The 220576-nt window shown below is 59.7% G+C and overlaps 3 protein-coding genes across 33 annotated transcripts; 2 read left to right on the top strand and 1 right to left on the bottom strand.

Annotated features, from left to right (window-relative positions):
- Positions 1-538: 538 nt before the first annotated feature.
- Positions 539-11936, top strand: RPS6KA4 (ribosomal protein S6 kinase A4). Of its 2 annotated transcripts, none has more exons than XM_059710243.1 (17): positions 539-704; positions 805-876; positions 1513-1731; positions 1822-1937; positions 2466-2573; positions 2793-2873; positions 2954-3057; positions 3175-3325; positions 6669-6833; positions 8665-8793; positions 8916-9049; positions 9161-9254; positions 9600-9773; positions 9869-10063; positions 10411-10570; positions 10712-10875; positions 11162-11936. In XM_059710243.1, the coding sequence occupies exons 1-17, from the start codon at positions 650-652 to the stop codon at positions 11354-11356; spliced, it is 2316 nt and encodes a 771-aa protein (XP_059566226.1). In that variant the 5' UTR covers positions 539-649; the 3' UTR covers positions 11357-11936. The 2 variants fall into 2 exon arrangements, with proteins under 2 accessions (XP_059566226.1, XP_059566227.1); XM_059710244.1 differs by having other exon boundaries at positions 579-704; positions 805-830.
- A 67896-nt stretch (positions 11937-79832) lies between these two features.
- Positions 79833-108524, top strand: LOC132241463 (solute carrier family 22 member 12-like). Of its 4 annotated transcripts, none has more exons than XM_059710241.1 (10): positions 79833-80779; positions 82092-82195; positions 84032-84186; positions 84266-84434; positions 85779-85902; positions 88080-88195; positions 89320-89534; positions 90362-90470; positions 91317-91520; positions 92619-92693. In XM_059710241.1, the coding sequence occupies exons 1-10, from the start codon at positions 80387-80389 to the stop codon at positions 92677-92679; spliced, it is 1650 nt and encodes a 549-aa protein (XP_059566224.1). In that variant the 5' UTR covers positions 79833-80386; the 3' UTR covers positions 92680-92693. The 4 variants fall into 4 exon arrangements, with proteins under 4 accessions (XP_059566224.1, XP_059566223.1, XP_059566222.1 ...); XM_059710240.1 differs by lacking the exons at positions 82092-82195; positions 84032-84186; positions 84266-84434; ... (4 more) ...; positions 91317-91520; positions 92619-92693 and adding exons at positions 102854-102957; positions 103876-104030; positions 104102-104270; ... (4 more) ...; positions 107066-107269; positions 107769-108524 and having other exon boundaries at positions 79955-80779; XM_059710239.1 differs by lacking the exons at positions 79833-80779; positions 82092-82195; positions 84032-84186; ... (5 more) ...; positions 91317-91520; positions 92619-92693 and adding exons at positions 101577-102260; positions 102854-102957; positions 103876-104030; ... (5 more) ...; positions 107066-107269; positions 107769-108524.
- A 2586-nt stretch (positions 108525-111110) lies between these two features.
- On the bottom strand, positions 111111-217389 carry NRXN2 (neurexin 2). 27 transcript variants are annotated; one of them, XM_059710211.1, is made up of 23 exons: positions 217174-217389; positions 207606-208560; positions 195572-195589; positions 190735-190764; positions 188565-188636; positions 183956-184257; positions 176494-176517; positions 168801-168962; positions 167715-168159; positions 164739-165125; positions 164371-164574; positions 158466-158492; positions 156483-156611; positions 155712-156093; positions 154968-155158; positions 153233-153406; positions 152757-152876; positions 140482-140663; positions 134802-134973; positions 130512-130601; positions 126986-127311; positions 124803-124881; positions 111111-113005 (listed from the first exon to the last, which is right to left on the bottom strand). In XM_059710211.1, exons 2-23 carry the CDS (start codon positions 208315-208317, stop codon positions 112122-112124), a joined length of 5112 nt encoding a protein of 1703 aa, XP_059566194.1. In that variant the 5' UTR covers positions 208318-208560; positions 217174-217389; the 3' UTR covers positions 111111-112121. The 27 variants fall into 27 exon arrangements, with proteins under 27 accessions (XP_059566194.1, XP_059566195.1, XP_059566210.1 ...); XM_059710212.1 differs by having other exon boundaries at positions 156483-156602; XM_059710227.1 differs by having other exon boundaries at positions 111111-112423; positions 156483-156602.
- Positions 217390-220576: the final 3187 nt, after the last annotated feature.

Raw genomic sequence — 220576 nt, 5'->3', positions numbered from 1 at the left:
GCCACACGGAGTGAGGGGTGCTGGGTGCTGGGTGCTGTGCTGACAGCGCGGGGCCAGGGCAGCCTGTGGCTCAGGCCGCTGGCTCCTCTGTCAGGGGGACCTGCAGACCCCGCCCCGGTCTGCAGCCTCCAGGGAGTGATCAAGCAGCGAGCAGGGACTGGATGGAGTCCCTCATTTTCCCTGGGGGCCGGGAATGGGCGTGCTGGGCTGCCCGCTGGCGCCCAGGGGCGGCTCGGAGGTTCCCGGAGGCCCCCCTCGGGGCACAGGCTCGGCGGCAGCACCGCTGGCCTCTCCGGCCCCCGACGCCCCGCGCAGACACCCGGCCCGGAGGCCTGCCCAGCGGGGGCCCCAGCTCACCCTCGGACCCGCCGGCGCCCCAGCCGTGGTCCCCGGTCCCTGCGGGGTCGCGTGCGGTCGGGGAGCGCACAGCCTGCCGCCGCCCCGCCGCCCGGCGCCGCCCCTCGCAGCCGCGCCTCCACGTTCGGCGCCTGAGTCAGGCCGCGCTGGGCGGGAGCTGGGAGGCGGCGCCGGCGCCCGACCCGACCCGGAGGCGGCACCAGGAAGCGCCGCCCCGGCCCGAGCCGCCATGTAACCGGCGCCCGGAGCCCGCCCGGAGCCGAGCAGCGCGGGCCCCAGCGACCCGCCCGCCATGGGGGACGAGGACGAGGACGAGGGCTGCGCCGTGGAGCTGCGGATCACGGAAGGTGGGGCCGGGCGGCCGGGGACAACGGGGAGGGGTGTTGGTGCCGGGGCCCAGGGAGGGGTCATGCACCGGCTGGGCTCATGCGTCCCCTGTGCCCACAGCCAACCTGACCGGGCACGAGGAGAAGGTGAGCGTGGAGAACTTCGAGCTGCTGAAGGTGCTGGGCACGGGAGGTGAGGACCCCCACCCGCCGGCAGATGTCCCAGGGACGGTGCCCTGGGCGTCCCTACTGGGCACACCCGCCTGGGCCTGGGCCAGGCAACCGGCTATGCCCCCCACCCTTTCCCGGCCCCGCCCTGCCGGCCCCGCCCTGCCGTGCCCGGGTTTGCATCCCACTCTCAGGGCCTCTCCTCCCCTCAAGGGCCTCCCGAGTTTGTCAACACCCTTGGGTGCTTGCAGCCCTCCGAGCGGTTAGCAGCGCTCCTCTCCGGGCTGTGTGCGAGAGCCCTCTCCCCGCTTTGCAAACTCCCAGCTCAGGTTTGCACATCCCTTCCCTGTCCGCCTGCACCTCTGCCTCCCTCCTCGGATTTGCATCCTCTCAAATCAGTCTGATCTTCCACAGGTTTGCACATGCCCCGCCCCCACTTGCTCTGCAGGCCTCCTGGAGCTGCAGGCCCCCCAGCTGGTTTGCACACCCCCTCCCCGCCTTTGCTGAGCACCCGCCTGGTGCTGTGCACCTTTCCCTTCCTCTCACCCAGCTCTTTCCTCCAATTTGCACACCCTTCTGGGTTGGCATCGTTCCCACATCCACCAGTCTGTACCACCCTTCTGCTCACGGCCTACCTCCTGCCCACTCCCTGCTCCCACAGCCTACGGGAAGGTGTTCCTGGTGCGGAAGGCGGGCGGGCACGACTCAGGGAAGCTGTATGCCATGAAGGTGCTGCGCAAGGCCGCGCTGGTGCAGCGCGCCAAGACGCGGGAGCACACGCGGACAGAGCGCTCCGTGCTGGAGCTGGTGCGCCAGGCACCTTTCCTGGTCACGCTGCACTACGCCTTCCAGACCGATGCCAAGCTACACCTCATCCTGGGTAAGGGCGGTCACCTGCCAACCTTGGGGGCCAGGAAGCAGTTGGGGCCACTCGCGGGGACTGCTTCCCAACCTCCACTCTACCCCCCAGACTATGTGAACGGGGGCGAGATGTTCACCCACCTCTACCAGCGCCAGCACTTCAAGGAGGCTGAGGTGCGCGTGTATGCGGGCGAGATTGTGCTGGCGCTCGAACACCTGCACAAGGTGGGTGAGGACCTGCCACGGCCTGTTGACATGGGCAATGGTCTGGGCCTCCTAAAGGGCCCCCAAACAGGACCGCCGCAGGGCTGCTCTCCCTGGGCCTCCTGGGGGCGGGTAGGGGGGCCTCCTGGAGGGAAGGCCGCAGCCCGCCTGGTGGGGTCTTCCCTGGCGCCTCCAAGGGGCTTTCCTCTCACAGGGAACTCGGGGTTGCCTTCTGGGGCTGTGTTCACAGAACTTCCTCAATCCGAGACCTGGGCTTCTGAAGCTGTTCTGAAATGGGGCTCTTCACACAGGCTTTCCTGTGTCTGGGACCTTGGGGTCTGCTCCCCGGGAGTCCCCCATGGAGTCCTCCTTCCTTGTTTTTGCCTCTTAAATGGCCTATTGGGTCCAGTGACTCAGTCCCCCCCCCCCCCCCCGCCCATTCCTGCCCTGGAGATCCCCATCTCCTGAGCAGCGACCGGTGTGTGTGTGTGTGTGGGGGGGGGGCGGCGCGGGCGGGGAGGAGGCTCAGGGCCCCTCTTGTCCTGCCAGCTGGGCATCATCTACCGAGACCTGAAGCTGGAGAACGTGCTGCTGGACTCCGAGGGCCACATCGTGCTCACAGACTTCGGGCTGAGCAAGGAGTTCCTGACGGAGGAGGTGAGTGAAGGCCACCTCGCATCCTGCACCCCAGGCAAGCCACCTCCTCCCTGCTCCGGCTCCGGGCCTGGCTCTGCGTTTCTCGGGGTGCGGAGGGAGACAGCCCCACGCCCTGCGCTCAGGAAGCTCCCACGGCTCCAACCCGCATACGTCTCGCGAGTCCTACTCTGAGCCTTGGGAGTTGCTGGGTGTCCAAAATGGGTCCTCTTGCCCTCCCAGAAAGAGCGGACCTTCTCCTTCTGTGGCACCATCGAGTACATGGCCCCCGAAATCATCCGCAGCAAGTCGGGGCATGGCAAGGTGGGTTGGCAGGGCAGTGGGGGGTGGGTGGGGTGAGGCTGGGGCGGCCGCGGGCCCTCACCTTGGCTGGGCCCCGGCAGGCTGTGGACTGGTGGAGCCTGGGCATCCTGATCTTTGAGCTGCTGACGGGGGCCTCGCCCTTCACGCTGGAGGGCGAGAGGAACACGCAGGCAGAGGTGTCCCGGTGAGTGGGGCTGGAGGCAGTGAGTGGGACTGTATGCGGGGGGAGGGGGCAGCTGAGGTGGCTGGGCAGGGCTGTGGGCGGGGCTCGCTGCCCCTGACGCCCCCCAAATCCTCCCAGACGGATCCTGAAGTGCTCCCCTCCCTTCCCCTCTCGGATCGGGCCAGTGGCGCAGGACCTGCTGCAGCGGCTACTTTGCAAGGACCCCCGGAAGCGGCTGGGTGCGGGGCCCCAGGGGGCACAGGAGGTCAAGAGCCACCGTTTCTTCCAGGTGAGGCTTCTGAGCCGCCCCCACCTCTCTGCACACACCCAGCGGGGCTGCTGCTCTGGGCTCGGGGATACTGGAGGGATGTCTGAGATTGGCCAATTTCACTTGATTTTGAAGAATCCTGCCTGGCTGGTGTGGCTCAGTGGTTGAGCGTGGACCTATGAACCAGGAGATCATGGTTCAATTCCCCGTCAGGGCACATGCCCGTGTTGCACATTCAATCCCCAGTAGGGGGTGTGCAGGAGGCAGCCGATCGATCAATGATTCTCATCATTGATGTTTCTCATCCTCTCCTTTCCTCTCTGACATCAACAAAAATATATTAATATTTTTTAAAAAGAAAAAATCTTCAGATCAGGAAAGCAGACTTATCTTCCCACCCATCTCTAGTGAAACTCGGGAGATGTGTGTTCCTGGGGGAAAGAATTCTAGGTTCATCGACTGTCAGGACTGCCAGGGACTTGGGAATGGATTCGTCAGTCCTTTCATTGGACAGGCTCAGAGAAGGGAGGTGACCCACCCAGGATCGTACAGTGAACGTGTGGAACCGGACACAGACCCCACGTCTCCTGCCAGCCTAAATCAGCACTAAAAGCCACACTATGGCTCTTGGCACCCACCCAGGCGTTTTGTTCTTTGTCCCTGTACAGTCCGTGTGCCTGTACTTAGATGGCCGGTCAGTTAGTCATGTGGGTTTTATTTACTTGCTAGGAGCATGTGCAGGTTAGAATGCAGTGCAGAGTGAATTTGTCTCCGTGTGAGACCTCTCTGGTGGGTGCTCTGCATGGCCAGTGTCAGTGCCTAGCAGGATCCTGTAACAGTGAACACCTACTGTGTGTCAGCCTGCCGGGGCTGACCAGCAACCCTGAGCGACGGATGAATGATTACTCTGACACAGGTTTGCTGTGAAAGAGAGGGCTAAGGGACTGCCTGGCTATAGGAACCAAACAGCCTTGTTCGCCTGCCTCTTCAGGTTTTTATTGTGACAGCGGTTTGGGATAAAGTTTTTTTTTTTTTTTTAATATATTTTATTGATTTTTTACAGAGAAGAAGGGAGAAGGATAGAGAGTTAGAAACATCGATGAGAGAGAAACATTGATTCAGCTGCCTCCTGCACACTCCCCACTGGGGATGTGCCTGCAACCAAGGTACATGCCCTTGACCGGAATTGAACCTGGGACCCTTCAGTCCGCAGGCCCACTGAGCTGAACCTGTTAGGGCATGGGATAAAGTTTATCGTTTAGATACAATCAATAGGGGAAGTAATCATGTATCTGGAGTGTCCTTTAAGCAAGGACACCTAAAGATTAAGCGTAAAGATTCCGATGAACACCAGTGTCCGCACGTACACAGACTTGTTAGGAAAGGTCAAGGAACAATTAGGGGCGGCCTCAGCCAACTCCCCTTTTCAGAATTTCCTCCTTACAAACTTCCCAACCAAGTCTCATGCTTCCCTACATCAGCCCTTTGCTTGCATTATTTCATGCAACCCTCAGAACCATCCTCTTTATTCCCATCTTTTTAATATGTTTTTATTGATTTCAGAGAGAGAGGTAGGGAGAGGGAGAGAGAGATAGAAACCTCAATGATGAGAGAGAATTATCGATTGGCTGCCTCCTGCACGCCCACTACTTGGGACGGAGCCTGCAACCTGGGCATGTGCCCTGACTTGGAATTGAACTGTGACCTCCTGGTTCATGGATTGATGCTCAACCACTGAGACACTATTTCCCCCTTTATAGATGAGGAAACTGAGGTTCAGAGAGGTTAAGTAATTTCCCAAGATCGCCCAGCCCGGAAGTGGTGGAGCACAGATTCAAACCTCCGTCTGGGTGACTTGGAGGCCCTTGTCTTTTGTTTACACGTGGGCACCAGATTTGCCACTCGTCTGACGTAATGCAAGCACCCATTTGCGGGCATTTGTGGTGGGGCAGGCACTCGGTCACCCTTTTACGAGTGTCATCTCCTTACGTCTTCCCTCAAGTACCTGCCTAGAAGGGCCCTGGGAGATGCTTTCTCAGGCGGGAACCTAAGTCTGCAGTGAAGGCGTCGCTTTGTAAGGGAAGCGGCTGAGCCAGTGTCTGTTTCCTTAAGTGAATTCCTCAACCCTCCTGAGTGCATGCTGGGCCCTGAGTGCTGGGAGTGGGTTGACCAGTAGCCATTCCAGAGAGACCCCAAGGTCTTTGAGGCTTGATGCTCAGAAGGGGTGTTCCCCTCACTCCCCCTTCTCTCAAGGCAGCCTCTTCGGTGCTGGCAATGCTGAGGTCTCTGGTGGCAGAACTGGGGCCTTCAAGTCTAGGTCATGCTTCTTGGCTTCACGCGACAAAAAGTCCAACTCAGAAATGGTGATATCCATGGAGTAGAGTTTAGTGCTAACAGGTATTAGAATGCCCAGTCGTCTAAACAAGATAGAGGGTTATTTACTTATTTATTTTCTTACATAAAAGCAATCTAGAGGTTGGCAGGCCGGAGCTGCTATGGTGTCTTCCTGGGTCCAAGTTTTTTTTTTTTTTTAAGGCCCCTCCATTTTTAGCATGTGGCCTCCATCCCCAGGTTTGCCTCATGGTCCAACATGACTGCTGAGCACTTGCCATCCAGGCCGATAGCCAGGCAGGAAGCAGGGAGGGGGAGGGGAAGGGCCAAAAGGGCATTTGCCAACTGTCCACCCTCCTCTTGAGGATCTTTTCCTTGATTCCTAGCTCACAATATTTGCTTGCCAGTTATCGGTCACTCCTAACTATAAGGAAGTGTGTAAAATATTGTCTTAGTTTGCACATTGCTTCCTGGGCTTGAATCGGGGCTATGGAACCAAGGAAGACAGGGAACATGAATGTTGGGCAGGCGATGAACAGGCTCTGCCACACTAGCTTACGTATAAAAGGGCATGTTTTAGCTCCCACAAGGGAAAAGTTGAAGGAAAAGTGGGCTGACTTCAGGTCAGGCTGCATCCAGGCGCTGAGCCTACATCATCAGGAATCTGTCTGTCTCTCGGTCCTGCTTTTCTGCGCAGGGACTTCATCATCAGACCCGGAGGTTGTTCCCAGCAATTCCAGGCCCATATCCTCGAAGGTCGAAGTGTAATGTGGGGAAGAGAGTTGTTTTGCAAGCCACTTCTATTGAAAGTCCCAGGACTGACTGAGTGTGGTGGAGGGTGACTCTCCAAGGGAATAGGAATTGGGCGTCAAAGGGAGGGAAATAGAGGCTGGGGAGGCAAGAAGAACACCTTCCCCCCAAATGCAGGGTAGCCCGTTATTTCACTGAGGAGCTGAGCAGAGAGGGTGGCCTGAGCGGAGAGGGGTTCCCCCGCCTGCCCTGTGATCCTCAGTCTCTCATTTCTTCTTTCCAGGGTCTGGATTGGGCTGCTCTGGCTGCCAGAAAGATTCCAGCTCCATTCCGACCCCAGATCCGCTCAGAGCTGGATGTGAGCAACTTCGCAGAAGAGTTTACTCGGCTGGAGCCCGTCTACTCCCCGGCTGGCAGCCCCCCATCTGGGGACTCGCGCATCTTCCAGGTGAGTGAGAGCCAGCCTTGGCCCTGGCTGACCCGTGGGCACTACATACACCGCGTGCCTGGCCAGGACTCGGCATTTCCCCCCAGACCTCTCGACTTGTGGGGACCTGGAGTTGCCAGTCATGGAGACCACCATGGCAGGACACGTCTTTGAACTTCATGGTTTATCTTTAGATTTCACATTAATTTTCCTTTTACTCCATCATAACTCTTTATTGGTACATAAAAATATTGTTTTAAATTATCCACTTGCTTAAGTAGACACCTAGGAAGAGAGGCCATATTTATCCTGTGGCTTTGATGCCCATTGGCATACCGTATCACATTCCTGGAGGCACAGACCCCTCCACCCAATTTTAGAAGGTTAGGTCTGTTGGACAAAGCTAACCTCCTCTGCTCAGGATTCGAGGCCCTGCACCGTGTGGTCCTGCTCTGACCCAAGCCTCAGCGCTCGCTATCGTCCCACCTGGTGCCGTGGCTGCAGTGGACTGTCAGAGGTTCCACCACGCACCCCTGTGCCATAGCCCATGCAGTGCCCTCCCCCTGGGGTGCCCTCCCCACTGCCGCTCACCTGGCAAGCTCCCGCGGACCTTTCTAGCCGCGCTGCCCAGCGCTGCCCCAGGTGAAGGCTTCCCCACTCCCGTGGCCCCGGCTGCGCTTGCCTGTGCACCTGTCCCCTGCAGACAGCACCTGCTGAGCCGTTCGTCAGGTTGTGTCCTGGAAGCCCAACTGAGACTGCCTCCCCTGGTGCGGAGCTCCTGGAGGCGGGAGCTGTTGTATAATTTCCGCGTCCCTGTGCCCAGTGTGGGGGCCTGGCCTGCAGGGCCTGGTCTACATCTATTAAATAAGAATAGACCAGTGTCAACTACGAGAATCTCTTCTGTGAAGCTCCACGAGTGACAGCTCTGTGCTTGAGCGTCTCTCGATCCATTGTCTCACAGTTCTGAGAAAGTTCTTTCTTGAGAATGGATGGTTACTCTCATTCATTCATTCATTCATTCATTTCAGGACTCAGAAATACTGGTATGTGTTGAATGCCTACAGTGTGCCAGGCACCGATCCGGGCACTGGGGATGAACCTCACAGGAAGTGACCCCACCCAGGTGGAGCTTGCCTGCTAGCGCACAGGGGGCTGCGTGTTTAGCAGAAACACAGATTACCCTGAGACGCCCTTGAATGGGCAGGACACGGTCCTTAGGAAAGGCAGCGTGGGAACTGGTTTCGCTTTACATTGCCTCGGAGCTCCCTCCTCGCAGCGGAGGCCACAGTTTGATTTGAGAGGAAGGAATGAAGACTTTTTGTCCCGTGGGCACAGTTGAATGTTCATAAGTGAAACGGGTGTGATGCCAGGTCACAGTCCTTTCACGCACTGCCCGTCCTTCTCTGGGCCACTACATGGCGCCAGGCTGCATCCAGGGGCTGAGCCTATGTCATTAGGAATCTCTGCCTCTTGGTTCACCTTCTCTGCACGGGCACTTCATCCTTAGACCCTCAGGTTGTCCCAGCAATTCCGGGCCCACATCCTCTGAGATTTAAGTGTAATGGGGGGGGGGGGCGCAGAGGGTTCTGTTACTGTAATGAGAAAGGCGGAGTCACAGACGGGTGGGGGACAGACATGACCCCAAGTGATCATAGAACAAGTTGGAATAAAATGTCCACGCATCCTGTTGTGTCAGGACGCAAAAGCAACACCCCCCCACCCCCCACCCCTGGTCTGGGGTCTTCCTCTGCCTGCCCTCCTCCTGGCCAGGTCTGGCCCTTCCAGGGAACCCCCCCTGCACCTCCAGCCCCCCATTCCCATCCGCCCCTGACCCACCTCCCTCCTCAACCAGGGATACTCCTTCGTGGCACCGTCCATCCTGTTTGACCACAATAACGCTGTGATGACTGATGTGCTTGAAGCACCTGGCACTGGAGACCGGCCGGGGAGGGCAGCGGTGGCCCGGAGCGCCATGATGCAGGTAGGGAGGCTGGGCCGCGGTGTGACTGTGATGGCGGTGAAATCCGGGACCTCTGCGAGATGGGGTGCGGCGTGGCCTCCAGGCTCCCAGGTAGGACCGCTGACGCGCCCCTGTGCCCGCAGGACTCGCCCTTCTTCCAGCAGTACGAGCTGGACCTGCGGGAGCCTGCGCTGGGCCAGGGCAGCTTCTCCGTGTGTCGCCGCTGCCGCCAGCGCCAGGGCGGCCAGGAGTTCGCAGTCAAGATCCTCAGCCGCAGGTGGGCCGGCCTGGGGCGGGCGGGCCTGGGGCGGGCCGGGCGGGCAGGGAACCTGGGTCCGGGCGGGCGGGGCCACAGGCCGTCCCTCCTCACCTACCCGCCCGCCCCCAGGCTGGAGGCGAACACGCAGCGCGAAGTGGCCGCCCTGCGGCTGTGCCAGTCGCACCCCAACGTGGTGAAGCTGCACGAGGTGCATCAGGACCAGGTGGTGCCTGCAGGCTGGGATGCAGGGAGCCGCGGGGGGAGGGGGGAGGGGGGAGGAGCCGGGGGCGGGCCGGGGGACCTGGGAGGGTTTGAGGGGAGTAGGCCTGGAGGACTGGAAGCCGAGCTAAGGATGGTGGGGGGGAATGAAATCTGAGGAGGGTGTGGAGGGGGGGGCAGGGTTAAAGGGACCAAAGGGGCGGGGCCTGGAAGGCAGGAGGGGTGGTTCTCACGGGCTCGGACAAGTTCGAGGCCTGGGCTGGGGGCGGGGCCTGGCTTGCTGGGGCGGGGCCTGGCTTGCGGGGCTGCCAGGTCGGTCACCGGTGACCGTGGCCCGCTTGCTGCGCAGCTGCACACGTACCTGGTCCTGGAGCTGCTGCGGGGCGGGGAGCTGCTGGAGCACATCCGCAAGAAGCGGCACTTCAGCGAGTCCGAGGCGAGCCAGATCCTGCGGAGCCTGGTGTCCGCCGTGAGCTTCATGCACGAGGAGGCGGGCGTGGTGCACCGCGACCTCAAGCCCGAGGTGGGCGCGGAACCTCGGCAGCGGGGCGGCGGGGGTGGGGGGGGGGGTGCGGAGGCCCGGAGGCCCGGTCCCTGACGCCCTCCGCCCCGTCACAGAACATCCTGTACGCCGATGACACTCCCGGGGCCCCGGTGAAGATTATCGACTTCGGGTTCGCGCGGCTGCGCCCGCAGAGCCCCGCGGGGCCCATGCAGACGCCCTGCTTCACGCTGCAGTACGCGGCGCCCGAGCTGCTGGCGCAGCAGGGCTACGACGAGTCCTGCGACCTCTGGAGCCTCGGCGTCATTCTGGTACGGGACGGCCCGGGAGGGGGTCCAGGGTCGCCCAGTCTGAGGTCAGAGGTCTTCCTGATGAAGGGCAACAGGGGCGCCAGGGGCAGGGTCATCTTGGTGGGGGTGGCAGGCTTTGATATGAGGCTGGGGTCAGAGGTCGTCCTAACACGGAGGCAGGGTCGCACCGGTGCTGGCTGGGGCATCTGAGTGTTCCGGGTTGGAGATCAGAGTCATCGCCAGTGGGCCTAGGGGTGACCCTCCAGCAGAGGGTGGGTGGTCCAGGCGTGGCCAAGAGGTCAGCCTCCTGGCCTCCCTGGGCCCGCAGCCTGGGCCGGTCTCACTCCCCGCCCCCCTCCGTCCCCCAGTACATGATGCTGTCCGGGCAGGTCCCCTTCCAGGGGGCCTCGGGCCAGGGCGGGCAGAGCCAGGCGGCCGAGATCATGTGCAAGATCCGCGAGGGGCGCTTCTCCCTCGACGGGGAGGCCTGGCGGAGCGTGTCGGAGGAAGCGAAGGAGCTTGTCCGAGGTGCGGAGCCGGCACAGGCCGTCACTGGGGAGGGGCGGCCACGGGGTCATGTTGATCCCGGGCCTGGTCAGGGGACGGGTCGGGAGGAGAGTGCGGCTGTTCGGATCGCACGCCACCCAGTGCTCCCCACCCCGCGTCCAGGGCTCCTGACTGTGGACCCGGCCAAGAGGCTGAAGCTCGAGGGGCTGCGGGGCAGCTCGTGGCTGCAGGACGGCAGCGCGCGCTCCTCGCCCCCGCTCCGGACGCCGGACGTGCTGGAGTCCTCGGGGCCGGCGGTGCGCTCCGGTCTCAACGCCACCTTCTTGGTAAGAGCGGCCCGCGGGTGGGTGTGGGCGGACCTGGGGAGGCGGGGCCGGCGGGTGGGTGGGGTGTGGACGGGCCTGGGGAGGAGGGGCCTGTGGGAGGCTCGGATCTCCACGCCCTGGAAGGTGCGGTGCGTGAACTGAGTCCTGGTCTCTGGCCGTTTGGGGCCTGACCTTCGAGGTGCTGGAGGTCGGAGGCCCATGGCCTTGACCTGGTGGCTCGGAGGGGGGTTCCGGGACGGGGGAAGGGTGAGGCCCCGGTGGCGGGACTCACGCCCGTGTCTGGCAGGCCTTCAACCGGGGCAAGCGCGAGGGCTTCTTCCTGAAGAGCGTGGAGAACGCGCCGCTGGCCAAGCGGCGGAAACTGAAGCTGCGGAGCGCCGCCGCCTCCCGCCGGGCCTCCCCGGTGCCCGCCGCCCCGGGCCGGGCCCCCGCGGCCAAGGGAGCCCCGCGCCGAGCCAACGGCCCCCTGCCCTCCTCCTAGCCCCGCCACTGTGACCCCTTCCCCGGCTCCCCGGCTCCACTCCCAGACAGAGCAGAAGTATTTTTATAAGCAGAGAATTTTTTATGTCTTACCAGATAGAGATGCAGGAGGGGGGCTGCAGGGGAGTGGCGGGCGGCCTGCGGAGACGCCCGGGGGCGGGGGGGGGGGCTGCTCCCGCAGGGAAGGCTCCTCCCGTTTCTAAGCACGGAGGCGCCCCTGGGAGAAGCTGGGCCTCTCCCTGTCCTTCCCCGAGGCCCTCAAGCTGTCACTTTATGAACTGTCTGTGCAATTACGTCCACCAAAGACCTGTGTTGGGGGTCCAGGGGGAGGCCTGGGGGGCCCCCTGAAGCATTATTGCCTCACTTTGTGTCACCTGCTTCTCTCCTATTGGGGCTAAGGAAGGAGGTAGGCGACCCCCTGAAGGGGAGGCCCCCGTCTGACCCCCCCCCCCACTTTGGCACAGCTGCCCCTGGCAGGGGTGGGGTGGGGTGGTTTGGGGTTTGGGCATCCCCAGTCACTGCCTCAGCTCCTCTGGGAGGCTGTGCCTTTGACATTAAAATAAAAACCCACCAGTGCTGTCTGTGGCATCTGCGTGTTGATGGGGTGTGTGGGGCAGAGGTCTTGGGGCAGGCAGACCAACAGCCAGTGGGGCCTGGGGCGGACCTTCTTGGCAAGAGGATTCCTTCTTTGTCCTTGGCTTTTGCTGTGAGCTGTGGGGGACCAGTCATCTTGGGTGTCTATCTGGACAGCTCTGCCACGTGCATCTACAGTTCTCTTGGTTATAAGTAACAGAAAACCCACCCTAAACTTCCTTCAGAAGAACAGGAATTTTAGGGGTGCTTCAAGGGAAGGTCTGATCCAGGTGCAAACGTGATCAGGACTTAGCTCCCCAGTCAGCTTTCTATCCTGTTTTCTTGGTGTTTTGCAGTCTGGGCGGGGGCGGGGGGTGGGGTGGGGGGTGGGGGGTGTCTTTTGGCCCTGAGATGGGTTCCAGGTGCTCCAGGGGTGGGATGTACTGTTGAAAGCTTTGTTTCTGTCGTAAATGCTGCGGAGACAGGCAAGTTTGTACATACATCCGTGCATTAGAATATGCCATATTATTCACCCATTTAAGAGGACAACTCAATGGTTTTTAGGGTATTCGAGCTGTGCAACCATCTCCGCAATCTAATTTTAGAACAGTTTTGTCACCTCCCAAAGTAGTCACTCCCCACTTCCCCTCAACACCCCAGCCCTGGGCGACCTCTCATCGAAGGCCTGTCTCTGTAGATTTGCCTACAGACTTTGATACACACTTGGAATTAGACTTTCAAATAACCACTAGTAACTACTGCACTGACATAGTCTCAGAAGCAGGATATGAACAGGTCCCCTGTCATCCTATGGTCACAGCACTGAGTATTCTCATTTTGAAACCTATGCTAATCTGATGGATGAGAAATAGTTTTTCATTTTCCATTTCCTTATCCTTCATCCCACATGAGTCACAGCCACTGTAAGAAAGGTGTCCCGGCCTCATTTCATGGTGAAGGAGCTGGGCTCACGGGTTGGGAATGACACGAAGAGGGAGTCTGGTGGGTTGGGAAGGGCTGGGGCCCAGAAGAACGAGCCGGCTCTGGGTGGTCCCACCTCTGCTCCGTGTGTTCACTGCAGGGAGAGACAAATGTGACCTGGGCTGAAGGCTGCACAGGGTGTGGACGGCAGAGTGCCGGGAGGCCGGAGGCAGGGGGTGGGGAGGCCGGAGGCAGGGGCGGAGGCAGGGGGTGGGGAGGCCGGAGGCAGGGAGTGGGGAGGCTGGAAGCAGGGAGTGGGGAGGCTGGAGGCAGGGAGTGGGGAGGCCGGAGGCAGGGGGTGGGGAGGCCGGAGGCAGGGAGTGGGGAGGCCGGAGGCAGGGAGGGTACTGGCAGTCTGCTTCTCCACCTTGACTTTGGCCTCTGACCAGCCCAGCCTTACATGGTGGCTGTCTCTTTCAGGACGGCCGCAGTGGCCTCTAATTCTACTCTTAGAAAGGCCTTGGAGAGCAGCTCGGGTTCCTGGCTCTGTTGACATGCGGATGCCCCCTGAGAGGGCTTGACAGCCCTGAACACCTCCCAAGCTCACTAACCTCCGTTAGAACTGAAGTCGGGGTGCGGCTTTCTGCCTGTACTCTGCACAACCAGCCTTTGACTCTGGGCAAGTTGTCCCTCACTGTTCCCTGGGGCTCTCTGAGAATATTCCACAGTGATGCAGTAGGAATTGCAAACTGGCTGCCTGTGCCTGGCATACAGAGACTTTTTTTGGTAGCACATATTTTAAAATGAGAAAATGCACATAAAACTCTGGATGTTTGACTTTTATTGATAAATTGCAAGGGCTGGCAGCCGTGGGACAGTCTCTATGCATGGCCTAATCAGCTGGAGCAGAAACATGTGGCCACAGAAACAGGGCCTCTGCTTTCTAGTTTGCCACAGTCTCCACCACTCCCTATCGCATAAATGGCATAAAACTGTAAACAGGTTATTACAGCCTGTCTTAAACTCAGAACTGAAATATGTCAATGACATTCCTGTTGTGCCCAGATTTCAAAGTTCCCAAGACCCCCAGGGAGCCAGTCAGTCCGATGCAAAAGCAAAGAGTCCTTTTTAATGCAAGCCGGCTTGCGCTCCCCGTTCACCAGACGCACCGACACAGCGGAAAGTCCAGTGGCCGAGATAGCGAGGCCTGGTGGGACAGGGGGTTTTAAAGGGGGGTGGAGTGAGGGCAGGAGAGGGGACTGTGTGCCCCGCCGATTGGCCAGGCGCCAGTCGGTACAGGATGTGGTCATAGTGATGGCGTGCACTTCCCTTGATTATTATTGGTTAGTCCAGAGAAATCCTGGGTGTGGCTAGCAGTGGCTTTTTCCGGTGAAGAAGCACATGGCTCTGTCCCAAAATGGAGGACCCAAGGCAAAATGGAGGGCGCAGTCCTTCCCCGGCTCCCGCTGCTGCTGCTGCTGCCGCCGCTCGAACACACCGCAAGGCAGGATGGCCCTCCCGCACAGCACCCGCAGGACCCGGACTCCCGCAGCGGTGCGTCTGCGCGGCGCAGGCCCAGCAAACGGGGTGCGGCCAGTGGAGCGGCCGGCTCCGGAAGAGCAGCATCCGCTCGGAGCAGGCCCGGCCCAGGGGGCCGGTGCACCGCAGCACGGCAGCCTCCCCGGGCTAGGGCACGCGCCCCACTCTGCTGCCGCTGCTGCCGCACTGGGGCGGGAGGGTGGGGGAGGGGGGGGGCAGCGGTCGGGTGGCAGCCTGCGCCGGGCTCCTGCTGCGGGCCGGGGAGCCGATGCCCCATGGGGCCCGGCGGCCGGCCCACGCAGGCCCCCCTGACCGGCCCGAGGGCCGCATGGACCCCCGGCCCCAGCGCGGGCAAGCGGGGAGCCGACTACAGGGGATGGGAGGAAAGAGCCAGGCGGTGAGGCCTTCTGCTCCCACGACCTCCCCCGTGGTCGGTGGCCGCCTGGCCCCACCCCTCAGCCCGCCGCTGGCCACGCAGCCGTCCGGACACTGGGACCCGCTCCGGGGAGGCCAGGCCCTACGGAGGGCACGGAGGGATTTCAGAGCCCAGCGGCCAGACCCCTCCTCCCGCACCGCCGGGAGAGGCAGGCGGCGCGCCTTTCAATTCCCATTGTATGGATATATTAGGATTTATTTGGACTGCTCTCTATTTTTGGCTACTTGCACTGTTGTTGGCTCCTGCTATTTTAAACAGTGCCGCACGAACATCCTTGTGCCTGCACCTTTGCTCACCTGTCCAAATATTTCCTTAGGATACGTTTCCTCCAAGTGGAATTAACAGCTACAGGATATGCCCACGCAAGCACATTTTAAAGGCTTTGATATATATGATCAAACTGCCCTTTAGAGCGATCCTATCATTTTATATGACTTGAGGCAGCATGGACAAGATCCAAGACGTGCTGTCTCCTTGAGAATGAAATGATGCGTCTCCCCCGCGGAGTGTCCTTGCTCCTGCGCCTGCTCGCTTCCCGGCAGAGCTGCTGGTGGTCCCGAGGGCCTCTCCTGGCCTGCAGTCTGGCTGCGGGGGCCTGTGACCCATCGTGGGGCGGGAAGGAAGCCCCTCTCCTCCATGCAGGGGCAGGCTGGAGCATCTGCGAGGAGGAGGTGGAGTTCCCAGGAGAGGGGTGCGGCGGTGGCAGCAGGGCCCGGCGAGGCGCCCGCACACTGGGCGCCGCCACCAGTGGCATTTGTTAAAAACTCAAGAGAAACGGGGGTATCAGGACTGGCCCAGGTCTGCTCCCCAAGCCACCCGCGTCTGGGCACGCTTCCCCCTCCCGAGGGTCCGTCCTGGGCGGTGGGGTCCGATGGCGCCCCGCCCCGCCGCCCACACGCGGAGTCTGTCTCGCAGCTTCCCCGGCCTGGCTCCTGGCGCGGCGTGGGCCGCGTGGGCACAAACCGGCCGGCTGGGAGTGGGTGGTGGTGGGAACGCACCCCGTGTGTGCATGGGGCTAAATGCGTGTGTGAGCTCACAGGAAGGTGTGAGTGTGGGTGTAGGAGCGCGCATGTGAGCAAAGCGTTGTGCTGGCGAGTGTGTGAGTAGCCGCGAGCGTGCACGCGCGTGTGGTGAGTGTGGTGAGCGTGTGAGCCGGCACCCAGGGAGGCACGGAGCGCGGGGGAGAGGCTTCGGGGCAAACGCCGCGTTCTTCCCCTTTGGGTGCCGCAGGGACTTGTGGGACTTTGTTGACCGCAGGGACTTGTGGGACTTGGTTCACCGCAGGGATTTGTGGGACTTTGTTGGCCGCAGGGACTTGTGGGACTTTGTTGGCCGCAGGGACTTGTGGGACTTTGTTGACCGCAGGGGTTTGTGGGACTCAGACCTGGACCCAGACGGATGGGCCTCGCCCCGTGCCAAGCCCGGCTCCCCCAGTTCTCAGCTGGGACTGCCATTCCGTTGGGATGAAAACAAGGTGAGGGCTTCTCAGCAGGAAAAGCAAGGAGCCCAGTGTCCACAGGTGGGTCTCCCAGCAGCCCCAGTGCTGGCAGCTGCCCGGCTGGGGCGGGGAGGGGTGGCCACGGTGGAGCGCACACACCACCCCAGGCCAGAGCCAGAGCCCTGGGGTGGGGGTGGGGGTTGTCTCCCGCTGCTCCCCTCTTGGACCTCCGTCGCTTAGACTCCCCGGGGCGCAGGAGACAGCCATGCTGAGAGCGAGACCGGGGCCCCGGAAACCACCGGCTGAGTGACAGCGGGGGGCACAGGTCCCTGTGGAAGAGGCAGGTGGGTTCCGGGCCGTCCGTGTCCCGCTGAATCCCGGTTCTGGGGTGGGGTCGGGCATCGGCCTCAGTAACAAGCTTCCCTGAGGCAGGGTTTGAGCCACATATCCGACCAACCCCCTGAACCCTCCTGACCGGGACCAAGGCCCCCAGAGGGGGAGGGGGGACGTACCCGCCGCCCCAGGGCTGCAGAAGGGCAGAGCCCGGGCTCCCGCCTGCTCCCTGCTCACCGGCCGCGCTTGGTGCGATGTGGATTCTCCCACGGGACGCAGGCCCAGTTTCACGGTAGGAGCTCCCAGAACCCAGTCTACCAGCGGTTGTGGCCAGCGCCACTGTATTGGAGGAGGGTGTGCTGCGGGTAAGGGGTGTCTGCCACGCCCTCCCCATGTCTGTTATTTCCCCGCCCAGCGGGGCCAGCAGGTGCCTGGCAGGGCCTGCTCACTGACAGACACCCCCCGCAAACCTGCCACCGGCCGGCGGGAGGCCACTGGGCAGAGGGCTGGGAGGAGCTGCCTCTGAGCCCCGTCCCTTGGCACTGGGGGTCAGTGGGCAGGAGTCCCAGATGCCACGCAGGTGGTGCTCTTCAAGCTTCCTCACCGGCTTCGGTGCCCGCTTCGCCCCTGCCCGAGGCTTAGGGCGCTGGGCGGGAGACCCGGGGGAAGTGTCTTTAGCGGCCCATGGAAAGAGGAGGTGCTTTCAGGATATTTCCTTCAGCAACAAGGATAATCATGACGATGAACCCATTTATCGAGTCTTATGTGCCAGGCCCTGTGCTAAACCCCTTCTGTGCCGCCCCGATACAAGTCAATGCCATTATCACTGTTGTTGTCAGACAAATGATAGTAATTGTTAATGTTACTGGGCATGTGCCCTGTGCCAGGAGCCAGGCACGGGGCCCAGTGTTGTCCACAGGTAATTTTCACTTCATGAATAGGTTCTACGTTATTGCCAGGTGTTATTGTTCCATTTTGGGGATGAGGAAAATGAGGTCAGAGGGGTAAACTGTCCAAGGTCACACGATGGCGTCCAGGGAGGTCCACCCCAGAACTTAGGTTTCTCTACTCCAGACCCTAAGCTCTTCATCACAATGTTACTCTGTCTCTCAGAGTTATCTCTTTAAGACATTTCTAGCCCAGCCAGCGTGGCTCAGTGGTTGAGCATCGACCTATGAAACAGGAAGTCACAGTTCGATTCCTGGTCAGGGGGCATGCCCGGGTTGCAGGCTTGATACCACGTGTGGGGTGTGCAGGAGGCAGCCGATCAATGATTGTCTCTCATCATTGATGTTTCTCTCTCTCTCTCCCTCTTCCTTCCTCTCTGAAAAATATGTGTGTGTGTGTGTGTGTGTGTGTATCTGGGCTTTCTTTATTGGAGGCGGTCATGCCAGCTCAGAAAGGCAGACATGTCACAGCCTCTGTTGAAATCAATCAGGCCAGGCATCACGTGACACCGTGGTGTTCTTCCTCTGAGCTCGCTTTCATTCTGATCAACTTGGTTCCACCATGTGAACACTGTGGCCCGGGAACTCCAGAAACGGGGATTTAGAGTAAATTGTTTCGAGGAGAAAAGCAAACAACACAAACAAAAGATGGGTGAGGGACAAGCTCCGTGCAAACCCAGGAGACAAAGACCCTGCTGTCCCAGTCCACCACCAGCGGAGCTTTAGTCCGGCGGCCGCTGCTTTACCTCATTACTGAGCGGTGGGCTGACAGTAGACTTGTTCAGGTGAGCACCGCCACTCAGGGTCACCTCTCAGGTGTAGAGTGGGCCCCCTCTTTTCATGGTGCCGTAGCTACTGTTTCTGGACTTGTATCATTCTCTTCTTGGGACTCCCTCCTCACTCCCCCTCTTGACAAAAAAACAAAACCAGGGGAGAAATTAATCCGAGGCTCTATTTCTTTTCTTTTCTTTTCTTTTCTTTTCTTTTCTTTTCTTTTCTTTTCTTTCTTTCTTTCTTTCTTTCTTTCTTTCTTTCTTTCTTTCTTTCTTTCTTTCTTTCTTTCTTTCTTAATTTCTTTCTTTCTTCCTTCCTTCCTTCCTTCCTTCCTTCCTTCCTTCCTTCCTTCCTTCCTTCCTTCCTTCCTTCCTTCCTTCCTTCCTTTCTTTCTGTGTTAATCGTCACCTGAGGATATTTTTCCATTAATTTTTAGAGAGAGTGGAAGAGAGAGGGAAAGACAGAGAAAAACATCGCTGTGAGAGAAACACATGGATTGGTTGCCTCCTGCACGCACCCCAACCAGGGCCTGTGCCGGGAAGGAGCCTGCAACCAAGGTGCATGCTCTTGACTGGAATCGAACCCAGAATCCTTTGGTCCGCATGCCGACACTTTACTGAGCCACACCGGCTAGGACTGAGGCTCTGTTTCTTTACTTTGGTCTAGCTCTCAAGACGGGGTGTCCGAAGCTGCTATTTGCTTAACCAACATCCACACCCCTGTCTGTTGGGAGTGCCAATGGGCTTTTTACTGGTCTAACACCACGTTTCTCAGCCTTTCAGAAAGAGCCAGTAAGATGTAATAGAAGGTTATTGGGTGGAGTTTCTGGGAAAGCTCTGGGATGGAGGCTGACTCAGCTGGGAGGCATGTCCCTTTGCCCTTGCTCCTTTCTACTCCCTGCTGCCCGGGATGTGGGTGTAATGTCTGGAGCTGCAGTAACTGTTTTGGGATCATGTGGTGATCTCCAGCACAGGACCCTCCTGTGAAGGACAGCAAAGGCAGGATAGAGCAGCGGTCGCCAGCCTTTCGGACCTCACGGACCACTAGTGGTCCTCGACCGCTGACCTAGATTGTGCTTGGGTCCTGGGGGGACACTGTGGGCACCTGCGAGCAAGCCGGGAGTTTTTAAGAAAGTGTAAGTGGGAGGGATGGACGGGGATTAAATGAAAGCACATGTGGAAGGCACTTGGTGCCGGGCCAGGCTCAGCGCTGACGCGCCTATATCTTAACTAGCACTTGTATTCCACTTGAACAAATATGGCGGCTACTAATGAGCCCCTCTTCCTGTGTTGCTGACGGTTTGGAGGGGGTGGAACAACCTCTTTTCTAAGCCCTGGATGCTCCACTGCCACATCCACACACGGCAGACCCTCCTTGGACTCTGTCTGCGGAATGAGGTGAAGATGTCCCTCCCTGACCAGAGGCGAGGCCACGCTGTACAAGCTGCAGCGATGTTGGCTGCTGCACTTCTGATCCCGGCTGCGTGTTTTGCATCTTTATTGTGAGGATCCGCCGGCAAAGGGATGTTTCTGGGAACAAAGTCCTTCGCAAATGGAAGGCCAGACGGAGCCGCTTAGACTGAGCTAGAAGCTTTTGCTTAAAAAAAAAAAAAAGGTTGCGTGCGCCTTTAAGGCCATTTGGCTGAATTGCTGATTCGGTGAGCAAACATTGACTGGGCTGAGGAAATGTGGTGTGAGCTCCACCACCGGGGAGGGCCGCGGACTTCCAGGATGTTTCTGGAGCCGTTGCTGAAAGCTGCTTGCACAGGGGACGTCTCCCCAGGTAATAAGAGAGCCACAGCACTGGAAGCTAGCGGAATTTATGACGTTAATTAAGTTCATCACATTCCCGCCCTGTATCACCCGCTCAGCTGCCTGCAGCTACTGATGAAGCGTTGTCCATATCCACGTCTAAATTACTGCACTCCCAGCACCCAGCGGCACACCGCGGGGCCGGCCACCGCAGCACCCCGGGGTGGCTCACGTGGGCTCAGACAAGCCCACACCTGCCTTTCTCTCTGGCCTCGTCCTGTCTGTGTTTTCCGCTTCTGCTGACCTGCCCTCTAGGAAAGCAGGCCCCACTCCCACCCCGACCCCCTCTGGCCATCAGGTCTGCCCCTGGTGTCCCCAGGCTGCCAGTCCTAGAGAGTCAGGGTCAGGGTCAGGGTCAGGCTGGGGTTGGGGCACAAATGCAAGGCTCTGTGCATCCCATCGCTGTGCTGTCCTTCGGCACCCAGGCCTGGAAGGGACACTGCGTGAGCCCAGAGGCTGAGCACCTCTCACAGAATCGCCTCTGCAGGCCTAGCCTCGAGCCCTCTCCCCGCCCCCTCCACGGTTCTCACCTCCCCTCCCTTCCCCGGGCACTTCTGCACCAAACCCTTTTATTCTCCTCCAGGCCTAAGAGATGAAACCACACATTTGTCCATTCCTGCAAATGGAACCAGGCCAACACAAGGCCCCAGGCCTGCAAGCAGCAGGCTCTGCCTCCCATATGGCCTCCTCAGGGTCACGCTGCTACACCAAACTCCTCTTTGTTCTTGAAGAGAGGTGGGGAAAGTTGTGCTCAAAACTTCTGGTATTGATAAAGAATTGCACTTGGCTACAAGTAACAGAGAACCGAAATAACAGTGGCTAGAACGAGATAGAGAGAGGTTGGTGTTTGTCTTCTGTTAAAAGAATTCTAGAGGCAGCCAGTCCAGCTTTGATGCAGCAGCTCCATGGCCATCAGGGACCTGGGTTCCTCTATCCCAGTGGTCGCCAACCGGTGGCCCACGGACCCCTGGTGGTCCGCGAGGTCTGAAAGGTTGGTGACCGCTGTGCTAGGTCACACTTTGGCCAGAGTCCCTGGAATGTGCGGAGTGCTCACTCCCTTCTTTCTACCAGGTATGGACAAGGAAGCCCCCCTCTCCCAAAGCCACCTGCCCATCAGCTCGGGACAACGCTGTGCCAGTTACCACACAGGCCCCTCTGGGTGCGTGTAGCTGGCAGGGGGGGTCGGTGGTGGCAGGGCTTCCAGGGGAACCTGGCCGGCTGTGGGGGAGGCAGGCACTGGTGGGCAGGCCGGCCCAGAGCTCTGGCAGAGGGGCCACACAGAGCAGAAGGGCCGGGCGGGGGAGGGGCTCCTTCCACAAGCCCCGCCTGCCCTCAGGGGCATGAGCAGGTCCCAGGGAGGGGCTGAGGTTCTTCTTCATTTACCAGCGTCAGTGGGTGCTGCCGAGGGTCCGGTGCCCTGCGGCGGGCAGGGCAGGAATGGGAGCAGGGGCTTGGTGGGAGGAGGGGGATGAGGTTGCTCCCACCTTTGGGCCATTGTGAACATGCCGCTCTGATCATTTACGTGCAGGTTTTGGGTTGAACGCCTGTCTTCAGTTCTCTTGGGTTTATACACAGGAGAGGAATTGCTGAACTGCGTCCACCGTGGCTGCTCCATTTTATTTCCCCGCCAGCACTGTGACGAGGTTTCCACCTCTACACCCTTCACAACACACGTTGTTGTCTGCTTTAAAAACGATTATAGCCACCCTGCTGGGTGTGAAGTGATAGCTCATCTTGATCTTTAAAAAATATATTTTTATTGATTTCAGAGAGAAAGGGAGAGGGAGAGAGAGAGAGAAACATCAATGATGAGAGAGAATCATTGGTCGGCTGCCTCCTGCGGGCCCCACACTGGGGATCGAGCCACAACCCACGCATGTGCCCTGACCGGGAATCGAACCGCGACCTCCTGGTTCATAGGTGGCCACCCCGGGCCGGGCAGTTGTGGTCTTGACTTGCATGTCCCTGATGACTAGTGACGTTTGAGCATCGTTTCAAATGCTCGTGGGCCATTTGTGGAGCTGAGGTGTTTGTCCTGAGCAGCCAGAGGGCGGGGTTGTCAGTAGATGAGAGGGAGGTGGCGGGAGAGGCACTCAGGTTGACACGTTGAGTGTGATGTACCCGTTCGACGCCGCTAGTGGAGCCGGGAACTGGTTGTTGCCTGGGAGTCAGGAGCAGAGGGAGACCTGGGCCGAGTGTAAGCACAGATGTCATCCGTCTGTGGTGACATTGAGACCCACGCGGTGCAGGGAGTGCTGGGCACACCTTCGGCAGAGGCTGGGCTGGAGGAGGGAGGGGGAGGAAGAGCAGGTGAGCAGCGATGGAGGCCCAGGGGGGCGGTGTCTCCCGCAGCATCCGTGTGGGATGCTGCTGACGGTGACGCGTGATGCGGTGACGCGCACAGGGCTGACCGTGGACTTGCTAACGCGGGATCCAGGCGACCTCGACAAGAGCTGTTCTGCTCCCAAGCCGGCCCGGGTGGGTTCCCGGGAGAATGGAAGCGCGAGTGGAAAGAGGGCGGACCTCTCTTCAGAGGGGCTTCGAGGACCTTCCCTGCAAAGGGAAGGAGAGGAATGGCATTGAACGGAGTGAGTTTTCACAGTGGGAGGTAGAGTGAAGAGCTGGTGGGAAGGCGTGAACGGGGTGGGGGGGAGGGCTTGCCAGAGGATGTCCTGAGCTTGATTGACAGGAGTCGGGTCTGGTGGCAGCCAGGGCATATCCTCTGAAGAGCAGGAGAGAAGGCCCAGGAGGGTGGCTGTGCTGGGGGCATGGAGGAAGGTACTGGAAAAGGAAGCCAGGGCTCAGGAGGGCGGGAGGTGGAGGAGGAAGGCTGGGGAGCGGGAGGGACTAGGACCGCCTGCCTGGCAGCACTGACCGCCCACTGGAGGCTACCCCAGGACCCAGATCTGGAAAAGACACATTTGTCTTAAGTGTAATCTGCAGGGAGAAGCTCTGCCCGCTGTAAAGTCAGCTGTTCGCATCGTTAAACAAAACCCTTCCACTCCTTAGAAGAGCTGCAGTCAGCACGCCCATTCTAGAAGGCCTTTGGGCTGCATCGGCCCAAACCAGGGTCTCCCGCCTGGGATCCATGCACTCCCTGCGGTCCTCACATGGATTTTCAAGACTCACAAGTTATCTATGTATGTATCTATGTATGTATGTATCTATCTGTCTATCTATGTCTATATATACCTATACCTATGTTACAGAAAAACCGGACCAGAACCAAACAGCGCTCTGAGAGTTTGGAGTTACACTTTATTCACCGCGGCGGGCTCAGGGAAATGCATCCAAATCTAAGCAAAGCTACAAGCAGAACTTCCCTTTTTATAGAAGAGCCAGCCCTTTGTGTGCTTGCTGGCGGCGGCCTTGAAAACTATACAGTTCTGTCCAATTAAAAAAATGCACCTGGCATGGCATTGGATGTATCTAGTCTCTGGCCTACAAGGTCAGAGAGCTGTTTATCTCCCCCACTTTTCAAGCAGGCTAGACAGCAAAGTTACTTTTTCAGAATAAGAGGCCGTCCAAAGAATAGCAGAGAATTCCAAACAGTAGGGGTTTTCCTTCACACCTATATCTACATATCTATGTCGATGTCTATGTCTCTATATCTATATCTCTACATATTTTTATTGATTTCAGAGAGGAAGGGAGAGAGATAGAAACATCAATAATGAGAGAGAATCATGGACTGGCTGCCTCCTGCACGTCCCACACTGGGGATCGAGCCCACAACCTGAGCATGTGCCCTGACCAGGAATCAAACCATGACCTCTTGGTTCACAGATCGACACTCAACCACTGAGGCACGCTGACTGGGGCAAGACTCACAAGTTCGTTACAAGAATTCTTGAGTGGGGGTTTGTGTCCACGATAACTTCAACAGCGAGGCTGGCCGGCTGGATGACCGTGTGAGGAGGCGCACTGCCGGGTGGTGTCATGCTCAGCATGTGTGTGCGCTCGTGAGCACATGGGAGTGTTCACTGCCGCAGCTGATGGGAACACACAGGGCAGACTAACAAGGGACAGACGTCAGCAGCGGTTCCAATGGAGAACCACGTGGCACAACCGCTGAGCCAGGGGCGGTTGGGTTTTGGCAAAATAACATCGTTCTCTATGTTAATTTGTATTTGGGATGCTACTGGGCATTTGTTTTATTTGTGTTTAACTTGCATATCCCTTCCGGCTTACAGTGCTATGAGAACCGTAAACATAGCTTTTGTGTTTGCTCATGTAAAACAATAATTTGTTCAACAAGTGGTGCTGGGAAAACTGGATTTCCATGGCAGAAGGATAGAGTTGCACCTTACCTTGCACCCTGTCCAAAAACTAGCTGACAATGGACCAAAGGCCTCCACATCAGAGCTGAAACGAGAACACCTTCGAAGGCATCCCTTGATGCCATTGGACGGGGCAGTGATTTCTTTGTTGTGACACCAAAAGCACAGACAGCAGAAGAAAAACTAGATGAACCGGCTCCATCAAAATTAAAAAAGTTGTGCATCATAAAACACCAAGTGAAAGCCCCCTCATAGGATGTGAGAAAATATTTGCAAATCATATAGTTCATCAGGGGTCAATATCTAGAATATATGAAGAATTTCTGCAACTCAACAACAAAAGCAAACAACCCAGTCAAAAAATGGGCAAAGGACTTAGACATTTTTCTGAAGAAGATACACAAATGGCTAATAAGCAGATGAAAGGATGCTCAATATCACGAATCATTAGAAAACTGCCAATGGAAACCACAATGAGGTACCACTTCATACCCACAGGAGGCCTGTTATTGAAAACACACAGAAAATTACCCCTGTTGGCGAGGCCGCGGGGAAATTGGAAGTCTTGTGCCCGGCTGCTGTGGATGTGAAGTGATGCAGCCACTGTGGAGAGGGGCTTAGTGCTTCCTCAACAATGTAAACATAGAATTACCATATGAACCTAGATTCCACTTCTGGTCATAGACCCAAAGGAATTAAAATCAGGGTCTGGAAGAGAGATTTGTACATGCATGTTTGACTATTTACTATAGCCAACATGTGAAAGCAGCCCAAATGCCCATCAACAGATGAATGGATAAACAGAGTGAGGCAGAGCCCTGGCTGGTGTTGCTCAGTGGATAGAGCGTCGGCCTGCGGACTGAAGGGTCCCGGGTTTGATTCCAATCAAGGGCTCGTGCCTGGGTTGCGGGCTCCATTCCCAGTGAGGGGTATGTGGGAGGCAGCTGATCGATGATTCTCATCTTTTTTTTTTTTTAATATATATTTTATTGATTTTTTACAGAGAGGAAGGGAGAGAGAGATAGAGTTAGAAACATCTATGGGAGAGAAGCATCGATCAGCCACCTCCTGCACATCTCCCACTGGGGATGTGCCCGCAACCCAGGTACATGCCCTTGACCGGAATCGAACCCGGGACCCTTCAGTCCGCAGGCCGATGCTCTATCCACTGAGCCAAACCGGTTTTGGCTGATTCTCATCTTTGATGTTTCTATCTTTTCCTCTCCCTTCCTCTCTGAAATCAATAAAAAATATAAAAAACAAAACAAAACCCAAGAAAACAAAGTGAGGCATAGACACACAGGGGAATATTACTCAGCATTAAAAAGGGAGGAGCCCAACCTGTGAGGCTCAGTGGTTGAGCATCGACCTATGAACTGGGAGGTCACAGTTCCATTCCTGGTCGGGGCACATGCCCGGGTCGCAGGCTTAGTCCCCAGTGGAGGGCATGCAGGAGGCAGCTGATCAACCATTCTCTCTCTCCATCTCCCTTCCTCTCTGATATCAGTAAAAACATGCATTAAAAAAATAAGGAAGGAAATTCAGACACATGGATGAACCCTGAAGACATTGTAGTAAGTGAAATAAGCTCGCCGCAGAAGGACAATTACTGCGTAATTTGACTTATAGGAGGAACCTAGACTGGTCAGTTTCATACAGATGTACAGTAGCATGGTGGTCCCCAGGGGCAGGGAGGCGGGTGGGGAGTGAGTGTGTAATGGGGACAGAGGCTCTGTTGGGAAGATGAAGTTCTGGTGATGGTGGTGGTGCTGGGTGCACAGCACTGTGAATGTACTTAGTGCCAGGAACTGTATTTCCAAATAGTTAAAGTGGCAAATCTAAGGTTATATATTTCACCACAATCAAAAGTTAAATGAACCTGGGAGGGAGTTCGTCAAAGCTTCCAAAATCCTGGGTGGTTCGGCCTTAGCCATCTGCTGCCTGCCCCGCCCCTCTGGGCTCTGCCCGTGCCCACTGCGGTTTGGGGCGTGCTTGCCGCTCATGCATCCCCCCCTCTCAGGGCAGACGGAGCCCACTGCGCCTCCCTGCAGGCCTGGGGGCCCCTCCTCAGGGCAGGAGGAGGCGGGGCTCGGGGTTCGGTGTTGCTGAGGCTGGAAGGAGGGCTGGAGCAGGAAGTCACAGCCTCTGGTCTCTGTGTCTCTTGGGCTCCCTGTGTGCAGGCTGCACCTGTTCTCCTCTCCCCCAGGGGGCAGCCGGGGGTGGGGCCCTCGTCAGGGAACGGGAGTATGTGGGCTGGCTCTCCCTGCACTGAATCCAGCGAGGGTGGTCCGTGCGGTTCTGTCGGTCCGGCCCCGTTGGTCCAGGCCCCTCTGTCTCAGCGAGCAGCCCTGAGAGCCCAGGCCCGTCTCACCAGGTGAGGCAGAGCTGTGGCCTGTCCTGCCGGCCAGGCTGGGGCTGGGTCTCTGGGAGAACAGTAAAGGGGCAGCCTGGCCAAGGAGGTCCTGGCTGAGGTGGGGAAGGTGTTCTGTTCCCTCCGGGCTCTCAGGTGTCCCCTCCGCCCCTGCGCCCTGCGCTTCACACGGTCCCTCTCCACCTGGGACCTGCTCCCCCTGAGAACCTCCTGCTGCCCTCTTGCCTCTCCCTTCCCACTGCCTTTTTTTTGCTTTACCCGCAAACAGCACCGAGGTCAAACCATCACCAGGAGCTACTGTTTGCATAGAGTACCCACTGTATGCCATTTGGACCCTTACTGACTAGCTTGTGACTTTCGACAAATTGCTAACCTATGGGAGCCTCAGTTCCCTGTCCTGGAAAACGGGCACGTTCATACCAGCCCGGCGGAGTGGTGGCGGGTTGGGTCCTGCCTGGCACTGTTTGGCACTCAGCCACCGTCCTTTCTTCCCTTGATTCCGCCTCATCGCCTCGCGTGTTGATTTAGCTCTAGTTGTGCCTTTGTGTCTGCTGTGGACGTGGCAACCTTATCACCAAGCTCGTTAGATTGTAGGCTGCGGAGTTTAATGAGGCTCTGAGGAGTTTAGAAAGCTGTCCTAAGGGGTCAGGTTCCCAAGCCTCCGAGTGTGGACTCATGACGTCTTTTGGGTCCCCAGAGACATTCTTGTCCAGCTACGTGGGAGGGTCCTGTGTTCCGGACCGTGAGGTTGCCCGAGAGCACAGATTCCCAAGTCTCAGGACGCTGTGGAGGGAGGGGTGTGACCCCCAGATCTGGAGGGAGCGGCCGCCGGCCCCAGGCTGCGCAGACTCTGTCAGGAGGAACGCTGGGAACCACATTTCAAGGAACAGCGATGAGACAGGAAGCAACTGAGGACAAAGGCCAGGATGGAAAGCTCAGCAAACAGCACCCTGCAGAGCATGGATGCAGTGTGCCTGGATCGCACCCAACCACCAAAATGCAGTGGTGATGGTGACAAAGGTGGTTCTTGCTCATGGTGCAACCCTGGGTGGCTGCAACCCCATGTCCTCTCCCTTCCAGGGTTCAGGCTGCAGGGTCAGGAGGAAGGTGCTGTGTTTGAGGCAGAGGGAGTGATGGCAGAACCTGAAAAGGCTCCAAAGCCTCTGCTCAGAGCAACGCATAGACACGTATCATGTCTGTTCACACTTTATTGGTCAAGGCAAGTCACGTGACCACACCTGTCATGAGTGGGGGAGGGGAGTAATAATGTTCCCACAAGGAGGGGTGGTGACTCTGTCTGGCACAGAGCAGACGCTCAATAACTGTTGAGTGGATGCATAAAGGAAATTTCTTTTTAAAATATATTTTTATTGATTTCAGAGAGGAGGGGAGATGGGGAGAGAGATAGAAATATCAATGATGAGAGAGAATCATTGACTGGCTGCCTCCTGCACGCCCCACACTGGGGATGGAGCCCACAACCCGGGCATGTGCCCTCGACTGGAATAGAAACCGGGACCTTTCAGTCCGCAGGCCAACACTCTATCCACTGAGCCAAACCGGCAAGGGCTGAAGGAATATTCTGCTCCTGGCAGGATTTAAGCATTGTCCATTACTGCCTGACAAGTGACCACAGACTTAGTGGCTTAGGGCAACAATAGGCACTGTCTCACATGTCTGCAGATCAGGAGTTTGATAGCGGCTTTGCCGGATGGCCGTGATGTGAGATTCCGTGTTACCTTATAGTCAGGAGGTTGGCAGGGCTGCAGTCACCTACGGGCTCGCCTGGGCTGGAGGCTCTGCTTCCAGGTGGGTCACTGCCGGGAGCCGGTCCATCCTTGCTGTTTCAAGGGACCTGGCATATATGGCATACGGTTCTTAATATGTTTGCTCACCTTCTTGGCGCTGTGTTTTAACCAAAGTCACCTCTCCGAGAAAGGTTGAATCCCCAGGTAGGGATTTTCCCCTGAAGTTAGGGAGGGAATAAAACCCCTCAACTAAGTGCCAGGCGGGTAATTAATCCCTTTAACTACGAACAATCAAGCTTAAGCTACATAATCTTTACTCCCTGGAATGGAGATAAGAAACGCCCTAACCTTTGTAATAGAGATTGATAGGATTGAATCAACTGGTATAAATACAGTTGTAACAAGACAGAAACACACAGAACTCAGAACTCAGAACTCAGAACACAGAATCAAGAACATAGGGCTTGGAAGACAGGACCAAGAGAGACAGAGCCTAGGCACAGAACCTACACAGAACATTCTCTAGAGACAGAAGAACTTTGCTGGAGAGAGCATGCCGGAGGATCCTGGAGAGGGACTGGCCTCGGAGCCTAGAGACAGAGCCTAGCGGGAGAACATGGCAAGGGATCCTGGACTGAACCTGACTACAGAGATTGGCAGGAGAACCTGACTGGAACCTGGACACTGAACCTGACTGGAGAGCCTGGACAGAACCTGGCTGGAGAACCTAGCGAGGGAACATGGCTACAGAACCTCGCTGGAGATCCGAAGCAGAACCTCTCTGGAGATCCAGACCAGAACTTGGCTGGAGATCCGGGCTAGAGATCCTGGCTAGGCTGTTTATCAACTGAACGCTGTCTCCGTGTCCTTCCTTCTTCGCCGACTCCGTCCACACCTTTGGGGACCCCTGGACCTGCTGGGGTTGGACCCCGGCATATGGCGCCCGAACAGGGACCCCTAGGTAAGCGCCCTGCACTCGGGACGGATCGGACTCCACCGTAGGAAGAGGGTGGATAGTCTTCGCCGACTCCGTCCACACCTTTGGGAACCCCTGGAACAGGATTCCCCTAGGTAAGCCCCCCTCCCCCATTGAGAACCCCCACACTCGGGACGGATCAGACTCCACCGTAGGAAGAGGTTGGATAGTCTTCGCCGACTCCGTCCACACCTTTGGGAATCCCTGGAACAGGATTCCCTTAGGTAAGCCCCCCCCCCCCTTGAAAACCCCCACACTCGGGACGGATAGGACTCCACCAGGGTGCTACAGACCCCCCTATAGAGGATAAATAGGGTAAGAAGGTGGATAGTACAGAACTTAGATTGAGAAGATGTGCCATACTGAGTCCAAAGAAAGAAGACTCTGTATTGATCTTTAGATTAAGAAGATGTGCCATACTGAGTCTAAAGAAAAAAGACTCCGTATTGATCTTTTAACATATATGCTTGTTAGCAGAGGAATTAAGGTTACTCCCAGTCAGACAGAACATTTTATACAAGAAATACGTCCATGCTTTTCTGAGGAAGGAAAGGTGCCGGAAAGGTAAATGTAGAGGCATGGGAGAAGGTAGGCCCAAGGAGCCTTATCCTTAACCCCACTGCAGCCTTTCCACCCCGGGAAAGTGCAGGATTGGCAAGCTCTCCCTGGGGTGATAGATCAGGACTCAGGTAATAGCAGAAAGCGCCAATCCTACTCTTAAAATGGATACAAGAGAGCGTTTCAGGTTTTTCTTTTTAATGCTTGCTTTTAAAAAATAAAAAAGGGGGAATTTGCCGGGAGCCGGTCCATCCTTGCTGTTTCAAGGGACCTGGCATATATGGCATACGGTTCTTAATATGTTTGCTCACCTTCTTGGCGCTGTGTTTTAACCAAAGTCACCTCTCCGAGAAAGGTTGAATCCCCAGGTAGGGATTTTCCCCTGAAGTTAGGGAGGGAATAAAACCCCTCAACTAAGTGCCAGGCGGGTAATTAATCCCTTTAACTACGAACAATCAAGCTTAAGCTACATAATCTTTACTCCCTGGAATGGAGATAAGAAACGCCCTAACCTTTGTAATAGAGATTGATAGGATTGAATCAACTGGTATAAATACAGTTGTAACAAGACAGAAACACACAGAACTCAGAACACAGAACTTAGCAGTCAGAGCTCAGAAGACAGAACCTACACAGAACCTACAGACAGAAGAACTTCACTGGAGAGAACATGGCAAAAGATCCTGGACTGAACCTGACTACAGAAATTGGCAAGAGAACCTGACTAGAACCTGGTGACTGAACCTGGCTGGAGAACCGGGACAGAACCTGGCTGGAAATCCTAACCTGAACTTCGCTGGAGATCCTAAGCAGAACCTCTCTGGAGATCGAGACCAGAACTTGGCTGGAGATCCGGGCTAGAGATCCTGGCTAGGTTGCTGATCAACTGAACGCTGTCTCCGAGTCTTTCCCTCTTCGCCGACTCCGTCCACACCTTTGGGGACCCCTGGACCTGCTGGGGTTGGACCCCGGCAGGTCACTAACATGGATGGTGAATCGGGGCTGGCTGTTGGCAGGAGGTGTCAGCTGCTCCCCACTCGGACTTAGCCATAGCCCCGCTGAGTCTTCATTAGGACTTAAGGGTAGAAGTACTTCTCCATTGCTTTTGGCTCTGCCCTGTGGGGTCTTGGTTTCACCTCTGAGTCATCTTTCCTTTTGCATGAAAGGCAGCTTATGTTAGCAGCTGCCCTGACATTTACCTGCTAAGACTGCAGATGGGCGGTCAGAGAGCTGAAGGAAGACCAGGAGAAAGGACAGTAATTGGCGGTTTCCAGGGCTGCCCAGGGGCCAGGGGCCACACTTCCCAGGTGTCATCTCCCCGGACCCTCACAAGAACTCGAGAAGCCCCGACATCAGCCCCATTCTAGGGAGACTAACTGGGTTGCTCCAGGTCCCATGGCTTCTAAGAGAGCATGTCATGGAAACCAACAGATCAGATAGCTCGGTGGAATGGACAAATTCCTCGAGAGACAACTACTATCAAAACTGACTCCAGGAGAAATAGAAAATCTAAATATACCGATAATGAGTAAAGAGATGGACTGAGTCATCAGAAAACTATCCTCAAACAAAAGTCCAGGCTCAGATTGCTTCATTGGTGAATCCTACCAAACATTTAACCAATTAATACCAATTCTTCACAAATTCTTCCAAAACAGAATTGTTTAGGAAGAGAGAACACTTACAAACTTATTCTATGAGACCAGCATTACCCTGATGCCAAAACCCTATACAAAAACATCACAGGGAAAGAAAACGACAGAACAATATGAATATATATGCAAAAACCCTTGACAGAATACAGTACGTCCTCATTCGGCATCTGTAAACAGTTTCTTGGGAACTGCATCTTCACGTGAAATGACGTTCAACAACACTGACTTCATAGGCTGATATAAACGAGTTAAGTTCCTACAGCATATTTCTGGTCACAAAGTCATCACCAAACTTCTAAATAAAGACCCCAAACACTTCCCATATTAAACATGGAACTAAATGTGAGCTAGGTATACATTTAGGAGGATGAATACAAAGTAAGACAGGTCTTCTCCAACCCGCTTACTCCAGTTGAGGGTGGGGGTGGCTGAAGCCTCCCCAGCAGCTCAGGGCAGAGGCAGGAGCTCACCTGGCCGCACTCGGGCTGAGCTCGGGGCTCCTGATCCCCAGGCCCGCAATCTTCCCTCCGACATCCTTTCCCTCCCAGGAGGTCAGAGTCAGCCATCTGACCCCTCGGGGGCCACGTACTCAGGCCCTGGGGCTCCTAAATGCTGATCTGAGGCCCATGACCTTGAATCCGCAGGAATTTCTATACCTAGGAAAGACATCTTGGGAGTGGGCCAGAAGGAGGACCCCCCCTCGTTGGGGGACCTGGTACACATGTGGCTTATATGTGCCTTCCCTTTGTCAGCCTCGCACCTTCCCTGATGCAGCATGGAGCCCACAGGACGCATTTGATGTTGATGCCACCACCCCGAAGGGGACAGCACCCCGGGGAAGGTGACCCTGAGGTGCGGGCCACTGCTCTTCAGGAGCTCAAACCCGCCGCCTCGCTGAGCAGAGCCCCCACTTAACGATAGAGGGGTGAAGGCGGCGGCCTGGAGAGTGGGCCTCTGGCTCCCCGAAAGGCTGCATTCCTTCTTGACCAGGAAGCGGGGGGCTCCGCCTGCCACTGCCACACGGTCCTTCTGGACACGGGGTCAGGACGCTACTGTCATGACTGTGGGCTCCAGACGGCCTGGCCCGGCCACGATTCACCCAACACGGCCTCTGCTCTCGGAACCTCAGCTCCGCAAACCTCCTCCCCGGTGGCCCGGTGGCCCGAAAGCAGAAGCAGGGCCCGGCCGCACTTTTGCCCTCAGATCTGGCCCAGGTGCAGCTGCTTGGAGGACGAAGGTCAGGGGCCGAGCTGAGCTGCAAGGGAGTCTGGGAAAGGATTTCATTCTCCACCTTCTAGCAAGCAGCATGGCGGCCTGCAAGCGGTCGGAATGCTCGGGCTTCTACAAGTACTGGCCTTGTTGTCTTTCCCCTTTCTTCACTTTTCCTGGCGTGAACAACTTCGTTTTTATTTCAGGCTGCCCCACCCCTACTCCCACTTTGGAAGTTCCACTGGGCTCCTGAGTCCCACCGCTGGCTAGCTTCCTGACCAAGTGACTGCCTTCAGATCTCCGGTTCCCTCTTACCATATCGCGGGTTAAATATCTAAGGCATTAAACATCCCCTGCCCCTCATGTTTGATGTGTCCACGCTGCCACAGCCCCAAAGAGAACTTGGGGACACTTCACTTTCCCTCACTTGCTGCCTTGCCGCTGTCCCAGCTCAACTCCACATTCTGGCCGATGTCATTTTGAAACTTTCGTTCCATTCTTAGGTTCCTAAGTTTCCTTCTGCTGTGTTTCCTGGGTTTCAGTAATTACACTCTACTTCTCAGGCACATTAGCACCCACTGACATGCAACTGTAAACAAGCTTTGTGGCTCACTGCTGTTTCTGTACTCTTTTACTCTCCTTATTTTAACTAACAATTAATTAATTTTTAATCCTTACCCAAGGGTATGTTTTAGAGAGAGAGGAAGGGAGAGAGAGAGAGAAGGAGAAAGAAATAGATTGGTTGCATCCCGTATGTGCCCCGATCAGGGTTCAAACCTGCAACCTTTTTTGTGTCCCAGATGATGCTCCAACCAACTGAGCCACCAGGTCAGGCTGTCTTCTACTATTTTGTTGTTTGTTTTGTTTTGTTTTGTTAATCCTCACCCAAGGACATTTTTTCCATTGATTTTTAGAGAGAGTGGAAGGGAGGGGGAGAGACAGAGAGAAACATCGATGTGAGAGAGACACATCATTTGGTTGCCTCCCACACCTGCCCCAACCAGGGCCAAGGATGGAGCCTGCAACCAAGGGATGTGCCCTTGATCAGAATCAAACCGGCGACCCTTCAGTCTGAGGGCCGATGCTCTAACCCCTGAGCAACCGGCTCAGGCTGTCTTCTACTCTTTTTTTTTAAAAAAATATATTTTTTATTTATTTCAGAGAGGAAGGAAGAGGGAGAGAGAGATAGAAACATCGATGAGAGAGAATCATTGGTTGGCTGCTTCCTGCATGCCCCCCCACTGGGGATGGAGCCCGCAACCCAGGCATGTGCCCTTGACCTGAATCGAACCTGGGACCCTTCAGTCTGTAGGCCGACGCTCTATCCACTGAGCCAGACCAGCCAGGGCTCTTCTACTCTTTTAAAATCTTTTGTTCTGATTTGATTCTGAACTTGTGAGAGTGCTTTCTGGCCTGTTTTCCTTGCTGGCCACGCAGGAGTCTTCCATGGCTGCCCTCTGACCCCAGTTTGTAAACGGGTTCCCTCTCTCTCACGTCCAGGGAGGCACAGATGCCCGCCCGTCTGTCTGCAGGGGCCTTTCTGTCCGGAGGCTTCGAACACCGTCCCTGTCCCAGGAGGTGGGACTCATCACCTGCCTGCTGCCCGCTGAGACCTCAAGGCTCGCGTCTGTCTTCCGCGCCTCTGTCGCTTAAATGAGCACAGCTCCCATTGTTCACCTCTCCTTCCCGTTTCCACAATTTGGGGTCTGATTTCGCACGCAGCCTCCTTTTATTGGTGCTTTCATTCCTTTGTGCTTGGCTCTGTGCCGGAAAGAGCTCTCCCGTCGAATCTTCCGGAGTGAAGCTTTTGTTCTCAGAGGCGCTTTCTTTTTTCACTTCCTCTGTTAAATCTTAATTCTGGAAATTGCATGTTTTGCCTGTGTTCTGAGTTCTCGAAAGTCTTCCTTCTGTGCCTGCCGCCCCCCCCTTCCCTTCCCCCCCCCCGACAGTTCTCATCTGTATCATCAGGCCTCTTTGCTGGGGTCCACCCCCAGCAGGTCCAGGGGTCCCCAAAGGTGTGGATGGAGTCGGCGAAGAAGGAATGACACGGAGACAGCGTTCAGTTGATCAGCAGCCTAGCCCGGATCTCTAGCCAAGTTCTGGTTAGGATCTCCAGCCAGGCTCTGTGTCCATGTTCTCTTGCTAGGTTCTCCAGCCAGGTTCTCCAAGTTCTCCAGCCAGGTTCTGTAGCCATGTTCCATCACTAGGTTCTCCAGCCAGGTTCAGTCACCAGGTTCTAGTCAGGTTCTCTTGCCATGTTCTATCCAGGTCTGTAGCCAGGTTCTGTCTCTAGGTTCTTCAGCCAGGTTCTCTCGCTAGGTTCTGTCTCCAGGTTCTCTGGCTACAGAACCTGGCTACAGAACCTGGCTGGAGAACCTACAGAACCTGGCAATAGAACCAGGCAAGAGAACCCAAGCATGCTGATCAACTGAACGCTGCCTCTGTGTCAAGCAGCAAGGATGGACCGGCTCCCGGCACCTCTTCCCGTGGCCGAGGGCAGAGGAGCCCTGGTCCAGCTGGGGTTGGCCGGCCACAGGAGGCTCCCTGGGTCTGTGCGGGCCCAGCAGCGGGAATCTGGCGGGTGGAACAGCGGCTGGTGGCCAGATGGGACCCTTCACTGAGACGTGGACTGTGTACTTTCAGGTCTTGATGGGAGGGCAGAGAGCCAGGGGCAAAGCCCAAAGAGGCTGGGACCCCCAAGCCCACTTCAGATGTCGCCAAGGAGGTTGATGCCAAAGGACCCTGAGCCCATGAATGGTGAAAAGGGAGCTTTGCTAAGAGGAGGCCTAGGGCCGATCAAGCAGTGCCATGTATGTAGGCGGCGGAGCCCAATGCTACATAGCGACCAGAGGGGCATTGTGGTGAGGACTGCTTGGTAGTCACTAAATGTGGCTCATGTTCTTCCTGGCACAGAGCTAAACTACAGTTCCCAGCTTCCCCTGAAGCTCGGTGGGTCCATGTGACCATGTGACCTATTCTGGCCAATGGAATGTGAGGGAAAGGCACCGTGGGCAGTGAGCTGGGGCCATGTCTTGAGGATGGCTGAATGATACGATGGAAGGACCTCAGATCTCTTGAGTTACCGCTTGGAGCAAAACTGCAGAGGAGGAGCACCCAACCAGGGATACCCATGCTAGACTTTGCCTGAGCAAGAGATACTAGTGTAGAGATTTGGAGCGTGTTTGTTACAGCAGCTAGCCTGTGCTAACTAATACCGAGCTATTCCAGGGAAGCCCCTCAGCAGACCTCTCCATGCAGCTCATTGGCCAGGACTGGATCACATGCTCTCCCCTGACTTGATTGCAGGTGAGACTGATATCCAAACAACATCTGGGTTTTGCCAGCAAGGAAGACGGTGGGGATTGATTTGGAGTGGGCAACCACCAGTGGCTGCTATATTCGTGAGGTTAAACAGCTTTTTATGTATTAACTAGAGGCCCGGTGCACGAAATTCGTGCACGGGTGCAGTCCCTAGGCCTGGCCAGCAATGGAAGCACGAGCGTCTGGTGTGGAAGGGCAGGTCCCAGCTGACCTCGGGGCCCCCGTACACCCGCCTCTGCCTGAGTCATCAGGCCCCTGCCCAGCTCCCTCAGCGCCTGGGAGCCAGGTGGCAGCCCTGTCCCCTACCACCGCTGCTGGTTGCCATCTGTAGGGCGATTGGCATGGCAATCAGGCTCAGCTTGCACCCACCTGATGATGGTCACCTGTTCCACCATCCCACTGCGGTCCTGCTCTCGTTGGGGCCCATTGGGGCCGGCAGCACCTCCACTGCTGCCCGCTGCCAGCACCGTGTCACCAACGCCCGCCATGTTCCACGCCGCCCCCTGGTGGTCAGTGCACGTCATAGTGAGTGGTCAAACTCCCACTCGAGGGGATAATTTGCTTATTAGGCTTATAAATTTGCATATTAGGCTTATATAGGATTGCCTTTTTACCAGTATGTCCTTTGCCTATTTTTCTGTCAAGTTTCATCCTTTATTTAATGAATCATAATGTCTTCTGATGAACTTGGGCTTGTAATGCACATCTGTCATTATTTTTGTTGTCACCCAGCCTCTGATCCCCTTCCTCTCTCTGAGGTATCCCCCGATTTCTGCTATGGAAGCTGGAATGTCAGGAGCTCGCCTCCAGCCTCCCTTGCAGCTAGGATGCCGGCCTGTGATTGAGGGTTTGCCATTCAGATGCTCTTGCCTCAGCAATGCAGTTGGGAGCCAATGATGAGGGGTAGCAGGAGCTGTGCAGACTTTATTCTGGGGCGAGAGGAAGTCAGTTTCTGTTGCTTGAAAGAAAACAAAACAACAGCAAAACCCAACTGTGATATTAACCCTTTGTCTCTATTATCTGTTACAAATCTTTTTTCCAGTTGCCATTTGTCTTGTAAACTTATATGTACAATAGCTCTTCCCATAAAGAAGTTTCAGATTCTTATGCAGCCAAATAGATCAACCATTTCCTTAGTTGTTTCTGATTTTCAGGTCATGTTTAGAAAGGTCTTCTATAATCCAAGATTATAAAAATATTCACCCATATATTACATTTAAAAAACTTAAAGTTACTATTAAAATATTTATATTTAGCTTAGCCAGCATGAGTCAGTGGTTGAGTGTCGACCCATGAACCAGGTCACAGGTTCAATTCCCGGTCAGGCCCCATCCCCAGTAGGGGACATGCAGAAGCAGCCAATCGATGTTTCTCTCTCATCAATGTTTCTATCCCTCTATCCCTCTCCCTCCTCTCTCTCTCAAAAACCAATAACATACTTTTAAAAAGTACATTTTAAAAACAACAACAAATACTTATATTTAAATATTTTGTTTAAATATATACATGGTGGAAAAAAAAAGTCAATATTACCACTAGACTTAAAAAAATCGGTACCCTACTCCATTTCTGACTCCTGAGACCCCCTATCCAGAGGCAACCACACTCAGCTTTTTAATAGATGTTTCCTTTTTTTTTTTTGATCTCCATTTCTAAATGAAACGGTCCGCACGGTAATTCCTGGTTTTCAGCTTTAGATCTGTCTCCTTACTGGCCGCCACGGAGAATGAGGCTTTGTTTCTCACCCTCCACCCTGGTATTCTCTGTCTCTGCCCAACCCTTTCGGAATCTACAGGCCGCCCCATTTCTGTTGCTGTTGTTGCAGATTACCTATAGAAGACACGGCGCTTTGTCTTGTTTCTTGCAGCCTGGCTGTTGCTGGTTGCGGCCCTTGCTTTGCTAGACATGCTCCTGTATTTCTTGTCATTTGGTAGTTAGACCTAAAGAACAGGGGTTGGCAAACTTTTTGGGTCAAAAGCCAGATGGAATATTTTAGGCTTTGTGGGCCCTCTGGTTTCTGTCGCAATTCCCCAGTCTGCCGTGGTAGCGTGAGAGCAGTCAGACCACACGTGAACGAACGGGCAGGGATCTGTTCCAGCCGAACTTGGGGCCCTGGTTTGCAATGCTGTGGTCGAAGGCTCGGTCAGGTTCGGTCCGACTGGGTGCCTCATGGAGCTGCTGTGTTCCTAAGCAGGCGCGTCAAGTCCTATTGTCCCCCCTCTTTTTCTCTTGTGGGGAAGCACATGACATGAGTTTACCACCTTTCCCGTTGCAGGGGCGCAGTGCAGGGGTGGCAATGCGTGCACACTGCCGTGCAGCCGCCGCCGCCACCATCTTTCCGACTCCTTTCATCTTGGAAAATGGAAACTCTGGCCCCATCCAACACTCCCTCCCCGCTCTCCCCTCCCCCAGCCCCTGGCGCCCACCATGACACTTTCTGTCTTTATGATCCAATTGTCTTTTTAACTTGAAAAATACAAAAAGGGGTGAAAACGGAAAGTAACGCTCACCGGGATCCCACCACATTTTTGGGGAAGTGTATAAATTAGGAAGTGAAACCTCTGTCTCCTGCCCCCTCATTACGCCCCCCCCCTCCAGCCTCTACCCGCAGGTGGCAGAAGCTTCCAGACCTTTTTATGTAGCTGTGAGCCCATGTGTTATCCACACGCAGGTAGGGTGCTGACCTCCCACCCCGCTCCTGGGGGCGGCTGGCTCAGCACCCTCCTCGCTCTGAGACCATGGCAGTGGGTCAGGCCACCCCCACCCCCTCCCGCCCAGAGGGCCTCCCTCTCGCCTTCCTGCCTTTGTCCTCAGCGCCTTTGTGGGTAAGCACACACCAGAACCAAATGGGTTCTAAGTGACTTTTCCTTCGACTGTTCAGGAAACCCCCACAGCCCGGGGGCGGGCAGCGGGACATGGTGTCCAGGGTGGGTCAGGTCACTCCCTTATGTGGGCGGTGGCGGGCGGGCGGGGCTCAGGCAGCTGTGTAAGCGCCTGGTTCCGCCACTTTCCAAAGTCCTCCCCTTTTAGTCCTGTGGGCCAGCCCTGGGGCCCCCCTCTCCTGGCCTTTCCCCTCCTGGGCACCTACCCCTCTCCTGGCCGCCTCTCTCTCCTGGTGCCCCCACCATCTCCTGTGCCCCCCTTCTCCTCCGTCCCCCTCTCACCTGGTCCCCCTACCCTCTCCTGGGCCCCTCCCTCTCCTGGGCCCCCCTCTCCTGGTCCCCCTCCTGATCCCCTCCCTCTCCTGGCCCCCCCAGCCCCTCCCTCTCCTGGCCCCCCTCCTGAGCCCCTCCCTCTCCTGGCCCCCCCCCCCATCCCCTCCCTCTCCTGGCCCCCCCATCCCCTCCCTCTCCTGGCCCCCCCAGCCCCTCCCTCCCCTGGGCCCCCCTTTCCTGGCCCCCCATCCTGAGCCCCTCCCTCTCCTGGCCCCCCCCAGCCCCTCCCTCTCCTGAGCCCCTCCCTCTCCTGGTCCCCCCAGCCCCTCCCTCTCCTGGCCCCCCCCAGCCCCTCCCTCTCCTGGGTCCCCCTTTCACCTGGGCTCCAGCCTGCAGTGAAGGCCCTTTCAGTCACTCACAGAGACAGACGCCACAGCATCCACCAGGTGGCGCTGTCCCCCGCAGCGTCCTTCCTGGCTCTGCTGTGGATGGTGGGGGAGGGATAGAGCTGGGGCCTCCATTTCTGCTGCTTTTTTGGGGTGAAGGTGGGTGAGTCCTGGCGCAGAGGAGAAAGGGTGGGGAGTGGGAAGCTGGAGTCTGATGCAGCTCACACACCAGGATAACGGGGTGCTACTGCTAGGCTTTCTGCTCCCTTTGGCGGAGGCTTAGAGGAAGCGGGCCCGCGAGCCCCGTCCTTGCAGAGCTGGTTGGGAACTGGCTGTGGGCCCCCGAGAGGACGCTCAGCCTGTCAAAGAGGCAGAGCCCGGGCGGGTAGCCCAGCTGGTGGAGCATCGTCCTGTCCACCAAAAGGTTGCAGGTTCGATTCCCGGTCAGAGCACATCCCTAGATTGTGGATTCCATCCCATCAGGGTGTGCACAGTAGCAGCGGATCGATGTTTCTCTCTCACATAGATCTCTCTCTCTCTTTCTCTTCCTCCCTTCCTCTCGCTCTAAAAATCAATGAAAACATATCTTCGGGCGAGAGTTAAAAAAAAAAGAATGAATTAGCAGGAAGCTGAGGTCAGACACCTTTGCCCAAAATTGAACCAGTCCTCAGTCACAGTCCATCACCTGGAAGAGGGGCCGGCCCCACAGAGCTACCATGGCAACAGCATGGCAAGCCCGCAGGCTTTTCCAGAGCGGCTGTATGCGTTTGCGAGGGCTGCTGTAACAGAGCTCCACAAACCGGGCAGCGAAACAACAGACATGTATTGTCTTGTGGGTCTGGAGGCCAGAAGTCTGAGATCAGGGGCTTGGCGGGTTGGTGCCTCCTGAGGCCACGAGGGAGGACCTGTCCCAGGCCTCCCGAACTCCTGCCGGCGACATGGCATCTCGGCTTCTGGACACAGCACCCCGTCTCTGCCTTCATCTTCACATGACATTCTCCCTCTCAGAGAGGGAGAGAGAGAGAGAGAAACATCAATAATGGGAGAGAATTATTGATCGGCTGCTTCCTGCACGCCCCCTACTGGGGATTGAGCCTGCAAACCCTGGCATGTGCCCTTGACCGGAATTAAACGTGCGACCCTTCAGTCCTCAGGCCAACAAATGTCCCCTTTTATAAAGACACAGTCACATGGAGTAGGGCCCACCCTAATGACCTCATCTTAGCCTGATACTCTGCAGAGACCCTATTTTCAAATAGAGTCACATTCAAATAAAGGGCTCAGCATCTTTTTTGGGGGAAGCAACGCAACTCCTAGCAGGAAACAGCCGTCCGCTCTAGCAGCCACGCTTGGGAGGGGCCGCGTCAGTTCAGTCCTCAGGGAGAGGACAGGTAGAGCTGGAAACGCAAGGGCTTGGTGGGGCATCGCCTGCGAAAGGTGAGGGGACGGGCAGCTTCGGGGCTGGTGAGGGTCTGACGCGGTGAGGGGGTGGGAGGAACGAGGGTTGGGTAGGAAAAGCCCAGCTGCGGTGCGGCTCTGAGGGGCCGGAGCCCACAGATTCCCTTAGAGGAGCCCCGGGGAAGGAAATGCCAGGCCACGACCCTGCTGTGTGCAGTCACGGACCAGGAGCTGCCGGGGGCGGGCGTGGCCTTGGCTCCAGCCCTGTGGCCATCGTGGAGGCTGCTCTCTCCTGGCAGGTTTTCTCTTGAAGGGAGAGCTGAGTGGCCCCTCTCAGGGCCGCCACCCGGGGTGCCCAGGTCCTGTGAGGGCTGTCGGATGGAGGGTCCCGGGCCATCCTGGTGCAGAGAGAGAGTGCGTGGGGACCAGGTAATGAAAGCAGCCCTGCCCCAGGGCCACCTCACAGTGAGCCGGAATCCAACGCTGAGCAGCAGGCAGAACAGAACCTCCGTGCTGGCTCCTGGGCTGAGAGTTTGAGCTGCTGGATTTGCAAAGGCGAGTGGAGCCCCTGATACAGTCTCCTTGATCCCTCCCCCGCCCCAGCCCAGCTAAGATAGCAAATCAAAATCGATACTGCATTTCTGGACGAATAACAGGGATTAGTGCCGCCTTCAGAGGCGTAAGGGAGGCAGGAGTGGGCCTTTGTCAAGGCCTGCAGAGCCCACCCGTCCGGAGCCTGCACACAGCAGCTGATTGTGGCAGAGGACGGCGGACACCAGAGACCCCCGGAGCGGCAGCCCCAGTGAGGCCGTGGTCTCTCCCAGAGCTGGCCGATGTCCCCGTGGTGGGCGGGATGTGGCTATTGATCCGGCCAGTGTTTGCGTTCCGGCCTCACCCCGGGGCCGTGCTAATTTCCCTGCTGTCTGTCTCCGTAATCCAGAGGGACACGGCCCACCTGTCCAGCCGGCAGACGCCTCAGCGGCTGCCGAGCAGGAGGCTGGAGGGGTGTTGGAGGCGGATTCGTGTGCGCTAGAGGCCGAGGGAGAGACCTGCAGCTTCGGGGCCTGCCGCGCTGGGAAGCTTCAAAAGGCCGGAGGGCCTGGGCAGGTCGGGTCATCTCCCCCAAGTAAAGGGAGCTCATTGTCCCGTACCTTCCACCGTAGGGAGGGGCCGCTCCTGCTGGGCTTGGGGACAGCACACTCAGCACAGAGCTTACGACTGCCCATCGATCTGGTGACGCAGAGGCTGCTGCTGGTGTGGAGCTGCGGTGCCGTGTGTCTGTGCTCGGGACGTGTGACCGCCAGACCCTACAGGTGGTGGACGAGGTCGCTATGTGGGAGCCCGAGGGGCGGGGCCAAGGCGGGCCGTCTGCAGCAGAGCAGGGCTCGTGGCCTGCCACCCGGCCCTGGTAGACATGGAGCATCTGCCAGGGGGCAGCCAGGGACCATGTGGCCACAGCTTTTCACCATGAGCTGAGGGACCGCCCACCAGGCCACAGGGCCAGGCCTCTGTCGTCCGACGGAAGGGGCAGATCAGGGGCTGGGGTCATGGAGGTCCCAGAGCAGCACCAACTGGTGGCCCAGACTTCCAGGTTTATGAGGTCGCATGTATCTGGTCCCCTTTCTTTTGAATAAATATTCCATCATCTGTATAGACCGCATTTCAGCCCTTACTTCCCATGATGAGTAGTGCAGCTTCATTGACTTAAAAGTCCTTATTGAGAGACACTGAGGTTTCCATATGTGTGTGTGTGTGTGTGTGTGTATATCTACAACGAAGAAAAATGTACCCTTTAAAAAATATTTTTATTGATTTCAGAGAGAAAGGGAGAGGGAGCAAGAGTTTGAAACATCAGTGATGAGAGAGAATCATTGATCGGCTGCCTCCCGCACGCCCCACACCGGGGATCGAGCCCACAACCCAGCCACGTGCCCTCAACCCAGCCACGTGCCCTGACCGGGAATCGAACCATGACCTCCTGGTTCATAGGTATTTCTTACATACTCACGCTGTTATTTCTGTAGGATACAGTTCTCAGAGTGGGGTGGCTGGCTGGTCATAGGGTCTCGTCATTGTCAGTGCTTTCAGAGGTGCCCAAGTCATTCTCCCGAAAGGTTTCACAGAGTCCGTGTGCCATCTAAGTGTTGGGCGTGCCCCTTCCCCCACACCAAGTCCATCTTCTAAAACGTTGCCAATCTGGTAAATGAAGTGATTAGCTCATTGTTATAACTTGCATATCCTTAGGCGTTATCTAGGTAAACAGATTTGTACGTCTTGGCCATTTATATTGTTCACTTTGTGGACACCAGAGCAATACAATTCCTGTGACTATTTCCATCCTTAGTTCATTTCCCGTTCTGTCTGCTTTTTCTCTCTCTAGGACGTTCATGCACGTTCCTGTCACGGCCCTTAGTGCGATTCAGACGCCTCTTCCTAATCTGCAGCCTGTTTCCCTGTGTTCGTGGTGTCTTCCGTTGAACAGAAATACTGCGCCCTAACCCGGTCACATTTACCAGTCTTTCTCTTTATGACCTGCTTTCTGCGTCTCGTCTAAGAAACCCCTTCCCTATACAGTGAGCATGAACGGGTTTTCCTATATTTTCTTAGGAACGTTTTAAAGTTGCTTTTCATCTTTTCATGTTTGGGACGCCTGTGCACCTGGTTTATTTGTGTGTGTGGTGTTATCTTAGGTTTAGTTTTCCCTGGAGTGGACCCGAGACAAAGATTTGGGTGCAAATAAAGAGAAGGGGACGGAAAGGGCCAGGGAAGGGGCGTGATGAGCTGGAGCCACTGTGTGCCACGGAGACCCGGTCCCCTTGAGGGCCAGGAAGTGGTGGTGTTAACCCTTCAGCTCTGCCCACCCCAGAGCGCCGTCCAGGGGGCATGAACCCAGCCTGCTGGTCTTTTTAAAAGAAATATATTTTTATTGATTTCAGAGAGGAAGGGAGAGGGAGAGAGAGATAGAAACATCAATGATGAGAGAGAGTCATGATTGGTTGCCTCCTGCACGCCCCACACTGAGGATGGAGCTTGCAACTCGGGCATGTACCCAGACCTCCTGGTTCATAGGTCAACGCTCAACCACTGAGCCACGCTGGCCAGCCGGCCAGGCCCAGCCTGCTGTTCTTGCCGGGCGAGTGGAAGCCGAGGGCCTCGGGGGCGTTTGCAGGTGGACACCCCTGTATGCCTGCATGGCGAGTGTGAAGGGGGCGTGGGCAGAGCACCAAGTCCACCACAGTGTGCGGCTGGGACCTACATTTATTTTATTCCAAATGGTCAACCAGTTGGCCCAGTACACTTAATTAAACAGACCATCATATTCTTACCGGTTTTATTAAGTCAGAAGTCTGGGTTCACATTCTGGGTGCATTTGTCTGTTCCTGTGTTACTGTCACATTGTCTTGACGATCATAGCTTGTATGAGCCTTGCTCTCTGGGAGGACCCCCCCCCCCCCCGCCCCGTTACCTCCACTTGTTCCTCAGAATGGCCTTGGCTACCCTGGGTCCTTTACTTTCCGTTCGCATTTCAGGGTTATATTAAGTTCCCTGAAAGGCCCATTCAGAATTTGATTAGAATTGCATTAACTTTATAGATTAATTTGGGGAGAAGTGGTGTGTTTATGATGCTGAGCTCTCTACCCACGAGCAGGCCATATATCTTTATTTGTTCACGTCTCTTGGGCTCTGCAGTGATGTTCTCTAATTTCCTCCACGAGGGCTTGCGCATCACTCCCTTTTAATCTCAATTCCTAATGGGCTTTGCTGCTATCACACTCCATGCCTTCTGTGTGGCGCTTTCTAATTGGCTGTTGCGGGGCACACGGCGTTATTGAGCCTTTACATCGATCTGACACCTGGACCTTTATTAGTTTCACGTTAGTAGAAGCTCCTGGATTTCCTGTGCACACAACCAGGTTATCAGCAGAGGCACGATGTTGTGGCTCTTCCTTTGCTGTTATTACACTTTTATTTCTCTTTCTGGTCTCAGTGAGTCGGCTACGCCCTTAGTACAGTGTGGAATGGAGGAGTGGCTGCTGGCACCCTTACTTTATCTTGAATTTTCAGTAATGCGTTTAATGTTTTCACACGGAGAATGACGATTTGCCATGAGTTCTTGGTAGATGTCTTTGCTCAAACTGAGGGAGTCCCTTTCTATTTTTAATTTGTACCATGAGTAGTGTTGAATTTTGTTATATGTTTTTCTGCATCTACTGAGATGGTGATCTTTTCTCTTCTTTAATCTGTTAATCTGACAAACTTTATCCAAATATTTTTCTAAAAGTAACCGTTTCATGCTTAGGAAAATCCCAACTTGTTCATAATGTATGTATTATTATTATTTTAAAAATATTTTATTATTTTTTACTTCTTAAACCTTTTTTTGTTTGTTTGTTAATCCTCACCCAAAGATATTTTTCCATTGATGTTTAGAGAGAGTGGAAGAGAGAGGGAAAGACAGAGTGGTTGCCTCCTGCATGAGCCCGGACCAGGGCCCAGGCGAGGAGGAGCCTGCCCGGAATGGAACCCAGGACCCTTTGGTTCGCAGGTTGATGCTCTATCCTCTGAGCCAAACCGGCCAGGGCATAATGTATGTATTTAAAAAATACACCATGAATTTGTTTTACTTGCATTTTACTTAGGATTTTTACATGTATGTTTAAAGGTGAAATTGCTTTATAGTTGTCTTTTCTTGTGCAGTCTTTGTCCAACTGGCAGATCAGCTGTGCCTGGGTCCAATTAGGGGAGCCACTCCCGTCGCCCAGGACATGTGAGGTGGGAGAGGGGAGGAGAGAGGCCCACCGTGTTCCTCCCTCCATTTGGGTTTGAGAAGCCTCAGAAGTTGGGGACAGTTTCCCCTGATCCTAATTATTTCCAGTATTTACATTTTTTAATTTATTGACTTGAGAGAGAGAAACATCAGTTTGTTGCTCCACGTATTGATGCATTCGTTGGTTGGTTCTTGTATGTGCCCTGACCAGGGATCAAACCCACAACCTTGTTGTATGGGGATGACACTCTAACCCACTGACTACCCGGCCAGGGCTAATTATCTCCAATATTTAAAAGCCCCTATTTTATTAAGTTTTCCTTAAAAAAAGTATATATTTTATTGATTTTTTTACAGAGAGGAAGGGAGAGGAAGAGGGATAGAGAGTTAGAAACATCAATGAAAGAGAGAAACATCGATTCAGCTGCCTCCTGCACATCCCCTACTGGGGATGTGCCTGCAACCAAGGTACATGCCCTTGACCGGAATCGAACCTGGGACGCTTCAGTCCGCAGGCCGACGCTCTATCCACTGGGCCACACCGGCTAGGGCTGTTAAGTTTCTTTTACCATTTTTATTTCATCCTTTCTATTTTCTTTGGTTTTCTTTTGAATATTTCCTAGCTTTTTGAGTTGGGTGCTTTAGTTGCTGTTTTCGATTCGTTGTTTTTAGGAAATCGGATACAGCTCTGGGTGTAAATTTAGAACTCAGCAGCTCCTCACTTCGGCTGCATCCCACAGGTTCGCAGAAGCATTGCGTTTGTCCATGTCCAATTCTTAATATTTTGTCATTTCCTCAGAGGCTCCTTATGATCTGTAGTCATCTAAGGCTAATTCTCCATTTCTAAGTGAGTGAGATTAGAAGGATTTTTTTTAACAGTGGCTCTCCAGTTGAACTGCATTGGACTCAGACAGATTCCTCAGCGTTTCTCAGACGTCCTCGGCGGCCTCATAAATAGTCCGATTTTATCTGTGTTTGACAAGTGCTTGAAAATAATCAATATTGTTTGTTGGGCCCAAGTATATAAAGTAGATTAAGCTTGTGACCTGTGTTGTTCAGACATTATTAATTATTACAACATTTTTTTATCTGCCTGATCTACTGGTTCCTGATAGATGAGTGTCAGGTCTTCGTCCGTGCCTATGGCTTTTCAATGGCTCATTACCAATGAGCCAGGTTTTGCTCTGTGCATATTGCAGTTATATTGGTAGGTGTGTGGGAATTCACAATAGTCCCCTTTATCACTGTGTTCCATATTCTTTTCTGGCCGAGAAATGCTTTCTGCCATGAATTCTTATTTTAATATTGCCAGGCCAGCTTTTGGTGGGTAGTGTTTACCTCGTGTGGCAGAGGTTCTAGTTGCCATCCAGTATTAATATTTCCATCCTCTTTTAGTGGCAGACCATTGCTGCATTTGTGGTGAAAATGCAGCTGATGAAAAGTCTCTATTACAGCCTCTCTTGCAGCAGGATGTGGCCATGAGGTGTCGGCAGGATAGAAAGGCTGCAGGAAGGGAGTCAACCTGGCAAGAAGGGAGCACATTTTGTTCTGCCTCCCTTTCCTCTTTGTGCTGCCTGGAATGTAGAGTGGATGGCTGGAGCTGTGGCAGCCCTATTGGAACATGAGGCTGCCCTGAGGGTGGCACCAAGTACTGGCATAGTAGAACCAAAAGAAGGAAGGATGCTGGGTCCCTGTTGACAATGGAACTGTTGTGCCACTTCTGGGTGCCTTCACACCTTCTTATGTGGGAGAGAAATGAACTTTTGCTGTGTTAAAGTCACTGCTTTTTTTTACTTTTTATATGCAGATAAACGAATCCTAACATATGTCAAGTATGTCTTTTTAGTGTGTGCGCCTTTATTTTTAATTTTTGTTGTTTTACTTATACTTATTTTGTTGTTTACTTTCAAAGTTCTATTTTAGGTATATGAGTTTACGTATTTTAGATATGAACCCTTTACTTAGTAACACATAATATTAAAATTTTAAGTGAAAATGCAAATTTGTGAAAATTTAAAAGTGATGTTATGAGCACATGGCATTGTGCCTGGGACACAGTAGGTACTCACTAAATATTTGTTAAATAAGGAATGAACAAATACGCTACAAATATTTTCTCCCATCTGCCATTCATCTTTTAACTGTAACGAGGATGTCTCCTACGCTATACTGAAATGAAAACTTCTATGTGATCAAATATGTGAGCCTTTGCCATTTTGGCTTCTGCGTTTGTGTGTTATAGAGAAGCCCTGCCCACCCCAAACGTATAAATACACCATGTATGTTTCATATCACTGTTATATATGCAAATATATATGTGTGAACATGGAATTGGTTAGGATTTTTTCTATGTGTGTATAGTCTGAGGTAGACATTCAATTTTGTTTCCTTCCACGTGGATAGCTAATTACACCAAAATTTTCATGGGATATGCCTCCTGTCATGAGTAAATTAAGATTTTATTATAAATTAGAGGCCCGGTGCACGAAATTCATGCATGGATAGGGTACCTAGGCCTGGCCGGCGATCAGGGCCCATCTGTGGGGTGACCACCGGGGCACTTGGGGGCCCCCACTGGCACCTGCCTTGGCTGGCCTGGGGCCTGTGGGCTGGGGGCAGCTCCTGCGTTGAGCAGTTTCCCCCTGGTGGTCAGTACACGTCATAGCAACAGGTCATTCCACGGGTCCTTCCGCTGTTTGGTTGATTTGCATATTATCTTTTTATTATATAGGATTAAACCAGCTGGCTTTCTCAGAGTTGCTTGGGAGAATCAGTCACCACATTTACCCAGATAAATTCCCACTCAGCACCCTGGAGTGTACTAGAAAACTTACCCACGCGAGCAGCCACTGATCGGCTGCAAGTTGAGGTCTTGGTGTGCAGTCCTTTCTCACCAGCTTCCCGAGAGCGAGAGCGTGCGCCGCAGTGCCTGCCCTTTGGTCACAGGTCCCACTGTCTGTGCTCATTCGTGTACCCCTTCCCCGACATCCTGAACCCGTGCTCCCCTGTGGTTCCTCCCTGTCCCCTGACTGTGGCATAATAGATACGTCCCCTACTCTATGTCCCAGCTCCCGGCACAGAGCTCCTGAGTCCCTTGGAATCTCCGAGTGCTGGGACGTCTTTTGTTCTGATGAGGTGGCTCTGGGCGGCCCCCCCATCACTCTAGGACGGCGGCTGTTCACCAGAGGGACCAACCGTGATCAGAAGGTTGGAACTTTGATTCCCACCCCAACCTCGGACGGGGAGAGGGGAGGGAGATGGAGTTATAATTGGTCACGCCTAAATGACAGGGTTTGGGGAGCTTCTGGGTGAACAAATGGAGGTGTTGGGAGGGTGGCTCCCCCAGACCTTGCCCTGTGCGCCTCTTTCATGGGACTCTTGCCGAGCGTGTCCTTTATAATAAGCTGGTGATAGTAAGTGGAGCGCCTTCCCGACTTCTGGGAGCCGTTCTAGCAAACTGTCAAACACGAGGAGGGAGTCGTGGAAACCTTTGATTTAGATCCAGTCGGTCAGGAGTATGGGGGGCCCAGGACGGCCGCTGGGGTCTGAAGGGAGGCAGCCTTGAGGCACTGAGCGCTTCAGCGTGTCGGACATGCAGATACAGTAAGAACGGACTGGCTTGCTGGACACCTACTTGGGGTTGGAGAATTGGTTGATGTCTTGGTTCGGGCTGCGGTAACAAAGTCCCACAAGGCCGGTGGCTTGTGAGCCCAGAGACCCACTTCCCACGGTCCCGGAGGCCGAGCTCTGAGACCAGGGCTGGCGTGGTCCGTCTGGTGAGACCCTCGTCCAGTCGCTGACCGCTGACTTCTCCACTGTGTCCTCGCGCGGAGCAAGGGGGGAGCTGGCGCTCTGGCCTCTCCCCTGGGGCCCCAGGAGTCTCCCACCTCATGACCTAATGACCTTCCCAGGGTCCCTCCAAACACTATCACATTGGGATTAGGGTTTCGACATCTGGGTTTGAGGGGGACGCGACATTAGGCATCGAGTTGACATAAGAAAGTTATGCCATACGTTTGCTGTCAGAAGCATAAAACCTCTCGGACTGACCATCCAGACAAATGCCAGCCTTGGCCCTGGAGTCAGCGGAGGGCACACTCGGGCATCTCCTTCCAGGCCCAGTGGACAGTCGGATGTTCTCCTCCAGACTTCCCTCCGCCCAGCGGGAGGACTTCCCTTCTCCCAGAGGGAGGACTTCCCTCCACCCAGCGGAGGACTTCCCTTCTCCCAGCGGGAGGACTTCCCTTCTCCCAGAGGGAGGACTTCCCTCCACCCAGCGGGAGGACTTCCTCAGCCCAGAGGGAGGACTTCCCTCCGCCCAGCGGGAGGACTTCCCTTCTCCCAGCGGGAGGACTTCCTCAGCCCAGAGGGAGGACTTCCCTCCGCCCAGCGGGAGGACTTCCCTTCTCCCAGTAGGAGGACTTACCTCCTCCCAGCAGGAGGACTTACCTCCTCCCTGTCCTCAGGGCCTCTCTGAGTGCGGCTGCACTTGTCCACCTGCCCATCACCAGGCCTGGGGGGTTTTCTTTCTCAGGCAACTGGTAGGCAAGATGCTGCCACCTGTTTCAAATGCCCCCAGCAGAGGTAGAAGGTGTCCTGTCCCTGCATGAGCTAATAGGGTTTTTCCTTAGCAGGACCGCACAAGTCACAGTCCAAAAAACTTTATTTTCTGGACTCTAGGTGCCATTTATTTATTTATTTTAAAATAATGGTTATTGCCTCGCTGGTGTGGCTCCGTGGTTGAACGTCGTCCTATGGACCAGGAGGTCATGATTCGATTCCCAGTCAGGGCACATGCCCTGGTTGCGGGCTTGATCCCCAATAGGGGTGCGCAGGAGGCAGCCAATCAATGATTCCCTCTCATCATTGATGTTTCTCTCTCTCCCTCTCTGTCCCTCTCTGAAATCAATAAAATATATATTAATAAAAAACAGCTTTAAAAGATTGGTATTTAAAAATAAAATAATGGTTATTACTTTTTTAAACAAAGTAATAATGGTTATTATTTTCTTTGTCCAATGCAGAAAAATAGAATAATCTAGAAAAGCTCAAGAAAAATACACCCCGAATTCCTAAGCCCTGTCCATTGCTAGCTTGTTGGTGCGTTTTCTGTGAATTGTTCAGAGAGGTACCGGAGCGCCTTACAAAAGTGTTCTTCATAGTTGGCCCTGTTATCAGGTGGTTTTCTTCTGGCAGCAATCTGTTATGAACGTCGTTCCATGCTGATAAAATGTTTTCTCCCGCGCGGTCTCTAATAGATGCCAATTATTCTGTCCTATGGTGGTTCTGTCACCAGTTCCCCGTTGCTACCACAACGGCTCCGGGATGAACGCCTTTTTCCACGATGTTAGTTTTATTGTCTGTGAGTCTCCTAGAGGGGAGATTGTGGAGCCCAAGGCAACATTGGTTTTTAAGGTTTTAATACAAATTAATCCCTGGAAGACCCACACTGGCATTAGGGGCTCATTTCAAGCCAGAGACAAGCACTCTGTGAGGGTCCGAGCCCAGCTTCCCCCAGCCCCAGCCCTGGACTTGGCACCCACGGGCAACACACTCTCCTGTGCTCTGTGTCCCTGACTCCCATGGATCCTCAACGTCGACCCTGTGAGGCCGAGATGCCAGGAACCCATCCCCGTGGCAGCTGGACACTCATGGCTATGGAAGCGCAGGTGCCTTGAGTCAGCAAGGGGATCAGTTTGCTGGGGCCATCCAAACAGAACCCCTCACCTGGGTGGCGCCCACAACAGACATCTATCCCCTCGCAGTTCCGGAGGCCGAAGTGCAAGGTCAAGGTGTAGGCAGCTGGGCCTTTCTGAGGCCTCTCTCCTTGCCTTGCAGACGGCCACCTTCTCGCTGGGTCCTCACGCGGCCCTTCCTCGGTGCGTGCGCATCCCTGGTGTTCGTCTCCGCGTGTCCACCTTTCCTGCGCTTGTCAGGACACCTGGCAGATTGGATGAGGGCCCAGCCTACTGGCCTCAGTTTACCTTAATCACCTCTTTTAAGGCTCCGCCTCTCCCGGGAGCCGGGACCCTGGCAGAGGGTGGGGAACTGTGTGTAAATGCAGTGTTCGTGGCAGTCCACACCCAGCACCCTCCAGGGCCAGACTGTGCGTCTGCTAATTCGGTTTGGAAGAAGCCAGACCCCCTTGGGGAGGGTGAGGCATTCTCCTTGGATCGTTTCCTAGCCTTCGATGCAAAGATTCTTCTCGTTCCACGATTCTGGCCACTTTCCCAAAGTGATTGCAGTAAATGGGCTTTCGTGTGCTTTCACCACAATTCTCATTCATCAGCTTTGGGAGGAGGCAGCGTCGGCGAGACGGCGCTGAAGGGAAGATGAGAGCCGAGGTTTTGGGGGATTTGGTTTCGATCAGTAGCTGCCAGAGTCCCGTCTGCAAAATCAGGGTGGCCCTGCTGTCTGGGGAAGCTCTTTGCAAGCTGTAAACAAAAGGCTTTATTGACATCGATAATGAAATAAAATAAAACGAGAGAAATCGACACAGATTCCGAGCCATTGACATCTGTAGGAAAACAGCACCAGTACATTTTAAAATAGAAAAACTCTGCCTGGACTTAGCCGTGAAATTCCAGCCCATTTCATCCTCTCTGGGCACCAAGAACTCGATGGGAAGACAGACTCCTGGCTTATCATTTGCACACAGCGCTGGCAGGGGGCTCGTCCAGGCCCCGGTGCGCCAGCCGGCCGTGCTGCTTGCTTGCTTGCTGCGGGCGTCCGCCGGGGTTGCTGGATTGGTGAGCTGCCTTCAGTGTTTCTTGGGGAAATCTGGGTCCAAATGGGTATTTGGCAACGCCTCCCAGGGGGCCGCCTGCCTCGGGCAAACCAGATCTGGAGCTGAAGACCCACAGAGGAAAGCACAAGTAAACGAGAATGAAGGCGAGCCGTACTGACCACCGAGGCGAGAGGAGGACATGGCTCAGGGGACTCGTCCCAGGAGCAGCACCTGCTCTGTAGCTGCCGAGACTCTAATTAGATTCAAGGGCTCTTGCTGCAGCCTCGGCCTCTTAGCTTTAGACTCGTCGGCGAACTGAATCCTAATGTGGGGCATCGGGACATTGGGGCCAGCCCTTAGGAGAGGGATGGGGCTGGCAGTGCTGTCTCCGGATCCTCGACACAGCCTGGGAGGGCTGGGTGGAGCAGACCCCACCGCAGGCCGGATTCTGTAACTCTGCGCCGGCAGCAGCTAAATGCCCGCGGGCAGGGCCGGTCTCTGTCCAGAGCGTCCGCAAGGCCCCGTGGCTGTAACAGGAGGTGATAGCCAGCTGTGCGGGCATCAGAAACATCTTTCCTCCCGTCCCCTGCGGCCTCCTGTACGTTTATTCAGCGGGTGTATCGTAAGAGGAGGGAACTTTGGACACAGACCGCAGAGAGGGAGGGCATGTGGAGACACAGGGACACGGGAAAGGAGGCCACGTGATGACGGAGGCAGGGACTGGAGTGATGCGTCCACAAGCCAAGGGGTGTTGAGATCACCGGCAGCCACCAGAGCGGGAAGAGCTAGGAGGGCCTTGGGCCTCGGAGAGAGCGTGCCCTGCGGACACCTTAATTCCGGCTCCTGGCCTCCAGGCCGGGAGAGCATAACGCTGCTGCTTTAAGCCCCCCAGTCTGTGGTGCTTTGTTTCAGCCGCCCCAGGAGACCCATGGTGTGACCGCCGGCACCCAGGGGAGGGGCCCCCTCGGCAGAGCGCGGTCTCCCGGTAAGAGCCCTGCCAGCTGCGTCTCTGACACCGGCTTCGTCATAGCTCTTCTTGCCCTGCAAGCGCAGGGCTCAGGTTCCTCGTCAGCTCTCCCCTCTCCACTCAGCTCCGCCGCCCTCACGCACCCAGGCCCTCACACACCCAGGCCCTCACGCACCCAGGCCCTCATGTACCCAGCTGGCTCTTAGCTGCCGACTATTCAGTCGAACTTTCCATAAGGTTCGTTCACCAACACCAGCACCTCCCCTAACGCATCCTAGACAATGTAGTCATGGTAACTTGGAGGTGACCCTATTCCTGATGACGTGTTATACTCTTTATTATTTTATATTTATGAGAACTATTTGTAACTAACATTTGTGGTTTTTAAAAAATCACTTAAAATATATTCTTATTGATTTCAGAGAGGAAGGGAGAGGGAGAGAAAGATAGAAACATCAACAATGAGAGGGAATCATTGATCAATTGCCTCCTGCATGCCCCCTCCTGGGATTGCAACTCAGGCATGTGACCTCCTGGTTCCTAGGTTGGCACTCAACCACAGAGTCACACCGGCTGGACTTTAACCATTTTTAAGGCTTTATCTTGATCTCATTTTACAACCAACCAAGTTTTTCTAAATTCTCACTTTAGAGTTGATGAATGTGAGCATCAGATAGACACTGTTGGGGCTTCTTGCAGAAGAACCTGAAGTGGAATGGATTTTGTGAAATGACCTTTATGAGATATAATTTGCATCTGATGAAATGCACCCCTTTTAAACGAGCAGTTCAATGGGTTTGGACAGCCCAGCACAGATGCACCCGGAGACTCATTCCAGCCCGTCGTCTGTCGTGCTCAGCAAAGACAGATGTCCAGCAGGGACTGCCCAGGGAGAGGCGGGCGGGAGAGGCCCCCAAGGCATAAAACTTAAGGAGGCGCCAATCTCAGGGTCAGGCTAGCGCAGGGCGTGTCTTAAAAGGAGTGAGAGCCCCCTTAAAACCTTGCTCCTAGGTGCCTTGCTCCCAGGTCATCCCAGGAACAGAACTATTCAAGTTTAAAAGTAGTTGAGACCTGCAAGGAGCAGCACACCCTGGAGGGGCCGGAGGTGGAATGGCCGAGCCGTCTCCTTTCCCCTCTCGAACCGCAAATGAGGGCCCTGTGCAAAGTCTGTTCGGTGCCTCGGTTTTGCCGGCGCGCCTGCCCCGGGGAAGCATCTGTGTTGGATGAGCTGCCGCACGAGCTGCTGCTGGGAATTCGATATCAATGAGCCAACAGCATCTATGAAGGAAGGTGGCATTTTTTAAACAAACACACCTAAAACAAGGCTGTGTACTGACGAGTCGACAAAACCTTGTGACCAGAGGCTGGCGGGACCCTCACCGTGTATTTCCGCCGGGAGCAGAGCTTCGTGATTTGATAATTCCGTGTTCGCGGCAACTTGATCGAGCACAGTTACCCCAAAGAGCGAGAATCAGTCGTCGTCTGGGATTCCGAAGGGGCTTAGGAGTGAGTGTAGGGTTTCTTGGCGTCGTGGAAGATAGGTATACTCTCCATTTTTTAGAGGAAGCCGCAGGATCAGAGAGTGAGCAGCTCACCCAGGGCCACACAGCTGGCGACAGGTGACGCAAACCCGGTCCTGATGCTACAGCCGGGCCCGCGCTCCGCTGTTTCCGCAGACGCATCAACGCCGGAGGGGCACGTGCGCCCGGAGGACCGAGGAGCTCGGAGCGACCTGCCCAAGGGTGAGCTTTCTTGGAACTCTCCCGTTATACCTTTAAAAACAACTTGTACATTGTTCATGCTCCTCCATAAGTTCTCTGCTTTCGTTTTTCTAGAAAATTGTGATTTTAAATCCGTAGTTGAATTGTTTCACCCCAGGGAACGAGGCACACTTGCTTGGGCCTCATGCACATTCCTCCAGGCAGGAGCTCGGCGAGCCGCTCTCCCCTGCGTGCCCTGCGCCCAGCGTGCCCAGCGTGCCCTGCGTGCCCTGCGCGCCCTGTGCCCTGCGTGCCCTGCGCGCCCTGCGCCCAGCGTGCCCTGCGTGCCCTGCGTGCCCTGCGCCCTGCGTGCCCTGCGCCCAGCAGAGTAGGGGGCTCACTGCACGTACGGATGAACAAGCAGACCAGTGCAGAGCACACTCACTGCCAGAATGCCAGGGTGGGCGCCCTGCTGCGGGCAGACTCATATCGCCATGGCGGCGTGCTCAGGAAAAGCCTGGCTTTGGCCACTTTTGTAGAATCCCTGAGTCTTGGTCTGTGGGACACTCATGCGTCTCTGCCTTGACCGGCCACTTGGGGGCGCCCCACACAAGCCGGACCCACCTGGCCCATGGTTTCACTCCCCTGTGGCCTTGTTTCCAGGGCGGTCTGCAGCCTCCTGGGTGGTCAGCCTGGTTGCCATGGGTACCGGTGGCTGCCAGCCAGAGCGGGGCTGGGGGGCTGTGCTGGTTTGGGGCCATCAGTTCAGCGCCAGCCGTTTTGGAGACTCCTGTTGATAGGTGCGACCCCGGAAGGAGCCACCAGGTGTCAGGCGGGAAGACAGGAGGGTCTTTCCCGACACAAGCTCCGCGGAGTCCACTCAGCTGGTCACCTTTCCTCGGGTTTCATGGGCGCCCCTGAAGGCCCCCAAACAGGAGGGGCCAAATCCCTATTGGCAGTGGCGCAGGGCCACAAGCAGTGTCCCTCCCCCGTCCCTGGCTGTCCCATCTGCGCAGCATGGCGTCTCGCTGTGGGTCTTCCTTCGCCCTCCCCTGGCCCCTGTGGACGGCGATGCGTCCAGAGAACCGCGCTTTTCATCAAGGACTGCTCAGCGGTCACCCCTCGCCCGGCGTGGCCTCCGATTCCTTTTGAAAATCCCACCTGCACACCCACTTTCACACGCTCGCCCACGCGCCCGTCGGGGACTCACTTGAGGGGTCTTGGTGACAGACACACCGGGGTCCCCCGGAGGCCAGCTGACTCCCATTCGTGGGGAGCCTCCCCTGAGAATGGCGGCGCCGCCCCCAGCCGCACAGCTCGCCCATTGCCCTCTGTGGGATCCCGACTTGCTGGGGCCACTGGGCAACCTTGTGTCTCTCTGTCCATCCTGCCCGCTCTCCAGTCTCTCCCCGCCCCACAGCCAGAGCCATTTTTGAAGGAAATACCCTCTTTTCGCATCGCCTTGTTTGGTGGGTTCTCCGTGCCCCAAGGGCCAGGGTAGAGTCTGGAATGGCCCCGGCTGGCACGGCCCATCCCTCCCTTCCGTCAGTGTCACCTTTCACCTCGGTCAGCGTCCTCTTCTTGGTTTCTTTTGAGTACATTTGTTTTCCTGTCCTAATTTCTTATGATAAATATGAAGATATTAGTTATTTTATTCTCCACTGTTCTACTCGAATAACAAAAGCATTTAAAGGAATAAAATTTCCTCTGAGTATCATTTTTTTTTTTTTGAGGATTTGCGTAGATTCTGGAATGACGTGTCCTCTTATTCTTTGTTTTCAAAATAGTATGTCACTGATTAAAAAAAAAATGCTTTTTAAGCCAAGTGTAAGCTAGGAAACTACCTTTCAATGTCTAAACGTGTTTTGGTCCTCTCTGTGTTAACCGTCCCTAATCGGGTTGGATTCTGTTTAGAGCAGCCGTGGGCAAACTACAGCCCGCGGGCCGGATCCGGCCCATTTGAAATGAATAAAACTAAAAAAAAAAAAAGACCGTACCCTTTTATGTAATGATGTTTACTTTGAATTTATATTAGTTCACACAAACACTCCATCCATGCTTTTGTTCCGGCCTCCGGTCCAGTTTAAGAACCCATTGTGGCCCTCGAGTCAGAAAGTTTGCCCACCCCTGGTTTAGAGGATGTGGCCTGTGAAGTCTCCGTGTTAAGAATATTTTCCAGGTTTTCCTTATGACCGAACATAGGGGCATGTTCCATGGACGCGAGGAAACGCATTTCCCTGGCAGGTGATTGGAGTTCCCCTTACTTCCCTTCGATGAAGGTCTCTGTTGTATCTTATCATGTATGTTTACGTTTCCCCACCACACTTGTGCATATATGTGCCCGTGTGAGGGCTGATTAGTTATGTGTGTGTATACATGCGGGATGTGGTTTTGTTTATAGTATTTATCTGTTCTGCTGTCTTATGGATGCAGGTTTAGAACTAGCCTATTTGTTTCCCTCAATGGTAACTTTTATTATTACACAGTGTTCCTTTTTTCCTAATCAGTGCTTTTAACCTTAAATTCCACCCTCTTTCATAATAATGTTCCCACTCGCATTTGCTTTTAGCCTGGATTTCTTGGGCACATTTTTGTTTTGTTTTGTTTATCCTCACCAGAGGATATTTTTTCCGTTGATTTTAAGAGAGAGTGGAAGGGAGGGGGGAGGGGGAGAGGACAAAGAGAGGCGAGAGATTGATGTGAGAGCCACATCGATTAGTTGCCTTCCGCACATGGCCAGACTGGGGCCAGGAATGAACCTGTAACCCTGTTATGTGCCCTTGACCAGAAATCGAACCGGTGACCCTTCGGTGCACAGGCTGACGCTCTACCCACTGAGCCAAACCGGCCAGGGCCCAGTGATGTCCTTTACAGACGAAGGACCCAATCCAGGACCACAAGTCGAGTTTAGTTGCCACGTGTCTGTAGTCTCTTCAGCCTGTGACAGCTTCTCAGTCTTTCCTTGACATTCATGACCTTGACACGTGTGCAGAGTACAGGTCAGCCGTTCTGTGGATTGTCTCTCCCAGAGGGTTCGTCGCTGTTTCCTTTAGATTAGCTTCAGGTGATGAGTTTGGGGCAGGAATTCCACAGACCTTTTGGCTTTCTCTCTGCAGCCCATCAGAGAGGAGAAGTTGGGCTTGTTCCGTGGCTGGTGACGTGCCTGGCGACTCTGATCACCTGATTCCGGTGGTGCCTGCCAGGCTTCTGCCCTGTGCCCTTGTGGGGAAGCACTGAGACCATGTAACGGTCCCTCCTTCAAATGTTCACCCACTGGTTTTACCATCGGGATACTTCTGGGCTGAGTGATGAGCAACTATAGTGGTTGTCCAAAGATAATTTTTCTAATCTCACCTTTCCCTCTATTTTTATTAGTTGGCATTTTAGGGTAAGAAAAGTTTCTCATTTATGTATTCATTCATTTATAGCTCTATGTGTTTGTTCTTATTCAACATGTTATTATCTGTTATCATTACTGTAGCATCCCCATGACCTCAGAGCCTGCGGGAGCCCCTCAGAGCTGGCTCCTCTGCCCTTTCGATTGGTCCCCACTAACTTCTGAGCATGTCCTTATTTTTGGCACAAAAGGTGTTAAAGGCTCCCCTTTTACTTTCCCTGCCTCAAGCCTGAAATTGGCCATTTTCCCAAGAAGCCCTGGTTCCTTTCAGCGGGAGGGACCAAGATCTGGGTGCTGGGCATGCTCACTGCGGTGCTGCCGGCCTTCTCCGTGGACAGAGCCCGAGGGTGTGCCCCACACCGGCTCTGTACCAGCCCCTCTCCTCCGACGCGGGGTTCATGCCCGCCGCCTCCTGCCCAGACTTGTCACGCCCTCCCCGACAGCGAGCGTTATGCTCAATCAGCCTCCTCTAGGCGACCCAGCTGCCCGGGTGCCACACGCCCGAGGCTGGCACTGTGGCCCCGGAGCTGTGCGTGCTCAGTGCCAGGCGCTGTATCAGCGGCTCCAATGTCCACAGCGGTGTCCCTGCTGCCGCCGTGGCTTCCCCAGGGGGCGACTGAGTCCCAGAAACACGACCAAGTGTAAGTTTCCCTCATTTCCCATGAGAGTCCTCGAAAGTTTAGTGTTTATTAAACAGAAATAATAACAATCATGTAAAACGATGTCAGGTGCTGAATGCAATTCAGAATTATTGTAATTCCTTAACCTTTTAAAAGGACAGTGGTTTTATGATCTAAAATCCAGCCCAGGGGACGTCTGGAAGTCATGCGGGAAGGGAAGGGGGTGACTCACCCGCTGCAGGACGTTCTACATCCCCCCCCCCCCCCGCAGTGCCCCCTGAGGCGCAGCTCTGATTCTGATGCAGAGCCTCCCTGAGCCCAGGCCTCTTGCATCCCTGCTCTGCGGGACCCCCCCCCCGCCCCCCCCCCTCCCCCGTGGAGAACTCAAGGCTCAGAGGCTGCGCTGGGCGGGTGTGAGTGGCTCTTCGGCCATCGGCTGCCTTGCCACCTCTCGGGGGCTTTTATGAAGTCGCGGCTCCGTGTCGTGGAGCAGAGCAGATCACAGCCTGGGGCAGAACAGTCCTCATTGGGTTTTTCTGCCAACAGGACCCGGGACGGCGCCGGCAGCGGAATGGGGATCTGGGCCTCTGTCAGCTCTCCCAGCTCATTAGGGGAGAATGGGGAGCGGAGAAGGGCCGGGAAGGGCCTGATTAAAGGCGAAAGAGGCGCTTCCTCACCGTCCCCGGCGAGAGAAGGTGCCCGTGACACAGCGAGCGCCTGCGTGGCCAGCGTGTGCGTGGTGGGCAGATGTCGGAGCCCTGCCCTCCTGTGGACAGCTGGGTGCGCCCAGGGTGGGCAGACACCAGAGAAGGGAACACGTAAGTACTGTGTCTCAGCAGTCACGGAAGAGCAGGTGCTGCCATGAGGATGAGGCAGAGGGTCAGGGCCGTTGAGAGCTGAGAAGGGAAGGTCCCATTCTCCCTTCAGGTCGGTGGGGGGTCCCAAGCCGCACGCCCCGAGGCTGCTGGCTCCTGCCAGTGCTAGCAATGATGGGAAACTCTGGGAGCCGAGAGGTACGAAGTCTTTTCACAAAGAGCCAAAGGTGGGACTATCCCGGGAGGAGGTGAGGATCTTAGAAGGCCGAGCTAGGCATGTGCGGATTGGTAGTTATCAAAGATACTGAGAAATTCCAGCAAAACACAGATTTCTGGAAGGAAACCCTCCTCGGGCCTCCGTGTTGGTGACATATCATCAGGAGGCGAACCAGAGAAGGTTTGAAAAATGTAAAGAACTTCCCAACTTTTTTTTTTAATCCTCACTCCAGGATATGTTTCCATTGACTTAGAGAGAGAGAGAGAGAGAGAGAGAGAGAGAGAGAGAGAGAGAAGGAGAAACATCAACTGGTTGCTTTCCACATGTGCCCTGACCAGGGATTGAACCCACAGCCAGGTAAGTGCCCAGAGGGGAATTGAACCTGCAACCTTTGGGTGCACAGGATGACCCTCTAACTACCTGGCCAGGGCACTAACTTTTAAGTTAGACCCAGATGCAATGACCTCGTTTAAATAAACACCCGAGCCTGGCTGGCGTGGCTCAATGGTTGAGCATCGACCTGTGAACCAGGAGGTCACGGTTCGGTTCCTGGTCAGGGCACGTGCCCAAGTTGCAGGCTCCATCCCCAGTCTGGGCGTGCAGGAGGCAGCAGATCAGTGATTCTCTCTCATCATTGATGTTTCTATCTTTCTCTCCCTCTCCCTCCTCTCTCTCTGAAATCAGTAAAAACATATTTAAACAAACAAACAAACAAACACCCGACCTTACCAAATTCTGACACACACACCCGGCCCTGCCTCAGCAAAGAGATGAGCGTCTCCCTTAAAATGGCTCCTGGGGCCCAGCCCTCTGACTGGTGGGCTCTGGTCAAATGGGCCCAGAGAGGTCCTTAATGATGACCCATAGACTGTGAGGCTCCAGTGGTACCAGAGGCGGGGCCTACTCTGGGGGGCGGGGGGCAGCTGCCCCGCTGAGGAGGCCGTGCTGCTTTGTCCTAAGGCCCGGGTCCCAGGTGGAAGGACGGAAGGGCTGAAGGGAAGTCGTCTGAGGATGGTGTGCGTTTCCTTCTTCCTTCACCCCAACTTTAGAGCTTTCCTTTTTGTAAAAAGGATTTTCTTTTCCAAGTTTTAACAACTTTTAAACGTATGATTTTTTTTTTAAACAAATACGTTTTTACTAGTGGCCCGGTGCATGAATTCGTGCACATTGGAAGGAAATTAATTAGAAGGTGGCTGGTGGGGTGGGGCTGGGCGAGACAGGCCCGACATGCCCTGGAGCCAACCTCCCGCAGTCCCTCTCTGGCTTGGCCACTGCTCCCCTCGCTCCCCAGGTGCCTTCGCCGGGGACGGGTCCCCTGCCGGGAACCTGCCAGTTTGTCCAGCTTCTCCCTCGCTGAGATCGTCTCTGCCCAACGCACACCTAACGGTTCACCCTCCCTGAGGCCGGCATCACCCAGGAAGCTGTGGGACCCAGTTAGCGGCTTCCCTGTCCCCTTGGCAGACTGCTGACGTCAGCATCCGGTCTCAGGAGTCCTTCCAGAGGCCTCGCTGCCGCCTCCCGCCTGGAACTTACCCATTTCTGCTCTGTTCTCCCCCCCCCTCCCCCGCCCACCCCATGCTGCGAGCCCTGCAGGCACTCGGCCTCCTGGAACACCCCTTGTTATCCGAGGGCGGCAGCCAGGCCCCAGTCCACCTCACGCCCCGTCGGTGGGGGTGGGGTGGGCTCGAGCTGGCGCTGTGTGCTTCTGGGTGCGTGTGTCAGAGCTAAAGGTGACAGCGGGTCCTCACCGGGTGACCAGAAAAAGGCATAAAACCTCAGGCTCTGCTCCAGGCTCCTGGTCAGGCGGGCCTTCGTCGACCTCAGGAAGAACCTCGTAAAGCACTAGCTGTTTTGTTTTATTTTGTGTCTTATCTGATATGTTCTGAAAATGTTAGTGATTTCAGAAACGATCGCAGGCACATGTAGAAGGCAGCTGGGAACCACCAAAAGGAACCACGTACATTTGTGTGTGAAAGAAGCTTTTCGACACTAAGAGGCTTTTTTTGGTGGTAAAATATACATAACATTGAATTTAGCGTTTTAACCACTTAGTGGAGTTAAATACAGTCACAGGGTTGCGCAGCCATCACCACCATCCACCTCCAGATCCTTCTCATCGTCCTTAACAGGAGCCTGTCCCCGTAACCCCAACTCCGCCCTCCCTCCCCGGGCCCTGGCCCCACCCACTTCCTGTCTCCTGGGATTTGACTGCTCCGGGACCCGGGACCGCGTGTAAATGGGATCATGCCCTTTCTTGTCCGGCTAACTTCACTTCGCATAACGCCTTCAAGGCCATCCATGAATGCCCTTCCTTTTTAAAGGCTGAGTAATATGTCATCATTTGCACATACCACCGTGCTGACCGTTTTCTCTTCTTTTCTGTGTTCTTGATACTCTGGCATTTGGGGCTTTGATTCTGGAGAGCCAGCCTCCCCCGGGTGAGCTAATTCCTAGAGCGAGCAGAGGACCCCCTGTGAGTGCACGCCTGATATTCAAACCAGCAACCCAGGCCCACACCCTCGCCATCTCCTTTAGCAAACACACCAGCCAATACCTCCCTGCCCCAAACCCAGCCGGGTGCTGGGCAGGGAGGGCCCCCCATTACAGCCCAGAGCCCCCCAAGTGATTTAAGCTACCGATCCTCAGCTTACGCAGGGTTCCTACCCTCCTCTTCCTGCCCCGCCCCCAGGCTCTGGTCCATACTCTCTCTCCCTTTTCTTCTCTCTTCTGTCTTCTTCCCCCCCTGCTGCTTCCCTGCAGGCCTGTCTGTAGGTTGGGATGAAGGTATGTGCGTCTTTGTAACATCAGATGCGGCCAAACTCTTCTCTAAACTGAGATGCAGTTTGCAGCCTGAGCAGCGGTGTAAGGATCCTGCTGAGACAGGAGCCGCCTCCAGCCCTCACATTCACCCCCGTGCCCCCACCCACCCTTCACTCCGGGGCCAGAGAGTGAAGGTCTGTCCTCTCGGGAGTGAGGGCCCCAGCGGTGGCTTCGCGTCACGTCACGTCACGGGGAGAGCGGCTCCCCGGAGTTTCTCGGCCGCGAGGCAGCACCTGCTGGCCGCGTTTCTGGAGGGAACACCTTGTTCTGGCGCAGAGAGGCCTGGAGGGAGCCTGGCCGACCAGCACACTGCCCTGGTGGTGAGAGAGTCCCCAGGCCCTCGGTCTCCTGGCCGCCCGGCTATGTGTGGGTATTGGGCCGACCCCTGCCTGCCCCTGGACTGAGACCCACATCCCAGACGTGGCTCTGACCTGGACTTGCGGTCCCGCTGACCCCAGGGGGGAACTGCCCGTCAGCGCTGGCAGCCAGCCTGGAGGTGCTGAGCCCAGCTGGTGTGGCTCAGTGGATAGAGCGTCGGCCTGCGGACTGAAGGTCCCGGGTTCAATTCCAGGCAAGGGCACATACCCGGGTTGGGGGCTTGACCCTCAGTCAGGGGCGTGCAGGAGGCAGCCGATCCATGATTATCTCATCATTGATGTTTTTTTCTCTCCCTCCCCCTTCTTCTCTGAAATCAGTAAAAATATATATTTTTAAAAATGCGCTTAATGACATGCTTGTTGCCGTGTTCTCGGGCTCGTGTGCCCTGGCAATGCGAAGGGTTTTAGCAAGGAGGAGGCAAATGCCTTTGCAATCAGGACGTTCAAAGTCACTCTCCACTCAGGCCTTTGCTGTTGCTTTAAGAAATCTGCCCATAAAACCATGGCTCTGCTGTTGGCGCCATTCAGTTGACAATTATTCCAGCGTGCGGATGGCAGCTCCTCCACTTTTCCCTCTGTAATCAAAACCGGCATCTTTAAGTCCTCGGGAAATCGTTCCTGTAAATATTCTAAATTGAAAATCCTTGCAAATGAGTGCTTTTTAGAACGAGAGTAAATTTCCAAGTCGGGTCTAGAGGAACCTTTATGTGCGCTCCTGTCTGTCCTGCGAATGGCAGCGTGTTCGATTCTGTGCTTGGGCCGTCTCCGTGGCCTGTGTTCCCCGGAGACGGGAATCACCGGCTACGTGGCTGATTGAGGGGCGAAGGGTTAAAATATTGGGCAGAAGGTGTGTGTGTGGGGGAGGGGGGTGGGGGGGGCGGGCATAGGCACTACATTCAAAAGTGTCAGTCATGTGAGATGTCCCTGCTTGGAGCCCACCCTCCTCCTCCCAGTCGCGGCCGTCCTGGTGTCTGGGACCTTAGGCTGCTGAGAGGGAGTTACGTACACCAGTCCCGTCCCTGAGCAGCACGTCCTCCGTGACCCCCGGCCTGCCCCCCCGCCCCCCCGGCCTGCCCCCCCGCCACAGTGAAACCCCTGCCTGCTCAGTTGCACCCTCAGGGGCAGCACAGCCCTAGGCACATGGCCACTTGGAGGCTGTGGATGAGACGGAGTTTGAGGGGCAGTTCCAAGCTGTGAGCTCTGGAGGGCGGTGCCAGGCGGGTGGGGGACCAGGCCGGGCAGCTGGTCCGTTCGGCCGGGACTGCTTTCTCAGGAGCCGGGAGGTAGCGTGCATCAGGCGACTGTGGAGAAGGGCAGTCCAGGAAGCTAAACAGGCTCGCCCTGGCCCACAGTCCGCCCTGGCGTGTCCCAACAGAAGTGAGTGCGGTGCTCACGCGGCATCACCAAGCACCCGGGGCCCTCTCCTCAGAGCCCCAAACTGGAACAGCCCCCCCCCACCCCCCCCCCCACCCCCCATAGCACAGGCGGTGAGACAGGCCTGGGCGGAGCAGGAACGCAGGCCCCGAGCAGGACGGCACCAGGCGGAGTCCCGGTGCTCAGCAGCGGCCAGAACCAGAGGAAAACCCACTGTGAGAGGCGAGGCCTCACCCCGGGCGGCCGTCCTCCCCTACAGATCGCCAGTCCCGGGGTTACCCCCTTGTTAGGGGGGACAGGGGGCCGGAGGGGAGCCCTTGCACGACCACTCCCGTAAGCAGTGAGCCCTCGGGACTGAGGTCCTGACCAGCATCCAATCAGGAACAAGGCTCGGGCCGGCCGCCCACAGGGACGGAGGTAACATCCACGCCCCGGCTGTGTTTCAGCACCAGGTGAGAGCAGCAAAGCCAGGGGAAGCGAGGCCATGGCCGCCAGAGGACCAGGTGCCGTGAGGAATGGCCCTGCCTGGCGCTGACCGATCGGCAGAGACCAGGACCCTGAGGGACACACCTGGAAAGTGGACGCATGTTCCATTGGGACCGCCCCTGAGACCCGCCGCCCCCCCCCGCCCCCCGAGATCCCGGCCGGTGGAAGCCAGATAAAACCCTCCAGAGGAAGGACCCAGGCCTCCCCCATTCCCCCCCTTCCTCCCCCCCCTTCCCCCCTTCCTCCCCCACCTTCCCCCCTTCCTCCCCCACCTTCCCCCTTCCCCCCCACCTTCCCCCCTTCCCCCCCACCTTCCCCCTTTCCTCCCCCACCTTCCCTCTTTCCCCCCCACCTTCCCCCCTACTCCCCCATTCCCCCCCTTCCTCCCCCCCCTTCCCCCCTTCCTCCCCCACCTCCCCCCCCCACCTGGCCCGGCTGGGCCTTCCCCGCCCCTCCCGCCTCCTTCCAGGCGCTCTCTCTCTCTTCTCCGGAACATGCCGGCACCTCTTCTCCCCCAGGTGAGTTGCCGTTGCCTTTGTTTCTCCCAAGCGCCAGGGGCCCTGCGTCGGCCTCGGTAACTTGGTAACTTTCTCCGTGCCCACCAGCCCAGCTGGCTCACTTCTGCCCCGGGGACGCCCTAGATGTGGTGGACTCTTCACGAAACGGAAAGAAAACTCAGGTCAGAATCGACGTGTGGTGCTCCGGGCGGGTTTGGGAAAGAACCTTGAGAAGAGCCCTCCTCCAGCCGGGAGGGCGGGGCCCGAGGGAGGCGCCCGTGTGCTTGTGTGGCGTCGAGTCCAGTGATGGTGACCTAGAGAAAACGGTCGCACCCCTCTTTCTGCGTTCAGCTCAGAAATCTACTTCGTGTCTTTGGCCCTTTAAGAACTTACAAGGTCTGCCCTAGCCAGTGTGGCTCAGTGGATAGAGCATCAGCCTGCCGACTAAAGGGTTCTGGGTTCGACCTTGGTGGCAGGCTCCTCCCGGGCCCGGGTCCTGGTCAGGGCTTGTGCAGGAGGCAACCAATCGATGTATTTTCCTCACACTGATGTTTCTCCCTGTCTTTCCCTCCCTTCCACTCTCTCAAAATCAATGGAAAAATATCCTCAGGTGAGGATTAACCAAAAGAAGAAGAAGAAGGAGGTTAAAAAAACCCAAAACTTCCAAAGTTTAAGAGAATTGGGCATATTTGAGTGTTAACGTCAGACTTGCGATTCTAATTTTAAACGTGCTCTTGAGTCGTTGATTTTGACCTGCGGTTGTAAGTCGAAATCTCGCTCAGGTGGTAAACAGTCTTTGAATATTTAAAAGTCACCCTAATTGTAAGTTTAGTGCTTCTGATTGATAAGAATCACGTAAGGGCCTGGGAAGATTTGCCAGTCGGAAAATGAAAAACTCCGAAAATGGAATATAATAAACTTTGATTGCAGCTTGAGATGTTTAAAGGGGTTTAATTAACTAAGTAGGTAAATGGTACCAACATTAATCAGTTCACCCTAAAAATGGTTGTCAGGTTCGGCTGCGTCTGTCCAGGGAGTAAGATTTGGAAGGTGCGTCTGGAAGCTCAGCGAGGAACTGGGTTTCTGACAAGGCTGTTCCCTGCCCAGCAGCTGCCCCGGGACCACCAGGACAGCCTTGGGTTTGGACCAGGAGGAGGCTGGGAGCGTGACTCAGCAGCCACCTGCCCAGCCTTCCCCGGACAAATGGGTCAGTAGGCATGGCAGGAGGTGCCCGCCAGGGGGCGCTGTGAGCTCGGGAGCTAGGCTCTGGCCGTGCCCTCCCTGCCCCCAACTTGGAGGTGCTACTGCAGAGACCTGGGGTCACAGGAGATCCCAGCCCCTGCGCCTCGAAGCCAAAGCGCTCCAGGCCCCCATCCCTGGAACCTGAGACAGTCACCTCACATGTCAGAAGAGGCTTTGCCGATGTGATTAAGCGAAGGTTCTGGAGATTAAGGGAGATTATCTTGGATTATCCCGATGGGCCCTAACTGGGCTCACAGTGTCCCTCCGGGAGAGGCAGAGGGGGAACTGACGAAAGAAGGCGGCAGTGAGCCCCGAAGCGGGTGCCCCCTGGGAGTGCGGGGACACAGTTCCAGAACCGGAACAGCGAGGAGACAGGCTGTCCCCAGAGCCTCGAGGAGCGTCCCTGCGTCGCCTTCATTCTGCGGGAGACGACGGTGCACGTCTGGACTCCAGGCTTCAGGGGAGACGTGTGTTTTCAGCCTCCACGTTGGTGTCACTATCACAGCGGCAGCAGGAAACGGGTCCACCGCGGAGCATTCCCGGCTCCCGGCTCCCGGCTCAGTGCTGGGCCCAGGGCCTTTGCTGACCTCTCGGACCAAGTGGGGGGCCTGGTGAGGTTTCAGGCCATCCTCTTCCGGAGAAGCTGCTGACGTCCACCATCTCCAAGGCACCATTATAATGAGCTCCAGCCTCCCTGCACGTCTGCAGGCGGCCCTCCTGCCCACAGACGCCGGCCTCTGCGATGAGCTGGAAAGAAATCAGGCTGTGGGTGCGCACAGGTACCTAATACGATGTGAAAAGTCCAGAGGGCGGGCGGCTTCCCTCGTGTGCTGGTGACTGGGCTCCTCGCATCGCCCAGACGGCGGTGACAAGCGGCCCCGGGCTGCCGGCCCCTGTCCTTACGTGAGCTGCCCGGGCGGCAGGGGCCCTGGCCCCGCGGAGGAGGTGACGGAACTTGGTCAAGTGCCTCCAGATCTGAAACCCGGTTGCACCAAGGCCGGACCCAGGCAGCCCGCTCACCTTCAGCCACCTGGCCCCACGGGGAGGGTCGGGCCCCTGCTTTTTGGCAGAAATCACTGCCGTAGGTCTTGGTCGAATACTCATGTGATGCGGTGACTTTTACTATGTGCAAGTCACTGTTCGAAGGGCTTCACTGACAGTGTCCAAACAACCTGGGCGACAGGAACTGCTGTTATTATTCCCATTTTACAGAGAAGGAAACTGAGGCACAGAAAGGTTACGTCCCTTGTCCCGTCACTGAGCGGCCTGGCTCCAGCCCCCGTGTCCTTCCCTGCTGTGCAGCGATGCCCGTCTCCTCGTCTGTCCCTCAGACCGAGCTGTGTGAGGTCAGGGTCTACGTCTGTGGTTCACTTTGTGTCTAGTAAGTGCCGTCGCGCCCAGCCCTCAATGAGGTTTGCAGTTGAAGTCAGGATGGGCGGACGAGGAAGGCCAGGGTCACCCTTGTCATGCCAGAGTCACGCAGGAGCCTAACGTGTAAGCCCAGCTCTGCGGTGGGAGTGTCGACGTCCCACCGAGTGTGCCGTTTCCTCGTTATTCCTGCTCAGCAGTTACTGGGACCCTGCAGTCTGAAAATTCGGCTCACAGATGTTTTTTTTCTCTAAGCTTCCCCATTATTTCAGTGTTCTCTCCAGCGTCTACCGGGGAGAGATTGAAAAACCTTGTCTCTCTTCCACGTCCTGTAACTTTTTGTTCATAGTTTTTGTGTCTTTGTCCTTTACTCTGTGTTGTAGGAAATGCCCAAATTGTGAACTTTCGGTCACTGTATCCGCTTCATCGTTCAGCCTAAGTGGCAGTCTCAGAATGTCAGTTACGCTGGCAAGTCCCAAAATGCCCAGAAAGTTTCCTTTTCACAGCAGCCTGTTTTTAAAAAAGGAATTTCTCTGAAAATATAAGCTATGACTTAACTTTTTCTTCTGTTCGCTGCATTGCTTCACTCACCTCCCCAGCTGGTTCTTCTGTTTGTGGATTTGGTGCTGCACTGGAATCCCATTAGCTCTAGAGCAGCGGTTCTCAACCTGTGGGTCTTCCTTTCACAGGGGTCGCCTAAGACCATCGAAAAACACATCTATAATTACATATTGTTTTTGTGATTACTCACTATGCTTTAATTATGTTCAATTTGTAACAATGAAATTGAGGGTCACCACAGCATGAGGAACTGTCTGAAAGGGTCGCGGCATTAGGAAGGTTGAGAACCACTGCCTTAGAGGGTGGCTGTTTCTTGGTTGTCTGTTCATATCTGTAGAGGAGGGGGGTCTGGACAAAACCGTTGCTTGCTGGGACGTCCTTCCTTAGGCCACGTGGGAATTCCTGTCCCCTAACCGGACTGAGATCTCTGATGGCAAGGGCCCTCGCCATGGTCGTTGTGAGGTGGGGCCAGCAGGCGAGGTCCATGGCCAAGTGGAGTGTGTGGATCCGATTTTCTGAACGGAGGGCTCTCCAGTGCGGGCCCTTCGCTGCTGGGTGCCGCTCTTCCTGTGGTCCCCGCACCCGGTTTCAGAACTCGTTAGCTGTGCTTGAGCCTTTGGCCCCTGGGAAGACACTGGAGCCGGCTAAGGGGTGCTGAGAGGGTGGCTGGCAGGACAGTGCTGCTGAGGTCCCCTCCAGGAACTACCGACGCCCTTGGCCTCCCCCCGACCCCACAGCCTCCCACCTGGCGCCATTCCGCGTCTACAAAAGCTCTTCTCTTGCTCCCGCGTGGGGCGTGGCCCTCGGTCTGTGGGTGTCCTGGTCCATCTGTCCCGTGATCTTTACGCGTCTTCCTTTCTCACGTCACCTTTTCTCAGCGTTCTCAGCCCGTTTGGATTTGGGGAGGGAGGAGAGGTCCTGCTTGCTCTGCCCACCCCATGCTCACCGCCAGGCCCTGGAAGCCAGAGGACGAGCCTCAGGAGACCCTGAGAAGTGGGGCCGTGGGCCTCCTGTCCCCGGTCAGGGTCACCGGCCGGTTCCTTCCAGGCAGGCTCCTTGGCGGGGGACGGTGGCTGCGTGAGTCCCGTCTGCGGCTGGTGGAGGCCCAGGAAGAGGAGTGCCTGGGTGCGGGGAGCCTGGCGGGGACAGTGGGGGCACCTGGCCTGGGCGTCTGTCTGTGGCTCTGCACCAGAGCAAGCCCCATCCCCTCACCTGCCCTCCAGCTCCCTGCGCTGTCGCCTGATGAGGCGGAAAATAGAAACTGACCGCTGTGCCGTGGCGGCCCGCGGGCCCCTCTCTGACACGCGGCTCCTTCCTCCCTCCAGCGGACGCTGAGCAGGGCTGGTGCGCTCTGGAGTTTGCAAGGAGCTTGGGAGGCAGTGAGGAGGCAGCGGTGTGAATGAGGACCCCCGAGGAGGTGGAGGGGCTGGAACAGCAGTGGCTGTGGAGGAGGGTGGCCGGGGCCAGGGCCTTGAACGTGAACAGGCCCACCAGCGCCCGGGGCTCTCGGTGCCTGCAGACTGACTCAGGCGGTCTGGGCCGGCCCGAGGCCCTGCACTTCTGCAAGCTCCCGGGTGCTGCTGGCCCATGGAACACTCTTGGGGTAGCAAGGGGAGCGGGGGAGCCACAGCCTCCTGCCTCCCCTCTGCTGCCACCCTGGGGGGTCGTGGGGGCCCTGCTGGCACAGAGCTGTCCCTGTGGCCTCCCAGGGAGGCACTATGCCCGGCCCAGGCCCACGCAGGCCCCTGCTGCCCAGCATCTCACTGGCCAGGGCTCAGGCCAGCCCCGGAGAGTGCGGGGCGGGGCGGCACCCATCAGCTTGGGGGTGAGGGAGGGTAACCTCTTTTCAGAACCGTGGGGCTGGCTCTGTCCTGGGGGGAGCCTTGGGTCAGACCAGGTCCTGTGGCCATTCACAAGCGCCTTGGGGTTCAGAGCCTGCTGCCCACTGAGCGCCAGGTGAGGCCTGTTTGTGGAGGGAGCACGCCTGGCAGGTGCCCAGGGACCCTGGGTTCTCTCGGGGCCCAATGACTCAGCAGCATCTGCACAGCCTGTGCTCGGCCCCGCGGGTTCACTCGGGGTCACGGTAGAGGCTCCCGCAGCTGCCGAGTCTCCCTCCGGTGCAAGCAGCTCGTGCCGTGGCTCAGGGCCAGGACAGGGGTGGCCTTCCTGGGACCCAGCTGGAAAGCTCTCCCACCCGGGAGCCTCGAGGGCGTTCAAGGCGGGAGGTGTGCCTGCGGGAGGCCCGCCCGCCCGCGGTTAACAGGCTGAGCCGTTAACCTGGCACGTGACTGTGACCACGCCAGGCCCCTCCGGCCGAGGGCAGGCCGCCCCATGGAGAGATGCTTCAGTGCTCTGACAGGCTCACGTGCCAGCGAGCTCTGAGAACAGCTTACGTGGAGGGACTTCTGGTCATTCTGGGGGCGTCTTCTCTTGGTTTCCTCTTTCCAGCCCTTTCTTATCCAAGTCCATCCCCACACTGTGGCCAAGAAGAACTTTCAAACATGGGAACATAACTGTGTGGCTCTGTTGCTCGCACACGCTCATCAGCCCGGGGGCAGGGCCAGGCCGTGGGCTCCGTGCTCAGCGCCATTCCTGCCCCATCCCCACATGTTCTTCTTCTTCTTTTTAAAAATATATTTTATTGATTTTTTACAGAGAGGAAGGGAGAGGGATAGAGAGTTAGAAACATCGATGAGAGAGAAACATCAGTCGGCTGCCTCTTGCACACCCGCTACTGGGGAGGTGCCCGCAACCAAGGTACATGTCCTTGACCGGAATCGAACCTGGGACCCTTCAGTCCGCAGGCTGATGCTCTATCCACTGAGCCAAACCGGCCAGGGCCCCACATGTTCTTCTGAGGCTCAGACCCTCTTCTCCCATCTCTCCTCTCGCAGCCCCAGGACCTTTGCACATGCTGTCCTACTTCCTCAAATACCTGTCCCACCTTGTCCACTCTACCCTCAGACACAGGCCCTCCCTCGGTCCTTCCCAAGCCCCCATACAGTTAATGTGTCTGCTGTGTCCTGCTGTGTGGTCTGAGTCTTGGTAGATGGAGGGAAATTGCTGGACAATAATTTCGAGAACCCAGTGGAACAAATAGATGTGTGTATTGGTTTCCCAGGGCTGCTGTCACAAAATGCCACCAACTGGGTGGCTAACAACAGACATTCGTCTCTCACGGCTCTGAGGGCCACAGTCCAAAATCCGGGTGTCTGCAGAGCCGCGCTCCCTCCAGCGGCTGGGACAATCTTGCCATGTGTCCTCCAGCTTCTGGGGGCTCTGGGCGTCCTTGGCTTGTGGCCGTGTGACTCCAGCCTGTGCTCCGCCCTCACATGACCTTCTCCTGTGCTCCTCAGGCCTCCACGTGTGTCTCTTGTAAGGACACCTGTCGCTGGATGACCCAGGGGATCGCCTCCCTAGACCCGTAACCTCACCTGCTAACTTCATCTGCCAAGACCCTTTCCAAGTAAGGTCACATCCCCAGGTCTGGAGCTTAAGACAGGGACAGACATTTGGGGACCACCGTTTAACCCACTACAGTGTCAGTCACACTGGGATTCCAAAACCCCTGGAACAAATGCGAGAGCGAGTCTGCTAGCAGCTGGGAGTGGGGTCCGGCAGAAACAAGCCAGGGTGACCCGAGGCGTTACGGTCCTCACATGGCCGCAGGCAGTGTGGTCCTCACATGGCCGCAGGCAGTGTAGAGAGGCCAGCAGGGGACACCCGGGGCCAGCACGCCACATCTCGGAGCCTCTCCGCAGCCGGGGGACCGCGGTAGCAGACGCCCTGGGGGATGTGGCCGGGCTGGGACTGCGCTCTGGGTCAGAGCGCCTGGGTTTTGCTCCTGCTCCCCGAGCATTAACTGTGAGGCGGACTCATTTCCCATCGGCCACCCACCGTGGAGATGGTCCGAGCATGACCGAGGCCACGCCAGGGCTCGGCCGGTGCCTGCACGCTGTCCCGGGGGCTGCTGGCACCGTAAGGAGGGCTGGGACTTCCTGCCTTGGGTGGGGCTCCTACAAATACTGGAGTGTAAGCACTGACCAGGTATACCGGTTAATAATGCGGATTTTGTAATCAAAGAAAACACAGTAATTTCAAGAGAAACATCAAAAGTGCTTTATTCAAACTACACATTTCCCCATCTTTCAGATAATTTGTGGAGACCGTCCCAATAGAACTTTTCTTGTTTTGAGGCAGACCATTCAGAGACCCAGCTTTCCACTTCTTCGTACGTTTTGAAGTGCTGCTCAGAAAGCACGTGTGCCATTGGTCGGAAGAAGTGGTCATCTGAAGGAGCAAGGTCTGGTGAATACGGCAGGTGGGTTAAGACTTCCCAGGCAAGATCTTCTAACGTGTCTTTAACTGGTTTGGAAGTGTGTGATGGTGCGTCATCATGAAGCAAAATGACTTTGTCGTGTCTTCTGGCACATTCTGGTCATTTCACGATCAAAGCGTGATTCAAATTGGTTACTGGTTGTCGGTAGCGATCAGTATTAACGGTTTTACCTGGTTTTAGAAGCTCATAATACACCACACCTTCCTGATCCCACCAAACGCTGAGCACTGTCTTCTTTCCGATGCGATTTGGCCTTGCAGTCGATGTTGATGGTTGACCAGGATCAACCCATGATTTTGTGCATTTGGGATTCTCAAAACAAATCCACTTTTCATTGCCAGTCACAATTCCATGCAAAAAAGGCTTTCTTTTGTGCCATTGAAACAACATTTTACTGATGACTTTTCAGTTTTCCATTTGTCTTTCATTCAGTTGATGTGGCACCCATTTTCCTTCCTTTAAAATCTTTCCCATTGCTTATAAATGATCGGAAATTGTTTGCTGAGCAACGTTTAATTTTTCTGTACGTTGTTTTTGAGTTTGACACACATCTTTATCCAATAATGCTTGTAATTGTTGGTCTTCAAACTTTTTCGGTTGACCTGGACGTTCTTTGTCTTTCACATCAAAATCATCACTTTTAAAGCATTTAAACCAGCGTTCACAAGTATCTTGAGATGGAGCATATTCACCATAAGCTTCCCGAAGTATCCAGCACTTTCCTTCAAAATAATGAATTATAACTTCCTGCAAATGCTCTTCTTTTGGCACAAAATTCGACATTTTTAAGTGCAAAAATATATATGATGTTAACACCTTAAGCAAATTTGACATAAAGTTTTGAAGCTTGTTGTCAATACAATAAAATATCATAATATCAAATCGCATATATATCAACATATGTGTAACTCCATCTATTGAAAACAGTCTGCATTGCTAACTGGTACACCTGGTGTATGGAGGCGACCTCAGCTGGGAAGTGAGCCGGGAAGGGAAGGAGCCAGCAGGGACGTACCAGGCAGTTCCTCCGAGACTCAGGGCCAAGGGAGCTGGCGCCTCCACCAGCGCAGCAGGGTGGCCGGGGGGGGGGGGGGGCAGAGGGTGGAGGTGACGCCGGGTTGTTCCACCCCAGCACCTCCGACTTCCCCGCGGGACACCTGCTCCAGCCACCAGAGGAAACCCAGAGTGAGCTTGCGGCCAGGAGGCCGGGGCCTTCCCACCAACCACGGGGATGAACAGAAGGCAGAGGGCAGGGGGTGAACCGCCTGGCGCTGAGGGAAGGCGGCGGAGGGTGAGCGTGGAAGATGCCAAGAGTTTCTGGACTCGCAGCCTGGCACCCGGCCGGGGCTCACGCTGGCGGGAGGAGGCGCACTGGAGGCCGAGACCACGCCTGTGCACAGCAGCCTGGGCCCATCGAGCAAATGAAGCTCAGACACCAGCCCGTCTGGGGAACCCGCCTCCCGGAGTCTCAAGCTCCGCTCAGACCCTCTTCCGCCTCCTCTCCCCGGCCCAGAGCCTCCCCATGCATCACAGGCCAGGTGACCGGCCTGGTCCGGCCCGCAGAGGAAGGAACGGACCTCCCTATGTAAACTGAGGGCACCAGAGAACGCCGCCAGATTCTCTTCAGTGACGTGAGAATTACGTTGATACCAAAACCTGACAAGGGTTGTAGGAAAGAAGGAAAAAAGGAAGTTTTTCTCATGTGTAAAAAACTCAAAACATTAAAGCAGTCCTAGTCATTTTGGCTCAGTGGGGTCCCGGGTTCGATTCCGGTCAAGGGCACGAAACTTGCTGGCAGGCTTCTCCCTGGCCGAGCCCTGGTCGGGGCACGTGTTCTCCCACATGGATGTCTCTCTCTGTCTTTCCCTCTCTCTTCCACTCTCTCTAAAACTCAATGGAGAGATATCCTCAGGTGAGGATTAACAACAACAAACAAAGCAGAATCCAGCAGTGCTTTAAAGGAGCAACACACTTGCCCGGAACGCTCACCCTGGAAAGGGAGGGCGGTTCCGCATTCTTTGGAAAACTCATTAATGTAACTCAGGAAATTCATTAATATAATTCATCCGATTCGTAGATTTAACAAGGCGCTGAAAGGCAAGTGACAGACTCACCGACCGTTCTCGATGAAAAAGGACAAACCGTGCAAGAATCCTTCGTGGCCAGAGTGGAGAGAAGCCATCCTAATTACGATACAAAGTCCGAGAGTCAACAAAGACAAGACTGAAAATTCGGTCGCACCCAGAAAACTCTACAGGCCAACAACAGCAATAACAAACTGACAAAGTCAAAAGACAAAGTGAAAAAAAGTATTTCCAACTTGTATCACAGGCAGAGAGCCAGCCTAACGTACAAGGGGCTTATAGAAATTGGCGAGGAAACCACAAACACAAGAAAACAATAAAGCATCCGAAGAAACAGTTTGTAGAAAAAAGAAATACAAATACACTTTAAATATATTAATAGATGCTCAATCACATAACAAGAGAAACATAAGACGACATTGAGATGCCATTTGTCACCGTGATACTGGCAAGACCCCCAGGTGTGGTGATGGTGCCCATGGGAGGGACTGGGCAGTGGGCAGGAGTGTCCCTGGGGAGGGCGGAGGGGCTGCCCCTTGAAGCCATCAGCTCCCTCATGCCCCCGGGAGGCAGCCTGGCTTCCGAAACTTTCACCCACAGATTCAACAGCACATTCAAAGCAGTGCACACCTTTCAGCGTTGTCTGACATCAAAATGTTAGATGCAACCCAGTCCGTCCACAGGAGGCCCGTTACGTGGTTTATGGGAGTCTAGGCAATGGGATGCTACGCAGCTAAAAACAAAGGGGGGCCTTGCAGATGCACAAGGCATAATGGGGGAGAGAAACGCAAAATTACTTTCTGTGTGAAAGAAAGTAAAACAAGAACACGTCCACCTGCCCTTGTGTGGGAGGGAGGTCTGGAAGGCTGCGTGAGAAACCAGGAGCGGTGACCTCAGGGGGGTGGCGAGTGTGGTCCCCGCGGGAGGGGTGGGAGGGGAGAGCCTTTCCATCAGGCCTCATTGTACATTTTCTCTTTTTGAACCCTGTGAACTTACCGCCTGTTCAGCCAGTTAAAGTCCGGTGCACGTGTCTGGAGGGGCTCTCGGCGCCGCTGGGAGTGTGCGCGTCGCTGGTGGCGGCTGTCTCCGGGCGGTGGAGGGTGGTGGGGGAGGGATGTACTTGTCATTTTCCACATTCCGGCCCGTCGGGCTGTTTGCCATGTACACGTACAACTTCTCAGTTAACAGTGAAGTCTGTTTATGGCGACAGGTGTCTGAATACACAGAGGCCAGCGGTCAGGTGGGGCCCCCTTCGATGTGGGGCGGTCGGGCCCAGGGCACCAGAGAAGGGGTTTTCCTTCCGTTCCCGACACGCGTCCGTGGCTGTCACGGTATGTGCGCTACGAGAGAGGACGGGGAACTGAGCTGAGCGGGTCCCTTCACCCTCCCGCCCCCCAAAAGACGCATGGGTGCACTTGGGAGGGTTGGCAGAGATGTGGTTTTATAACGTCTAAGACGGGGGATCTAAGCTACTTCCGGGCAGTGACTTGTGGGGAACTCCAGAGGGAGGACAGACGTACCCTAAGCTCGTGGTGTTACTGGGGGGCGGGGGGGCCCAAAGTATGTCCTCGGGGAGGAAGCCAGGCCCTGGGAAGGGGAGACCTGGTTTGTTCCCGTTGTGATTCATCGATACCTCCTTCCCTGCAGGCGGCCTGCTCTCTAGACGGGACGGTAATTAGACGCCTTACGGTTATTGTCCCTTGGACTTTCTGGCGGCTCATCCGTTCTATTCACACGGGTATCGTGGGAGAAGCATGGAACCTGGAGGCAGGACTCCAGACCCCTGCACGGCCCTGCCCCCACCCTGATCTGTGAGCCCAGGAAAGACCCCCGCTTTCTCCCAACCCCAGGTTCTTCCAGGAGTGCAGGCAGGGGCCGGACCCATGAGCCCAACTGTGTCCTACATGCTTTGACTTCAACTGGAAAAGAAACAGGAAGAATAAAGGGGGGTGCTGGCGCGATGACGGTGCTGGCGCGATGACGGTGCTGTTGGTGATGACGGTGCTGGGGGTGATGATGGTGCTGGGGGTGATGATGGTGCTGGCGCGATGACGGTGCTGGCGGCGATGACGGTGCTGTTGGTGATGACGGTGCTGGGGGCGACGACGGTGCTGGTGGCCATGACGGTGGCTAATACTCATTGTCACTGGATCTTACTTCCTTATGGGGAAGCTCCACGGAGAGCTGAGGAGCTTGGAGTCTCAGGAGGGAGGTGAACTGTCGAAGGTCGTTTGGCAGCCGGGCTTGGCCTTGGCTTTAATTGATGGAGCCCTTGGCTGGGAAAATCAACCCCAATGGCAATTATGGTTCAATGAGAACCAAGGGTTCAATTTACAACAATTAATTTGACGAGACACTTGGAGGACTTGGCGGCTATTATCTAAGGCTGCCTGTCTCCTGCCCCCCCCCCCCCAAGCCTCTTCTCCCTCCGGGGGCCTGGGAACCCTTGGGGGATGGGCGCCTAAGCAAGGATGAGGGACGCTGATGCTGGAAATGCTGCAGTCCCGGCTGTGACCACCAGGTGGCGTAGCGGCCGTAGGACACCCTGCCCCCAGCGGCTCCAGAAAAAAACAGAAAATACACATGAAAAACTCCTTGGCCTGGACACAGAGAGCCGGTTGGAAATTCCTGGAGCCTTCTGTCAAGCCCGGGAGGCGTGACCTCCTGCAGGAAGCAGCACCGAGGGCGCCCACGGCCGGCAAAGGGCAGGAGGAAGAACGGGGAGGAGAAGGGTAGAAGGGTTCTCCCGCCGCCGTGGACCCAGCGGCCTCCTCTAGCCCAGCAGTTCTGCCAGGAAGGCCGGGGCCCAGGGCAGCAGGACCGCCTGGGGCTTGTGGCGGATGCAGATTCCTGGGCCCCGGGAAACTCCTGTGGTCGCTGGTCCGGGCGCAGGTGTGAAACAGCAGCACCAGGCGGGTCCTTCCCCAGGCCAGAGCCCGGGCCAGCGGGGGGGGGGGGGGGGGGGGCGGGGGCGGGGGGGTCCCGCTCAGGGGATGGCCCGCCCGCCCGCCCAGGAGGGGTGTGTGCGACACGCCTCAAGCACAGCTCTGCCCCGTGAAGGTCGGGGCTACGCCCGATGGCCTCGGTGCTTTAGTGTGAGTGGCTTCTCTCCCCGCGTCTCGCTATTTGCTATTTTAAAATGTACAATGAATTCCTGCCCGGAGAGCAGAGTGAGGAGGCAGCCCCCGGCTGCGATGTCGGGCCTGGCACCCCGACTCCGTGGCTTCCTGGCTGATGCCATCTGGCCGAGTTCCCCGCGTCCCCGGGAGGTTCTGGGAGCTCAGGGTCACCCCCAGCGCGCAGCCGCTCTCGGGACTGACCGCCAATTCCTCTCACACCCGGGCTCCTGGCCGGCCCTCGTCTGACCGGGACCCGAATTCCAGCCTTAGGCCGAGGTCTGGCCCGGGACAGGCGCGAGGCCACCCAGCAGCTGGCCCGGGGCATCGGCGAGAGCGGGCTTTATTTTCCTCGTCCATTTTGTTCGTCCTCATCCGAGGATATTTGTTTTCATTGATTTTGGAGAGAGTGGAAGGGAGAGGGAGAGACAGACACACCGGCGTGAGAGACACACCGACTGGGCCTCCGCACGCCCTCCCCCACCAGGGCCGAGAATCGAGCCTGCCACGGAGGCGCATGCCCTTGACCAGAATCGAACCTGGGACCCTTCCGTCCGTGGATCGACGCTGTAGCCACGGAGCCAAACTGGCTGGGGCGACTCAGGCTTGAGCCTGGTTTGAACCCTGACTCAGCTGTGTGACCGTGGGCGAGCCGCCTGCCCTCTCTGAGCCGGTGTTCTCCTGGCTGCAGTGAGTGAGTGAGGGTGGAGGCAGGATGTGAGCACACGGCAGCCCCCGTGAAGCGGGGCCCAGGCTGGCCTCACGCCTCCTCACACCACACGGGCGGCCTCACGCCTCCTCACACCACACAGGCGGCCTCACGCCTCCTCACACCACACGGGCGGCCTCACGCCTCCTCACACCACACGGGCGGCCTGAGACGCTGGGCCCAGGGGGCTGCTTACCCCTTCCCGGCCCACACGCCGGCCGCTCCAGGTCCCACAGAGGGGCTTCCACGGGACCCAGGAACTTGTAGCCATGGCCCCCCGACCCCCCGAGCTTACAATCTAATTAAGGCCACCTGAACCTCAAAATAGAAGCGTCCCAAAATAGTGCGGCCTGAGAGCTGGGCTCCCAGTGCTGCCTGGCAGGCGGCAACAGGTAAGGAGAGACTGGGCCAGCGGGCCCTCCTCCAGCTCCGCCCCCACCCCGCCCCACCCGCCTCCTCCGAGTCCAGCCAGGAGGGCCCTGCCCGGCCCTCCCCTCCGTGCTTTGGCAATGGCCTGAAACGGTGAAGGTTAGGCCGACGTTTCCTGATTTAAGGGGCTACGTGCGGAGGGCCCTGCAAGTTTGAGATTCAGGAGCACGCGGAGCCGCCCGCGGGGCTGCGGAGCGCTTCCTCACCCAGGAGCCGCGTGGAGGTTGATCTTTAACGGAGGCAGCGCCGGTGGAGACGCCTCCACGAGGTAACTCAGTAACACCAGGCGTTGCATCTTATTATCTTTTAAAAATCGGCCTGACCTTTCACTCCGTGTTGGAGAGCCAGGCGCCCAGCAGCCCGGCAGTGTCCGCTCTGCGGAGCGTGGGGCATCCGTGCGGTCTCTCCTGGAAACGGGGTAACGCGCATCGGGGTCACCGCGGGCCGGACTCGACTGTGCGGAGAGGGGATCGAGGCAGACCCGGGCCCGGGGCCGGTGCTCGCCGGTGGTTCCGGGCAGCAGGCCGGACACTCGGGCTCCCTGCCCCCCGCCCCCAGGAGAGCTGCCGGGGCGCCGGGCGCCCTGGCCATGGCGTTCTCGGAGCTCCTGGAGCGAGCTGGGGGCGTGGGCCTCTTCCAGACCCTGCAGGTGCTCACCCTCCTCCTCGCCTCCGTCTTCCTGCCCTCCCACATGCTCCTAGACAACTTCTCGGCGGCCACCCCGGGCCACCGCTGCTGGGCCCACATGCTGGACAGCAGCTCTGAGGCCCCCACGAACCTCACACGGGAGGCCCTTCTGCTCATTTCCATCCCACGGGACCCCAGCCAGGAGCCCCAGCGGTGTCGCCGCTTCCGCCACCCACAGTGGCAGCTCCTGGCACCCAACGCCACGGCCACCAACTGGAGCGAGGCTGCCACGGAGCCGTGCGTGGACGGCTGGGTCTACGACCGCAGCACCTTCACCTCCACCGTCGTGGCCGAGGTAAGCCCCCCGCCCCCCAGTAGCTTTCCTCCTTCCGGCCTCCCAGGGCCGCCGGCCACCCGCAGTGAAACGACATGCCACTCCCTCAACTTGCTCGCGGCCGATTCTGATGTGCGGCCAGGGCCACAGGCCCAACAGGAGCCTTAGGATCGTACACTCTGTTGGCGGATTCAGAATCAGTCAACATTTAAACCCTTACTAACCGCGGAGCAAACCTCACCTTCCGCCTGTGACGTGGCAGCCACTGCTCCCACGCGCTCCCTGCCGCACACCCTCACTGTGCTCTCACGGGCTGGGCGTATCATTTCCCCATTTAATGGAGGACCAAACAGAAGCACAGAGAGGTGTAGTGACCTGCCCCAGGACACACAGCTAAAGCGTCCTGGGGGCCGGAACCTGGTTCCCGGTCCCTCTCCTGTCCCACCTCTGTGTCGTGAGTGAGCACCAAGGAGATAGGCAGGCCCGGTGAGGGGGAAGGGACAGGCAGGTGGGAAGGCTCTCTGAAGAGGGGACATTGCAGGTGAGACCTGGGTTACAAGGGGTGGAATCAGCCACGTGGAGGTGGGGCAGCCTGGTCCAGGCCGAGGTCTGAGTGGGAGCCGTGGGGGCCTTGAGGGAGCAGGAGGTGCCACGTGGGGAGGGGGGGGGGAGAGGCAGGGGAGGGGAATGACGCTGAGGCTCTGGGCAGGCAGTGCTGTGGCCTGACTGTGTTTCCCGGAGGTCACTTTGCAGGGGACCGTGCCCCTCAGGGATGGGGCTCCTGCTGCCGTCACCCCGTCACCCCAGAGGAAGACAGGAGCTCAGCTGTCAGGCTCCTATAAAGGACTGACCGGGAGGGGCGGGGTGGGGGCAGAGGTCAGGGGTGGGTGCCCGCCCTGGGCTGGAGGCACAGCCTGTGAGAAGCAGCTGTAGCCCTATTTCCGGACAAGGAACCAGGCTCCGAGGTGCAGGAGCTCACACGCCCTGCCCCAGCCAGCAGCCAGCACCCAGCAGCCAGCAGCCAGCAGCCAGCACTGAGCTGGGCTTAACCCCCAGGCCCACACCGTCCACTCCGAGGGGCCTCCCCACTCAGACGCGAGGCCCTGGCACATTGTGCCACGCGGTGGCTGCGAGCAGAGTGAGGCCGGCGGCCCGCACACCGGCCACCTCTTCACCCGGCCCCAGGGATGGGGTGCCCCAGGGTGGGCGGCCGGACCCGCGGGACCCGGGCTGAGCAGGCGGTCCTGGCTAGGAACTCCCGGCTGGGCCGCCCTTGCCACCCGACTCCGCTCGTCCTCGCCCCGAGCGGCTGGCACATCTCCTTCCCTTCCAGTGGGGCCTGGTGTGCGGCCGCCAGGGCCTGAAGCCCGTGGGCCAGGCTGTCTTCATGGCCGGGAACCTGCTGGGCGCCCTGGCCTGGGGCCTCCTCTCCTGCTGGTGAGTGCTCCTCCTGCTGCTGGGGAGTGAGCATGGAGTGTGCGTGCGTGTGTGTGGGCGTGTGTGTGCATGCGGGTGCGTGTGTGTGTGCACGTGCGTGTGTGCACGTGAGTGCACATCAATGTGTGCATACATGCGCGCGCACGTGTGTGGGCGTATGTGCATGCGTGTGCACGTGAGTGTGTGCATGTATGTGCACATCAACGTGTGCATGCATGCGTGTGTGCACGTGTGTGTGTGGGTGTGTGCGCGCGTTTGTGCGTGTGAGTGTGTGCATGTGTGTGCATGTGCATGTGTGCGCACATCAATGTGTGTGCATATGTGTGCGCGCGTGCGCGTTTGTGCATGTGAGTGTGTGCGCACATGTGTGCATGTGCATGTGTGCACATCAATGTGTGTGCATATGTGTGTGGGCATGCATGCATGTGTGTGCATGTGCAGGGGCGGGCAGGGGTACAGAGATGTCGCGAGAGGGTTCATGGTCCCTGAGAGGGACTCCTGCTTGGTGCCCAGCACGCAGGCCTCGGCTCCAGGCTCCTCCTCAGTGGGCCTTCCAGGCGGCCGAGTGGGATCCTGCCCCACCACCATGCATCGTGTCCCCACCAGACGTCGCTCCGAGAAGGCAGGGGCTGGGGGGGCGTCCCCAGGGCCGCCGGTGGCTCAGTGCTCATCGTAAGTGGATGAAGGTTTCCCAGCTCTGGCCCCGGGCGCCGGCCCTGCGGTCCCACCGCTGAGTCCCATTCCCGCTGGCGTGTCCTCGCTCCTGAAGCGGGTCCTCCTGTGAGGGGCCCGGCCCCGCCTGGGGTTGCTGGTTGTCACAGTGAGTGACCACGTGGAGCTTGGGCCGAGCTGGCACAGTGCTGGCCTCGTGCCGTGGCTCCCTGTGGGCCTGGCAGGGCCGAGCCGCCGGGAGGGTGCAGCCTCTGCTCCCCCCGCGGGCGACGGTCCGCAGCCCCTGTGAGCCGGGTCAGAGCCGGTGTGGCCCTGGACGCCAGCGGGTGGGCTGGCGTCCTCGCTCCTGGTGCTGTTGCCCCGGGTGCTGCTCAGACAGGGCCCAGGCCTGCCCTCCTCTCTCCCATCGGACACGCGCTCAGCTGGACGCGGGCAGCGGTTCAGGCTGGCAGGCCCCGGGCTCAGCCCCCGTGAGCGTGTGGGCACCGGGCGGAGGCCCCTCCAGGGGGTGAGGGTCGTCTCTGGGGAGCCCCTGTCACCAGCACAGACAGGCGGGGAGCTAGCTGGCTGGCTGCAAGGGGCCCCCGGTGCTCAGCCTCAGTCCCTTCGCTCAGTGTCTTGATTTTCACAGCAGCCCTACGAGCACGTCATGGTGAATGCCTCCATTTCACAGATGGGGAAACTGAGGCTCCGAGACATTGAGTCATGAGCTCAAGGTTACCCAGGAGGGGCAGAGCAGGACTCAAACCCATTCTCTCTCTTTCTTTTAATAATTTTACATTAAAAAAAATTATTGAGTGATTTGAGAGAGAGAACAGAGAGGGAGAGAGAGAAACTTGTTGTTCCACTTATTTATGCAGTCACTGGTTAATTCTTGTGTGTGCCCTGACCGGGCATTGAACCCACAGCCTTGGCAGATTGGGACAATGCTCTAACCACCGAGCTACCCAGCCAGGGCCCAAAGTGCATTCTTGACCGTGAGGCTATGCTGCCCGCCGAGAGCAGGCGCTGCCGTTTCTGTGTCACGCAGTCGCACGTGCTCCTGGGTTCCAAGGAGGAGGTGCCGCCTGCACTGGCATGGGCTCATGCGGCTCCCGCAGGCCCCCCTCATTCCTCCATGACCCAGGGCCCTCTCCAGGCCCCGCTGTGCTTCTCCCCAAACAGGTTTGGGCGCAAGTCCATGCTGAGCTGGTGCTGCCTACAGGTGGCCCTGGCCAACACCAGCGCCATCTTTGCCCCCAATTTCCTCGTCTATTGTGGCCTCCGGTTTCTGAACGCCTTCGGATTGGCCGGCATCATCCTGACCTCGACGACGCTCAGTGAGTCACTGGGGAGGAGGGGAGGGTGGGGCTCAAGGGCACCACTCGGGCCCTCACCTGCCCCTCCCTCGCCGTTCAGTGGTGGAGTGGACCACGACCCGCAGGAGGGCGGTCACCATGACAATCCTGGGATGCACCTACTGCACAGGCCAGATGGTCCTGGGTGGTCTGGCCTTCGCCCTGCGGGACTGGCGAGCCCTCCATCTGGCCACGTCGGCGCCCTTCTTTGCCATCTTCCTGATATCCTTGTAGGTACAGTGTGGGGCCTTTTCCCTTGGGGAGAGCATCGCTGAACGGGAGGGGGCCCCACAACCCCAGCACCCTGGCTGGCCGCGGGTTCCAGAATGCTGAGAGCCTTGGAAGGGAGTGCTGTGAGCGGAGCCCTGGCTGGTGAGACGGTCTGGGACTCAGAGTTCCAGGGCATTTCAGCCAGAGGTCTGAGGGCCCCATCCCACACATTGGCATCATCGCCCCCCCCCCCCCCACGCGCACGTCACCTGTCGGGCCTGTGGCATCCCTGTCGGTGCGGACCGGCATCAGATACGGGAAGATTCATCCTCACTATTATGTTGGTGCCACAAAAGTCCCTGGGGTCTGCAAACACCTGCTGGGGTTGGGGGTGGGGAGAGATGCAGGAACAAACACAAGTTCAGGTCCCCACAGGTTCTCTGTGCCCGTGAGTCAGCGTGGAGCTCAGGGCCCAGGTGCGTCGGTCTGGGGTGTAGCGAGTCCTAAAGGCTCATCCATTTCTTCTCAAATGTTGACCTCGCTCCCACCCGCGCCAGACATGGCCGTGGGCGCTGCGGCCACAGCAGCAAACACAGCCACTGGCCACATGGAGTTTTGTTGCATCAACAGGCTCCGTAGCAACAAGGAAGACAGCCCATAATTACACTAACTCGGCGGCCCCCCACCCCCGGTCGCACTGAGGGGCGTCCTGGGTGCTGTTGGTAACACCAATGAGGGGCTGAGGCCCCAGAGAGCGGTCCAGAGACCTGCCCGAGGCCACACATGTGAGCGCCAGGGGCGGCCTGGCACCCGGGCAGGCTGACTGCAAACAGGGCCGAGAGCCTGTCGCCTGGGAAGGCTCTGCCCCTTCACCAGGGAGACCCTCTCCCTGCCCATCTGCCCTGACGCCGGGAGGAAGCAGACTCACGTATAAAACCATTCTCTTCTGACGGGGGATGTTTTCAACGTGTGCTGTGTGTTTTTTGTTTGTTTGCTTGCTTTTAAATTCAGCATGACGTACGCTTTCTGCCATAGAAATGCCCCAGAAAAAGAAGAAAGAAAGAAATGGCCCAGGATCCCCCAGGCCCGGGCAGCCTGTGTGCTGGCCGTGCCCAGTGCTCAGATGGGCAGGATCCCGGCAGCCAGAAAGCCAGATGGAGTGGGCCTGGGGGAGAGGTGGCCAGGCGTCAGGGCTCATCTGAAACCATCAGGGACTGCGCCGCCCGGCCTGGCATTAGCACTGGAGACGTGGCTGCCATCTCCACACGCCCACAGCAGTGGGAGGGCCTGCCGCCCCCCTGACTGGGGCAGTGCCCGGCCCGCGTGAAAGAAGCAGAGGCCCAGCAGCGCCCACTCTTTAACAGGTGGCTGCCCGAGTCCGCACGCTGGCTCATTATCATGGGCAAACCAGAGCGAGCGCTTCAGGAACTGAAAAAGGTGGCCAGGATAAACGGCCACAGGGAAGCCAAGAAGGCCCTGACCATAGAGGTGAGATGCTGCTGTGGGTGACTGGGTGTGGGGCGTGGCTGGGGGAGGGCACCCACCAGGTCTTATCAGCATTACCACCAACTTCACCACTGCCCACACCACACCACCACCATCAACACCCCCACACCATCACCACCTCTACACAATACCAGCCTCGCCACCATTACTGTCACCTTCACCGTCTCTATCATCATCACCATCATCACCACCATCACCACCGCCATCAACACCCCCATACCATCACCACCTCTACACAACACCAGCATCACCACCATTACTGTCACCTTCACCGTCTCTATCATCATCACCATCATCATCACCATCAACACCCCCATACGATCACCACCTCTACAAAACACCAGCATCACCATTACTGTCACCTTCACCGTCTCTATCATCATCACCGTCATCACCACCATTGCCGTCATTACTGTCACCTTCACCATCTCTATCATCATCACCATCATCACCACCACCACCATCACCATCACCACCACCTTCATCATCACCACCACCATCACCACCATTACTGTCACCTTCACCATCTCTATCATCATCACCATCATCACCACCATCACCACCATTACTGTCACCTGCACTGTTTCTATCATCACCACCATCACCATCACCTCCATCATCACCACCACCATCACCACCACCATCACCATCACCACCATCACCATCACCTCCATCACCACCACCACCACCACCATCACCACCACCATCACCATCACCTTCATCATCACCACCATCACCACCATTACTGTCACCTTCACCGTTTCTATCATCACCACCACCACCACCACCACCACCACCACCTCCATCATAACCACCACCATCATCACCACCATCACCACCACCATCACCACCTCCATCACCACCTCCATCACCACCACCATCACTATCACCATCACCACCATTGTCACCATCATCACCATCATTACCATCCTCATCACCACCATCACCACCACTATCATCATTTCTATTCAAACACAACTACCATCACTACCACCAATAATAATAATACCACTAATATCAACACCATCCACAACAGCATTACAACTGTCCACACTCCACCATCACCTCCACCACCTCCACCATCACCTGCAGACCACCACTATCAACTTAATCTTCATCACCACTAGCATCACCAATACCATTACTGACATCACCATCAGCATCTCTACAAAACACCATCACTATTACCTTCACCACCTTCATGACTGTTATCACCACCACCACCACCACCACCACCAATAACAATACAACCATTATCAACAACATATCCACGTCACCACCACCTCATTATTCACCACCTCAATCCACATATATTGCACACTCACCTCATGGGCTTCTCCATGTATTGGGGAAACAAGATCTCTTATTTGAAGGGAGCTTCTCAAGGAAGCAGGTGTGGAGGGTGTGCAGCCAAAGATGAGGGGAGGCAGAATGCCCTGGGGCAGGAGGATCAGGGAAGGCTTCTGGGAGGAGGCAGGCTAGAGCTGAGCAGGACTGAACTGAGCACAGGGCAGGCAGGGCTCAGAGGTGCAGGAGGACCAGGCCCGGACTTAGTTTCTGGCGGTGGTGGGGACTGTGAGAGACAGGGTTGACCAGATGGCCCAACCCGGACTTGGTCTCTGGTGATGAGTTAGAGTGATTGGGTTGACCAGTTATCTGTGGAGATGAGAGATTGAAGACAAGGGACTGGTGATTGAGCGGGGTGGGGGGGGGGGGAGGGCGGGGGGGGGGCGGGGCCGGGTCCAGGCAGGGGCGGGGGTGGGGCCGAAGAGCAAATAAATGTTGACAACATAAAAAATTTTTTAAAAAAAGAGAGGTGCTGGAGGAGGCTGGATGGGCACTTGGGGCACAGGGAGCCCGTGTGGCTGGCACGCCCTGATGCCAGCCTTGGTGAATGAGGGGGAAGGTGGGCTTGGTGCAGTAACTGCCAAGAGGGCCAGAGCTGGGACACAGACTCTCCTTGGTTCTGAGTGGGTGGCCAGGTCCGCAGAAGCTCAGCCAGAAGGCAGGGCAAACGCTGCCTCCCCATCCCCCTCACCCCCAGGGCTCTCCAGCCTCCCAGTCAAGGCCAGGCTCCCCCATCACTCCAACACCATTCCGGGGCATGGGGGTGGGGCCAGCCACCGCCCCCATCCTCAGGGTGGCCTGTTCTCCCCGAGGTGCTGATGTCCAGCACGGAGGAGGAGGTGGCCTCGGCGAAGGCCCGCCAGTCGCTGCTGGACCTGTTCCGCGTGCCCGTTCTCCGCCGGAGAAGCTGCTGTCTGTTAGTGGTGAAGTACGCCACCCTCCCCTGCCCTCCCCTCCCCTCTGGGACACAGAGCTGCAGAGGGCGGGGAGGGCTGTGTGTGGGGGGGACCCTGCAGGCCTCTTGGGGTGCGTTTCTGGCTGGGACAGGCAGCCCCCCAGGAGGCAGGGTCCTGGCAGGCAGGAGAGAGGCAGTGCGTGGAGATGTGGTTGGTCTGGAGGCCAGCTCCGCGAGAGGCCAGCTCGGGGGGAGGCCGGGGTCAGGCTGAGAGCACAGGGCAGGCGGGAGCCCCGGCCCCCGGTGGCTGGAGCGGACCCCTGCTTGTCAGCATTGGACTCGCCCCCAGCGGGCTGAGTGCCTGGGGCCAACCCTGTGAGATAAGTGCATTTACACCCCCACGGACAGGAGGGGACGGCCCAGAGCGGCAGTAACTTGCCCGAGGTGACGAGGGGCACTGGAGCCGAGGCCCAGCTGTCTTTTCTCCCAGGTTCACCTGCTGGGCCCGCGTGGAGCAGGGAGCCCCGCCCCGCCCACCGGCCCTGTCTTGGCTCCCAAGGGCGCCGGGGACCAAGAGAAGTCCCCTTAGTGAAGCGATGGCCGTTCACGTGACTTCCAGGAGGGCTTGCTGACAAGCGAGGGTCAGATTCGATGGGGACTCATCTTGAAATAAAACGGAAGGTTACGAAACGTCCATTTTATGCTGTATTTGACCATATGGGGTGTCTGGCTTATGATGGCAAACATTTGCTGCGTCTTAGAACAGGCTGGATCGCAGGCTTTTTGTGTGTTCACGTTTCTTTCTGATGGGTGAGCAGTGATGGTGAACCTTTTGAGCTCGGCGTGTCAGCATTTTGAAAAACCCTAACTTAACTCTGGTGCCCTGTCACATAGAGAAATTTTTTGATATTTGCAACCATCGTAAAACAAAGACTTATATTTTTGATCTTTATTTTATATATTTAACTGCCATTTAACAAAGAAAAATCAACCAAAAAAATGAGTTCGCGTGTCATAGGTTCGCCATCACTGGATTAGAGGCACCATCCAGGTCTCCTTCCCGCCTCCGGGCCTCCGGGCGCTCCCGGGCGCTCTGCAGCCTCCGGGGTCCACAGCGCAGGCTGGGGCCTCTCCCCGACTCTGGCTTTGCCCTGCAGCTTCTCCCACATGATCTCCTACTACGGGCTGGTCTTCGACCTGCAGAACCTGGGGCGGGACATCTTCCTCCTCCAGGTCCTGTTCGGGGCCGTGGACTTCCTGGGCCGGGCCGCCAGCAACGTCTTGCTCCGCTTCTTCGGCCGCCGCGTGGTCCTGGCCAGCGCCCAGGCCCTGGGAGGCCTCTCCATCCTGGCCAACGTGCTGGTCCCACCAGGTGAGGCCAGGGCAGCGGGAGAAGACAGGGCCTGCTGACCGCCTGGGTCCTCGCTGCCTGCCCACGGCCGCACTTACCACGCTGGCCTCTCCCCTCCCGGCCCCAAGGCTGCCGGGCCCATCACCCCAGCTCTGCCCGTCTGTCACGGTGGCAGCCTTTGCCGTGTCATCTCAGGATCCCGTCCCCAAGCAGCCCGCCCGTGTCCCTACGGACATCGCGGGTCAGAGCGGGGAAGTCAGGCTGGCGAGAGCGGGAGCCAGGGCTGGGCCAGCCTCGGGCGGAGGCGGGACGGGCGTGAAGCTGCTGGAGGAGGCAGGACAGGTGCCAAGTGTGTGGTTGTCTCTCAGGAGCAGGAGGCAGCGAGCTGGGGCTGCCTCGCCCGGTCTGACTCCCTGCGGGAGGCACGATGCCTGGAGGCCTCTCCCGTCCCTTCTGCTCAGGAGGCCCCGGGGAGGCAGGGCGGCTGCAGCCTGGAGCTGGGCTCCCGTGAACCTGCTGTTCCCGTGGTTCTCTGTGACCCCAGGGCCCCACAGGCAGGCGGAGGGACAGTGAGAAGGATTCTGGGTCCCGCGTGACCCTCTCCTTCACGGGAAGGGCCCAGGGTGCTCAGGGCCAAGAGGCCCCACACGGCCATGGCCACCCGCCAGCCAGCTCCCCCATCCCAGACCTGGCCGGGTTCTCGCCTTGTAGCCCCCTGGCCACTGCCATGAGGTCCTCCTGCCCTGAGTCCCGCCTGGCCCTGGCGGCCTGGCCCTGCCAGCGACCCGCTTCCGGCCCAGGCTGGCCGGGCCCCTCTCCGCAGACCCCGTCTCCCTTCCCTCTCCCAGACTGGCAGGGCCTGCGTGTCGCCTTCGCCGTCCTGGGGAAGGGCTGCCTCGGCCTGTGCCTGACCTGCTTCTCTGTCTACAAGTCGGAGCTCTTCCCGACCTCACTGCGGTAGGCGGGGCTGCCAGGCCGGGGTGGGCGAGAAAGGGGCACCCAGAGGGCCAGTGGGGAGGGCAAGGAGGGCTGGGCATCCGGGGATACCCCGCAGAGGGCAGAGGGGACCGGCTGCCAACATGGAGCTGAGCGCACAGCCTAGCGTCCTTCCCCCAAAGGCCGCCCTCAGCCAGGGCCTCAGAGCAGCCCGTCCCTCCGTGCAGGTAGAATCTCAGAGCCCTGGTGAGGGAGCCAAGAGCTGCCCTGGTCCAGTGGGGACGCCTCCTCCTCCTCCTGCCCCTCCCTGTCCCGGCAGAGTCACCCTCAGAACCAAGGCTCCGTGGGACACGGAAAACCCGTGGTCCCAAGTGAGACCACCCCACGTTGGGCAGTTGGGTAAACTGAGGCTCAAGGACTCAAAACCAAGGACTTCCTCGATAGACGGCAGGAGTGGCCCTCGTTCCCTGACTCCCAGCCCAGCGCGTTCCCTCACTCCTGGTGCTCGCGTACTCGCTTGTCCATCCTTCTGTTCGGATGTGCATTGATGGAGCTTGTCGATGTTATACAGAAGCGCACGCTGGGACGCAGGGCCTAGCAGGAGCCCTGAGGCAGCCTCCCAACCACCTAAGACCAGCACGGAGTGGGCCCTGCCCTAGAGAGTGCCCAGAAGGATGCTGGAAGGGACAACCTAGGTGGGCTCCATGGAGGAGGCGACATTAAAGGAGACCTTGAGGAGGGCAACTTCCTTAGCCCAGTTTTTCCTCCCCTGGCACCTCCTGGCCCAGCCAAATGCCCCCTTTTGGTGAGATCCCCCCCTAAAGTGCCAGCTATGACAAGGGTTGGGGCCACGCCCTCTGCCCACAGGATGACGGCCGACGGCTTCCTGCAGTCCGCAGGGCGGCTGGGCACTGTGGTTGGACCCCTGATCATAACGGCCCGCCAGGCTCTGCCCCTGCTGCCCCCCCTCATCTACGGGGTCATCCTCATCGTTTCCAGTTTTGTCCTACCCTTCCTCCCGGAGACTCGGGGCCTCCCCCTGCCTGACACCATCCAGGACCTGGAGAACCAGTGAGTGACCCCTGGCCCCGGGAGTGGGCGGGGCCTCTCGGGAGTGGGCGGGGCTTCCAGGGAGCGGGCGGGGCCTCCCGGGAGTGGGCGGGGCCTCCCCTCGCTGCGCGGGCAGATGTGGCCGCGGGTCAGGGAGCCGTCCTGGGCGGGGAGGGCAGCGGCACAGAGGGCAGGGCGCCAGGCTGGTGTTTCTGAAACCGTTCAATCTTGACAACAGCCCTGGAGGGAGCGGCCATCGCTCTCTGCGTTCACACAGACGAGAGGAAGCGGCTTATTCGCGTCTCACAGGGAGAAAGCGAGGTCCGTAGGCAGGACCACGGGATGGTTCCGAGCCGGCTCTGCAGCCAGGCTGCCCGCAGCTAACCTCCCCCCAAAACTGATGGAGAGGCAGCCTCAGCGGTCGGGGGGCGGGGGGGTTCCCACAGAGCATTCCAGGCCCACGGATCCGGATCCGCAGGCGCGTGGGTCTCTCGGGCGCCCCAGGAACAAATCGCGCCCCCCTCATGTATGTTCTTGGAGAGGCCAGAAACGAGGGAACGTCCCTCCGCTCTTCACAGGCGGAATCCCTGCAGGTGTCCGCTGCCTCACTTGTAAAAGGCGCGTGAAAAACACAGAAAACACGGCCTCGCTCCAAGAGTCGTGTTGGGGTTTAATGAGTAACTGAATGGAAGCCCCGGGCCGGGCCTGGCCCGCACTCCGCACGGCCGCGGTGTCCGGGGCGAGGGCAGTTATGGGGCGCCCTCGGCAGAGCAGGGGCCAAGCCAGATGACAGTGACGGTGCCAGCGGTGCCGCGGCCTTACGTGTGACAGCCTCTCACTGAACCCAGACGAGAGCCCAGGCGCTGCCAGTGCAGCGTCACTGTCGGGGCCCCAGAGACCGGGGGCGATGGGTCGCCTGGGGACGCCCCGCCGAGGAGCGGGCGCTGGGGCTCGGTTCACAACGGCGTGTGCCGCTGTGCCGCAGGCGTGTGCTAGGCTCGGGGTACACGGTGGTCAGAGGACCCTCATCTCAGAGGCTGCGTTCCTATCGCCCCCAACCCGTCCGCCCTCCCCACCGCCACCCCGCCCCTCACGGTCGCCCTGTGGTCGTTCCAGGAGGTCGGCGGCAGCCGGGGGCACCTGGCGAGAGGCGGTCATTACAGAAAGCACCTGGTTCTAGCATTCCCGCCGCCGGAGCCCCTGTGGTCAAAGACCCCGTGGAGGGACCCGCCTCACCTCCAACCAGAGGTGGAAGCCACGCGGGCAGCCTGGAGGGTTCGGTGCGGCCGGGGCCATCCGGGCTCGCCCTGCCCGGGTCCGACTCCCCACCTGCCTCAGCCTGGAGGAGCCCGGGGCTGCCCCAGGTCCACGCCATTAACAAGACGGCCCCTCCCTCCCTGCCAGGCTCGCGGCTTCTGGCCTTCACTCAGCCCTCCCCCACCGCACAGACCCTGGCTGTGCAGGTTTCTCCCCCCCCCCCCCCCCCCAGCTTCCAGAGCGGATCACAGGACTGACCAGGGCCGGGGCCAGCAGACCTGGGTTCCGACCTCTCCCCACCCCAGAGGCCTCCTCTGTAACATGGGAGCCATCGCGGAACCTGCCCCCCCGGGGTGCGCGACGGGGCTGCTGGATCTCAGCACAGACCGGACGCCAACAGACGGAGGGGCCGCCCGCGGTGGGCACGCGGGTCAGTCCTGCCCGGGCGCCCAGCCCTCACCCTAGGGGCTGTGTTCACTGGCGAAGAGGCGCTTCCACGGCCTCCTGCTCACCTGCGGGCGAGGAGCGGTGACTGCATGGCCTCACACCCGACACGGGCCTGACGGCACGGACGGCGTGGAGCTCCCACCCTCACCCTGGCCCGCGTCTGCGCTCAGGTCCTGAGGGAGGGCCCGTGGCCGATTGGAGTGAGGTCACAGGATCCGGAACTGCCTGGTCCCCGGATACGAGGGGTCGCCCGGCCAGGGGACCTTGTCCAGGGAGCAGGAGGGAGAGCAGCGCGGTTAGGCCGTGGAGACCCTCCTGGTTTCACCAGATGTCACGAAGCACCCGATATCGGGCCTTTAGACCTCACACCACAGGCACCTTTTTGCCGTTTGTCTGTCTCAGGGGGTCACCCTCTTCACATTCACACAGACCCTGCCTGCGCTGGCAGCAGCCCGGGCGTTGAAACTGAGGGTAATTGCACTGACCACCTATGTGGGAGGCGAAGAAACTAACGCCCAGAGACATGGAGTGACATGGCGAACCCGGCCGACTCCCAGCCCAGGGCCCCTTCCGGACACCAAGCTCCTCCCTCGCCTGCGCCCTTCGCGCCCCGTTATCTGCAGCCTCATCACAAAGCTACGTGCTTCCCTGCGGATCGGACTCTTCAGACAGCGGTCCACTCTGCTTGGCCAACTCAGGGGACCCTCACGTCCCAGGCTCCCCCTCCACGCTCCCCCTGCCCTCTCCCCTCCGATGCCCCAGACCGATCAAACCCAATTCAAGTCACATCTCCTGTCGCCCAGAGCCCTCTGGGGCCTTGGGATCACGATCATTCTCCCCCAGCCTTCCTTCACGTGTAATAAATTGTAAGTGACTTAAATGACACATCGTCTGTTCTTGGATCATCATGGAATTAAACTAGAAATCAGTAACAGAGAGAAATCTAAAAAGCTCCTTGAAACTAAACAGCACATTTCTAAAAGACCCACAGATCAGAGAAGACATCACAAAGGAAATTAGGAAATATTTTGAACTGGTTTTAAAATTTTTAATGAATATCAAAAATTGTAGGATATGCCGAAACCGGTTTGGCTCAGTGGATAGAGCGTCGGCCTGCGGACTGAAAGGTCCCAGGTTCGATTCCGGTCAAGGGCATGTACCTGGGTTGCGGGCATATCCCCAGTAGGAGATGTGCAGGAGGCAGCTGATCTATGTTTCTCTCTCATCGATGTTTCTAACTCTCTATCTCTCTCCCTTCCTCTCTGTAAAAAATCAATAAAATATATTTTAAAAAAATTGTAGGATGAAGTGAAAGCAGTGATTAGAGTAAAATTTATATCATTAAATACATTAAAAAGGAAGAAAGTCTCAAATACATCAGCTTAGGAAATGAGAAGAAAAAAGCAAATTAAACCTAAAGTAAGTCAGAGACAGGAAATAATAAACAGTACAGACCCAAGAAATAGAAAATGATTTTTAAAAAAATCAACCAAACCTGAAGCTGGTTATTTAAGAAGATCAATAAAATCTATAACCTCTAGACACTGATTTGGAAAAAAAAAGACACACATCACCAATATCAGAAATGAAAGAGGAAGCATCACTATAAAATCCTTCAGACATTAAAATGATAAGAGAATAGTATGAGCAAGATTTTATTACCAATTAGACAACTTAGATGAAATTGACACATTTCTTGAAGGATACAAACCACCAAAGCTCACTCAAGAAGAAATAGAGAACATTGTTAGCCCTGCATCTATTAAAGAAATTGAACTTATGGTTTAAAGGCTTCCCACAGAGAAAACTCCAGGCCTTTTTGGTTAATGGGTTCACTGGTTAATTCTGCCAAACATTTAACCAAGAAATACTACCAATTCTACACAAAATTCTCCATAAAATTGAAATAGAACACCTCCAAATTCATACTGTGAGGGCAGCATTACTCTGATATCAAAATCAGAAAACACACACATCTATATATATAAAAGCCAAGTGACCAGAATGCTGGAACGACTTGCTATGACACGCACTGCGGCTCGCCAACCTCCCACGTCCCCTGACCCCCGCTGGCCCAGTCCGATTGGCCCCCATCGGGGCAGGCCGGCTGGACCCCACCTGTGCACCAATTCGTGCTCCAGGCCTCTAGTAAGAAAAGAAAACTACAAGTCAATATCTCTTGCATAAATAGACGCAAAAATTCTTAACAAATATTTAGGAAATTGAATCCAACAATATATTTAAAAGGGCAACACATCATGACCAAGTGGAGTTTGTCCCAGGAATTCAAAGTTGGTTTAATATTCAAAAATCAAGGCAAACAAACAAAATCGTTAACAAGCCATGGGATCATCTCAATACAAAGAGCATTTCACAGAATTCAGCATTTAGTCCTTATAAATGGCATTCAGCAAACTAGGAATACAGGGAACTTGCTCCACCTGAGGAAGGGCACCTAGGAAAAACCTAGTGGTACACCGTGCTTAATGGTGGAGGATGGCTGCTTCCCAGGTTATAGATGAATCGAGGATGTCCACTTCCGTCACTTCTGTTCAACACTGGTCCTAGTCAGTGCACTTAAGGCAAGAAAAAAATAAGTAAAAGGCATACAGATGAGAAAGGAAGGCAAAGCTGTCTTTATTTGCAGATGCCATAATTGTGGGAAATACTTAAAAATCTACTAAAATGTTACTAGGAATAATAAAGGAGTTTAGTACGGTTGCAGGATACAAGGTCAATATACAAAAATCTACTGTATTTCTGTATGCTCGTAATAATCAGAAAATGCCACTTAATGGCACGGGCCAGAAAGGCAAGATCCATACATACACTAAAAACTATGGAACATTGCTGAAAAGGTAAACAAGACCTAAATAAATGGAGAGATATACCATGTTCATAGATTGGAAGACTTATAACCGAGATGTCAATTTTCCACACATGAATTTATAGATTCAATGCAATCCCAGTCAAATGCCAGCCCAACATGCCTGGTGATACCACGCTGGGTCCTGGGCCTGGCACTGAGGGGGGCAGGACGCCACAGGAGCCACTCAGGTCTCCTCAGGCTCAGCGGGTGGCGGGGGGCTGGAGGGGCCGCCTGCCTAGGTCCTGGAGGAGGCGCCTAATGGAGCTGTGGCTTTTCCAGCCGGTCACGTGTAGCGTGTACAATTCGAAGAGCTGAGAACGGACTTCCTGTCAGAGATACAACTGTCGTGGCTCAGGAAATCCCCTTGGCCAGGTCACGGGGGGAAGGTGAGACCCTGCGGACACCTGTTTGTGCAGGAGAAAGAGCAACAGAGGAGAGAGAAGGAGCAGGCCTCTGTGGTGGGGGAGAGCAGAGGAGAGAGCGGGTGGGGAGGAGGCTGCCGGGTGAGCCCGGAGGCTGAAGGCGGCCAGCAGGTAGCACTGTGCAGTCCCTACAGGCAGGGATGTTCTCAGGGCCGTGGGCAAAAGCACCCTTTGTCCCCTTGAGCCTCGAGGACTTAGGCAAATGGTGCATGTGTGTGCACCTGTGTGCATGTGTGTGTGCATGCATGTGTGTGTGTGTGAATGAAGGTGGGGGCGGACCTTCATGCATGTGCATCCAGGACAGAAACACAGGGAGGACCACCAGCCCCGTGGCAGACGACGGGAGGGGACAGGATCCTTCCAGGAGCCGGAGGCCCCCCTGCACCCTCGGCCCAAACCTTCCTGCGTTTTGCTCCAGCGGCTCCAGCGTGAGCCTGAAGGCCCAGACCCCAATACCTGCACTCCAGGTCTTCTTTCTCAAAAAAGAAGGAGGATGCTCATTAAAGCCACCAGGCTGCCCGGCCGCTGGCTCAGTGGCTGAGCGGTGATCTGTGAACCAGAAGGTTACGATTTGGTTTCAGGTCAGGGCACAGGCCCAGATTGCAGCTCAGTCCCCAGGGTTGGGCGTGCAGGAGGCAGCCGATCCATGGTTCTCTCTCAGCATGGATGTTTCTCTCTCTCTCTGTCCTCTCCCCTCCTCTCTGAAATCAATAAAAATAAAAAAGAGACATGAGGGGAGATGGTGTGGTGGCAAGACATAGCGCCCCTGCCCAGAGCCGGCCTCGTGCCCCTCAGGGATGAACAGGGGGATGGCATCATTCTGAGAGCGGGCACAGGCGAGCTGCTTGTCAGCTAGACGGGTTGCCCACAGCAAAGGCCGAGACGAGCGCGGGCCCAGCCGCTGGGCAGAGGCACAGCTCCAGGGAAACGGCACAGGGGCCGGGCGGGGCAGCACCCACCTCCGCCTTGTTAAAACGTTAACAGGTGCCAGCTGGGCGCTGTCCGCTGCGGGCAAGGCCCTCACCAGGCGGGCGGGCAAAGTCCTGCTCCCGGAGCAGCTGAGTTCCGACAAGTCTGGTTCCAGCGGCTGGTGAGCATCTCGGTTGAATTTTAACATGAAAATCGCGTTGACACACAGGGAGAGCGAAGTCCCTGTGGTGAAGGGAGGCCAGGCGAGCGGGAGGCGCCAGGCACACGGAAAGGAAGGAGCCAGCGGCTGCCCAGCGCCTCTGGTCTCCTTGACCTACTTAGTGAAGATTGTTCAGGGGCCAGAGGCAGCTGGGGCAGGGGCTCCTGGGAAGCCGGAACCAGGGAAACGAGCGTGGCTGTGGCCGGGGCTGCAGCAGCTCACACGAGGCGCCAGTTAAAGGCACCATGCACTCAGCCCCCAGCCTTGGCCCCTGCCATCCACTCAGCCCCCAGCCTGGGCCCCTGCGATCCACTCAACCCCAGCCTGGGCCCCTGCGATCCACTCAGCCCCCAGCGTGGGCCCCTGCGATCCACTCAGCCCCCAGCCTGGACCCTGCGATTCACTCAGCCCCCAGCGTGGACCCCTGCGATCCACTCAGCCCCAGCCTGGGCCCTGTGATCCACTCAGCCCCCAGCCTGGGCCCCTAGGATCTACTCAGCCCCAGCCTGGGCCCTGTGATCCACTCAGCCCCAGCATGGGCCCTGGGATCAACTCAGCCCCAGCCTGGGCCCCTGCGATCCACTCAGTCCCCAGCGTGGGCCCCTGCGATCCACTCAGTCCCCAGCCTGGGCCCCTGCGATCCACTCAGCCTGGGCCCTGTGATCCACTCAGCCCCAGCCTGGGCCCTGTGATCCACTCAGCCCCAGCCTGGGCCCCTGCCATCCACTCAGCCCCAGCCTGGCCCCTGCCATCCACTCAGCCCCAGCCTGGGCCCTGCCTGAGATGGTGCGGAGCCAGCAGCCCTGGGACCAGCGGCTTTGCGGCCACGGGGAGATGCATTTCCATGGAGCCAAAGCCCGAGACAGCTCTGGCGTGATGCCAGGGCAGGAAGCAGGTTCTGTTGACGAGTGCCCGCTGGGTCCACACGCGGTGCCGCAGAGGTGGGAACGGGTGACCCCAGACGTTAGCGGGGTGAGGGGGGAGGGACTTCTTTTCTGTGGGGAAACCTTTCACGGGGCCTTTGGCGACACGAGGGAGAGCCAGGCGCTGTCCAGGGTGGGAGGAGGCCTGTGCTCAGAGCAGGGCCCGGGCAGGGCAGGGCAGGGCAGCGGCCATGCCGGCTTCGGGGTCTCTGAATCTGGGCTCCCGGGGCCTCGACTTTCTCATCTGTAAAATGGGCATCGGAGCCCTGCTTTGTGATGTGTTCATGCTAAGAAGACACGGTTCTCTGAGGGGCTTCACCTTCTCCGGCTGCCGGGTGTAAAGGAAGGACATTAACAGTGTCCCGGGGTCTGGGGACCCCAGAGTCTTGAGCAAACTGAGCTGGCCGTGGCTGCCGCCGCCTCCGGCCGGCTGCCTGGATTCCGCCTGCCCGGCTGGCCCCCCAGGGACTTGTCTGAGTCACTGACAGTCCTCACTCCGCCAGCCTTTCTCCTGCCTGGCCTGGGGCCAGCGGCAGCTGCTGTCGCCACAGGACACGGGGGTGGGGAGGCATCGCGATCCGGCCGGGGAGATGCCACAGGGTGCCCAGGTGCAGAGAAAGGAGACCTGGCCACGCCTGCGTCCGCTCTCAGAATGATGTCATCCCACTGCTAATCCTGATGGCACGGGGCTGGCTCTGGGGGGGCGCTCAGCCTGGCCGCACCACCTCCCTCATGCCAGACGCCCGGGAGGAGAGCCGCCCGACCGGCCAGGCCCAGAGGACTCTCCGTGAGCAGAGGATAGCTTCTGTCGTGCGGGAGCCACTGTGCGTTCGGGGCTGGGGTGTGACGGCAGCCGGCCGCCCCCCAATTCATCAAATCCCACCCCGTTCAGGTGCCACTGCTCACCTTCCTGCCCTCAAACTCCCTACAGGGCTTGTCTGCAGCCACTGTCTCCACCTCCTGCGTCCAGTTCTCCGCCACCCCACGCCCACCTTGACCCCACGGTGCACAGCAAGCCTGCCAGCTGTGGGCACCCAGCACGTCCGCCTGCAGACCTGAGGCCACCTCCAGGCCTCACCCGCCCCCCGCCCTCAGCTCCAGGCTCACTGCCCGCTGCCCTCAGCTCCAGGCTCACCCTCGGCCCTCAGCTCTAGGCCTCTCCACCCCCCGCCCTCAGCTCCAGGCTTCACCCCCGACCCTCAGCTCCAGGCTCACCCCCGACCCTCAGCTCCAGGCCTCCCCACCCCCCACCCTCAGCTCCAGGCCTCACACGTCCTGTTGTTGGCGGAGTGACACGGGAAAGCACTCCAGGTCCCCAGGAGATGACAGGGGCGATCCCAGCCACGACACGGGAGTGGGCGTTGGAAGCACCCACCGGCGGCTCAGGAAGAGCCCGGTCATCATTTCTAAGGGGAAAGTGTGAGTTCTGGGATTACAAGGCCCATCGCTGGGGAAATCAGTCTCAACCGAAGGGCTGAGCAGCAGCATGAACTCCGCCAGCGCGCAGACCCCCGAGCTGCACGCGCCCCCCCCCCCCCCCCCAGGAAGCGGCTGCCGTGTCTGTAAGATGTGAGGGAGGTGTGTGCTCCTCCGTCCATTCACTCCGTGCTTCCCGAGGGCCTGCTGTGTGCCAGGCGCTGCTCCGCGACAGGCACACAGCAGGGAACAAAACGGGCCAAGTCCCCGTCCTTTCATTTACTAATTTTTTTAATCCTCACCTGAGGGTATGTTGTTATTCAACTTTTTTAGAGCTGGAGGAAGGGAGAGAGAGAGAAATATTGATGAGGGAGAAGCATCGATCAGCTGCTTCCCATACGTGCCCCAACCAGAGATGGAAACTGCAGCCCAGGTTTGAGCCCTGACCGGTCCGCATGCAGCATGGTTTTGTTTTTGTTTTTGTGGGTGTGTGGGTTTTGTGGGTGTGTGGGTGTGTGGGTGTGTGGGCTGACACTCCACCCGCTGAGCCACCGGCCAGGGCAAGGCCCTCCTTCCAGGAGCTGACATGCTAGTGGGGAAGCCAGACAGAGGGAGATACGTGAGTAGAAGGTGAAGGTGCTGGATGGTGGCAAATGCAATGGAAAGAGAGCAGCAGGAAAGGGAACTGGGGAGTGGGAGTGTGTGTGGGGGGGAGGTCGGGGGCATTACAGTCAGCCAGGTGCCAACAGGCCTTCCCGACAGAGACGGGGAAGCGAGTTCCCGACAGGAAAGAGCGGGTGAAGGCCCGGAGGCAGAGACGTGAGGAGGCCGTGAGGCTGCGTGGAGGAGGCCAGGCCTCGCGCTGCAGGGCGTGGCTTTCCGCCGCGAGGTGAGGCCACGCCGCCAGGTTCCGAGCACGGCAGGGACAGGGCGCCTGGACGTGAACAGAGCCCATCGATCCGTGTGTGAGAATCGGCTGCACAGGCTCAAGGCGGGAGGCAGGGAGGCCAACGAGGAGGCCGCGGCAGAGGGGAGAGGGGGCCTGTCCCGTGTGTCCTGTGGCCGGGCTCCAGGACTCCCTGGCCAAGGAAGTGGAAGGACGAGAGGGCAGGGATGGCCCAGGTGTGGTCCCGGCACCTGCACATGAGGAGTCGTGGGCGGTGCAGAGGGGAGGCCGGGGGAGCAGCTGGGGAGAGGGAGTCAGCTTTGGGAGTGGGCGTGAGATGCTCATGAGGCCGGGACTCGGGACACACACACACACATACACCCGCCTGCCCACACACGCCTGCCCACACACGCCTGCGGGCACACACACACACATACACGCATGCGTGCACATACACGCCTGCGCGCACACACACACATACACGCACGCGTGCACATACACGCCTGCCCACACATAGGTCCTGTGCACGGGATGTCACTCAGGCTCACGCCAGCCCCAAGATCAGGAGGATCCCAGCGAGGCAGACGCGGGTGCGAGGGGGCTGCAGTCCCGGGGCAGAGCCCAGCCCACACCCGCCGGGGGCTCCAGCCGCGCAGGGCACTGCTCCCTCACGTCAGGTTAAACTTTGACCGAGGAAATGATTGCCAACCCTCTTCCCCAAGTGCCACCTGGCCCGTTCAGTTCCAGCCGGGTGACCGCCGTCTCGGCTGTCCGCACTTCTCAAGTTCATGCCGAGGAGGTGCCAGCGGCGTCAGGGCCGCCCGCGCAGCCTCGGGTCCCTGGAGCCTCCCGGGGCAACAGCTGCGAGCCGGCCCCGCACAGCGGAGGGGCCGCTGCCATGCTCTGGGCTGCCGGGCGGGAGACGCCCTCGCTGCCCGCTGGCGGCCGCCCCTGGGCCCTGAGCCGGTCGCTGCGGCGTGGGCGCCTGCCCTGGCCCCCAGGGGAGCGCCATGGCCTTCTCTGAGCTCCTGGACCAGGTGGGCAGCCTGGGCCGCTTCCAGGCGCTGCAGGCCGTGGCCCTGGCCGTGCCCCTCATGTGGCTCACCACGCAGAACGTGCTGGAGAACTTCTCGGCGGCCGTGCCCGCGCACCGCTGCTGGGTGCCCCTCCTGGACAACGGCACGGCCCCGGCCAGCGCCCCCGGCGCCCTGGGCCCTGGCGCCCTCCTGGCCGTGTCCATCCCTCCGGGCCCCCACCGCGGGCCCCACCCGTGTCGCCGCTTCCGCCACCCACAGTGGCAGCTCCTGGCGCCCAACGCCACGGCCACCAACTGGAGCGAGGCTGCCACGGAGCCGTGCGTGGACGGCTGGGTCTACGACCGCAGCACCTTCACCTCCACCGTCGTGGCCCAGGTAGGGCCCCCGACCGCCTCCCCCAGGCCTGGCACCTTCGCGGCCGGTCACTGCTTGCGGTCGGCAGCATGCGGACTGGCCGGGTCCCCGAGCTCCTCTCGCCGGCCAGCCCTCCTTGGCCACCTCCCCGGGCGGGGGGGCTGGTGCCAAGGCCCTGGCGGGTGGGACAGCAGGTGACACGGAGGTCACCCTCTCCCCAGCGGTGACGCAGGCGGCTCCCTGACATGCAAGCCCAGCTGCTCCGCCTGCCAGCGGGGCTCAGGGGACAGTCATGAGGCTCCCAGGGGTGACCCGCCAGGCGCGTGGGCAAATGTGGGCACGGGAGGGGGGCCACCGCAGCCCAGCCGGCAGGAAGGGGCCTCTGGAAAGAACCAGAGGGAAGTGGGAGGGAGGGAGGGAGATGAGTCCAGAAAGGGCTCGGCCCTTGCCTGGGGGCAGTAGGGAGTCAGGGAGGGGCGTAGGCAGGGGTGACAGCCTTGGCTGTCCCACAGGCCCTGCCCTCCCGCCCCAGAGGGCACCAGGCTGCCCACACACCAGCCCCGGGACCTTCCCCTCGAGCTCCCCGCCCCCCGGGCTCCCCCCTCTCCCCGCAGTGGGACCTGGTGTGTGACGCGCAGGCCCTGAAGCCCATGGCCCAGTCCATCTTCCTGGCCGGGGTCCTGGTGGGAGCCGCGGTGACCGGCCAAGCCTCCGACAGGTGCGGACCCCTCCCCTCCCGGCAGGCCCGCGCCCTGGCCGCCCCTCGCCCGAGATGCCTGCGTGTGGGTCTCCCTCCCACACCCCCGGCTGTGCTGGGCGCAGGGCTCGCACCCTCTTGGCCTTGGTTTCCCCGAGTCTCCTGGGGGCTGTGGAGGGCTATGCTCTCATCAGACATTCACGGCCGACACCTGCGGCCGCCACCCGCCTTCGGCTGCCCGGCTCCTGAGGGCACCATCGTGCCCACCTGTGCTCAGGAGCCTCACGGACCAAGAGCGTGGCTCTGGCTCCCGCTGGTGTGGCTCAGTGGATGGAGCGTCGGCCTGCGGACCGAAGGGTCCTGGGTTCGATTCCAGTCCAGGGCACATACCTTGGTCGCAGACTCCTCCCGGCCTGGGCCCTGGTTGGAGCGTGTGCGGGAGGCAGCCAATCGATGTGTTTCTCTCGCATGGATATTTCTGTCTGTCCCTCTCTCTCTTCCACTCTCTCTAAAAGATCAGTGAAAACATATCCTCAGGGGAGGATTAACAAACAAACAAAAAAGAATGTGGCTCTGGCCCCAGGTGCCATTTAAATTTATTTTTAAAAATATTTTTATTGATTTCAGAGAGGAAGGGAGAGGGAGAGAGAGAAACATCAATGATGAGAGAGAATCATTGATTGGCTGCCTCCTCCACGCTCCCCACTGGGGATGGAGCCTGCAACCCAGGCATGTGCCTGCAACCAGAATCGAACCCGGGACCCTTCAGTCCACAGGCCGACGCTCTATCCACTGAGCCACACCAGCTAGGGCCGCGGGTGTCACTCTAGCGTCCCCTCTGCTCAGTGAGCGAGCACAGCGTGGGCTCTGGTGTCACCTCCGTGGCCAATCCGTGGTCCGCCGTGGGGCCCCCCCCCCCCCCCGCTTCCCGGTGCACAGGTTCGGGCGCAAGCTGGTGTTGACCTGGAGCTACCTGCAGATGGCCGTGTGGGGCACCGCCACCGCCTTCGCCCCCACCTTCGCCCTGTACTGCCTCTTCCGCTTCCTGGGGGCCCTGGCCATCGCCGGTGTCATGATGAACACGGCCACACTCCGTAGGTGCCCCCGCCCGGGCGAGCAGGGAAGGCCCACAGGCTCCGGGGGTGACCTGCGTGTCCCCCTGCAGTGATGGAGTGGACGTCGACGCGAGCCCGGGTCTTGGCCATGACCTTCAACTCCCTGGGCTACAGCTTCGGCATGGTGCTGATGGCCGCCGTGGCCTACGGCGTGCGCGACTGGGCGCGGCTGCAGCTGGCGGTCTCCGTGCCCTTCTTCCTCTGCTTTGTGTACTCCTGGTGGGTGCCACCGGCCGGCCCACCCTCCGCCCAGGGGAACGGGAGACGCCTCCCGCTGGGGCCAGTCGGGTACAAGGGGAGCTAGAGGTGCTGGGAACTGCTGACTGCCTGGGGGGTGGCGGGGATGTGGGACCAAAGACCCTTCTCCAGGCCTGACCCCCGGGGCAAGCGTGAAGCTGTTTGCAGGGGAATGGGGGCGGGGGGTGGGGGGCTCAGGCAGGAGGTGCAGCCATGGCGACAAGGGGAGGGTTGAGGTATCCGGGCACTGACAGTAGAGGAGGGACCCTGGCAGGCTCGGGGTCTATGGCAGCGGGCAGGACTGTGCCCCTGTAGCTACTGGCGGGGTGGGGGGGCAACTTACTGCACCCAGACCCCCCCAGACCTGGCTCCCAGGTGAGGCAAGGGAAAGGCCATGGAGTCAGGAGGGAGGCAGGAGGGGAGAACAGGGACCCCCCACCTCAATCCAGTGGAGGGAGGAGGGAGGAGGGAGGAGGGAGGGAGGAGGGCCTGCTGGGAAGGCCGGCGGCTGAGATGGTGCGGCTGCTACATGTCAGTGCCAGTCCTGCCCGCCCGCTGACCTCACCTCCCGAGTCTAGGGCCTGTGGACACCAATGAGGCCACCCCGCTGGGCAGAGGGTGAGAGGGTCAGTGAGGCTGGTGGAGGCCGGACCCTGGGCCTCCCATTGGAGGCAGGCCCTGGGGTGACAGGCAGGGACCCTCCCACTCTGCCCTCCCTCCCGCCCCAGGTGGCTGGCGGAGTCGGCGCGGTGGCTGCTCATCACCGGCAGGCTGGAGCAGGGCCTGCGGGAGCTGCAGCGGGTGGCCGCCATCAACGGGCAGAGGGCAGTGGGGGACGCACTGACCATGGAGGTGAGGCAGGGCGAGCTTCCCCAGGGCTGGACCCCACACCCTCTCCCGGACCCTGCACAGGGCCTTCGGGAGGGCCTGGCCCCCTAGGATAAGGGGGGGAGCTGCCGGAGCTGCCAGTGCTGACAATGCCCCCCCTGCCCCCCGAGGTCGTGCTCGCCGCCATGCAGGAGGAGCTCAGTGCGAGCCGGGCTCCCGCCAGCCTGGGCCACCTGCTCTGCGCACCTGGACTGGGCCTCCGGACCGGCGTCTCCACTCTGTGCTGGTAGACCCCCCACCCCCCCCACCCACTGGGCCCCTCCGCCCGCGGCCCGGCTGCTGGGGACCCAGTCAGGGCTCTGCTGCCTCAGGCAGGGCCTCTGAGGGCTCTCGGCTGGTCCCGCTGGTCTGGGGTGGGGGGCGGAGGGTGGCTCCGGCCCAGGCCCAGCGGCTCAGGCAGCTGAGTGCGGAGAGAAGAGGGGAATAAGGAGGATTCATAACGAAGGCGCTGCAGGAGCTGAAGAGCCCGTCGGATGAGGAGTCGGGATTCAACACCAGAGAGCACACCCACCCTAGTTTGGAGGGACCAGGAGGAGGGCGGGGCATCTCAGAGCCCGGGAGCCAGGGCCACCCAGCAAAGGGGGAAACCAGCGAGGCCTCCAAGGGGGGCCTGGAGGGGACAGGGCACCCAGGGCACCCAGGGCACCCAGGGTAAGGGAGGGGGGAGCCCCAGCTTCTCCCCTGGCCCCGCCTCCCGCCTCTCACCAGTGCCTCCCATTGGCCAAACCTCATGAGGCGCAGCGGTGGCAGGGCCCTGGGAAATGCAGTCGCAGAGGCCGCCCCCCCCCCCCCCCCCCCGCCCTCCCGAGCGCACAGGAGGGCGGAAGTGGGTCCAGAACAAACCAGCCATGGAGGCCCCTCCGCAGCCTGACCCCCCTACCCCGCTCCAGGTTCGCCTTCGGCTTCACCTTCTTTGGCCTGGCCCTGGACCTGCAGGCCCTGGACAGCAACCTCTTCCTGCTCCAGGTCCTCCTCGGGGCCGCGGATATGGCGGCCAAGCTCGGCGCCCTGCTGCTGCTGAGCCGCCTGGGCCGCCGCCCCACGCAGGCGGCCTCGCTGGTGCTGGCCGGGCTCTGCATCCTGGCCAACGCGCTGGTGCCCGGCGGTGAGCGGGCAGGTCTGGGCGCCGCGGCTGTGGCCGAGGAGCCCCCTGGGGAGGGGGCCTGAGCCAGGAACACAGACCCCGGCCCCTCCTCGGCGGGTGCTGGACTAGCACGGGGCGCCGCTAGGAAGGAGGCGTCTGGAGAGAGGGTGGTGGCCTGTACTGGGCAGGGGAGCAGGGAGGGAGTGGGGCGGGCGACATGGTGAAAACTGTGGAGATCAAAGAAGGACTCGGTGATGAGTCGTGGGGACAGGGGCAGGGAAATGGGGGGCGGGGGTCAGGGAGGACTCCCCAGGTCTGGCTCTGGGTGTCTGAGTGGGAACCAGATTGGGGGGATCGGAGCATGTGGCCATGAGGTCACGTAGGACATGGTGCGTGTGTGGGGTCTGGGGACACCCAAGTGGGGGCGACACAGACATGGGGGAGGGCAGGGAGAGAGCCTCCAGCTGATGCTGGGCCCCGCCCACCCCCGTCTCCGCCCACAGAGATGAGGCCCCTGCGCTCAGCCCTGGCCCTGCTGGGGCTCGGGTGGATAGGCGTGGCCTTCACCTGCGTCTCCATCTACACGGGGGAGCTCTTCCCCACCGTGCTCAGGTGAGGCTGGGCCCGGCCCGAGCAGGGGTGCCCTGGGCTGGGAGGGCAGGATGGGTGTTCATGCCTTGTCTCTCTTCCATGTGGTCTCAGGCTGACCCCTGTACCTCCCTGGGCAGAGCAGGGCTGGGCCGGAGGGGGAGGCCAAGGCCGTGGGTGGGCAGCGTGGCCCCTCACAGTGCGCCTGTGCCGGCAGGATGACCGCCGTGGGCCTGGGCCAGATGTCGGCCCGAGGGGGGGCCATCCTGGGGCCCCTGGTCCGGCTGCTGGGTGTGCACCACCCCTCCCTGCCCCTGCTGGTGTACGGGGCGGTGCCGGTGCTGAGCGGCCTGACCGCGCTGCTGCTGCCCGAGACCCAGCACCTCCCGCTGCCCGACACCATCCAGGATGTGCAGAACCAGTGAGTAAACCAGAGCCCAGAGCGGGCGGGCCTGGCCCCCACCCCACCCCTGGGCAGAGGAGAAGCAGAGGCCAGAGAGGGAGAGGACTGGCCGAAAGCACACAGCACATGCGAGAGAGTGGAGGCCGAGGGCTGGGTTTCCTGGCTGGCAGTGTAGGTTGTGTACCCTGTTCTTCGTTCTACTGTGTGAGGCCCAAATGGCCCAGCCACCCCAGCTCCACCTCGAAAGAATCAGGGGGAGGGAGCAGAGCCCTATGTGAGGGGGAGCCGAGGGCAGGGTGGCCATTGTTGGGTCTTCACTGGCCCCAGCCTCTACGACTGTAGCCCCAAGATGCCTTCAGGGCTGTCACTGCCCATCGCCCTCCACCGTGTGCTCGGGGAGCTCAGTCCAGGGCCCTGAGAGCAGCAGGACCTGCTGGATCCTCAGGATGGACCCAGGTCGGAGGTCAGGTGTCACTGCACCTTCGAGACGCAACCCGCCCGCATCTTTCCTGACCAGGTCGGTGAAGAAGGCAGCACACGGAGCCCGGGGGCCTGCTGTCCTGAAATCCACGCAGTTGTAGGTTCCTGAGAGCCTGCGAGCGGCCAGGAGGAGCCTGCTGTCCTCCGCTGACGGCAGGAGAGCAAAGGCCTGGATTTCCGGGGGGCCCGGGGGCTGCCCCTCCAGCCAGCCCTGCTCTCACCGAGGAGCCGCCTTCAACACAGAAAGGGCAAAGGATGGTGTGATTGGCAGGAGGCCACTTAACCTTCACTCACGGGTGCCAAGAGGCGCGAGGCCAGGCCCGGGGGACGGGCCAGCCTGTCGATCCCGGCTGCCCTCGCGCTGCCCGGGCTCAGCGGGCTCCGAGGGGATCGTCACCGTGTCAAAGCCTCCCAGCTTCTCACCCAGCCCGAAGCCTCTCAGTGATGGAATCTTGGCTCCTCAGCTTCACCCGAAAGGCGGCTCCTGCTCCCCACCCAATCCTTCCCCCCCCCACACACACTCCGGCCACACAGCCAGTCCCGCCCGGCGGCCTCGTCTTCTGCCTGGAATCCCCCTGCCACCTTCTCTACAAACGCCCACAGCCTCCCAGACCCAGGCCAATGTCCTCACGCCAGGCCCCAGGCCCAGCCCGAGGATCTAATGAAACCCTTACCCACGGCCCCGGCCTGAGAGTTCCCGGGGGTCGGGGTGTCCCCAGCTCCCACTCAGAGGCGGGCGGGGGGCACAGGTGGAGGGAGACGAGAGCGTGAATAAAGGAACAAATGTCTTGCCCTCACCGACTCAGCGATGGGCCCGGGGCTGCCAGGTGGGGGCTCCTGGCTGGGTGGCCCTTGCCCAGGCCCTGAGCGGCTGCCCTCTCCCGCCCCCGCTGTGGGCCAGGCACCAGGCTGGCACCTCAGGGCATCATCTCATTCCGTCTTTTCCTGAAGCCTTCAAGGCAGACTTTGCCGTTTCACAGATGGGAAAACTAAGGCTCCAAGAAGCAGACTGCCCGTCACTCAGCCAGGAGGGGCCGAGTCAGGAGTCAGCCCTGGGCGGCAGGCGTCCAGAGCCCAGCTCCGGCCTCAGGTCCCGCGGCCAGCGATGCTCCGCGAGGGCAGGGCCTCCCCTCAGCACCAGCGAGGTCCCCGCAGGGTCCTCTGCCCCAAGTGGCCTTGCTGCATCCTTCCAGGCGGCACAAGCTTCCGGGGCCCAAGGCCCTGCCCTCTGGGCACTAGGGAATGTCATCACCCTGGCCGAGTGCGCACCCGGCGGAGGGAGATGGGTGCCCCCTTGGCAGCAGCCATGGGCCTGCATGACAGCTAGGCGCAGCCCCGATGGCAGGCCTTCCTTGGGGCCCACGGGCTCCATGTCCACCTCCAGGAGGGGACGTCCTCCCAGAAGACCCTGCACTGGCCGAGCCGGTGTTCCCTCCCTGGGGGCTTGCAGGGCAGGGCTTCCAGGTCCACGGCTTCAGCCAGACTCCACGGCTAGCTCCCCCCCCCCCCACCCTGTCCTTGTCTCCCCCAGGCGGACTCTCCTGACACATCCCCGAGTAGGAACTGCCACCCCCGGGCCAGCCAGACCCCGAGGGCCCAGCTCAGGCCCAGGGGCTAAGTCCAACACCAGGGGCCCAAGAACAAGGAGGTGAGCCCGAGGGGCCCATCTCCTGCAGATGGGTAAACAGAGTCAACGGCAGGTCCGGGAATCTCTCCTCCTACAGCCAAGCCTTTGAGCCACGCCCTGGCCGGGAGCTCTGCCTCCCTGTGCAGAGGGGCACTCGGCCCGCAGTCCTCCGGCTCCTGCACGGCCCCCTCCGGCCCCGATTCTGACGGCTGTGCAGGCTGTTCTAGAACTTCTGAAGTAAGGATGCTCCTTCCCGTCTTGACACCCAAGGACACCTGCCTGCCTGTTTCTTCTTTGGCTGGTGACGGGCGGGGGCGCCTGGGGAAGTCTCCGTCCCTTGGACAGAGCAGTGGCGGAGGACCCAGGGAGAGGCCAGCGCCCGCTCGGGGATAGGACAGCCTGGCCAGACTGTCCCAAGCCAGGGCCTCCGCCAGGCGTCCACAGGGGGCTGGAGCTGGCCTTGGGGATGCTGACCTCAGGCTCCGACTGAGCAGTGAGGGAAAGCGGGGACCAGAGTCTCCCCCACCTGCAGGGGCTGGTTAGGAGGCCAGGAGAGGACCAGGCCATGGGAACCCACACCCAGGTAACTGGGGGAGGACCCGCTCTCCTACCCTTGATAGGACTCTGGGGGAGGACTCCAGGACCTCTGAGGCTACACCCCATGGTGGGGAGGGTCCCAGGACAAAGGCTGCAACCCAGGAGGGCGGGGAGCTGAGCCAAGGGGGTGGGGCTCCAGCAGGGATTGAGCCCAAGGGCCTGGGGGTGTCTAAGCTGAAACATGGACCAGGTCTGTGAGCTGGAAAATGCATGAGACAAGCTGGGCAGAAGCAGAGCTGAAACAGGATGAATCAGGCAGGGAAGGGTGATGGCCAGCCAAGGGCGCGAGAAGGCAGAGCCAGGAGAGGGGCAGGCTCCCCAAGCAGAAGGGGAGGCGCCCTGAGTGGCGGAAGCGTGGCTGAGCCACCTCTCGTGTTCAGGGGTTGGCGGGCCACCACCACCTGCACGCGGCTCTCCTGAGGGTGCCTGAGACCCGGCTCACCTGCCACCCCACCTCGCAACCGGGGGGTTTAAGGAACAGACCTGGCGGGAGAGCTGTCGGTCAGAGCATCGCCTTAAAGTGCAAGGATGCGGTTCTACTCCTGGTCCAGGCACTGCAAGAACCAACCAATGGCTGTTTCTCTCTCCCTCTCTACCTTCCTCTCTTTCTAAAACAACAAAAACCGAGAGCCGTCTCTCAGCTCGTCGGGGCCGTGGGCCTATTTAGTGTCCCCGCGAAGGAGCAAACCCCTAAGGTGTGCTGGGTCCACTTCCTTCTGCAGCCCAGGCGGTGCCCACGGCCAGTCAGAGTGGACCCTGGAGGTTGTGGTGGGCACAGGGCCCTAACCCCTCAGGCTGGGAAGGAGCAGACTTGCAGTCAGGCAGGACCGGGGCAGCTCTGGACCCGGCTACTGACTCACCCACCTGGAGACCCTGGACCAGGCAGGGATGCTCTCCCCACCAGGAACAGCTTCGGAGGAGCGGAAGTCCTCCAGGGCTGACCCAACCAGGGCCAGCGACCATCCGGGCTGCCTCCTGCCCCGTCAGCTGCGCAGACAAAGACAAATTGCCCCCGGAGCCCAACGCCATGCTCGGCCCCAAAGCTTGGGAGCTGCGTAAGGTACCGAGGCTCACGCCCCCGTTTGGGCCCAGCCCCCAGCCCGGCGCCAGGGCCAGGTCCCAGCAGCCCCCACCCCGAACAAACAGCACGGGGCCTTCGGATTTGGAAAGTTTTTGTTTTCTTTTCCCACACATTTCCGGGGTTGGGGTGTTTTCCAAGACTTAGACACATTTGTTAACAAAGAGAGAAAAAAACTGGGGGAGCAGGGAGCCCGTGGGCAGACGAGTGACCCCAGCAGCGGGAGGGCACTGCCTCCTCTCTCCCCTGCTGCCGGCGCCGGACAGTGCCAGGCTGCTGCTCGGGCATCTGGATACTCGTCTTTAATATAATATCTGCATGTGCCTTCCCTCCCCCCGCCCCCCACCTGCTCCTCCAGCAGCTTCCCCCGCGACGCACCTCGCCCGCCCGGCGGCACACAACGGAACGAACAGGCCTTCCCAGGCCCCAGCCCCAGCCCCTTCCCTGGCGCCCGGGAAGGCACCTCTCCCAGGTGGACGACGGAGTCCGGGCTGGGGGCCACCCACTGCCCCACCCCGCCCCCCACTCCCTCGCTGGGCCACTCGCCCACCCTCCCCCCGTCTCCCGCCGACTCTGGAAACCCAAAGGAGGAAAGGAAGGGAGAAACCAGACACACACAGAAATGGGAAGGCGGATGGGGCCGAGAGACACTGCAAGCCTGGGGGGGGGGCAGGGGGGAGGGCTTGGGAGCGAAGGAAGGCAGGAGGGACAGAGGGAGGAGAAAGAAAAGTTGGGGAAATTAACAGGACAAGGAGTGGACACTTTACAAAACCCCCAGCCTTCCTTCCCGCCCAACCCCACCAAAATAAAACTACCTCTTAAAAAAATAAATCAACCCAGGGCTGTGAGCACCGCCCTGCCCAGGAGCAGCGCTGAGGGACAGCCGCCGGGACTGACGCCGCCCCGACGGACGGACAGACGGACGGACGGACGGCAGGAGGAGAGGGGCGAGCACGGGTTTTCCTTTTCTTTTTTTTTTTGCGTTTCCTCTTCATGAGAGAAGTCTGAGGCAGCCAGGGAGCGGCCGCAGCGCCCAGGCGGGCGCACCCTCCTCCCGGAGGCGCCGGGCGGGCGCTGGCAGTGGGCGGTCACACGTAGTACTCCTTGTCCTTGTTCTTCTTGGCCTTGCCGGGCGCCTTGGGCGCGGCGGGCGCCTTCTCCTTCACCACCGCGCCGTTGCTCTGCGCCGAGTTGCTGATGTAGTTGCGGCTCTGGTCCACCTGGTAGGAGCCCTCGTCGCGGTTGCGGTACTTGTACATGGCGTAGAGCAGGATGAGGATGCAGAGCGCCGCGGCCGCCACGATGCCCACCACCATGCCCGTGGTGCTGCTGGACTCGCGGATCACCTCCACGGCGCCCGGCCCGCGCTCCCCCGGCCCCGTGGGGCTGGCTGTGGGCAGATGGGGGAAGCCGGGGGCGGCGGTCACGCCGGGGCGCAGGGGCGGGGGCCTCCGCGGCTCGAAGGACGTGGGGGCCCCGGGCCCCGGGGGCGGGTTCTCCTGCAGGGGCTGCAGCGGGTCTCGGTGGTTCATCTTGCCCGCCGGCAGGTTGGGCGCCGGGGCCGAGGGGGCGAGCAGCACCCCGGGGGCACCCGTGGCCCCATCTGTCCTGAGGTTGGGCCGGGGGGCGGGCTTGCGGGGGGCGAGGAGGGTGGTGCGGTCCGTGACCAGGGGGAAGGTGGTGTAAAAGTCCTCGTCGTCCGTGGGGGGGAGGCTGGAGTCAAAGACCTCCCCGGAGGCGAAGCCCGAGGCCTCGATGGGCTCCTCGCAGTCGCTGTCGTCCTGCTCGGCCTGGCAGGGGCCCCCCGCGGGCGGGCGGCGGGCGGCGGGCGGGGGCAGGGTGTCCTGCGTGGCGCCCACGCCCGGGAGGAAGGGGTAGAAGGTGGGGGGCGGGGGCACGAAGGGGGACCGGGTGGCCACGGGAGGGGGGTCTAGGGAGTCCTCCGTGATTATGGGCAAGATTAACTCTCCTCCTAGAACAAGAGAGAGAAGAGAGAAGAGGGGGCGTCAGCGGGGGCCGGGGCGCGGGCGGCGCCACAGAGCGAGAAACAACAGCCTCACCCCCATCCGTCCCCCTCGGCCCGGCCGCGCCGCGCTCTAAGCGGCAGCGGGTGCCTGGGCACCCCGGGCTCTGGCCCTCGGGGTCTCGATTGTCTTAAGAAACCAAAAGGAACAGAAAGGAAAGGAAACCGAAAAGAAACGGAAAAAGAAACTCTACTGGCTTACGACTTTAAACACATACAAGAGCAGCATTTAAACAAGCCTAACGACAGTATCTTTTAGGGTTTTTTCTAGATAGTTCTTTTTTGGCTTTTGTTTTTTTTTCTTTTGTTTTTAAAAAAGAAGATAGCATACCACGGAATTCAGGCAACTTACATCAACAAATAGGCCGTGTGATTTTAGCATGAAGAAAAAAATTACAAACAGAGCTGTGTAAGCGGGTTCTCCCGGAAAAAAATAAGAAAAAACAACTTTTCCGTACCACGTTTCCTGTCTGCCTGCCTGGCGTCTCCCTCCCTCGCTCTTCTCTCCCTGTGCGCCTGGCTCCTGCACACTCTCTCTCCTCCCTCGCCGGTGCCCTCTCCCCGCATTCAAGTGACAAAGCTGAAGTCTGCGGTGCGGTGCTGAGGGGCTGTCACCCCCCTGGGTGTCCGCGTGCGGGGACGGGGGGGGGGGGGTGGGCAGAGGAGGGCGGCTGAGTGGGGGGGGCAGTGGGAAGGAGGATTGGGGAGGAGGATTTGGGGGCGATGTGTGGGGATTGCTACAGGGTGTGAGGATGGGGGGATGTGCAGGGAAGGAGCCTGGAAGGCCATGAGCAGAGGAGAAACTGAAGGTGGGAGGTGACAGGTCCGTGAGGAAGTGTGGGCAGGGGGTCTTGTCCCTGGGAAGGGCGTGAGAAGCCACGTGGAGGCAGGGAGATGGGGGCGGGGCAGGGACACACGATTCCTGAGCTTTCCCTAACTCCCAACTTTCTCTTTCTTCACCCTCCACCTCTGACCCCCACTGACTCCCCCCGCCCCCCTCCCCAAACCCCCATGGGCCGCCAGGACCTGGCCAGAGCTTGACCGCCTCTGGCCCTCTTATTATTGTTAAAACAATAATAAAACAACGGAAAGAAGAAGAAAGCAAAAAAAGAAAAAGAATACATACACAGCCATCTGGGAAGGAAGCATTTGCTAATATAGGGCCCAAGGGAACTATTGGGGAGGGCTTTTGGGGGGTTAGGTCTAATGAAGAGGGACCCCAGAGCAGAAACTGCAATTCCCATCAGCCCCAAAGGGTGAGAACTACAACTCCCATTAGCTTTTGGAGGGGTATGGGCCACGTTTCCCACCAGCCCCTGGGTCAGCAACTACAACTCCCATCAGCCCACTGGGCCCCCCCTCAACCCAAAGTGCTACCATCTGCTAGTGTTGGGTGGAAAGGAGCTGGAGCCGGGTTCAGGGAGGCTGGGGGGCAGGGGGGTGCTGGGCGTTTCTCTCCAGCTCCCCTGCAGCACAGCCCAAGCCCTGCCCCATCTGAGGGCTTCTCCCTGGTCTCTGCCGGGTGTGTTCCTCACAGATGGCACCACAAGCCCTCCACCCCTGTAGGAAGCACCCTAGGGCTCTGCTGCCAGGCCAGCCTGCCACTCTGCAGCCCGGCTGGCGGCTCACACCTCTGCTGATCCTTCAGACCACAAGCTCCAGCCACCTGGCCGAGCCATCCGCGGCCACACTAGCCAACAGCAACCAAGATCTTGCCGTTGAACTCGAAGTCTTGCTGAGTACCTCGGGCTGCTTTTCTCACCAACTCCAATCCGCCCCTGAGCAGCGGCTCACCTGCACCCCAGATTACGAAGCCCCAGGCCGCCAGGCCCTCCGGGGGCTCAGCCACACTGAAACACCAGCCAAGCGCAGAGGTGTGTTGTGGAGCTGGGACCATCCTACCTGGCTTTCCTGAAGAACGCTGAGCCTGGGGTGGGCATCAGGCTCGGTGAACCACTGGCCTGCCCAGTCCCTCTGTGGCTCTGGGAGGCCAGGAAAGGCCGAGTCTCACAGGAGACCAGGCTCATCTCCGTGCTGTACGAGCCTGCCAGGCGGCTGAGCCTAGGAGGCCACAGACCTGTTCTGTCCTTAGTTCCTGCGTGGCCGTGGGCTCCTTTCACTTTCCGGGCCTCCATTTCCTCGTTTATAAATGAGGGTGGGACCAAGGCCTGGCTCCCAATCGCCTCTGGCCGACAGATGAATGCAATTTGTCCTCCCCTCCCCGTCTGAGCCCAGACCCAGAGGATGCCCAGCACCTGGTCCCTGGGTAAGGGGCAAACTCAGCTCTAAGGAAGCTGGCAGGCACCTCTCTGGATGGACCCTAAACACGTGGGGACCTCACCGCTGGCCCACCCCACCTGCCCCCTCCCGACCTTTGCCTTCTGTTCAGAACACCTTCCCCTGCTGATGTCTCATCGTGCGAATCCAGCCAATCACCTCCTCCTCCAGGTTTGAACTCACTGCCAGGAAAGGCCGCCGGCCCCTCTGTCTCCCTGACACCCAGCACTGGGCCTGGCCAGAGAGGGGGCTCGTGGTCTTGCCCAGGAAGGGAAGGCATGTTCATCAAGCCTTTCCTCTGAGCCAGGCCAGGCTGGAAGGGGGTGAGAGCCCCGCTCCCTGGCCAGGGCAGCTGGGTCCTGAACACCGTTTCCCCACCCCACCCAGGAGCCTTGCCCTGCGGGCCCAGCTCTCACCCCGAGCCATCCCTACTTTAGACCTTAAACTAGACCACCAGTTGCTCCTGGAAACTTCAGGATTGAGGCTTGCCAGGCCCAGGGCATAGGATCAGGGGTACTTGCTGGGGACACCTCATGCCCTAGAGCAGCGGTTCTCAACCTGTGGGTCGCAACCCCTTTGGGGGTCAAACAACCCTTTTCACAGGGGTCGCTTAAGACCATCGGAAAGCACATATATAATTACATATTGTGATGAATCACTATGCTTTAATTATGTTCAATTTGTAACAATGAAAATACATCCTGCATATCAGATATTTACGATTCATAACAGTAGCAACATTACAGTTGTGAAGTAGCAACGAAAATAATTTTATGGTTGGGTCACAACATGAGGAACTGTATTAAAGGGTCGCGGCATTAGGAAGGTTGAGAACCGCTGCCCTAGAGGCTGACCAGGGCACAGGCCTCGGCTCCCTACCCTCCTTCTCACCCCCATCTAGACGAGGGTATGCGGGGGTACAGGCCTCGGCTCCCTACCCTCCTTCTCACCCCCATCTAGACGAGGGTATGCGGGGGTACAGGCCTCGGCTCCCTACCCTCCTTCTCACCCCCATCTAGACGAGGGTATGCGGGGGTACAGGCCTCGGCTCCCTACCCTCCTTCTCACCCCCATCTAGACGAGGGTATGCGGGGGTACAGGCCTCGGCTCCCTACCCTCCTTCTCACCCCCATCTAGACGAGGGTATGCGGGGGTACAGGCCTCGGCTCCCTACCCTCCTTCTCACCCCCATCTAGACGAGGGTATGCGGGGGTACAGGCCTCGGCTCCCTACCCTCCTTCTCACCCCCATCTAGACGAGGGTATGCGGGGGTACAGGCCTCGGCTCCCTACCCTCCTTCTCACCCCCATCTAGACGAGGGTATGCGGGGGTACAGGCCTCGGCTCCCTACCCTCCTTCTCACCCCCATCTAGACGAGGGTATGCGGGGGCACAGGCCTCGGCTCCCTACCCTCCTTCTCACCCCCATCTAGACGAGGGTATGCGGGGGCACAGGCCTCGGCTCCCTACCCTCCTTCTCACCCCCATCTAGACGAGGGTATGCGGGGGTACAGGCCTCGGGCCACAGACAAATCCTGCCCAGCCTGGGGCCCCACAACCATCTCCTCCAACGTGTTGGGTTTTAGGTCCTCAGGACACACTGGCTCCCAGGTTCCCCTGCGCCGCCTCTAGAGCCCCCAGGCCTAGTCACACGGACCTCCTTCCCCTTCCCTTCAACTCCCATCTGCTCCCTGGCCTCCATACCTGGGTGCCAGCCCCTCCCCTGCTCTCCTGGGGCTTCTCCAGGGCCTTCATCTGCCCAAGGCTTTGAGAGCATCTCGGGAGGCTGTCCTGCCTTCACTGCTTCCCCCCCACACACACACCCCGGCCACACTGACCCTTGTTACCGCCATCTCGTGGTCTACACATCTGATTCCAGCCCCACACCGCTTCCTCCCTGCACCTCACCCCCAGCAAGAGAACGGCTATCAGACCCCACGCTGCCTCCCTTCCCTGACGCTCTGAAGCTGGCCTGGGCTCTGGGGCCGTCAAGTCTCACACAACATGGGTACTGGGCTTTCCTGGGCCGTACACTGGTCCCGGAGCGTCAGGCAAGCCTGCCCAGCGAGGACTTAGCAGGAGGGGTGGGTCCCCAGAGACTCCTCACTGGGGAAGTCTAACCGGGGGCTCCCCAGGCCGCCCCTCCCGCTGGGCATGTGGGGGTGCAGACTCACAAAGATGCTGGTGCCTGGGACCCTGGGTGCGCTCCACACCAAGGGTGCACGCTGGGTGGGGTGCCCCGGGTCTGGTAAGGACGCCAGCAGCCTCCCTTCCCTCCCCTCCTCCAGGCAGCTGCGGCATTTGGGAAACGCAGGTGCACTTACCACGGATGCCACTCCCTCTGCTCTGAAACTGGATTTCAGTCCCACTTGCTAGAGGATTCCCTTCTGGCAAGGAGACCACCAGCCATCACCAGGCACCTCGTCTCCTCGCCCCCCCCTCCCCCCCACCCCCGGTCGCAGGCCCACACGCTGAGCCCCACTGCCTTTAGGGAACAGAAGAGCGCTGACTGGGAATCTACCCATGAACCCCACTCCCACCAAACAGGATGTACCTACCCTCAAAGGGGTGTCTAGAACTGAGGCTGGATGTCAGAAACCAAGCAATCAGCTGGCTAAGGCCTCAACCACCAGGTGCCCTGCCCAGGCTGAGGGCAAGGCCAGTAGCCCACAGGGCATTTCATGCAAATGAGAAAAAAGGCAGCCATTGGCCGGCCACAGCCTGCAGGTGCGAACAGTATCTCGGGTGCAATTGAACAAAGGCATCCTGTCCTCTTGGTGAACACAGCCCCGCCCTCCGGGCCCAGGACCCACGGCTGGGCAAGCAGGGCGCTGGCTAGACTTCAGCCCTCACTCACCTTTCCAGCAGAGAGCGACCCACGGAACTGTGAGCCGTGACCTGAAGGACAGGGCCCTCCCCACCCGGAAACGCCAGCCCAGCAAGGGTAAGCACCAAGGTGGATTCAAGGTCAGAGACGGAGGCGCTTGTGTGCACATGTGCAGGAACACACCCTCCGAGGGCCTGCTTCTGGGCACTGGGCGTGTCTCTGAGCACGTGCGTACATGAACCTCGATGGCTCTGAGCATGTGAGTGCGCATGTCAGCGAATCTGACTCTGAACAGACGTGTGTGTACATAAGCGAACCCCTGGCCTCTGGTCTGAGCTCGTGTGCGCAGGTGTGGAAGCGTGGACGTGCCCCGCGGGTCTGCGCATACGCCCTGTGCTCCCGGGGTCACCTCTTTCCCCAAACTCATTTTCCCCATCCGCTGGGTAGCGAGAGTAACCTCCCAGATTCCCTCACACTTAGGTGTGGCCGTGTGACTGAGCAGTGGCAGTACCGGCCCGTGAAAGCCTCCTGTGCGTGACCCTCCACGCCTTTCCCCTCCTTCCCGGGACCCTGCGACCACCTGTTGAAAACGGGGGAGCCCCCACATGGAGGGAGGCTGGATTCGCAAAGCGCCCTTGAGGCAGAGCCTGCTGGTCAGGCGCCCGGGGCTTCCCCTGCGTAGAAGCTTCCCTTGTCGGGGTGAGACACCCCCGAGATCCTAGGGCACCTGTTACAGAAAAGGATGCTGCTCTCACAGGCACTGCCCCAGAAATGATGCCACCAGGCCTGCGGCCCTCATGTGACCACCCAGGGACACGGAGCGGCGGCTGGACAGAGGAGCCAGGTGACGCGGCTGCAAGGCTGTGGCACCAGCGTCCTGATGACCAGAGGGCGGCCGTGCCGAGGCTGAGGCACCGGGGACCGCGCCAAGAAAGAAGCCAGGGCGACTGCCGCCAGCCTTTGCCTCTTGCTTTTTGTAACATAGACAAGCGGGAGACAAAGTCTGGCAAGAATGTGGGGCTGCAGAGATGAAGGGAAGAGAGGGACCCAGAAATGCAGGACCTGAAGTGTCCGATGAGCCGCTGCTTCCAAACCCCAAGTCGTAAGACAAGATAGAAACCAGCTTTGGGGGACCACAGCCCGGAGCTTCCACCTGGCCCCGGCCCAGCCCGGGGTGGCCGCCTCCCACCAACTGCTGAGTAAATGCCCTCAAGACAGTCACCTCTAAGTCAAGACAGGCCAGGGCGGGGGAACAGGAAGTGAGCTGCTGGGAATGGTCTAGAACAGCGGTTCTCAACCTGTGGGTCGCGACCCCTTTGGGGGTCAAATGACCTTTTCACAGGGGTCACCTAAGACCATCGGAAAACACATATATAATTACATAGCTTTTGTGATGAATCACTATGCTTTAATGATATCCAATTTGCAACAATGAAATTGGGGGTCACCACAACATGAGGAACTGTATTAAAGGGCCGCGGCATTAGGAAGGTTGAGAACCGCTGGTCTAGAAGGATCCCTGGGTGTGGCTACTGTCACTGAGCCTTACCACAACCTTTGGGGCCTTTCAAACACGCAGGAGGCGGAAGTGGATGTCAACGCTACAGGCCCCAGAGGACTCCGACACCCACTGCAGAGATGGCCCTGGGGAGGGCAGACCAGGAAGCGCCTTCCAGAGGGAGCACCAGGGCCCCCGGAGGAGAGGGCGTTTCTCCCAGCAGCAGAGGGGGTTTAAGGACGACCCTGCCCACCGCAGGCGCTGCCCTGTGCTCTGTGCTGGTGGACTTCTTTGGGCCGGGAGCCGGGAGCCGGGAGCCGGGAGCCAGGCGCCGCTGCCTCCCACTGCCCTTTGGAGTGGGAGGTTGACTGTGGGGGCTCTGGCCACCACTGTATTCTGGGTGTGTGCTGGGCTGTGAGATCAGTTAGTTCGTGGGTGCCAGACCCCACATGGGTGCCGAGGAGCCAGGCCAGTGCCCCATGGAGTGGGCGGCCACCTCCCCGACATCCTCACCTTTGAGGTCACAGCCCTAAGTGGGTGGGTTTTCGGTGTCCCCCTTGGGGAGGGGTGGGAAGAATGGAATGGATCATTGGTGACCTGAAAACCAGACGCAGCAAATACGTCACTAGCTGGTCACTCTGTTTCTGCTTCCTCCTGGGGGCACAGCAAGGCCACACCTCCCGGCCTTCCTGGAAGGTAGGTTGTGCCATGTGACAGCTCCAAAGGGCAGAATCGGCAGGAGCGAAGTGCACCTCCCCCGCAGGCCTGGCCCACAAACCCGCCCCTTCGCGAGCCTCCCACACTCGGGAAGCCACCCCGTGAAGATGGAGCAGCTTCAGGACGGAAGGAGCCTGGGCCCTGCGTCCGCACTTGGGGAAGAGCTGCCCGCACACAGGAACACTTGTGCATAACTTCACGTGACGGGGAAATAAATCTGTGTTACACCACGGATGTTGTGCAGCGCACCTGTTATAGAACTAGTGTTACCTTAACACATCTGTGCCTGCGTGAATCTGAACTCAGTGTGAGTCTGAGAATATGTGCATACCCCTCCCTACGCAGCTGCACGGCTTAAGTGCAATAGGAGCTGTGTGGGCCAATGTAGACCCGTGTGTGTGCATGTGTGCGTGTGTGCATCACTCTGGGTTTGGCACATGTATGCATGCCTTGAGGGGTCTGAGCATGTGTGTGTCTCTCTGAGCACATGAGTGTACATGTACGAATGAGCTGTTAGTCTGAGCTGAGGTGAGCCTCTCAGGCTCTCTCCTGGCCAGTGGGGGAGGGGTGCCGGTCTGTAAGTCAGAACAAAAGTGGGCAAGGACATGGACCCCTGGATCTGGGCACACAGAGCCTCCCTGGAATGTGCACATGTTACCTCGTGGTCACAGTACAGGTGCGTTTGTGTGCACACAGACACGCTCTGTGGGAATGAGTGCACATGTAGGCACCTGAGAGCATCCCTTTGAGGGTCTGGGCACAAGTGTGTACTTGGGAGGAGCTAACACGTACACTTCTGTGAGCCCGAATTCCTGCATGCTTGTGCACGTGTGCACCTGTACCTGGCGGGTCTGAGCACACTGTGTGTGTAGCTGTTCTGAACATGCATCCATGTACCTGCAATTCTAAAACCTCTGTGAGCAGCTGGAAATCTGTGTGTGTGTAGGATCATAAAGGTCTGAGCACATGTGTGCACCTGTGAGCTGAGCATGGCTATGGAATTCTGTGAATCTGAGGACATGTATATGTATGTGCCTCGATGGCTCTGAGCACGTACGTGTGTGTACATGCTCAGGCCTGAACATACAAGAGCATCGTGTCTGAAGTATGGGAGTGCTCCTATAGATCTAGCACGTGCACTCACTCCCACAGAGCGTGTCTGTGTGCACACAAACGCACCTGCACGGTGACCACGAGGTAACGTGTGCACATTCCAGGGAGGCTCTGTGTGCCCAGGTCCAGGGGTCCATGTCCTCGCCCACTTTTGTTCTGACTTACAGACCGGCACCCCTCCCCCACTGGCCAGGAGAGAGCCTGCGAGGCTCACCTCAGCTCAGACTAACAGCTCATTCGTATATGTACACTCATGTGCTCTGAATATGCATGAGGAATGTGCATGCCTCGACAGATGTGTGTGCGAGCGTGCCAAAGTGGGTCTGCACATGTATGTGCAGCTCTGAGCACATGCAAGTGCTGTGGTGCATTTAAGACACGCTGCATGTGCATCTTTGTGTAGCTGAGCACCTGGGTATGAAACTGTGGGTCTGAGCAGGTGGGCATCTGTGAGTCCACACTTATGTGTACATATATATTTGGAGCTCTAAGCACACATGTGCAAGACTGTAGCTGAGTACATGTGTGTGCCTCTGTTGGTCTGGGTATAAATGGCATATGCTCTTCTAGTTTTGAACACATGCATGTACCTGTGGAAGTGGACACATGTGAGCTTGCTGGTAGGTCCGTAAACGTGTGCATGGATGTGCTCATGCGTGCCTCTGGCCAGACTTGTGCGTGCATATGGATGTGAGCCAGGCGCTTCCTGCGGGCAAACTCAGATCCCTTCAGGGGCCAGACCCGGAGCAGTGTGTGGGTCAGGTGCTGAGACAGGGTGGGGCGGTGGGTCCGTTACCCACTGTGAGTGCATCCGAAGGCACACCCACACAAAGAATGTAAACACTGTGTCCAGCAAGCAATACCCTTTGTGACAGGGCTGTCAACCTCAGGTAAAATGACCGTTAGGTGATGGTCTCACCCAGCTGGGGGAGGGGCCATGGAGCCTGGGGTCTGTGCAGGCTCAGGTCATGGGAAAGGGTGGAAAGATGAGCGGGGATGATCCTGGGCTTCACACCTGGACCCAGAGAGGAGGATCCGACAGGCGGAAGGGGTGCAAACATCCTGGGCTCAGCCCCTGGCAGCCACAGTCTCCCGCAGGCCGCCTCCACCTCCAATGCTGACCTCGGGCCCGAGGAGGCCTGGTCCTGTGCCAGAGCAAAGGCCTGCAGTGGGCGGCCTGATCTGGATCCGCCTGGGGAACCCTGCAGTTGTCCTGGTCCTTGCCTGGCCCCCCATCAGGATGACAAGAGTCCAACCTGAAGCATTTCAGGTGCAGGCAGGTGACACATGTCTGGGGAGCCTGTGGCTTCTGTGGGTTTCCTCCGGGGGCTCAGCGTGCATTCTGTCTTCTCTCTCACTTTAAAGCTGGGAGCCAGGCTAGCCCACCACCCTCCCCCTACCTGCTGACTTCTATTCCTTTCACCTCCACCACGTACGCAGTCCTTTTCCCAGGCAGAGCTGTCAGCAATCAGTGCAGTCCCCTCAGCCCTTCCTCATCCCCTCCTCCCAGCACAGCCACCTGCACCCTCAACATCACACCAGGCCCCTCGAAGACTCGCCGGGCTGGGGCTGGGAAGCTAGGACCTCGGTGGACAGTGTGTGGCCCTGGTGTGGCCCAGGGAGCCTGTCTCTGCGTGGTGGCCACCTGGTCCTCACTCCTCTGTGGGGTCCTGGACACCTCCTCTCACCCTGGCAGTCCCCATCCCAGAGTGTGGACACAGCGCATGTGTGCAAACACGCGAGGTGGGGCCAAGTGCAGCCCTGCACCCCAGAGCCCTACCCCAGGGCTCATGGACCATCCGTCACCGTCACGGAGGCACGGGCACCCACAGGAAACCTCAGGGAGTGACGAGTCGGAGGGATAAAGCCAGTGGAGGAGGGGTGCTGGGCTCCCGCTGCCCGATGCCAACGCTACGGTGCAGTGTGAGGGTGCGAGGGAGGGAGCAGCCCCACAGAGCGGACTCCACAGCGGAGGGCGGAGGGCGTCTGCTCCAAGAGCACAGGCCCTTGGCTGCACATGGGGGGCCTTTGCAGCCCAGCAGCCTGGGGCTCCCCAAGTGCCGTGGGGCCCAGGGCCACTAGAAAGATGCCCTCAGCTTTGGTCTACAGGGGGACATAGAGGGCAGTTGGGCCTCAGCCTCTGGGCGTGAAGGCCTGCACCCCAGAACCCCACCTTTGGTCTCCAAAAGCTGAGCCACTGCCACAAGGCCCCACCCATACCCCTTCCGTGGTTGTGGCCCACCCTCCGTGTGAGCATCTCTTCTGGGGCTGGCAGACCCCCCGGGCCCATCCCCCTGGCCAGGTTCACAGGATGGACCCCGGTCACGCTGTCCACCTCGGCTGACCACATCACCTCCCTGAGCCTGCATGTACCTGCCCAGCCTCCAGCCTCCCGGTATCGCAGCCCAGGTGCCAGCTGCTGGAAGGCCATCGGGAGACGCCTCTGGAAACCTAAGCAGGGGATGCACGCTCCGTGGGCTGGGCCAGGCTGCGCAGGGCCCCCGCTCCGGATGGGAAATCTGGTCCCTCGCCCTTTCCCACCCTCAGCCTCAGGCACCAGGACCTCGGCTTCTCTCAGCCACCCTCCACCTGCTCAGGGGAGCAGCCCTTGCACCCCCTGTGCCACTCCCCGCCCCACAGTTCTCAGTCGGCACTCAAGGCCCACCCTTGCTTTGCCAATCTGGTCTCTCTCTGGGGCTGCGCTGGAAGGAGCAAGCAGAGGCTGGGCAGACACCCCTGGGAAGCCTTCCCTCCCAGCCCCCCCCCCCCCCCATATCCAGCTACTGCCCTGGCTTGGCTTGGCAGCCCTGGCAGAATGTCTGCCACCCCCCGAGACTGAGGATGAGGAAGCTTCAGGATCTAGCAGCGACCTCCTCTACTAGTGACCAAGAGAACACCAGGCTCAGGGACTGATGGGAGTTGCAGTTCTGGACCCAAGAGCTGATGGGAGTTGTAGTTCTTAAACCTGCATTCCCCATCCCCTCTCCCCCAGGGCTCATGGGAGCTGCAGTCACTCAACTTTCTAGGGAAAGGTCTCCCTCTTTCCCTCCCAGCCTCCCTTGGCTCTCAACCCCAGACCCCAAGCTAAGGACCCCGCTACCTCTGAGGGCTGGGGCACCAAACACCAACTGCCTCACCGGAGGGCACTTGAGGGACCCGGGGGGCGGGGGCGGGGGCAGTAGGGAGAGGAGCTATCAGGGAAAGCTAAGGGCTGGCAGCAGGCCCCTTGGGCTTGGCCAGGTGGCAGGGACGGTCGCCCCCCTCCCGTCACTGTCACAGTGGGCCCGGGGCAGGGGAGGGGGGAAAGGCACTCACCAGTACTGGGCTCACACTCCTCCAGGTCCTCATCATCGCTCGGACACTCAGCCGAGGCCACCAGGAGGTCATCTGTGTTCTGGGGGTGAGAGGAGGGGTGGGGGAAAGAAGAGGGGTACAAGTGGGTCAGCAGACCCCCACCTCTTGAGGTATAGGATGGCACATGGTTAGGGGCCCTGTGCTGAGACCACACCCTGGTCCGTGCCCAGCTCTGTCATCACTTGGGTAACCTGGGCCTTCATTTCCCTCGTTGCAAAGGGAGAGTAAACAGCACGCCCTGCAGTGGCTCCCCTCAGCTCCTGGGGCATCTGGGGAGACTGGACACCACACCTGGGACCTCAGGGCTCAGGCAAGGTCCCCCACCATCAGGGGCCTCTGGAGGCCAGCAGGGGCCGAGAGGGGGAGCAGGGCCTGGGGAGCTCCTTAGCTCCAGCCTGACAACCCCATCACCCTCATCTCTCTCCCAACCCCCTTCCCTGAGCCGGGGAACCAGGCTGCACACAATAATTAGGGCTGTGGTTGTCATGACAACGGGAGTCGACTTTGTCAGCATTTTGTCTCCTGATTGCAAAGAAACAGAATCCCCAAGATGAGTGAGTGTAAGGGGGGCCCTCTGGGGGTGTTGGGGAAAAGACCCTGGGAGGGAAACCCAGGGTCCAGGCAGGAAGGGAGCCTGGGAGGCTGCTGGATGGGGGGGGAGGGCCTGACTGAAGGTCAGGGTGGGAGAAGTCTGGGCTGGGGAGGGGAGGAGTTAGATCCTGCCTCTTCCCCACCCCCTGATCTTCAGACACTGCCGCCCTCACCCAAGGGCTGGGCAGCCTCCCCTGGGGCCCTCTCCACAGCCATGACCCCAGGGTCCCCCTCTGCTGCGTGGACGGCCTGCCCATCACCCCACCACTGCATCTGAAGGCTCTTCTGGCCCATGTTTGAGGGCACTGGGCTTGTTGGATGCCCAGCCTTGGGGGAAGCAAGGCCTGGCGTCCGAGGGCTCCCCGCCCCTTAGGGCAAGGCCTGGCGTCCGAGGGCTCCCCGTCCCTTAGGGCAAGGCCTGGCGTCCGAGGGCTCCCCGTCCCTTAGGGCAAGGCCTGGCGTCCGAGGGCTCCCCGCCCCTTAGGGCAAGGCCTGGCGTCCGAGGGCCCTCGGTGTTCTTGGTAACGAAGGCAGAGCGGAGGGACGGTCCGCCTGTCAGCCAGGCCCAGGGCCCCTGCAGCACAGACTGGCCGAGGGGGACCTGGAGCTCACGGAGCCCAGGCCTCAGGGACAGAGGCCAAAGGCAGGACACGCCCCCATGCGGCCGGAACCCCGCCCTCAGCCTGGGAGGACAGAGGTCCCTCTAGGCCCAGAGGCCCAAAAGCCACAGCAGCGGGGGACAGAGCAGCTTGGGTAGGGGGCAGGGTGACCAAGCCAGGTCCAACGTGCCGGGTACGCGCACTCCCTGGACCAACAATCCTTGCGGCCACAACGAGGCCAGGCCCCCCGGCTGCCTCAGTGAGTCACACATGCTCGATGGCGTTGGCCACCAGGCCTGCCCCTTCTGCTGCTCCTCTGGGTACCAGAGAGGACAAACCCCTGGGCAGGACCTGGCCCGGGCAAGCACCTGAGCAGGCGGGCGGGCACTGGGAGGGGAAGCCCCCACACCCACTGAGGGCACCGAGGCTGCGACAGGCGATGCTGGCCCAGGGTCACAGGACGTGTGAAAGCAGGGACCGGACCTGCATGCCCCCTGGAGGGTCTCCAACAGTCAGAGGCCGCTCTGGGCCCACGCCAGCCTCCAGGGGCTGCCATGCCCGTGAACCACTATTCCTCTAGTGCTGCCACCTCTGTGCCCAGAGCAATGCCATCTGGTCCACGTCTCCACCAGCTGCCCACAGCACTGGGCATGGCTTCCATTACCAATGGGCAGAAGGGTCATTCCGCCCTCCCCCCCAGTTCAGACTTCCTCTTAAGTGGGGGTAGTCTTCCCTGGTCTAGCTGGGTACCGCCCCTCAGCTCTGGGGACGTCCCCTAGAAATAGTGGGCACCTCCCCATCAGGGTCGCCAGGGCAAAGGACACGTCATGAAAGGAGACCTTGGCCGCTTCACCAGAGCCGTCACCACCACAAGGATCCCAGGCCCTCGGACCCTCCCCGGGTGCCCCACCCAGAGCCCTGCCATTGGTCTGCCTGCGGGGGGCGGGGCCTCACCTGGGTGGTGCTGTCCCTCAGCGTGGGGGAGCGGCCCCGGCGGGTGGTGGTGGTGGCCATGGTGGTGGTAGTCTCCATGATGGTGGTGGCCATGTCGGCCAGCAGGGTGGTGGCCGTGGTCTCCGCACTGAGCAGCACGGACGGCCCCTCCCCCACCAAGCGCAGGTGGCCCTCGGTCCGCACGTTGGGGTCGCTCTCGGCGGCCAGCGCCAGCACCTTGAGCCCATTGTAGTAGAGGCCGGACACCTGGCCCTGGAAGGGGCGGCCCTGGTCCCGGCCCCCGATCTTGATGGCAGCCTGGCTGTTGAAGATGGTCAGCTGGCGGCCTGGGGTGGGGTGGGGGGCGGGCAAGGGTGACAGATAGAGGAGGGACAGGCAGTGGGGGGAGACCAGGAAAGGAAGGAGAATGGAGAAGAGCCAGGGGAGGGAAGGGCGTTGAGGTGGAAACCAGCAAGTGGGGGAAGAGAGAGAGGGAGACACGAGGAAGGGCAGAGACCAAAGGGAAAGTCCTTGTCAGCCACAGCCCCAGCCCAGTCAGTGGGACCCCAGGGGGGAGGGTCCAGGGCACACAGGGGCTGGGAAGGGAGCCAGCGCCCCCCTCACCATGCTCATGCCCTGGCCTTCCCATCCCCCTCTCCCCTGTTCTCTTCTCCTCTCCTCTCCTCTCCTGCTCCCATCCCCATCTGCTCCCTCTGCTTCCCCAAGCGCCCCACACCCAGCGTCCAGCCCCAGCCCCGGCCCTGGAGGCCCTGGAAGCGGCAGAGAGAGGCGCAGAGGCCGAGACAGGAGGCCGCGGGCTTCGTCAGTGTTGGTGCGAGTGCGTGTCAGGGCAGAGGGCGGACTGGACAGCGCATGAGGAGGATGCGTGAGGAGGATGCATGAGGGTGGGAGAAGCCGCCAGGACCTCACTCTGCCCTCCCAGCCACTGCCAGGCCCGCAGACCTCTGGCCAGGCTCCCGCTCTCCTCCCTTGGCCCAGCCACTGCCCCGCCCGGATCGGGCCCTGGAGCGCAGAGGCCTCCCCGCCAGGACGTGCAAGCACAGAGATGGAAAACGTTAAAGGGACCTTTCTCCGCTCGCTGACAGCCAGAAAAGCAAACCGCTCCAGCTCCCAGTCACTCCTCACTCAGCGGCTACCCCTCCAAGCTCCCACCGGGGTGGGCTTCTGCTGTTCCTTTGATTTTAATGGATCTGGGGGTCGGTTTAACCCTCTGAGTTTGTTGCTTTGGTTTGGTTTTTAGAAAAGATATTTATTATGTTTAAGTTTAGATTTAACTTCGGTTTTGGTTTTGCTTATTTTGGGGAGGGAGGGGGGCAGAGGAACTCGACGCTGCCCCCGGCTCCCGGGACCATGGGCTGCTGGCGCTGGGGGGTTTAAGACCTGGCTTAGCCCTTGTTAGCCTCTGGTTAGTGCCTCGTTAGCGATCTGGTTTAGAGTTAGTGCTGACGCCCTGCCCCCAAACCTGGGCTGAGGACAGTCCAACTTGTGAAACCCGGTCTCCCTGTGGAAACACGCGTGCCGGGGACACCCCCCCCCACCCCCCGTGTGGCCTCTGGCCGGACACCGGCCGGGGCTGTGTCTGCTCGGCCCCCCTGTTCGGCCCCTCCTCCTGCAGCACCTCCCACTGCCCAGCACCTCACTCAGCCTGGGGCAGCACCTCCATCTTACAAGTCGGGGGGCCGGAGCCCCGAGAAGCTGAGCGCCAGTGATGGCAATTGGAACACCAGACCCAGGAGGGTCCCCGTGTCCGGGGCTTCCTCCCAGGCACAAGAATCACGGGAAAAACGGGGAGGGGAGGGTCGACAGCCGTCAGACACACTGGGGAAGTGTACTGCACAGATAAGCAGCGGTGTCTCTCTCATGGGGCTTCGCAGAGCCCTCGGGGACCCACGTTCCTGTTCACCTCCAAGCGGGAGAGCGGATCGCGTTTCCCACGCTCGCTCGGCTCGCAAGTCTCCTCTCGCGAGGCATCCCCTGGGGCCGTGCTTCCCGGGACACATTTTGAAACTGGAAAACTGATTCATTCAGTAAATATTTATTGAGCACCGACCACGTGCCAGGTGCTGACAGCATAATCCCTCCAAGGATGCCAAGCCTTCCCCTCCAATACCTGCTGTGCCTGCTGCATCTCACCCTCAGGCACCTGTGAGGGAGGCCGGGGGGCGGGGGGAGCTGAGGCTCGGGAGGGCCCGTCTTGACCCTCTCCCCCAAGGCCACACAAAGGGTGAGCGCCTCCTCCCACAGCTGGGGAAACACTAGATCGAGCCAGTCCTTCACTTGCTAGGAGAGGAGGTAGAGGCCTAAAGAGAAGGTGTGACCACGCAGCTGGGGAAGGAGGGGTGGGCGCCCATCGCCCGCTCTTCCCCACCTGGACCAGGAGACCATCCCCCCACCCGGGCCCGTCCTGCTCTCCCGACCCCTTGGGGTCACAAGTTGTCCCAGCCTCAGCCCAAGCTGCTCCCTTAGCCTCTAATTCCGGGAGAGGGAGATGGTAACGGAGAGGAAGCTACTAGGTTAGCAAACGTGGCCCCTCGGCCCCGCCTGCCATGAACTCCTCAAAGGGTTAAAGTTCGCCCCGCTGGAGGGTCAGTGCGGCTGGGGCTGCAGGTTTTAGCGATGCCTGTGACAGTCCCTTTAACTTTTTGTCCTGCTTCGGATTTATCGCGTCTGGTTATCAGCATGTTTAGTCCCCGCGGGCTGCGTGGGGGCTGGAAGTGGCATTTGGGGGTTTAGTTGGGGAAGGCCCCAGTGACATTTAAAAGCACAGTTATCAGCTGGTTAGATGGAGGTTTAACAGTTACGCTCCCCCCTAGAGTTTAGCCTTAGAGGTACAGAGCTCGCCCCCCCCAAAGGGAATGGGACGGCCTGGCCCGTGGCCCCAACTTCCCTCGGTCACAAAGCAGCCTCCACGCGGACGCCCTGGTGCGGACGCCCGTGGGACGGCTCCCCTGCCCCTCTGCCCTCCTCTCCCCCCAACTCCACTACCTCTGAGGGCCCTTCTGGACCACGGCGGGTCCACTGCAGAGAGGGGCCCACTGCCACTGTCTTGGGGGGCCTTTCCAGGAGGACCTGAGGCCCCCACTTTCCTTTCCTCCTCAGATGACCCTGGGGCAGTCTTCCTACCCGCCTTTGGGTCCTAGGATCAGCCCTTCCTGCTCCCCAAAGCCTTCCTGCTCCTCGCTCACGGCGGCCCTCAGCTGGCCCTCGGAAAGCCTGCGCTGACCTCCCTCCCCTGCACTCCAGCCTGCTTTCCCGGGGGGTCAGGCGTCACAGGTAACCGAGTCGCAGCCCAGGCCTAGAGGGACAAGCGCTCTTGGAGGAGAACCCCCGCCCCTGCCCGAACCAGCACTCCCCGGGCAGACCCTTGACTGCAGAGAGAAGGGGGCACCCACCCGGGGGGACAAGTGTCCCTTCACTCGGGGTGGGCGAGGGGGAAGGCTCGGATGGGGAAGAGAGAGCTCTGCACCTTTAAGATAGTGTTTTTAAAGTTAATTAATTAATTAATTAATTAATTCTGGTTAATTACCTTTGTCGAGCAGCCACTCATCTACTACTCGACCAAGCCGGTAGGGGATTCTCTGTCTAGCAATCGCCAGGCGCTCGTTATCAAAGTTTCCTTGGAAAAGTTTAGAAAGACAGTAGGTTTCTCAGGCGGCGAAGTCCAAAGGCGTTAGAAAAGTAATCACGCATTTCTCAAGAGACTCGGTGAAGCGGCCACATCCCGGGCAGGGGGAGGAGAAATGGGCCCCTGGTCCTCCCGCCCCTCCCCAGGCTCCCATCCAGAGCCAGCCCACCCTGCGGGCAGGAGCGACCCAAAGAAACGGAAGGACAAAGAAGAAAAGGAAAGGGGATGAAAGAAAAGGCAGCTGGAGGTCAAAGGTCAGAGGTTAAACAGGTTTATCTGCGCTCAAGCTGTGGCCCTCTTCCCTCCCGATCCCAGAGAGGGGCAGCGGGTGGGAGGGGCATTTAGCAGGTTTAAGTCAGGGGGCGAGGCCTCAGTGGCCCGGCTGGTTACTGCATTTAGAGGGCGTTTAGACGGGAGGGCAGGTTAAGCAGGGGTTTATGCGGCATTTAGGGGGGTGGCCCGACACACTCATTTAACAGTGAGATTTAAAAAACACTTCTCCACGCCAGCCTCAGCTCCCTTTCCCCTCCTGCTCAATCCCAGCATTCCCTTCATCTCCCCCTCCCCCCTCCCCCCAGCCCACCCCACCCCCAGCTTCTACCCTAACCCCCCTGCACCGACCAGGAGCCCAAGCCCACCACTGCTCTCACTGCAGGCGCTGAGGTCCCCCCGCCCCCCCCCAGAGGTGACCTCAGCGTGATGCCTGGATCCTACCCAGCAGCCCGCCCACCCCGCTGCCCTTCTCTCCACTCTCCTGCCATCTCACCTCCTCTTCCACCCCCCTTCCCCCACCCAGGCTTCCGCCCTGTGGCACCTGCAGTCCTCTGCCTGGCACCTCAGCTCCATGCCAAGACCCTCAGGCTCCTCTGCTCAGGTCCCCTGGCCCTTCTGCCCTGCGGACCCGGCCCACTCCTGACCTCCTGACCCCGCTCACTCGGCCTTTCTCCGCAGGCTGCCCCCACAGGCCCTCGCCTGCACCTTCTCTGTCCTCAGCTGGTCCCCTGGCTGTGCACCTGCTCCTCTCTCCACTCAGCATTCTGCAGGCCCTGGGGCAGGAAGGGGTGTGTGTGTGTGTGTGTGTGTGTGTGTGTGTGTGTGTGTGTCTGTGGAGGGGCGTCTGTCAGTGTGCCTGGGAGTTCTGCGCGCTCTCCCTCGCCGTGGGCTGTGGGTGATCCCAGTCGGCAGCCATGGGAATGGAAATGATTTCCTTTGGGAGTCTGGCCGCTCCTCCCACTGAAACCACTTCCATGCCGTACAGCAACCTGCACCCTGGGCGGTGGAGGCTTCCCCCCACCTCCCGCTGCACAGCTGCGCTCGCCTGCCCAGCAACACCTGGGCCTGGGCCTGCCTGAGTGCACCCCCCTCGAAGGAGCACCCCACGTGTCCGTGTGTGCACGGTGCTGCCCCCCTGGGTGACCATGAGGCAATGAGACACTGCCTTCCCTACATATTCAGGTCACTCAGGTTTAAGTAAAAAATGGACCATTCGTTCCTTTAGTCACTCAACAAACTTCCCTTGGTGCCACTCTGTCCTGGGCTGGGTATCAGGGGCGGAAAGATGAAGGCCTGGCCCTTGCCCAGCAGGAGCCCCAGCCACGCGGGGAGGCTGCTGGTGACTAGCAGAGCTCTGTGTTCTGCCACGGGGACACGGGCATCGCTCCTGGGGTGGGCGGGAGGGGCCCAGGAAGACACTGAAGAGGAGAGGAGGTGTGGCCAGCGGGAGTCAGGGAGGGAGGCGGGAGGGAGGCGCATGTGCAGGGCAGAGGGCAGCAGGCATTCAGGGACCCACCTGTGCTCGGATACCCGTGTGTGGCTGTGTGTCTATGTTTGTGTCCGTGTGTGTCCCGAGAGGAAAGGAAGACCGTCCGTGCGCCTCACTGAGCAATAACGCCTAACAAAAGCTGTCGGTGAGCCCTCCTCTGGCCACACACCCTAGTGCTCTCCAGGTGTATCTCAGGGTCCTCGCAGCATCGCCGTGTGGAGGATGACGCCCACTTTCAGAGGTGGCACCTGAGATTCAGAGGCCAGACGGCTCGTCCAAGGCCACACTCTTGTGAGCAGGAGACCCAGGAGGAGGAGCAGGTGCTGCTGCCTCCAGGTCCCTGAGCTGGTCTCGGGGCTCCCTCCGCGTCCCGGGCCAGGCTGTGGGCCGTGCACGCGAACCCGGCCTGCTGTGCGCTCGGGGCGACCACCGTGACGGGGATCTGCTCACCATGCGCACAGGCAGCCACCAGCCCTCAGGTTACTCGGCTTTGCAGGTGAGGGGTCCCCCACCTTCAGGCAGGGGCCCGAGCCCAGGAGGGCAGGTGCGACTCCTCCCACCTGGCCCTGGCCCGCTGGGCTCTGTGGGAGAAGCTCAGGACCAGAGCCGTGACTCCCTGCGCTGAGGCCTTCCTGCCCCGTCCTGCCCTGTCACACAGGCTGCGTCTTCACTGCTACAAAGATTGCTCTGATGTGTGTGTGGCTGAGACAGAGAGAGACAAGTCTGATGCCCACAGGGTGATCACACCCACACAGACACCTGTGGTGTCTGCGCACGGGTGGGACTTAGCACAGGAGCGCTGTGTGTCTGAGTGACCTCACACTCGCCCAGGGCCTTGGAGCAGGCTGCCCCCCGCCCCCCGCAGCGCTGTGTGCCCTTGTGCCGGCCTGACCGTAGGAATATCCGCCACCGTAGGAGTATCCGCAGTCACTCAGGTGCCAGGGGCTGGCCCGTGTGACCACGGCCTCTGTATTTATTCGTGGCCATGAGGCTCCCCATGTTTGGGTAAAGCTTGCATGATGGTGAGCTGTGAGCTGACACTGGCATCTTTCTTCCAGCATAAGTGGACCCGTGAGGGTTCGTACCTGCACCCCTCACTGTCCTTCTGCCCTCACCCCTCTAGGTCAGCCTGGGGCAGCTGCCCTGCCTCCACCTCGACGGTCATTGCTGCCTGAGAGAGGAACTGAGGCTGCAGGCGCCCTCTGCCTCCGTCCGCACTCCTGTGTGTGACGGCAGGCCGCTCGGCCCGCATCTCCACGCCTGCGCTCCTGTGGTTCTCTCCGCAGTGGCTCCGTATCCCCTCCCTCCCCAGCTCCGCACTGAGCTCTGTTCCTCTCCTCCGAGGCTGTCCACCCCGCGCTGCTGGTCTGTGCGACAGCGTCTGCATATCCCGCTCTGCATCACCGAGGGAGCGGCCTTGGGAGCGGCCTTGGTCTTCGCAGTGGCTCAGGGACTATGTCCCTGTCTCCCCGCGGCTCCGCTGGCCTCCTCGCACTCCCAGGCCTTTCTCTGCCTCCCTCAGTACCTTGCAGGGTCTCTGCTGCCTCGTTTCTTTCATGTCCTCATCCCTGTCCCTCCATGTGCCCCTCAGACCTTGGTTTGTCCTCGGCCACCACAGCCGCCACACACTTGAACTGGGTCAGTTTGCCTCCCTGTGCTCGCCTGTCCCTCCCAACACGGCACACCCCCTGCACGCGGGGCTGCGTCCCCTCACCGCTGCGTCCCCAGGGCCTAGCGCAGGGCCTGACGCCTAGTAGGTCATCAATAAAGGTTTGCTGAATGCTCTGGACCGTATTTTTCACTCTTCACTGTCTCTCTCCCTTACCCCCCGAGCCACTGGGGTTCCTTTTCTCTGGGTCGCCATGGTTACTTCTCTTCCTTTACCTAGATTTCCTAATAGGGATCTCTGACTTGCTCTTTGTGGAAACCTCGGTTTGTTCCTTGGTTCGGTCCTTAGAACAGCTCTGCCTACTTGCGAAGAGTGTTTTGGGCTATTTCCGGATCTTCTCCCCTTGATTCTGCATCTGTCTCCTCGTCTCCACCTGTCCCAATTCTGAACTCATCCTTTCCTCAACTGTCTCTCTACCTCTACCCTTCCTCCTCGTCCCTTCTCCCTCAGCCCCAAACTGGACCGGGCCGTGCAGCCTTCCCACTCAGCTCCGCCCTCTCCCTCACACCGCAAGGACCCCGTCTCACCCGGGCCCTGCAAAGCCCAGCCTTCCCCAAACCGCTGGTTTTCTTTAGCCCCGCCCACCCGGGTCCCTCCCCAAGCCACACCTTCTTGTAGCCTCGCCCCGCCCACAGCGGGATGACACTCCGGTGGCCCCGCCCCAGTGCAAGCAGTGCTCCTATCAAAGGCTGCCTTGCCTGCCTCGCCCCGCCCCGCCCCGCCCACCACACGTCTCCGTGCTCCCAGGCCACCCACCTACCTGCCGGGTACCGCTCGTTGACGGGCCAGCTGTCCACCTGCAAGGTGGCATTGCCACCGCTTCTAGTGAACCGCACCACGTGGTATTTGCCGTCGCTCACGATGGCATTGGGCTCGTCGATGGTAATGTCGTCGGTGCCCACATTAAAGATCACCCCCACGGTGCCCTGGTCCTGAGGACGGAAAAGCAGAGCTCAGCGCCTGGGAGGGAGCCTGGGACCGCCCCTGGCCCGGCGCCAGGGCACTTCTCGGCTTTACCGTACACCCTCCCAGGCCTGCCTTTGCGGGACGCTCTCCCCTGCCCAGAGCGGGTGCAGAGCCCAGCTGGGCCCGGGGGACCTCCACCAACCACACCTGCCTCTTGCCTTTAGTTTATTCAGAATATTCACACACGTGTACAGGGCACCTAGTCTGTTCAAGGGCCACTAGCCCAGACCTCAGGCAGGACGATCAGGATCGCCACGGGGATCTGTGGGAGCACAGAGGGTGGGGCCTCCCTAAGGCACAACCAACAGAGAAGTCCAGGGAAGTCCACCCCTGCCCGGGGAAGGTCTGACCCCCTCCCACCACCCCCAGCCTCCAGCCTCCAGCCTCCCCGCGCCCCCCCCCCCCCCCGCGCGATCAGCACCAGGGCCTCAGCACGCCACCTGGGCCCCTGGAGGTCAGGCTTGCGTGTGGGGAGCAGAGGTGGGGTCTGAGCTGCGTGTGTGGGGGAGGGATGACAGGCATGGGAAGAGATCAGGGAGACAAACCATGTTGGACTTAACTGAGGAAAGGGGAGCGAGCATGGGGTGTGGGCAGAGGATGGGGCTGGGAGGGGGGAGGGCCAGGCAGGGGACAGACAGGGGCTGAGGCTGGAGAAAGGGAGTAGTCGGTCTGAGCCACCTCTGGGACCAAGCCCAGGCTCCAGAGAGGCCCCGCGTGGGAGCCTGCGGAGGCCACCCGGGGTTCCAGACCTGAGTGAGAGGGAGGCGTCACCGAACCCAAAAGCGTGCTCCCTTCATCCCCACAGCAGCCCTCTGAGGAAGCTCACAGCACCCCCATTGTACCGAGGAGGAAACCGGCTCCGGGAGGTTCAGTGACATCCCCAAATCTCACAGCCCAGAAGGAAGGAACCCCAGACTGAACCCCAGGTGGTCTGACTCCAAAGCCAGCGCTCTCCCCACTAGTCCGGGGAGACACTGCTCACATCGCTGGGGGTGGGAGTGGTCCAGGGGCTGCCGAGGCCGGCCCACCTGTGAACCCAAAGGTGTCTAAAGACGCCAGACAAGGGCCCATGAGGCCTTCACTGGAGCCCCTGGTCCCTTGCCCTCCCTCCCAGCCGCACCCCTGACCTGAGCCTGTGTTCCCACGCCCCTCCCCCACAGGACCGGCACTGGCACAGGGTCACAGTCCGGCACCGAGCACACCACACTCCTGTGTCCCGGGCACGAGAGACCGTTCGGTGGCCACCTCCGCACCAGTGGGACCCAGCAGCTGGGTGGTACTGGGGTTGGGGATCGTGGCTCACAGATGGGGTGGGGAGTGGGGTTTGGATAGTTGGGGGGCAGGATGTGCAGCCAGGGCTCACTTGGACACCTACGCCCTATCCCTTCCCCACCTGTGGGTCCAGTTCTCCTCCTAGAACCTGGGAAACGCGCGCACACACACACACACACACACACACACACACACTTGTACGCATGCAGCATCTCTCCTCAATAAAGCAGGGAAACTGAGGCTGGCCTTGCCTCACAGAGTACTAGCAAGCCTCACCCACCCACCCACCCACCCACCACTGACATCCCCGGGAGACGAGATCATCTGCTCCCACGCACGTGTGGGGAGCCGCCATGCTCTGCAGCACTATTGTTAGCAGCTCCACCGCCCAGCACAGTGCAGCCCCCGGCGCCTCTGAAGGTTTCGGCCGAGCTCATCCGGGCAGTGAGGGGGTCAGGGAGCAGAAGCGGAGGGCGAGCCGGGCAGCCAGGAGGCAGGACGCCTGGGTTTCCTAGGAGGCAGCCGAGCTCAGAGCCCGCACTCTGGGGGAGAGGCGGCTCCCCAGAGCTGCTCCGACGTGAAGTCAGTTGTCACTTCTGTTAAAGTCATTAATTCCTAATTCCCCAATTACCTCATTAGGCGGCGGTGGGGAGAACGCGGCCGCTCCTACAGCAAATAATTATGGGAGTCAAAATTAATTTGGCAAAGTGGAGCGACGCTTTATTAGAAACGTCAAATTGCTTTTCTCTTATTTTGCTGCCGCCTCCCCGCTCTCAGCTGCCGATGCCGCTGTGGTGGGAGCTGATGTGTCACCGTCACCGGGGGAGGGAGCCCGGGGGCTGCTCCCAGGGGCTGCAGCCCATCTGGTGCCGACTGTCCTCCGAGAGCTGGCCTCGCTCCTGGCTCCCACATTTCCTCCCGGCCCCCCCCCCCCCGCCAAGACCCACCGAGGGCCAGGTGCCACCCCCCCCCCCTGCCCTCCGCAGCACCAGGCACAAGCCTGTTCCTCCGTGACCTGCACCAGGCAAGGCCGGTGGCACCTGCCAGGAGGGGAAGGTCTCTTCTCCACGCCCTGGGCCCCCAACCCTTTCCCCTTAGCACCAGGGAGCCCTGTGCCCTACACCTTTGACACAGCTGTCACAGAGGCGGACACAGAATGCACAGACCCACACGTCCAGGTGACGACCAGATGGCGTCAGCGGACACAGGACATCAGCTGACACTGAACCCTTCCCAAGGGCTGGGTGATGTCCCAGGTGCTTTCCGTACATGATCTCCTTTAAACCTCACAGCGTCCCTCGCTCCTCCCATCCTGCCGCCACCCTGAGGCGCAGGGGGCGAGGTGACTGCACAAAGACGGAGCGAGGAAGTGGCAGAGGTGGGACTCAAACCCAGGCTCCCTGCTCCAAAGCCACGCACAGCTGCTCATGACCAGGGAGGAGAACGCAGCCCGCGGCCACAGAAAGGGACACAGAGTCCCGCCTGCCACGCGTGGTCAGGAGGCTGAGACACCAGCAGACGCCGCTCCGCCGGGTAGCTCAAACGTAGAGCGGCACCGACCAGAGGCCACAGACGCAGCCTGTCTCATCAGCCCCTACAACCCCCAGGCCACACTGTCACTCCTGACACAGTCACCAGCCCCGCTGTCACTCACAGCCACACCGGCTCTCCCCCTCAGGCCGAGACGCTGTCTGTCTCGCTCACTGGGGCACGGAACTCCCAGGTCTTCTCCCCAGGCTACTCCTTGTCCTGCCCGCCTTCCTTCCACGCACCCTGCACCCCTTTCCTCCATACAACCTACACCCTTTCCCTCCACATGCCCTGCACCCCTTCCCTCCACACGCCCTGCACCCCTTCCCTCCATGCACCTTGCACACCTTCCCTTCATGCACCTTGCACCCTTTTCCTCCACGTATCCTGCACCCCTTTCCTCCATTCACCCTGCACCCCTCCCCTCCACATACCTTGCACCCCTTCCCTCCACACACCCTGCACCCATTCCCTCCACGCACCCTGCACCTCTTCCCTCCATTCACCTTGTACCCCTTCCCTCCACGCACCTTGCACCCCTTTTCTCCACACGCCCTGCACCCCTTTCCTCCACATGCCCTGCACCCCTTTCCTCCATGCACCCTGCACCCCTTCCCTCCATGCACCCTGCACCCCTTCCCTCCATGCATCCTGCACCCCTCCCCTCCACACACCTTGCACCCCTTCCCTCCACACACCCTGCACCCATTCCCTCCACGCACCCTGCACCCCTTTCCTCCACACACCCTGCACCCCTTTCCTCCACGCACCCTGCACCCCTTTCCTCCACGCACCCTGCACCCCTTCCCTCCACGCACCCTGCACCTCTTTCCTCCATACAACCTACACCCTTTCCCTCCACATGGCCTGCACCCCTTCCCTCCACACGCCCTGCACCCCTTCCCTCCATGCACCTTGCACACCTTCCCTTCATGCACCTTGCACCCTTTTCCTCCACGTATCCTGCACCCCTTTCCTCCATTCACCCTGCACCCCTTCCCTCCACGCATCCTGCACCCCTCCCCTCCACATACCTTGCACCCCTTCCCTCCACACACCCTGCACCCATTCCCTCCACGCACCCTGCACCTCTTCCCTCCATTCACCTTGTACCCCTTCCCTCCACGCACCCTGCACCCCTTTCCTCCACACGCCCTGCACCCCTTTCCTCCACATGCCCTGCACCCCTTTCCTCCATGCACCCTGCACCCCTTCCCTCCATGCACCCTGCACCCCTTCCCTCCATGCATCCTGCACCCCTCCCCTCCACACACCTTGCACCCCTTCCCTCCACACACCCTGCACCCATTCCCTCCACGCACCCTGCACCCCTTTCCTCCACACACCCTGCACCCCTTTCCTCCACGCACCCTGCACCCCTTTCCTCCACGCACCCTGCACCCCTTCCCTCCACGCACCCTGCACCCCTTTCCTCCACGCACCCTGCCCGTTCCCCGCCCCTCAGCGCCCATCAGCTGCCACTTCCACTCCAGCTCCACTCTGCCCACAGGACATCTCTCTCACATCTCCTCCCTTTGCTCCTGGTTGGGGGAAGAGTGTGCACTATGGGTCCCTAAAAAGCTGTTGTATAAGGAGGGGCCAGTAGCCATGGTCCCAATCAGATGGGCAAACAAGCCCTCTCCCCTGACTTCCTCGCCGCCCCCTAAAAGCCCGGGGATTCCCCCCAGACCTCTCCCTCTCCAGCTCACAGAGCCTGGCCACCTGCTTAACCCTCCCAGGTGGGGGTCCTGGCCAGGGTCAGCCTGCAGAGTGCAGGAGGGAAAAGAGAGGCTGTAGAGGGCTGGATAGGTGGAAAAAGAGATTGAGGCGCGTCCCAGGGGTTAAAAGCATGGGGAGGGCAAGAGGGAGGCCAAGGGCAGGAGTGACACGGAGCAAGGCCACAGCCCATAGGGAACGAGCAGGGAAGAAAAGAGCCGCCTGAAGGCCAGCTGCAGGGTGAGAACCATGAGGAGAGGAGCGGGTTCGGCGGGAGGCCCAGCGGGAGGCGCGGGAGGAGCAGAGGCTGAGGCAGGAAGCAGGCGCAGGGAGCAGCTGGGCAGAGAAAGGCAGGGCTGGGTGGGGTCAGAGGTCAAGGTGGGGATGTGGGGCTGGCCCTAGAGGTCAGAGAAGTGTGCGCACAGCCAGAGAGGCTGTAGGGGTGACAGAGTCAGACAACGGGTGGCAGGGTCAGAGGGTGGCTGGGAGAGCAAAGGTCACAGGGACAGAGGTCAAGGGCAGGGCAGGGGCAGGGGCAGGGGCAGGATGTGAAGGCCGGGTGAAGAAGCAAGGTGGCTGCTGGCGCAGGGAGGGTGAGGGAGGTGGAGGACACGGGGTGGGGGGGGGGCGGGGGGCCTGCCCTCGGCCGTCTAGGAGTGAGCAGGCAGCAGCCCAGGGCCGTCAACCGCGGGGACATTTCTGGAGGCTGCAGAACAGCCTGGGAGACTCAACCAGGCCCTGGCTGCGTTCGGAAAGGTCAGAGGACACAGTTGGCCTCGAGGAGCCGGGAGCGGGACCCCACGTCGGCAGCGGGCCCGGGCTCTCGGGAAGGACAGAAGCACCGAGAGGAAAGCCCCGGGATCAGGGACAGAGGTGCTGAGGGCTTCGCACGAGGGGACGGTCTGAGGGCTGGACCCGTGGACTGAGGGCGGGTGGGGCCGGGTGGGAAGCCTTACGATGTGCAGCTGCAGGTAGTCGCCGAGGCCCGAGGCGCTGTCCACGCGCACCAGCACCGCGCTCCGCTGGTGCGTGCTGAAGCCCACGGCCAGGCGGTCCATCCTCGTGCTCGGCCGGTCATTGGGGGGCCACGTGTAGGTGATGAGCGCGCCCCCCTTCCCAAAGATGTACGTGGTCCCGGCTGCAGAGAGGAGAGGGAGAGGGAGATATGACATGGGCAGGTTCACGGGGCTGTGCCCGGAGCTCGAGGACCCCAACCTTCCTCAGGGTGCAGAGCTTCCGCCGGGATGCCCACAGCAGCCACGGGCCTGCCGCCCTGGGCAACAGTGGCTTTAATTACAGCAAAACGGAGAGGTAACGGAGAGGGGGACCCCGAGGGAGCCCAGAGGGAGGCCGCAGAGGACCAAGAGGACTGCTGGGGGCAGGGAGGACCCGAGGGGCTGGCGAGGTGACAGCTCCGAGGTGCGTGCCTCTGAGGGCCAGAGCTGAGCAGGCCCCCAGGCAATGGAGCCCCCGGCGATGGCGGGAGGGGGAGCAGGAGCTGTGCTCAGCTCTGACTCACAGCCCACAGGCTGGCACCCCTCCAACGCCTGCCCTGCACCCCTCCAGGCCCCTGGAAATCCTGGCCCCAGTTTGCCCAGGACTCCCTGCTTCCACACACAACTAGGGGCTTCCTGGGTCCCAAAACAGGGGGGTCTGGAGCCCTGCCCAGAAAAGGAGAGACAGACATGGGGGGTGGGCGGGAAGTGAGACTGACAGCCAGCGGAGGAAGAAGGCAGAGGACAGATGGACAGAGAGGGGCCGAGAGGGGTGTAGGTGAGAGAAAGTGGGAGAGTGGGAGCCAGAGAGGAAGGCTCCCTCTCCCTGCCCTCCCCCACCCCACCCTCTCTCCCTGTCTCCTCTATCCGGCTGCCGGGGGCGGTGTGAGGTCCCTAACGATCTCAGCCCCAAAATAAACCCCATTAGTCTCCATGTTCCCTCCTGCGGCTGACTGGGTTCCCTGGGGAGGGGGGGGGCAACGGATGCCTGGGGTGGGGGTGGGGGGCTGTCACCCAGTTTCCAGGAAGGGAGCCTTGTCTGGGAGGCCTAGAGCAGCGGTCGCCAACCGGTGGTCCGGAAGGTTGGCGGCCGCTGGCCTACAGGACGAGTGCTCCGGGCCTTCCGAGAAGGGAAGAGACAACCTTGCATTCTTTGGAGCATAAATGGGGCCGATGAGATTCATAAGATGCTTAATTAAATCATTAGGCACTAACGACTCCTCTCACAGCACTTCTTGGGGGCAGAGGGGTTCAAAGAGGATTTATCTAGAGAGGGAGAGAGGCAGCTGGGCCGGAGGGCCAAAGCCTGGAGTCGGTGGGGAGGAAAGGGGGGCCCTGGAGGTGGGGGAGCTCTGGGCGGGAGGGGAAACCTAGGGTCAGGGAGCTGGGGTCTGGGGGGCAAACGTGCGACGGTAAGATGGCGCCCCAACCGGTCACGCTGAGGCCAGGACCTCAAGCGCCTCTGGGTAGTTCAGGCAGTGCCGTCAGGGACAGGGGACTCTAGCCCAGGAGGTTCCCAGATCCCCCAAAAGAGGGGGCTTCTGCGAACCATGGGGGAGCTGAGCAGAGGAGGCTGGTGCCTGGGCCCCGGAGAGGCAGTGAGGCCAGCAGGGGCCTGGCAGGGGGGGGGGCAGGGGCTACTCCCCAGAGCCCTTGCCACCAGTGCCCTGTCTCCCCAGGCAGGGCCAGAGAGGAGAGGTGACCCCCAGAGGCAGGACGGGGTGAAGGAACCACCTCGAAGTCTACTAGCTGACATCTGCCACAGCCTGTGGCCAGGACAGCACCGCCAGCAGGCGCCCGACCACGTCCTTCCTACCTGCTCCCCCCCTCCCCCCCTGCGCAAAGGCCCAGTGCTGGGGGCTGATTCCTCAGGGTGGGACCCTGAGATTAGGGTGGAGAGCTGGGTGGGGGCAGAGTACACAGTGAGCTGCACCCCCCCCCCCCACAGGGTGGGCCACCTGCCTGGAAAGGGCAGGGCCAGGAGCAGGGCAGGGAGCAGGTAGGCCTCAGCCAGCCGCAGTCTCCACTCCCATCGCAGCTCTCGGAAATCCGGCTGTTTCCATGGCGACCGTGATACCAGGGTCCGCCCTTCTCCCTCCACTCACAAACTGCATGGCCAAAGTGGGGGTGGGGAGGGCCCGGGGCGCTGAGATGCTGACCTCCTCCACACCCCGCCCTGCCTCGGGGCCAGAGGCTGCTGCCCTTTCATCCCTGGACTCAGGGGCCCCCTAGTCAGACGAAGAAGGGGCTTATCGAGTTTCTGGGCCACTCAAACCAGCAAAGGCAACGCCATGTACCCGGGGCCAGCTCCCAAATCTCCCAGGTCAGGCGGAAGGAGGCCCTTTCTCCTCCCTTTCCCAGCGGGGAACTCAGACTCCACCCCATCCTGGAGAGCGCCCTCCTGCGCCCGGGTGGCCTGGCGTGCAGGCAGCCCATGTCCCACAGGGCATGAGGCCGGAGGGATCAGAGGTGGCACTGGCACCCCAGGCCCCAGGCCCCACACCAACCCACAGGCGAAGACGCACCCGCTGCACACAAAGGCCCCGCGTGTTGAGGCCGACCCCCCACAGGAGACACGGGCACCCTCGAACATGGCGGTGGGCGCACAAAGGCAGGCAGGCCCCGGAGGCGCGAGGGCAGGGGCTGGGCAGGGGCTGGCACACGCAGGACTGGACGGCGCGCGAGTCCCCGCCCCCGAGGCCCCGGGCGCACGTGCCGCCGCCCCAGCCCCGCCCCGCCCCGCCCCGCCCCGCCCCGCGCAGCCGGCCTCCCGGGGTTGATGGCCCAGCGGGTCTCGCCCTGCAGCCAGTTTCCAGGCTGCGGACCTGTGAGCGCCTAAGGGCGTTTGTGACCCGGTGCGGGTGGGCGCAGAGAGGCAGCCGCCGAGCAGGGGAAGGTGAACGGGCAGTCATGGCCCTGGGGACACATTTCTCTCCCCGCCCCGCGCTCCCGCCAGAGGCGCAGAGGGCTGGCAGGGAGAGCAGGGGCGGGCCCACCTGGGTCTCAGGGGCCTCTCGCCTCTCACCCCAAGCTGTCCTGTCCGGGCCACCAGACGCCCAGGAGGCGGCACCGCGCTGGAGCCCAGGACTCCGCGCCACATCTAGAAAAGGTTCCAGAAAGGGCTGCGGCGCAGAGAGGGGCCTAAACCAAGGCCCACATGCTGCCCTAGGGCGGCGCACCCAGGGTTTCTGATCCCCCCAGGAAACCACTAGTGAGCTTCCTGGTGCATAACGTTTCAGGGGTCTGCACACCCCAGAAACCCAAGACAGAAGCGCTCTGGTCCACCATCCCCAACACAGTCGTCGTCCCCCCCCCCCCCTCCACCTCCTGGACCCAGAAATTCACTGATCCAGGACAGATCCAGAATCTAACACAGAGTTCCCATACACCTGCATTCTAGAGAAAGAGCCAACCGGCCATTAGTCACAGTTGGCTAACCCAGGCCCAAACAACAGAACCACCTCCTGTAAACACCATGCGCCCAGGCCGCCCCTGTGGCTAACCCCGCATGCGCCCATCGTCCTGCAGCGTCAGCCACGACACACATCTTCCGGACGGTACAGAATCATGAGAGGGTAGAAAAGTCCCACACAGTCTAGCAAGGCCGCTCCTGGTGCTCACAGCCCACCCCAGCTCTTGTCGAACCCAGGGGGCTCTCCACAGCTCCGACCCCCGGGGCGCAGCTCTCTCTCGACCTGGAACACAATATCCCTTCAATGCATAAGCCCGTTCTTGGCCATATACCATCCAGTTAGAACTCCAAGTTAACACACCCACACCCAGAATCAGAATAGATGCCAGCCCCCTTTGTAAGCTGGCGGGGTGAATCCAGAGCCCCTGGCAGCTACTGACCCAGAGCTGAGCTGGGACTGACCCCTTCCTCCTGGCTCCAGAGGGTTCCAGAAGTGGAGGTCGGGGCTGATAGGCGCCTCAGGGACTCGCAAACCAAAGCTGGGGTCCAGGACCAGGAGACCGTCACCCTCTCAGGCCGTTTTTAGGGCCCGGTCGTACTGGTCCTCCCAGGCCTAGACCAGCATCAGATGCAGGGGTGTCATGGGTGCCTGGGGTCGGTAGGGATATTATTAACAGGGGGGCTGGTGGATGGAAGGGTACACGGAGGAAAGAGTGAAGAACAGGAGGGAGGGAAGGCAAAGAAGAAAAGCAAGGAGACCCCCCCCCAAGAGAAGGGAAGTAGAGAAGCAGATGCAGAAAGAGAGGTCCCCCCTGGGGGTAAGGGGACACTGGGGCAGAGAGGAAAGTCTCCCAACTGACCTCTTCCTCTAGCCGAGCGGGGGGCCCCAAGAGAAGCCTGTCCTTTGCCACCCCCATGGCTAAGGGAGCGGAGGTGGTGCAGCCTGACAGGTGGCCTCGGCCCTACTCTTCCATCTGTCCTCTGGCCCTCCTCCCGCCTCTCACCTGCCTCACCTTCCCGGGCTCCTTCACTCAGTCTCCCGCCACCTCCCGGCTCTGTCCTGGGCGCCCTCCGCTCCTCCTCTGCTCCCGTGTGGCAGCAGGCAGCCATGGCCCCTCTCCGGGCTGTTTTTCTCCTATGCCTGCCAAGCGGGTGGCCAACTCCGAGGCAACCCCAACACCAACATTCCGTAGGTTCCTCCCGCCCACCCCCAGCGCTCTTTCCTCCATTTTCTCTCCCGCTCTCCCCATCAGCACCCAGGCCCCTCCTTCCAATCTGCTCATCTCCCTGGGCCAGTGGCTTGCTCCTTTCCCTTCCTCTTTGCCAACTCTCCTCTTCCCCCCACAACTCTCCCCCAATATCCCCGGCTCCCCTTTCCTGTCTCACCCCTTTGTGCCTCTCCTGGTTGCTCAGAAAGACCATGTCCTATCTGGGCCCCTTTGGGAGCAACATGGGCCTCAGGGGAGCCACAGGGGACAATCAAGAGGAGGGAGGAGGCACAGAAGGCCAGAGAGCTCATGGGGAGAAACAGAGTTCAGTGTGGGGTGGGCGAGTGGAAGAGAGAAAGAGACAAGATGAGAGAAGGCCTTGTGGAGAGGCCTGGCTGGGACAGAGATTGGACCAGACAAGACTATGCTGAGGAAGAGAGGAGAAGGCAACGGAGGGCTGGAGGGGCCGCTCCTGAGAACTGGATGAGGAGAGAGGAGAGGCATCAGAAATGAGGGAAAGATGAAGTAGGAGAAAAGCAAAGAGAAACAGAAAAGAAGGGGAGCGAAGATGGGAAGCGATATGGGGAACGAAGATTGGGAAGCAGGATGGACAGACGGAGAGCAGTAACGGGGAAGGAGAGATGGGAGGCCATGCTGGACCTAGATGGGGAGTGATGAGGATACGGCGTGGGAGATGAGGGAGGAACAAAGATTGAATGAAAAAATGAGAGATGATGGGTGAACAGAAATGGGAAATGATACAAGTACAGACATTGGAGGCAGCTAAGATTGGGAAGCAGGATGGACAGACGGAGAGCAGTAACGGGGAAGCAGAGATGGGAGGCCATGCTGGACCTAGATGGGGAGTGATGAGGATACAGCGTGGGAGATGAGGGAGGAACAAAGATTGAATGAAAAAATGAGAGATGATGGGTGAAAAGAAATGGGAAATGATACAAGTACAGACATTGGAGGCAGCTAAGATTGGGAAGCAAGAATGGACAGGTACAGAGTGAGAGCTGGTGAAGGTGCAGTGATGAGAGATTAGGGGAGTCACGGGAAGGGCTGGTGGGAGCATGAGGATGTCAGAGCCCCGAGAAGGAAGGCAACAGGGGTACAGAGAGGGGAGGTGACAAGAGGACGTGCAGAGAAGTGATGAGAGTACAGGGTGAAAAGTGAAGGAGGTACAGAAATGGGAGGTGATGGAGGCTGAGATGACGGGAGGTGAGGGAGGTACAGAAACGGAGGTACTAGGCGACCGATGGAAGGTCCAGAGATGGGAGGCGAAGTGGTGTGCCGAGAGGGGAAGTGATGAGTGGACTAAAATGGGAGGTGACAGGTTCTCTGGGACAGGAGGTGACAGCCACCCTGAGGTGGAATGCGAAGGAGCGACTGACGTGGAGCGTGAACAAGTCTGACCGGGAAATGAGACCAAGTGTGAAGAGGGTCAGGCATGGGAGGTGAGGGGAGTAGAGACTGGGAACCACGGGTGGGGGCGGGACAGAGGCGGCAGGTGCAGAGCCTCCTCGGGCCTAAGGCATGAAGTGATGAGGCACCGGACACGGGAGGTGATGGTGGGCAGAAAGAAGAAGGGGGAGCCATCAGAAGCGGAAGGTGATGGAGCCTGGGAGGAAAAGTGGAGGTTAAGGGGGGCTGAGGTGAGGTGGGAGTGGTGGAAAGTGACAGGGGACTGACACAGGAAGCGATGGGGGCTGACAGTAGAGGTGCCGGGAGACTGGCACTGGAGAAGTCCATTCCAAGCAATAGGCCACAGAGGTGAGGGTGCTGGGGCGCAGGGCAGGGGTGAGGGGGGAAGGAGGAGCCGAGAGGCTGGGGGATGACTGACGGAGGTGAGCTGCCGGGGAGTGTGGTGGAGGACAGTAGCGGGACGAGGGGCGGTGTCTGGGGACGGGGTGAAAGGAGACAGATCTGAAAGGCGAGGGAGGAAGAGATGGAACATGTCAGAGGCAGGGATGAGAGATGGGACAGAGGTGGGAGGGCGGTTAGGGGGGACAAAGATAATGGGGTACACAGATGCTAGACCAGCGATGGGAGGTGAGGCGAGGAGACAGAGGTGGAGGTAAGCCGGGTGGCAGAGAGATGGAGGAAGTGAGGAGGCAGAGACGGGAAGGGAGAGCTGGGCAGAGGGGGTGAAAGGACAGAGGGGAGGTGATGGGGGACCTGAAGGTGATAGCAAACCAGAGGTGGGTGAGGGGGTGAAGGTGAGGCACAGAACGGACGTGGTGAAGGCAGCCATGAGGCGATAAAGGGATGGGGGGCGGGGTGGAGAGGCGAGGGTGGGGCTGGGAAGATGGGAGCCCGAGACCGAGGTGAGGGGGCTCGGCCTTAAAGCAGAGGGGCCGCCAGCAGCCGGCGCGCACGGCTGGGGTGCGGCCGCGCACACGGAGGCCGAGGGGCCGCGGAGCCGCACTTACCGTGCCCGCCGCGGGTGAGGAAGGGCATGCGGTTGATGGCGATGGGCACGGTGCCGTGCTTGCTGTGGAAGTGGTGGACGTGGTGGGTGGTGCTGAGGCTGGAGGAGACGCGGGCCCCCTCGGCCGTCCCCAGCAGCAGCAGCAGCAGCAGCGGCAACAGCGGCGGCGGCGGGGGCCCGGCCAGGGCCGGGGGGCGACGTGGGCACCCCCCCGGCCCGCTCCCCCCGGGGGGCATCTCGGCCCGGGGCGGCCGCCTCACAGCCCCATGGCCGGGGCGGGGACCGGGCCCGCGCAGCCCCGCGCAGCCCCCCTCCGGCTCCGCGCCCCGGGAGGGGGGAAGGGGCGAGAAGAAGGAAAAGGCGAGCCCACGCCTCGGTCCGGAGCCAACGAAATCAGCCGGATGCCGCCGGGGAATCCGGGGTCTGCAGAGCGGCGACGCCAAGGTCCAGAGCGCCTGGGCCCATCGCGGGGAGCTAGGGGTCCCCCCGCATCCCGGGAGGGCGCGGAGGGCCGTCAGCAGCCCGGGGGAGCGCCCCGCGGAGGGGGCATCGCTCCGGGCCGCGGCCGGGAAGGCGCGGGGCGAGCAGGGAGGGGCAGCGGGGAAATCCTGCGGAAAAATCGAGCCCGGGAGGGGGACCGAGGAGAGCGGGAGCCCGGCGGGGCTGGGGCCGACCGCGCGGCCGTCGCCGCTGCCGCCCCACGGAGGCCCGGGGAAGGGGGGCGGGAGGAGGGGGAAGGGAAGCAAATCCGGGTGAGGGGGATGGAGTGAGGGAGGGGAGAGAGGAGGGGAGCGGGGCTGAGCCGAGAGGCGCGAGCCTGCGAGATTCCGGCGGAGAGATGGAGGCAGCGGAGTGTTGCTGCAGAGGCAGAGGCTGGAAGGGAGAGGGAGGGCGCCCGGGAGGGAGGGGAGGGGAGGGGAGAGTGGAGGGGAGGGGAGAGGGAGCGCGGGAGGAGGCGGGGGCAGGGCGGAGGGACGAGCGGCTCCCGGTCTGCGGGCGGCGCTGGGCAGCTCCTGCGCGGGCACCTGGCTCGCCCGCTGCGCGCTCGCCTCTCCTGGGCGCGCGCCCCGCCCCGCCCCGCCCCTCCCCGCGCCGGGAGCGCGCTCCCCTCCCGCCCCCTCCGAAGAAGGGGCCCTGCTGAATAATTGAACAGGACTGAGGCTGGCGAGAGAGGCGGCTCTCTTCCTTCTCCTCCCCTCCCCCCGCACCTGGATGAACCCCAATGGTGCTCGCTGGTCCAGCGCGCAGAGGTGGCCACCGCACCTCCGCACGCACCCCTCGGAACACGCAGACGCTAGGATGTGGCCCGGCTTGGGGACGGAGACACCCACGTGCCCATACAGGCATCATTGTGCGGGCGCGCGCATGCACACATAGGCTGAGACACATACATGCATGCATGTGCTCTTGGAGGCTGGCACATGAACTCACACTCGGCCGAGCGTGTACACACGCTCACAGAAGCATACACACACACACACACACACACACACACACACATACATGTTTGGCCACAGGCAATCAATGGCCAAGTACACACAGACACTGCCCCTGGCTCACCCTCCCAAAACAGGGTCACCTATATGCATACAAACAATGCACCCAGAGCCTCAAAGGCCCTGAAGGGTAAGGCAGCACTCACAGTCTCCTCCCACCCCCAAAAGGGTGCCCCCCGCCTCCTGCACACCCTGGGACTCCAGTCCTTCCTCTCCACTCGCCCCGCCCCCAGCCTCAGCCTCTCCCTCCACCAGAGTTTCCAGGGCAGCTGTCCACTGAGTGTCCGGCCTGGGACAGACGCTTCCTGGGCCACTATGTCCAGCTGAGGCATCACTTCTCCCTCCAGGTGCCCCTCCGCTGGGATCCACCCCCAGACTCTGGGGGTCTCGGGAAGCACTTGTCTTAGCCCAAGAGGTAAGTGCCCCCTTCCCTTCATCTGGATCCACCTCCACACCCACAGCAACCTGGTCCACCCGAGGGTGCTCTGCTAGGATCGGGGCAGGGGGAGAAGGAAGGAGGTGGAGACAGAACCTAGAAAGGAGTGAAAGAAATAGTGTAGTGGAGTGAGAAGTGGGGACAGGGCAAAAGGAAGGGGGTGATGTGAGAAGGGGAGGGAGAACCAGGGAGAGAGGGCTGACTCCTGCTTATTGATTCTGAATTCTGTTTCGGAGCAAAACCACCACCAGTAGCCCCACGCTGGCATGCTGTGCCCGGCTCCCGGATGCTGTCAGGCCCAGGCCAGCTTCCGGTAGCTCCTGCCACACCCCACCTTGCTAGATGCCAGGCCCCTCTGACCCTGGCCCGACAGGAGTGAAGAGAGGGGTCCTCAGAGGTACCAGGAGGAGGATCCCAGGTGGTGCGTGGCCCCAGGAGGGAGGAGAGACGCATGCGGGCTGGACCCCCCCCCCCAGCCTTGTCCCGCTGCCCTCTCCACCCCATCCCTGTGCCCCTGGCTCTGAAATACAGACTGACACAGCTCGGAGCAGGCAGCGGGTTTATGGCCCCAGAGGGAGGAGGGAGGAGCTGGTAGCCAGAGGAGAGGAAGGGAAACCGCCTGGAGGCCAATCAATACCAGTGAGTGGGAAGTGACGAGAGCGGGAGGGGGAGGGGGGACAGGGGTACAAATGAAGGGAGGGACGGAGGTGTGCAGAGATCAATAGAGGCTGCAGAGAGGAACCCAGCAAATGGAGAGATGAGAAGGGGCCGAGATGGTGAAGAGCCGAGGGCTGGGAGACAGAGCAGCAGGCCGGCCCCCCGGGAGCGCCGTGGTCCTGAGCCCCAGCCCTGCGCTTCCGCTGCAGGCCCCCTTCCTTTTAGCTCCCTTCCTTTCTCATTTCATGTTCTCCTTTCCCTTCTCCCGCGCTCTCCCGTTCTCAGCGAAGAGATGGGTTCTCTCCCTTGGCTCTCTCCCTCTCCTGCCTCCCAGAGCAGACTCCTGAGCCTGAAGGGACCCAACCCCTTCACCACGCCCACCTGGTGCGGTCCCATGTCACAGACGGAGAAGCCGAGGCCGTAAGAGAAGAAACACCGTCCTGCAGGTTGCACCTCTTTCATCCCTGTCTCATCCCCCAGACAGCTCCACCCCCGACCCCACCGGTCCAAGGACAGGGTCCGGGCGGCACCGGCCATTCCCACCCCCGCCCTCTCTGCGGATGCAGGGCCCTTTGGTGCCCAGTGGTGCCCCAGGACCTTCACACTCGGGGGTGGGACAATGGAACGGCCTCGGCCAGTTTCCGGCTTGACCTTGTGCCCCCCAGGGCCCCAGGAAGACCAGCCCCAGAGGGGCAGCATGAACGTGACATGGGGCCAAGCGTGGAGGTCGGGAGGAGGCACAACCCCGGAGGAGAGGGGCACGGTCCCCGACGGCCAGGTCCTGCCCTGTCGCCCTGTCCTTCAGGGGAGATCTCAGCGGTGCCAGGGCCCATGGATGGAGGCCTCCAGGTCGCACCCACCTTGTCTTTATCTCCACGCTCTGCCGCCAGACTGCAGACCAGTGTCGCTGTAGGGGACACTCCCCCAGCCCCAACTCTCCCTGCCTCCCATGCCCACCTCAGCATGACCCCCTGCGCCCCACCCATCTCTACGCCCCCTTCCAGAAGGCTCCACCCTATGGGAGGACAGTAGCGACAATGGGCAGCGTGCTTCCTCATCCTGACCCCCAGCACCCCGCCGGCAAGGCCGCCAGGGACTAGATGAGGGCAGTGAGCGGGAGTCAGGAGCCTCGGCAAGGAGCTGCCTGGCTGAGGTCTCGGTTTCCTCCTCAGTTCAGGGGGACCGTCAGCCCCTATCCCCACTGCCTTCTCCGAGAAACAAGTTACGAGGACTTTGCAGGCTCCAAAACACTAACCAGTCAGGGGGGCTCTTACTATCGGCTACTATCGGCAGCAACGTGCCGCGTCTTCAGATCTGAGCGCAGCTGAATGAGCTGCAGGGAAGGGGCCGGCCCAGCCCCATCTGTACTCCGGCAGCCCGGGCTGCAGTGCCCAGCTGGCCATGGCCCCGGGGGCTTTGCACAGAACGGCAGGTCAGATGAGGAAAATCCTGGGGGACGGGGCAGGGAGGTGGAGGTGCCCAAGGGCGGCCCTGCCTGAGAGCGCCAGGAAGTGCCAAGGAAGGGAGAACCATGACCCACCCGGGAGCCCACCCCGGCACCATCCATTCCACAGGAAGCACAGGCCTCCGCCCTAATGTCCAAGGCGCCGCGGGGGACACAGAGGGAAAGGCACCGACCCCAGGTCCACTATGAACTTCCTCCGGATCCACTCCCCCTCCGGGCCTCGGGTTTCATGCTGGTAAAGTGGAGGGAGAAGCCGTGTGTGTGTGTGTCTGCGTGTGTGTGTGTGTGTGTGTGTGTGTGTCCCCACGAAGCTCAGTGCTCACACCCCTGGTCTCTCAGCAGGGCCGCCCCGCCCGCTCCCCATCATCAGAGGGAAACTCCAAAAACCCCCTCAAGGTGGAGGCTGCCCCCGCCTTCCTGCCCCAGCTGTCCTCCTCTGCCACCAGCTGCTGGCCACCAACCACTAGGGACTGCAAACTGCTGCTGACGCTGCCCTGGAGGGGGTGGGTCAAACAAGGTGCAACCAGGGGCAGAGGAGTAGGCAAGGGCACTAGGGGGTGTCCTTGTGGCTCCAAGAGACAGCCTGCCGCTGGGGTTCTGGGTGGGAAAGAGAAGGGCTCGGCCGACGTCCAGGGAAGCCAGCTGTCCAGCCGCCTGGCCGCTGGGGAACCTCCTGAGCCTGCCTGCGGGGCCTGGACCCTCTGGAGGAGATAACAGGCTTCCACGGTGGAACTCTGGGGGCACCGAGGGAAGGGGGTGCAGGCTGACCAGCCCCCGCCCTGTGCAATAGTGTGGATGTGGGAGCTACACATGCAACACGTGAGCCCATGGCCAAAATCGCATGGAGGGAGCAGCAGAGGCTGACACCTTTGGTCATGGGTGAAGGGAGCCATGTCCCACCAGCTCAGAACGGAGACGAGAGTCCAGCTAGCAATGGGTCGCCCTGGGAAGTCAGGCAGCCGCAGACCCGCTCAGGCCCGAGAGAGAAGGCTGCGGGGCAGTCGCCAGCAGCTCCCCTGGCTCTCGTGACAAGAAGGGGTGAGAAGGAAGCGAGCATCGAGGCTCAGAGGGCCTCCCCAGCAGCCCCCAGGCCGGGATCTGCCCCCAGGGACCCCGCCCGGCACTCACGGTCATTGCACACAGGGCCCCCGTAGGAAGTCATGGTGCAGTCACAGGTGAAGCCATCCCACTGCTGCAAGCAGACGCCCTGGTTGGCACAAGACTCTTCGGTGCAGGTGGTGCTGGGGCCTGGGAGAAGCAGGAGGAGGAACACACCCGCTCAGCCACGCCCCGCCCTGCCCGGCAGCCTCAGGGCCAGGCAGGGTCCGGCTCTCAGTCTTCCAGGCTGAAGGGGCCAGTAGTGACAAGGGGTGGGCGTGGGAACGGGGGGCTCAAAGACTGCCAGGTTTGGCCTTGAACCGTGATAAGGGGCCAGGGTGGGAGGCAACAGGGAGAGCAAGTGACCCTTCAGCCCGGGTACCCCTGCTCCACAGCTGGGGGCAGGCTCGTGCAAGGCCTGAGAAGGAAGGCCGCCTGGCCGCCTGGTCTGCCTGGGCAGCTGGCCGTCCTGCAGCTGCGGGTCACACTCCTCCCCCCACACTCACCATCACAGCCCCTCTCCACCTGCCCGATGCGGTGCAGGGCGTCCGCGATGAGGTCCGGGAGGCGGCCGTTGAGGTCCACGGAGGCCAGGCAGCCCTGAAAGCCATCCCGGGAGGCCACCAGCTTGGGCAGGTTGCTGAACATGTTCCTGCTCAGACCGCCAATGTACAGCTCCCCTGCAAAGGGAGAGGGTCAGGACCTCGCCCCCCCCTCCTCCGGACTGCGTGTCAGGTCTCAGATCCTCCTGGCCGTGCAGGGTCCCATCCCGAGACCCGGCGCCTCATCCCCCTCCCCCGCCTCTTCCTTCTTCCTTCTCCACTTGGCCATCTGTCTGCTCCTCTCCCAGAGAAGCCCAGATGCAGGGGGCGGGGGTGGGGAGCAGCTGGAGGAGAATGCTCCCCGCTCTCTCCCACACATCTGATCCAGTTCCGGCCTGTAATCAGGGCCTTTCATGATGTGCAGCCCCAACACCCCCCTGGCTCCCCCTTCCGAAGTCTCCGTTGCCAGAACTCCTGCAGGCCCCTCCCCGGCCTCTCCCCTACTCTGCGTTCTCTCCTGGGGGGTTCTGGGCCACACTGGGGAGTGCTCTAGGGAGCGCCTGACGCCCACATCGGTGTCCGGCCACAGCGAATCTGACTCCCTGGATGTTTTGTCCCCTTCCCCCCCACCCCCCCACCCCCGCCCCAGCAGAGCCTCAGCAAGACACGGGCAACCCTGATGCCCTGGCCGTGGGCGCAGTGCAACCCAGACAGGCCCAGACGGCCCCAGGTGGCTACCGCTGTGGGTTATCTGTGACACATCGCCCCCTTCTGGGAGCAAGGAGAATTGGCAGCGCCCTGCCCAACATCGAGCCCAGGGGTCTAGTCAAGCTTCCACTCCCTGCTCAGCAGCCTGCTCACTCGGTGACTTCAGGCAAGCCACCTAGCTTCCAGAAGCTTCTGTCTCCACCTCCCCAAGAGGGGATGAACCCAATGGTCTCTGAGGATCCTCCTCAAGCTCGGACCGTCTGAGTCCCACTGACACCCAGGGTCCCAGTGGCACTGAGGGCGGCTTTGGGGTTGCGAAAGCAGTTGCCCCATTGGGCTCTGGAGTAGCCACGGGCACTGTCCTCCCTTCCGTCCAACACCCGTTTCTAGGCTCATCCTCCTCTTCCCGGCTCTCTAACCACCACCCTCGTCCCCCCCGTCCCCCCCCCGTCCCCCCGGTCCCCCCCCCCCCCCAGGGGAGGCGGTGACGCTTCAATGGCTGCTGAAGAGGCTGGGGAACGTGGCACCCGGTGTCGTGCTGACCCACCAGGGAAGCCCAGCCAAGGCCCAGGTGTGCGAGGGAACAGCAGGCAGGGACCCAGCTACTGCCACCCTCTCCCCTCACAACGGCCCCCCCCACCCTCCCGGGGGGGCGTCTGCAGGGTGCTGAGCTCCCTCCTCTCTCCAGCCCCCCATCCCAGGCTTCTCAAGCTCGTTAAACCAGGAGGTCTGTGGAAGGCTCGGGCCACCGACTGCGAGCTGCAGGGAAAGGCCACCGAGCTCCCCAGGAGACGCACCCTGGGACGGCGGCCCCGCAGTGAGCAGACCCCGACAGAGAGGTGGCCACGGTGGAGACAGGGGCGAGGTGGGAGCCGTGGGCCGGGGAGGAGGGGGATCGCGCTAGTGGGAGAGCACCCAGGGCGGGGGGACCTTGTGGGGCCAAGGGGGGGTCTGGCCTGGGCCAGGCCTTGCGCAGAGGGGCCGGGCCCACCTTTGAGATCGAGGTTCCGGGCGCCGTTGGAGTGCTGCGTGACGGTGCGGGAGTCGATCTTGAGCGTGTGCACGTTGCCCGGGTCCCGGGACACCACCACGTTGTGCCACTGGTTGTCGTTGACTGGTTTGTCGGAGTTCCCCTTCATCAGGGACGGGCCGTTCCCCAGGTCGAACACGTAATGGATGTACCTGCCCCACAGGCGGGAGGAGACACGGGGTCAAGGTGGGGACAAGGCTGGGAGGGAGGAGCTACACCTGGCAGGGTCCTCTGCGCCATGGAGGGAGGGGGGAGGGGGAGGGGGGAGGGGGGAGGGGGGGAGGGGGGGACCCACCCTGACGGCACGAGGACTATGGTCATGGGGGAGCGTGGAGAGAGGACCACAGAGGAGCAGGTTGGGGAGAGGTTCGTGGAGGCAGCAGGGTCCCCTGGGATCAGGGACAGCGGCTCTAGGCTGGGTCCTCCCGACAAGGGGCCCCCGGGACTGGCCCTGCCTTCTGCCTATAGAGAGGGCTGGGGGGGGGCGGCCAGGACAGGGAAGGGAGAGCAAATGACTGGGACACCCCAGGCAGGGAAGTAACTGGGGAGTCACCGGGGCAGAAGGAGGGGGTGCTGTTTTGCCATCGTGGCTGGTATTTGGGGACTTGAATCTTGGCCCGTGGTTTGGGGGGATTAGACGTCTCAGCCAGTGGTGGGGGGAGAGGGACCACTCCCTGGAGGGCGGTGCAGCGCCCAGCACCTCACCCCTTGACCAGCTCGATGACGATGAAGTCGTTGCCGTTGCCCGAGTTGAACAGGAGCAGCCCGTCGGGGGCCGTGGTCTTGAACTGGAAGAAGAGGTGCATGGAGGCGTAGGCTTGGAGCGTGGCGAGCGCCAGGTAGCTGCTCCGGCTCTTGAAGGTGACGGGGTCGGCCACAATGGCACGCAGGCCAAAGCGGGCGTTGAGCTCGCAGTAGGTGATGTCCCCGTCCTTGCACTGGTCCATGTAGGGCTGCCCGTTGAACACCAGCCCGCTCAGGTGCCCGATGAAGTTGGAGGGCACCACCGAGATGAAGCGCCGCTCGGTCATGATGCCCGTCTCGATGTTGTAGAACTCCAGCCGCGTGTGGGCCCCTGCCATCTGCCCTGCTCGGGGCAGGAGCCAGAGATGAGGGGTGGCTTCGGGGCGCAGACTGGGGCTGGGCCTGGGGTCCCCAGGAGCCGCCCCTCCACACATGGGCCCCACAGAAAAGACATCAGCCAGTGCGCCCAGGTGGGGCCGACGCCAGCGCAGTCCTGGAGCCAGGAGGAGCGGTGGGGCGGGGCGCTGGTCCTGGGCTGCCAGGTTTCCGGGGACAGGCTGCGGGCAGGGAGTCGGGTGGCCCTGGGGTCCAGGCCCCCTATTTACACCACCCCCGAGGGAGAAATGCCAGCAGCAGCTTGATGGAATGCTGCCCGAGGCTGGGGTCACCCAGAACGGAGCCGAGCACAGGCCACTAGCCATGTGTCCACCCCCCTGGCCCCAGGCCACCTACCCTCCACCGTCACGTTGTCCACGGACAGCTGCAGGCTCTTGCCACGCCGCACCACCCTCACCGTGTGCCACTCATTGTCATTGAGCTTGTGCCCCGCAAAGAGGGTCTCCGGGCCTTTACCTGCGGCACCAAGGGGGGAGTGAGCGTGGCCTCTGCACCCACCCACACGCACAGCCCCGGCGCGGCCTCACCGCCCCAGACATGTGCACACAAGTTCAAACACAACCTACGGCACATGGTTGGCTGTGCCACACACCATGCACACCGATATACACACTCACGTGAACAGAGCTTTTACACACTCGGCACTGCCATGCCGTACAACATCCCAGGTGCCATTCGAAGAGAATCGACGTGACCCGTGCCTGTGCAGCTGTGCCCTGGGGCTCTGCACACAGACGCTCATGTCTTACAACCAACATGCTCCTCCCCGTCTCCTAAGGACCTTCCACGTCCATGTCTGCAGCCAGCAGCTAACTCCCCACATACATGCGTAGACCTACGACCTTCCCAACTACAGAGCCTCGCGGGGCACCCACAGCTTCCTGCTGGCAGAGGGCCCTCCACATTCACACAGCCCCCCAGCACACAGGGCCCAGGTGACCCTCCTGCACACACTGGTTACCCCACACACAGCTCACTCAGCGTGGCCACAGGGGAATGTGTTTTTAGGAATTATGTCCATTTATTCAAGGCCAGGATTATCTGCTTCCAAGTCTAACGCAAAAATATTTATCTTTGGCCCTGGCTAGCGTGGTTGAGCATCGACCTATGAACCAGGAGGTCATAGCTGGAGTCTTGGTCAGGGCATCTGCCTGGGTTGCAGGCTTGATCCCCAGTGTGGGGTGTGCAGGAGGCAGCCGATCAATGATTCTTTCTCATCATTGATATCTCTATCTCTCCCCCCATCCCCCTTTCTAAAATCAATAAAAAATATATTTAAAGAAGAAAAATAAATAAAACAGAAAGATTTATCGTTGGCCCTGGCCAGTGTTGTTCAGTGGTTGGAGTGCTGGCCCACACACAGGAGGGTCATGGGTTCGATTCCCAGTCAAGGGCGCAGACCTGGGTTGCAGGTTCGATCCGCAGCCCCTCTCTCTCCCTCCCTTCCACTCTCTCTAATAATGAATGGGGGGAAATATCCTCAGGGGAAGATTTTAAAAAGAAAAAAACTTCTCTTTAGAATGGTGCTGAGCCTTCCAGCACTCCCAGGTCACCCCTGGGCCCCCCAGTGCTCACGCCAGCAGGGAGCAGGGTCACCACGGGAATGCACACAGGTGCCAGACGCACAGGCTCAGCGCACACAGCCCCTCTGCCTGGGCCGGCCACCTTCCCGTGTCGCCTACACGACCTCGGGCGCACCACGCGGAACCACAGACAGCGCTGAGCCCGCGCGCTGGGCGCTCAGAAACGCCCACTCTCTCTCCACCGCACCCCGCCAGGAGCCTCGCGGCCACCTCTGAGGGCGCCCCCGTGTGGCCGAAAGGCGGCCCTGCCCACGCAGGAGCTGGGAGGCTGTTTGGAGACCCCGACCACGCTGCCTCCACGGATCTCAGGCCGCATCTCCCTTCCGGCGTGCCTCGCGCTCCCCCTTGTGGCCGCCGCGGGAGATGCAGCGGAACATCCTGGCCCAGAGCTCTCTCCACCTTCCTGCCCAGAAAGGGGGGTGGGCCATCACGCTGCGGGGCCACCAACTTTGTCCCCCGCTCCTGAGGCCGTGAGATGATGAGGTCTCCTGCCCTCCCTCTCCCGGCCCGTGAGCATGCTGACCCGGACCCCCACCAGCTCTCCCTGGTTTGGCTTCCTTCGGCCCATGCTGTCCACAACCACTCGACCCCATCCACCCGCTCCCCTGCCTCCCCACACCCACTGCCCAACCCCACACAAGCCAGTGATGAGGCCTCTCCTCCCCCACCGGCCCCCCCAGACCCGGGCCAGCATCCCAAGCCCCTCAGGACTCTGCAGAAGAGGGAAGCCACTTACTGGGTGCACAGCCGACGCGCAGGCAGTCTGGGGGGGCCATGGGGCGGGCAGAGGGGGAGGGGAGACAAAAAGGCAGAACAAGTTTTTTTTTTTTACATCCTTCACAGGGAGGGGTGTCTGCGGGCGGGGGTTCCCCCCGGGGCCACTTTCCGGGGACCACGCGTGCCCAGGTGCCCTCTCCCCTTCCTCAGGTGGACCCTGCACCTCCTGTCCCCAAGAGGGCTCCAACCCTCCCCAGGGCTGGGAGGCAGGGCAGGCCGGTGACAGGAAGGGGGCCCAGGCCTCTCCTGTCGGAGGGAGATGGCACCCTGGGGATCTCAGCGTACACGGATCGCTGGGGGCCGAGGGCCTGGCCAACCCAACACCTCCTCATCTCGGGGAGGGGAGCGTGGGGCAGGCCAGCGTCCCCGCACGCCTGCCCTGGGACAGCCCCCTGCTCAGAGCCCAGGCGGTGAAGCGTCGCTCCCCAGGTCCTCGGGGCTCTGAGCCGAATGGAGGGGTCTGCCCCAGGGCCCTCCCCGTGGCCATATGCCTCCCCATGTCCCGGGGGGCTGGCACCAGCCCTACAGGAACCTTCCTTCTCCCTTCCTAACCGGGAGGATGCCAGGCTCACGGGCCCAGTGGCCCCTCACCCTGAAGAGGAACTGGTGTCCGTGTTTTCCTAGGAGGAGCCGTGGCCTCACAGACGGGGACACTGGGGCCCCCAAATATGACTTCTGAGGCACAGCAAGTCAGGGGCAGGCAGGCACCACAAGCAACGTCCCCTGCCCCTGCCCCTGAGCACACTGCGCCCCCCCCCACACACACACCGTGGGGCACATTACCCACAGCATGCAGCGGGCCAGCCCTGAGGGGAACAGAGCTCTAGTCCTGTGAGGTCGGGGCTCGGGCCCTGAGTGCCGGTGCCGCTCCCTCAGACCCGACACCAGGAGCTGCAGCCAGTCCTGCACCAGGAGGCAGGAAGGCTGGCCTGAGACTCACTGCAATGGCAAACCTGAGCCTCAGCTCCTCCCCCCCCAACACCCCCCCCTCCCCCAGTGAGCCCGGGGCCCTGAGCTGGGAGCGGGGAAATGGGCTGTCCCTGGCCCCTCAGGGGGCGGTTCCCAGCGCTGTTAGCAGCACTATCCTGGCATCCAGTGGCTCCTGCCGGAACAGGCTCTGCCCAGGCCCCAGGGGCCAGGAAGCGAGGGGCCTCGGGCACCTGGCCTGCCCCGGGCCTGAAGGTTCCTGCAGGGAAGGCAGATTCCCCCGTGGCTCTGGGGGGCATGGCCCCTCGGGCAGTACGCTGAGCTCCACACGCGTTGTCAACCGCAGCAGAAGAGTGGGGGGAGCAGCCGGGACCCTGAGCCACAGCCTGGCACCCCGGAGGACAGAGGAGGCCGAAGGCCAGGGGGCAGGCACGGGGAAGTCTGAAGGCCCAGAAAGAGGAAGGAGGGAGAGGGAGCAGAGAGAAAAGAGGAAGAAAAGGGAGCAGAGGGAAAGAGAAGCTGGATGGGGGTGACGGGGGTGGGGGGGGCTGGATGGGGGGTGCCAGGCCTGGCGTCAGGTCACGGGGGCTCTCTCGGGGCCAGCAGAGTCTTCACCAATGAAGGGTCCAAAAAAGAAAAAAGGGCAGGAAGGGCGGCTGACTCCATCGGGGAAAAGGCCCAGTGCTTTCCCGCCCAGCAGGGGAGCGCCGGGAGGGGGTCCGTCTGTCCAGAGAAGGGGTGTCAGCTCCAGGCCCACCCTCTGCAGTGGCCACACCCTCAGAAGCCCTCGCTCCAGGGGGGTGAGAGGGGAGCAAACCCCCTGAAGATGGGCACCCCAGGAGGGAGCCCCACCATGCGGAGGAAAGCTGGGAGCCGGCACAGCTCAGGGGCGTAGCTAGTAACTACCGACCAGCCAGCACCCTCAGGCTCAGGGATGGACAGTGACCGGTCTGCGCAGACGCACCAAGGCGCTGGCTGGACACAGAGACCAGGGAGGGGAGAGGAATGTGTGCGGGGACAGGTGGGAGGAAGCCACCTGCACGGAAAGGAGCTGAGGGAAAGAACCGGCGTCCCAGGCCCCCTCTGCCCCTGCCACTCCCGGCCCCCAGATTGGAGGGGGTGCAGTGGGAAGGTTTCTCTGCAAGGGGCCCAGGAGCCCACTGGCCAGTCTCCTCTCAGAAGCGGTGCCACGGAGGCAGCCCCATGCAGAGCTGTGGGCCAGGAGCCCAGCCGACAGAGGGAGCTGGAGACCTGCTGAGCAGCCGCGGTGGGTGAGCGGTGCCCTCCCGGCCGGATTGAAGGGCTGTGGGCTGTGAGTGGAGTGCGCCTGGCTTACACCACGAGCCAGAGTTGGACTTGCTCTGTCCGGCTCAAGGGGGCAGAGCCAGGTCCACGGGCGGGAATTTCAGAAGGGGAGGCTGCCGCTGAGGAAGAATGGCCATGGTCGGCATGGCCGTCTCAGAGGCGAGGAGCCCCTGGCATGGTGGGTCTCAGCCCGGTGGGGAGGGGGGGTGGAGAGTCGGGGGGAGCCGCCTGTCCATGGGGAGAGACAAGGGCAGTTCGCACCCGGGGTCGGCTGAAGGGGTAACTTCTAAGACCCGCCAGCTCTGAGATGCTTTCAATACAATACAACAGTGATGGAGAACCTCTGACACGCAAACTCATTTTTGGGGTTGATTTTTCTTTGTTAAATGGCATTTAAATATATAAAATAAATATCAAAAATATAAGTCTTTGTTTTACTATGGTTGCAAATATCAAAAAATTTCTCTATGTGACCCGGCACCAGAGTTAAGTTAGGGTTTTTCAAAATGCTGACACGCCGAGCTCAAAAGGTTCGCCATCACTGCAATACAATGTGCCCTTCGAGTTGTCTCGCTGACAGCGGGGACCACATGGGCACACCTGGTGCAGGGCAACTCCAGGGAGGGTGAGAGGGACAGGAGGCCGCTGGGTCCTGCCCCAGGGGCCACGGCTGAGGCAGAAGGAACCAGGGACTCGGGTCACACTGAACAGGGTGGAGCCCAGAGGACTCTACTTCCTGCAGGGACAGACCGCCCTCTGCTCGGGCTGCAGGCAGCACAGCTCTGGGGACCAGCTGGGGGCTGCGAGGAGCTGCAGCAGGAGCAGGAGGAGGCAGTCGGTGTCTCCGGCATCCTCTGCCCGGAAGGCGGCAGCAGCCTCGGGGCCTCTTTGGCTCGCTCTGGCCTAGCAAACACCCATCTCCTGAGACAGGCACTCCGTGCCCCTCCAGCTGCCCATCAGTGGCCACTGGCGACCGCTCCCTCCTCAGGACCCAGCACCAAGTCTGCGCCCTGCCACCGAGCGCCCGTGAGCGGCATTGGCCAGCTTCCCTGCCTACGGCTGAGACCACCAGGCCGAGGCCACGCCCCATCAGTCTTCCATTCCCCGGAAGCGGGTCCAGCCCAGGACTGGGGCCTCCATGGTGTTGCCTGACTGGGAGGCCGGGCAGGCCCTGCGTAGTGAGCAGGATGGGGATGGGGATGGGGATGGGGATCCTGAGTGGGGTCCTGTGGAAGGAAGCAAGCCCCCAGCTGGTTGTAGCTGTAGCCCCATCCCTCTCCCTCTCCCTCCCCCTCTCTCTTCCCCTCCCCCTCCCCCTCTCCCAGTGCGGTTCTCCTTCAGGAAGGCTGGGGAGAGCCTACCCGTGTCCCTTGCATCTGTATGCTGTCTTCACTCCCACTGTTCCATCTCAGCCTCAGACCCATCACACAGAGTGGGCAGAGTGAGGACTCTTACTCCCATTCTGCAGAGGGGAAAACAGAGGCTCGGAGAGAGGAAGCGACTCACCCAGCCATCAAGGGGACCAGGGCTAGAGCCCAGACCTTCTGGCCCCATCACAGCCCAAGGCCAGGTGGCTGGGTGTGGACAGGCTGAGTCTGCGTGATCGCACAGCGGCCTCACGCCTCCCTGTGCACGCGTCGCTTGGCATTTGCGGGACACATGCGTCCGCACAGCTTGGTCACAGCTTGTCATGAGCCAGTTAGACACGGCATCTCTGTGGCCGGGCCAGGGAGGAGGCGGGGTTGGACTACAGCCTGAGGCCTCCTTGTTCTCGGACGTCTGGGTGCTCACGTCGCACCGACAGGAAACGCGCCCATGGGAAGGGCAGGCTCGGTCCTGAGAGTGAGGTCCTGAGGCCCCAGAGAGCGTCTCTCCGGCCGAGGACACCGCCTCCCGTCTAATCGGACGGAACCGGGTTTCTCCGCGGGGGACCGAGAGTCCCGTGAGGAAGAGCATCTGCATTCCTGCAGCAGAAGGCCCAGCGTCCCACTGTGACCCCGCCACGCACTGAGCCCGGCGCAGCCGCACCCAGAACACACGGGCGGGGGTCTCCTGCTGCGCGGACCAGGCCACCTGAGCAGCACAGGCCACGCATGGGCCCTAGGCCGGCGCCTCCTCCTGCGGCACCTCAGGGTGCTGCCGGGGGTGTGGTAGGACCGAGCGCTGGCCAGAGGCGCTTCCCGTCCAGCTCCCCCTGTGGCGCTGCCGTCGCCCGGCCGCCACCCACTGTGATCTGTGATCCTGGTTAGAGGCAGAGCCTCGGGGAACCCTGAAGCCACGGGGAGGCCCTGGCTGCCCGCACACCTCCTGCTCCCGCTCCTGCTCCCGCCTCACTCTGCAGAGCCTGGTCCTCGGAGTACGAGCCCAGGGGCCAATAGTATATGTTTATAAACAAGGTGGTGGCCAGTCTCTCCTCCAAACGCCCTGGAGACCAGCGCTAGCAGGAGGCTCCAGGTAGATACTGAAAAGCTCAAAGCTCTGTGTCATCTCGGTCGAGGATTCTAATCTGCTCAGGCCCGGACACGCGTGACCTGAGCGGCCTGGACCTCCTGCACGGCGGGCGCCGCGTGCTAGTGTCTCTGCACTGAGAGGCGCGTCTGGGATGGACAGAGGTGACCGGGCCTGGACAGCCCAGGACGCTCACTTCCAGGGTCTCCTGGTGAAGCGCCGCGTGGTTTCACCCACGGCTGTGCCGGGCGTGGCATACGCCTGGCCCTTACAAAGGGTCCCGGGAATGTCAGTGAGTGAGCGAGCGGCTGTTGTCTTTTTGCCCCCACAGGCCTCCCGGTCCTGCCTGCATGACACCCAGGGCACTGCCAGGGGAGGTGGCACGGCCGGCTGGGGGCCGGGCAGAGACCTGAGCCCTCTGATGGTGAGGCCCGGACGCCCCTGCCCCCCCAGCTCTGTTAGAGGCGATGAGGGGAGCACCGTGCTTTAGGCAGATGCCCTGAGTCTGAGTCCAGCCCCCCGCACCCTCACGACCCCCACTAGCTTCGTGACCTTGGGTGCATGAATGCCACAGTCTACAAAACAGGGACAGCAGCACCTATCTGGGGACCCGGTGTCATCGCAGGGTAGCCACGGGACGCAAACGTGGAAGCAGACACGAGGAAGGTGGCGAGTCCCGTGCATCCGTGTCCCACGGGCGCCTACGCACCACACACAGACACGGCTTTCAACGTGGAGAGGTGAGGGCGGTCGGGGGTGGGGGGGTCTCAGCGCTGGATCTGCCGCTGCCCTGGGCTGGGGTGCAGCACCGGTGTGCTCCCCAGTGAATGAGCAGTGAATGAGCAAGTGGGTGAGGCGACAACCACGAATGAGCTGTTCCCAGGACAGAGCCCTCCAAGGCCCAGGTGAGCACATTCAGGCGGTAGTGTGGCCACGGGGTGCCCCCACAGTGCGTCCTCACCCTCCCGCCTCCAAACCCTCGCCGGGGCCACCACCAGCTTCTCTGGACAGAGGGGGTGTGAGTCAGAGGTGGGGGTGGGGGGGTGGGGGGGCAGGAGCTTCTCCAGACAGAGGGGGTGTGAGTCAGAGGCGGGGGGAGGGGGCGGGCAGGAGCTTCTCTGGACAGAGGGGGTGTGAGTCAGAGGTGGGGGTGACAGGAGCACCGGGGGGGGGGTGGTGGTTACCGAGGTTGACCGTGAGCTTCATCTGGCCCCCGTCCAGCTCGAGGCGCAGGGTGTCGGCCGACTCCCGGGAGGTGGTGGCCATCATGAGCCCATAGGCCCGCTGGGACATGAAACGCAGCGACACGTCCTCCGCCTCCGTGTGCATGGCGTTGGGCAGCATGATCTTCATGTACATGGAGCCGTCGTAGCTCAGGACCGTGGCCTCTGCCCCAGGAGAGGGGGGTGGGGAGAGGGGAAAGGGGAGCAGGGCGGGCAGAGGCCAGTGGAGGGAGACAGAAGATGAGAGAATCATTACCAGGAGGACAGGCAGGGCCGGCCGAGGAGGGGCCGGGGGCTGGGCAGCGGGACCGGGGTGAAGGCAGCCTCACCTCTCTCACAGACCCGCCCCAGGAAGCCGGTCCCCACGCAGTCGCAGACGAAGCGGTTCCAGCCCTCGCGGCAGGCGCCCCCGTTGCGACAGGGGGCCGAGGCGCACTGCTTCAGCGTCTCCCGGGAGCAGAAGGGGGCCACGCCCGCGGCCCCCTGTGCCTCGGCCAGGCCCCGCAGGTCGCGGCTCCGCCCGTCGATGAAGAGGTCCCGCACGCAGCCCACGTAGCCGGCCCGCAGTGCCGCCGTCCACACCTCCGGGGGCAGCGGCATTTCCACGCGCCCCCCCTCGGGGAGACCGCCCAGGTACAGCTCGCTCTCCAGGTCCAGAATCTCACTCTCCCCCGTGGCCAGGAACGGGGTGCTGCGGCTGTTCACCGAGATGGAGCCTAGGGGTCACCAAACAGTGAGCCTCAGCGGGGCAGCCGGACGGAGAGGTACCAGAGGCCAGAGAGGGTGACGGCCTGGCAGCCGGACCTCCCACCCACCCCTGCAGCGGCCGGGCCTCCCCATCCACCCCTGCAGCGGCCCTGGGGAAGCTGAGCCTCGCTCGCCTGCTCAGACGCTGCCTGACAAAGGCCCCCAACGTCAGCTCACGTGAGCCCACCCCAGCCCGGCTGCAGTGTGAGGTCCAGGCTCCTCCCTCCCGACCTGAGCGAGTCTTTGGAGGATGCACAGGAGGTGGACACACCCCAAAAGGGCTGGATCATTCACGGGTCATTCCCCCCGCCCCCCCCCAGTCCCTTAAACCAGGAACCAGAGGCACAGACCCCTGAGGAGGCTGAAAGGCTTGCATCTGAGGTCCCCACTAACACCTATGAGCGTTTGTGACCACGTGCCAGGCCCTTAGCACTTCACGTGTTGTATCGCTTAGTCTCACGGTCCCCTGTGAAGGTGTCCTTCACGGCCCCACTAGGAAATGGCAGGCAGGCCTCAGAGAAACTGGGAACCCGCCTGAAGCACCACGGCAGGGGAGGCACAGAGCCAAAGTACCCCCCCGCCCAGGGCAGCCTCCTCCACCTCAGCCTGGAGCCCCTCTGTGGCTGGGGGACAAGATGGGCCGGCAGGTCAGCTCCTGGGACCTGCGAGGCCAGCTGGCAGCCAGGAGAGGGCGCCAGTGCGGAGCTTCTGAACCGTAAGTGCTTTGGAAGGGAGACCTGTTATCCTAGGGGAGATTCGGGCTCAGGTAGGAGTGTCAAAGCGGCCACCGAGCAAGAGGAAATTAAACCGAGTATAGGCCTGGCCTCCAGGTCGCCCTAAAGCATGGAGAGGGAATGACCCAAACCTTCGTCAACGGGTGTGACATGTAACATGCAATGGAATATCATTCCGCCGTAAGAAGAAATGATGCCACACGCTACAGCGTGGAGGAACCTTGAAACTCGTCTGCTGAGGGACACGAGGCAGACCCAAAGGGACAAGGGCATATTCCAGCTGCAGGGGTCCCTGGAGTAGCCACATTCATAGGGGCAGAAAGCAGGATGCCAGCTGCCAGGGGCCGGGGGCAGGGGGAGGAGTTACTGCTTAATGGGGACGGATGTTAAGTTTGGGAAAAGGGGAACGGTCTGCAGGTGGATGGGGGTGGCAGTGACAGTGATGGGAATGCACTCAGTGCCACTACAATGTACACTTAAAATGGCTAAAACGGTAACTTTCAGGTTACGTATAATTTACAATTTTTCTGAAACCAGGAGAAGGTCAGAGGGCTTTGCTGGAATGACCGCTCAAGCATGCGTGCTGTGTGCAGGGATGGATGTGGAGCACTGGGCATGGCCAGAGCTGGTCAAGGCAGTGGCCCCGGGGCCAGCCAGACCGCGTGGGTGGGCTCTGAGCTCCGTGTGAGGCCACGGAGACCACTTCCTGGAGGCCAAGGCGAGCAGGAGGCCGGGAGTCCAGGCAGCTTTCCAACCTAAAGGGCTACTGCCCACCTGTGTGGACACCAGGAGCCAGGGAGACCCCGTGGGGCCTCGTGAGACAAAACGAGGGGGTGGGCCCACTGGCCATGAAGCCCGGGGAAGGCAGCCTTGCCCCGAGGAAGGGAGAGGCAGACACGGCTAACAGCCCATGAAAAGCAGACACTTCCGGGAGCCACGGCAGCCCCGTCACTCCACGGAGACACACAGCCCAGCGCGGTGACAGCGGGGAGCACGACACCTTAGCTGGCGTGGATGGGAGCTTACACTGGATAATGTGTCTGCTCTCACGAACACCAGCTCTCTCTTTCCCAGATAATTCTCTCACGTTCGACAAGGTGAATTAGGCCGAAGACAAGAAGAGGGCGGGCGAGGGGGACTGGGGACGAGTGGAGGAGAGGGTGGCTAAAGCAGCCGGAGGTTCCAGACAGCGCCTGCCCGCCCTCGGCACTCCCTGCTCTGCTGCGTCACTGTGCGGGGTCCTCACTGGGGCCACCGTCAGCTCCCCCCACCCCGCTGACCCCCCTGACCAGCTCTGTGACAGCAAAGTCTTTAGCTCATGCGCCCTCTGCTCCAGCACCTTGGACGGCGCCCTGCATAGCTGCTGCTGCTGCTGCGCTCAGTACATATTTCTAAAGCGAATTAATAAGAGAAAGTCGAATGGATCTAGACAGAGGCAGGCACGGTTGGGAATAGTTTTTAGGGGAGTGAGACATTCACTCTGTGGGGGACCCTGTGCTAAGGCCTTTACAGCGCCCTCTCATTGTCCCCTCTCGATGACCCCGATGCAGGGACGCCTTTCGTAGATGAGGAAACTGAGGCTTCAGGGGTTGGGTGATGGGCCTAACGTTACCCACACAGTAAGTGAAAGGGCGGAGGTGTGACCCCAGGTCTCCACCACGCCCCCCCCACCCCCCGGGACAGGAGTGACAGCGCAGGGCAGGGAGGCCAGTGGGGAAACGCAGGAGGAGTTCAGGAAACTGTAGGACAGAAGAGGCCTGGGAGGATGTCAGGGCCGGGACCAGGAGCGGCCAGGGAGGGAGAAGGGGCCAGAGGGCTCCCGACCTTTGCGCCCGTCCCTCTGGAAGTCCACGTGGCACCACTCGCCGTCGTTGACCTTGCGGCTGGACGCCCGCAGCTTGATGCCTCCGGAGCCCATGTCCAGCAGGAGGTAGAGGTAACCGTCCAACAGCTCCATGGCGAAGTAGTCGGCCCGCTGGGCAGCGCCGAGGCTGCCGGCCCCGGCCCCGGCCCCGGCCCGCCGGCCCTGGCTGAAGAGCAGCAGCCCGTTGGGCTCCGTGGTGCGGAAGTCTAGGGAGATGGAGCCAGTGCGTTTGGCGCTCCAGCGGGGCAGCGCCACGAAGGCCTCGGGACTCTCAAAGGTCACGGGGTCCAGGGCAGCCACGTCTTCACAGCGGAATGACAGGTCCCCCTGCAGCTTCATCTTGGGGTCCCCTTCCTTTGCCAGGCGGGACAGCTCCAGCTTGAAGTCATTATTCTTGTAGACCACCTGCAGGGAGGGGCAGGGCAGGAGACACGGAGCCGCTGGGGCCTGGCCCTCCTGCCCAGCACCGTGGGCCCTGCCACCCAGCCCTGGGGGCCCTGCTCCGCTCCACCAGACCACGGCGTGGCCTTTGTTCTAGAACCACACACAGAGGCTGTGAACAAGCCACTCCCCTGCCCCCGGCTCTCGGTCCTGCCTTCCTGCCCAGCTCTACAATGACGCCCGTTCGTCACAACGGCCAGTCAGGGCCACCGCCTGGTTGACACTTCCCAGTTCTCCAAGCCTCTTAGTCTGCACTCCCCTCTGCTCCTCACACCGCCCCTTAAGGAGTAGGTGCTCGTTTTACAAATGAGCAAACGAAGAGTAGGCCGGGTCAGGGGACTGGCCAGGGTCACAGAGCAGAGAGCAGAAGAGCTGGGACCCAGCCACAGGGGCCGAGGATTCACATCCAGCAGCTGCCTCGAGGGTCCCCTGAGCGGACGGGGCTTCCGAGGCCAAGGCCGTGACAGAGAAGCCTCTGGACGGAGCCGACGGCCTCGGGTTTTGAAAAGAGGACCAGAAGCACAGGGGCCGGGAGGCTGGCCCGCGCAGACCCCATCACAGGCGGCGAGCGTTCGGGGCGCGCAGCCCTCCCCGGCCCCACTCACGTCCTTGAGGCAGCCCATGAAGTTGTTGCTGACGGGCGAGCCCGGCAGGTCCGCGGTGTTGGGGCTGCCCCCGATGTAGAAGAAGTCGTCGGAGCCCAGCATGGTGTAGTCCTCCTGCGTGTAGCCTGTGGTGGTCAGGATCCCGTCCACCGAGATGGTCACCTGCCCAGCCCGGGGCGGGAGGGGGAGAGACAAGGAGACAACCGGCATCAACTCCCTGGGGAGAGTCGAGGGCTGGGCAAGGGAGAGGCCAGGGGGCAGTGGGGGAGGGGGCCGGACCCCCCATTTTTATGTCTGCTTGTCTCGGAGGAGGAACAGTGGGGGGAGCGGGGGGAGGGGGAGAAGGAGGCAGCACAAGATTGGATGGTCTCAGGGTGGGCTCAGGCCTGCCCCGCGCCCAGCTCAGCAGGCAGAGGCCTGGGGGTGCTGGAGCGCTCCCCCAGAACCAGTTCCTGGAAGTGGCTCCGAATGGAAGTGGGAACCCCAGGTCAGGGCTCCAGGATGGGGGATGTGAAGGGCACCCTCATGCCCATCCTCCTGAAGGTGCTCCTGGACCTGCATGCGATTGGCAGGGACCCAGTCCCCGCCCTTCTTGGTGGCTCCAACTCCCCTGCAGCTCCCCCTCCGGGCGCTGAGGGGCCTTCCAGCCGCAGCCAGTAGGGCGGTGGCAGCCAGCAAGGGCGTGAGGAACTAGAACCGAGATATTCCTGGAGCCTTGGAGCCTGGGGGGAGGGGCGGGGGCAGAGCATCCTTCAGGGCCCACTACGCCCCTTTCCTGAGTCTCTTTACGCGCAGATCCCTCTACTCTAGTCTCCCAAGGAGAGGGCGGTACTGCACCTACTCATCAGCCTGCCTTTCTCTCTTCGCCTTCCCCACTGATGCCACCATCACACTCTAGGGAGCCGGCCGGGTTAGAGAGCAGAGGGGGACAGGGCTAACCTCAGGATGCCTTGGCCGTGGGCTGGAAAGTCAGGCAGAAACTCAAGGATGGGGAGCGCCTGGTGCTCCAAGGAGGTGAGAAGGGGCAGCCATGGCCTGGGGGAAGCAGTGACCTTGTGGGGGTGGCAATGCAGGGAACTCTCAGACTACCCCTCCCCAGGCCAATGTCGAACTTGGCCCCTGGAAAGTCCATAGGGCAGAGTCGAGGTCTGTGGGACCACGAGACACTCCCCCCCCACCCCCCGTCCCCATCCCCCACTCCAGGAAGGCTGTGGTTTAGGATGGTCAGCTGGGAAATTCGGGCAGTCACCCCACTTCCCACTCCCCTAAAGTGTTTCAGCACCCCCTTTTCCAGCAAAGTCTGGAGATTGGGGCCTTCCGGTCCCACCTGTACCAGTCCACCTGCACAGGCCACCAGCCACCTTCCAGGGACTGGTCTCCAGAGTCCATGGTCGTGGGGCAGGCGTGGTGTTAGGAACTCCTAAGGGACATGAGCAGAAGGGAGCAAGGGGAACTACCCCACAGGACCCCCGGACCCCTCCTGCTGAGCTGGAGCCCTCCAGTGTGTGTGGGGGGGCTGAGCAAAACCAGGGCGCAGGGGCCCCCTCCTGGGAACCATCAAACCTTGTGCTGGAGGAACTAGGTTCAAGGGCAGATGATAAGGGGTATCTCTGCGGGAGGGAAGGTGTGAAAGCTTTTGGGTCTTGTTTGGAGGGGAGCGCTGGTCATTATTGTTTATTTCTTCTTCCCTCCATCCCACCCAAGGCTGGGAAGTGGGGGTCTGGGTGGAAAAGGGAAGGGTCAAAGTATTAGTCACAAAAACATGCAGACAAGGTTAGACCCGGCAGAGGGGCTGGAGGGAGGGGAGGAGGGGACTGGGCTGAAAGGGTGGAAAAGACAGGGCAGGGTGGCAGGTGGAGGGGTCTCCCTGGGACAAACTCTGTTCCCTCCTGCCCTCCACCTGCACTTCGGAACTGGGCCACTAGCTAGTTCCTGAGCCTACACCTGGCCACCCCAAATAGACAGTCAGCTCCTGAAGATGGGACCCGGCCCGGCCGGCGTGGCTCAGTGATTGACCTATGAACCTAGGAGGTCACGGTTCAATCCCCGGTCAGGGCACATGGCCGGGTTGCGGGCTCCATGCAGGAGGCAGCCAATCAATGATTCTCTCTCAACATTGATGTATCTCTCTCTCTCTCTCTCTCTCTCTCTCTCTCTCTCTCTCTCTCTCTCTCTCTCCTGAAATCAATAAAACAATTTTTTTTTAATTAAAAAAGAATGGGCGCCCTAACCAGTTTGGTTCAGTGGATAGAGCGTTGGCCTGCGGACTTAAGGGCCCCAGGTTTGATTCCGGTCAAGGGCATGTACCTTGGTTTCGGGCACATCCCCAGTAGGGGGCATGCAGGAGGCAGCTGATCGATGTTTCTAACTCTCTATCCCTCTCCCTTCCTCTCTGTAAAAAAATCAATAAAAAATAAATTAAAAAAAAAAATGGGCACCTGGCCTGACATGTCCCTGTAACCCCCTAATCCCAGCCAGGCCCAGAGACACATCATAGTCATTGAAGGCGAACACCAAGTCACCTCAGGAGTCAGGGCCACGGCCTGTGTGCCATCTGTCCATCCTATGCCTCGGGGGCCTTCGGTGGGCAGAGCCTCAGTCCTCCGAGACTGCTCTAACCAGGCACCCCTGTTTCGGGGGGGGGGGGGGGGGCAGGGCCTGCCCAGCCCCAAAGCTCCTCAGGGAGACGCTCGTCTGGCCCCGTCAGTACACTCCGTTCCCAGCCCGCCCAGCCACTGCACTGTCCCCCTCCCCCGCCCTGGAGGCCGGGCACCAGCCGCGGCATCTTCTTCCCTCTGTGGGCTTTCTTGGGCCCAGTCCCTTGGGCCAGCTCACCTGCCTTTGCCCTCAGAATTATAAGGACCTGGCTGGGGGGCGGGGGCTCCTCAACTCCCCTGCAGACGGGCACAAATCTGACCTTGCCCCACAGCCTTATGCAAATCGCTGCCACGCGGTGCCCCCTGGTAGAATAGGGTGGCCTTAATCACCCTCCTATCTGTGCCCCAAATTCACAACTATTTCTGTGGAGCAGCCCTGGTCCAGGGGGTGGAGGAGAGGGTAGGAGGGTGGGGAGCACCAGGAGATGCACGGAGGAAGGGGGTCAGCCTGGGGTGGGGAAGTAGAGGGAGTGGGGCGGGCGCTGGTGGACAGGAAGCCAAGGGCAGGGGGTGGAGGAAGGTCTCTGGGGAAGGCAAGGAGGGAGATGACAGATTAGTAAACCCAACTGTTTCCTCAGACAAATCAAAGTCCAGACACAAAAATGGTGGGTTTGTTAGTAAAAGCAGGAAACAGGGGACTCAGTCCCCTGTCCCCCTCCACCCTGGGGGTTCAGGATGCCCCTGCCCCCCAGCCCCCCCGCACAGCTTCTGGAAGGGGTAGGGCCGGCGGAGAGGAGGGCAGGGGGGCATGCCACAGAACAGCCACTGCATCGAGTGCACATGCGGGTTAGAGGGCCAGGGTGGGGCCGGGCCCAGCAGGAGACGAGAGAGCACAGCCACGTGAGAAGGCATGCTGGCCAGGCCGGGAGATAGGGGGAAGCAGAGATGGAGGCAAAAGAGCTGAGGGGTACAGGAAGGAGACGCTTCCTTCCAGCAGAGGAGCGGAGAGGGGCCCCACTAGGACAGATCCCTGTGGGCTGAGAAAGAAAAGGAAGGGACATGAGACTCAGACCTTCTCCACCAGAGGGTGCCCCAGGCGCTCCGCCCACCCCCCCACACCACTCATCACAGACCCCGGACACACCTGCTCACACACACCTCCCACTGACGGCAGAGGGGGACGTCTCCATGGGCCATTTCCAACCAGCATCCTTTCCATCAGCAGGACCACGGCCAGGGCCCCAAGACACAGCAGACTCGGCACCCAACCCAGACCATCCGCTCAGCCAGTCCACTCCACACAGACAGGCGGGCCTGAGCGGGGCTGCGGGGGCCCAAAGGAAGGAGCCACAGCTCTGCCCCAAAGCCAGGCCCAGCCAGGGAGCAGAGCGGGGAGCACAGAAGACACAGGAACCAGCGCCCAGCCGCCCAGCCCCAGCTCCACTCCCCAGGAGCGGGGAGGGTGACTAGAGGTGCTACAAGGGATGGGCTACCCGCTGGGTGGGCTCTCCACCCTCCCCACTGACCTCACCGTCCTCTGCTCAGCTCCCTGCACACAGGCAGGCCGGAAGGACGTAAAACCAGGCCCTGGCCACAAATGCGCCCTCCCCCAGGGCCATGCCCAGGAAGGCAGGCCAGGCAGAGCGGAGCCCCGCTGGCATCTCGCAGAGCCTTTCTCAGCTCCCTGCTGTGATCACAGAGTCCCCAACCTCCAGGAAGGGGGCTCATTGGGGGGAGAATAGGACGGAGTGAGGGCACGTGTTTGGAACGGTGGGTGGGCTGAATGGGCCTTGGGGAGTCAGGAAGCCCCGTGATGGTGTAGGCAAAACTGAATCACTGAGCACTTTGTTTTTCTGGGAGATGCCATTTCTGTGTCATCAGGTCCTCAAGGGCTCCAGGAGCCAAGGGTGGCTCACTCAGAACTGACGAGGTGGGGCCAGAGTGAGGCCGGGGAGGGCGTCAGAGGGAGGTGTGCAGGCCCGCTGCATGCTGACGGTTAGCCATCTGTCTGGGGTGGGGAGAAGCTAAAGAGAGAGCCTGGTTGGAAAGACCCCCAGGAGGATGGCCCAGCAGCAGGTACAGCCCCACAGTGCGTCCTGGCAGCTGGATTTGAAAAAGCTGAGGGACAGAAATCCTGAGTCCTTCAGCCTCCACCGTTTCCTAAAACAATCCATCCTCCCTCTCTGACTCTCAGCTGTCAAAGGGCTTTAACAGCTCCCACCACTCGCCCTCCTCCCAGGCTGACTCTGCGGCTCACAGAGACAACCGAAATGAAAGCCCTGGAATCTTCCACAACCGGCTTTCGCTGGGCCTCAGTTTTCCCATCTGCTAACTGGGAGTAAGCTCTGCCTGCAATCTAGACAGTCATGGAGTTTAAATGGTACTCAAAAAGTGAGAGCTATTTCGAGGAACCAGAGCCCCTGGCATATGTACAAAGAACTATTATTATTTTTACAAGAAAACTTCCATCGGCCCGACCACAACTAATCCAAACCTCTCAACTGGTTCACCCTCTCCCCCGGGAAGGAATGTTCAAATAACAAGAAAAGAGTTAATAAAAGTAAATACGGAACTAGCGGAGCCGGCTGAGGAACGCCCGGGAATCAGAACAGGGAACCCTGTCTCTCGGGGACCTGTCCTCTGGCTCCAGTCTTCCCTGAAAAGGCCGGTCCCTGGGACAGATTTATCGGGGTTTACAAGGCTACTCAGGCTCCCCGATCCCCGACAGCGATGCTGGCGCTGGGGAGCACAGCCCTCAGAGACAAGACTTGAGCCCGGGGGGAACCTCACGGGGTTCTTTGCTTTGTAACCAGCTTACGCACCCCGTCTCTCCTCCTCCCAGACCCAATTGCTGAGGCATTCTGGGGTTTCCCGCAGTTGTTTTAGGACTAGTTCCTAAGGGGAGGGGAATAGGGTCTCCAGTGGGGGAGCAAGCGCACTCCCCGGGGTTTGCTGTGGGAAGGGAACTGCATCCTTACAAAGCACCCCTGCCCTGGCAACACCGAGACGCTCAGCCAGCGTTTTATAAGCTTCATAAAGTTACAGGTCCCTTTACGGAGCACACGGGCTTTCGCCTGCCTTACCCCTGCTGACCGTCCACTGACCCCAGGAAACAGGCCACGCAGGTGTGTCATCAGCCCGTTGGGTAATTGAGCTTTAGCCCAGGTCACATGGTCCATTTTTAACTGAACTGAGACTGGAAGGGGGTCTGCAGGCCCTCACCCTCAGGTGGCGTTCCCCAGGTGCCGGGTGTGCTGCCGGGGCTGACCCCGTCTCCCTGTCCCCGGGAAGCGCTGTAAAGAGAGGTCCTGACAGGGACTCGGAGGCCGGCCTGGGGAGCGGCAGCAGCTAAACCTGGAGCAGCAGCTGGGGAACAGACTGGGAGGGGTGGTGTTGGGACCACGAGTGGCTCCATTTGAACGTGGGACGGCTGGGCGCAACCAGATGAGACCTCTGCTTGGGGAGAGCTAGGGTGGCCATAGCCAGGGGCACCGGCTCAGGGGCGAGCAGAGGACAGGGCTGCCATGAGTCTGTGGTTCGGGGAAACACAGACCTGAGAGGTAGGGCCCCCTGGGGAGGTGGGGGAGCCTCTCAGGTTGGGAGCCTAGTTATCCTGCTTCCCTCCCTGCCAGCCTGCCAGCCACACAGACCTGGGAGGCCGGGAAGGCCAGGCATCTGCCCCACGCAGCGTGGGCCCCGTGGGAGCAGACACGTCCACCGGAGGGTCGCCAGGCTGGAGCTCAATCACTCTGCATTATTAATAGGCGATGACTAACCGCCTGCCACCGCAGAGCCCAGACCTGGCAGGCAGGAGGGAATCCCAGGGGATGGCGCAGCAGGCTCCTGCCCCCACACCACCGCCACCCAGAGCCCTCTCCAGGCTCAACACACACGCAGTCACATGGCCCAGCTCATACCGGCACGTACACATGGAGAGTCACCAGCAGAATCTCACGAACACAGCATACAGTTTCCCACTGACACCCCTCCATGACACACCAACATTTACACACACTCGCACCCACACACCAACGCACACCAGCTGCATTTATCCAGACACCCACACCCACACTCACGGGGACTGAGTCCAACCCAAACAGAGGAGTTTGGTGACAACCACCCCAACTTTACCACTGCTGGGCCTCCTCCTCTCGCCCCGCAACAGGGAAGGAAGCAGCCCCAGGCAGAGGCCATGCTGGACAGGCAGGGGACAGAGAGGGGGGAGAGATGGGGGGAAGGAAGACAGTGTGAAACACAGTGTTAGTCAGAGCAGCAGAGCTGGGGGGGGACTGGACGCTGTCCCTGGTGGGGGGAAAGACCATTCGTGCCATGCAGAATGTGGGGGAAGGCGGGACCAGGAACCCGCAAGGTTGAGAAGCGAGGGTAGGGATGTCACCTCTTCCCTGGCAGCCAGCGTGGGGCCCCAAACTGGTATGCACTGGTGACTTGAAGGAGCAATCTGGACTGCTCCCAGGCTGCTGTGCACCTCCCAGGCCACATCTGCCCCCCTCGGGGAGCCTGCCCCGCTGGCTGCCACTGGAGGTCTCACCCCAGCCCCCTCCTCCAACTCAAGGGGCCTGTCCAGGAGTGACAGTGAGCAGAGCGGAGCATGTCATGGGATGGTGTTTTCCATGGATTTTCAGGAGACCAAGAAAGAAACTAAATCAGAGAGAGAGAGAAAAAAAAAAAGGGAGGGGGGGGGAAATGAACAAAACAAAGCAATAGAAATAAGCAGCCTGGCATCGGGGCTGGTCTAACCAGAGCCAATGGGCACGGGCCCGCCCCAGGCCCCTCTGGCCAGGAATCTGAATTCAGGAGTCAGGGGGTTAGGGCAGGGACAGGCCAAATTCCTCGATTTCCATTTGTCTTTTGGATTTGAGTTTGGACCAAAAAAGAAACAAAAGGGAAGGAGGAAAACCAAAGGAGAAGCAAAAATCTAAAGGTTGTCCAGGACGCAGAAAAAGGAAGGCAAAACAACCAAAATCAAACAGGGGGAGGAAACAAAAGAGGGAGAATCGAACAGTTAAAAAAACCCACGGCAAACCAAACGGTAAGACAATTAGAGTGATATCTACCAGATAATGCAGTTTGTTTACCATAGCGTGTCCAATCCCTGCGTGCTTCACCGTAGATATGGGGGAGGGGCGGGGGTCAAAGAAAACAAAACAACGGAGACGACAACAAAAGAACAGAACGAAAGAAAAGAAAAATAAAATGACCAACTGTGAAACTCAAGGAAGGAGGAGAAATACATGCCCATATATAGCTGGTGGTTTGTTCAGACCCTCCCACCTTAGGATGGGAAGGAGAAATCAAACACACACAGAAATTAAATCCCTCCTTCTCCCAGTCCGCCCCCACCCCTCCTCTGGATACCTCTCCCCCATCCCCTCCCGGAGGAAGAGCCTGCTGTGGAGAAGGGGAACAGTTAAAGACCTTGGTTAGTAGAGAAGAAAACAACAAAAGAACTGGACCGAGAAAGCAAAGACTTAAAAATGGCCGACATTCCGCAGATGAGACAAAGGTTAGTTCAGTCTTTCACTCATACCTTGCCCCACCTGTCCCTGCCCATCCCTTGGTCCCCTGGGTTATAAGCGTGTTAGTAACACACACAGAGTCGGCAAGGGGGGTTTTCCAACAGAGGATGAAAGAGGGCAGGCATGGGGTTAAGAAGCAGACCCATTTATGCAGTATTAGTACATCCTTCCGGCTGAAATGTTAGGACGTTGAGGGAAAGGAAGGGAGGGGAGCAAGGGGTGTGAGAACGGGATGGACTATTGACTTAGGTCATGGACGGGTGGGTTGGTTGGCTAACTGGTCAACCAGATGGCTTTCCGGAGAACTGGCTAAAGAGCAAGTTGGTTCTGGCCAACTGGCTGACCAATGACCATGTTGAGTTAATGGGTTAACTGTTTGGAGGTGGGCCAGCTGGCTGTCAGGCTGGGAGAAGGGTGGCCAACACCCCTAGAGAATCACAGGAGTGGCGAGAATGAGAGGTGGTTTCATTTGGGGACACAGGGAAGGGTTCCCAAGGGGTGTAGGAGGGGATATGGTTGTCTGCTTTTCCTGGGGATGGAGGTCAGGCAGATAGATCCAGGGAACCACGGGGAGGGGCAGCTCCTCATTTTATTTTATTTATTTATTTATTTATTTATTTATTTGGTCTGTTTCTCCTCCTTGAGAAAGGAAGAGAGAGTGAGCTGTCACCAGAATGAGAATGAGGAAAAGGAAACCTTGCCCTCCATGGGCTGGCAGAGGGCTCACTCTCAAATCATATCTAATCATCCCAAACCCCTCCCTCCCCTTCCCCTCTCCCACCCATAGCTGACTCCTCCTTCCAGCCTAACTTGACTTTGCAGAGCCCACACTCCCCAAAAGTCCCCCACGTTCTTCAATCACCCCACCCCCAGTTCTCTTATGCTCCTCTTGGCAGACGCCCCTCCCAGAATTAAGTACCCACCACCACCGCCCCTGAGCTTCCACTGCCCACAGCCAGAACCGGAAATTCACCCCCTCCACACCGCATACCTCTAACATCCCTACTCCTCCCTCAGCTAGAAACCAGCTTCTTCTATGCCCACATTCATTCTCTCTTCTCCTGGCCAAAGACGGCAGCAACCACCGCCTTGGAAATCACCCTGGTCTGTCGGGGGGAGATGTCAAGGGGGCCGAGGCAGCTTCACGTACAGCATCAGGTGGGGGGACACCACTGCTTGATGTCCATTAAACACCAAACTGCATGCCCGAGAGGGTGGTTGTGAGAAGGAAAAGTATACCAGGGATAGATCCATTAGAGAGTTATGATAACCAGTGGGCACAGGGCTAATTCAGCAACACAATTAATAAGGGCCTCGCGTAATTAAAAATAACAGAATTCAATATTTAGCAGCTAGAAGTGCTGAATAACCAATATTAATTATCAGTGAGCAGAGCAGTTTACGGAGCAGGAGGACGAGAATCTAACTGCAGGGCAGAGGCTGGAGCGCGGGGAGAGCGGGCGATGCCAGGGCCGGTGCTATCAGATGGCAGGATTGTCATGAAGCGAAGAGACCAACTAGTCAGAGTGAGGAGCCAGCTTCAGGGCGGCTAAATAATTGCACCCAAACAAGGGAAGAGTTGCCTGGGGTCCCGGCACTAGTCCAGCGAGCCAGAGAAGAGGCATTGGAGGCGAGATGCAACTGCTACTCTTTTTGAATTGGAACTGGTTGTGGAAACTAAAATTAAAAGTTTCCAACTTTCATGGACAACTTCCCTTATAGCAAATAGAAGAGCAAATTCAGAAACAAGATTAAGACAGAAGAGATGTGCCCGGCTGGCATGGCTTGCTGGTTGAGCGTTGACCTATGAACCAGGAGATCACAGTTTGATTCCAGTCAGGGCACATGTCCAGGGTGCGGGCTCCATCCCCAGTGTGGAGTGTGCAGGAGGCAGCCAAACAATGATTCTCTCTCATCATGGATGTTTCTCTCTCTCCCTCTCCCTTCCTCTCTGAAATCAATAAAAATATACTTTAAAAAAAAGAAAGAAAAGAGGAAAGAGATGTGAGTTCAGAGCCTGGGCCTTCCAGTAAGGTGTCCAGGGATCCAGGCTTCTCTGAAAGGTTGGAGCAGGTGACAGGGGCCCCTCTAGACCCAGGGATTGGGATCCAGAACCCAGTTATGGAGATGGTGCCAGAGGGGGCAATTATGGGCAAACACTGGAGTGGAGCTCCCACTGGAACCCATTCCTGGAGGCCCGTGACATGGCAACCTGTGCCTTCCCAAATGGCGGCACCCAGAGAGCTGAACCTCAGACTAAGTGGGCAGGGAAGGGTTTTCCCACGCACAGAACCAGCGCAGGAGCCCGGAATGGGCAGGAGCCCGGGAACGGCAGCTCGATGAGGAAGGAGGACGCCGAGTCACAGAGGGGAGAAGTCGGTCATTGCAGCACGTGCTAACTTCTCATGACCAAGGGTCTTTGCACAAAACTACATCCCGTCTGCACCTTGAACTCTGAGTGTAGCCCCAGCCCTTCAAGAAAGCCACGAGGGGGATTACACACAAAAATCACAAAGGCGGCATGAAGGCAACCTCTGTGGAGCTCGAGCAAGAAAAACTCAGGACAAAGCAAAGAGGCGCCCGCTCCACGCGGAGCTGACAGGGGCCTGCTCTCTGAGAGGCAGGCAGAACATTCTGATGGCTTCAAGATTTGAGAATCACCGAGAGTGGCAGAACCACAAGACAGACTACAGCCGCCCTCGCATTCTGTACCAATGACAGCACCAGGCAGAGACCTGGAGTGGCTGTGGAGTCGGAAGACTTCCGTGCCACCACTTCCTAACTGGATCATTGGCCAAGGATGCCCTCCTTGGTAACAAGGGAGTACCTCCCACTCACAGGGTTGTTAGAAAACTCAGTGAGATTCGAAAGAGAAACCAGACCCTTGAACTTGAGGGCTGGCAGAGGAGGACAGTGGTAAGAGGGGCAGGGTCGGCGGGAAGTCAGAGCAGAGCGGGGGCGGGAGCCTTCCTCCTGGCTCTGGGAAGCCAGTGGGAGTCTTTCCCAGAGGGCGAGGGGTAGTTCGAGGCTCGTACAAAACAGATCTGCAGGGTCCTCTGGTCTGAAACTCACCAACTGCCTTCAAGAAAGAGCCCAAGTGAACCAGGGGGGGAAAAACCTAGAAAAACAACTGAAGAGACTCATAGTTGCTGGCATTGAGCCCTCAAGGAGCTGACCACCTGGAAATAGAGAAAAGCAATGAACGCAAACAGTGCCCACACAGGCGGAATGTGATGGTGGCGCCAGGACATGGCCAAGAACAAAGACTGGTGGGGTGGGAGGATGAAGGAAGCTCGGGGAGAAGGTGGCATGTAGGCCAGGCCCGAAGGGGTGAGGGCCCCACAGCGACAATGGTGGCAGAGAGCCTGTGCTCTCGGGGTCACCTCGGTCAGCAAAGGCTCACTTTGCGGTGAGGAGCTGCACGGAGAGGTAAACTTGCCTCCGGGTCTGGAACTAGTGGCGGAGCTGAGCTTGGAACTCAGCCTGCCTGACTCAAGCCCCTGCCCCGGGATTTCTCGGGGCAGAAAGGAGGGTGAAGCGGGCTGTCGGTGGGAGCACTGTGGGAACACAGCGGGAGCTGGGAGCCTCGCAGACGGAGTGCCCAGAGCGGCACAGTTAGATCCGATGACAGCCTGTGAGCTGCCAGAGAAGAAGATGGCCCGGGGCCGGAAGGTGGGGGAGGGAGCCCCAAATGCCCGGAGGACCCTATTTCGGGGGGGGGGGGGGACTGCCTCCTTGGGGCCGGGAAGCTCCTGGAAATCTCCGCACTGAGAAGCAGCCTTGGGAGCTGGGCGGGGAGGCGCCACGTGATGCGTTGGGAGCCAGCTTGTCGTCCACATTGGGTGCTGGCTAATGATGAAGTGGGTTTGCACCGGTGGGCGGTGGGGGAGGAATACGGGCTATGAGAGGAGAGCGGAAGCAGCATTAAACTAGACCTTGGGGAATTCTCAAAGGTAATCATTCCTGCAAAGATCCCCAGGAGACACCTCCGGTCACAGTGGCCTCAGGCGGGGTTGGAAGGGAGGGGAAGGCAGGAGCAGGCGCTGTCTCAGCCAGGCCGCCCCCATCCCAGCACCGTGCCCTAGGGGCCTCCTGATGATCTCAGGGCGGATTATCTATTTGAGGGGAAAGGGGGGAAGACCTGCCTCCTTCCGGTCTTTGGAGCTGGCCTCTCACCCGAAAGCCGGGAAAGGAGGCCCCTTGGTGTTGGTCCTGGGGCTCGCCCTCCCCACTCTGGCCTCCTAACCACTTGGGGAAAACGCTGGGGAAGCCGGTGTTCCCAGCCCTGCCTGGACCCCGGACGGGAGGCAGAGGTCACCTCTTACACAGCCTCCCGTCCTTGCTCCTGCCCACAAAACCTGGGAGACGGGACACTGGTTTAAAACCACCCGCCCCCAACCCTACACCACCCCTCAGATCCTAAGGGGTTTCCAATCCGAGGACACGGCCTCCCGGGCGCGTTTCTCCACCCGGCGCTGCTGACACTGGGCCCATCCTCCCCTGCCGTGGGGCTGCCCTGTGCACTGGGGGACCAGCAGCATCCGGCCTCTGCCCCCTCGATGCCAGTAGCACCGCCTCCGAGCTGTGACAACCCCAAAGGTCTCAGACGTTGCCAAGTGTCTCCTCCAGCGAGAGCCACTACTCTAGGGACAGCAGGACCCAGTAACGTCTCAGAAGCCCCGGGAGATTCGCATTCGAAGGGCCTGGTGAGGATGGACTCACCTCAGGCGAGGCCCTGGCTGAAGGGAAGGACCTGAGAGCCCAGCCCCGAGGCTGACCTTCCCCGGTGGCCAGTCACCAGAAAGGGGTGTACCTCGCTTTATGGACGTGGTCTAGAGTCAAAAAGCACCCCCAGAAGCCCTTCTTAAAAGGGTCTCTGGATCACGGTCTTTAAGCAGAGACCCCTGTGGCCCGTAGGCCCGTGTTCCAGGCAGCATGGCTGCCCCCGCCCTGTCCCGTCTGGTCGAACAGGCGGGGGAGTCGCTTCCACCAGCTACCGGCTTGGACCCACGACTCTGAGCCCAGGAAGAGGCTGCCGTGGCCGCCGTCTACACCCGGTGCTGCTGAGCCCAGGCTCAGCCCCTCCGTGCTCTCCCTCCCTCGCCACGCTCTCCCTCCTCTCCGTATCTCTAGTTCCCAGATTCTACCACGCAGCTCGACGTGCAGGGTCTTGCCCAGTCACTCGGTCTCCCCCCCCCCCCCCCCCGTCTCTTCCAGAGCTGCGGGGCGGGGAGGCAGGGGCCGTGCCTTTTCCCTCCACACCCAATGCACACACAAGAGGTAGGTTTGGCCAAACGATGCACAGAGAGTGACTCTGAGCTCACAGGGTCTTCCTGCCAGAGGCAGTCCCAGTGACAGCAATGGTCCTGGGGAAAGAAAGCGCCAAAGGCAGCTCCCCCCTCACACATGTCCTATGTGCAGTACATGTGTGCGGCGTGTAAAAGTATGACAAGTGTACCTGACACGCTCAGGTTTGCTCACACAGTGGTGGCACACAGGACACACCTCTGACCCGGTCAGGGACTGCTGTGCCATGAAGAGGGCACTGCACCGAGGAGGAGTGCCCGCCGGGCACGTCAGCCCACAGAGCACAGGCGCACTAAGAATCGGGCCCGACCGCAAGAGGCAGCGGAGGCCGGGAAGGAACCGAGGAGAGCGCACAGGGAGGGAGGAACTGCAGGAGGAGGACCCCCGGGAGGATCCCGTGAGGCCGTCACTCCCTTGAAGAGGACCAGGTAAGAAGAGAGGTCGGCCGGAATCCGACCCCAGGGACGAGCCTTTCGAGGGAGGAAGGGGAAGAGAAGGAGCGGGAGGACGATGCTGAAGAGGAGAAACCACGAGGGTTGGCCACCACACAGCCAGAGCCAGGAAGTCCAGGCGCTGACTAGCAAGAGCAGGGCTGTGGCCCGGCAGAGAGCGCCTCGCGGGAGAGACGCTGTGCTGGCGTCACTCGGTGCTGGAGGCGGAGCTGGAAATGCTTCACCACCATCAGCTACAAGGGAAAGCGGACCCGAGAGAGGCCGGCCAAAGCCTGGCCTCCGAGTGAGCGGGGAAGGAGAGGGAGGTGGAGGCAGGTGCACAGCGGCCTCTCCCGCTGGCACAGGCTGTGGTGTGGCCCTCTATGCGGCGGGAACGTCTAGGGCTGGAAACAAGCCAGGGGGGCTGCTGTCAAGCAGAAGCCTGGCCCGAGAGGGCCCACCTGTCCCAGCCGCCCTGCGCCTCGCCAGGGGCAAAGCGGCCGCCGCCAAGAGGACCGAGCTGATGCCCACGGGTCAGTACCGCTCCGGGGTGCGCCTGGGAGCAGGAGCTGAGCGGACCCTGCAGAGAGGAGCCTGTCCTGCCTGCAGGGGGCGACCCGAGAGTCTCCTCTGAGCTCCTGCCCAGGCGGCTGGGAGCCGTGGGAGGCAGCCATGGACTTCGCCATAGGAGATGGCCATGGACCCTGGGAGAGCTGGGCTCCTTTGGAGGGACTGGAAGGGAAAGAGTAGGCAGTGCGCTGCCCAGAGGACACGCGGGACCAAGCCCCTGTCCTCTCCCTCACGCAGCTGCTGCACCTTCCACCTCCGCTGTGCCCCGCCCGTCCCTGCCTTCCTAGAGCGGCGCCCTGGGAGCAGGCCGCACTGTGCCCCCACACACACCTCCGCTTTCGGCTGTCGGCTGTGCCTTTCCGCCCAGTGTCGGGACACCACCGCTGCTCCACAGGCCAGCGTCTCCCTACCTCGGGGCCTTTCTGCCAGGCCCCTCACTCTTAACCCCAGCCCTTCCCTGCCCCTCAGACTCCTGCCCTTGGCGAGGCCTTGGCTGAAGGGAATGACCCGAGAGCACAGCGTCTCCCCAGAGCCTCCCTAGCTCCACTCCCCGGTCCTGGAAGCTACTGCCCGCTGCTGCCACACCCCTGGGCGCTCCCAGTGCCGAGCCTTGCCCTGCAGCCCCACGCCTCGACGCCCTGCCCTGGTGCCTGGCACCCACGCTCCCATGCTGCCCACACAGCGGGCCCTGGCCTTCCTCCTGCTCCCCCTACCTGGCGCAGGTTTCGGGTAACCCGGACGTCGTGCCAGGCGTTGTCGTTGAACTTGCCGTTGACGGGTTCCACGAGGGCCTCGAAGGCGCCCGAGCCCAGGTTGATGACCAGCCAGACGGCCCCCGACTTGAGGGACAGGTTGACGTAGTCGGCCGACTTGCCCGTGTGCAGCATCAGCCCGTTGCGCTGCAGGGTGCGGAAGGCCAGCGTGATCTCGTCCGTGCTGCTCTGGATCGGGTTGTGGGACAGGTCGTAGCAGAAGAACTCGTTGCCTTTGAAGGTCGCCACAAACTCCTCCTTGCCTGGACACCGGGTGTGGGGAGAGGGGAGAGGCTGAGTGGGGCAGGGTGTGCCAGGCCGCCCTGCTCCCCTCCAGCAGCCCAGGCCCCGTGGCGACTGCCAGCTCTAGGCCCTCCTCCCTCCGGGGCTGGCCACCCTGCTCTCCCGCCCTGTCACCTCTGCTGTCAGCCAGCTCCCTGCCCCTTTCCTCAGCAGGAGGCTGCTAAGTGGTTCTCACGCTGACAGCTGACAATTAAGCTGCCACTGGCCAGGCAAAGCAGACTCCTCACTGTCTCCTCCCCACAGCCTTCCGTCAGCCCCTCCCCCTCGGCGGAGGGATGTGGAGACCCAGGAGGCTCCACCTGACCTCCCCCCGCCCCACCCCCCTCCCGGGAGTGCCTGCCCTACGCTGGGAGCCCGTCTCCTGAGAGCAGCCCCCCACACACCCCTGCCTCTCCTGGTGAAGGTGATCACTCTCAGCCCAGGGGCCTTTCAGGCCTCACCATTAGGGAGTTGCTAGGAGGCCTGCTGTGCAGCGAGCAGAGGAGAAGAATGGGGAAGCGGTGTGGTGGGGGCACAGGGGAGGACACACGGGAAGGCAATGCCAGTGATGGGGATGTGCACCAGGTAGCAGCAGGCCATGGGCAGGGCTTACCCGGTGGCTATCATGCCAGCTCTCACCCCACCCCAGCTTCCTACTGGATCTCAGAGGGCAGCACAGAGGGGCCCTTAGGCAGGCAGCCTCGGGGGCCCCCGAGGATGGGTGTGAGACCCCACAGACCAGGCAGGTGGCTAGGGGTGAAAGTGCAAGGGCAGGCCTGGCTCTCATGGGTGTGCGTGTGCCTGTGTGTATGCGTGCACGTGAGTGAGTGTGTGTGTGTGCGCGCGTGAGCGTGAGCGTGCGCACACAGATCTCTTTCCACGGCACTTTTTAAGCAGAAGCAAAAAACACTGGAGAGCCTTAGGGATGTTGAGCATTCCCTAATGGGTGACAAGTGAGAGGTCAACGACTCGGTGGAGGGAAGTTGGGGTCCAAGCCCCACAGCTTCACAAGCCAGAGCCCACGCGGAGGGTAGAGAAGGGGACATGGAGGCAGGGAGAGCAGAGAACCTGGACCCTGACAGTGACTGGCTTCCCCTCCCGGCAAACAGCTGGCCCCGCCCACCGCACAGGAACAAGAATGCGGCACAAGGCCTTACGGAGTGCGGGGTGCAGGGGGCCCTCCGCCCAGCCCAGGTCTGGCAGGAGCGAGGCGCAGGGCTGGGGGCACGCAGGCCCTCGTGAGGCACCTGCTGGGCCAGGCCACAGCGGCAGGCACCACGTGCGAGTCAGGGCTCTCTGGGTGCACTTTCTGCTGACGCCCCTCCCCTACACACAACAGCCCCGCTTCTCTCCGCCCGCCCGCCCGCCCGCCCGGGCAGGCTGCCCGCAGACTCTGTCCTCGCTGCCTCTGGATGCCAAAGCACCAGCTGCTGCCCCAGCGCCTGGCACCGCACCTCCTGCAGCTGGCAGGGCCCAGTTTCCTGAGGCCACAGGGCAGCGAGGCTGGTGAGGACACGGGCACATGGGGACAGTGGAAACCTGCTCTGCCTACCTGGGGGCTCCAGTGGGGAGCTCAGAGAGAATAAAGGGGAGGAGTCAAGCGGAGACAGAAGGGGAAGGTGCGGAGGGAGGCCAGGAGCGGGGAGAAAGAGGGACCATCGGGACAGAAAGGAAATGGTGGCAGCTCGGAGTGCTGGGGGAGCCGGAGGTGAGAGTGAAGTGTCTGAATAAAGACAAGGCGCACACTGGGAGGGGACGGGGACGGGGATGGAAGGGGGCCAGCGAGGAAAGGGGGACAGCGACCTCCAGGGAATGGCAGCCAGGCTTTCTCTGGACTTGACTGCTTCCATGGCAACCAGGCCCGCTGCCTGGGCACCGGCGGGGTGGGCCTGGGGGGCTCAAGGACCAGAGAAGGGATGTGTTTGACCTTGGGTTTGCCACACAGACTAGTCCCTCCCAGGAGCCAGGCCTTCCCTCCCACTCCCTCACCTTCACTGCAGTCACAGAGAATATCCATAAAGGGAGTGTCAAGCAGAAAAAAAGGAAAGAATAAGGCAACCACATGCAAAAGTGATTGGACAGAACAAAAGAGGCCAGTGAAAAGGAGAGAGGCGGGCCTGGGGCTGGACCACGCGGCCAGGCCAGGGCACAGCCGAGAAACAGGCCAGGCCTCGCCGCCTCCCGCTCTCCTCCGGTCTCCTAGGAGAGGAGGCATGATCTGCATTCCCAGTGCAGCCCCAGACCCCCGAAGGCCCGGAGCAGCCAGAGGGAGGGCGCCTGAAAGGATTTGAGGAGAGGGGCGGAAGAGAGCCGAGCAAGTGTGAACAGGAAACCTCAGGACGGTGGGAAGGACGGGGAGAGACCCTGAGCGGGGAGGAGGGCAGCCGGACCTCAAAGGGTTTTCTGGGGGACTCTCAGGGTAAGGATGCGGAGGCTGCCAGGTCTGGGAGGAGCAAGACCTGAAGCACCAGGGGGCGCTCGCCCCCATCTCACAGCCCAGACCATCCCTAAACTACAACTCCCAGCAGCGCCTGAACAACAAGCTGGGCTCCTAAATGCGGCTGGCACAGGAGGGGGGGCAGTCACCCCAGGCACAGGAAGGGGGGAGTCACCCCAGGCACAGGAAAGGGGGGCGTGGCTGATGCCTGTTTATCTCCCAGGCCAGGGGTGTGGAGCCCACAAGTGTCCCAGGTCACGCTGACTGTGCCTAGAGACCGGCTGTGGTCCTGGATTTCGGAGCCACAAGAGGGACAGAGCGGCTGCCTCCTTTCCAGCCCAGCCCAGCCCAGCCCAGAGCCTTCCTCCGAGAAGGTCTCGGGCCCCCTGGCCCCTCCCACTCGCCGGCACTACAGCTGTCTGTTCTGCGCATTTGGCACCTGCTGCCTGGTAACACCTTGTACTGCTCCCGGGAGAGGAAGTGCGGTGCGAGAAAGACCTGGGCGCGAACGCTGGCTCGTCCACGGGCGCTGTGACCTCGGCCCAGAGGCAGCGTCTCTGAGCCCCAGCGTCCTCCCTGGACAAAGGAGCTCATCACAGGTTGCCGAGGGCGCTCGGAAGAGAACAGATGGGCGCGACTTCCTAAACTGTGAACCGCTCCACAAATAAACGCCTCCTGTGCTGGTATGTGCGGTTCAGTGTGCGCGCGCGCTCCCTCTCTCTCTGGATCGACGAGTAATTAACTCCTCCGGACAAAGTCTGCACTTTGCATGTCCTTTGCATGTCCCACGCTGTATTATACTTATTTGTTAGAGTGTCAACGAGCCCCTGGAGGACGGAGACCATTCTCCCACTTAGAGCCCAGGTGCTGAGCGCTCGCCTGCTCCTGCGCCCGGCGCGGGGGAGGCTGGGGCGCACAAATGAACACCCCCAAGCGCTGTCCTCGGGAGCTCCTTCTAGCGAGGGAGGCAAACAGGTCGAGTGACAGTTACGACAGTGAGACGAGAGATATAACGGGCGTGTAGGCCAGGGGAACACCAAGGTGTTTGGGTGCACACGCGGGGGGAGTTCGGGGCGACTTCCGGGTGGACGGCCTGGCTGCTTTTCCCAGAGTCAGCTGAAAGGGACACCAACCAGCTGGGGGAGAGGGCAGGGATGGCGGCCATCCAGGCCGACGGAACAGCGTGTACCAAAGAGCACGGACAGGACTCGCTAGCCCAGTCCTTGGCACCCACTGGCGTTCCTGGAGGGGCTGCAAAAGTGCCCCGCAAACTTCTTAGGAAGGAGAACCTCTTAAGAGAGGCAGCCTCGGTGCTTAAAACCTGCAGCCCAAGACCAGCTCAAGGGCCCCATCCGGGGGAGGGGGGATGGGGGGTAGGGGGTGGGGGGACGTTTTGGTGACAGATTCCTCCTCTGTAAACCCCGGGCAATGAGCTCTTCCTTCCACAAAGGGTCGCGGAGACTCATTTAGGTGACACATGGGATACATACGTATTATAAACACCACATCTGCAAACCACACTTAGATGATTAACTGGGGGGGGGGGGGGGGGCGGGTTACCCCACTGCCTGGTCCACCAGAAAAACATACTCCAGCAATGAGTCTGAACAACGGACACAAAAAGACATCTGGGTGCTAGACAGAGGTCACCGGGACAGCTGAGCTTTGGGGAAGGAACGGAGGTTTGCGGCCCTTCACACCAGGGCAGGTCCTGGGGGTGCGGGCCCAGCCGTCCCCGTAGGCCTCAGAGCGGGCACACCTTTGCCCACTAACCCCCCCCCCCCCACGGGAAGTGCAGTTTGCCTGCAGGGGGCAAGGGCTGGGCTCTCTGGGGACCGTGGGGTCACTGACCTTTTGTCGGCTGGTGCACATCACCGGCTCCTCCTCTCCCGGCCCCCCCCTCGGAGAACAGTAAGGACCCTACTGGAGAAGCAGAATTGGGGAGTCAGGCACAGGGGGCTACCCAGCCAGTCCCACCCCAGCCTCAGGTGGCAGAGGGCCCTCTCCAGGGCAGAGGTCCTCTCGCCTGGAGGGACAAGTTCGGGGCAAGGAGAGATGCTCTGGGGACCCACTTGCTTTGGGGCGTCCAGGGAAAGAGCCTGTTGACAGACTGAGACCCAGAAACGCCCTCAGACTCATGACCACCGGCTTCTGCCCTTTTCCCAGGAGCGAGGAGGTGGCGGAGACGCAGAGGCCTCAGGCTGGTTCCGGGGCCTGTGCCAACGCCATGCGCACAGGCCGGCCCTCCGCGCCCGGAGGCCCTGCGCTCCGCCACCGGCTCCTGGCTCACTCTCCTCCCCGCTCTGGATCTTCGCTCTCACCCTCGCTGCTGGGTCCGAGTTCACGCTCTTCAACGCGTTGGGAAGCCTGACACAGGCCCACTTCCTCCAAAACTCCCCAAGGCACACGCCACACCCCTCCTCTGACCCTTGCCCATCCTCCAGGCAACCCTGGCTCTCTGTCTACACCTGCTTCATGCCAGTTAGACTGTGGGCATCACGGGGGCAGGGCCATGGTTTCTGTTCGTACGCTGTCCCTCCGTTGTGTCCTCAGAGGGCAGTGCACACCAAGGGAGGTCCTGACTAGCTGGGGCTCCTGCTTAGCAGGGAGCCCTTTCCCAGGGGTCCTCCTTGCCCTGGGCCACCCGGCTTGTGAGGCCCCTCAGGCACGTGTTGCTATGCCTGGGTGCCAGGCTAGCGTAAGCTCTCCACCCACCCCTGCCGCCAACTGTGTGCCTAATGCCCGGCTCCCGGGCACCCACACCTTGCCAGGCTCCATGGGATGAGGGGAACTCAAGAATGGAATTTAAAAGTCCCTTACTCCCACCCCAGTCACAAAGCCCCAGAGCCAAAGCTAGACTAACACCTGAACCGTGGATCTCCCGGGGAGGGGCGATCTTTCGGCTTTCGTCTATGACCAAGGTGGGCCACAGCCAGCACCCCCAGAACCAGGCACTGACAGGTAAGAAGGATGTAAGTGAACCAACCAGGTCCTGACTCCCCACCTGGGACTTCCTCTGTCCTCACATTTCTTGCCATAATGTGGCATCCCTGCAGGAGTCACAGGCCCCTACCTCCCAGACCTAAATCCATCCCAGATTCCAGATCTGAGCCTCCGTCTTCGCCCATAGTCCTCTCCTGCCTCATCCCTATGGGAGGTGGCCCAGCAGAGGACTGCCCTGGCAGTGAGCGGTGCCCAGAAGGCCACGAGCTCGAGAGAGTCGTGGCAGGAGGCCTGGGAGGTCCTGGCTGGCAGGGGCCACAGTCGGGACTCCTGGGCTCTGCCCCAGGTGCTAACCGCCAGGGCTTGTTGAAATGGCAGGGACTCAGTTGAGGCTAAAAATAGATGTGCAGTCCCAACAGTAGCGCCCATTAGTCGGTGTGATCACTTCCCCGCTCTGGGCCTCAATGTCCTCCTCTGTTCAACAGAGTCAAGGGACGTTCAAAGGACACAGGGGTGAAGGCCTGCAGTGGGACAGCTGTGGAAAGGGGGACCCCACGCCCGGGCTCCCCTACTTTCCCACTCACTCCATCGTGGGCACAGGGGGCATCCCACAGCAGCAGGGGGCGGGGACGAGATGCCTAAAATCCTTTCTCCAGCCCCTGCTTTTCTCTTTGTATTTGGATGGACAGAGAAGAAAGAATGACCAGTATGAGTGGAAGGAAACAAAATGCAACCATGAGAGAGAGAGAAAGCAAGACACACCACCAGGAAAACGCAAAAGGGTGACTGGAGACAACGGCAGGAGTTCAAACATCTCTTGATGTCAGAAACCAAGGTGAGATGCGGGCGATGGAGTGTGTGGGGGAGGCGGGGGAGGGGAGAGCACAGACACGGACAAACCCCCACCGCCACCCAGCACCCCGAAAAAAATAAAGACATGGCAGAGGAAGGGGATGGGAAGGCAAGGAAGGGGGGCAGATGGAGGAGGGGAAGGAGCACAAGGGGAGGAGCAGCAGATCCAGGCGCAGGTGGGGGCAATCCAGTCCAATCCAAAGCAAACCAGAACTTCAAACCATACCTTCGCTGTTTAACGTCAGGTGAGCCGGACCTTGGAGAGAGGAAGGAGAGAAAGAAAGAAAGGAAAAACAAAACAAAAAGAAGAAGAAGAGAAAGAAAAGGGGAAAGAAACAAAGAAAACACGAGTCATCAAAATCAGCCAGAGGGGAGAAAAAGCTTTTGCTGCCACAATTTAAAAACCCTTTTTAACTTGTGACAGACATCGGGGGAGAGCCCCCAGCCCAGGAGCTGAGGAAAGGGGCCCGATGCCGGAACAGAGGGTGGAGGGCATGAGAGGGGCAGAGAGAGGGGGTGAGGGTGCAGGCGGAACCAGAGGGAGATGGGGCAGGGAGTCGCTGCAGCGGGAGAGGAGATTTTGGTTTCTTTTTTTCATTCTTGCCGGAAAAAAAAAAGGAAAAGGAGGAGAAGCAAGAGGCTGGGAGGGCTGCTTTTTCCTTTTTCTTTTTTTCTTTTTTTTTTTCTTCCGGGAGACGGAGAGAAAAAAAAACGGTCAACGAGAAAAACGATTCGGATGGAGGAGAAAATAAAACACGACACAAAAATCAAAGCCACCTGGAGAGAGAGAGAGTGTCCTGTTAGCGTGGGATTGAGTGGGCAAGGGGGACCTCCACCCGCCCCACCCCCATCCCTGTCACCCCTGTGATCCTGGAAGGGGGAGCCCCCACAAAAGTGAGCTTTGGGAAGGCATCTGTCCAGGTCCAGTTCCAGTCCCCCCGCCCCCCTGCCGCCGCCCAGCTGCTCCTCCCACACCCTCTATGGACAGCGGGCACCCACACACCTGGCTTCTATAAGGAACTGGGGCTTGGGGGACAGAGTGAGTGTAGAAGCAGGTGGGAGGAAGCAGGATCTAGAGCAGTGGTTCTCAACCTTCTGGCCCTTTAAATACAGTTCCTCATGTAGTGACCCAACCATAAAATTATTTTCGTTGCTACTTCATAACTGTCATGTTGCTACTGTTATGAATCGTCATGTAAGTATCTGATATGCAGGATGGTCTTAGGCGACCCCTGTGAAAGGGTCGTTCGACCGCCAAAGGGGTCGAGACCCACAGGCTGAGAACCGCTGATCTAGAGAGACCCTGGAGCCAGGCGGGGGCTGGGGATTCTTCCACAGGGAGGACCAAGGGCTGGGGCCAGCGCTCTCGGACAGCCAAGACCTTGGGCAGAAGGCCGGTCTGAGAGGTCAAACCCGCTCCTAAGTTGTGCTGTGGCCCCCCTTCCCCGCCAGGCGCTCTCTGAGATGACCCAAAGCTGAGCTTTGAACATGGAAAACAGAAACGGAAGCCCTATTTCCAACATTGTGAGCAAGAGCAGCGGGTGTGGGGGGGGAGGTCCAGGGTTACCTCGGCCCCTGAGAGAGCCTGGTCAGCCCCGGCCCAGGGCACCTCGGCCTTCGGGGAAGACTCTGGCCCACGGGACCAGGACCCCAGTCCCCAGAAGCTACACCAGCCCCACAGCTGGCCTGAGGCCCCAGAACCTCAGCCCTCCCACTCCCCCCACCCTCCCACCCTGCAGCCGGGGTGTCTGGCCAAGAGGGTGGGGAAGGAGCGGCCCTGCAGCAAGAACGCGCCCTTGAAACCATCGCAGCTGCTGCGCAATGGGATGCGGGCCCTGGGCAGAGAGAGCGGCCGCGCAGGAGCAGCAAGGGCCCAGGGCCCGGGGGCTCTGAGACGGAGCTGAGGGCTGGGGAGCCTGGGGGCAGGAGGAAGGCAGAGGGAGCAGGAAGGCATGGCCAGGGGCCAAGGCCTGGCTCCCGGGGGAGATGTGGTTCGTGGCGCCCGCAGCGCTGGTCTCTCCCCACCTCTGGGTCTGAGGCCGGTTGGGGAGCCAAGGGGGACCACAGCTACTAAGGGCTGCCTCAGGACAGAGCAGCTCTTGGAAAGACACAGGTTTTATTCCCAAAACACGGGTGGGGGTGGGGGGGCACCTTACTCGAATGCCCCACCCACCTTCCCCCAAGAACTACCGGCATCTTCTTCTAAACCCCTAAATCCAGGACCCAGACCCAGAGCCCTAACCCCTCATCTCACCCTCCCTGGCAAAAACAGACTTGCTCACAGCCGACCCAGGCCTGGAAGCCCATGGCTGTGCGCCTGCCCTCGGTCCCCCACAGGCCTGTCCTACTGTGGGGGGGTGGGGGGGACATCTCTCCCCTTGCAGACCCTTCCACTGCCCAGCTCCAGCAGCCTCATTAGCATGCCGCACTCTCCTCTGTCACCAAGGCAACCAGCTGCTCAGCTCCCTCAGGCGTGACAGCACCAGCCATCTTGGTGAGGGGAGGCCAGTCCCCTGCCCCGTCTCCCACGGCTCAGCCCAGCCGGGCCCAAGGGTGCTCTCCCTAAAGCCTGACTCCCACCCGCCCTGAAATCTCTGCTCCCTCCTCATGCCCAGCTCCCCCCCCCCCTTTACGTCCTCGTCCCCCCCAGGTCCACCTGTGGCATCACCCTCCCACCACTGGAGGAGGCTGGCTGTGACGGATGCATTAGCAAGGGTCCTTCCTAGGGTACTTTATCTGGCTGCTTCTGTGTCTTCTCTCTGCTATAAGAGGCTGGGGGGCAGGGGGCAGGGGGAGATGGGGAAGTCAGGATCCCCCAAAAGGAGATGCTCAGCAGGAGGCTGGGAGCAGGATGGCTGGGTTCCTGGGAAAAAGCTGGGCCTGAGACACAGCATCCAGGGGCGAGAAAAGAGGGGGAAGGCACGGAGGACTCAGACCTGAAGGGGGAACCTCGGAGTCCAGAGCGTAGTACCGCAAAGGGGGCCCAGCCCCTGCAAACCCACCTCCCACTCTGTCTCACTGCCTCCTCTCCTCCCGACACCCCAGAGGGCCAGCATCGAAAGGAGGGAGCCGGTTACAGGGACAAGCTTGGAGAGACACACGAGCAGACATGTCACAGAGACACACACACAGAAGCATCACACACTAGGTATGTACACACACACGCACACACCCCTGACATGCAAGCACACGCCGCGTCACATCCAATCCAGCAGACTCCCGTGCCGCCCCCAAGAAATGGCCAGGTGACGTCACAGGTCTCAGCTGACTCGTCTCCAAAGCCCAGCGTCCCTTCTCGCCCCTGCCTGGCCCACCTGCTGGAAAAGATGCTCCCAGTCACTCTCCCCGCCGCAGCCCTGCCTGCTTCTCTGGCCTGGCCGTTTCCCTCCCCACTTCAAGCCTCTCTGCCCCTCCCTCCATGAGTGTCCTCCCTTTTCCCACCTCTACTTACCCCTCCCCTTCTCCTGGACCAGCCCCCCCTCCCTAAGCCTCTCTCCTCCACCCTTTTCCTCTCCCTTCCTCCCTTCATCTCTCCTTTGTTCCGGAGGAGACATGACATCAAGAGCAAGTAAAAGTCACATCAGCACTAAATCTCATCTCCAGCCCTCAGAAGGCTGCGGCCACCAGACACGCAGGCTCTCTCACACGCGCAGAGGTAAACACTGCCACGGAGACGCACACACGGAGAGGACAGATGCAGACACAGATGCAGACACTCCTCGGGGCAGTGATGTGGGCCACGCCACGAAGACACGGCGATGGAGGCCACACCGCCACACTCAACGCACATGCACAGCATGTATGTGCAGACATGCACAAAGAGCTGTATGTACATGTGTGTGTGTGCACGCACACACGCACACACACACTCACGCACACACACACACAGGCGTCTGCAGGCCAGGACCAGGGGACCTGAGGGCATCCACAGAGAAGAGACCTCACCCAGAGGAACCAGCCAAACTGAGGGCACCACAAGGAACCACGGCTTCCAGCCCACACTCGGCCGAGAGCCCTCCCTGCTCTCCTTCCCAGGACTCCCACGTCCCCTGCGCCGCCCAGGGCAGGGCCGGGCCCAGGGAACTCCCAGCCCAGGGCCGTCTGTGTCCCTCCCACTCCCGCTGCTTCTCCAGGAAGAGAACACAGCGCGGCAGGTGTGGTGGCTGGGGTGCCACCCCGCTCCTTGCTGCCTGCCTCTCGGTTGCCTCAGGAGCTCCCCAGCAGCCCACCTCCCCGCCTGGGCATCCAACCCAGTCTCCCCTCTCCCTGACCTGGTCCACCCGGAGGAGAAAAAGAAACAGGGAAAACCAAACCGAGAGGTAAGGTTCAGAGAATGACGGGAACCCAGAGAGAGCCTGGAGGACAGAACAAGAGACAAAGAAAGGGGCCCCGGGACAGAGCCCTGGAGAAAAACCAGAGAGAGAAAAGGCAACAGGAAGAGAAGACAGGGACAGGGTGGAGAGAGACCCCAGAGAGAGCCCGTGGCCTGGACTGAAGGAAGAGGCAGGCCACCCCCACCTACCAGCCCACGGGGCAGGGCAGGGGCCGGGGCAGGGGCCTGCTGCAAGTGTCAGTCAGAACAGGGAAGCTGCCCCTACCCACGCCCTGGCCCGGGACAGCCCCCACCCTCTGCCGGACTCTCCAGGCCCAGGACTGGATGGTACCCAGGCGCTCCCAGCCCCACCCGCCCGGTCTGCAGGGCTTTCCTGAGCCTCCTCGGCTGGGGTGGGCAAAGCAGTGTCTCCTCACGCGCTCTGGGCGCTTTAGAATCCTCCAGCCCCATCCCTCCGCTCAAGTCCCGTCTCCTCCCTAAGGAAGACGAAAGGCCAGTGGACAGACTGGCGCTGAAGACGGGCAAGTGGAAGGGCCTGCCCTCTGCCTGGCAACCCAATGAGGAGGGACTGGGCCAGAGGTGGGGCCGAGGCCGCCAAGGGGGTGCCCAGACATCCTTCCCGGGGCAGGGGCAGGGGTAGGGGAGGGAGCCCTTGGGTGGCCAACGATACCCCCTCACATAGGACCCCACACAACTGATCCGCCACTCAGTGAGCCAAAGCCCCACTCACCTTCCATGGGGTGCTCCTCTGCAGGCCAGCAGGTGCAGGAAGGGGCGCGGCAGGGAGAGAGAGAAAGGAGGGCTGTTAGCAAGGATACCAAGGACAGGGCTCCAAGGTCCCTATGCCCACCCAGGCCCTGACACAGCCACCTGACCCGGAAGGCTCTGCTGGGGATGAGACAGACCGAGGTGCTTCTTGAGTCAGTGCCTCACACACTGAGTCACACGGGCCAAGAGGACCCAAGCCTCATATTACATTTCAGGAGACTGAGGCCCAGGGCAGGGAAGTGCCCACTCAAGGTCACATGGAGAATGGGAAGCAGAGCCAGGAGCTGCAGGCAGGCATCCCGACTCCCAGGCACGCTCCTCCCTGCCTTCCAGCGCATCTCTGAGACAGATGGGGACACGCTCGCATGGGGCTCACCAGAGACACACGCATGCTCAGTGACACACTGACACACATAGGCCCTGATTGATCATCTCTCACACAGCTCACACCCAAAGCCTTTGCACACAGGACCCACCGACCCACCCAGGGGAGAAGAGTCGTGGGTATGCAAATCAGAAAACACAGTCCTGCCTCGAAGTGCTGTGTGACTCCCGTCCCAGTCACTCACCCTCTCTGAGCCCCCGGTCCCTCTTGTGCAAATGTGAGAGGGATGAAGTAGAGCATTTCTGTGACCCCTTCCGGCTCTGGTTTGGGGGGGCTCTATGATAAATGCCTTCTTATCATCTGAGTGAGGCAAGGGGCCCCCAACTGGATGGGCCACTTCAGTGGTGGGAGGGGGTGCAAAGGCAGTGAGCCAACTGGGCCCCTCCAGGGCCATGGCACAGCCTCCGGGCAGCCAGCCCGCACCTAGTGGGCCTTCCTGGGCTGGGCCAGGGCTTGGCAAATGAGTCTGGAGAGAAGACAGAAGGAAGAGAGGACAGGGGCGCTCCTCCCACTGAGCTACCCCTCCCGGAGCAGGCTGGGCTCTGGCCTGCTTAGGAGGAGGACCAAGTCAACCCTCTCCAGACACTTCTGGCACGCCCACCCGCGGGAGCCTGTAGAGAAGCAACAGGCGGGAATAGAAATAGCACAGCCTACAAACACACAAACCCAGTGGGGAAACACACACACACACACACACACACACACACACAAACACACACATGTGGGCCCCAGGATATACGCGCATACACGCCAAAAGCTGTTCAGTCCATATTTAGACCTGCAAGCACACACCATCTCCTCCTACTTCCAACCTCACTTTGTGTTATTTGCTCATCCACTCTTAGGAGTTTAGCTATACTCCAGAAACACACACTGTCATTTATCATAACTATGCCACCCCCACAATCCACACACTAGCTGAACGCAGAATCAATACCCGCAGTGATCTCATACACAGTATTAGACGCATACATACCACCACCCCACACGCCCTCCGGGGACAAAGACACACCCTGCAATGAACACAGCTCCCTGTTTGTCCACCTACCCACCCACCCACCTACCATCTCCCATCGTCTAAACCTGCACCCACGAGCCCCCACATATCTACATGTGGGAGCCATGCTTCTGTGCCACACACATCTCTCTCCTGACGGCTGCATCCCCGAAAGCTGTGTCTGCGCGGCCTTCTTAAACAGACGGAATCCATTGCATCTGGGGGCCTGGGGAGCTGAGGAGGCCCTCGGGGAAGCCCTGGCTCTCCCGCAGAGCCCTGTGTCGGAGCGCTCTGGCCCCCGTGCGAAGGCCCTGCTCAGTCATCTCTCCCGCACCTGCACTAACCAGGAGGCACGGCGACCTCTAGGTGACCCAACACGGCGGGTGTTTCGAAAGGCATTGTCCCCTGCCACCTATTGCAGTCGGGGTCAGGGTCGGGGTTGGGGGTCAGGGTCAGGGTCATGCTGTGTTCAGGGAAGCAAAACAATCAAGTCTGGTTTGCTGCCAGTACCGGTCCTCCCTCTCCTGACTCTGAGAGGTGGCACCTGGGACTCACTGACCTCACTTTCTTTGCTTCCTGCTGACTCACCTGTGCCCCTCACCCGCCATCCTGGGCCCCTCTAGCCTCAGTCCCACACCCTCCACACTCTTCTCTCTTCTCCTCAGTGATAGGACACTGCTGTGGCTTAGGGACACCACCCCCCCCCCCACGGAACTGTGCCTGCAGCCCCACCTCTTCTCTGGGTGCCAGTCCTGCACCCTCAGCTGTCCGCTCAGCAGTCACTTGTCTGCCACCCAACTCCACCACTAACACCACACTCCACATCTCCACCCCCTTACCTGCGTTTGGCAAAGGCCCTGCTTTCAGCCAACACTTCTTGAGCACCCACGAGGCCACCCACACTCTGCCAGGCTCCAGGGATCCCACTAGTGAGCCACGCACCATGCGGCCCCAGCATGTGCCGGTGCGCGTCCGCCTCAGTGTGCCTGCGTGAGCTCAGCCGTATCACCTACCTCCTTCGGACAGAAAAGCCCCCGGAGCACAAAACCCCCTTGGCCTTTGCCAGTCACCAGAGCCCTCCGCCGCACCTGGCTTCCTGCGTTAGACTCCTGTTGGTTGGTCTCCCTGCCCATCCCCAGCCTGGCTCCCTTGGCACCGGTACCAGATACACCTGGCCAAATTCGGCTGTGATCAGCGTGCACACAACACACACACATGCACACACACTTAGAACTTTCCAGTGACTCTGGTGCAAACCTCTCTTCAGTCCTCTTGATCTATGTATCCGCCTGCCTTCAGAAAAGCTCCCACTGAGTGTCTCATGGGCTTTTCACACTCCACATGTCCCAGATGGACCTCAATACCCTCCCCCACAAGCCCTCCTCCCCCTTACATTCCCTGGTCAGGTAGGCACCCCGCCATCGGCCCTGCTCTGTCTTCATACCAACCCTCATGCCCACCAGTGCCACCTTCTAAACCTAAAAACTACGCTAAGCTCCTAGAAACCCTCTTCATCCCTCCATCACCATCAGCACAGCCCCAAGGCCAGGCCCTCCTCAGATCCTCCCCTCAGAACATTCATACGCCTCTTAGCAATCTCCCTCTACAGCAGGTCTTTTCACCCTGCAACTCGCAGCCCAAAGTGGTCCAACCAAGTCATGCCCCTGCTTAAAACTCTTCAGGGCTTCCCAGTTTGACCACACCTCCCTGCAACCGCCTTTCCTGCAACAATCCAGGCTCCAGACACACCCAATTTCTTCCCATTTCCCTACTGGGCCACATTTCTGCACATAGGATTCCTTCAGCTTGAAACGCCCTTGCCCGTCCTCACTCTTCTCATCCTCAGCAGCCTAATAAACAAGCCGTCTCTTGCTCTCAGGCCAGGCCAGTCTAGCTCTGTCTGTGTTCTGAAGTGACCTCCCAGGCAGAGCAGGCCATCCCTCCTCGGTGCCAGCTCTCCATGTACCTTGTGTCATTATTTATTTCACTTATCGGATCTGTCTTGTGTTTCCATCTCTGCTTCCTGACTGGACTGTGAGATATCCAGGAGCGAGGACAATGTCTCATTCATCTCTCTATATCTAGCTGCTTGCAGTTCCTGGCTCAGGAAAAAACATGGCTATGTTTGTTGAATGAATAATAAAAAGCACTTCTCACATAATGCCTGGCTGTTTCCATGTACTGTATCATTTCCTTACCTCCACCCCCTGCTACTACTCCCTTGTAGAGATGGGGAAACCAAGGCTCAGAAAGTAGAAGAAACTTTTCCAAGATCATACTGGTCATGAGGGGCAGAGTCAAAATCTGAGCCCAAATCTGTTTGGCTTTAAAACTTCCAATGAGCCCTAGCCAGTTTGGCTCAGTGGATAAAGCATCGGCCTGTGGACTGAAGGGTCCCGGGTTCAATTCTGGTCAAGGGCACGTACCTCGGTTGCAGGCTCCTCCCCAACCAGGGTCAGGGTGCGTGTGTGCGGGAGGCAACCAATCAATGTATTTCTCTCACATCGACATTTCTCTCTGTCTTTCCCTCTCTCTTCCACTCTCTAAAAATCAATGGAAAAATGTCCTCCTGTGCGGATTAACGAAACAAAACAACAACAAAAACTTCCAGTGAAACTACATTCTTGGCCTGGAAGTCAAGACTCCTAGAAGCTGCCTAGAATCTACAGTTCTGATTTAATCTCCCACAAAGCACAAAGGTCTTGGTCTCCTCCCCCTCCCCCTGAGGCCCCTGACTCACATCGCTGCCTGGTCCACTAGACTCCTCATTTAGGCTTTTTCCTGATGGGAAAGCCCTGTGCTTTCCTTCCCACCCCCGCAAATCTCACTCAGTCATCCTGCAAGATCTGGCCAAGTCCCACCTCCTCCTTGAAGCCTTCCCTGACCACTAGGATTAATTATCATGGGAGCAAGAACAGTGCCTGGCCCATTGTAAAGGACTTCCGTACACTAACTCATTTAGTCCTCAAACAACATTATAATGTCCATTTTACAGAGCAGGACGTTGAAGAACCATGTGATTAAGAAAAGTGTCCAAGTTCACACAGGTAGCAAGTAGCAAAGCTGGGATTCGAACCCAGGCAGCCCATGCCCTTAGCCATTCTGCCATGAGCTGTCCGTGAGAACATCTCCCTCATCTCCGGTCTTACAGCACCACTCCCTGGACCGCTCTCTTGAGCAGTTGGTCCCATTCTGCCCCGATCTATTTCCAGCCACAGAAACTGTCAGGACCACAGGTACCGGATGTGAGAGCTGACAGTGGGTCCACACACGTGACCTCATTTTACTCAATTTCACACACACAGGTTGTGCTGCCCCACCAGAGGGCACGGATGGTATTGTCTTGCCTAACACAGATGTGTGATTCCAGCAGATTCGTTATTGAGGACAATGATGAAGACCAGAACAAGAGGAGAGAAACGGTTCTGAGCAGTCAAAACGGCCATTTTCTCATGGGAGAACCTCAGAGCCTACCCTGACTCCGCTGCTCGTGACACACATCCTACCATGCTTGGGCTGCTGATCTCCAAGTTCACAAACAGAGAGAGGGCGATGGAGATGACTTGCTCTCTGACAACTCCTCCTAAGGACAGAGATGGGAAAACTAGAAAAGGCTAAGATAAGAATTCAAAAGTCCAGCCCTGGCCGGTGTGGCTCAGTTGGTTGGGCGTTGTCCAGTGCACCAAAAGGTTTTGGGTTCGATTCCCAGTCGGGTCACATGCCTGGGCTGTGGACTCGATCCCCAGTAGGGGATGTGCAAGCGGGAGCCAATTGATGTCTCTCTCTCTCTCTCTCCCTCCCTCTCCCTTCTTCTCTCTCTAAAAATCAATTAAAATTTTTTCAATTAAAAAAATAAGAATAAAAAAGAAAGAAGTCAAAATGCCAGCAGTCAAGCGTCATTTCAAACCTCAAAGAAGGGACAACCCAGTGCAGTACCTGAGGGGAGTCACGACACCCTGAGTCATCGGATGAGGGTAAATCACACTCCAAGCACTCTGCTCTGGGGGCGAGCCGTGCAACCGGAAGCGTCCCACCGGAATGACTAAACGTTGGGGAGCTGTGTGTCTTCATGGCGAGTGAGTTCTTCCTCCCGGGCTCAGAGGACTGAGATTCTCCGGGTGGGTTTGCACCGCCCTCTCTCAGTGCGGGGACCGCTGGCCCACAAACACAGGAACACCCTCACCACATCGTGACTTAAGGGAGAAGCTGTGGCCCGAGAAATCTGGGGCAGTTACTCGTATCTGATCAAATGCCATCCCCAAGCACCCCAATAAACCAGATGCAGTAGCCATGGGCACAGCCGACTGGCCACGGCTCTGTTCTGGAGGCAGCACGGACAAAGGTGGGGCAACAGGTCCCGGAGTGGGCGCGGGTGCAGAGGCCAGCGCTCGCATCTCAGGGGTGGCCATGAGGATGAAATGAGATGAAACGTTCAGCACCCAGCGAGGCGCACCAGCCGCCGGGCCCCACGCTCTCATCCTCGGCTGTGTGATCTGACTCTGTTTTTGTTCCAACTGCTCCTTCGCTGTCTGCGCTGCTCCTCTCCCTCCTCCTCCCAACTGGATGCGCCTCTGAAGTCTTTCACCTTCTCCTTGGGCACCTCATCCGACTCCAGAGCTTCAAATACTATCGCTCCACGCGTGTGACTCCCAGGTCTCCAGCTGCAGCCCCGCCTTCAGTTCAAAGCTCTGGGCTCGGTGCAGTCTGGATACTGCTGTCTAGGAATACCAAGGGGCACCCCAACTCAGCGCATGCATGATCTGCGGCCAAACCAGCTCCCCTGCTGACTTCCCCCTTTCCTTTCACCGCCCCGCCCCCCCCCCACCCTCTTCGAACCGTGCACACCCAGAGTCTCACCCTCTCGGCCCCTCCCACCTCCTCCACATACAAGAGACAGAACCCCCCAGGTCCAGCCTCCGCGATGGCTCAGCCACACTACCCCCGCCGCCAACACGGCTGCCACCCCCTTCCCTGCCACTCCCCCAGGCAACCAAGGGGCAGGGCCTCAACATCTCTTTCCTCAACTGTCTCCCAACTGACTTCTCTACCATATAACTCTGCCCGCTCTAATCCATTCTACACCTCCCTCCCAGCTTCCAAAACAGCTTACTGTTCATCAGCCTGCTCGAAATTCTTTTCTGGTTCTATCTGCCCATACTCTGTAGACAGTCAGCATCCAATAAATGCTGGTTGGAGGACTTAAGTCAAAACTCCAAGACTTGGTCTCAACCTGCTTCTCCTGCTTCAGAGGCCACCATTTTCCCTGCACTCCCTGTGCCCCTCTGCGAACGGGACTACACTTCCCCCTCCCATGCCTTTGTTCTCACTGATTCCTTTGCTTGGACTGACCTCCCCCAAATCATATAATCAGCTCTCAAGGCCAATCTTAAATAGCACGTCTTTTATTACCGACCCTCCCAACCTGTAAACTCTCCCGTTCTTCAAAACGCCAAGAGCGCTCCGCCTCTAATAGTAACTACCGCTTACTCACCTCATTTAATTCCCACAGCACACCTGTGAGGAAGCCTGGGTGTCCCCACTTAGGAAAAAATCAGTCTGAAGGTTAGGTACTCATCTGCTGCCACAGGCTCATGGTGAGTAGAGGAGTCAGATTCAAACCCAGATCTGAGCCTCGGAGTCTGCGGTTTAATCACGAAGCCACGCGCCTCGTTGCCTCTCTCTGGGTATCTAGCGCACTCTTCCGTGTTGCCCTTTTGCTGTTGTTTATCGGCGTTTTCTGTAAGCCGGGCGCTATTTTAAGCATTTCCCAAGATTTAGCTCATTTAATTCTCACAACAAATCTATAACGTAGGCACTATTATTGTCCCCATTTTACAGATAAGGGCAGAGAGAATTTAAGTCCAGGGTCATTGCCCAGGCAGTCCAGCCGCAGAATCTGCTCTGGAAACGACACCCTGGACTGTTTTTGTCGTTTTTATCTGCTTCCCCCATTAAACAGCTCCTGGAGCTGTGTCTCATTCATTTCTGATTCCCCTGTGGGCCCCAACTCAGGGCCTGTCACGGAGGAGGCCTTGAAAACTGCCTGTTGAATGAAATCACCAACAAACTTACAAAACACCCACGTGGGACACACGCGTCCACCCCCTGCCAACACACACTTTACCACAGTTTCCTGTTCTCTCCCAAGCAAGGTACACGCCTGACACTGTCCTATACCTCTGCCCCCCGCTCCTCGGGAGTCTCCCACACACCTGCACACCCTTTCTTCCTTGGTCCCTTTTCAGCCCTTTCTCTACACACACGAGTGGCATGGGGAGGAGTTCACATGCAAACCACTACGAAATTCCTGTCTCTCCCAGCTTCGGCAGATAATCAGCAGCAACACACACTCAGCTGCTCATACTTAGCTCTGTCTTCCATTGCCTGTGGCCAGACACCCCAGAGGAGAAAAGAAAGTTTCCTAGCATGGAGACTCTCACCCAATGGGTAGGCCCAGACCTGGGAAGGCAGTTGGAGCCCAAAGGACCCACAAATCCATATGCACACCAAATACCTGAAGGCGGATCGGTTTGTCTTGCATGCAAAGCTAAAGCTAAAACTATTTTTTCTAACGTGTATTTGATTAACCACAGTGGCAAATACAACATCAAAGTCATCTAGAAGCTCTCTTGAATTCATAGTAGTTTTGTGTCATCTATTTTCACAATAAACAGACATAAAAATTACTATGTGGAAAGGGAACTGTGGATTACTGACTTCAGAAATGTCCTTAATCTTGGAAAAAGTTGAGAACCACTCAAAGCAGATAATGATGAAGTGACGCTAGCTTGCAGGGAAGCGCTGAGTTCTGAGATCAGGAGCCAGGCCTGCTTCCCTTAAAGCAGTGGTTCTCAACCTTCCTAATGCCGCGACCCTTTCATACAGTTCCTCATGTGGTGGTGACCCCCAACCATAAAATTATTTTCGTGGCTACTTCATAACTGAATTTTGATACTGTTATGAATCGTCATGTAAATATCTGATATGCAGGATGTATTTTCATTGTTACAAATTGAACATAAAGCATAGTGATTCATCACAAAAACAATATGTATTATATGTGTGTTTTCTGATGGTCTTAGGCGACCCCTGTGAAAGGGTCGTTCGACCCCCAAAGGGGTCGCGACCCACAAGTTGAGAACCGCTGCCTTAAAGGCTTCCTTCCTTAACCCTGATACCTGGAGGGGGAGGGGGGCCCATTCCGTTCTTCCTTGGCTAGGTGAAAATGTACTAGAAGTGTAATGAGCACAGGCGGTTACAAAAGCTGCCCAGAAAATAAGGGACAAAATATAAGGAGAGGGAATGAGGTCATGGGGTGGGGAGGGGGATCGGAGCTGTCGCTGTGCCTGTCCTCTCCACGCCCACGCACACTTACATCTGAAAATATACACGTGCATATTTTCATGTGCATATACAGCCTCACTTCCAGCTTTTATTCTTTCAAATACGTATTAATATCTCTTCATTCACTCCACAAATCGTTATCAAACACCCACTAAGTGTCTGGTACTATATTAGGTACAGGGAATACAGAGATGAGTCTCCCTGCCTTTTTATCGCAGACAAAGCACCACTCGCTGAACAGATACTACACACACAGGAAGCACCCTGCCACTACCAGCTGCCTGACTCCCACCTAATATCTCCCTTCCCTTTTTCTTCATGAAACACGCACATATGCACACAAAGGGTCAGATACGGAGCCGCCTCTCACAGCTCCAACACAGCTGACACAGACATTCACCTGGTACATACCCAGCACATATACACGGGACACACAGAACAGTCCCTCTCAACACCGGTGCTCTCATGCATCTCAGACACATAAGCACACAACCCTCGTTCGGAAGCACACACTTTGTTTGGCTCACTGGACGCCTCTGGCTGATGAATCCTTTCAGAGAATGAATAATACAAGGGCTTGGTTTGACCAGGGTGCCTCTGGCTGCGTTTTTCATACACCCAGGCCCAATTCTGCACAGTGAGACTGTGGACCAATTACCATAACCTTCGTCTCTGTGGCTCAAATCTCCCTTCCATCACGTTAGAAGGGTGGTTCGTCCTATTTTCTTAAGAAGGCTTTAAGGGGCCCTAACCGGTTTGGCTCAGTGGATAGAGCATCAGCCTTCGGACTGAAAGGTCCCAGGTTTGATTCCGGTCAAGGGCATGTACTTTGGTTGCAGGCACATCCCCAGTAGGGGGTGTGCAGGAGGCAACTGATTGATGCTTCTCTCTCATCTGATGTTTCTAACTCTCTATCCCTCTCCCTTCCTCTCTGTAAAAATCAAGAAAATATATTTTTTTAAAAAGAAGGCTTTAAGGGGAGGAGTCCTAGGGACCACAGAATCACGCAAAGGTCATAGAAAGAAGGATTCCTCATCGAGTCCAGGTGTCTTACTGAGGCCTCACATTAAAACACATGCACACATGGGCACCTGCACACGAGCACATGTCCTCACACGTGAGTAGTCCTCACTCTGCTAGGCGCTGGGCTTCGATCTGTAAACATTACTATTCCAACAGCCTCACTGCCAGGCCCACAGCCTGTGCGTGCAGGCACCCACACACAGACACGCAGTTTCACAGCTTTGGGAGCACCTGAGCTCCTTGGGGGAAAGGTGAGAAGGTGTCAGATTAACTTAATAAACACAGTTCCCGAAGGCATATCCCACATCCTTGTACACATAACCCCACAAACCTTCCCTATGTATTCCTCTACCAAAACTATAGATACACAATCACAGTCCTGGGCAGAGAGTCCAGAGTTCCCAAATTCAAGGCTACACCTGCAGACGCAGCTCCTCCGGGGCTGTCCACAGGCGGACAACCTTCACGCGGAGGCAGACACTTCGTATGGCTCCCACCCCCAAAGCAGTCCCAGGGCCACACCAGATGTGGGCACACACATGCAGATGCACACGCTCCCCAAAGACAACCTCTTGGGGCAGACACACACAACTGCTAGGAGGCCACCGCTTCGAGGGGTGCTGAGGGAGAGGAAAGCATGCCTGTCCACACGTTTCTGCAGAAAACAGCTGCCACTGAGCAGGGGTGAAGGAGATGGGGACGCGCTCCCCACTCCCCAGCCAGACCAAAGTACAAGCGCCTCAAAGTCCCTCCTTCCCCCACCCCCACTAAAACCAAAGCCCACCCAGGCCTGGGGCAACCCCCCACCTAGTCCCCTCACCTCACCCCTCTCTGCCCCTGGCAGCTGGGGAGCTGGCGAAGCTGCCCCTCCCTTCAACCTCCCTTTCGAGCCCCTATTCCACCTCCGTTTCCATGCTCCTCCAGACACCAGGGTCCCTTCCACAGCCCAGGCTGGAAAGGGCTGGATGTTTAAAACAGGAGCTCCCACTCCCTGTCTCTCACCCGGGAGAAACGACCAGCCATGTTTTCGTCCCTCAGCAAATCCGTCATCTCCCAACCACGAGCAGAAGCCTCAGCCACCCTTTCCCGCATTTTTCCTTCACTTTCTTTTTTTTTTTTTCCCCCTTCAACTCTGTGGGAAAAAAACCCTCGGTTCCCACGGCCCTGGAGCGCGCGTCACCGCCGCGCAATCCCCCTCGCCCTCCCGCGCCTCCTCCGCACGCCCACCGCCCTCACGCCCAGGCTTTCCTCCACCTGTCGCCGCCCAGCCTCGGAGACCACGCTGCCCGCCCTTCACCGAGGCCAGCACCGGCCCGCCCGCCGGGGCCAACCACGCCCCCAACACGGACCCCACCCACAGTCCTTCGCCGACGCTCACAGGCGCTGCTGCCCACCCCATCCCACCCCACCCCCGGCGACCTTTCGCCCGCACAGCCTCAGTGGCCTGGCCATACAGACCCTACCATGTCTCAGGACTCCCTCGAAGGCCTCCCCGCCACCACCGACCAAACGCCGCAGAGGCCCCGCCCACAAGGCCTACCCACTACCTCTCAGAGGCCCCGCCCACACCGACCCCAACCACTACCTCTCAGAGGCCCCACCCACACCGACCCCACCCACTGCCTCTCGGAGGTCCCGCCCACAAGGCCCCACCCACTACCTCTCAGAGGCCCCGCCCACAAGGCCCCATCCACTACCTCTCAGAGGCCCCGCCCACAAGGCCCCATCCACTACCTCTCAGAGGCCCCGCCCACAAGGCCCCATCCACTACCTCTCAGAGGCCCCACCCACAAGGCCCCAGCCACTACCTCTCAGAGGCCCCACCCACACCGACCCCACCCACTGCCTCTCGGAGGTCCCGCCCACACAGACTCCACCCACTCCTCTCAGAGGCCTCGCCTACATACTCCCACAGCCCTCACTCCCCCGCACCGGCCTCAGACGCCAGCCCTTCACCCTCTCGCCAGGACCTGACTACACATACCCACCCACAATTAGCCACAGGACTCCCCGGAGTGGGGGGTGTCGGCCCTCAGAGGCCACGCCCACGCTGTCCACGCCCATCTAACCCGCCTCACCGGCGGCTCCGAGCTCACTGGCTATCCACACGCGGTCTCCCGGGACAGGCGTCCTCACACGGGATATGCCTCACAACCCCCGCGTGGAGGTGCACTCACAGGCCGACCCCGGGCGCCTCCAGCCCCTCCCTCCCGCACTCAGGCGCCCCGCGGCTGCTCCCCGGCTCACCTTCGCTGCAGAACTTGCCACCGAAGCCCGTGTGGCTGCAGTCGCAGCCCACCTCGCCGGGGGCCAGCACCGTGCAGAGGCCGCCGTTGGCGCAGGGGTTGCGCGCGGGCGCGCACAGAGGGTCGGCGGCGGCGCCGCGCAGGCCCTGGCTGCCCAGCAGCGCGGGGGGCCGCTCGCCCAGCTTCAGGTTCGCCAGGAGGCCGCGGAATGGCGGCTCGTACTTGACCGTGCTGAGCGTGAGCGCCGAGAGGCGCACGTCCGGCGGGATGCCGCCCACGAACAGGTCGCTGGCCACCTGCATCTCGCGCCGCTTGGAGCGCACCTCGGCGGCCCGGGCCTCGCCGTCCACCGCCAGCGCCGTGCGGCGCGCGTCGCGGGTCAGCAGCACCATGTGCCAGCGGTCGTCGGCCACCGGCGTGTCCAGCTGCAGCGTGGCCGGCTCGGCGCACGACAGCGTGAAGCGCAGCCGGAGGCGCCCCTCGGCCACCAGCAGCTCCAGGAAGTCGCAGTCGCCGCCGTCGTCCAGGTAGAGCAGCAGCGCGCGCGTGGCGTTGGTGCGCAGGCTGAAGCTCAGCTCCCCGCTGCTCGCCGCGCCGGCCCAGCGCGCGTAGCGCGCCCACTGTCCGGGGCCGCCGCCGAACTCCAGGCCGCCCGCGCCCGCCGCCAGCGTCAGCAGCACCAGCAGCAGCGGCCACGGGCTCCCGGGCGCCATGCCTCCGGCGGCCCCGGCCCCGCCCGGCCCCCGGCCCCGCTCAGGCTTCAGAGCCGCGGGCGCATGGGGCGGGGAGGGGGCCGGGCGCCCCCCGCACCGAGCGGGGCTCCCTGGCCGCTTCACGGTGCCATGGGCCTGGCCCCGAGGCGACACACGCAGAGGCCCAGGTGCCGGCTTCCCCGAGCCGCGGCGGAGGCGCCCCTCCCCGGCTGCGGGCTCCGAGGGGAGAGGCGGGAGGGATGCCTGCGGGGAAAGAGAGAGGAAAAGGTTCATGAGGGTTTGGGGGAGGGGGGCGATCGGTGCCTAGCTCCCCCTTCACACCGGCAAGCGCGCAGTTGTTTCCCGTTAGGACTTGAGGGTGCCTCGGACCTGGAGGGCGAGCGCATTGTTGGTGTGAGATGTGGGCAGGTAACACCTTAGAATCCAGCAGGCGCCCGACGCAGAAGCCCTCACCCCGCCTCCTGTCTGCGGGCGGCCCAGCCCGCCCTCCCTGAGCCACCCAGCCCTGAGCATGGCTCCACCACAGCCATAGCTCCCTCTCATCAGCTCCTGATGCTGGATAATGAAGTGGCTAAATAATTCATTGGGATTAATTAAATGTCAATTCGTCAATGGTATCAATGGCTGGGAAGGGGCAAGAGACCGAAGCCAGCCAGGGTGCAGGCATCCAGGCCCAAGCCCTCTCTATCCAGGCAAGGACACAGGCATCTGATTCCTTTTCTCCAAACCCCCCACCCACCCCCCAACCACACTCACCCTTTCCTGGGCCCCAACCCCACTGCTCACCAGTCCAGATCCTTCATGAACCTAAATGTGTCACCCTCAACCTCCATCTCCCAGTCCTGAGCCTCAGACCTAGCCCCATCCCTGCGTTCTCTTCCCCTCCTCCCCGTTCAGGGCTGGGGGAGCCACCAGGAGGCAGGCAGGCTCATTTGCATAAAATTGCCTTTCTGAAATGATTACCCTTGTAACGGGCTGTCAGAGAGCAATTTATACCCCACGCAGGGGAGGGGAATTTGCATCTCGTTAAACTCCAAGTCGTAATTATTTATATCCAACAACCCTCCTGAATATTGCATTGATTTTATTTGGGGGAGGAAGGCAGGGGAGGAGGTGGGGAGAAGTCTGAGAGAGAAGCAGGGAGGGGCCAGAGTTTGGGAGGAGACAGGGAAAGACGGAAGGGGGAAGTGGAAGGAGAGGAATGGTATGGAAAGTGACAGAGACAGAGGAGTAATGGAGGAGAGAGGCGGCCTGATGGGGAGAAAAGGAATGAGAAGATAGATAAAATTAAATTCCAAATTCAAACAGCATTTGTCAAGGCCTGGGATGCTGGGCATTTTTACAAATGTCATTTTACCCCATCACTCTGAGAAGTCCCATTATTCCCATTAACCGCTGGGGAAACCTGCAGAGAAGTCTAGGGACTTACCCAGGGTCACACAGCTGGTCAGCAGGGAACTGGGACTTAGACCCACATCTGTCTGATGCACATCTGTCTCCATGAAGGAGACAAAAGCAGGGCAACCACAGGTGTAGCTCAGAGAGGTGGAAACCAGAAGAAGAGGAGGTGGGTGGCTTGGAGAGGGAGGAGGATGGAAGGGTGTGGTGAGGAGTCAGAGAGCTATGTGGGAGGAAGCGGGGTGTCTGAAGAAAGAGAGAAAGCTAGGGTCTCCCTAATAACATAGCGAGGGGGAGGGCAGGGTGGTTGAAGTGACGTGAGTACAGGAGGGAGAAGGGGCTGGAAGCCTTCAGGAGCCGGTGGTCGTGTTTAGGGAGCCATCCCCAATAGACCCCCAAAGCCCAGCTCTCAGGTCCTTCCATCTGGCTCCTTCTGACGCTGCCCCACCCCCAACCCTACAAACTCCAATAGGGACTCAAGTGCCCCTCCAAGGGCTGGCTCTTCCCAGGCGGGGCAGAGGCTGTGAGGCAGCCCCGGAAGCAGCCCCTCTCCCTCTCAACACTGCCTGGTTATATATAGCTTTGCCACTGCCTCTGCTCATTGGGTAATGGAGATAATTAACATGCGCGGGCTAATTAGCCAATCAAATTAAATGCAGCACCTGCTCCCAGTCTGATTGACGCCTTTACCCCCACACACATGTACCCCGACTCCAGTTCAGGGCAGGGGAGGGGGACCCTCAGGCTTGGGGGAGGGAAAGGCCAAACTCCCCTTCTCCAGTGGCCCCCAGATGCACAGCCCCTGAGTGTCATGCTCCCTCCCTCCCCTGCGGGGGTCTTGGTCTCAGCCTGGCCTAGCCTCTCTCAGCCCCCGCCAGCTCCCACCTCCGGACACTATTTTGGGGAGGGAATTAATTAGCTATCGATTTCCGCTAGCAGAGGGAATAGGATTCCGTGCTGCTGTCCACTCACCCCTCAGCTCAGGAGAGGGAGGGGATTTCAGTTACCCTGCCCTACCCCCAGCCCAGTCCCTCTGTTATCCATCCCCACCTTCTGGGGAGATGCAGAGGGGTGCTTGCTGGAAGCCTGGGGGCAGGGTCTCCCTCGTCCAGGAAGTTGGCCGGGGACAGACAGAGTGAAGGATGGTGGAGAGGCCTCCAGAGACTGGGAGGTGGGGGCCTGGGTCCTGAGAGCCAGAAAGAATGTTACCTGACCGGGGGAGAGAGGTTGGCAGCAAACGAGTGACTCTAGGAGGGGGTGACTCCACTAGAGTCTGTGTGTGCCAAGGTATGGAGGGACAGTGTGGGAAGGAAGGGGGTGCTATGCACAGGCACGTGTCTGTGAGCCAGCTGTGGGAACGGAGGCAGAACTTACGGGTGCCTCCTGGGAGGGAGGCCAGGGTCTGGGCCTGCAGCCCCTCAAGGCTCATTACTCATTCTCCCCACAGCCCGCAGCTCTGCAGCACCGGCCAGCTGGGCTCAGTGCCAGGGGCAGAGGGGCTGCAGGGCTGGCCAGGAGGAGGCCAGGCCCTCCTTGGGTCCTCTCTCCAGGGACCATGGGGCAGCTTTAGGCTTGCCAGGCAGACATTATCCAAAGAGGAATGTGAGCTAAGCGACACCAGGTCCTTCCCACCTCACCCACCCTGCAGCTCCCAGCACCTGCCACTCTTCACCGTTCTCTCCCCGCCCTCCACCTCCACGCCCCAGGCCCAAGTTTCTGCTGACCCAGCCTACAGCCCACCCTTCCTCCCAGGACGCAGGGGGTTCCCGCTAATCTCTGATGCCCCGTCCTTCTTCAACTCCTGGTACATTCACGGCGCCTGGCCTCGGATCTTAATGGCCAGGGCCATTGCCTTGCACAACTATATCAAGTCTCCTGGAGTCGTGCAAGGCCCCTCAGCCCAGGCTCATGCAATGCAGTGGAAGCCCCCTGCACCCACAGAGTCCAAGCACTGCTCCCCAAGACCCCCTCTTCTTCTCCAGTGTCCACTGCCAGTGCACAACACTGACTGGCCGGAGCAGCCTTGGGATACCCTGCCTGCTGACTGACGTCACTGCCCTGCACACTGCCAGCCACGGCTGGCCAGGGCTGCCGCCCCCCTGGGGAACTGACCTCTCATGTAATCTGGGATTCTGCCCTCGGTCAGCTCCCAGCGCCCCTGCCACACATGGACCCAGCAGCCTCGAGCCAGCAGTGATGGGAGCTAGAGGGGGTGGAGTTGAGGTGAGTCGGCGGCTCTCAAGACCTCATTCTACTCTCTTCCCCACTGAATCCTCTCCTAGATTACTTCTGGCTCCTCCTCGGCTGACAACTGCTCACCTTCCATGGCCAGGCCAGTGCCACTGTCACATCCGGGCTACAACTTTTGGGCTCCCCACTGTGGGTCAGGTGCAGGCTGGACCAGCAGGTGCATTTAACCCTCTAGCTCCAGGAGGTAGTTGTGTCACCCCAGGCGTACAAACAAGGAGCCTGCACTTAGAATGAGGAATTCATTTGCCCAAGTTCGAGTGCAAGTAAGCAGCGGCCTTCCTCCTGCCCAGCACAGGCCACAGGCCACAGGCCACAGGCAGTGACGGCTCAGAGCCCACCTTGTCTGATCGGGCCTTCACAGGCCGCTGCCCTCTGCCGATGAGCCAGACTCTGAGTTTGCCCCTAGCCTGAAAGACACAGACCTCTTAGCTAATGGAGTGCATCCCTCTCTCTTTTTTCAGGTGGAAATGGAGCCCCAGCGAGGGGCAGTGACTGCCCAGGGTCACGCAGCAGAGCAAAGCTAAAACCAAGGCCACTGGCCTTCCATTCTAGATGCTTTCCACTGTGCCTGCTCTTCCATGCCTGGGCCTCCCCATCTGACCCAAGGCCAAGGCCCACACCCACCAGTGCAAACTGAGCAAATGGATGCAGTTCCCAGGGTGACACAGCCCACACTCACCCTGGCAGAGCCCTGGCCGGGGGCCTTCTCCCAGCATCCACTCAGCCCCTTCTCTGGTCACATCCACACCACACTCACTCACACTCACACACCTCCAGCCATGGGAATGCCCGCCTCCCTCTGGCTGTCCTCTCCGCTGCCAGCTCCCTCTCATGCCAGCTGGGAGTGTGACAGCAGGGGCCTCCCCCGGGCGCAGGAGGAAGAGCTGGGTTTACACACATCCTGGTGCCCCAGAAGGCAGCGTGGACAGGTGGGAGAAGTGCTGTTATGAGGAGGGAGATTTTGGCTCGGGATTAGAGAAACTTGCTGGCAATCCAGAGCAGCCAACATTAGAGTAGGCTGCCTCCGGGGGGTGGCACGGTCCTCGTGTGCGGAGGTGTGTGAGCCGGGGCAGGATGACTACTGCTCAGAGGCGCTCAGGACGGGGCTTGTGAGTCACACGAAAGGGGGACATCCAACTAGCAGAGCCCTGAGGTCCCTTCCAGTCACAGAATGTGTTTTGGGGGTCCCCTCTCCTCCCTAAAACCTTTGGCAGAGTTGGCGGGCTGCAAACAGTCCCCACCTCCCCTCCCTGCTCCCTCCTCCCTCCTCCCAGCCCTGATGACCTAGAAGAGACAGAGCCCTCCTGCGTGTCCATGTCCAGCCACACCTCAGCAGTGGCAAAAACAGGTAGTGCAGTGGTTAGAGGCACTGAGTCCGGAGCTGGGTTCAAATGGCAGTTCTCCGTTTGTCTAGCTGTGTGACCTTGGGCCAGTTCCTTAGCTTCTGTGAGCCTCGGTTTTCTTGTGTGTAAAATAGAGGAAATAATGGTGTTGTCAAAATTAATAAATGTAACGCATTTAATACAGTGCCTAGCATAGGCTGAAGTGAAAAGTATGTGTTATATTAATGAGTACTTTTAAAACTCCTCATCTCAGCACTTTACAGTTTGCAAAACTCCATGTGTCTCGTGTTTCCTTTGATGCTCACCAGGGCCCAGCGAGGGAAGTTAGCAAGGCAGGTCTTACCACCGCCCCTTTTACAGACGGTGAAACTGACACTCACAGAGGAACGCCCCCCCCCCCCCCCTCCAAGGTCATACAGCTTGTAAGTGGCAGCGTGGGACTCAGATTTCTCGCCCTGGGCCCTCTCCTATTTGCTGGCACCTCCCCCTGCCCAGGAAGGTGGGAGAATGGAGGGAGGGGCCTGAAGGCTGGCGGGAGTTCCCCAGCAGCGCCGCTGGGCTCACAGGTCCCCCTGAGCAGGTCTCTGTCCACGAAGAGAAGCGTGAAGGGGGCTGGGCACGAGAGGTGGCAGCTTGAGGTGCGCTGTGAGGAGGCTGCTGCCAGGTGGGCGGGCTGAGGACCGAAGTGTAATTGAATGACTTGGCGGAGTTGGGGTGAAACACAGTTGCCTGGGGGCAGAGGGGTAGGCAGTGGGAAGGGTGAGCTCACCCCTATGCCCACCCCTGTGCTGGGCACAGCCAGGGGATTCTGACGGCCCAGCCATGCAGAGGGGACAGGTGGATGTCAGGGCAGCCTGTGAGTGAGTACGAGGCGCCTGGAAATGTGGTCTCCATGGCAGGCACGTGTGTGCACGGTTATGACAATGATGCCCCGGGCGGCTCTTCACTGCGGGCTCTACGTGTGCCTGACAAATGCGTGAGACCAGCACAGTTCGCTGAGCGCTGAGCACAGCGCCAGGCTCACAGCAGGTCTACAACCAATACACTTGTTACAATGATTACTGTCATAACCATCTCCTCTAGCCCTTAAAGAAAAAAGAAAGCCCATGAGGTAGATATGAGGACCCCCATTTTACAGATGAGGAAACTGAGGCCCGCTGAGGGGACAGAGCTGAGCCCGGGTGGCGTCACTCTCACCCCACTCCACTGTGTCAAATGGTGGTGGCTTTGTAAATGACGAGGTGCCTGGCCCACGCGGAATTATTTGTTGAATGAGTCTCCGAGAGCTCACAGGCCCACCGGTGTGGACAAGGCCAGGCAGGGAGCGCCCGGCAGATGGAGCAGCAGGGTTGGCTGCCTGTGAGGCACAGTCAGGGTGTCCCCGTGGGGGCTGGGCTCCGGAGCAGGAATGAATGGACAGCATAGTCAGCAGGAGGCAGGAGTAGGGCCCTGAGGGTGAGGGTGAGTGCTGGGGTGGGGCGCCTAGAAACGGGAAGGTTCCGAGGAAGGCCAGGTGTGGCTGGGTGGTGGACGGGACCAGGAGGGATTGTGGTTGTCGTCAGGAGAGCTAGGAGGGCCTGGGGTTTAGGGGGCTTTCCAAGGGGATGAACATATGAGAGCGAGTGAGGGAGAGAGAACGTAAGTGAGAGAGAAGCTGAGGGGTGAGCCAAGGTTTAACGGGGCTGCTAGCATGTATGAGTGTGTGCCGGAGTGCGCACACGTGCACACACAAAGGCCTGGGGTAAAGTGCTTAGGACCCGAGGGGCAGGTGTTACTTAGTGATGGCCGTGAGGGCGTGGGAGGTATTGGTGTGTGGGGGAGGGTGTGCATGGGTGGGTGTCTGGGGAGGAGAGGGTGTGTCCCGGGGAGTGAAGGTGTGTATGGAAGAGGGTAAATGTGCTTGAGGTGACTGTGGGAACCGGGGAGGGGATGGAGGGATGGGAACAGTGAGGGCGACAGTGTGGGGTTGGGGCTCTGGGAGTGTGCAGGGGCCATGTGTGTAGCATGTGCATGGCAGCAGGCGCCTGGGGGAGGTCTCTGAGGTGGCAGTCTCTCTGGGCATGAGTGTAGGCGGCATGCTGCCAGGAGGTGTATTGTGTCCGCAGGTGCGTGAGCCTGTGTAGGTGTGGGTCTGGGTGGGGACCACAGAACATATGGATCAGTGTCGGGTTGTCTATGTCACTGGCAAAGGCAGGCGGGAGGGAGCAGCTGGACCTGGGCAGACACCGAGTCTGGAGGGAACAGAGGTCTCCAACAACCCCTCCAGAAGCCAGCCCCTCCTCAGGAAGCCAGGTGTGGATTCAGCCCAGGCCAAGAAGCCAGCGGCTCTGGAAGGCCACCCGCTGACAGTCCCACCCCCACCCCCTGAGGATCTGAGGACAGGGTGGGTCTGAGAACACCTCCTCTGGCAGGAATGGCCCTTCTCCCCTACCCCCAGGAAGAGCCAGCACAGCCTCAGACACCAGCACGCCTGGAGGCAGGAGGAGGCAGGGACCTGAGTGGCTGAGGCACCCACGAAACAGAAGGCACCCTGGCTAACAGGCCAGCAGACCTCCCTTCTCCCTTTCTACTCCCCTGGCAGCAGATAGGGAATGCAAACCCTTCAAGTCCACCCGCCCCCAAAAGGGATGCTCAGACCCTGGGAAGGTGGGCAAGAGGGAGGGGCAGGAATGAATGGGAGGTCCTCGCCCACCCACCCCACCCCCCACACATACAAAACCGAAGGTGTACAGAAGCCCCCTAGGCAGCCAAGAGGAGTGGAGGGCCAAGAGCCACCCCCTAAGGTTGGTTTCCTCACTCCAGGTCTGGGCAGCTTCCCCGTCCACCTCCAGGCACCAAGGAGCAGCCCCTCCCAGCTCTTGCTGGTTCAGCGAAGCCCCAAATGCCCTCAGCCAGGACTCAGGTGGGGATTGAGACTACAGGAGACAGCAGCCCCCCAAAGCCAATGTTGCCTTCTAGGGCCCCTCCAGGGTTTAAGGGCTCGTACTCCAGCCCAGAGAACCCAGGGCAGATGTCTACTTCAGCGGGGGGAGGAGGCTGGGACTTGAGAAAAGGTCCCCTCCTCTCTGGAGGTGGGGGTTAGCCCCGGGCCCGCAGCTTCCTCTCCCTGCAGTACTCTGACCATAACCCTGCCACCGCCCAGCATTCCCACCCCAGCGCAGCCCCCTCCTACGGATCTCCCAGTCTCCTCTCATCGCCCCATCCCCCCCACACACAAGCTTCCCCTCCTCTTCCTCAGGCCCCCATGTCTCCCTGCTCTCCACCAGCACAGACCCATCTCTGCCTCAACACCTCGGCACCATCCCCTCTGCTCCCTCCCAATAACCTCTCCTTGGCTCCCATCCCCCAGTAAAGCCTGGTCCTCAGGGGTGCCCCTTAGTGGGAAGCCCTTGGCCTGGCCCCAGTTCCTTGCCTCTCCACTACTCTCTTTCCCCGCTCCAGCCCCCTGGCCTCCTCCCACGAAGCCCAGCTCCTGGCTGGTTTCTCCCCTGCAGACCCTTCCGAGCACAACAGCTCCCCAGCCCCTCTGGCCGAGCGGCTTCCAGACCTGGGGGCTAGCACAGACTGGGGTCCCCCCTCTTCAGAGCCTCCCTCACAGCCCTGCCTCCTCGCCCCATTCCTCCCCCACCTCTGTTCACCCTTGCTCAGGGCCAGTGCCCCTTCCACAGGGAGGCTCCGACCCCCAGCCCCCAGCCGCCTAGCCTCCTCTGTCACCCAGCCAGCCTCTCAGCGGCAGCGCCCCCGCCCCCCAATCTATCTATCCTTCCAGCCTCCCCCGCCCCTCCGATCGCTTCCCTCCGCGGATCGGCTCCCGCCCCCCGCCCATCTCCGCCGCAGCACCCCCCCCCTCCTTTGCCCCCCGTACCTGGTCTGGGGGCTCCAGGAACTGAAGGGTGGGGATCAGAACCCCGGAGCCGCCCCGTCTCTGGCGGGTGACACAACCGGGGCCAGCGGCGTCGGCTGCCTCGAGCCTCTCGCGCCCCGCCGCGTCCCCGCCCGCCCCGCCGCGGTGCCGCTCGGAGGAGGATGCTCCGCGAGTCAGGGCGGCTGCTCCCGCCGCCGCATCCCTGCAACACCGACTGACGGCAGCATCAGCACCAGGGCCCGCCCCCCGGGCGCGCGCATTGGACCAGGCTGCGCTAATGGACGAGCGGCGCAGCCAATGCAAAGGCGCAGAAGCCGCCAGTCCGGCGGCTCCACAGGCCCACTCCCCTCCCGCGCGCAGGACCCAGGCATCCCGGCCCCGGGGCATCCGAGCTCTTACCAGCCGCTCGCGCTCCGTAGCCCTGGAGCCCGGGCCCGCAACTGGCAGACGCTCAACCCAGCCCCAGTGCCTTTTCTGGAAACGCAGGTGCCCTACCCTCCCGCCCAGAGGGTTGGGTCCTCGGGTCCCGCAGTCCCTGCCGGCGGGCCCATCGGGCAGCGCCCAGGGGCGGGACGAGCCGAACCGGTGTGGGATCCGGGCCCCCACTTGGGGCACCAAGAGAGCCGAACCGGTGTGGGACCCGGGCCCCCACTTGGGGCACCAAGAGAGCGGAACCGGTGTGGGACCCGGGCCGCGGCGCCCTCTGCTGGCTATGCCCAGGGGCGGGCCCGTACCAACGAGGAGCCTAGGGAAGGGGGACCCTGCCTGCGGCTGCCGGGGGCGTTTTCCAGCCTCTTGCCTGGCCTCCACCTCCCACCGCCGAGGGCCCCCAGGCTGCCCTGGAACTGAGGAGGCAGTGTCTTTGCTGGGATAAGGACAGAGGCGGTGAGAGTGGGAAAGGCCGAGCGGGGGCGGGGTAGACCTAGGGGTTGGGGTTTCCCAGCCCTGCCTCATGGGAATCCCAGAGTTTGCAGCCTGATCCCCAGTCCTGCCTGCCACGCTGGACTCGGGTAAGAGTGGGTTTAAGGGCAGGGACGCGACTGCCCATTGCCCTGCAGGGAAACTGACAGCCGCCCCGTTTTCTGTTCTCCCAACCATGAGCCTCAGAGTGAGGGTGGTGCTGGGATGAAGTTCTCCCCTGTGAGGGCATCGCATCACTATGCATGTGTGTGTTAGTATGGGAGGAATGGGACACCCCTTCGCTCACTCAGCCAATGAAAGGGGGACCTAGCACCTTTTGTGTACCAGAGTTGGACAGTGGGTTTTTTAATGAAGCAGTGTGTGTGTGTACCCCATGGCGCGTGCGCACACACATGCGCGTGTACCAGGCCATTCTGCCAGCTCCCTCCAGGATCCTGATTTCTGTTGCAGGGTCTGTGATCTGCACAGCCAGTGGTAGTTGGTGCTCCTTACCCAGAGGAACATGGAAAAAACACTCACATTCAACCACTACTGCATGCATGGGCATGCAGCGCACACGCACAGCCATGCACACCTACCCATGTGCACACAGCCGCTCCCAAGCAGCACAAGGGACAGCTGCAGAAATGCCCCACAGGGCAGGACGCACGTGCTGCTAAAGAACACACACAAACGTGTGCACACCGGTGCCTACACACTCAGACATGTACATGGCCCAGGGAACAGGTGCACACAGAGGGCCTGCCATGGGTCATCCTCCCCCTGAGGTACTTGGCACAGAGGGGTCAATTATTGAGTAGATGAGTGGGGACACCCACCCACCAGGGGTCTCCTCCCCAGCCTGTAATGGGGTAACAGGGGGGTAAACCCAGGCTGCAGGGGTTGTTTCGTAGGGGTCAGGACAAGAGATCGCTGAGCCAGATCCCAGACCCAGGGCCCATTCTGACCTTGGAGAGACCCTCAGGCTAGCCCCACCAAGGCCACTAAAGGAGCCAGAGAACGGGAAGTGCTGAGTCAGGGCCTGTGGATGTGAAATGCCTGACCCCACAGCCCACTGCCCCACCCATCCCCCTGACTCCCTCCTCCTCCTGCAGTGCGCGACACACACACACACACACACACACACACACACACACACACTCACACGCAGATTTATCCAGGCAGGCACCATGGCATACATGGACAGACAGACAGGTGCAGTGATTCACAGAATGTCGCTCAGACTCTTAGAGATGGTGTGGGAAGGGGTGTCAGGAAGACAGGCCAGGAAAGAATGTAAGAGTGAGCATCTGTCTCCTGTCCCCATCCCCAGCTCCCTGGGCCACCTTTGCCTGTCAAGGGCAGGAAAGGTCACCTGACAGCTGCTGCACCTCCCTGCCCCTCCCCCCAGCTACAAGGATGTCTCCCCCAAGGCCCACTGTTCAGACTACCTAATGCAGTTGGGACCCACCACCTCAAGACACCCTCCCCAACTGGCCCCCACCCAATGTGGCCCTTCTCTGGCGCGAAGCCTGGGGGGGACACAAGGTGAAGGGGAAATGCAGCAAACGCAGCGTGCGTGTCTGTGCACACACATGCACACTCGCAATGTGAAGCGCATACACCGGATTCACACATACAACCATGAACAGACAGTCCCACGGCACATTCCCATTCCCGGGCGGGTCGGCCCTGGGCACATTTATGCACACACACACACACACACATACACACACACACACACACCGGGAAGAGGCCAGGCTGGGGCTGGGGGCGGTGGGGAGGGGAGGCCACAGGCTGCAGGGATGGAGGCAGCGCGGGAGGCGGGCAGCTCTGGAGAGAGCTGCTCTTCACAACACAATCACCGTCTGTTGTTATAGCAACTCAGCCCCCAAATCGTGAAACGGATATTACAGCCTCAGAGGGGGAAGGGCGGGAGGGGGCTGAGGATGGAAGGAGGGACAGAGCGGGGGACCCAATGGAGGACAAGGCTTGGGGGCCCTCATGGGGCTGAAAAGTAACAGGGTGGGAGAAGGAGACCCTACTGAGAAGTAGGCCAGGGGGAATGGGTCTCAAAGGGGAAGATGGGCATGGGGTCAGGGAACCCCGGGGAGGGGGCCGAGGCCACCGCCAGGTCCACAGACATTGAGCTTTGCAGGCCTCCACCCCCAGGACTCCCCACAGCCGCTGTAGGGCACACCCAGCTTGGGGGAGTTGGAAAGTAGCGCCCACTCCCAGGGCTGCTGTCTGGACAATCCTGACCCCAGGGGCAGCCTGGCCCAGCTTCAAACCCTTGAGAAGACCCCATTCACCTTCCTGACCTAGACCAGCCTTAGAACTGGCCTTGGCCATCCTCGGATAGCACTGACCCCCCAAAACCTCTGTGCTGCAACCTCAGGAGGGAGGAGCTGGGTTGGGAGAGGCCACAGGCGGCTGAGAGCAGGATCAATATGCATTTCCTCTGGAAGTCACTGTCCTTCCGGCTGGCAGCAGCACCAGGCCT

The sequence above is a fragment of the Myotis daubentonii genome, chromosome 9, assembly GCF_963259705.1.
Source record: "Myotis daubentonii chromosome 9, mMyoDau2.1, whole genome shotgun sequence".
NCBI lineage: Eukaryota > Metazoa > Chordata > Mammalia > Chiroptera > Vespertilionidae > Myotis > Myotis daubentonii.
The sequence above is the reverse complement of the archived record's forward strand: the minus strand, read 5'-3'. Positions and strand labels throughout refer to the sequence as shown.

Bases quoted from the DNA above. Each gene is read 5' to 3' on its own strand.
- RPS6KA4 (XM_059710243.1), top strand. From the start codon at position 650: ATGGGGGACGAGGACGAGGACGAGGGCTGCGCCGTGGAGCTGCGGATC. The intron at 1,938-2,465 runs GTGGGTGAGGAC...TTGTCCTGCCAG, and splicing joins CGCTCGAACACCTGCACAAG to CTGGGCATCATCTACCGAGA. The intron at 3,326-6,668 runs GTGAGGCTTCTG...TCTTCTTTCCAG, and splicing joins AGAGCCACCGTTTCTTCCAG to GGTCTGGATTGGGCTGCTCT.
- LOC132241463 (XM_059710239.1), top strand. From the start codon at position 101,859: ATGGCCTTCTCTGAGCTCCTGGACCAGGTGGGCAGCCTGGGCCGCTTC. The intron at 102,958-103,875 runs GTGCGGACCCCT...CCCGGTGCACAG, and splicing joins ACCGGCCAAGCCTCCGACAG to GTTCGGGCGCAAGCTGGTGT. The intron at 105,141-105,286 runs GTGAGGCAGGGC...CTGCCCCCCGAG, and splicing joins GGGACGCACTGACCATGGAG to GTCGTGCTCGCCGCCATGCA.
- NRXN2 (XM_059710209.1), bottom strand. From the start codon at position 208,317: ATGGCGCCCGGGAGCCCGTGGCCGCTGCTGCTGGTGCTGCTGACGCTG. The intron at 176,518-183,955 runs GTAGGGGGAGCA...TCTACGGTGAAG, and splicing joins TTACCCGAAACCTGCGCCAG to CACGCAGGGATTGGACACGC. The intron at 124,882-126,985 runs GTGAGGCCCCGC...TCTCACCCCCAG, and splicing joins TGAGGGACAGCACCACCCAG to AACACAGATGACCTCCTGGT.